The 247687-nt window shown below is 48.4% G+C and overlaps 4 protein-coding genes and 1 long non-coding RNA gene across 9 annotated transcripts; 2 read left to right on the plus strand and 3 right to left on the minus strand.

Moving 5' to 3' along the window:
* Positions 1–7944: 7944 nt before the first annotated feature.
* On the minus strand, positions 7945–36016 carry mRpL20 (mitochondrial ribosomal protein L20). The gene is made up of 5 exons (XM_089562915.1): positions 35828–36016; positions 24989–25099; positions 22554–22631; positions 14840–14905; positions 7945–8609 (listed from the first exon to the last, which is right to left on the minus strand). Exons 1-5 carry the CDS (start codon positions 35918–35920, stop codon positions 8505–8507), a joined length of 453 nt encoding a protein of 150 aa, XP_089419041.1. The 5' UTR covers positions 35921–36016; the 3' UTR covers positions 7945–8504.
* A 26305-nt stretch (positions 36017–62321) lies between these two features.
* On the minus strand, positions 62322–69222 carry LOC149325852 (large ribosomal subunit protein eL22-like). Its single transcript, XM_089562354.1, has 4 exons — positions 69175–69222; positions 68844–68978; positions 64715–64836; positions 62322–62506 (listed from the first exon to the last, which is right to left on the minus strand). Exons 1-4 carry the CDS (start codon positions 69181–69183, stop codon positions 62359–62361), a joined length of 414 nt encoding a protein of 137 aa, XP_089418480.1. The 5' UTR covers positions 69184–69222; the 3' UTR covers positions 62322–62358.
* A 188-nt stretch (positions 69223–69410) lies between these two features.
* Positions 69411–99527, plus strand: AP-2mu (adaptor protein complex 2, mu subunit). Of its 5 annotated transcripts, none has more exons than XM_089562348.1 (8): positions 69411–69547; positions 70792–70923; positions 76975–77058; positions 82634–83263; positions 85374–85499; positions 88425–88560; positions 91082–91291; positions 99213–99527. In XM_089562348.1, the coding sequence occupies exons 3-8, from the start codon at positions 76985–76987 to the stop codon at positions 99345–99347; spliced, it is 1311 nt and encodes a 436-aa protein (XP_089418474.1). In that variant the 5' UTR covers positions 69411–69547; positions 70792–70923; positions 76975–76984; the 3' UTR covers positions 99348–99527. The 5 variants fall into 5 exon arrangements, with proteins under 5 accessions (XP_089418474.1, XP_089418476.1, XP_089418477.1 ...); XM_089562350.1 differs by having other exon boundaries at positions 85377–85499; XM_089562351.1 differs by lacking the exon at positions 85374–85499.
* Positions 99528–107776: 8249 nt separating this feature from the next.
* On the minus strand, positions 107777–230493 carry LOC149325854 (putative ATP-dependent DNA helicase HFM1). Its single transcript, XM_089562779.1, has 27 exons — positions 230460–230493; positions 229182–229252; positions 220083–220224; positions 217062–217210; positions 208612–208680; positions 208442–208558; positions 195821–195858; positions 194067–194214; positions 184439–184553; positions 178492–178739; positions 176145–176192; positions 169069–169246; positions 166573–166614; positions 165018–165098; positions 162910–163001; positions 160797–160903; positions 152825–152872; positions 143681–143778; positions 136731–136868; positions 133488–133573; positions 128518–128601; positions 126168–126310; positions 125103–125200; positions 119367–119552; positions 113179–113239; positions 111973–112074; positions 107777–107956 (listed from the first exon to the last, which is right to left on the minus strand). Exons 1-27 carry the CDS (start codon positions 230491–230493, stop codon positions 107836–107838), a joined length of 2844 nt encoding a protein of 947 aa, XP_089418905.1. The 3' UTR covers positions 107777–107835.
* A 2717-nt stretch (positions 230494–233210) lies between these two features.
* On the plus strand, positions 233211–234731 carry LOC149325855 (uncharacterized). Its single transcript, XR_016286126.1, has 2 exons — positions 233211–233985; positions 234593–234731. It is a non-coding gene; the product is annotated as an uncharacterized LOC149325855 (long non-coding RNA).
* The last annotated feature ends 12956 nt before the right edge of the window (positions 234732–247687 follow it).

Consider the following 247687-nt stretch of genomic DNA (forward strand, 5'->3'; position numbering starts at 1 on the left):
AGCTATGTTAGTTAAGTAGCACTTCCAGCCTTGCAGGTTAGGGACTTTAAAAAGATTCATGAGTGGGGGCTTACGGAAGAGGAGCCACTCGATCACGTACGGCAGGGCAAGACGCCTTCTTTCTCACTCCAATTAAGTGGGAAGTGTGGCGGCGGGCGACTCAGTCGCGATCGTAACATGCTCCCCAGTACCTCGGGGAACAGCACTCTGCCACCAACGCGAGTATCGCTATCGGTCGGACATTGTGTGTATGCAGCCCAGGTTGACAACCAGCGCCGAGGGGCGCCAGTCATGGCTGCGATAGAAGAACCGCAGCAGGGGTGCCCGGTCAATGGTGGGGGCTTAGCTTTGGTTAAGCCTGGCAGGTTGCGAAAGCAAAAGTGCGGCGCCTCCAACAGAAGGAATGCAGTGCGCCACGTCTACAGGTCACGCGTGGCTACCGGTCACCGCTGCGCGACGACTCGACTTGGTAGCCCATCTCTCACCCTGGTTCGACGTCACTAGGCATGGCATGACGTGAGCAAAGGTAGCACAGCATGACGGGTGCACTTGTGGCAGTGCGAGAAGTGAAAATTTCAGCTGCGTGATGCCCATGAGAAACAAGTACTTGATGTTGTGCAGCATTTATGTTGAGCAAAAAGAACTGACAGCATCACTTAACTACCGTATAAACACATGTTAAGTCCGCACCCGTGTATGGCCCATGTACGGCCCTCACCCTGTTTTCCCAAATCAAATATTAAAAAAAAAAATATCCGTGTAAAGGCAGCACCTGAACTTTCCACAACCCCCACGGTCTTCTAATGCACGCGCCGTGGTCTCCACGATTGGCTCCGGATGTAAGCAACGATCATGGCGGCCGCGCACACGCACAGGAGCTTCCAGGTGCTGCCCACGGATGGTGCCCGAGGCCGCAGCTCATCATCATCGTAAACTTTTTCCTCCGCCACAAACTCCTTCTGTTCATATCGGCATCTGTATCACCAGCTCCAGCTTTTTGTGGCTGTCAAACATGGAGGGAAAAAAACTGAGGAGGGAGTGTCTGGCGACAACCTTGAAGCTTAACAAGTAAAGAGTAAAAAAAAAGTTTACGATGGCGACAGTCCTGCAGCCATCAACACAATACTTGTGAAATTTCTACTGACATATTTTCACTATCGCAGAATGTTACTTTTGCATCTAATTTTTTATAAGTTCACGAACATGAACATCTCAAATGAAAGATGCTCGAGTTAACATCCTGTGCAGAAATGAAAGTTCCTGTGCATTTATTTCTTAAGCCACTTCCCAGAGGACTTCTAGAAACGTCCTGCATATCAAGGGGAAGCTCTATTCTGTTCAAGAAATGAGGTAGATCTTTGAAGCCTAATGCAAAAGAGCTCTGAGCCCTTTGGTGTCGCCCGCATTCAAAGGGGGTACGAGTGCAGATATAGCCAGAGGTGCCTACGTCAAGATGGCCTTGAGAGGATGTGAAAAGCAATGGAGAGGCACCAAAGCCAAGCTGGATACCATATCTGGAGATGAGAAACAGTGATACGACCGGCCACTTTCCCAAGCATGTCAAGCTTGTGTTCCAAATGAAGTGCCATAGCCCTTATTGAAATGGGAGATCCAGAGTGAAGTGCACGAAATGCCACGTTTTTGGTCTTCAGAGCAGGAACTCCCTCCTGGACTTCTACATATGCATTAAACCCCAGAGCACCAACTTGGATACCGCAAATCTCAGAAGTTTCCCTGCATGTTTTTGAGCTGCTACAATTCTTCAATTTATTTGCATCATTTGATGTGCATTAAGAAGACTGCACAGCAACTGGCCAAAAAAGGTGTTTTAGGATGGAGGAGGCTACGAAATGCACAAGCTTTTCCTATTTGTTTAATCTAAGTGAAGTATTCAAGACATTTTCATACAGACATTTCATTTCTTTTATTAAATAAGTGTCTTATTTTTCAATGGTGTTGTTCAGAGTGATGAAGGGCCACTTTGTGGTCTGTGAAATGAATGCTCTTGTGAAGATGAAGGCGTAATGGTGAGCGTGCAGTGGAGGAATTGCTCAGCGTGTTGGCTCCCGCGTGGAAGCTGAAACATCATGCAATATTTTCATTGGTCGGCTCTTCCATTCTGGACAATCGGTTTTACCCTATGCATTATAAGCTACCTCAGTCACCACTTAGTTTACATGTCAACAACTGATGCGAGACTGGCCACCGACAGGCTTTCAACACTTCTTTCATGTTGCCAGTGTGTGTAGTCACTTTGTGGGGAGTCCTTGTTTAACATCACAGTACTATATTGCTGACTGCAAATTTTGACTGTCTTTAATGCCAGTGCGTACGACACAGTTTCATAATGGATTTACAGCAACTACTGCTACTAGCCTGAAATTCCTGAAGCAGTGTGGTTGCTATGTGTCTGATATGCTCACTGAGTGGCTCTTGGTTTGAGACCAGTGGTGCTTACACCCAGAAATCCCCATTTCCTTGCAGCAGCTTCAAAACTGTCAATTTGGAAAAAGTTAAACAGTTTTGGTTCTTAAAAATCCCCTTTTCAGTGAATTTTACTACTCAAATGTGCATGAAAAAAAGGAAATCACCGTTAGAGCTCTATGAAGAGTGCTCGGAAACATGGACAACACGAAGGAGACACTATACATGCGCTAACTTTCATCTGGATGCTTATTCAATGCATGTGCATCTTTCTATACAGAGTGCGTAGGTCAGACCAGAAGATGCCTAAATGACAGGCTACGTGAATGCAACAAAAACCTGCGAAACGGTAAAGGCAATCTGGACATTGTGTAGAGTGCAGGCCAGGAGTATGTACTCCAGACTTTAATGGATGGTAAGTCATTAACAGAAACAGAAGACAGCTAACAAGAGAGATCATGGAGGCAGGACAGATAAAAAAAGTCTAGAAAGTAAATGTGTGAATTCTGTATTGCTATCAAGGAAGGAGCTGTTTTTTTCTTTATGACGCAAACAAAAGCTAGAACATGTGGTGCAAGTGAATTTCAGTGTGATAGGCTTGTGGGTTATCTTGCATGTACTCTGTATAAAATAATGTACATGCACTGAATAATCATTCAGTTCAAAGTTGGTGCGTGTGGTGTCTCCTTCATGCTGGCTTCATGCTTCGAGCACTGCAGTCTTCAAAATGAACAACCAACTTGCCTAATCAGCTACCCTCATCCGTTTGAGACACCTGCTTTTCAGTGTCTGCTGGGCAAGCTCCCCACTGATTGCCAGTTGCAGTGCACTGAAGTTCACGGCCAGAAGCACTTTTCCAGCGTAAAGGCAGCAGGTATGGTGAGGCCCATGCACCAGGGTTTCTCAAACTTTTTCTGCCCCAAAGAGCCCCGACAGCCTTCAACATGTGCCAAAGAACCCCCCCCCCCCCCCCCCCCCTCACAATTGGTCATCACAAGTGTCACAGTTGGTTGTGAATGGACCATATGTGCCTTTTTTTTTTTTTTGCTGTTTCATTCACTTCTGTGAGTACCCTGTTTACTCTCATAGTTTGCGCACTTGCTTTTCTTTGAATTAGAGCTTCCAAAAAGGTGGTGTGCAGATTACACAAGAATTTTCTGAACACAACCTAAACAACTCTACGAAGGTCATAACGCGCAATGTATAATGCCGCCTATATATCGACCTCCCATCTCGCACCCCTCACTGGCGCACAAAAAAGTTGACTCCTTATATAAGATGCATATACCAACTCCCACCCCGCCCCATATGCTACATAGTTCCCCACAGGATAGCTTGACAGCGCCTGCGCAGCTCAGAGCAATAAGCGAGCAGCGACACAATCGCAAAGTGAGAGGCAAAGGAGATAACAGGCGATAAAACGACGCACTCGCGTGCGGCCCGGCTGACTAAAACAGTTCGGTAGTTTCGGATTCCAGCGCTTGCCCAACTGTTCGTCTAGGAAAGCCAGCGAGCCTGGTAAACAGCTCGTACCATTCGGAACCGCACACGGCGACACGGCCGCGCCGTTTTTCCCAAGCCTGCCTAGCGCACACCTGCGTACATGCCGGTATGCTGGCGCAGCAGAGAGCGCAAAATATGCGAGTAAAAGTTTTTGTAGCGAGAGCTATACTGCGCCAGCCGCTTTGAGAGTTCAGCGTGGTTGCGCGCTGAGCCGAGGCAACACCGCTCCGCCAGCTGTGCGCATGCGCGGAGTGACGTCAGAGAACGCAGCTGGTGTGCGCGCCTACATTAGGCTAGTGTTTCGAGTCTTCAGCGTGGCGGCGCCGCCGTGGCTGCTCACGTGGTGCGGAGCAGCCGCCGGCGGCGCGCAGGCGAAACTGAGTGGAGAGGGGGGAGAGTCCAGGGAGGGGGAAAAAACCATTGTGTAAAGGTATTCGGGCCTCCCAGGCCCCTGGGTCCCCGTACGACGCCACCACACTCAGCCGTTCATGCCTAAAAGGTCCATGAAGCTGGCAGCACGGCTGGCGACAATCTTTTGTCTTGCCGGGTCCATGGAGCGTAGTGAGGTCTCCCAGTCCTCCTATGTTTGGAGTGGCACCGGCCGACCGGGTGGGGGCTAAGCCGGACAGGCCAGGAGTATATGGGTCAGGTTTGCCTTCTGTGCATTGCACAGCGGGCAGGAAGGTGAGATGGGTCGGTAGTGGGAGAGTAGAGAAAGGGTATGGTCCACGCTTGCAGACGGTGCCAAAGGTGTTGCTCCCTGGTAATGAGGGAGGAGTCGGGGGCTTGGCATATTTGCCTTTCGACACGAGCATTCGCAATGAGTTCAGCCAAGGTACACGCACGCTCCTTTGAGAAACCCCCCCATGAGGTCCGCTTGTGCCCGGTTTCTAGACCCTCGGGCTAAGGAATCGGCGGCCTCATTGCCAGGGTTTCCAGAGTGCGCGGGCACCCAGATGAGCTCAGTGCTGCAGGAGGAAGGGGGGGTCAGTAGACTCTGCCCCTAGCATAATTTAGCATTGCAGTTTTGGAATCACTGAGTATATATGTATAGCACTGGAGCTGCCGAGCGCAAGCGCAATAGCTTTTCTGCTTCCTCTGGGTTAGTTCCGTGGGGTTATTCTTTTATAATTGGAGGGGCATGTGGACTGTACGCAACCGCTGTGGCTCCGTGCTGGTCGCATGCGGCATCTACCCATACGGTGTTCTGTTCACCGCCGTATCGTTCATGAAGGGCCGCTGCCCTGGCTTCCCGTCGCTCGCGGTTTCGTTCGGGGTGCATGTTACGAAGGAGTGGTCAAATGCGTAGCCTCTGACGAATTCCCTTGGGGATAGCTTTTAGGAGTTTAGAGAGTATACACCCGTCGGTAGGGGTGCTGGCTAGGTGCAGGGCTTGTAAATGCGCTTCGGTTAATTCTTGTATGGCGTTATGCACACCTAACTCTGCCAGGCGTTCGTTGTTGGTGGTTTTGGGCAGGCAGAGCACTGCCTTAGTAACTTCTCTGATTATGGAGCTTATCGTTTGGGTTTCGGTTACATTGAGTTTGGGGTAGAATACAGTACTCTCGGTATAGGCTTGTACCACTCGCAGAGTATCCGCTTCCCTTATTCCATGAGCTTTACCTGTGACTCTACGTATTAGCTGCGTAGCGTATTAGCGTGCTCTTTAACCGTTTGGTGGTTTCAGTATTTTTCCCATCTCCAGGAACGAAGATGAAGGAACGCCCAGTGAAACAGAGCGGCGAAAGACTGACTTTGCAATTTGACTTAGCGAGTTTCACTCGGACAGCTGTAGCTGTCGCGTCACTCCAGGTTTAACCAGAGCTAAACTACAGCCAATTTTTTTCTCTGGAAAATCCAGGTAAAAAGTTGGGGGTGCGTAAATTCTGCGCTTAAATACGGTATTCATTTCCTTTTTTTAGTTTTCAGCAATCAGTTTTTTTTATTTATGGTGCCTTCGGCTGGCAGCACTCGGGGATTTTCTCCGCACTCGTGTGGTGCCCCACGTTAGGCTGGGACGAGCACGACACGCGTGCGCGCCACCGTGGTGGTGGTGCCATAATGCTGTAAAATCGTTTTCCGACAAGAGCCTTCTCGGCTTCTCCATTGACGTTAAAGATTTGTATTACTCCTTGCCTCATGATAACCTACTTACCGTAGTTGAAGACTCGATCCTTCATTATGGTGCAGTGGCATTTCGAAATGAATCAGGGCTGTCTGTTGATAGTTTTTTTTAGAAATGCTGTTGTTTTACCTGCGCTCCACTTTCATAACTTGTCAAGATGCTCCGCACATTCAAAAATGGAATATGCATTGGGTCCTGCCTGTCCCCCACACTTAGTAACCTATACCTTGCACACCTTGACAGGATCCTCCAAGAGCGACTTGCAAACTCTTGCATGGTTAGAACCTTCAGATTTGTGGATGATTTTCTCTTCCTTGTTAACTGCACACCATCGAACCTCGAGGCCGTTACTTCAGACGTTTTGACCATTGTACAAGGGTGTTTTCACCCGCTACTACTGACTAGCGAAATGCCTACTGACTCAGAAACAAGATTTCTTGATATTCAGCTTAAATTCATGGACAACCACATTTGCTGGTGCTTTCCACCTCGCACCAACAAAACGCTTCTACCATATACTTTAGCTCATTCTAAACTCGTGAAACGAGGCATTATTAACCTCTGCATGGAAAACGCCTATGAAAAGTCATGTCCCCACCAATACACATCTAGCTTTCATGAACAACTCGAAAGGTTCCTCGAAGCAGGGTACCCTAAGGATTTCGTGGGTTCAGTCGCCGAAAACCTCCTGAGAAAGAAACTCCGGAAAAAACTTGACACCACAGAAGAAACGAAGAGCAAAGGTGGCTGTCATTCCTTACGTCCATTGTCTCGCACACGATCTCAAGAAAATAGGAAAAAAGGCAAACGTTCGCGTGGTGTTTTCAGCTCCAGAGAAACTTAGTGCGTCATGCAGAAGATCCCTGCCCTCCGCACATCGCTCCCAAAAGCAGCAGTGTGCCATCCGCCACAGAAAAAGATTTGTTAAGTGTACTGAGGGCATTGTGTACAATATTCCGCTCTCTTGTGGCAAGCAGTATATTGGACAATCTGGTAGGTGCCTTAACGATAGGCTTCGGGAGCACAATAACAACATGAGGACATATACTGGCAGCAATCTAGCTTTGCATTGCAAAGATTGCAAGTGCGTGCTCTTTTGGATAAATGCTCAGTAGTTGCCAAGAGTAGAGATAAGCTAACTCGCGAAATTGTGGAAGCTGCACAGATTGCTGCCTTACAAGATAACTGCATTAGTACTCCGTCCATTTCCTTGTCTAAACGAGAGCTGGCCTTTTTGGGTTCAAAACATCCGTGATCTCCCATTTTTTATCACATTTTTTCGATTTATTTTTTCTCTTAGGTCAGCGCATATGCTACTTTTGCTCAGGTACCTTTCACTTGGTTGGTTTTGGCTTTCTTCGTCAGTCAGAAGTTAGCGCCTGTGTTGTGGGTGTGTGTTTTCTCCCCTTCTGTCCGTCATCCTGGTTTTGCGCTACTCTTATGTTACATATCATTACCGACTTGCCCAAATTTCCACCCTGGTGATTCAAGAACTGCCACCTCTTTAGCCAACTATGTTACCAGCAGAATGACAATGCATCTCTGGCCCTGGAAACTAATGAAAAGCCAAGCTAGACTCACAGCTAGAACTTGTCGTATTTTTTCCTTCTCTTTGTTTCTTTTGCACTTTTAGATGAAGCAACACCATAGACTCATTTCCACTTTGATTTCTCCCATGAACATTATGCTGCAATGCATGTTTTGTGCCACAGAGCCACAACTCGTGTACTATTTTGCAGCCTCAGAAGTTGCACTGGACATGCCAACCAAGTTCAGCGTTCATTTGACAGCTCCTGTCTCAAGAACTGTGCTCCAAATGCAGTCCAGGAACTGAGGAGGAGGACACCAGGAGTGTTGGTTGCAGTCAGCCAACAGAAGTTTCACCCACATGGTACGATCATCTCGTTGTTTATTTAACTCCTTAAGCATACAACGTTTGCACGGCTCTACGAATTCTTTCAATAAATCCTTCCTTCCCAGTGCGACAGAAAGCTGAAATAACTTCCCCGAACACATGGTCACTGGGGCTAATCCTTCCAGGTTCTGACAGCTCCTAATCGCCCATCTCAACGAAACTTCATCCTATGTCAGCTTCCAAGCCCTGCAAACTGACCAGCCTGTTCTACTTCCAAAGTTGTGATCTGTTTTTGTTTATATTCCTGCCACACTCTGCCATGACTTGATTATTTGAATTTGTTGCTCTTGCCTTTTTTCATCTTGTTCTACTTTTTTTTTCTATTCTATATTTTTCTGTATTTCTATATTCCCTCTATATTTATATTCGTGTATGACTGCTGAACACCCCTGTAACAGCTCCCCCCCCCCCCTTATGTAATGTCCCTAACGAATGATGATGATGATAACAGTACAGGAGGAGTGCCCACTTCTGCTTTGTCAAGGCGCCCTGGCAACAGCCATCCAGCAACAACAGCACACTCCCGCACAGTGCTCTTCACAGCATGCCCCTGGTGAAGATGCCCTCCGGGGGTGTGTCCAGGGTTGGCCTCCTGTCTACAGTGTCGACGCAGCGCTGGAACCGTGCCAGGATGGCCAGGCCCTGTCAAGGACAAGGATTTCCTTTGTGACGCAAACACAAAACAACACTGCAGCCACTGCAGCACATTCCTTCCCAGCATCTTTTTTTCGTCACCTCGCTGCCTCAAACTTTTGCCCAGAGTGGTCAGTACTTGGTCACACATAACTGCGCTTTTGAAAAAGACTTGCAGCAACACAGGGACGACACAAACTCTGGTGCGCAAACTGTCAACTGAAGTTTTATTGCGATGAGCACACATATAAAAGCTTCACATGTCATAACAGAAATGACCAAAAAACGCAGTTAAGCAATCATGTCAAAAAGCACGAAAAAAAGATTCTGTCCCAGCTGATTGGATTATACTCGTTAATACTGATCCTGTGCTCATCACAATAAAACTTCCGTTGACAGTTTGCGCACCAGAATTTGTGTCGTCCCTGTGTTGCTCCAAGTCTTTTTTCAAAAGCGCAATTATGTGTGACCATGTTAACTACCAACTAGCCCAATTTGAAACCCTCTTAATGGTCAGTGCTATTCAAGAGCCCCTGCAAGGAGCCTTCGTGTGCAGCAGGCTCTGCCATGAAGCACATTGGTGGCTAGTACCCGTATGGGATGCAGCAGCAACTAACAACTGTTCTCGATCTTTTTATGCTTAAGAGAGGAGGAAGGCGGGGAACCACAATGGTTTTCAAAAGGTGCTGGGGAGAACCCTCCTGGCTAACACGTGTGCAGAGAGAGCATACGGACCCTCAGGAGAATTCCCAATGACTGGCTGTAGAGTGACGCAGTCTGCTACGAGCAATTGCATTAAGATCGGAAACCCCCAGATAAAAGATGCACCTGGAAAGCACTGCACAGAAAATGGTCCTGGCCTTGCATTCCAACAAGGCCTCTGACAACACTGGCATCCATGCTGGCCGATAACACACAGCGAGCTCCTCGCTACCCTATCCCACACCATGTGGGCCTGACCTATCACCCCCTTCCACTTAAATCACTACCGAGGAGCAGCGGGAGACGCAGCTTGGAGACAAGCCTTCAAGCTCCAACGGGCTGACCGGGTCGTCGAGGAGCACAAGCACTTGGCCATCCCCTCCCACTCAGCTAACAAAGTTTACTGTCTGTGCGCTTTTTTCGGCAAGAGCAGCAGTAGCCTAAGCCACGTGTAGTTTTCAAACTGCCTGCACCTAAACTGTTAGCCCATCCATTCTGCTTTAGAAGAACTGCAGACTGGGCTAGTTGATGTAGATTCATAATGGTGGTTCAACAGTGCAAACACACACAGACCAAGAAGGAGACAGTTCAGCGCTGGTGTGTGTGTCTTGTCTCCTTCTTGGTCTGTGTGCGTTTGCGCTGTTGAACCATCATTACGAAACTATTCTGCTTTCCACTCAGAAAGTGCATTGTGCCTGCAAGTGCACCGTTTTTCAGGAAATGCATAAAAACAAGAAAATAACTAATGGCTGAATCTCTCCTGCAGGAGGTGAAAACAGCAGCATGCAAAACAAGGAAGGCACAAAGCCTTGCGTGGCATCCCACAGCCCGAGAAGGTTGTGGCACAGAGAGGAGTAGCCATGGTGGATTCGGCACCATCCCAACTAGCCAAACTCTGCTCTCGCATCACAAGAGAGAAATACAGAATGGTCGTGCCCTGTGCTGCACTGCACTGCAGTGCCTCGCTGTGCCAGTTGTGGCTGGATGAAGATTTTAGGGGAGATCAGCAGCAGAAGCACCGATGAAGAAAAATGGCCAGGAATGCATCAGTGAAATGATGCACTGCATGCAAGTAAAACTGCCTTTCCTAGTTCTTTGTTGTAACAAATGCCTACTGCGCACTACTTGCATGTGTGTGTGTGTGTGTGTGTGCGCGCGTGCGTGCGTGCATGTGTGTGTGTGTGTGTGTGTGCGCGTGCGTGCGTGCTCGCCTCGTGTTCTTACAGTACATCATCTAGTTCATGCAAATCATAGTTCATGCAAATCACAGCGAGTTTTAAAAAAAATCAACCAAACAGCCTGATATCTTTTGCTAACCAGGTGTGTGCTAAGTTACGGCTAACTGCTGCTGCAAACTGCAAAATCAATGACAACACGCAAATGGCAGTGGACGTAGACCATTACCACGAACAAAATGTTGCGAGCGGATGATGACCAACACCACTGAGAGCGAACAGTGTTTCTGCTTCAATCTCCATTCAACACGAGCTCAGTTCTTTTTCATTTGTGACCGCGTACTTTGGGGGAAATAAAAAAAATTAAAGAAGTGAAGCAACTATTCCACGTGGACTGGGACAATGAGGACGGAGCTCCTCCATTGCTGAATGTCAAAACCAGAAGTTTCGCAGCATCATCGCTGTGACCCAAGGAGAGGTCTGTTATTAAGACTCCAACTAATGGCCAAGTTTCTGAACCAACTGGGTTCCTTCCTTGGAGCAGAAAGCGCTGTTTGAGCCAGAAAAAAAACAGTGCACGAATGCACCTGATGCCAAACGAACATTCAACATCCCCAAATCCATCCTCACTAATGTCACCCGAGTCTATTCAGCAGATGCCAGCGAGCTAGGATAGAGCGTTAGACAATCAGGCAACTCTACAAAGAGCCAACTTGCCTCGCTTCACCAGACTGCCCAGCCCTAGATCAAGCATGGGAAACTGGGGCTCCTTTGCTGTTTTTTTCCTGCAGGTTCATTCCTTACCACAGCAGCTCCAGTGTAGCCTGTTCTATGCAATTTCAAGCACACACCTCTGCACAGTGCTGGCCAACCTATTCTGACCCTCTGGTTCCCACTGAAGCCCCTCCATAGAGTTTCCTGTCAAACAGGTTACGGGGGGAGGGGGGGGGGGGGGACGAGGGTCTTAAAACTAACTTTTTTATTTTTGGCTAGAATCTCATGAATTTTTTGCACACAGATGTGTTTTTCTTTTCTGATTCCAAATATGTAATCATAATTGAGCTGGTGGTCTTAGATCTTACAAAGTCTCGAATGTAATTAGGTAATTTCTTACGCAGCTTTAATGAGCTTTCTCATTGCATTTTGTTGCTTTTATTTACATGAATTGATAGCCAGAGAGTTGCCATACTTGGTGACATTCTTTGTTTTTCTCTAAAGGGATGTTATCGTGATATACTATGTCAAGAGTAAAAGGTCACAGTATTTTAACTGCAACTCACTAAGCTAATTGTAAATTACTACTTATATGTGCGCTAAACAATAAAAAAGTAAGAATGTCATCGGGTATGGCAACTCTCTGGCTATCAGTTCATGTAGTTAAAAGCTACAAAATGCAGTGAGAAAGTTCATTAAAGCTGTGTAAGATATTACCAAATTACACTCTAGAATTCAAAATAACTTCTGATCTAGGATCACCAGCTCAATTATGAATCAGAAGAGAAAAACGCATCTGTGAGCAAGATTTCATGAGATTTGAGCCACAAATAAAAAGGTCAGTTTTAAGACCCCCCTTGAGTAGCCCCAGCCTCCCCCTCCCATAGCTGTCCAGCTTCTGGTCTTAGACGAGCTGCCACTTTGTATCCTCAGGGCAGCTGCGGTTTTCGTCTATCGCCTACAAAGTGCAGAATAAGTCAGCCAGACTAGTAGAGGCCAAGCAGCGTGATGATACAAGGTCTGCTCAAACGCTGAAGCATGCTAGCCGAGGCAACCGAGGTATGCCAAGGCAAGCCCAGGCATGGATACGAGCAGACACAAAGTGGACGAAGGCTACCGGCGGAAGGCGGAAGCTGGAACCGGAAAAGCCATACGAGGATGTGGAAAGACGGCAGCGGCGCTCTTCAAAAGATTGGCAGCACTTGAAAAAAGCACGAGAGTTTCCACCTTCTTCAGCAGTCTGTTCACTCAAGATCGTAGCATGGGCTGAGAAGCCAGACAACAAAACTTGGATAGCCCACTACAAGACAATGAAGTAAGCTGTGACACATTTCAGTTTTCAGAAGCACAACGACTAATTCGCTGTAGCGTAAAGATGGGCTGCGCAAAAGGGAACAAGATGGGAAAAGCGCAAACTAACGACTGATTATTTATTCAAGGAACAGACATTTAATTAAATGCATGGCAGCCAGGCGCACAAGGGTATGACATGCACACAGTGTAAAAAAAAAAAAAAAACGGTTTACATCATGGTTTGGTTTATTGGGGTTTATTGCCCCAAAGCAACTCAGGCTATGAGGGACGCCGTAGTGAAGGGCTCCGGAAATTTCAACCACCTGGGGTTCTTTAACGTGCAGTGACATCGCACGGCACACAGGCCTCTAGAATTTCGCCTCCATAAAAATTCAGCCGCCATGGCCGGGATCAAACCTGTGTCTTTCGGGTCAGCAGCCAAGCGCCGTAACCACTGAGCCACTGCGGTGGGGCCGGTTTAGATCATCATGCTTTCCAGGGAGTATGCCTCTAATATAGTCTGTTTAAAGTACCACTAATGCATTCTTGACCTCTCTGTCTGATGAAAAACGCTCCTAGAAGTTACCGTGCTTTCTCATTTCTGCTCTGGTGCAGAATCTTAACCTTCCTTAACCAATAGCATTCTCCAGTTCCTGGACCTTAAACTTACCTTCTCTCACGGACAAGTGTGTTGGTGTTTCTGTCCCTGCACCAGGAAACAACCATTACGTTGCGATTCCGCACACTCCGAAACCACTGAAAGGGCTGCTGCTGAACAGATTCTCGGGGAGGCTTTAAAAAAGTCCTGTACGCATGCCATGCAGGCCAGCTTCGACACGCTGATTTCAAGGTTGAAACAGGCTGGTCTTCCTGATGTGATTGTCCAAGCAATAAGGTCAAACGTTAGCAAAGAAGTTAAAATGCACCCACAGTGCTAGCACTGGTGCAGCTATCAGAACAAACAGGCCAGTCGTAATTCCGTATGCCCACAGGACTGCTCACAATCTCACGAAAGTAGGAAACAGGCATGGCGTCCCACTGGCTTTCCGGCACCCTTCAAGCTGAGTCACCTTTGCGCTCGCACTAGTAGAAGGCATGCCACCGGAAAGAAGCAAACGTGGCTGCGGTGTTAAGCACAAGAACCCCTGTATGGCCTGCCAAGTTGGCGTTGTTTATCTGATCCCCCCCCACGTGTGACAAAGTATGCATAGGACAGACAGGCCGCTGCATCAATAGTCCCACCCGTGAGCATGAGTGGCCTATTGAAAACAAGGAGCAGCACTACCTAGCGATGCATTGCCTTGATCACAGATGCATGCCTCTGCTCAAACAAGTTAAGATTCTGCGCAAGAGCAAAAATGAGAAAGCACGGGAACTTCTAGAAGCGTGTTTCATCAGACAGAGAGGTCAAGAATGCGTAAGTGATACATCAATCCGACTGTACGAAAGAGAGGCACACTTCCTGGAAAGCATGGAGTCGCAGACCGGGGTTTTTGCAGTCTCTGTGCTTGTGATGCCCTTGTGCGCCTGCGCTGACATGCATATATTTAAATGTCTGTTCCTTGAACAAATCAGCTGTTAGTTTGTGCTTGTCCCGTCTCCTTTCACGTGATTGTCCCTTTCACGCAACCAATCTTTACGCTACAATGAACCAACTTGCCCAACAACTCATCTAGCTGGACTACGTTATTTTGCTCACTCCCGTAGCATCATCTTTTTCACCTGTCCTGTCCTCACGTCTCTTGCGTTTTCTTCTTCAATCCCTTTGCGCAAGTTTATTCTTTAATTGCGGTTATGAACCAACTCGCCCAGACAAAACTGCTCATCTTTATCACCTTCTGCTAGGAATCCAAAGCTGAACAGTACTATAACACTGCAGTGACAAGCGGCTGTACATCACAATGGCTCCAAACCTAGCGACAATTTCAAGGCACAGCCTGCTTATGGCGGGAAATAACAAGCACCGACCAATCCTTAGACACAAACAAAAAGAGGCGTTTCAGCTCCGCTACAGGAGCCTTGTTCACAATGACAGGGAGAATGAAGTGAGGGTTCATTTTCAATGCTCCATGGTGTGACGTAAGCAGCGCGTGTAGATCGGGGGTAGATTTCCTTTGTTACGGTTTAGCGTCTGTGACGTGGCTTGGATATGGATGGATTCCAGGTAAAGCCCTGTCATCGCGATATCCCAGTCGATGGCATGACCCGTGGAAACAGCATGTTCTGCTAGTGCGTTTTTTGCCACGTGCCGCTTCTTGACATCATTGGTGTGCTGCTGCAATCTTTTCTGAAAATCACCCGTTTCACCTATGTAGCCTGCTTATGCATGGCCAAAACACCATCCCTTTCGGTCACCTTGAATGTCCGGGGCTCCGTGTAGGTGATGTCGGACAGGATGTGGCGGTCCAGGGCCACTCTGCACTGAAACAGAGCAACACAACATGACACATCATCCGCTTGTGACACACAGCTATGCTTGGCAACAAACTCTAAGGGGAGACGCAGCTTTCAGCAAAAATTTCATTTATTTATTTCCAATACTACCAGTCTCATCTGAGACCACAGCAGGTGGGCGAACAACAATGAAAAACGATAAATTCAAGCAGTGCACTCGTGAGTTGCCAGAGAGGAAATCAAACAAAGCAAGTGGGCCAAACGTGAGGGCACGTGACGTGAAGAGCTGTAATGCAGCGGCAGTCACCCGCCGTGCTGGTTTCACTGTAGCGCCAAGGAGCAAAGAGGTGAAGCGCTACCGCTGCTGCTACTATGACCATCAACAACAACAACAAAAGGCATGCTAGCATTCCAGAGAGCTGTTCTTAAGGGGAGCGGACATGAAGAGGAGAAATGCTGAGGTTTCTTTGTGGTGCATAAGGTAAAAGGGGTGAAGCATTTAGGAACTACAGCGGTGCGCTTTCATACTAGCGGGCAGTCTGGGACCTGCCGCGGTGGCTTCCCCACAGTATATACAGTGAAAGCTCGTTAATTCGACCCCCGTTAATTCGGCAAATCGGATAATTCGACGCGCGCGCGAGGTCCCTACAATTATACATAGGAGTCTATGGGGCGAAACTCTCGTTAATTCGAACAAATTCTGCCGTGCGTCGGTTAATTCGACTTCACTCCGCAGCCCGCCAAGCCGGTGTGCCGAGAGCAAAAAGAAAAAAACACTGCCATGAGCGGCGCTACTGTATGGCTGATAGGCCATCCCTATGGTCATATCATCCATCCATCCGTCCATCCATCCGAGGAAGCGAGTTAGCGGCGGCCGAAGCGGCTGGCGTCTTTTTTTTTTTTGTGCTTTGTTGTGTCGCAGCAATCGCTATCGCGGTTATTTACGGCGCCTTTTTTGGTAAATGCGCGCTTTGTCAGCGTGTTTACTGAGCTACTTGTTGTTGCTGTTTTGTTGCGACTGAGAGAAGGGTGAAAGGAAATCGCAAGGGATTGCCTACTGGCTCAGCCACCACCGCTGCCATGTGCAGATAGAGGAGAGTTAAAAGATCAGAGAAAAGATAAGACACCCGTCCCCGTGCAGATAAGAGGAGAGTTAAAAGATCAGAGGAAAGATAAGACGCCCGCGTCCCCGCGGACGCTGGTTGAAAAAACAGATAAGCGGGGAGCGGCGCTCCCTTCACCTCCTCCCCGCGCTGCTTTCCGGTGGGTAGCGCGCAGGGCCTGCGCGCCTGCCTTCGTGTCCTGTCAGCTGACGGAGGATGAAATAATTGAACTGACAGGCGCTGACAACGACGACGATTCACGATTGTGAGCAGTTGCCCCAAATGCCGAAGTGCACGGTGAAAGAAGCCGCAGAAGCCTTGTCCGTGCGGGAGGACTTCTGTGAACAAATCCCTGATGGCGCGTGTGCCGCGGAGCACCTGGCAGCTGTTAGAGCTATCGTAGTCGCTCAAATTCGCTCGAAAAAGCGGACGGTGATTACAGATTTCCTTGCCAAATAAAGGTATACGTCCTGTTGCGGCAAACATTGTTTTTTGTTGTTCATTCGATAATTCGACATTCGGATAATTGGACAATTTTTCGCGGTCCCGTCAGTGTCGAATTAACGAGCTTTTACTGTAGGTGCAAAGGGGCAAAGCACCCAGAAATGACATGGAAGCGATTTTGGTTACTTCTGTCATTGCCGTCGCTGAACCAGATGCATTAACAATCTTAGTTCCTTCCACGCTCAAGACAGCATGAGCACGTACCGAATTCTGAAAGTGTTAGAAAAGGATCTTTTCAGATCTTGTGCCAAGAAATTGCTAATCGACATTCTTATAAAGTGAAATTATCAATAACTGTCTTTGTACCTCATTCAATTGTTAAATTTTTCAAAATTAGTTGGTTTGGATCATACATTTTCCCGGATGATATGTTTTTTCCCGCATTTTTTTTAAAGAATGTATCAACAAGGTTTTACTGTATTTGCATAATTTTTCATTGCAGTGTAGAGTCACTCTAACATGCAAAGCACACCATAGTACCACTTTGATAGCGCTACGATTTGTGCAGTTAACGAACTTTTGCATTTTTCTCAGTTTGCATTAAGGTTAATTTGGAAAGAAAAAAAAAGCTCTTGGCACTACACATTAGACATGGAGTTCCCTTCACAACAAGTGGAACCTGCCAAGCGAGCTCTTCCACCGAGTGATCGATGGATGCCCTGAATTCAGCCATTTCAGCATGTTCCTGGACTGTGACAGGGCAGAACCCTCTGACGCCTCTGTTCCACTAATTGCCTTGTTGCCTGCAGAGCAATCACAGCCCTTCAACAGCACCTGCTTCGCACCCCAGTCCCAACTGCCAGCCATGTCCAACAGAGCACACTCCTGAGCATTGCTGACAACACAGTTTTTGTTGCGTTAGCAACACTACGCCAGGTTTTTGCCTCATCGCATAGCCGGTGGCCGGTAGGCACAAAAGGCCTTAAACAGCCGTCGCCCAGCAACCGTTTCAGCCGAGCTCCGCCAGGTGGCGTCGGCGCCGTCGGCGCCGCTGCTGTGCGCGTAGTCGCTCGCTCCTGCCAGATGCATGCTCTCCGCCGAGGTAGAGGATGAGGAGGTGGCGCTTCGCGGGGGTATATGCGCGCTGTGCCTCGGTGGAAACATGTCGTTATGGAGAGCACTAAAGAGAAGCAACGGCGACAGGACCAAGCTAGAAAGAGACAACGCGATCGAGAGACAGCAGAAGAGGGCGCTGCACGACTCGAAAAGCGTCGCAGCTAACGCAACTGACCAGGCTTAGCCAGAGCTAAACCACGCCTAATTTTTTTTTTTATGACGCAAGGGCACAAAACACAGTACCGAGACAGGCATACAGGCCATCGTAGTTGGATACAACTAAAGTCTGCAGCGAAGTTCAACCCACATTCATGACCGCCGCACGCTATCCCTCCACAACAAGAAAAAATTGGAGGGGAGACTCAAGGTCCGACTTAAGGGTATGGACGCAATAGCGTAACGGGTAAATTAACGCCCACACATGATTCTCGACTTCACACTCACACATATCCCTGGGAATCACCATACCACTCCTGGTGGAGTGGTTAAAGGGAAACTGCATAGGTTTTAGAAATCAACGAGCTTAAGAGGGTTGAATGTGTGAAACTTGTAGGTAAAGCAAGCGAAGTCTTTTTGGACTAGCACCTGAAATAGTGAAGTAACTATTGATTAAAATCCAGATGCCCTTCAAGCTTCTCCGCAGCCCACAACACCGAGTGGGGGGCGCATGATGACGTCATCGAAGGTATCGGTACATTTCCAACGCATGAACGCCTGCTTTGAAAGAAAAAAAGAACGCCACCGAAGGCAAACCCTGCCGAGAGTTGTTTGGCAGCGTCTAACGAGTCAGGGCAGGGCGTGGCTGAACGACGATGGTAACTTGAAATCATACCTTCCGTGACGTCACGCTGCACTCCTCCAGAGCATTCAGGCGAAGCGCAAAATTCAATCATCAATTACGTCACTATTTTAAATGCTAGTGCAAAAACCATTGGCATGCTTTACCTACAGCCTATATCGATTTGAATCCTTGAATATCATGAAATTCTCAAAAAAAAGTGTTGCAGTTGACCTTCAAGCGAGGCACCACTGCTCTGCGATGGCAGGTGCTGCCATCGGTGGGGCTTGTACGGCTGAGGTTAAGCCCCTGCCACATGGATAATTTAATGTATTTCCCATCAAATGACATTCATTCAAAATGACATTAGTTTGCTGCCACACGATAAAATGTCTCATTTCACAAAGCGACGTCCGCCATTTGCCTGCCACCTCTGGCTGAGATTAGGCTTGGTTAGCAGTGATCAGCGCGTTACTGAAATGAGGATTAAGATTAAAATCGGCCCTCAATTGCAAAGCAATACGTTTGGCAACGCATTGAAGCACACATCAAATTTTTGTACGCTATACTCTCTGTCCATCGCAATCGCCATCATTTGCAAATGGCATTAGTTTCGGCCATGTAGCAGCGGGCAGAAAAAATTGACTAAGTCGAACAAAGGGCTTTCGATGAGAATGACATTAGATTTGCTGCATGGCAGAGGTATTGCTCTTCCCGAGCGGTCAATTATTAATTTAACTGCCATCTGCCACTGTGGTCAGTTTTCTCACAATCTGGTGGGCAGGCTGTGCTGATCATATGAGCTAGGTGGCCCACCTTGTTACTCCTCTGGGATTTGCAGTTCACAACACCAACGACACCGGATCGCTTAAAATACTCCGCAGAAAGCGCCCCTAAACAAGACGTCGATCACAGGACAGAATTATAAGCGCAAAAATTTGGTTTGGTTTGGTTTATGGGGTTTAACGTCCCAAAGCGACTAAGGCTATGAGAGACGCCGTAGTGGAGGGCTCCGGAAATTTCGACCACCTGGGGTTCTTTAACGTGCACTGACATCGCACAGTACACGGGCCTCTAGAATTTCTCCTCCAAAGAAATTCTAGCCGCCGCGGCCGGGATCGAACCCGCGTCTTTTGGGTCAGCAGCCGAGCACCATAAGCGCTGAGCCACCGCGGCGGCGCGCAAAAATTTGATGTCCCTGGCCTGTTTAGCACAGTGATACTGATTCGTGGAATAATACAAAGCCCAGCGGACCATAGGCTATTGTTGCCTACCACTGCTTGTGAGGGCCATCACCGCGAAAACTGTCCGGCATTGGCATCTGTGGAAGCCTTTGCCTGTCAACCGAGGCAGGTGGCGTGTAGGGAGATTCCCGCTCTCCACTCACCGGCTAGAACAAAACACTGGCTACAAGACAATGCCAGTGCTTTCAACTTGGTGAAGACAGGTGATAGTGACTGGGTTCTAGTAACGATACTAGTGGCTTAGTGAAGTTACAGGTCATGTTCCAGGCTGCAGAGCGATAGCACAGAGGTAGAGAAAGTAGAGAAGAATGCATTTCCTCTGAGTCAATGCAATTTATTGCGCCTCCGTTCTTCTCTGCGCTGTATGGGCCTCCCGTCAACATGGAACCACACCTGTCACGACCCCTCCCGGGCATCACAGTGACTTCGTAACGCTGCCCTGGAAGCCAGTAGCCACAGCAGCATTGCTCCCTTGTCCAACACCTGCTGAGGAGGAGCAGGAACCGACCTTCTCCACTGGCCACGCAGGTGAAGGCCTGCTCCTGCTCCTGGGTAGGTGGCAGGTCGAACAAAAGTGGCCATACAAACAAACTGTGCAGCTTTCTTAGCATAACTCCTCCTATATCCCCCTTCCCACTATCTAGACCTATAACTGGTGGCGCACTCATGGAAAATGAAACAGGCCTTCACCAGTGCCCTATGGCAGACTGGTGCACCGATGCCCCTGTGAATTTCAAGGCAGCAGTTTCATGCTCGCCTGTGCTGTGACAGCCCACTCGGGGTGCCACAGGTCTTGCCAAGCACAACGGCGAGGTGTGCTTGGGCTCCTCGCCCTGCATGACACTCAACCTTCAAACAAGCTCTCATCCCCAGGTGACAATCCTCACTGGAATGGATCTAGACTCGACCTGTGCTGCACACAACTCTGCTTCAGGCAGTTTCCGACCACAGGAGTGGAGCCTTCAGCATGTGCCTGCAAGACCAAGTGGACAGCACCACAGCGCCGCTCTCTCTCTCTCTCACGAGCTCCGAGCTGCCTCTGTCGAACAATGTGCACCTATCCCCCACAACCAAAGGGGTCCTAGGATTTGGCACACTTCAGGTTGCAACGTGCTGAGCTTAGTCCATGCTCCTATTTGATGGCAGTCCTTCCAGGAAGCTGTTTGCCATTTCGAAGAATTGCAATCTTTTCTGCATGTTGCATCATGCTAGCATGCGTTTAAAGCTCAAATAAAGCCCTGTTCAGGTATTATTTACAATACTGCCAGTCTTTTCACAAGATCATAGCAGGGGAAATTAACACATTGCAAACAGAGAATTAAAAAAAAAACATATACAGTAAAAGCTCATTAATTCGACACTGACGGGACCGCGAAAAATTGTCGAATTATCCGAACGTCGAATTATCAAATGAACAATAAAAAACAATGTTTTCCACAACAGGACGTACCTTTATTTGGCAAAGAAATCTGTTATCACCGTCTGCTTTTTCGAGCGAATTTGAGCGACTACGATAGCTCTAACAGCTGCCAGGTGCTCCGCGGCACACGCACCGTCAGGGATTTGTTCACAGAAGTCCTCCCGCACGGACAAGGCTTCTGCGGCTTCTTTCACCGTGCACTTCGGCATTTGGGACAACTGCTCACAGTCGTCACCTTCCAATGATCGTCTGTCAGCGCCTCAGTTATTTCATCCTCGGTCAGCTGACAGGACACAAAGGCGAGGCGCGCAGGCACTGCGCGCTACCCACTCGAAAGCAGCGCGGGGAGGAGGTGAAGCGAGCGCGGCTTCGGACGCTTATCTGTTTTTTCCGCCAGCCTCCGCTTCGGTGGACGCGGTTGTTGCTGCGACCCCCGTCTTATCTTTTCTCTTTATCTTTCCTCTCATCTTTTTAACTCTCCTCTATCTGCACGCGGCAGCGGTGGTGGCTCGGCTGAGCGAGTAGGCAGGCCCGTGCAATTTCCTTTCACCCTTCTCTCAGTCGCAACAAAACAGCAACAAGCAGCGCAGTAAACACGCTGACAAAGCGCGCAATTACCAAAAAAGGCGCCTTATGGTTAAATAACCATGATCGTAGAAGCAAGAACACGTGGAAACGCCGCTCGTGGCAGTGTTTTTTCTTTTTGCTCTCGGCACACCGGCTTGGCGGGCTGCGGAGTGAAGTCGAATTAACCGACGCACGGCAAAATTTGGTCGAATTAACGAGAGTTTCGCCCCATAGACTCCTATGTATAATTGTAGGGACCTCGCGTGCGCGTCGAATTATCCGATTTTCCGAATTAACGGGGGTCGAATTAACGAGCTTTCACTGTACATCTTCTGTACATCTATTTAATAAAAGTACGGGCAGGCAAAAAGAGACAAATGGGCCGTGGCAAAAGATATATCTAAACTTATCATCAACAATGACAGTAACAACTTAACAATGCTCTCAACATTGCTTACATGACAAAGTTGTGAAAATCTTATCTGGAGTTAGCAGCAGTGCTTCCATCAGATTGTGCATCCATCAAACGCTCCAAATGTGGCGCAAAAGAAGACAGGGACTGAGTGCTAGTAATGTTATGATCCAAACAATTCCATTTGCTAATGGATAGAGGAAAGAAAGAATGCTTGAGCGTGTCATTATGACACATATACTCGGTTAGAGTGCATGAGTGTTTGTGTCGCGATGGTCATGATTGTGAGTACGTTACGTATTTTTGAAGATCTATTTTGTAAGTACTATGTTCTACCAGAAGAATGACACCACTGACTGCATAGCACCTGAACAATCTATTTTTCGGTCAGTAAGTTGCACCTCCCCACAAATGGCAATTTTTCCAAAACTAAAAATCTCACTTAACTCGCACCATCTATTGAGGAAGCGCTGTAAACCGTGCTGAGAATCCCTTTGTCGGGGAGCACAAGCCTGACGTGCACACCCCCGTCCTGACCATCCTGCATGCCCAGAAATGCAAGAACTGCTGAAAATAAAATTAAAGACCTACTTTGGAAAGGCCAATGTAGAACTGCTCGAAGGGAATACCATGCTCCAGTGATGCTGCACCTATACGGCCCGTCCACAGCTGGAGGAGGGAGGAGGCAAAGAAGCAAACGCACAATGAGCAAAGGGCACCCAGACACCTTTGTGTTAATACATTCATCCATGTCCTTTCGCCGATTCACAAAATATGTCATAACCTGGAGAATGAAGTCTGTCTATAAACAGGAGCAGTTGGCTTGCACAAACACAGCATGACCACAAACACCATGCGAGGAGGAAGTTTCAGTCCAGGAAAACACACACACAGTGTTCCGCACTTGTCTGGGTGGCGCGTGGTGGCACTGAGCGTGTAGTGCGTGCGCATAGCAGGTGTTCATGTTGTAGTCGCTTAAAAGCAACAGCTGCGGAAAGATGCAATCAATTGCAATTAAGACCAGCACTCGGGGGGGGCTCAACTAAGTAAATACCGTAGTAAAACTTGCTACAATACAAAAGTTACCATAATACGCAAGCTCTGTGTGCAGTTTCACCGCAAACGAGCTAGTGGTTGAGGCGGGAAAATTTTTGAAAATATTCACGATAAAAACGCACAACACTGTATATACAAGTCACATGAATGTGTGACCACAAGATCACATAACTTCGTGGTCATGGGACCACAAGGTCACATGACCCTGGCTCTCCGTGCCGCCACCACCAGTTCGTGGTGTGCTGCAGCAAGGCCCTGCACTGCCATCAGCGAATGACTTAAGCGCAGTCACTGTGCATTGTGGTACAGGTGCGGCCAGAATAATACGGAGCACGCGAAAGGTGGCCAAGCTGGCAGAAACTGCATCTAAGCGCCACCTATCAGCACAACAAAGACACCCCTGGCTATCCGCGCGCAGCGAGAGTGCCTGCCGAAGAGCCCCCCTCTTTGCTGCAACCCTGCCGTTGTCACTGTTCGAAAGATGCTGAGCTGGTTCGGGCAACACCGCCAGGTGCTGCCTTCATCCAGGCGTGCTCACTTCAACCTCGGTGGCCGCGCGGACTGAATGGCCGAGATAACACGTAATGCCAAAACGGCCGTCTTGCGCCCGTTTATAGCGCGCGCCGCTCCTCGATGCGAGAAACGGGGCAACGAAGCGCATGGCGCTGTCAGCACAGTATCAGTCGATCATAGAGCAAGGTATTGCATGCTATATGCTGTGATGTTGATAGGCCTGCGGAAAAAGTGGGTCCCTGCTACCGGCGCCATCTCGCCGCGTCCAAATTAAGATAGTTCCTGTCGCCGCTGCTAGGCAGCGCGCACAAGCACGTTTCCGCTGCTCCGCGACCGTTCCTGTGCTCCGTATTATTGTGGCCGCACCTGTACAAGGAACCATGGCACCAGCCACCAAGGAGGAGCAACAAAGCTGTGCTTGTGCAGACGACGCGCACAGACGACGCAAACGTGTTCGCAAACATCGATGATGAACTGAAGGAGGTGCTTCGCGTCACCGATGGGTCCGGTTTCATTTTGACAGGAGTGAACATGTTGGCTGGACACCTGGCAGCATCGCGTCAAACGTGCTTCTTCTTTTCACGCAGTTGTTTCTGCTCACCACAACAGCCAAGGCAAGCACATCACAAAATGTGGAATCATTGCAGTGACGAACACCACCGCCACTGGAGCATGCACACAAAACAGCAGCCGAGCTACGCGACAGTTGGACACCACTGCATCCAGCACCATTTACATCTACGCTCACAGATGTAAGAAGCCCGTTTCATCCGAATTTCTTCAGTGGGCACGTTGGCTGGACACCTGGCAACGTCATGTCAAACCAGCTTCTTTTCACGCAGGTTAGTACGCAAATCTCTACCGGCCTTGTGACGGGAACATTCTCCCGCTAGCTCGTCCCGTCCGGCCTCGGAGTTTCCCCCTTGCCCTGGCATGCGCGAACATTCGCTCGTAAACGTGCTGGTGAGTCGCACATCCTCGATTCCTCAGCGTATTTTGTTGCTAGCTGGCATTGTTGTTGTAGCAATAAATGCCTTGTTTGTGTGAGGCAGTGTGTCGATTCCACGGTGTAAGAAGTATTTCAGGTGAAAGAATGCGCCGCGCCAGCTCACAGTGAGACGGGAGGAAAGCAGGTCCCGAAAAAATAAAAGGCATCAACCATTTACATTGTGAACAAGGCTCCCATGTGGGAGCCGAAACGTCTTTTCATCTTTCTTTGGTCGGTGCCTTTTATTTTTCGCCACGTTCCATCCCAACCGGACGAGCTTCCATCAAACTCTTGACTTCATGATCTTGCCAGTCGGGCTTTGTTAGTTTACCCTAAATGCACCCCTTGTTACACTGCTCAGGGCTGGAATGACAGCCTGAGCTTTGTGTGCTCAAAACTACATAATCGTCTGTTGACACTGCAACTGAGACCCATGAATCCAATGAGAAAAACACCAGGAAAGACCCACCTGATTCAGCTCATTGCGCTTGGTCCGCCGTCCTGCCTGCGAATGGGTCAGGGCTTTCTCCACACTGCGCAGGGCCAACCGGAAGCAGTTGCGCCGCCTGCCATAGAAGTTCTGCACGCACACAGGCCACAATCAGACAGACGAACAGGCTAGGCAGCAACTGCAAATTAGCTGATGGGATAAGCCCCCGTAATATCCAGAGGATATCCAGAAGATATCCACAAATGGTCCTAACATCTAATGTCCATGTATTGATATCCTCTGAATTTTGAGGGGACTATTGGGTCCAGATATCAGTTAGTGGATGTTCAAAAGATGCCCAGAAATTTGTGAGTCCGTGAAAACATGGATATCCAGAAGATATCCACAAATGGTGCTAATATCCAATGCCCATGCATCGATATCCTCTGCATGTTGAGGGGACTATTGGGTTTATATATCAGTTAGTGGATGTTCAAGGGATATCCAGAAATTTGTGAGTCCATAATGAACGCCGTAATTTCAACTAAAATCATCACTCTGGCTGATAACACCTGCTCTGATAAGGTTGAAAATACTGCCAGGATAACACTTCCTGTCTTTTCAAACATATAAATAACAGTGAGCCATCAATTATACGGCACAATAGACCCTCGGTGAGCTTTTAAAAGGAGGTTACTTTTATTATTTATTTACAGATACTGCAATCCACAAGGGATTTAAGCAGGGTGGGAATATAACGCAAACGTAATCAAAGGCAACACAACAAAGGAAAGGCAAAGTACACTGCCAGGTACAACAACAAACGCCATAACAATCGCCATTTTTAACGCAATGCACTAACCAGCAAAATATGAGCAATTAAGTTTTTTGGGCCGTCACCAGAGACTGGCGGGAAACAAACAAAGGGAGGGTTGAGTTACTGCAGTATTATTTAAGTTATTCCAGTCAGTTACAGTCCTGGGAAAAAAAGAATATTTAAAACAATTATTTCTTACACGAAATGGAGTCATAGTTAGTTGATGCCTCTGCCTGGTGGCATATCCGGAAGAAAATGTAATTATATCAGAGATGCTAACGTTGCAATGTCTATTTACAATCTGATACATAAACTTTAGTCGGGAAACTCGATTACGCTGGGTTAGTTGAGGCAGGTTGGCTTGTCTTAAAAGTTCTGTGACTGACGTACAGGAGAAATTATTATAGATAAAGTGAACCGCCTTTTTCTGCACTCGTTCAAGCTTTTTAATGTTAGTTTGTGTGAAAGGGTCCCAGATAATTGCGGCGTAATCGAGTACTGGAAGTATAATTGTGTTATATGCTAGTAAACGGACATTAATAGCAGACAGTTTTAAAGCTCTTCTGAGAAAAAACAATTTAACAAGTATTAGCGGTTACTTTATCAATGCGCAGATTCCATTTGAGGTTGTTAGTTATCCAGAGACCAAGGTATTTGTATTCTGTTACTTCAGAAAGAAAGATATTGTTAGCTGAGTAATTGAAATTGAGCTTATTCTTTTCGTGAGTAATACACATATAGACAGTTTTCTCAAAATTTACCAACATCTGCCACTTGTCACACCAAGCAACAACTTTCTGAAGAGCATTATTTAACATCACTTGATCCGAGGGACTTTCTACCTGAGTGACTTAGCAAGGCAATGTCATCAGCGAATTGCAAATTACTTCGGTATTCTCCATTACCTCTTATCCCCAACTCTTCCTAATCCAGGCCTCGGAACCCCTCCCGTAAAGAGGTGGTGAATAGCATTGGCGAGATCTTGTCGCCCAACCTGACACCCTTTCTTATTGGAATTTTATTGCTAACTTTATAAAGTACTAAAGTAGGTATGCAGTCGCTATAGACATCTAGTTAGTTAGTTAGTTATATTGATTTTAATGGCGCAAAAGCAACTGAGGCTATGATGCGCCAAACACAAGGTTAGAGTTTTTGTTAAAGGTGAAGCTTTTATACTTAGAGTTTGTTTAAAACACTGGCTTCCCTGAGAAACCTAAAAATACAAGAGATGTCAACCAGTGCTCGATCACCTAAAAGTAACATGGGGTGTAAAGGGATGCTTTCCCTGTAAAATGTTGTAAAATATTTCTTTCTTAGTTCTTCTAGTTTGATACATGAAATTAAAAAGTGGTTCACAGTGAGTTCAGCACCACACATGTCACAGAGAGGTTTGTTCTGTTTGGTTAGTAGAAAGCTGTGCGTGAGGTGGGTGTGTCCAATGCGGAGCCGACATAAAATAACTTCGGTAAAACGTTCTTGATGCCTACATGATTGCCATTCCCCTAAAATTGGTTTCACAGAATGTAGTTTGTTGTTTATGTGTTCTTGCCATGCAGCCTGCCACTTATTTCTGAGTTTACTGGTGATAAACTTTAAACAATCCCTGTGCGGTATGTTCACTTGCTTTATTTGGCCATTCCGGGCTTGTGCAGCGCATACATCTGCTTTCTCATTACCTACGATTCCAACATGGCTAGGAACCCAGCAGAATTTAATGTTATGTTTTTGTTTTGTGATTTTAACAATGTTATGTATGATGTTACCTATTATGGGTTCAGCAGCATTTCTGGAGTGCAGTGCTTTGAGCATACTCAGGGAATCGGTGTAAATGATGCTATTTTTGATGTTTTCTCTTACTATTTTTTCTACAGCTACAAAGATGGCATAACACTCAGCAGTAAAAACCGATGCGCATTCTGGTAATCGCATTATCTGTTTATTTTTTTCTTGAATTACTGCACTTCCAACGTGACTTTCTGTTTTTGAGCCATCTGTATAAAATTCAATGTAGGTGTCATACTTTTCTTGTAGTGCAAAGAATTCCTGTAATATGTACTCATTTGGCGCTTGCTTTTTATCTAAATGTGTCATTGTGAGGTCACATACTGAAGGCAGGCTGTACCATGGTGGCAAATATTCATTCCTTTGTGCAATATTCGGTAAGCAGTCTAGTACTGTTAGCTCTTCACATTTGTCTTCAAAGCGCAATAGTAATGGTCTGATAGAATGTGGTTTGTTGATGAATAATCTTTTAGATGGGCACTTGGTGACAACTGGATGGCAGAGATGTTTCGGAAGAGAACGGATTTTTAAGACGTATGTGCATGTTAGTGCGATTCTTCGGTCCTCAAGAGCGGGCTCATTAGTTTCAACGTATAGGCTGGCTAGTGGTGATGTTCTGTATGCTCCAGATGATAGGCGCAGACCAAGATTATGAATGGGGTCTAATCTTTTTAAGTAGGATGCTCTTGCCGAACCATATACTATGCACCCGTAGTCCAGCTTGGAGCGCACCAGAGAGCGATATATTTGTAAAAGGCTTGCTCTATCGGACCCCCACCGCTTCCGTGAGAGCACTTTTAAGATATTGAGGACTTGAGAAGCTTTCTTTTTAAGGTTGTTAATGTGTGGTAGAAATGTGAGTTTCTTGTCGAAAGTTAGGCCTAAAAATTTGTGTTCTTGTTTAATTGGTAGCGCAGTGTGATTCAGGTATAGACTGGGATCGACCTGTAGGCCTCGTCGCAATGAGAAAAGAACAGCTACTGTTTTTTGAGGGGAAAATTTAAATCCATTTCTGTCTGCCCAAGAACCTAGTTTATTTAGTGTGATTTGTATTTGTCTCTCACAGGTTGATATACTGGAGGACGTGCATGCTATTTGTAGGTCATCTACATAAACTGAATACATTATGGACTTGGGTATTACTTTAGCTAAGGAATTCATTTTTACTATGAAGAGTGTCGTGCTTAGAATGCACCCCTGGGGTACGCCGTTCTCTTGGGTGAAAGTCATGGAGAGAGTTGCTCCTAGGCGGACTCGGAATGTGCGGTTAGCCAGGAAGTCGTTCAAGCAGTTCATCATCCTGCCGCGGATACCTAGCTCTGCTAGGTCCCGGAGGATGCCGAACTTCCACGTAGTATCGTAGGCCTTCTCCAAGTCGAAGAAGACCCCAATACAGTGCTGCTTGTGGATGAACGCCTCCCGGATGGTGTTTTCTAGACGGACAAGGTGATCTGTGGTCGAGCATGTTTTCTTAAACCCACATTGGTGTTTATCTAGTAGTTGCCGAGATTCAAGTACGAAGGTTAGTCTAATGTTTATTACACTTTCGAAAGATTTAGCAATGCAGCTGGTGAGGGCTATTGGTCTATAACTGCTAGGACTTGTTGGTGGTTTTCCGGGTTTGAGAAAGGGTATTATGACTGCTTTTTTCCACTCGTCAGGTATATTTCCAGTTATCCAGATTTTATTGAAGAATTTTAACAGTGCCTCTACAACAGCCTCCGAGAGATGGGCAAGCATAGCGTAATGCACATTGTCCGGTCCTGGTGCTGTCTTTTTTCCAGAAGATAATACCTTATTTAATTCTTGCAGTGTGAGAGGCTGGTTGTAATCCTCATGTATACCTGCTCCGGATGGGAATTTTTGTTTTTCAGCTATTGCTTTGTGTTTCTGAAATGTGTTTGTGTAGTTGGATGAACTTGAGATCTCAGCAAAATGCTCGCCTAATATGTTGGCCTGTTCTTCTAAAGATGTTTGTGTCCCGGGTGCTGTCAAGAGGGGAAGTGTGAAAGGGGTATGGTCACCAGTAAATTTACGAACTTTTTCCCACATTTTCTTTGATGTTATTGAAGTATTTATTGAGGAGACATATTTTTGCCAAGAGGTTTTCTCTGCATTTCTTCGCACATAGCGCGCTCTGGCTTTTGCCTTCTTAAAGGTAAGTAAGTTCTCTGCAGTGGGATATCGACGCAGAGTGCTCCACGCTTTGTTTTGTTGTTTTTTTGCTAATGTGCATTCTTTTGTCCACCACACTTTGTGTTTCTTTTGTGCGAGTCCTGTTGTTTGTGGTATAGCGAGTGTTGCGGCCGATATTATGCATTCAGTAAACTTCTCATTAATTTCATCTGTGCTTAGGTCGTCACAAAATTCCTTTTCCAGAGTGGCACTTTTTGTAAAAAGTGACCAGTCGGCGAGCTGAATTTTCCAGCGCCGTGGCCTTGTGGGGATGATTGGAGTCGACGATGAGAGCCTGATGATGGTAGGTAAGTGATCACTGCCCATGGGGTCATTTAAAACATCCCATTTAAAATCGTTAAAAAGTAATGGTGATGCGAAAGCTAAATCGAGAGAGCTCATTTTTGCTGAGCTTGGACAGCAATATGTGGCTTTTCCCGTATTTAAAAGACAGATATTATTCGAAAGTATAAAATCTTCGATTGTTTGGCCTCTAGAGTCACAGCGTTCGCTTCCCCAAAACGGAGAGTGAGTGTTAAAATCGCCAACTACCAGAAATGGCTCCGGCAGTTCATCGATCAGGCCTTCTAGATCTTGGCATGTTAATGTGATGTGTGGGGGAAGATATACAGAACATATTGTTATGGTTTTGTAGCTGATGACGCTAACTGCAACCGCCTCAAGTTTTGTTTTCAGTTTGATTTCTTGAGCCGGGACGCCGCTTTGGATGATGATTGCGACGCCTCCCGACAGTCTATTTGCATGTTCGCGATCACGCCTAAAAGTTGTATAATGTTTTAAGATATTTGAATGTTGTGGACCAAGATTGGTCTCCTGGAGACATAGAGCTAGAGGCATCACTGACCTAGAATATGAGTTATATCACTGTAGTTCCTCAACATTCCTCTACAGTTCCACTGAACCACAAATGTCATGTTTGTTTTTTGGGTGGGAATGGAACGGAAGAAGTTTACTGTTCTGGGCCCGTTACCGGGGTTCTATCTTTTCTTCGCTTGTGAGAGCCGGTCCGCCGCTGCAAAGCGGGCGGAGTGTTAGTTGTATCCATCACCTCACCAGAGGTGCTGGAGGACCGCGAAGCCGCGGATGTTTTGGTGTCGGGCCTCCCCCGACGGGGGGAAGTCCTGTGGGATGCTGACCCGTAGGCCGGCACTCCCTGGCTTGGAGTTGGCAGAGCAGCCTTGGCTGTCTCTGCCTGGGGCGTTGATGGCACTGCCACTGGCGCGGTGGGAGTGGCCGCGGCAGATGTCGGAGTGCTGCGTGGTGCACCGCCCCTGCGCGCCACGTCAGCATAGTTTGGTTTGGCTGTGAAAGAGAATGTATTTGTCAGTGCAAAACGCCTTCTGGCTTCTTTGAATGAAATGTTTTCTTTGGTCTTAATGGTGATGATTTCCTTCTCCTTTTTCCAGGACGGACATGCCCTGGAGTACGCAGCGTGGTCGCCTTCGCAGTTAGCGCAGCGTAGAGCTGCGTCGCATTCTTCAGAATGGTGGTCCTTTGACGCGCATTTCGCGCAAGTTTTGCGGCCGCGGCAACTCTGTGATCCGTGGCCAAACCGTTGACAATTAAAGCACCTTCGGGGGTTAGGGATGTAGTGTCTTACATTTACTTTGAGGTATCCAACGTCGATGGTTTCTGGCAATGTGCATGTGTTGAAAGTCAGGACCAGGTGTTTGGTATCTATATCTTTGTTGTCCTTGCGGATTTTGATTCGGTACACATCAATGACGTTTTGATCGGAAAGGCCTTCAAGCATTTCTTTCTCTGTGAGATGTAGAAAATCATTTTCTGAGATGACGCCACGGACAGTGTTGAGGGATCGGTGTGCTGTGATGGAGACAGGTGTCTCCCCCATACACACTATGTTTGCGAGTTTGGAAGTTTGAACATTATCTCGGAGTTCCAGCAATAGATCGCCGCTGGCCATTTTTGATACTTTGTAGCCGGGGCCCAAAGCCTCTGTTAAGCATTTCGATACGATGAAGGGGGATAGAATTCTGGCCTGTTTATCTTGCACTTCACTGTGGATGACATGGAATTTGGCGAATGTTGGTTTCTTTTTGGAAAAAAAGTACTCTGCTTCGTTCCGCACTCTTTTAAGAGAGCGATCAAGTTTGGAAAGGGGGGGAGCCATAAAAAATTGATGTTTTTCGGTCATGGTGCCAGCCACCCACCATGGAGCCCAACAAGGGGACGGGACAGGAACTTGAAAGCAAGTCCTGCCCACGCCAGCTGTACACCTTAACTATAACCTAATATGACTCAACTCAGGGTAGTGGGTCACACACGGTTAACCCTTGCCGCCAGGAAAAAGAGGAAAAAACGAAGAAAAGAGGAGGAGACAGGAGAGTTGTAAGAAAGAGATAGGAAAGTGAAAGATAGAGGGGAGGACAGGAAAAGGCGACTGCCGATTTCCTCCGGTTGGGTCAGGCCGGAGGTGCCGTCTACAGGAAGCTGGGGCCAAAGTGGTGTGTTGCCTCCGCCGAGGGGCCTTAAGGGTCCAAACACTCGGCATCGGCTCAACCACCAGGATCCCCTTTTCCCCGGACACGGCGATGCCACGCACGGCTAAGCGCGGATGCTTGGGTCCGTGGTGACGCATTGTTCACCATCATCCCCCTGCGGGGATGTCCCTGCGGATGCTCGGGTTAACCCCGTGGTGTCACCACTCACCAACGTCTGCATGCTGCAGACGCCTCCCTGCGGGGAGCTATAGACATCTTCCAGTATATTCACATAAGACTCTTCTACAACCTGATTCCGCAATGCCTGCATGACTGCTGAGGTTTCAACTGGGTCAAATGCTTTCTCGTAATCAATGAACGCTATATATAGGGGTTGGTTATATTTTGCGCATTCCTCTACCACCTGATTGATACTGTGAATGCGGTCTATTGTCGAGTACCCTTTACAAAAGCCTACTTGATCATCTGGCTGATTGAAGCCTACAGCTGTCCTGATTCTATTTGCAATTACTTTAGTAAATATACCTTGTAGGCAACAGACCGTAAGCTGATTGGTCTGTAATTTTTCAAGTCCCTGACATCTCCTTTCTTATGAATTAAGATAATGTTAGTGTTCTTCCACTGGTACGCTCGAGGTCACAAGGCATTGCGTATACAGGGTGGCTAGTTTTTCTAGCTCAATCTCCTCTCTGTCCTTCAAGAGATCTGCTGTTCCACCCTTCTGCATTGCTCCTAAGGCTTTCTTTACTTCCTCTTTCGTTACTCTTCAGGTTCTTGTACAGTGAAAAAACATGTGCACGTGAAGAAGGAAAAGGACCATAAAACTTATGGCTATACAGGCAACAACTGGGAAAAGGAAGTTACCACAAACACTGAAAAGAAAGTTCTCACAGTAAAGACTGCTAACTGGAGACACAAATCAGAAACAAAAGAACTACTGTGTGACTACAGAGCCAGAAAGTGCAAAATCAGAAAGAAAGCGCTATAAAATTCAAAAGGCAGCGTTCTCCCTTTTGAAGCTAGATCAGGTTGACTTATAAGTGGGCAATACAGGATTAAGAGGGCTCACCATCTACAAGGCAATCCAGATTTGAACTTTTTCTGTCGATAGATGGCAGCACTTGAGTATCACAAAAAGGAGGCAAGTTCTATTCCCCCTCCAGGTGTTAAATACATCGCAACATGAAAGTATTCATTCTTTCGCGTACAAAAAGTAGAGCCCGGAACTTTCTGGCCAAAGTTCAAAGTTCGGGGGACCGGAGCACAAAAAGTTAACCCCTCTCAAGCCATTGAGCAATAAAGGATGTGGGGTCAGACAATGGAGCATCCCCTAGTAACCCAGCAATTTAGCCTTTCGGGTTTGGGTCCTTCCATCTTTTCTGCGAAAATTCTTTCACAATGGGGTTACTGGGTGGGGTTATTGGTTTCACCTGAGCAGATAGGTGTGGTCGGTTAAAATCACTTGGCGCATCCACAGGACATTACTGGAAAAAAGTCCATTGTGTTGAACACCTAAGTAGTCAGTCCCCAAATAAAAGGGAAGAAAGGAGCTCCTAACACAAGGCCTCCTGGCTGGTCTTCTTCCCTTTCCCGCATAGCCTTTCTCACAGCTACAGAAGGTTCGTCCTCGACTGTAGTGACAGCGTGTAGCTTGCTTTGCCTAGTCTCGTACAAACGTCCGCAGCGTCGAACACCCATCTTCCGCTTTTCAGCACCAACAAGGCTCGAGTGTTTGGCTTGTTCTAACAGTGGCCATCACCTTGTGGCACTTTTGTGTGCCATACTTTTGTTCCTCGCCCAGACAGCAATAGATTTGTCTCACGGGGCTTGAATACCAGCAGGCAACAAGTCAGCAGAAAATGCCAGCAAAGAATTTCATAAGCGAGTTCTTGCTTAGCCCTGTTTACATGAACCAATAACGTCAGGTTGAGTCGGGGGTCAGGCTGAGCGAGGTCAACCCAACCCGACCAACGCATGTTTACATGAACTCGATTTTAGCGAGTCGAGACCGGTTCATCAGCAGCGGCACCAAGCGTCGAGCACCGCACTGCGAGTGAGCAGTGGTAGCATCCAAGACTGAGGCATGCCACCGCTGCTTCAGAGGTGCAATGGCGCAAGCAAAAAAACGAGTTCGCATTTATCCTCTCCTCTCCGTTTTTTTCAGCTCGACAGCATTTACAAGCACATCGGGGCAGGGTGGAGTTGAGTCAACCTACCCCCTGCGGCGGAGTTTACTGGTCCCAACTTCTTGACCCTTGACCCGACTCAGCGCGGTTACATGAACCCAGTCACCGGTTTTTGACCTGATAGCTAGACTCACTTGTGTTTTGGTGCGAACAATGCCTTACTGTGTGTGGAGGGGGTGGAGCTTTTGGGAGTGGCCTTGCATCCAACCCCTATTTCGCACCACAAGCTCGAGAAAAAAAAAGAAAAGCAGAAATTATTTAGAAATACAGCCCAAGCAAGGAAAAAGGAAATAAATAAATCAAGTTCATTGAGTAGTCCAGGTTCTAAAAAAAACGTGTGCGCGCGAACACAGACAAGCAAGAGGTTCGTGGTAGGGTGTAGTAACGACAAAAACATTTTAATGAAAAGCCTGCATGTAATTCGCTGACATGCTACTCTGCGTGGGGAAGGAAATTGTGGATGAAAGATGCAGGGGGAGATGTGCACAAAATTGTAATGAAAATAAGTAAAAGAAAGAAAAATAATAAAAAGAATGCAAATAAATTAGCATTGAATTTGGTCCAAGATGCATTAAACGGTGAAGTGCAATGTTTTACAAAGGAGCCGTTGAAGTTCACTGCACGAAGAGGGCATAATTTTGAGATGCAAGGAGGCACTACAGTCCATCGAGCAGACCAACGTCGTTTAAATAGGCAAATAAAAAGTTGACTGCTTGTCCCTACTGCATAAAGCTGGCGAAGTGTCCATTGTATGAACTATACCATGTATACTGTTTCTGCTCAGCACAATTTTGCTTCAATAAAACATGGTGCTGGGCTAGTTGGTAATTCATACTTGGTACCACTGCCTATGCACTGCAGTGGGCTTCCCCACAACTGCTGAAAGGCTGAGACCGTCGTCTATGAAAGTCATTTGAGGCAGGTCCGCAGCCCCCTCCGGGCACAACTTCGGCGGCCTCACTGTACGCGCAGACCGCTTCGCTACTGGAATTTGCTTGGTCGATGACCTTCACATGAAAGTTTCCATTCACACCATCCCACAAGCTCCAAAGCATGCACTCGACGCGCTCTCGTTCACCTTGTGGACTACAAAGTACCACAGAATAAAAACGCAACCGCAACGTGTTCCATCTGGTTCGTTGGCAAAAGAAAGTTGACCACGCCATGTCTTTACGAGACCTTCTCGCTTCACGCAAAACAACCTCCCGGCTCATGCTGGGTAGCGCGACACCGCAGCAAGTTCCGCCGGTGTACCCCAGGAAGTTTCACAACTCGCTACACACACTTAGGTTAGGCACATATGAGCCATGAGGCACAAAAGTGACCGAAATTCTCCAGAAAGCCAAGCTTCCACATACTAAAAGAATGGTAATCTTCATCCGCGGCGCAGTCTACTGCCCACTCACGAGGCCGAGAGCAAGTTGGGAGCTCTTACCGCAGAGAGCTGAAAGATGCGCTGCCTCTTCCAAAACTTTCTGCCGCCACCCTTGACCTTTTGGCCAAAGTTTAGAGCTGTGAGGAACACCATTATGAAGGGTTGAAAAAACACCAGCGCACAAGCGCACACGTGCACAAGTGCCGGCGTCCTTCTCGCGGCCGTCGACAAGTCTCACTTTCTGCACCAGTTCAGGCGGTGCTGCACTCGCGCCCTCGATCCGCCAGTGCAGCTAGCGCAACCTACACTGGGGCACTCGATCTGACGTAGTGCTGCACGAGTTCTGCACTTTCGCACCTTCCGGCGAGTTCAAGGCAGTTCAAGGAGGGAGGAAGTCTCCTCGATTTGGCTCCACTTTCTGCACAAGTTCAGGCGGTGCTGCACTCGCGTCCTCGATCTGCCAGTGAAGCTAGCGCAACTTGCACTTGGGCACTCGATTTATTTATTTATTTATTTATTTATTTATTTGAATTTGACGCACTGCTGCACGAGTGCTTCCGGCGAGTTCAAGGAGGGAGGAGCTTTCGTCATGCATATGACACCCGCGCGTGATTTGAACGGTTTTTGGACGCTTGCATTTGGCTGCAATTTAGGCACCCTGCACTTCGGCACTCGAGTTGACTTCGTGCTGCACGAGTTCTTATGCACTTCTAAGCTAGCCAGCCGGCGAGTCCTCTCCTCGCGCAAGTAGTGCAAAGTGCTTGGCACGCTCCGTAGCAGACAATTCCGCGGCCATGCTTGTTCTCCTCGATTTGGCTGCTGCACCAGTTGAGGGGGTGCAGTATTCTCGCTAAAGCATTCTAGTAGACTGTACCAGCGACTGTACTCTCGCACAGTGCAGCTAGCGCCACCGCGCACTTCGGTAACTTCGGTATTCGATTGCTGGCTTCGGTACACGAGTTCTGCATGAGGTCTGCACGAGATCGCGGGTCGTTGTAAGATCGTTTTTTTTTTGTGTGTGCCTTCGGGCCGTATGATCGTTTTTTTTTTGCCTTCTGCAAGGCGTGAAAAAACGACCATACTACGGCCCGAAGGCACAAAAAAAAAAAAAGCCATACCGCAAGGCATGAAACACTGAAGGCACAAAAAAAACGATCAGACCTTTCCACAAATTGCAGCGCCGCGCCATCCCCTAGCGGATCCGCGCAAGGCATGATGGGAGAAAGGAGCGGTCGCCGCCCGCGTCGTCTGCTGTCAAGCGTGTTGCTGTGTTGTGCCGCCGTGTTCAGGCGTTGTGCGTCTTCTCATGCGCGTTGTAAATGTTGGAGCGCACTGCTGTGGTGGTTATCTCGTAGTCTTTCTGCAATTATGTGGGGATCTTTTTAAACATTCGACCTGTCTGCAGATTAGAATCGCGGTGGCGGTCAAAAGTGCTGCGTGCCCGGCTGTAGTAACAACACGAGAAAGGACATCAACATTTCATACCACGTATTCCCCAAGGACAAGAAGCTGAAGCTAGAATGGGTGCGCAGGATAAATCGGCAAGGTTCGCAAGGGCGATTTACCCTGTGGAAGCCTTTGAAACACCACAAAATATGTGGTACGCATTTCAACACTAGCGGGCGCAAGGGATACATGGATCGTCTCTCCACGATCTTTCCACACCGAGCGTATGCGGAACGGACGCCTGCTGTGATTACGCAGAGCAATGGGCACATGCGAATCTCCAACTTCGGCTGGTGACCGGGGCAGAGGGCGTCGCGACTAGGTACGGCCAGGACGCCACAACCGGCAGCCTGAGGCCGCCCGCAATATGCTGCTGCATAATTTTCGTTTTTTTTTTTTGTGTGTGTGTGTGTGGGGGGGGGGGGGGGGGGGGGGGGGGCCTTTTATGAATAAAGTTATTCACCACCACCATGGGCACATGAGCGGCGAGGGCTCTGTGTATACATGCATTTGGAGAACGCCGGTCTTTGCGTCTGCTGGTGCTCGGCTGGTGATCCGTGGCCGCGGAACGCAACATCCGACTGTGTCACGCTTACTGTGTCAACCAACTGTGTCATGTTTAGCAGATAGCTCGTGTTCTGTCTAAGGGAGTGCTTGAAGATTATATATTACAGCAGCGAACATTTACCGCGTCAGCATGAAATTTCCGCAGGAGTGCGCCGATGAGGACAACTAACTACACTCATACTGTTGTTTACATCGCTGCGTACGAACAGTACTTGTTTTCATTACATAAAACGCAATCGGCGCTTTAGTTCTATTAATCAACCTGTTTTCTTTTTTACCGGCTGTAGCCGTGCTTGTTTACGCAGTGCGATAATGTGTGGGAAGCGATGATGCGATCGCACGCCTGAGAAACACTTAACAACCGCGGGCTGTTGACATCGCGCAGGACCGGCGCTTCTCGTTTTTTGCCCCGGCTTCCTCCGACGTGACCAGTACTTTATTTTAAACTACTTTATCCAGAAGTATGTTTGGCGACCGTTCGCTTTAACTGAAACGGCCTAACTTGTTATCCACGAACTAGCGACGGCGAGGACTGCTGCTGGCCGTAAAGCACGGCTCGGCAGTCTGGGTCACACCGCGGCGTTTCACGTTCATCATATGCGTGGCCAGCGATGTAAGCAATAATTAATTTCAGGTCACTATTGCCAAAACTACACTCCGTGACCCTTTTCATTCGCTAAAGCTAGTGATTCGCTCATCACAACCGCCGCAAACACAGATCATATCCTACGGACTCGCTAGGCCTAGTCGTCGCGGAAGGGAAGGGAGTCGTCGTCGACTGATATTAATTTTGCCAGCGCTTATCGCTGGTGACTGTTCAGGTATGCACATGTGAAATATGGCCGTTCGTTTCGCTCATTTAGAAGCGAGAATATATTTGCACCGCCGCCTCATCACCGTGCTTTCGCTCAGCCGCCGACAAGGCTGACCGTCCGCCGATCGGATTCGTCGGTGTCGTTGGCCTGAAAAACGTGTTCCACTGCAATCATATTATAGTAAACTAGATATTTCACTATAATCACATGCTGCTGTTGACCGTGATAGTGTCGTTGTCGGAGCAGTGTGACCACCGCCGTCGTTGTACACTGAAAACGAGCTGAGGCTTTCGAATGCGCTTGGAAGGTTTCGTGTAGCACCGCGCGCGTCCGTCAAGTCCGAATGTCATTCCAGTTCTCGAATGTCATTCGACTCAGGTGTCATTCGAACGTTCCCGTGTAGCACAGGTATAAGAAACAGCGATGGCGACGAGATGGCAGAGGAAGGCTTTCCGGTGATCAGGCGCAGTCGGAGAGACGGACGAAAAGACGCGAGCGCGGCGCCGCGGGCGCCGCGGCGCTCCGTTTTCCCAGAGTGCTTTGCGCGGCCGCTTGGTGGCGCGGCGGAATTTGTGAAAAGGTCTATTCGTGCAGAACTCTCCCGTCCGCAATGCATGATGGAGAGGGAACGTAAAAGGCGGCCGTGTGCTGTGCAATGTCAGCGCACGTTAGAGATCCCCACGTGGTCGAAATTATTCCGGAGACCTCCACTATAGACCGTTTACAGCGCGCAGTTCTTCCGTTTGAAACCAGATGGCGCCACACGTGCGCTCGGAACACGGCACCATTACTGGCCTCTTAAGTCGCCGGCGTGAACGTTTCGACGCATCAGTGGAAATTTCGCGGGTGGTTGCCGAATGTGTTCTTTCTACGATGTGAAAAGGCAGAGGAAACACTTGCTGTGTTGTGGACTGCAGGAATTGCGACAGAGAGTTAAAGGTGCGGGATGTGGCCGGTTGCGAGCTTCACGGAACCGAACTGCACAAGGAGGTAAAGCCAATGTTCGCGCCCATTCGACACGCACCCTTTCCGAACTGGCGAACGCAACAAACACGTTCGCCAGCGCTAGATAGCTAATAAAGAAAGGTTTCGGTCTTGCAAAATCTGCGAGGGTAAGTGCACAACACAGCCGCATGAAGAAGCTGTTCCGCCACCGAAACCATGACGGCGTGCTTTCAGTTGTTGGTCAAATGTTTAGGGGAATCCCCCAAGGTGGAGTAGATTTGTAATAAGGGAGTAATTACTCATTGGCTGCCAATGAGTAATTACTCCCTTGTTACAAATCTACTCCACCTTGGGGGATTCCCCTAAACATTTGACCAACACAGTTCCCACTTCGAGTTATTGATCAATTCGATCTCGTCCTACCATAAGCTTGCCGTCCTGGTTAGCTCAATTGGTAGAGCGACTGCTCCGGTGAAGCGGTGGTCTTGGGTTCGAACCCCGGACCAGGATGAATTTTTCTTTAACTACGAAGGTTCTGAGAAAGCTGTACAGCTTTCCTTTGTAGCCGTATAGGCAACCTGCAGTGTAGTTTGCAGGTACATGTGGCGCCGTCTCGTGGCCGAAGAGACAAGCACTGAGTAGGCAGCTCGGCGCGGCCCGACCGGCTCTGCTTCCCGAGGAAGGCGCAAACAGCGAGGTTGTGCAGCTTTGCGGATTTTCTGGAAGCTTTACCTCGGCCACCCTACGCCATGGATGTCGGTCACACTCGGAAAAAAAAGCAACCGGAGATACTGTTGCGTGAAGGACTGTCATACCCGAGAAGGGAACGGAGACGTGAAGCTGTTTCGTTTCCCTGCAAGGCCGTACGGGTCAGCCCGGCGACTGAAGTGGATCGTCGCAGTGCGTCGTGTCAAGGAAGTTGCACTGGTGTTATAATTCACGTGAAGCTAAGAGGAGAAAAAAAGTATAAATGTGGAGCGGCTGAATGAAGCTATAATATTGAGCGTTCATTAAATTCGCCGCTAGTAGTTCTCTTGCTTGGTATCGTCGAATTGCGGTCGCGCTCCCGCGTTAAGAAGCCGTTTTTCTGGTTCTGTCAGAACAACGGTCTTCAAATCAGGATTCGTCGCGTTCGAAAGCAGGGCTCTTGGTCGCGGTTTTGTCCTATACTGGTACTCAAGTACGTGCGCTCAACGTTAGCGCGTACGTGTCGAGGTACCATGAATTAAAGGCAGCACGCCTCGCGGGGTGAGTCGCAGGTGATTAATTCAGGTCCCACTCCCGTATGTCGTTCCCTTATGTGTTTGCCCGTCTCGCGCAGATTTCCATGCTTTGCCTAAGGGGTGAATTGATTTTGCAGTGCTGTGTGTCATACAAATTTGGTTGCATTATATCTGAGTGGTGAAGATTTCTTCAACTGCAGCCCAAATGACAGCACAAAAATATGTTCAAAGCACTTTGTCCGTGGTGAAAAGAGTACCATTGAAACGCATCCCGGTTATCTCCCGACAACAAGCAAGGTCATGCATGAAACTGCCCTAACATTATTAACAACCTGAATTCAGCTGTAAACACCTGGATACCGCGGGAGTAATAAGGAGGCTCACTGTGTGGTTGCTTGGACGTTCAGTCTGGGCTCGATAGATGCAATTCTTTCTGTACACCCACCACTGTTTACTGTGCTTTCGATTACACGCTACGTGAAAAATTCACATATTCACGGGTCCCGTGCATCTAAACTTTGTCCCTTTATGTTTTTCAAAATCTATTTTCCAGATCAGTTACCAATGCAAAGCGACGAGACGGTTGCTTACACATGCACTGTACATGCACAAGTTGAACGTCGTACACGTGTGTGCCCCGCTGAGACTGACACTTCGCCGAAATTTCAGCGCCGTCCGTTTCCTTCACTGAGTGCACATGGTTGCTCTCGTAAAGGCGACATCCTTTTTAGAGCTCCCATCGCCGAAAATACACACCGATGGCATCAATAGGCTTGAATCCGCAATATAAAACAACCGACATTTTCAAATTCGTACTGGGCATGCACGCCGCAAAAAACGACCGCCTACCCAGTACCAAAAAAACATATGGTGGCGGCGCTGTAAGCAGCGCGACAGCGGCGCCGCCTGGCTATTGCAGGTTGCCTATGGCTGCGCTCGGGTGGAAGCCAATGAGTAATTACTCCCTTATTGCTTTCAGTTGTTGTGCACTGTCCTGAGTCCCCATTGGTCGTAAGTAATGGTGTGTGGCCATTAGTAAAAGGAGCGCCCGAAGCCGAATTAGGAACGAAAAAAAAAAGACGACTTGTGCTCCTACATGCTGCTGCTGTTTATTATGCACCGCAGTGCCGTGCGAGCCGACAACGGTTACCGTCAGTCCGTGTATTACACGCCGTCTTGGTGCTACAGTTCAATTTCACTCCTAGTAGCGCGGTTTCCGTGCACCGTATTCGGATTACAGCATTTGGTTTACGGCTGCTGTGCAGGGCGGTTGTCACTTGCTCGCGGTCCATGCGCGACAGTCACTAAAAGGGACTTCGCACGCTCAGAGTGAAGCTGATTAATTACAACCAAAGAGACCACGGGCATTTCCATGTCCGCATATCGAGCGAACGAAAATTTTTTATATGAGGCTGACGTTATTGTGAAATTCGTCTAGCATGAACGCGTTGCCATGCAACCCGTTATACCAATTATATCGCGGAATACTTCGAAATGATTGCACGCCTGCTTGTGATGGCTGCTTGATGCATGGTACTGCTACCATGATAGCCAACCTTTGTGTGTCTATTTATTTTTGTCGCCTTTCTATGTTTAACCAACCAGTAGGAAATATTTCAAGTTTCCTAAGCACCGTTAACAGGTTGTGAACAAATGCATACGATGTGCATGTGAGCGTCTTACAGCAGTGTCTGCATGCAGGTACACAATAGGTCAACGACCTATAAGGCCGCAGGAACATTCAACCTTGCCGTTTTATATAATAACAATAAAAAAACATTAAGCAGAGCCTTCAGCGCATGCAAAGACAAGCATTCAGGCGATCCATCCGTTGGCTTGAAGAGGCGGAGAGCTCAGCGGCTCTACGCGACATGAAGTCCTATCGAGTTGTCATGCCTGAAGTGATCAAATTAGGGTTCTCACATGTCCTTCCAAACTTTGGCCAAACCATAGTGTCGTCTTCCCTCTCCTTTACAACCGTATCAGCCGAAACACTGCCTGTCGGAACCGAACCGTCCGACGCAGCAGCCTTCGCGACGAGGCGCGCGCCGAGCGGTCAGGAGGCGAGTAATGGCGGCGTGATCACGTGATCAAAGATGGCAGCCCCCATGATACGGCGCTGTAAAGCGTCTATACCACCTCTTTCTCTTTCTTTTTTCACTCCCACCTTCCTCCCTTCCCTTACGGCGCGGTTCAGGTGTCCATCGAGATATGTACATATCTCGATGGACACCTGTCTCACGTGAGACAGACACTGCACATTTCCTCAAAAACCAGTTTTAGCAATTTACAGCAAGGCATAAGGACAACGGACCGGACCGCACAGTCCAGCTGGACAATAGGGCTCCGGCCAGTCCGGTGACCGGAGTGAAAGTTGGTCAACTTCAACTTTTTTGTGGATGTGCGAGTCCAGCCGGCAAACAGATTGCAGCTATTTGGCTGCTTTTGAAGCGAAAGCTTCAGTATACGCTAGCTAAAGTTGTAGTGAACTAGAAAGCCAAGCCCACCATGTCAGGAGAATTCACCTTATTTGATCTTCAGATAAAGCAGACCTGGGAAGGGAAAGGTGCATAACTGGCCGCCGTGAAGCCAAAATCATGTCATGTCGCACTCGTGGCAATTCTCAAGCACAGTGCCTGCACGAATTGCGATCAAAATGGTAATGGATACGTAATGGATCGCTCCGATCGCGATCACTGCAACCATCACAATGAATGCGACTAGGTGTACATTTCAGCATTGGGAAAGCATGCGTGTATGCCATGCGTATAGTGAGCTTTTGCAGGTGTATATTTCGCTGCCTTGTAAAAGCACTCAATCACTGCGATTGCCATCACATTCAGTACGTGGGCTCTTGTCGCTGTGCTATGCAGCTCATGCACCCACAAGAAATTTACCACGAGCGGCTGTTACTCACCCCTGTCTGTGATGATCCTCGCGGGAATTAGGAACGCTTGCAACAACCACAAACAGCTCCACATAAATACTTTGCGACACCGCCGACTCGTATGAACTGTTTCCTGCGCCCGGCAGCACTGTGTAACCTGTATGAAAACATTGGTGTGCGATGCAAATGTATCTTCGGGGGCGTCATTTCTTTTATTTCCTGTCGGATGTGCAGATTGTCTGCAATAAATATTTCCAAGATGAACAGGTGACTGAACACTTGCTCTCACCATTTGGTATAGGTTGTGACAACATGGTATTACGCGATTACAACCAAGAATTAATCAGGTATTAAATCACTGCTTCTTCATGGCTTTTTTTTCTCTCTTTGCTTAGGAGTGTTAGTACAATCAGGTTTATCAACTCTTGCCCATCATCATCGCATTGCTTCTCTTACTCTGTTCCATAAGTTTTTTTACAGTTCCCTCGGCCAACCACCCTACATCACACCGCCAGCTCGCATATCTCATCGCACCGGCCATCCACTGCAAGTTTCATGCCAACGTGCCCGCACCGTCACTTTTTCCACATCCTTTTTTCTTCGCACTGCTAAAGACTGGAATGGTCTTCCCCACGACATTGATGCCATCACCCGCCAATCAAGTTTTGTTAGCAATTTAAATATGCACTTCATAAATATCATGTAGGCAATCATATTCAATCTATATTTGTACTCCCACCCCATATGTAATACCCCCAAAGTGGGGTCTTTAAGGTAATAAAGTGAAAGTGAAGTGAAGTGAAGTCAATACTGACAAATGCTTGGCAACATGAAGTTGAAGGGGGATCTTGCTTTCCACTGTAATCAGAAAAATTCAGTGATCTTGAAGCACCTCATGGGCAATGACAGAGTTTGTTGTTGATTTTGCTCATGGTCACTTTCGTTTGGGAGATCAGCGGTACACGAAACTGGTTGATGTGTTCACAATGCTATTGTTGCAGAGCTGCTCGTGAACTTGACGTTACTGGTGTTAAACGGTTGTTCAGCAGCACTCCCCGAGTCAGCCGCACCAGTTTATTTAACAAGATATTCTTGAAGCGTTGAGAAGGAGATGTCATCGTTGCACATGCACACGTCGATCTGCTACCTTCATTTGCCTGTGACTGCTTGCTATGGATATGATTACTTGCCTGCTCAGTGACGGCGATGGTGAGCACAATCAGCTGTGCGTGTGTCGGCAGTGTCAAACACTTCCCAGATTTCCTTATCCTCCTTGCATTTTACACGAGGAAACATTTATGTGCTTACATGTAGATGCATATATTTGCACCTTCCTCAGTAACCGGCTAAGTTTCCTGGCACACTTATCCATTCATTGTGTGGTCCCGGCGCAGCACCATTCCTGCACACATTCTAAAGGTACAATAAGAAGGCTTCAATTTGTGACAGTCCTGTAGTATCAATGGATTCATTGACCTTCCAAGGCAGAGACCACATTCAGTTTTAACCCATTCCCTTACTCCTCAGATTCAGTAAATTGGCTGTTGCTGCTTGCATTAGCAGATTCCCCGCTTTGTACCTACGCCTGCCTGAAACAGGAGCACTGCATTTTTCTTCTCTTCTGCAGTGTACGTACTCTGTTTAAAATGTGCTAACCTAGCATTGTGGGCTGCCGGTAGGCAACTGCGAGGTTTTAATGCAAGCAAGTGGCTCTGTTCTTTTATTTTTAAGCAGCTTAATTCATTTTGTGCAATGAACAATCTATGCCAGGATGGAGTCACCAAGCCCTGACAATGATTTTTACACCAGAAAGATTGCTTTGGCAACTAGAAAGTGTGTGAGCTGGAGAAGTAAATTTGTCTGGCAGTTCACAAGTTAACATAAAATTCTGTGCAGACAGTGGGGCAAGCAGTGTGATTGCAATTCCAGTGTGCAAGAGAGGTGCATGATTCAGGCAGTGTTTTGTTTATCTACCCAAAAAGAAAGTTTTAACAATCTTTCTACTCTCCATATTAACGCGACAAGAACACATGTGACAATGGGCTGTATGCGTTTTGAATTTGTCCACTCTGATCAGTGTTTCCACATTAATGAAGCGTAAGTGCACTGAAAAAGTTTTTTCTCCAGAAAAACTGTCAATAATTTGAGTACATATTCTTGCATTAATGAGGTATGGCTGTATATATGAAATTATGGTCAATTTTTTTAGTTCCGATGATGACACAAGCAATAAATCTGTGTTATTTAACACTGTGACTAATGAAGTACAACGAAGTACAGTTGTCTTCACAAATTATGAAGATGATTAGGAGGATGCATTGTATGGGACAGCAGTTTGTTGGTTGAAGAATAATGGTTGGCTTTACCTGACACCACTTTTAAACATCATACTGCAAAATGAGCACAAATGAGGAACAAAGACGATGGGAACAACACCCCTGCACAAGGTAGCAATTCTTGCTCTGTCATCCTCATCCCTTGGTGCAGTTTCGACATGCCAACTTGCCACCGGTTTACGGATCAAGTTCTGTGAAATTTACAGAAAGCAACAACAGGACAGGAAGCAGGGTGTATGCATATCTAGTGCATACCGTGCAGATAGCTGCCTGCCTCATCGTAGCTTGGCCCCTCTACATTTCTTACCCTTCATCACCAAGCACCTATGGCCCTATTTGGGCCACTGGCATGTGCTGCAAATCACCAAGCCCATTTCGTACCCTTGCGCTGCTAGATTGTTTTGGCCCATTAGGTTGTTTCATCCAAATCGACAAGCTTTTAGAAAACATTCCTGCAACAGCCAACTTGCTCTTGTTCTTCACGACATGCACCTTGACTGCAATGTCCCCCTATGATGCTCTTTTTCTTGGCTCTGATTCACGTGCTTTAAATTGCATCCAATAAGCTCTAAACTGGATCCAAGCTTAAACAGTCAGCTGTCGGCAGATTTCCCTTGCCAATTCTTGTGCATCCTGCCTTTTCCTGCAATCTTGGACGTCCCCCAAGGCATTGCCTTTGGGCCTCAGCTTTTGATTACCCACATCATGACCTTCCCTTCAGTGTTTTGCCACATGCCTTCACTGACGGCTATATGGGGTATGCCATCTTGCAATTAATACCAGCATTTGAATTCTCCAAAACAATATTTTGCATGCTCTATATAGAATGACCTGTCTGCTGATGTTATTATTAATGCACTAATATTTTTTTTATCAGCATAACTACATATTTCCTACTTATAAGGCCTTACCAATAAAGGTATATTGGCTGTATACTGCTCAAAATGTAGCATGGTCTCACCTAATAATCCTTATCTACCCACCCACAACCTAGGACATTTACACCATAACATGTACTTAGCATTGCCGTCTTCCAAGTTACTTGCGTTCGAATCCCCTGTGTGGCATCAGCTTGGGTATTCTAGTAATGACACATGGTACAAATCTAATTTAACTAAAATCCTGGAATGAGTTCAGGCCTGAGCCGCTTGTTTTATTCTCTCAGACTATTGTTGAAGCTCCAGTGTCACAGCACTAAAGGTGAATCTTGAAATTTCTTTATGTTGTGCAGAAACTGCAGGTTTGTTAACTGTCTACAGTCACATAACCAATTAATATCTGCTCCGACTCATGGTTCCATCTGCATAAGCTGCACAAGCACGGTTATGCCTCTGTTGGCTCGTGACACTGCATTTCAAGATTAATTTTTTGTTTTTGCAATGAAAGGCTGGAATGGCCTTCCACCTCACAGGGCTTACTAACCTCTTGTCCTTCGAGCTGGTCACTGCAGAAATCCACGCAGTAAAGGATGACGTTCGTCCACTGTTTTAGGTAAATCCCCTTTTTGTATTTGTAGTCAGGGAGTAATCACTCATTAGCGTCCGCTCAGGTGCAGCCATAAGGCTACAAAGGAAATTAAGCTACAGAACTTTCCTTTGCAGCCGTATGGCTGTACCTGGATGCTAATGGTTAATTACTTCTTATTAGTAAATTATGGACTCATCAAGTTCTTACTTGGCACATCATGTCAGCTCAACACTCAAGTATTGTCTTTTAGTAGTGTTTAGGTATAATAAATGTTAACATAAATTGTTCTAATAAAGTGCTTAGCCGCTTGATCAGCTTAGCAAACGAATAAAATGCTCTCTTATGCGTAAGAACTTTTCTCACTATTTCAAGTAATATTGGGGCAGATTTACACAATAGTTTTTTTGGACGGTATATAGTTGCATTAAGCATAACTTGCACACTGTGCACAAGCTGTCTAGCCAGCTAAACTCATACAATGAAAAGCTTAGCATTATTGTGCCTATCTCTGCAAGACTTTCCTTGGTGCTTCTCTCTTATCGTCTCTTCAGCTAAGCAACACACGGACTTCATAACGTGGCTCAATGAGAATGCTACAAATGCAGGCTTATGCATGTGACCTTTATATATTGAGGATAGTGTTAACAGGGCTGCTGGTTCATATTAAACACAAAAGCCATCAACTTCAAGTTGGAGCAATTAAAGACAAAAGCCATCACTGCTTTTCTGTTTTACTTCGGCATTCTTTGGCTCAACTTTGAATAGGTCTTTTCCAAATTTCTGATGCCTATCAATGCCTCAGTTAATTTCTTCCACTGAAAACCACATTGGCAGTGAAATAGGTATACTTTGCTGAAGATGTTGCTAGCAACTAACAGTACACTAAAAAAATTCAACATATGTTAAGTGGTATGGACTTCAGTTAACAGAATTAGCAATGCTCACTTATGCTTACTATATAGCTTGGGAACTGGTCACCTTTAGATCATAGCTCTCATACTGGAAATCTAATTTTACAAATTCTGCTTGAGATGTTAGTGTATGCTTGAGATAACCAGACAATGTGGCTATCGTATCCTGCTTCCCTGACTCTACGAAGTATTCTTTCTGATCCATGTTAACGAGGCACCACAAGGACGAGAACGGAGACGTAGGAAGACAGAAAAGGTGTTCACTATCAACTGACGAAAATTTATTAGGACACGCAATATATGCACAACAGAAAACAAACGAAAAGAGCAGAAGAGAAGAGCACATGACAGGCGTAGTCCAGTTCATGATTACAACATTCAGCCAAAAGAGCACGTGAAGCAACACTGCGATTCAAACCATATCACAAGGATAGTGCATTCCCAAGATACTCAAACTCTAAATCAAGTAACAGCAGCGAAGGAACACTCAAACGTATTGGCTGACTTTCTTATTCTCAAAGCCTCCATAATCTCCTGTGCTGTCTTGTCTCCATGTCTCCACAGAATGCGCGTTTCTTCGAACAGTGAAGTGCACTTGTGGTTTTTAATGTGCTTGATCAAATGTGTCCCCGAGCCGCCATCAAGTGACCTAGTTCATGAAGGCGCACGTTTAGACAGCACTTTGTCTGACCGGTATAATGCAGGCCACAAGATGAAGGAATATTATAAACCACCCCGCAAGCACAGTCTACTAACGGATCGAAGTGACTCACACCACACCCGATCTTCCTCTCATGCAGTGTATGATATCTATCAATGGCAGCACAGATTCAGCCGAATTTGTCTTTTGCCGAAAACACCATGTCGACGTCATATGTTCAGCCACCTTCTTAAGACTGGGAGAGACACCATGAATGTACGGGATAGTGGAAAACTTTTCCTTTCCTGACCCCTTTCTTTTAGTGCCCATGCTGACGTTAGGCTTAGCTTCTGTTCCTTTAGAATGCTCTGTGCCGCCGCTGTAACACAGAGTCTGGGAACTCCCAGTGAAGTCGTTGAACAAAGCAGACCCTTTTCTTATTCCCAGTGCCCACACAGTGGTTCAGTTTTTGAGGCGCAAAAAACCTCGGGGTATATCAGCATCCAGCATTGACGTTGAAGACTTATTCTATTCGCTGCCGCACGTACGTACAGGTTCTGAAATATATTAAGGAATGCATTACACAACACATTGATGAAAATGCCTTCATCTCCTGCTGCGGCATTTCGGTTGATAGTTTTCTCGAACTGCTAGCTTTTTATCTGACGTGGACCTTCATTGGCTGGAACAAAAAAGTGTACATTCAAAAATCTGGTGTCTGTATTGAGTCAAGAGTTGCTCTGGTCCTGAATGATATTTTTCTGTGCGTGGTTGATAGGTGTCTTGAGCATGATTTGGAAGAGATGGTCGTGAAGGTTTTTCGTTATGTTGATGCTTTTCTTGTCTTCACGGAATGTTGTGACCCCTTCCTAGTAATGGTCGATGTTTTGAAGGTTTTCAAAGAAAGGGGTGGTGGTTTGAATTTCACTTGTGAAGCTAGAAACGGACGACTCCAGTTTTTGGATCTGTCTTTGTTTTTTGAGGGTAACCACATGTGCTGGTCTTTTTCCCCAAGGTATAATTTTCTTTAAGTGATATTCGAAGCTGACTTGGCATCGCATCAAATCCACTGAATTCGGCCCTAACCAAATCCTGTTCCCATCGGACTGACAACGCTTTCACTGAACAGGCGGCCAGGTTGAATACGCGGGGTTCCCAAACTCTGTGTTGACAGCAGCGGTGCAGGAGATTCTAAAGGAACAGAACCTAAGCCTAATGTCGACCAGCAAGGGCACTAAAAGAAAGGGCTCAGGAAAGGAAAAAGTTTTCCACTATCCCATACATATTCAGGAAAACTTTGCACAGAATAACACAAGACGGAAGGAAGAAACACGTACACACATATGAGCTCGTGTGTGTGTGCATGTTTCTCCCTCTGTCTTGTGTCATTCTGCGCAAAGTTTTCTTGAATATGTCGCTACACCAGCTGGCTCAACGTTCTGCTCTACTAAATCGCGTACATTCATGGTGTCTCTCACAATCTTAAGAAGGTAAGTCGCCATATGATGTGGATGTGGTGTTTTTGGCAAAAAACAAATTCGGTCAAATCTGTGCTGCCATTGAGAGATATGACACACTGTATCAGAGGAAGAATGGGTGTGGTGTGAGTCACTCTGATCCGTTAGTAGACTGTGCTTGTGGGGTGGTTTACACTATTCTTTTATCTTGTGGCCTGCATTATACCAGTCAGACAGGATGCTGTCTAAATGTGCGCCTTCGTGAACATGCTAGGTCACTTGATGGCGGTTCAGGGACACCTCTGACCAAGCACGTTAAGAGTCACAAGTGCACTCCACTGTTCGAATAACGCGCATTCTGTGGAGACATGGAGATAAGACAGCATGGGAGATTATGGAGGCTTTGACAATAAGAAAGTCAGCCAATAGGTGTGAGTGTTCCTTCGCTGCTGTTACTTGATTTAGAGTTTGAGCATCTTGGGAATGCACTATCCTTGTGATACGGTTTGCATCGTAGTATTGCTTCATGTGCTCTTTTTCTGGCTGAATGTTGTAATCATGAACTGGACTGCGAATGTCATGTGCTTTTCTGCTCTTTTGTTTCCTGTTGTGTATACATTGCAAGTTTCAATAAATTTTTGTCAGTTGATAGGGTGCACCAGTTCTGTCTTTCCATGTCTCCGTCCTTATGGTGCCTCATTAACATGGGTCCATACGAACTCACCCAGTTTTTCACTTTTGCAGTTCTTTCTCCGCCAAAGCCAGGAGCCACTTCCATGTAAACCCTCCAAATTGGTTCTTGCATTTCCTCTACCTGTAATCCAGTTTACTGGCTCCCACATCTCATTATGTTGATATTAATAAGAATGGCATGTATAGACTTTTATGCAATACAAAGGCACCTAATTTGTCTTGCACTCACAGTGACATTGCGAATGCTTTGGAGTTGCACAGAGTATATCCCAGCTTGTTTTGTGCATGGCAACAATGACATGGCTTTTAGCAGAACTTCCCATATTTGTTTCGACGCTGTATTCTGGCTAGTGCAACTACAATACGAGCTCAGGAACGAATGCTAAAGGACAACCTGTTGGCCTGCTGTCACTGTGCAGAACACAGCCGTGCACTTAAGCCGAGTGATGCGTTTTTAAGCCCCTTTGCAGCCAAACAGTGCTATTTCTATTTTGGCCTTAATAATGGCCTGAAAAACACGACTAAAAATATATCACTATTGTTGCATTGTTTTACCTCCTTCCTGTTTTGTTGACGAACTCAATCAGGGATGCAATGCCGCGTGTTGATTGTGCTTAGGTTCTCCTATTTATTGCGCCATCATAGCAATAAAATAATCAGTCGTAAGTCAGCGCCCGAGTCTGTCCGCTTCTTTAGTGCTGTCTTTTTTGCGCAGCGCCTTTTCCTGCGAAGATAAGAAGAGTGTCGATTTATTCTCAAAAAGATTGATATACGTTGTCGCGGCACTATAACAGGAAGCAGAAGTTATTGCAGAAGAGTATGGCACAACGTATGACACTCCTTTTAATTGTAGGTACAGTTAACCCAATTAAGCATACCTTTTCACCCCAGCCTACTTTTTCAACCTTTGCATTGTCTTCAAATGGTCATAAACTACCGCGAAAATAACAAGTCTTTTTTTAAGGCACCTCTGTGGCTGGTTGCAGGTTCATATGCATGCGGTAGAAGTTTTGACAAATGCCATTCGTTTGCAGTTGTTGACTTTGTTGTAGAGCAGAAGCTTTTGTCTTGTACATTATGTGAAAATAATGTCTAGAATGTCTGGAATAAAGTTGACTTGAAGCGCGGTGTTGCTGCTTGCGTCACTGATGTGTGGCTCTAAGAGTGCAACGCGACAGCGTCTTGCAACGCTGCCAGAGAGTCCACAGGACGCCATCACCCATTTGGCTGTACGCCTTGCTTGTCGGTAAATTGGTTTTTGAGGAAAGGAAATGTATCTCTCTTGCATATCTCGGTGGACACCTGAACCTCGCTGTAAGGGGAAGGAAGACGGGAGTGAACGAAGACACCATATTCACTAGATGCACCTTTGTTCATTCCAAACTGTCGAGCCGAGCCAATATATCGATCTCTGTATAGTGGAGGCCAAGGAGGAAATGTGTTAAAAAGAGTATGGGTGTGAAGACGTTTTTCTTCAAGTTGCACACTGGTACGTTGCAGGTTAAAAGATGGATGGAGAAGAAGGGATTGTTTTTACTATGAGGTGTTGACTGCTTGTTGTGTCACAAACCAGAGTCAATAGAACGAGTCTTTATGGATTGCTGGGATGCACTGCTCTTTTGGGACGTGCTCCAGCGCACAATAAAGAAAGACTTACCCTTGCCCCGCCGTATGGGATAAGATTCCTGGACATTGAGCCAGATCTTTATACATGCAATGTAATTTTCGTTCTTGGCCTGCACAGTATTTGACGAAGCAGGCTGTTCGACAATGCGATGAATATGCCCAGTCTGTCCGAAATTACTTCAAAGAAAACATATTTCGGCTGCATGAAGTATACAAGGAGCTATGTTTTGAACTATTGAAGAAAACGGTACTCGCCGAGGTCACAGAAGAAACTGAATTCTCTCCTCTGAATCCGCTCTTTTCCTCTGTGACCTCGGCGAGTGCTATTTTCTTCAATATGCTGAATTTCCCTCAGCAGACGAGTTTCCATCGAATTCTCAACCATGTTTTGGAGATGAAGTAGAGTTGATAAGAGAGTTGTGTTCTTTGAAAGTTTTGATTTCTTCACGTGAATGAAACACGTCCGCTCTTGATGTTTGAGAGTGCAGCACAGAACATATGTTTGTGATGTGTTATCTGTGAAAACAGGCAATAAAGAAAAAAAAGCTGGCATGGCGGAGTGGTTAGCACGCTCGTTTCGCACTCCGGAGACCCTGGTTCGATTCCCCAGCTCGACTAATTCCCTACTTGGTTTTATTTTTTCTGGTCCGGCTAGAAAAGCGCGACACCTCTGCGGACAACCTTCTGTCGACAACGATGAGACATTAAAGGCTTTTGCCTTAATGCTGCTCGTATGCTGTAATGTGCTCCAGGAACACGTGTTTTGATCTCAAGGATTAACATACAACCTACTATGGCAACCTATACATGCCAAGTATAGTTAAACCAAGATGAAACAGATTTATACAGGTCTCACACCTCTTATACAGAGCTCAAGTGACTTTTTACGAGTTCGAAAAATTATAGAAACTGTCGCTCTCTGTTGTGGCAATATTGACAATTGCCATTTTGTTTTAGCAGATGGCACAAGGTTGACGACCGTTAGCCAGTATACTTTTAACACTAGACGAGTGATGGCAACGCTAGACCAACGTAGACAGCTTTCTTAAATGGCATAGCTAATTCTGATGGGCCCACTGGAGCCGTCAAGCCGCAATGATGTGGCTTTGTCTTCAGTCACCCTTTTCTATTGCACTTTGCGAATAAAATTCACTGCTAATTTTTAGGAACGTAACACGGTGAGAAGTGCTATACTCAGTTTCATACATAGCAGGCAACGCTGCGGAGGTAGCTGAAGTAGTGCGTCCGCGAAACTATTACTCCGCCACATACCATTCGTTCTCTAAACTCCGGTCGTTTGGACGAATACAAAGAGCGGTATAAAACGATGTAGTAGCATTGAAAATCATGGTCGAAGCTGTGAGGCGCTCAGTGTTTGGGCTCTCTGGCCATAATTTTCACGGAGTGTGAACTGCCTTTTGGGCGCGGATTTACTAAAAGCGATTTGTCCTACCAACCGCGTATCATACCGCCACTTGTACTTTTTGCTTCTCGAAATCTTGATGAGTCGCAGGACAAAAACGTGGCAAGAGGTAAAACAAAGTCCAGGAGGTGCCAGTCATGGCACTTAAGATTTGTTAGTAAGGCTTTTTGACGGGCTAGTTGGTACATATTCATATTTAAAAGGCTGTGCGCTAAAAAGACGTTCACAGGAAAAAGGAGACGACAGGAAAGAAGCGCAACTTTCAACTTTAATGACGACAAAAGAAGCCAGGCGTACTTATATATCCGCTGATAACCGGAGATGATCTGCGTGACGGAGCGGGAACCCAACAACCAAACAAGAGAGTGCAAAAAAGCATATCTAAGGGACATTAAAAGAAACTCAAGAATGTGAACATATCAAACACCTGCCTAAAAAAGTGGGATTCATATCGGCTGATAACAATGCATAACAACATGGGAAAACAGAGCTGTATGAAAGATGACACTGAAAAAGAGGATAACACCATAAAAAATGCCTGACAACATGACGAAATTTATAACAAAGAAAAGAACAAGTGAGCGATGGAGATAAAAATCGTGTAAAGGGTGGCAAATAAAATACAATCACATTAAAACATCTAAAAGGACATCTAAAGAGAAGCGAACGGTTCGCTTCTCTATGTTTTTGTGTCCTTTTAGATAGTTATCAGCGGATATATAAGTACGCCTGGCTTCTTTTGTCGTCATTAAAGTTGAAAGTTGCGCTTCTTTCCTGTCGTCTCCTTTTTCCTGTGAACGACTTTTTAGCGCACAGCCTTTTAAACTAAGATTTGTTGCTACGAAATAAATTTGTGTTCGCTTTGGTTGTATAGCGAACTACTTTTTGCGTGCGGACTTAGCCTGCGCAAGCTTTGGCAGCGTTGCCTGCTGTGTATGAAACGGCGTATAGGCTGCAGAGTCACATTCTACATCTTCAGTGCACTTACAAAATGCTTTTGCTTTTCAGAAGTGTTGCAGTCGCCAGGACCAGCGTCGAAGGCCCGAGGCAGTTGCGCTGCAAAGAATCTACAGACTCGATTGCGTGAGGTGAACAAATAAGTTTATTCGAAAAAGGGAGCGAGGAGTAGGGGGTGTGGACTTGTATGCTGCGCCAACAGATGGGTCTTCTGCTGGATGGGTTACCTTGAGGCACTCTTGTGTAATCTTCTGTCAAGTGAAAGCCTAGATGTCAGGGTATCTTGTATTCTCTGCTCACTTTCATATAACGAGTGATGCAATTCGTGAACACTTCTTTCATTGAATTTAACCACGCTCTCTGCCCGTCGCAACACTAAATCACTAAAATTCTTACACTGTATCGTCAATTCCTCGGTAAGGCTCTCAGATAACCACTACATTAGCTTTGCACCATTATCATCTACAAAATGCCATCACGGGCTAAATTTGATACTGTTTTCTGCGTGTACTAATTTGTTCAAATTCAGTTTTTTCCCCCGCTCAATAGAAGCCTGGAATTCTCTACCTGGGTCCATTCGTTCATGCCCAGTTCAAAGTTTTATAACTGCCATCGAAGACACATACTAGCTGAATATTCCTTCCATGGCGTTAACAGTTCCTTTCTTGTTTGATACTTCTGTGATTTGAACTTTATTGTAGTGCTCCCTTTGTACATTTTGCTGTTATTTTGTTACCTTTGTTGTGCATTTTGCATTTTTTGTTTTTCCCACTCCTGCCATAGCGCATATAATTTAGCTGCAGTCTGTATAAATAAATAAATCTGAACCATTGTTGTCAAGGCTGCCCATAGAGGTGCAAAAGTTTCACAATCACTTCAGGCCCACTTTATTCCTTCTCTAGCAGAGAAGTAGCAGGTGCAAAGAACCAGGATGCCCCACATGTGTGGTTGCTAGTGACCAGCAGGAAAGCAGAGCAGTACGAGAGAGCTATGTCATTCTATGTCATTTTTCTAAATGGATTTGTGACAAATGCTTGTAGTCAGTGCAAAATGGGAAAAGAAGAAGCCAGTTGGGGAGGTTCCGAGTTCGCCAAATCAGGGTTGAATGGTTTCTAATTTCACGACCAATAGTTGCACTCTGTTTCTGCAACACTAATCACTTTTTTATATAGGCTAATGTAATCGTTGCTGCCAGGGTGCCTTCCGTATGACTTATTCTTGCCATTTTCTCAGTTGCTGATGGATAAATACTAGATAGCCCTTTTTCCCCCCCAAAAAATACTGAGCAAAACGTGTGTGATATACGGCATGACTGGCATGTTGCTGAAATGGCAATATAACGTATGCTCAACGACCGATGCGCAACAAGACGTCAGGAATTATTCCACATTTCCACAGTTTAATAGCCTTGCTTTCTCATTAAATGAAATAGAGAAAGCGCTATCGCCAGTATGGCAGCTCGAGATATCAGGAGTGAATATGCATATCAAACGTACACTGTGGATCCCTGAATATGACAACAAAACCTAGCACAGTTGTTCGTTCAACTACAACCTTATATCAGGCAGAAATTACTCGAAAGACTGCTTGACAATGCAGCAAGAAGGTAAATCCGATCGCCTTCTTTTCAACAATTCAGGAGACTGCCCCAAAGCTGACCAGTGCGTGAAAGGCATTTCAGACAGCTCCAGAGCTTGGAAATTTGCCATTTGTTAATGTCAACTGAACAACAGGGACAAGATGGCTAAATTTCAGCTGCCTCATCCATGAACAGCTTCTGCGCTGTGTCTTGGGGACTTTTTCTCTCCTAGAAAACGAAAAATCCGGGACCCTCTGGTTTGCACTGCTGTCGGAGCTCATGCCACCCCTCGGGTGGACCCCACTCGTCCCACAAATCCAGCATTCATGCGGAGATACATCGTGTGGTGACGCAAACAGGACTGCTCCTGGCGCGTGCACTGGCTGGAGCACCACAACTCCAGAGTGCATTGCGCCAGCGGTGTCGTAGCGCAACTGCTGGTGAAATCGGTCAATTGCTGTCGGAAACTATCCCGCACAAATTATGCTGAAAATCACACTTTTTTTTGCATTTTTCCTTTACGTGGCTGCTCCGGGGGACTAACTGTTACACCCCTTTCTAAAGGAACCAACAGTTGGACCCTTTACAGTTAGTCCAGAAAAGGACGAATGGGAGTGAGTGGCAAGTCAGTCACGCTTCGTTTGCATTTTTCCTTTACGTGGCTGCTCCCGGGGACTAACTGTTACACCCCTTTCTAAAGGAACCAACAGTTGGACCCTTTACAGTTAGTCCAGAAAAGGATGAATGGGAGTGAGTGGCAGGTCAGTCACGCTTCGTTTGCATTTTTCCTTTACGTGGCTGCTCCCGGGGACTAACTGTTACACCCCTTTCTAAAGGAACCAACAGTTGGACCCTTTACAGTTAGTCCAGAAAAGAATGAATGGGAGTGAGTGGCAAGTCAGTCACGCTTCGTTTGCATTTTTCCTTTATGTGGCTGCTCCCGGGGACTAACTGTTACACCCCTTTCTAAAGGAACCAACAGTTGGACCCTTTACAGTTAGTCCAGAAAAGGACGAATGGGAGTGAGTGGCAAGTCAGTCACGCTTCGTTTGCATTTTTCCTTTACGTGGCTGCTCCCGGGGACTAACTGTTACACCCCTTTCTAAAGGAACCAACAGTTGGACCCTTTACAGTTAGTCCAGAAAAGGATGAATGGGAGTGAGTGGCAGGTCAGTCACGCTTCGTTTGCATTTTTCCTTTACGTGGCTGCTCCCGGGGACTAACTGTTACACCCCTTTCTAAAGGAACCAACAGTTGGACCCTTTACAGTTAGTCCAGAAAAGAATGAATGGGAGTGAGTGGCAAGTCAGTCACGCTTCGTTTGCATTTTTCCTTTACGTGGCTGCTCCCGGGGACTAACTGTTACACCCCTTTCTAAAGGAACAGTTGGACCCTTTACAGTTAGTCCAGAAAAGGATGAATGGGAGTGAGTGGCAAGTCAGTCACGCTTCGTTTGCATTTTTCCTTTATGTGGCTGCTCCCCGGGACTAACTGTTACACCCCTTTCTAAAGGAACCAACAGTTGGACCCTTTACAGTTAGTCCAGAAAAGGATGAATGGGAGTGAGTGGCAAGTCAGTCACGCTTCGTTTGCATTTTTCCTTTACGTGGCTGCTCCCGGGGACTAACTGTTACACCCCTTTCTAAAGGAACCAACAGTTGGACCCTTTACAGTTAGTCCAGAAAAGGACGAATGGGAGTGAGTGGCAAGTCAGTCACGCTTCGTTTGCATTTTTCCTTTACGTGGCTGCTCCCGGGGACTAACTGTTACACCCCTTTCTAAAGGAACCAACAGTTGGACCCTTTACAGTTAGTCCAGAAAAGGATGAATGGGAGTGAGTGGCAGGTCAGTCACGCTTCGTTTGCATTTTTCCTTTACGTGGCTGCTCCCGGGGACTAACTGTTACACCCCTTTCTAAAGGAACCAACAGTTGGACCCTTTACAGTTAGTCCAGAAAAGAATGAATGGGAGTGAGTGGCAAGTCAGTCACGCTTCGTTTGCATTTTTCCTTTACGTGGCTGCTCCCGGGGACTAACTGTTACACCCCTTTCTAAAGGAACCAACAGTTGGACCCTTTACAGTTAGTCCAGAAAAGAATGAATGGGAGTGAGTGGCAAGTCAGTCACGCTTCGTTTGCATTTTTCCTTTACGTGGCTGCTCCCGGGGACTAACTGTTACACCCCTTTCTAAAGGAACAGTTGGACCCTTTACAGTTAGTCCAGAAAAGGATGAATGGGAGTGAGTGGCTGGCAAGTCAGTCACGCTTTGTTTGCATTTTTCCTTTATGTGGCTGCTCCCCGGGACTAACTGTTACACCCCTTTCTAAAGGAACCAACAGTTGGACCCTTTACAGTTAGTCCAGAAAAGGATGAATGGGAGTGAGTGGCAAGTCAGTCACGCTTCGTTTGCATTTTTCCTTTACGTGGCTGCTCCTGGGGACTAACTGTTACACCCCTTTCTAAAGGAACCAACAGTTGGACCCTTTACAGTTAGTCCAGAAAAGGACGAATGGGAGTGAGTGGCAAGTCAGTCACGCTTCGTTTGCATTTTTCCTTTACGTGGCTGCTCCCGGGGACTAACTGTTACACCGCTTTCTAAACTGACCAACAGTTGGACCCTTTGCAGTTAGACCAGGAAAGGACGAATGGGAATGGCAGGTCAGTTAGTCCCCAGGACTTGGCCCCCTTAGTTCCTTTTTTTCTCAATGGTGGGTCGAAAAACAAACATTTGGTAAAAGAAATCTGCACAGTATTGCTGCTGTATATCTTAGTAAAAAAAAAATCATGAAATATCGGTCACGGGTACGTACACGCTCCTATGAATGCGTGACAGTTTCACAGTGAAGTGCAAATTCATCATCATCAGCCTGACTACACCCACTGCAGGGCAAAGGCCTCTCCCATGTCTCTCCAATTAACCCTGTCCTTTGTCAGTTGCAAATTATTGCAATCCAAAAGATCGGTTGGCAACTGTAATTGAAAAATAAAGAGTAAGAAAAGTAACTGAAGCATAGGCCAAGATGACATTTCAAACAAATACATGAGCAGCCCATCTGTCACAGTGACCAAGAAAAGACGCCTATCTGAAATCAAACAGCCATGAAAACATTCCTATCAACCCACCAACGTATGTGCTGGAAAAAAATGCCTTTGTTCTGCAGTGAACATAGGCAGGCCGACAATGAGGACTCTAAGTAAACAGTAAGTGCTCGTCCTGTTTCTCTGTCCTTCGTCCAAATTTCTCTCAAGTTACTGCTGTCCGATTCAACATGCAATTGTAGCAGACCATTTCGCTACACGGCCAGTCATTGTGGCTTGGATTTTGGCATTTCTTGAGGACTTGTGGGTGTGTGCATGCTTCTCATTGCAAATGCCAGGTAGGAAGCTAAGACAAAGAGGATTCCCGAGCATTTATTCAAGGTTGATGGGATTTCGTAAAGACTGAGAGAATCCCATTCGGCAATGGCTGTGCCAGTTGTCTTCTCTGGTCACACCAAGCTGATCCCGAGGGTTGACTGCCTGCCCAGAGGTGGTGGTTGTTGGGGCACTGGCGGGCTGCTCACAGACGGCCGCTCCCCTTTGGCCTACTGGGAAGGGGGCCCAGCGTGTCCCGGGGGCCACCACACGGAGGCGGGAGCGGCAGGGGCCAAACGCCCCGGACCCCCTTCTCTCGCACACTGCCCACCAGAGCCCCCCCCCCACAACTCAACTTCATGGGCTACACTCCGTTTCAAACGTCCGGTGCAACACTGTGAAAAGCATGGAAGTAAGGTTTAGTTTGGTTTATGGGGTTTAACGTCCCAAAGCGACCCGGGCTATGAGGGACGCCGTAGTGGAGGGCTCCGGAAATTTCGACCACCTGGGGTTCTTTAACGTGCACTGACATCGCACAGCACACGGGCCTCTAGAATTTCTCCTCCAAAGAAATTCAACCGCCGCGGCCAGGATCGAACCCGCGTCTTTCGGGTCAGCAGCCGAGCACCATAACCACTGAGCTACCGCGGCGGCAAGCATGGAAGTAAGACCACTTGAGAAAATGAAGGGAGGAGTGTTACTCTCAGCGTTTGTTCTGTGGCCGAGCGGTATAAGGCATGAGAAACCAACAGTGCCATCCGCAATAGGAGTGCATTTAATTAAGCTCACGAGAAATGTATCATGTTATTTAATAAGCAAGCAGGCAAACCAATAATTTTTTCCTCGCCACAGGAACGCATTACTTTTTGATGGTGGATGCAGGCAGCGCAAAATTGGTTTCAAAGGAAAGAAAAGCGCAGTAACTCACTTCTCAGAGGACACCTCAACCACGCCGTAACGGAAGGGGGTTAGGTGAGAGTGAGAAGCCCAAGCTTTGACAGCGTTGCATCTTATGTATGAAATGGGGTGCAGAGCCAACCACATCTGTCAGAACTGGAAGACAACACAGCTCGTAGCATCAACCTCACACAGCCTTTCCCTGAATGCTCCAGTTATCATGATTGCAACTGTGTGTGTCAATAAAATAGAAACAGGCCAGGAGACAGAGCAACTCACAAGCTGTGAACCTCAATCCCATCCTCACAAAGGAATGGCTCAACTTCCGACCACCTATCAGATACAGTCAGCTTGCCTCAAAATATTCTCATGAGCATCGAACTGACCAGGTAAAGCACAATAAGGGATAAAAACTCCCATCATCCACTGCACAGACACCACAGTACATAAAACTGGCGTTACCCTCTCACAAACCAACTTCTTAGCCTTATGTTGTGGTGCTGAGTCTCTGAAGGAACAGAATAGCATTGTGGCATAAACACACAATGCACCCTGCTAACACGGTGGAGAAGCTGCACTATGTGCAAGCAATAAGGTAGTGCACAGCATCAGATTATACTGTTCAGGGGAATGTTGAGTGTGGATTTCATAGTGGTAACAAGACAATCTTGCGGAACTTAATTCAATCTATCCACCTCACACAAGTGAAACCAATTTGAAGCAGAACCCAAAACTGGGCAAGTTGGTGAACATTCAACATTATGTACAGCGTGAAAAACAAAGACAGGGGAAGAAACACGCAAATTAGGAAATACTTATGCTTATAGAGGCTTCAAACCAGCACGCGTAGGCGCACAAAGCATGAAACAACAGAAACAACACAAACAGCAAACCAAACCACACGTGTGCATTAGCCTCATTGCACTGCAGCAGCACTCTCAAGAGGCTAATGCACACGTGTGGCTTGGTTTGCTGTTTCTTTTGTGTTTCATGCTTTGTGCACCTGCTGGGTTGAAGCCTTTATAACCACGAGTATTTCCTAATAAAATTTCAGTTGATAGTCAGCGCTTGTTCCTTCCTGTCTTCGTTTTTCGCGCTGTACATAATGTTCCAATTTGAGGATTTTTACACGTTTAAAGAAATGCTCAATCATGAAACATACCACAATGAAAAGCTCTGGACTACCCAACTTCCTGACGCTCTTAGCAATGCATAGAGTCTCAGTACGAAAGAGTCTGCATTGTATTGAGTTGTAAGCTGGTTACATTCTGAACGAGGCCCAACTCCCATGAAAAGAGCAAAGGGGTTGGCGTGCCTGTCAACAGCAGGGTGTGGCCGGGGAGAGCAGCAGCTTTATTGCGGTCAGAGCTCAGTCGTTGTCCTCGTCGTCTTCCTCCTCCTCGTTGTTGATCTGGAAGTAGCGCAGCTCGAAGGCGTCCTTGGTGGTGGCCACCACCCGCAGCCAGTCCCGCAGGTTGTTCTTCTTGAGGTACTTCTTGGTCAGGTACTTGAGGTACCTGCACAACAGAGCCCCACTCAGCTCCCTCCCAAGGACACACCTCCCTGCCCACACCTCTGCCTTCACAAAAAAAATTAAAATAAAAATAAACGCAGCAGTCCCCGTACGAATTTCTGCCAGACTGAAGCACCCTTCATGCCTTCTCTGCATTTTTGGAGTGCATAAAAAAGCTGCGTCAGAAAGGGGGGCACACACAAGAACTGCATAAAGCATAGGTAACTTAGAGCAGCAAATGAACTCGGAAATGCAGCGACTCGTCAGGTACAGTTTAGTTTAGTTTATGGGGTTTAACGTCCCAAAGCGACTCGGGCTATGAGGCACACCGTAGTGAAGGGCTCCGGAAATTTCGACCACCTGGGGTTCTTTAACGTGCACTGACACCGCACAGCACATGGGCCTCTGGAATTTCACCTCCAAAGAAATTCAACCGCTGCGGCCAAATCTCCCCAATGAAATCAATAGTGTAGGTGCACTGTGTGAAAAGGCAAAAAAAAAAAAAAGTGTTGGCCAGCAACCAAGATGAGGGACCAAAGAAAACGATGGCCTGCCTGTCACACACATGCTGATGTGAACACCTTGGCACAAGTGAGAGTGGTCTATGGCTGTGCTCCTAGCCAATGGCTGCAATTTCAATCACCAATATCCTTCAAAAGCAACAGTGGTCAGAACCACCAAGAGCATTGTGTAACAAGAGCCCGATACTGAGAAATAATGAGGCAAAAATCCAAATGCACATGGTGTTTTAGGTAGTTACCGCCAAGGATTAGATCTGAATATAGCAGGGTTGTAAATGTGCCTAATTTGCTGTGTTTAATTAAAGGAGCTCTGTCGTGGAAAGCCACAGTGAACAAACATGCCACAGGTAACGAGTGATTGTTTTCGCTGGAATTTGCATGAGCGCGGCACATCGGTGTTCCCTTGCAGTCCAAATGGTCACGCCTGTCACAAAGAAGGTGTTCCGCTGCTAATGCATGGTTCTCGTCTCGGGGAGAATCACCATTTTCGGTTGCTCATCGCCTCGGCGTTTGCAAGCTGCTTGCCCCTTTATTGAGATGAAGGGACTCTGTTCAGATAACCTGCATTCACTGCAACTACAAAAAGCTCGCGTGGCGAAAGATATCAAGCGGACTCCAGCTCAATGATGTAGAACATTTTTTTCAATAAGGGACACTTATTGAAAAGTTTAAGTACTCCCCCGTCCCCAAAATTTTCTGACTGCTGTACACCCTCCATTAACTGTTAATTCTCGAAAAGATTGATGTACGATGTCGCCGTGCTATGATAAGTGGAAGCTATTGAAGAAAACAGTCGCCCTTCTTTGGCACCGCACAACATATAGCACTCCTTTTAATTGTAGACACAGCTGAGGGAATACGGTGGCCGCAGTTGGCAAAGCACAGGGTTAACGGTAGAGACATGGGAGAGGCCTCTGCCCTGCAGTGGGCGTAGTCAGGCTGATGGTGACAGTTCATCCAATTTGAACATACCTTTTCACATCCGCCTATTTTCATGCTTTGAATTGTCCTCAAGCTATCATAAACTGTCGCGAACATAATAAGTGCTAGGAGAAGGTAAAGGACGCCAACCAAGTAAAATACAGGAAAAACACGATGTTTCGGGACCGGCTTGGCCCCTTCTTCACGGTGTTGTTTTTTAAACTGCCGCAGTGGCCGGGTGCAGGCTCACATGCATGGGGTAGAAGTTTTGATAAAGGCCATTCGTTCGCAGTTGCCGACTCTGTTGTAGAGCACGAACTTCTGTGCTGCTGTATATTATGTGGAAATATTGTAAGTAGCCGTGATTTTTCGTACGAGCATTTTTTTGTGAGAAAAATGTTTTTTACGAAATGAGTCCTCGGAGTCGTGTGCGCACTCGTGTAGAAGTTACAATGAACGAAACAACTTTTCCACTTTATTGAAGCAGAAAAATGACTACGATATTGTCTGGCCAAAGGCTGTCTCTTTTACCGGCACAGTATATCTCTGGCAAGGGCACAACACTAGGCAGTAGCGTCTGCCATCTACCGTTTGCCTGGCTCTTTGGTGCAGCACCCCCACCACTGCAACACGCACACTTTGAATGTTACAACGAAGCTGCCTTAACGCCGTGCTTGTTTGAGTCCAAACATAATAAGGTAACCTGTTCCCCCCCCACCCCAACAGTAAGTAGCCAGCAGTGTCCCCTCCCGAGAAGTGGAGAGACGCACCTTTTGGAGAAGGGCACTTCGGCGGTGACGTAGACCTTGTTCTTGTCCTTGTCCACTGTGATCACCCCCGAGAGGTTGTTGGTCTTGCCATTGTACTTTATGCGTTCACGAAGGTAGTTTTCCTGCACAGGACATTCACCACTGGTCAGATGTGACACACTCCGTTATCACAATTCTGCCAGCAAGCAACCTTGAGTTCAGGACCCATCTAACCAGACAACTGTTTCCATCAGTTCAGAAACAATTAAATTATCAGCAGCCGTACTCCTCTAGAGTTTAGTTTAATAGTATCAGGACACAAGGGAAACCAACTTTACACCCCCCCATCACGTGTGTCCCATTTCTTCCATGCCATTTACCTACCCTTGTCTCACCAACTAGCCCAAACCAGTATAGAAAAGGTCAATAAAGATGTAAGTGCCCCCGACTGTCATGTTTTGTTCATCGTTGGAGCATCACTAGGACTAGAGCATACATTATGGTAGCCAACAGTCACCAAAGCCAAGTAGCAAAGGGGATGCATTGTTTTAAAAGGCAATTTGTCAACTATCTTCTGTAACATGTACTGAGAACGCACAGCACATGAGCGCCTCTGCGTTTCGCCTCCACGGACCGTGTTTCGATCAAGGCGAAACGCACAGGGCGCCCGTGTGCTGTGCGATGTCAGTGCACGTTACAGATCCCCAGGAGGTCGAAATTATTCCGGAGCCCTCTACTACAACATCTCTTTCTCTCTTTCACTCCTACCTTCCTTTATTCCCTTAAGGCGCGGTTAGGGTGTCCACAGAGAGCAGAGATAATTACAGCTCCCTTTACTTTAATCAAAAACCAGTTTTCAATAATTTGTGGTGTTCATCAATAGGTGGTACGCACTGGCACGCGGCTGCGCCGCCGCCATGATTGAGGTGCACATAGCAGACAAACTCCTGCTCCGCAAGCATGTTCTCTTCGCGTGTCGCATTCAGACTGCTGTTTGGAATCTGCGTGCATCAGAAATTCGGCCGGTAAGTCACCGAGCACTAGAGCTGCCCGAAACTACGTCGCAAACGAACGCCAATTTGATTGGGAAGCTTTGCTTGTTAGCGCTGCTCGAGCCGGCCGAGAAAACAAGCGCAGTGACGAAAGTTGGTCGCATGTTTAGTTCCCCTCGATTCTGGGATAAAAGCTCGGATAGCAGCTAATGACAGCAGCGCTTCTGTGAAACCGGAGAGCCGCATGTAGTTCAGGCACATTTGCGGGGAAGTGATCGGTGACTCGGCGTCACTCGCTACAGCGTCCGCGGTTCATGAGCACACCAAGTAAATGTCTGACAAAAGGGGCCGGTATTATGTCTTGTGTAGGAGTCCTCTGCACACAACGCACGCACATGGCCAGACATCGGAAGCCTTCTTAGTGCTCTGGAGCGGTCGTTCTTCTGCACAAAGGTGGTCGTATAGATTGTCACAACGGCTGCTTGTAAGGCAGCAGACTGGGCTAGGTAGTTGTTCACTTTTGCACTGTGCACGCCATGTTGACAAAATTCGACACGAGAGTACCTGCTAGCTTACACTTGATAGCACACGCTTTGTTCGTATCGTGTCTCTTTTTCGTGTCAGCATCTGACAACACAGCGCACGGTGCAAAAATTTGTGAGCTGTTTTGGTAAGGATCGGGTTTGCCATGCAGTATCACCCTGACACAAGTGCAAACTCCACATCATCCGCGATAGGACGCCGCCCTGGTGGCAACGACTCCATCGAAGAACGAAGAGCATGTTCCAGTAATTCAAGACCAAAAAAAGCATGAGGTCACATCCTTTCATTCCACATATCTAAGCAAACTTTGGTGTCCGTCCTGCGTTTTTTCAGGACGCACTTCGTCCAAGAATTTTGCAGGTCAACCGAAGATTAAAGTATGAAACGTTATGTCACGGTCAGATATGTAGTACAGCTCGGAAATCAACGGCTCTGCACATATACAGTTATGCAAGGAGCACCGCAGACGTGCCACAGCTGTTGAGTGCCGCCGAGTCACCGATCACTTCCCCGCAAATGTGCCTGAACTACATGCGGCTCTCTGGTTTCACGGAAGCGCTGCTGTCATTGACTGCTATCCGAACTTTTATCCCAGAATCGTGGGGAACTAAACATGAGACCAACTTTCGTCGCTGCGCCTGTTTTCTCGGCCACCTCGAGCAGCGCTAACAAGCACAGCTTCCCAATCAAATTGGCATTCTTTACGACGTAGTTTCGGGCGGCTCTAGCGCTCGGTGACTTACCGGCCGAATTTCCGATGAACGCGGATTCCAAACGGCAGTCTGAATGTGACACGCGAAGAAAACATGCTCGCGGAGCAGGAGTTTGTCTGCTACGTGCACCTCAATCGTGGCGGCCGGCGGCGGCGCATCGCAGCGCCGCGGCTGCGTGCCAGTGCATACCACCTATAGGAGCTTAATGGGGGAATTATTTTTAAACATAATTGGCTAGAAAACAGAAGAAAAAACACCCACATGGTGCCGGCGGGATCTCAAACCACAACCCCCGAATTTCATGTCCAGTGCTCTACCAACTGAGCTACCGCATCTTTTGCTTTGGGGGTAGTTACGTGCAGTGTAACTAACCCTTGAGAGTGTTCACCAGTGCCACCCTAGAGGACGTAGTACATCCTGTATTACTGAGAGTGTGTCCGAACGGTGATGGTGGAAGGTGTGCGAGTAATGCAACCTACGGCATCAACACTGCCATGGTCGAGGCACTCGTTAGTGACTGAGCACACAATGGAAGGGATATGACATACATGGCCAACAGTCGCCAAAACCAAGAACCATAAGGGATTTAAACCGAAACAGCCACCCCGAACATATCACACGGAACTTGGGCTAAGATATCCAAATGCTACACCAAAAGGCACCTAGAGAATGTAGCTCGAAAGCAAAAGAGACTGAATACCATAAATGCACACAGAAACGAGTATGTCATGAACCCATAATAGTCTTTTCCTGTGCTTCTTACCCAAAATGTGGCTGTGCCTCAGGATAAATTCAAAGAGTATCTGAAGGAAGCATACGGCCCAAACACAGGTACTGACTTGATACCCCACTGGTGTCATTGCATCAAGTGCTCTCCTTGCTGACAATGTAGTGCTGGAATGCTACTTCGCGTATTAAAGGACTACAGACTCCAAGTGTGGGTTCCTTCTCTGTAATGATGCACAACACATCAGGGGATGTAAATCGTCATGTAGAATCTTCAGCCTCCTCGGCAACATCCAAGTTCAGTACCAGTCATATCAGGCAAAAAACCTGAGATACAATTGCTGCTTCATTCATCGTTATTCCACCTCTCCAGGCAGGCTGGCTTAAGCTTACAACAAATTAAAACGAAGGTGCTTTCTGGATCGCAATGAAACCTGAAATCGACAGTAAGCACTACCTCCCTTAACAGAGTGCTGTTACGCTCCTGCGTTTTTCAGGTGGCTACACTCATAGCCAATCCCACTGCAGCAGTTCCTGCCAAGTCCAAAATGCCATGCGGAATTCTGTGCGCAGCTGGTGGGCATCCTTTGCGCACATGGCGTCTCGTTTGAGTTGTACCAGACGGTGAAGGATCTCCCGCCGGCTTTCAGTCTTTTTCGCGCTTGTGAAAGCCTAAACTGTCCGTCACCTACGAAGTAGCCTCAGCAGGAGATACAGCCCTTTGCTAGGCCATTAGGTGTTTTGGTGGCGCAGCCCAGTACGGTTAGGAAAAAAAAGAGCACGCGATCACGTCACCCTGCGTTCAGCAATTCAATGAACGAACGGCTCCTACACAGCGCTGAAGGTTACACAAACCTACGCTCCTTCCTCCAACGAAATGCGTTCCACCTAACTTGGTTTGGCTTATGGGATTTAACGTCCCAAAGCGACTCAGGCTATGAGAGACACCGTAGTGGAGGGCTCCGGAAATTTCGACCACCTGGGGTTCTTCAACGTGCACTGACTACCACAAGGTTGCCACCGCGCCAGGGCATCGCTCAAACGATCGCATTTTAAAAGGCTACGGCATCCACTAAAACATAATGACTTGCACAGCGGAGCCCGCATCAGCGCAGACTGTTGAGCGAACGAGACTGACCGGCCTGCGCGACACGCCGAGAGCAGGGGATCACTTACGAACTCGGCCACTTTCATGATGCCATCCTCGACAGGGTGCGTGCAGTCGATGGTGAACTTGGTCTGCACCTTCTTCTTCTTGCCCTTGGACTTTGCCTTGGCGGGGCGCCGGGCGGCGATCTTGGCTGACTGCGTCTGCAAGGCATGCGGCGCTTAGGGCTAGCGAGGCAACAACGTGGTGCACTGCTCGAGGGGTTACTTCCAAGCATCGCTTCAGCCACTACTTTCGCCCCATGCACGGCGTCTTCGTGACACTTAATGAAACAGATAAGGACTGTTACCATCAACATGCAGCGAAAAACGTGTTTTTCTAGCACGAGACACGACTCACCACGGCCATTGCTGTCGCTGTACACGGTGCGAAAGACTGGCGATTGGAACGCCGCCACTTTATTACATAAATGAGGGCGCTACTATAACTACCATAATATACAAGCACTTACAGAACAATAAATCTAAATGCAGTTACTTAAAAATAACCAGTTGTATTTATTATTAACTACAAATAATTAGTAAAAGATATAACAGTAGAAAAAGGTATTACGTTTAGCGCGCCCTCATGAAGTGTTACGTTCTTTAGCTGCACAGCGACGAGGCGGGCCTTAGGAGGCAGCCGCCGGAGGAATCGGGGCAGTCCCAGTAGTAGTACGAGTGGGTGAGGAATGCTGGGCGGTATCGCGGATCCAGGAGAGTCGTTCTGACAGGTAGGTGCGGGAAACGCTCGCTGGCCACCGGCTGATGCTCGCCGTGCACTGTACTACAACGCCGGCTGTTGGGGCACTGCGTGGAAAAACGCGGCGTCGTTCTACTCCGCTCGGTGCCTCCATGGCGCCGACTCAATCGATGGCGGCGATGCCTGCGATCGTTGCTTGGCCTCTCGCGAGGGCCCTGCCGCCGAGTTCCGAGGGAAGTCGCCCTGGCACAGACCGAGTGGGCCGGTTGAAAGCCGTTCGTGAGCGTACGCCGGCATGTGTTCTTGCAGGCCGGGGGCGTCTCGGAGCCGCCCCCTTCCTCACGTGCGGAGAGCGCATACACACTGGGGGGTGGTCAGCCGAATAGCTAAGGGGCGTGCGAGGCTGTGGACGCCCTCAGCGCCAGCGGTGCTTGCGTGGAGGCCCGTGCGAGGAACGAGTCGCACGCTGCGTTCAGCCAGGGGTTTCGTAAACATGACTCGCCGACGTGTTTCGGATAGTGTGCCGCCTCGGAGAGCGGCGCTGCTGCTTGACCTTCGCTCATCGTGAGAATGCTGTCACTAGCTCAATCCAGTACTAGTGCGGTCACCAGGCCGCGTGTGTTCGTTTCGCCGCGATTCGCATGTATAGAAACCTTGAGCGCTGCAGACAGGAACAGTTTCTGTGCTCTTAGGATAGTGGCTCTCCATGCCATGGGCACCTCCTGGCTTCTGTTGTGGCTCTGGCTTGTGGGAAACGTGTAACAGCACATTGGCAAGAATGAACCAAAAAGAAAGAAGCCAATAGGTTGACCATATTGGGCAGGCTCAAGTGCCCGTGAGGGGAATCTACTTGAGTGAATACAACAGGTGGCTGGAGACATCCTTTCAGTGCTGTGTGCCTTGGTTTTACTCCGTGTATGTTTGACTGCACGCGGTTGAAAAGGTGCCATCATCCAGCATAGCTTAGTGCCTTCATCAACAGCAGGTCACTGCTGCGCACTGATTTGGCCTGGTGTTGTGCATGAGGGCTTTCAGGACTGCTGACGTTCCTGGTCTCTTGAGCTTGACGTAGATATTGGTCAGTGCATGTGTTGAGGCCAGAAACCCGAAAACCTTTGTTCGCTTTCTGGAAGCATTCACTGTCCCTTGCCAGTGTGGGGCACAGGCAAAGCTTGCTCCTTGGTGCACTTGATGCTACATTTTGGAGTTACCATGCGAATACTGAGTGGATATTTGCCGAGAGAAACAGTGGAATATGCTTTGTGTATTTGACAGTGCGATCGTCGTCAGCAGGTGCTTCATGGGGAAGCTCCTCCTAATCCTGTTGTGCTCACAGTGGCTGTGAAGGAGGGGGGGCCCCTTTTTGGAGCAGCATCTTGAGGGTTAGACTGGAGCCGTGACCAGCTGGTGAGCAAGTTTTCAGCCCCTCCCCCCACCCCTGTAGAATGCACGGTGCGAACTTGCTTGGGACCCTGTTCTCCTGGCAGTTTTACTCCTCTATAAGGGGCAGGCTCTGTGCTTGTCTCACAGGCATATATAGGGTAAAATTGCACTCATAATGTGTTTCATCTACTGGATGTGTACTAGAAAGGGGTACAGAGTTCAACCTCTAATGTGGTACATATTTGTACCTGTCTTGGAAGTATAAGCAGCTAGCGTTAGAGTTGAAGATCGCTTCAAGAAGTATTGTGATGCAGTTGACGGATAGAAAAGGCTCAACGATAGAAAAGGCTCAACGATAGAGAAGGCTCAGAGATAGAGAAGGCTCAGAGATAGAGAAAGGCTCGGAGATAGAGAAAGGCTCGGAGATAGAGAAAGGCTCGGAGATAGAGAAAGGCTCGGAGATAGAGAAAGGCTCGGAGATAGAGAAAGGCTCGGAGATAGAGAAAGGCTCGGAGATAGAGAAAGGCTCGGAGATAGAGAAAGGCTCGGAGATAGAGAAAGGCTCGGAGATAGAGAAAGGCTCGGAGATAGAGAAAGGCTCGGAGATAGAGAAAGGCTCGGAGATAGTGAAAGGCTCGGAGATAGTGAAAGGCTCGGAGATAGAGAAAGGCTCTACGATTTCAGATTTCTTTTTCCTTCCAAGATGGGCTTTGTTGAACTGCACACCTGCGCTTGTAAAAATGAACAACACCATTACACTTCAGTTGGGCCCAGTTGGTGCATGATAATACTACAGATGATCGATGTGCTCAAAACATTACACAATCCACGTACACGAGAGAAACACAAGGACAGGCGCAGCAACCCCAAGGAAGACTGCTAGCGAAAGGCAAAAACATATTGAATGGTTTGTTGGATAGTTAGTAGTATTCAGCACAAAGATATAGTATGTAGGTGCACAGTTTTCTCTTTGTGAATGCCATGTGTCCCACTCAGTGCTGCCAACCCTAGGGATTTTTCCCTAGATCTAGGGAATTTGAATGTCATTTAGGGGGAAAGGGATTTTTTGTATAATATAGGGAAATTTCATTTGCTCAGAGAGTTTTTTCTCACTGTCAAATTGGGAAGACAGTACAAGTTTTTCGTTGTTTTTGCTCTACAGCTGACGGAGGTCCGCACAACACTGCTGCACGCTCGAGTAAAGCCTGTATCACATGCAAGTTAAAGCGATGTGAGTGCACGTCAGAGAATCCTAGGTGATCGAAATTTCTGGATCCCTTCACTATGGCGTCCCTCATAGCCTGAGTCGCTTTGGGACATTAAACCCCCCCCAACCCAATCAAACTGTTATGTCAGCCACCCTCTAGAGAAATCGCAGCAAATGGACAAGCAGCTTTTATGTCGCAGTGTCTGTACACTCCTCAAGCGACCTCCAGGCATTTTGTGCGTGGTATCCTTCGGCTGGAGTCTAAACAGACACAACATGAGGGAAAAAAATTCAGTTAATTCCACATGCCGATGCATGTTTACTAATATCTTGCATACAGTAAAAAAAAAAAATACATGATATAGAGCGTTTAATTTGCAATTTCCAAAGAGTGCTATGGTTTATCTTGTAGCTGCATTTAGAAGTTCATTTCAAATTTACAGCTAATTTGCTTATTAACGTCTGGTAATAGGGTAGCTGCATGATAAAACGTGTTATTGAATACGCATAAATATACATTTTTTCACAACTGAACACTATTTTTTGTATCTAGGGAAATCTAGGGATTTTTTGTTTGCAAATTTGGGGAGAAGTGGCTCTGGAGGTTGGCAGCGCTGGTCCCACTACACTTGAACGGTTAAAGGAGTGTAGACCCCTAATTTTTGTGGCACGCTTTCTTCTCTACAGTGATGCAGAAGACACTGCTATGCACGAGTCACCATTTGGTATTTGCCTATGACCGCGGAATAAATTATAATCGGAATTTTTCTGTCGTGCTGTTTCGGTTTCAAGAGCTGAACAGTGGCTGGGACATCAAAGTGAGGCTTTGTCACGTGAAGCATGAAAAAGCGCTGATATAATCGCTATTTCATCATTTTAATTCACTACAGTGGTGAAGCTAGTCTTCCTCAAGCCCCGGAAGGACAAAGAATGTAGAAGCAGCGATTATATTGCAGTTTTTTCATGCCTCTCGTGACCAGTAACCACACTCTGATGTCACAGACCTTGTTCAGCTGTTGAAACAAACTGAAACAACGCAAGAAATTCGATCATAAATTATTTAGCGGCACTAGGAAAATACCAGGTGTTAATTCATGCATAATAACGTCTTGCGCATCATTACAAACAACAAAACACGCACCCAACAGTTAGGTGTCTATACTTCTTTAACTATGACGTGCCTTGCCTACTGTTGTAGCAGAACTAGTCACGGTATCCTCAGAAGACAGCATTGTCATTGATTGCCAGACGGGATTTTCGTGGCATATTGAAGTGCTGAATACGTGACTTGTAGTGCTTCCATGGTGGCCGGAGCATTGCGGACTGTGCTGAACATAAACGAAAGCCTACTTGTTGATGTTCCTAGCTAAATCTTTCCCAGTAGGCTGTAGCTTTGATTGTACCATCGCAACAAAATTATATTGTTGCTTCTTTTAAAGTCTCTTTGCTCTTTAAAAATCTTGGAACAGGAAAATGATTTGCGAAAATGAAAGCTTAACGTAAGGAACCCGTTCAGCAAATGGGTCTCTGCATCACTGAGCATGATCGACAGCTGTGGTGATACATTTGCCCCCAGCTTTCTTGTTCAAGTAAGCTTCAGCAGTCTCTCCCTCAGTTTTGTTACTGCTGCTTCTGAAGCTTCTATGTGTGAATTATTTTTTTTTTGTGTGTTTCAAGTTGCATTTTCTACATGGCTGTGGATGACATTGCACAGTGGATGTTAAGGACCCCTGGTGGTCTCAATTAATCCAGAGGTTTGCACTATGGCACCCCTGATATACCATGTGTCTCTCTGTGATGTTGAGCCCGAAGTATGTGGTGGCAGGCAAAGAATAGCAGGAGGCATTGATACTGTGGTTTCGTGTGCCCGTCCGTGTCCTTTGTTGCCCTGGGCTCCCATTACTGTGAACGCTCTTGCCCAAAGCAAGGCTTTCCTACTAGAACTTGCCCTAGTGCTTGGCACTATGGTACTGGTTTTACAAGTGGCATTAGGATTCGAAATGACCAGCACGAAAACAGACGGACTCAACTCGAGAAACACAGACGACAGGATGGGTGCTGACTAACAACTGTTTACTTTCGAGTAAAGCCCAGCACCATACGTGCCAAAAAGCACGTGACAGTCAGGGGGCCAAGGAGTGCAACCTAAAGCACAGTCATCAAAGTGCAGCTGGGACAAGGATGAACCGGAAAAAGCGAAATATGAAAGAATGGGGGAGGAAACTTTTATAAATGATACATCAAAAAGCACTATAACCAGCATAAAAACACAAGGAAAACAATGCACTCAAACATCGGGACCAAGGAGGATATATAGAATTTGCTGGAGTGGATAGGGCGCGCTCCGACTGAAGCCGCCTGCCGCCATCTTACCAGAGGCAAAAGCGCGCTTGGCGGCGGCTCGCGCTGCTGTTTTCCGGAGTTGTTTTGCAGTGCAAGTTGACGTGATGGGCATGTTGACGTGATGGGCATGATGGGCAGTTCTAAAGGCAACAACTACAGGAGCTTTGGTAGATGAAGCAGCATGCTTACCGATATGCGCAGGTCATGAATCCTGCAGGCCAACTACCATGACTATACTCATCTCACTGACTGCCCAGAAAGCCTGTCTGCTTTTGTCGGTGCTGTAGTGCTGTACATTGCGGGTTTTGTTGTTCGGAAAGTTTGTTCAACGATGTCATGTGAACAGTGCATAGCAGCCCTATATTCGGATGAGCTGCCACCTTTAATTAGGCAAAAGAGCCGAGGTGGACTTATTTCACCGGCACAAGACGTTGTTTGTCTTTGTGAAGCAGTTGAAAAGGGGCTTCGACGGCTACAGGCAGAATATGATACTAATAAAATGGTGATAGCAAAATACACCTCATCCTTGAAGTCCTGGGAACCTACACAGAGAAAAAGTGGTTTCAGAAACTGGAGGACCACATCCTTGACCATGACTCACTTGACAACCATATTTATAGTTTGTGCAATAAAATCGCTGAAGAATATGTGAAAGTGAGATTACATCACCTGACAAAAGAACGAAACCGTGAACTGATCAAAAACAAAGTGAGACTCAGTTTTGTCGATTTCAATCACCAGTAGGGTATTTGTCATGATGTTTTTGACTGCATATAAGATTTTTTCTGTAATATCTGCGCAGTTGAACTCTCTTCTGCAGATCTGTTGGCTGCTGGTTGATTGAAAATAAATGTCTAAAACTAGAACCGCACATGTGCATTCCTTCCGAAGTGCGAGCAGCTGCATCAGCAAAGCGAAAAGGCACGAGCGCGGCTGCACTACGCTTTTCTCTATTAAATTTTGTGCACTTAAACTGTCTTTTACATGCCTAGTTGATGGAAACGAAACGTTTATAACTAGAATCACTCGTCTTCGTTTCTCCGCAAATGCAAGCAACTTCATTCGCAGCGCGGAAAAGCACGCGACGCAGCACTAAGCTTTTCTCCTTACTATCTGAGCTGGCAACCTGCCTTCTACATGCCAGTTTGCCACTGGTTGACGAACATTTGACGTTTACAACTAGAACCACTCGTTTGCGTTGCTTTGTAAGCGCGAAAAAGTGCGGCTGCGCTATGCTTTTCTCCTTAATATTTCCGTCGTTAAACTGCCTTCTTCACGCCAGTTGGCTGCTATTTGATGGAAAATAAACGTTTACAACTAGAGCCACACGTTTTCGTTGATTTCCAAATGCTAGGAACTTCATGAGTAGCGCGAAAAAGTAGAAGCACGGCTGCGCTCCGCTGCTTTGTGCCTCTGCAGGCTGCGCTATGCCTTTCTCCTTAATAATTCTGCAGTTAGACTGCAGTCATCAAGGCAGCTTGGTGCTGGTTGACGGGAAATAAGCGCATGCAACTAGAACCACTTGTTTTCATTGCTTTCTGAATGAGCGCAACTTCATCAGCAGTGCAAAAAAGCAGAAGCGCGGCCAGGCGCAGCTGCGAGCTGCGCTGCGTTTTGCCTCTGGTAAGATGGCCGCCGCCCGTTCAGCGCAGCTTCACCCTTGCCCATAGGCGCGTATAGGCGACTTCCACTCCAGCAAGTTTTATATATCCTCCTTGATCGGGACCAAGGGGCGGTGTCAGGAACCTTTTAAACAGCAACAATTAGTGAGCCTAAATGGGACCCAAGCAAGCGAAGCAAAAGCAGAGTCAGAAACTAAAATCAGATAAAATGATATATTGGGCTGGGCTTTCCTCGAAAATAAACAGCTGTTAGTCAGCACCTGTCCTGTCGTCTGTGTTTCTTCTGTTGTATCCGTCTGTTTTCACGCTGGTCATTTCGAATCATGTCCCACCAACTCACCCAATCGGCAATTCTGATGGCATTAGGAACACAGCCGCCGCGGTGGCTCGGTGGCTATGGTGCTCGGCTGCTGGCCCGAAAGACGTGGGTTCGATCCCGGCCGCGGCGGCTGGAATTTCTTTGGAGGAGAAATTCTAGAGGCCCGTGTACTGTGCGATGTTAGTGAACGTTAAAGAACCCCAGGTGGTTTAAATTTCCGGAGCCCTCCACTACGGCGTCTCTCATAGCCTGAGTCGCTTTGGGACGTTAAACCCCATAAACCAAACTAAACCATCATTAGGAACACTTCATATTGGAAGCCGTCATGCGCCTTGGATAGCACACCACCCATCCACACTTGTCGTGCATCATGAAAGGATACGCTGTGCAGTTCCGCTGCAAGAGGCTGATTGTGCTGGTCATCCTGGGGGACTAGTCGCAGCACGGAATTGCAGTGCTGGGAAACTTGTGGGATGTTAATGTTGAAAACACTGCGTAAAAGCCTGAGCTGTGCCTAGCATCTGGTGGTGATGCATTGTAGTAGCTGACCAGGTGCCAGTGAGGTGCTGCTCCTCTGTGCGCAGGTGTTCTAAGATGATTGGCGGCCTGTTCATCTACAACCACAAGGGGGAGGTCCTCATCTCCCGTGTCTACAGGGATGACATTGGGTGAGTGGTCAGAAATAACTCTGCATTCACTGCCTGCCAAATGGCTTGGAAAATTAACATGATGGAGGATGTAGCACGTCGGTGAGCTTAAAAAACTTGGCGACCTTCCTAAAAAATAAATGCTATCGCATTTAGATTGCCTGCTATGGTGTGTCCATGAGTGTCTGTTCTTGTGATTTACCCATCAAAACTTGCTTGGAACTGGTTTCACTTCTTATTTTTGAAATGAATTCAAGCACACAACAACACGCACACAAGAGAGGAAAGACACAGGACAGGCGCTAACTTCATCTGATTTATTTGCAGGTAAGAGAGCAGATTATATACATAAATGGAGACATGCGCAGTAAAGAAACACATCGTCAGTTCACAATGCGTGCTCGAGATACCTGTACTCTGTGTGCAAAAGATTAACAGACGTGTCACTCACACAGTCATGCCCCCTTTTCCTGATGTGTGAGTGACACGTCTGTTAATCTTTTACACGCAGAGTACAGGCATCTCGAGCATGCATTGTGAACTGACGATGTGTTTCTTTACTGTGCACATCTCCATTTATGTATATAATCTGCTCTCTTACCTGCGAATAAATCAGATGAAGTTAGCGCCTGTCCTGTGTGTTTCCTCTCTTGTGTGCGTGTTGTTGTGCACTTGAATTCATTTCAAAAATAAGCTATGCACCATCTAGCCCGAACAGAAGTTTTGTTAAATGGTTTCACTTCCCTTACATGGTATGCATGAGTAATCACCTTCTAAAATGTTCCAGTACCCTCTCTCTTGGATCATCATATGGGATTGTACTAATCCAACCCACTAATCCACCTTAATCATGCTTACAAAGTTTGGAAGCCGGAAATGTTTTGCGGGACAACCTAGTGTCATCGTGTTAAAACTAACGTGAGGGAATCTGAAGTAATCTACCGCAGTCTGGGATTGGCGCGACAGGTATTACAGTGAGGTGTTGAAGGTTGTGGGCGAATTCAGGTGCCTGAAGCTGCGCACACAACAAAAATTTTTGCTGCTGGAGGTGCAGCCTGACCTTAGCGTCACACAGGCGGGGTGTAGAGGAGCAAACTGTGCTGTTTGTGGTTACACGCCTACACCAGAGAACATGAAGCTTTCTCAAGGAGTGTATGCTGCAGAAACTTATGCGGGCATTCGCTCATTTTTTTGGCGACCACTGTAGTTGGCAGGCCACCCAATTTCAATTGTATAAAACAAACGTTACAACCGCACTTAGACTTAAAACTACAGGGCAGGGGTCTCTCATTGTGCGAACTGTCAAAAAAGAAAAAAAGTATCATATATTGCCGCCCATGTCCTTTTTTTTTTTTTTAAACTGATGTAGTGAAACTGGGGGGTTGGCTGATACACGGAGTCCACCTGCTGCAGTGTCTAAGGTAGTTTCGGCTGAGTCACGGGTAGTACAGGCCTGTCTTGTTCTGTTTTCTGTAACTAGCCCTTTTGCCAACCTGAAAGTGACTTGTGTTGGTGCCCATGCCTGGCAGGACGGATGCATGGAACTCCATGTGTTGAAGGAGAAAGTTAATTCATGCACAGTTTACTCAGCTCACTGGTGCTGGCGGTTGCTTTCCCAGGCACAGCGCAAGAGCAAACTTCCAGTAACATCTGGAGCACGCTTGGTGCCAGAATCAAACCAACTCTGTTGGCAGTATGGTTTCCCCAAGGTTTGCCACCAGTAAGCCTGGAAGGGTGGAAGGGGGTGCTGTTTGATCGCCTTTGATTTCTGTTAGCCTCGGACTGCTGGCTTTGTGATTGCATCGTTGTGCGTTTTTGTCTTTGTGCTGTGCTCGCACAGCTGTGACATCCTGGGGTAGTTGGGATGTATGTGTCGACTTGTATTTGGAGTCAGCTTTCTTTTTTTTTGGCTAGCAAAGAATGAGTTGGGGGTTTGACTTATATTCAGAGTCGACTTATACGGGGCTATATAGGGTACTTTACTACTACTCAGTGCCAAGTGGGGGTCACGGATGAGAAACTACACTTGACAGTTTGAAGGCGACTGAAGGTTTGTCTCACCCCCCCTCAATGTTGGATGGACAAAGGTGTCATTTGGAATTAATCATAAGTTTGAAGTGGCCCACTGTGTTGTGTAAAAGAAAAATTAGATCGCAGTACATTTGGCAGGCAGGTACCCAACATTAGCAGCAGTTTCATATCATATGAGGCTGAGTGTGGAAACACCCACGTGCTCATTGAAGTGGTATTTATGGCAGTGGCATATCATGCAACTGAAACAGCACGTCTTGATCGCAGGGAGGATTGTTAGCTCAGCAAGCATAAACCATTTCCTCCTTGGCCCGGGATCATGTCAGCTGTAGCTTCTTTCTGAGTTTGGCAGAATTTTGAGGGTGTTAGTGGCAGCATCGATAATTCCTTGTGGCCATTGGTTGGTGGTTTGTCTCTCAGTTGTAAGGCTCCTTCTGGATAGGAAGAAAGGCCTGCCAGTTGGCAACATTGTGCAGATCCCCCACCTGCTGGGCTGCTCCCTGGGCGCACCGCTTAACGGGGTTTGGTCAAAGTTAATCTTCAGCACTGTTGTTCAGAGCCCACGTGGGGCTAATTTTGAGGTGGACATGCAAGTGAGAACAGTAAAGGTAGTGTCGAGAAACGGTGAGTGACGCAGCTTACAGGAAACACCAGTTCATTACATCCATTACATTACATCCCAGTAGACCGGGAGCTCTCAAACTGGGTCCCAACTGAGTGGTGCTGGTTTTCCTCATGAGATGGTCACCTCGGTGATAGAAGCCCTTGCCAAGGAAGCTTGTTGCCCACCGAAGCACTGCCCAAGTGAACAGCCGCAACGCTGGAGGCCCGTGGTATGCCATACTACCGCCAGATTTTCCATTGCCTCAAAAAAGTGGCCATGAAATGTGATGTCCCGGTGGTCTTCACGGCGCCCAAAAAGCTTTCGGGCATGTGCAATATGGTGCAGGGAAGGGGAAAAAAGAATGAGTGCCGCACTAAGCATGTAGTCAGGTTCGTTCCCTGCAAAACTGGGGTGGTCTACCAAATACCCCTCACGTGTGGGAATTGTTACATAGGGCAAACTGGGCGTTGCCTGAATGTTAGACTTCAGGAGCACCACGCAGCCGTTCAATCATTGGCGGGGGGGGGGGGGGGGGTGAACTGGCAAAACATTGCCGCCTATGTAGGTTCCGCGACACAACTGTCCTTGAAAAATTAACAACTCAGCTTAGCAGCGAAATGTTTCAAGCTGACTGCATAACGAAAGAAAATGACCATTGCATAAGCACCACTTCAGTATCCTTATCCAAGAAAGGATTCGTCTAGATGCTAACTTGTGCCACGCACACACACGTGCCTGTATAGTGTGATGGTGTCTGCTGTTAATCGGATGTGGTTGCGAATCCTGTATAAATGTGGTTTTCCTTGTAGTAAACCTTAGTTGGAGTTCTGCGTCTTGTCCTGTGCTTTCCTCTCTTCGTCCCTCGTCGTTTTGCGTGGTTGCAATATGCACTCCATTGGGTCCCGTGGGCTGCATTTCTGGGTTCCACAAGCACCCGCACTGGCCTTTTTCTCCTCTGTAGTGCACTTCTGGCAGGCGTGTGCTGCGAAGCAAGACGCAGTGCCTAGTTAACTCATTTCAGGGCGGTAGCCCTTGGCTTGTTCCTCAGTTTTGTGCCACCTGCAGCATAGACCCTGGCAGCGCACCAAGATGCTGTGCACCAGTAATGGCACCGCTTGTTTGCTTTGCTGGGAACGCCAGTGGCGGTGGTTTGTGGAGCCAACTTGGCAGCATGCCAGGACACTGCTGTGCCCAGGTGCGCCAGTTCACGGATGTTCAGCATGTCAGCAAGGTGATGTGGAAGGGGCAGGGTGCACATGACCGCACACGTTATACTTGCACTCGTGCACACGTAAGTGGAAGAAAGTGCGTCTGAAAGTGTGGGCTGCACCGCCGAGCCAGCAGAGCCCAGAAAAACAAAGCGCTTTTTATAGCCCAATTTTTGTAGCAATTCAATGTTGTTAGCAGTGTTGGGGTGAAGTTATGCCGCCAGCGAGCCCATTTGCACCGTAAAGCCAGTTATCTGAGATTAGAAAAAAAAGACTCCGTGCTCCGGCTGGAGTGAGCAGCAGCGACAGGCAGCCAACAAAAGCCGTAGGAGGGGTCACGTGATTCTGTGTGCAGCCCAGCCAGTCGAGTGCACGAATGCAGGGGAATGCAGTTTGTCCCGTGACTGTGGGTTTTCTGCTTTCTTGTCTAGCATGAGTGAGATGGGCATTCAATAAAAAAACAATGGTGAAAGCAAGAAAAGAAATTCCTGCGTAAGTGAATGAAGCAGCAAAATAAACAAAAGAGCATGAACGGTCCATTCAAGTGCAGCACCGGCCAATTGTAACGCTTGGAATGACCAATTGTGATGGGGGAAGGGGGTATGGTTCCTTGAGACAAAAGTTTGAGAACTCCTAAGGAGAAAGAAGAAAGTGTGGATTTGGTCACGACACACAATGCATAGTGGGGTGGCTGAGGTGACCTGCACAGTGTGGCTCGACTGGTTGCAGGACCAGCGGGCTAGCTTTGGTTTCGGGCCGTGTTTGTGGTCTTTGGAAGTGATTCATTTGGTTGGTCGGAGGGCTTCGTTGCAAAGGCATCATAGAAATGACATCATGGCAGTTCATTTTTCATGGGCACTTTGAATGTGGATAGGTTTCGGAACTTGTGGTTTTCTCAGCAACACAGCCACCTATGCACGCATGAAGTTTTTCCCCGAGGAATAATCTATCGGTTTTGCTTAGTTTGATCTTTCCCTTTAGTGTCCATTTATGAAGAGCACTTCATCCACCTTGGGATTGCCGAGAAGATGTGACCTCATATTTTGCTTGGTTAGCGTTGGGATGAAAATGTGCATTCTGCCTTGCTGCAACATGATGCTGTCATCTGTGAGGTATTTTAGTAGTATGTTCCTCACTTCTTCAGTAAATTTAACACATGCAACGAAGACCTTCACAGCATTTGCTTGAGGCGTCCCTCAAGAGGAGTCCTATAATCCACGTATCATGCCAAGCCAAATAGGAAACCACATCTTCCTGGCATCCCTGCACTTCTCCGTGGGGAATAAACGATGGGAGTGCCATTTTTCCCTCTGCCGCCGTGGTGGCTCAGTGTTTATGGTGCTCGGCTGCTGACCCAAAAGATGCGGGTTCGATCCTGGCCGCGGCAGCTGAATTTCGATGGAAGCGAAATTCCAGAGGCCCGTGTGCTGTGCGATGTCAGTGCACGTTAAAGAACCCCAGGTGGTCGAAATTTCTGGAGCCCTCCACTACGGCGTCTCTCATAGCCTGAGTGGCTTTGGGACGTAAACTCCATAAACCTAAACCATTTTTCCCTTTAAGCAATGTTGTCGCATATTACGACGCAGGCGTCTCAAGGCCAGTTTACGTTGATGAATGTCCACAAAGGCAGCACGAAAAGTGAACAGGGTCAAAAGGGGAGCCTCTGGGTGCTTAGCTTGCTTGCTTTGCTCGTGTCTTACCCTCTCTCTCCACCAAGAATCTGAAGCATGCCCTGGTGTCCCTGGTGTCGCAGGCGCAACGCGGTGGACGCGTTCCGGGTGAACGTGATCCACGCGCGGCAGCAGGTGCGCAGCCCCGTGACCAACATTGCGCGCACCTCCTTCTTCCACATGAAGCGGGCCAACATCTGGCTGGCGGCGGTGACGCGGCAGAACGTCAACGCGGCCATGGTGTTTGAGTTCCTGCTCAAGATGTGCGAGGTGATGCAGTCGTACTTTGGCAAGATCAGCGAGGAGAACGTCAAGAACAACTTTGTGCTCATCTACGAGCTGCTGGACGAGCTGCTGGACTTTGGCTACCCGCAGAACACGGACGTGGGCATCCTCAAGACCTTCATCACCCAGCAGGGGGTGAAGTCGCAGACCAAGGAGGAGCAGAGCCAGATCACGTCGCAGGTGACGGGCCAGATCGGCTGGAGGCGCGAGGGCATCAAGTATCGCCGCAACGAGCTGTTTCTGGATGTCCTGGAGTACGTAAACCTTCTTATGTCTCCCCAGGGCCAGGTGCTGAGCGCACACGTGGCCGGGAAGGTCGTAATGAAGTCTTACCTCTCGGGCATGCCCGAGTGCAAGTTTGGCATCAACGACAAGATCACCATGGAGAGCAAGGGCAAGGTGTCCACCCTGGACGACCCCACCCGCAGGTACTGCTCCCGGCTCTCGTTGTTCGCCAAGATGTGGCACCTTGAGTGAATGTGCGAACTTCTTGCAAGGGTGGAAGAGCGGGCTAGTTGGTAGGTCATCTTGGGGAAGAACACAGCGCACTCCTGAGACAAGGAGGAAGAAAGACAAGACGATACAGCGCTGTATCATGTTGTCTTTCTTCGTCCGTGTCTTAGGAGTGCGCTGCGTTTTTCCCCAAGTGTGAGTTGTTCTGCTGCCTAGGAAACTGGCTGAAGAATGCGCGGGCGATGCAGGTGTGTGGTGTGCTTGGCAGTTGGCACCGTCTATCGCTTGCGTCATGAATGGCAGTTTACCAATATCCCTCAAGGGAAAAGTATAACAGCAGCTGTATCTTACCAGTAATCACCTATGCGGCAGAAACGTGGAGGCTAACTAAGAGGGTTCCGCTTAAGTTAAGGGCAACGCAGCGAGCTGTGGAAAGAAAATTGATAGGTGTAACGTTAAGACATCGGAAGACGGCGGAGTGGGTGAGGGAACAAACGCGGATTAATGATATCCTAGTTAAAATCAAGAGGAAGAAGTGGGCTTGGGCAGGGCATGTAATTGAGAAGGCAAGATAACCGCTGGTCCTTAAGGGTAATGGAGTGGATTCCAAGAGAAGGCAAACGTAGCAGGGGACGGCAGAAAGTTAGGTGGGTGGATGTGATTATGAAGTCTGCGGGGATACAGTGGCTGCAATTGGCGAAGGACAGGGTTACTTGGAGAGACATGGGAGAGGCCTTTGCCCTGCAGTGGGTGTAGTCAGGCTGATGATGATGTTGATCGCTTGCACACCTGTCACCATCGTGCATGCACACTAGAACCTGGCAGGTTGTTTTTGACCAGCGTAGATCGGTTGGGAGAAAGCAGAGAAGGAGAGCTGGGCATGCTTGGAGCGGCCCCCCCAAAAATATGGATTACTCTATTGTCGGATACAACTTAAGAAGGCAGCGGCTTTTCCCTGTCAAAGGACCGCCCTCCGGCCAATGGCGTCGGCCTATTCTCGTTGTCCTGCCAGCGTGACAATGCAGGGAGTGGCAGACGAAAGGGGATAGTCCCCTCGGTCCATAGTCGGGGAGAGACCCCTCTCTCTATTCTGACACCGCTCCCTGTGTTGTCACCCTAGCAGGGTCAGGAGAATCGGCCGACGCCCTTGGCTGGAGGGGGGTCCTTTGACGGGGAAAAACCGCTGCCTTCTTAAGTTGTATCCGACTCTAGCTTGGCAGCAGACTCTACTGTCCATCAGAGGCTGAATTAAGGGAGAGTGTGTTGGCAGGTTTGTTCACAAAGTTTGGTTGATCAGGCAGCCAGGGGGAGCCCAGTGAATTGCTAGGGGATTAGGCAGAACCTGGCAGATGGCATCCTCTGCCCACAAGATTGTTACGCACTGCGAGAAGTGGTGCAGTGCTTTGTGGGAGTACACCAGTGTGCTGGCAGCTGTAAAAACCGCTAGGCCTGCATTGGGGTCATCACTGGACCTAGCAGCCACGATTTCACACTGGAAATCATGTTTATGCATTTCATGTGGCTCATTACTTTTGTTGGATGTAACTGCAATGCAAAGGAAAGCACGCGAGATGGACACACTGCTTGATTAAAGAGTTGATTGAAGAAAACACGTGTATGTGTGATGAGCTTTTGGGCTAGTTTATGTGCTTTCTCAGACATAACCTTTCTTGGTGCTGCAGTTTTTTTATTGCATATGTTGCCACAGCTTGATGTTGATGGTTGTTTGTTGCCTGTATACTGAAAGTGTGTCAATGACCCAATAGTTATGGTGCTCAACTGCTGGCCCGAAAGATGCGTGTTCGATCAGGGCTGCGGCGGTCATGTTTCAGTGGAGGCAAAATGCTATACCTCTGTACTATGCAATGTCAATGCACGTTAAAGAACCCCAGGGGGTTGAAATTAGGTTCTTGCACTACGGCGTCCCTCATAGCTACGAGTTGGTTTGGAACGTTAAACCCCATAAACTACACAAAACTAAACCTCGTGCTTTGCCTTGCTGCATGGTATTTGCTGTGGCGCAGACTGTTGTGAAGAAGTGTGGGTAGTGGTGGCCTCTGATCTCTGCTTCCTCCTCTGTTGCAGCAGCACGGGGAAGACGTCGATAGCGATAGACGACTGCCAGTTCCACCAGTGTGTGAAGCTGAGCAAATTTGAGAGTGAGCACAGCATCAGTTTCATTCCTCCAGACGGCGAGTTTGAACTCATGAGGTGGGTGGTGGTGCAGTTTGTTCCGTACCACACTGACAGTCTACTGAGCCTGCTTGCACCAGCAGACCTTAAGTTCTCTTGTGGCAAGGACCTGTCGTGCAGTCACTTGCACATGCTTACATTCGTTATAACAAACTGACATGAGGTCTTATGTAGAAAAGGTTCATACGGGGAGCATTGTGCAGCGTACTGTGGTGATGTGTACAATCAGTTGCAAAGATTGCTGATGCGTGGATAATTGAAGGCTGGCAGGCACGTTCACTTGTCATTTGTTGGCGCCACGTGCAGCATGTTTTCTTCACTGGTGGCATTGGTGAAAGCGGGGCCTGAATGGCTGGAGAAGCCTTTGCTCCTCTTGCAGTCGGTATTTCTTCTCCAGTGTGGACCTCTCAAGACACTGTCGCACGCTTCAAGCATGAATGGCCCAGAACATTGCTGTGCTATTTAACTTGGGGGAACCACTTGTTGCCTTTGCATGTCACCAGATGGTGTGCAGTGAGTCATTATCCTTAGGAGACCAGCCACCGCAGTGGCTCAGTGGTTATGGTGCTGCTGACCCGAAAGACGCGGGCTCGATCCCGGCCACAGCTGTCTCATTTCCATGGAGGTGGAATGCTAGAGGCTTGTGTACTGTGCGATGTCAGCAGTGCACATTAAAGGACCCCAGGTGGTCGACATTTCTGGGGCCCTCCACTACGGCGTCCCTCATAGCCTGAGTCTCTTTGGGACATTAAACCCCATGAATCACAAAGCCCCATTGAAGATGGCATGTGTTTTTTGTGGAGTGTTGTGCAATTGGGTGACTTGTCATATATCTTGCATGAAATGATGAAATGGGTGGAGAGGCCCCGCTGCGGTGGCTCAGTGGTTACAGCGCTCGGCTGCTGACCTGAAAGACGCGGGATCGATCCCGGCCGCGGCAATCGAAATTCTAGAGGTCCGAGTACTGTGGCCCGCAAACCACACAGTGGGCTGTTCAAGGGGGGGGGGGGGGGGCTTCGAAATCCCAAAAAATGGCCAGAAATTTGATTTTTTGATAGTTGCATGTATGCTTTTTTATGCTGTCCTGAAGTTTCATGGCTGAATCAACCACGAAGCACTCTGAGAAAATTGCTTTGTGAACCGTGGCTGCTGTGCATTGCAGGCTCAGTCGGTGTTTTTCTCAGTTTCCATTTTCTTACCCACCTTGTGAAGCAGATTTCTTCGTAACTATTTTGTCTGATTTGACGCAGTTTTTTTTTTTTTTTGTATTCCTAGGGCCATAGTGCAGGTCAAAACATTATTTTTCTCGTTTTTGTGAATTTTAAATTTCCTGTGTGAAATTTTCTGCACTTTAGATATGTCAGTGGACACTGCATCAGAAAAGCTCTAAAAAAAAAACAAAGGTAGGGTTTTAGCGTGGATAAACAGAGTAGACGTGCGAAAGCATGTGTTTAGCCTGATTGGTTTGCTTTGTTGGGTTAAGCTCAGATCCAGGTTAAGCTGGTCTTACCTGTTCACGTTGCAGATAGCAGTTGAGGAAGATGGTGTGCAGTGTATAGCGCGTAAGTGTTGTGGTTTAACACAAGGTGTGATCGGCTACGGCGATAGCATAGTGCTCTGATGTAGTGGCCAGTGAAGCTAATCTGTTTGCGCTGCTGCGGGTTCAGATCCCAGTTGTGGCATTATTTCTCTTCATCGTCAAGGCTTCAGCGATGTCCCGGCTTTTGCAGCTTTTGTCATGAAGTAGAACTTTCACTCTAAAATTTTAAGAACTTTGTGACCTGTAGCACGCCAGTAAGAATGCAATAAATGTTGGACCAGCCTTCTGCTGCATTTTCTTAACTCTGCAGCTTTTTGTAAGGTTGAGAGGAAAAAAGTGTGCTAGAAATCAATTTTCTGGAAGTGTAACAGTAAAATTTTGCTAATGTAGTGATATCTCTGATATGCTCAAAAATATTGAATGTAAATGTATCCAAATAAAAAGTTTGCTGAAATCCGCATCCTCCCCTAAGAGCCCCATCTGTGGGTGCCACATCTCACTTCTGGCTGTGAACAGTGTATGCACAGTGTTTGCATTGTTTTTAAGCATGTATGAATATCAAATTTTGAAATATACAATCAAATATCCTATGTTCTAGTCGTTGAACAAATCAAATAGTACATGTTCAACATTTGAATCAAATGCAATCTCACATTTTTGAATAGATTTCAAGTAATGGACGTGATGTTTGAATTGGGCATGCAGAAGCTTTCTTCGGTGACTCTATTCAAAACTGGGGTTCACTTGGATGCCACACAGCATGGTGCAGAGATTACTCTGCCTGTTCAGCACCCCGAAATGGTCCATTCGTGTGGTGCTCAAACATGTGGCCTCAGAGACTAGCCAAGGCAGCCTTAGCATGCCTGATACCACAGTTCACAACTCGTGTCCCTCTGATCACTTGAGATGTGGCATGAGTTTGCCGGCATCTTTAGCAGCAAAAGGCAATTTCCCTATGTCAGAGTTTATATACTGAGCATGTGCTGTGTGCCCCAAGTGGAGACCACTGCTGTCTTTTGACAGCTACAGCTTTAATTTCATGAGCTGTAGCGCCGCCGCTAGTGCTTTGCTGTTTGAAATTAATATTCGTTTTAGGCAGATATTTGCGCAAGAAGTGAGTAATCAGAGTATATTAGATTCATACTCTATTCTTGTTCAGTGTCTGTGTATCTTCCTGTGGTCCTTGTCTTTTCACGCTGTTCTTCTTGAACATGGCATGCCAACTTGCCCAAGCATCAGTCCTGTCGGCCTGCAGCTGCACTATTCACACTGGATTCTGTTTCGAAGAAGTCCTGTTTGCACGCCACTAATTGTTGTGACCCCAGTTCAGGATTTTGTTTTCTTTGGCGTGAGCAGTGAGTGGTGATGATGGGAGGAGTCTTCTTGTCGTCCTTCCTGGACAGGTACCGCATCACCAAGGACATCAGCTTCCCGTTCCGCATCATCCCCCTGGTGCGGGAGGTGGGCCGCACCAAGATGGAGGTGAAGGTGGTGCTCAAGTCCAACTTCAAGCCCTCCCTCATTGGCCAGAAGATCGAGGTAGGGACTATCATGCTCTGCCTTACGTGCATCACTCCTCCTGCTGGATCCCAGCCGCGGGGGTCGAAGTTCCAGAGGCACTGTGCGATGTCAGGTGGTCGAAATTTCCGGAGCCCTCCACTACGGCGTCCCTCATAGCCTCAGTCGCTTTGGGACGTTAAACCAATCCCCCGCAGGGGGATGATGGTGAGCAGTGTGTCACCACGGACCCGAGCACCCGCGCTTAGCCGTGCGTGGCATCGCTGTGTCCGGGGAAAAGGGGATCCTGGTGGGTGAGCCGATGCCGAGCGTTTGGACCCTTAAGGCCCCTCGGCGGAGGCAACACACCACTTTGGTCCCAGCTTCCTGCAGAAGGCACCTCCGGCCTGACCCGACCGGGGGAAATCGGCAGTTGCCTTTTCCTGTCCTCCCCTCCATCTTTCACTTTCCTATCTTCTTTCTCACTACTGTCCTATCTCCTACTCTCTTCTCGGTGAATTCACTTTTCATAGGGGGCTAGGGTTAACCTTCTGCCCTGAGTTGGCCATATTTGGTTATAGCAGTGGTGTACAGCTGGCGTGGGCGGGACTTGTTTTGCAAGTTTCTGTCCCGTCCCCTCGTTGGGTTCCATGGGGGGTGGCTGGCACCATGGCCAAAGAAATATATTTTTAGGCTGTCTTATTCCATCAGGGGTGGAATTCCTGCGCGATTTCTACCATGGCGTGCCGTGAGGATTTCCCTGCGCCATCCTGCTCCATATACGGCAAATTGCGCCTTGAATAGTTTCTGGCGCCACTCTGTGCCGCATGGAAAACTGTGCTCGAAAAAAAAAAAAGACTGGCAGTTTCAGTTTGTTTGCCTGTAAGCGTTTTCCTTGGCTACGGCTTGGCTGAACGCAGCCCTGAAGCTCGCACCAGCACCCAGTGGCGCCAGCTAGAGTGGCGGAGGCGCATCCGTGCCTGTCTGCGCATGTCTGCGTGCATAGGCAGCGTAGCGCGTCACGTCGCATCGTACATGTGCAGTGAACAGCGGCAACTGTGATTTTGCGCGGAGACGCAGAAGATTGAGAAATGGTGAAAAGTAAACACCATTTTGCTTTATTCAGTGCTGTTAAACTGACTGGAGAGAACCAGGCAGTGGTGATGCTATGAAGGGAGGAAATTACAACTCACATGCGCTGCGGCATCTGTTTCCAACCACTTTTAGGTTTTGAACCAACCACCTCCCGCAGCCGAGATAGGCGCTCAAACAACTGGGCGACGACTGCGGTTTATGCTTCTGGAGGAAGCAAACGGCAGTCTACCAAACATTGATTCCACTCTGATGCAACATAAGTAGAATTGACTTTGTGCAGTGGTTGACAGTTTGCAGAAAATTTCCTCTCTTCATCTGTTCCTCTGTTATTTATCCCAGTTTATTAATATTTGGTAACATGCAATGAAGGAAGTTGCAAACATATTCCTACAGGGCTTCTGTATACACACAGCCAGACACCAGCAGTGTGTTGTGTGCATATACTAGACTTTAGACCTATGGCTGCTCATTCCGGTTGTTTCCACATGGTAGCATTATTTCCAGGCAGCTGCTGTGTTGTGTGTATTGAGGGACCAGTTGGTCAGACGTACTGTTTAAATGGTGAATGTAGCATTAAGACAGCATACAGAAAACTAGAGGACAGGCTGTGTCAGGCTTTTGTGTGCTGTCAGTGCTGCCATCATACTTCAAGCTGGAGTGTGCTTGATAGAACTGCTGGGGATACTTTGGTAGAGTTAAGTATTATGAATGCACAATGTATTTCGAGGAGGAAGTAGCTAGGAGTGGCATCACATTTTGCAAGTTTTATAGATCGAAGGGTTCGTTGTCTACGAGTAAGGTCTATACTGCTCTGAAGTGCCGTTTGTGCTAGTTTAATATTGATAAATCCACATTTTAGGTGCTCCCAAACTGCTCCAAAAGGCAGTTTTTCCTGCTCGTAGGTATGCTCCAAGACGCGGTTTGTCAGTTCCACCCCTGTATAATAAGCCAATCCTCCTGCTGCGTGAGCACTACACATCTGTTAATCTGCCGCTTCGCATGCAGCTTCAGTTGACCTGCTTCAGCTCCAAGTCAGTGAGCTGGTGCATCTTCATCTTCAGCAGCAGCCTGCCTATGGCCACTGAAGGGCAGAGGCCTGCCCCATATCTCTAATTAACCATGTACTGTGCCAGCTGCACCAACCCTGCCAATCTCATCCACCCACCTGTCTTTCTACCCCATGCTTTTATGCTGCATTTTTGTCTGCCAAGAACAATTCAGCCATGTCAGATCTATGCTACACCTTTGCGTGGTTGTGTGGGGAAGCTTTCCTGTGAGGGTGTGCTTGTCAAGAAGTTTTTCTTTAATTGTTCGGTTCAGGCGTTCCATGTAGACGCTTTGCAAGTGTCATCTAGTTGCCAAGGTTGATATGTTGCTAAAGCTGGTCTTAATTGAATGACTGGCAAAACGGTTCTTTCCAGGTGATTTTTTCTTTTCGGTTGTAAGATGACCTACCCTGCTTCTGCAGGTTCGCATCCCGACCCCGCTCAACACCAGTGGGGTGCAGCTGATCTGCATGAAGGGCAAGGCCAAGTACAAGGCGAGCGAGAATGCCATTGTGTGGAAGATCAAGCGCATGGCCGGCATGAAGGAGACCCAGCTGAGTGCCGAGATCGAGCTGCTCCAGACGGACGCCAAGAAGAAGTGGAACCGGCCGCCCATCTCCATGAACTTCGAGGTGCCTCCTTCCTTCCTCCTTCCTGGGGCGCTGCTTACACCTGCTCTGCTGTCCCTAAAAACACCAAAAGCATGCTCGTGAACCCTCTTGCATAATGAACCAGCTGCCACGTTTGTTGTCCAGAACTTAAAGGTGCAGTGAAGAGGAATCTGAACTCATCTTTCTGCCACGGGAACTCCATCTGCACGTTCCCAGCATTCGTAGAAACTTCGATTTATTGCCCTGTGTGGCCGATTTCCCTAATTAAATCGGATTAACGTCCGGCTCCCGCCTTGTTTTTTTTTTTGTTTTTTTTTTAAATTCTCCCTGTACGGTGGCGGAGTCAACCGATGCGTGGAGAGCCTTTCAGCCAGCTCCACGGCGGCTTGCCGCTCTGCCATTGGCAGAGTAATACGTAGTAATTCATAGTAGCAAATAGTCCGCATGTATCTTTATTTCTGCGGGCTTATTTTGCGGCTATATTATCTGCGAATGAATTCACGGAAACCTAAAAAACAAAATAAAGCGAAAGCAAAGCCTCCACGGGGCTGGCTGAAAGGCACTCCACGCGTTGGTCAACTCCGCCCACCGTACGGGGAGAATTAAAAAAGGCGGGAGCCAAATGTTAATTCAATTTAATTAGGGAAACCGGCCACACAGGGCAATAAGTTGAAGTTTCTAAGAATGCTGGGAATGTGTAGATTTGAGTTCCCGTGGCAAAAAGACGAGTTCAGATTTCTCTTCACTGCACCTTTAAGTTGTTTTTTTTAGCCTTGAGCTTTTTGTAAGGGGTTGCTGATGCTGATGCCAAGATCACTGTTTGGTTATCTTTTGAGGAGAGCTCCTGCTTGAGGGGCTGGCGGCACACACTGGTGAAACTTCGGCTGAGCACCAAGACATTGCGTGCTCTGAGCTAAGGATGCTCTAAGCTAAGGCTTAAACATTCACTTTACACACTCCTAACTGTCCTGTGTGCTTTTTAACTGCGTGTTCAGTTATCTGTCCTCAATTGGCCTAAAGTGAACAATGCTAAGCACCAGTGACATGAACGCATCTCGCCTTTTTTGATGACCGAAGGACCCTTTGACCCTTGTGACGCTTCTAAAAAAAATCTTTTTTCCTGCCTAATGAGCCCTCCCTGCAAACTGATATCAACTTTTCTGGAAAAACAGTGGGTTCATTACGCGAGTATGCATGGTACATTCTAAAAATCCATTCCCTACCGAAATATATCGGTTGCACCAATCTCAACAAACCTCAGACAACCAGACCACTGCTCATAAGATTTGAAGAGATGTTCTAGAATCTCACACAGTTCCTTAAGAAACAAACTCCACAGCAGCGTATCATACAAGAATTCCTAACAATAAAATAAAAAATACCGTATAATGTGGAATATAGGTCGAGGCAGAATGTAGGTCGACCCCCTTACCTTGAAGCAAAAAAGTCAACATAAATTATGAGGCACAAAACTTTGTTTTATTCACTGGTGCCACCAGACTCGTAGCCTCCTCATTGGTCCGAGCTGTCTGAGCTCTCGTCCAACGACTGCTTCGCGCTGGCTGCGTCCCACAGCATGTCGTCCTCGGTGCCGTCCAACGAGTTGCTACATTTCTTGAATGCCTGCACCACCATATCGTCGGGCAGCGAGCGCCAAGCCTGAGCCACCCAGGTGGCCACAGGGGCGAGAGGCGGCCTGCGCAGCTGGCCGGTGGGAGTCTTTGTCGCCCGCCATCCACTGATTGTAGAGTTCACGCACGAGGTCTTTGAAGGGCTTATTCAGCACGACGTCCAGTGGCTGAAGTGTTGAAGGCATGCCCCCCGGAATGACAACGAGCTCCGTCCTCCCGTCGCGGAGCGCCTGCTTCACACCGGCGGTCAAGTGCCTGCGAAAGGCATCCAACATGAGCATGCTCGGACACCGCAGGAGTGCGCCGGGTCATCGATTCCAGACGGGGTTAATCCAGTTGACCATGAGGGCCTCGTCCATTTAGCCCTTTTCGTTCACGCGAACGGTAATGTCCTGCTGGAAAGCTTTTTTTGGCAGCGTCTTCCGCTTGAAGATTATATATGGGGGCAGCTTTCTGCCATCTGCAGTGCACGCAAGCATTACCGTGAAGCGCGAATGCTCGTTCCCTGTCGAAAGAAGCTTAACTTCCTTCGCGCCATGTTCGCACACTGTGTTGGACGACGGCATGTCGAACCACACCGGCGTTTCATCGGCGTTGCTGATCTGTCCCAGCAAGTAGCCATGCTGCTGCCGGAGACGGATAACATACCGCTGGAATTCGACCAGCTTGTCCTCGTATGTCTCTGGAATCTTCTGGCAGATTGATGTGCGCCGGTGAAGTGCAAATCCTTTGCGTCGCATCAAGCGATGAACCCAGTAAATAGAGCCCTTGAAATGCTCCTGGGACTGTCCGGATTCACGGGTGAGCTCGATAGCTTTGATGCGGATAAGCTCTGCTGTCACTGGCAAGGATCTGGCACGATGCTCGCGGATAAAATCCGCCACCTTGTCTTCGAGCCCAGGATGCACCGCGCGACGCCCGCAAAAGGACGTCTTCCGCACGTTGCAGGCAGACAGCTTGATTTTCTGCGCTCGCCAGTACCGGATGCTCTTCTCCGAGACGCCAAAGTGTCGCTGGGTGGACATGTTCCCATACTCTTCGGCGAATTCGATAACTTTTTTTTAAACGCCACGGTGAACTGACTTCGAGTACCGGTGCTCATTTTGCGGGCTGTCGCAAAATTAATACGTTACAACGCCAAGAACGATTACCGCCGTCAACGTTTAGCCGCGTCGGTTTACAAAGAGGAAGGAAAGAATCGTCAACATGGAAGCGGTAACGATGCGGATGCCAAAATGTCCGCAGCTCACACATGTTGCCAGACGACTATTAAGTTTGTGCCAAAGGCCGGTATATAAGTCGAGGGGTGACCTTTTGGTAATATTTTTCGGAAAAAACCTCGACCTATATTCCGCACTATACAGTACAGTGGTTTTGCTGATTTTTATACTGGTGGTGCAAAGCAGAGGTGCTCGCACACCTTGGGCTTGCGCACAATGGCAGGCGCGGCGACAATGGCCGAAATTAAGCTCAGCCGCATACCGTATAAATGCGTGCAAGGGCTGCACTTTTTTTTCCCCAGATTCGAGGGCCAGTTTTCAGGGTGCAGCCTATATACGCAATGTATGAATTTTGTAAAAACAGACCTTATCAGGCACTGAGCGCTATTTATTCTACGTTCAGTTGTCACTTGTGGAGTCTTCAGGCTCTGAGCTGGTGCTGTGCTCTGATGTGTCCGTTGTCAGTGCGTAGCCATTGTTCCACAGCCCCATCACATAGCAGAGCAACGACCAGTCACGACATTTCGTAGGTTGCTTTGCGTGTTGCTGCTGTTTCTTTTTGCTTTTTTTTTTAAGTTTGGGGTGGCGTCGTGCCGTTCTGACGTTACGCTTATTTCCTTCGCTTGGATCCATGTGCTTTTCCTATTCTTCTAGTGCACTGAAACACGCTGTTCGCATTTCATGTAGTGAAGCATCATCAAAACACCAAGGAGCCGTTTGTGCCACCGCTACTGTATCGCTCTGCGAAAAGGGCCGTGTGGTAGCCTTTATTATTCCAAAGCTATTCTTCGCCATTCTAGACTCTGTGCACTAAGCAAAACACTTGACAAACCAAAAATGTTGTTGTCGGTTTTCATCCCTGATGTGATGAAAACTGTTCTTGGCATTTCATTCAGGGCCATTTGTGCGCATGATAGCCACAGTTGCTTATGCACCATAAAACTCCATATAACCATATTTGTCTTACGGATAATGCATCCTATTTTTCTGATCCCTTGAATTCCGAAATAACGAGATTTTACTTACAGTCGTTACCACATGCGTTTAAGAATTGGTTAATGGACATGCACGTCTAGTGTTAGTGCTCTCAAGTTGCTCCAAAATGCCGATACTGACACCCTCCGAAATGCATATTTTTCTGGAAGCCAGCCTGGTATTTCCTCTTGCTTGCGTCTAACATCACACTGGTGTATCATTTTGATAATGCCTCAGCATCATTTTGACAATGCCTCAGCAAACAAATGTCTATCACCATTAACTGCAGCTGCAATGTCCATACTGATCTGATTTCAAGACTCTTGCATGCTAGCAATCCACTTATAACGATATTGAGAAAACAGGAAAATTCGATCGTTATAACCGATTATCGTTATATCTGGACCGCCAAAAAAAAAAGAAAAAAAGCAAACAAGAGCACGCATGCATTTTCCCGTGCATGCAGACTTACCTACTTGCCAGCGATGATTCAGTCGGATAGAACAAAGCTAGTCACTAAAGAACACTGAACACTTTATTGCTGTACATATAGAGAGAATAAATAGGTTAATCACGCTTAAAAAAGTCTGAAATCCGCGCTTGCTTGAGCGGCAGCTGAAGCTTAATTATTTCCGTATGCATCGTCTCTAGCTGTTGCGCGTACATGTGCGGCAGTCCTGTACCATGCATAAAGCCTATCAGCGACTGGATGGACTGTAAGGCACTTCGTGAAGACATTGGAGCTGGCATGGTGGTGTCACTGCCATCGTTGTCAATGCTGCCGTCATCGTCATCACTTTTTTCATCATCGCTCGATGCTGCTTTTTGTCGCAATAGCTGCTCCTCGGCAATGGCCTCATCGGTGAATTCCTCACACGAAGCAGCAGCGTTGTCAGCGTTCAAAAAGTCGTCTAAGAGCGCTCCGCCGGCGTTGTTGGAAGCGGCAACATGATTCCAGAGTGCACCCACATCGGCAGTTTCGGGGAGCCAGTCATCTGTCCCTTCTGAGACCGCACAGTCGGGACGCACGAAGCCTGCTTTTCTAAAGCAGTTCTTGACTGTGGACTGCTTCACCTCATACCACACACCATACACAAACCGCACCGCTTCAATCAAGCTCACCTTCAGGTGAGGAGGCCCGGAAGCATGCTCTGGCGATATCGAGCGGTCTATTTTTAAGATCAGCCATTCGAGCATGTGACGTCTGTAGAGGGCCTTGAAATTGGCAATTACGCCTGCGTCCATGGGCTGCAGACCTGCCGTGGTGTTTGGAGGCAGGAAGACCAACTCAACAGACGTCAGCTTCACGCTGACGTTGTGCGCAGAGCAATTGTCGAGGAGTAGGACAACTTTCCTCTTCTTTCGTTCCATTGCGCCGTCAAACTCGAGCAGCCATTCCTGAAACAGGTCGCGAGTCATCCACGCTTTCTTATTATTCCGATAGCTCAAACGGCTTGAGATGCTCGCTACCATCCATGCTGGCGCACAAAAACACTGTCACTCGGACCTTGCTGTGCTTTCCACCGATGCACGGGTCCCCTTTGAGCGCGTGCGTCCTTGAAGGCAGCATTTCGTAGAACAACGCTGTCTCGTCCCCATTGAAAATGTTCTTTTCCTCATAGCGCTCCAACAGCTCAGGCAGTTTTGTCGCCAGCCACTTGTCTTTCGCCGACACGTCCAGCAAGGCAGCCTCCCCGACGCTTTTATAAACAATGCCGTGGCGATCCTTGAACCTCTGGATCCATCCTCCGCCGGGCTCGAAGTTTTCACTCCCAGAAGCAAAGCGAATGTCTTCGCCTTTGCAGACAGAATCGGTCCTGTGATCGGAACATTCCGGTTGCGAGCGTTCAGGAACCACTGGTAGAGACTCTCTTCGACATCTCTATACAAAGGGTCTCTAACCCTCTTTCGCTGGTCGTCGTGGCCGCTGGAGCCGGCCTTCTCGAGGACATCTACAGCCTTGATTATGGTCGAAATAGTCGACTGCGACAGCCCATACTTTTTAGTGAGGCTTCCTACCTTGAAGCCCTGCCGGAAATCCTTGTGAATCTGGTGCTTCACCTCGAGAGAGATCGCCGTCTGCTTAGTCGGCGCCATCTTCCACGTACAATCGTGCGATCGTGGCGATAGCGATACGGCCGCACCCTTCGCACGGCACAGCGGTGGCCAACGGACTGGCGGCCAAGCAAACGCTCGCCTTCTCCCCACCTTCTCTCTCCAGTGATTGTGATGATGATGGCTCTTACTTCCAAAGGCCGCATGCATCGCCTCCTTGCGGATTTCTCCACAACGGTCTATTTGCGGCACTTTTCCCATCATTCTCTTCAAATAATTTTATTTTTTTTGCAAACATTCATACGAAATTTCCTAGTAAATACTTTCCAGGCGGTCAAAATTCTATCGTTGTATCCGATATATCGCCGATAATCGTATCGTTATATGTGGTTTATTTTTACATAGGGGCAATGGGAAAATTGATAAATCTAAATAGTTTGATCGTTATAACCGATATATCGTTATATCTGGTATCGTTATAAGTGGACTACACTGTACTTAAAATGCAGGTTTTGTACCGCTCGTTCTCTTGAACTAGCTCCAAAACCACCGATGCATTCTGAACTTGAATATGCCTCTTGAAAATAGAACCCCTGACTTGAAACTATTGCTGATCACTGAGTTCTCCGATTGTCTGTTCATTTTATTTACTCTAATTACCAAGGAGCTGATAGTCCATGGTAGAGAGAGGGTGTGGTAGATGGTCCTTTGCGATCACAAAATGAACAAGGGAGGGGAAAACGTCAGGTTGCTGGAGCCAACGTTTCGACAAGGGGACTTGTCTTCGTACTTAAAGGGACACTGAGGAGAGCACTATTAATATATTTTTTATAGCAAAATCCGATAGTTCGGCATGTCATGGCTTTGTTGCCACTTGGCCGGCAGCGAAAAATGCATTCATTTCTAACAAATTTGGATTCGAAGTTGAAAAGGTTTTTCCCGCCGCTGTGATTCAAACTTGGGATTCGGCTATGACGACAGAGGACTAAGTGACGTGAAACATGACGTGCATATGACGTAACACAGACTCCGTGATTTCTGGTGGCCAGCAGTGCGGCTTAGCAGCAGCCGAAAAGAAAGCTACCGCCGGCCGCACGTTGAAGGCATCTATCGGCTATTGCGGCCGTCGCTACAGTCGCTTCGCTTACGTTTGCAATGGCGTTTTGCGAGCGTTACGATGGATCTCGTTCTCGAAGTCGTCAACGAAGTTCTCGCAAATAGACACCTTTAGCATACCGTGTACCTTGATACCGCTAGCGGAATACCGGGAGCCCGCCTAACGCCGGCGAGCAGGCGCTGATTGGTCCCGATGCTTCAGGCGAGCACGTAGCTGCCCGGCACGTGGCGCCATCTGGCGACGTCAAGGAGATTTGCGCATGCATTGGCTGCGCCTCAGTGATTTGTGCTTCTCGTGTCCTAGCGTTGCTAGAACCATTGGTTCTAGCAACACTGTTTTGTTATATGACGTCATGACGCTTGTACTTGCGAGTTTGGCCTGTGGCGGCGATACCTGTATTTTGGTTCTTGCTCTTTTCTACGTTACAAGAGCTTTGTTGTCAGTATGAGTGGCGTTTTTGTAATCAGGAGCTGGTATTCTGTCGATACAAGCCAACTTCAATTTCTCCTCAGTGTCCCTTTAAGTACTTCGTACTTAAAGGAACTGATAGCGTGACTGCCATGAAAGCTAACCTAGGTTACCACCACTTGCTATTGAATTGCAAAATCATGCATCTGTTCCTCTTTCAGAAATTGTGCAATTTTGGAAATATTAACAGTAAGCTATTCTCGACAATTTTTATCACGTGTTAGGCATGTATGCAACGTTGGTGTAACACCATGGAGCCCTTCTGGTTTGTTTCGTCCCTGACACTGAAAGGAATGACCTTCCCTTTTCTGTTGCTGCTAAGAAGGTTGCATGTGACGTTATTAAGTGACCATGTTTATTGGAATGGAAGTGTTTTTTGTTGCAGTATGGACATTTAATTTGTCTTATTGCCTATTCGTTGCCCTGCCCCTAGGACGTTTGAATGTAAGGGAGTTGATGGGGATGTGTCCATGCAGGTTCCCTTTGCGCCATCTGGACTGAAGGTGCGCTACCTGAAGGTGTTTGAGTCCAAGCTCAACTACAGCGACCACGATGTGATCAAATGGGTGCGCTACATTGGACGCAGTGGCCTCTACGAGACCCGCTGCTGATGTGCTGCCTCGTGCGCCTGTTGGAACCCCTCCTCCCCTTCCACTCTTCCCCGTGTTTGTTGTACGTTAGGCTCTGCGTTGCAGCATGGAGCTTGAGGAAAGCATGGCACTGCTGCTTCAGGCGTGCCCCGGTGTCCTTCTGTTCTTGCCTGCATGCTGCATAATAAAGGTTTCCTCCAAGACCGTCTTCTGTGTGCTCAGCCATGCTGCAGGGCAGGCTTTAGAATGAAAGGTCTGGACCAGGTTGGTTACTAACACTTCTTGGTCGACTCTTCAAACAAAAGATCTTCTACTACTCAACTCTGTGTCACCTTTTCGTGCACTAATGCGTGCACTCCCAGACACCCTTAGAGCATGTGGTGGTCTGTGTCCCAAAGATGTCCTCGACTCAGTGTGGCAAGTCAGCCAGATACCAGCTACCAAGTGACGAGGAGGGGGTGGTCGTTTAGTGCCCAGCTTTCGCTGGTCTCAACCCAGAGGATTGGTCGGAACCAAAGGTTCACAAGCAAAACAAATTTGTACAGCAAAGAGCATTTCCTGTTCACTTGTATGGGCACATGTGTTAAGCTGGAAGCCTACGGCGCCAGTACCTCCTTTCCCCCTCTCGCTGGCAACTGCCATGTCCGTCGGAAGTCTGGAGGGGTTGAGAATGATGACAGCGCGTCGCGCGCTTCGGACGCTGTCCAAGGCCACGGGAAACGGGGAGCAAGACCGCGACGCGAACAGCCTTGTCAGGGTTGCAGAGGGTCGGCGACCGTTTCCCTTTGAAAAGAGATGAGCTCTCAATTGAGGGTGGGGGACAATAAGGTCGGCGCTACCTGAAACCACCCGACTGTCGTGCTAAGCTGTGGAGTTCGGCTTTGCTGGCGCCACGAAAAGTGCGAATGTTCCAGAAAAAGTACGCGGTCCGCCAGAGTCGCTCTGGCGAACACTAGGCTCCGCCCACTTGTATCTACGGTGCCATTGCAGCTGTATTGGTAGAAATTGGGCGAGAGCGGATTTAATAAAGCTCCGCCAATTATCAAAGGGATTAAAAGCCCGCTGCAAACAAAGAGCAGGGAGGAGAGGAGCGCGCCGAGTCCCAGTCTTGGCCGCTTTTAAACGCCTTTTTCTCCTGTTGCCTTTATTTTCGGTCTCGTCTTCAGTAAACTAGTTTTGTTGTCAAGAAGTTTGGAGTGGCTGCCCCAACCGGCAACGTGTCGCCGGACGAGTGGACGAAGGCGAAGTGCCCAGCATTCGATCAGACCATCCGGCCATTCCGACGACGATTCGGAAAAACTTAACTGGTGCCGTGGCCAGGATCAGTGTTTCAAGTTAACTACATGCAAAGTGATTTATGATACAATGCAACGCATGCAAAGGAACACTTAAGAGACTACAATACTAAAGAGATATTGCATCTAAAGTGCACAACAAGAGAGGTAAACAAAACGCAGTTTGTTCACCGGGCACTGCAACAGTCCGACGACCGTAGTACCACGACGGGGACTGGCACGCCCTGAAGACTGGCGTGCGCTGTCTTGCTGGTCCGTGGCTGGGCGAGTGGTGTTGACACGGGAGCCGTGCGGGCGCGCTTCTTTGATGCTTACACAGCGGCACGGTCGGTCGCCCCTTCGCGCACTTTATAGCGTGCGTTCCCAGGCATCCTTAGAGCGTGTGGGGGTAGCGGTCTCTGTCACAAAGGAGGTGCCCTCGACTCAGTGTGGCAAGCGAGAATGCTGGCATGTGGCGGCACCGTAACGTTATCGTCAGCGACTTTCACGGCGGCCCGAGAACCCTGGTGCGCAGGCTTTTCTGTAGCCATTGAGGTAAAAAACGTCACCAAGCGATTCAGGAGATCTATTATAGCACCGTGCTCTCGAAGAAAGCCGATGCCAAGGATGGCATCGCGAGAACATTCGCGCAGAACGAAAAAAGTGGCGACGAATGTGCAGCCTCGAACCGCAACCCGGGACCGAGCGGTGCGACACGTCCGCCGGCCGTGCGTATGTCGGGGCTTTCCTAGGGTGTCGTCATTATTTTCAGGGCCGTTGCAAGCCGTCCGCTAAGGATAGAGTAATCTGCGCCCATACCGACCAACGCGCTGACCTCCTTCGTGTCGACGAGAACAGGGATGTCCACCCTGCCTTCAGCGCGGCCCGTCAATGGCTGTTGGATGTGACTCAATCGGTGCGGTGGCAGAAGCTGGTCGGCGACTGGGGTTGCGGCATCGGAGCGAATCGAGTGGCGCGTCGGGGAAAACTGTAGAGATACGGCTTTCGACGTCGGGGCGATTGAGGCTGGTGTCGAGGTGGAAGCCTTGCGGCGGATCGGCGTTCGACGGCCTCGCCTCTGCAGAGGTCGCTGGAGCTAGTTTTCCCGACGAGGGCTCGGAACCACGTTGTGCTGAGGCATAACGGCACCCAGAAGACGAAGACCAACGTGGAGACGATCGCGACTCGCGGCGGGCAGGAGACGGGGAACTACGCTGACGGGTGACATACTCGGCGCTGTCCCGAGGGCGCTCTCTAGGTCGTGGAAATCCGCGCAGTCGGATTTCGCAATAGGGGCACCGCCGGCAGAGATGGCCTGCCTCAACACAGGGGTAGCAGAGTGGTCGTTGATCCGTAATACGCCAGAGGTCAGTCTTGCGCGTTGCCTGGCGCCGGAAAGCCCAGAAAGGAAGCGATTGAGCAGCCTGCACCGCGACCACTGGAGGGGTATAAGGCGAAGGCTAAGGAAATTTAGCTGGGCGGCACACGTCGGCGTGCGTGATTGGCTGGACAGGAGACGGGTACGGCGCGGGAACGGATGGGGTCGATTGCGGCGCCGGCACAACCGCAGCTGCTAGTGCCCTGAGTGCCTGCCGGACTTCCTCGCGGACGACGCTGGCAGCGGAATCGACTCGAGGGGCAAAGGTTGCTTGAAGGTGCTGCAGCTCCTCGTGGACCACAGAACGGATGAGTTCACGAAGGGAGTCTGGATTCGTCGCGGGATCGCGGCCGTCCGCCTCCACGCTGCCTCCGCGCTGAATTGAAAACGACGACGGAGCGGCGGTTGGCTCTCGAGGTGCGCTGGCTCCGTAACCTGAGACCTGTCTCTCTGATTAAAAAAAAAAAAAGCGCTCGCAATTTTGGGTTCTCCCCGACGCCCACCCAGCACCTCCAACAGTGTCACGACCAGGAGCCGTGCAGGCAGACGTCGGGGAGAACCCAAAACTGAGAGCGTTTTTTATGCGAAGCATATTACTAGAGCTACACTACAGCCCGTCGAGCGCGGCGGTGGAGCTACCATTGACCTTGAACGTGACCACGTGACAACTTGACGTCACAGCAGAGAAGAGATGGGCTGCCGGCTCACGCGGTCGGCGGCGGAGGCTCCACATCAGAGGCGCGGCGGCTGACCATGTGACAACATGACGTCACAGCAGAGGAGAGATGGGCTGCCGGCTCGCGCGGTAGGCCGCGGCGGTGGAGGCTCCACATCAGGCGCTGCAGCTGACCACGTGACGCTACAGCAGCGGTATAAAGCTGAGCTTGCCTCGCTCTCCGGGCACTTACGAGGCGGCCGGGTGTTTGGATGCCGCCTAGAAGCAGGGCTGATTTGAACGAGAAGCGAAAGCTTCAGCGTGCCACAGACACCGATGAAGAGCGGGATGAACGTCTGGCTAAGCGGCGTGCTCAATATGCGGCTCGGCGGCAACGTTCTACAACAACTGAAGAACAAAGCGAGGAACTTTACCAAGCCTAGCCATCAATATGCTTCGCATCTGACTAGGCTTAACCTTAGCTAAGCCTCAGCCATTTTTTTTTAAATCAGAGAGCCAAGTCCCAGGTCACAGTGGTGATGATGTCCTCAGGCTTAAAGGGCTACTCCGGCGATTTTTCAGCTATTTTAAGTTAATGGCTGCTTTTTGTTCCTAAGAATCTCCTGTAATGTGTACGATACAAGGTTTTCAAAGGCAACCCTAAGATAATTTTTAAACAGAAAAAAACGCAAAACTCGAAACCGAAACCGCGAAACCGAAACTGGGGAGGTGCCTTCGTGCGGTATTGACTGTGACATCACTAGCGTGTTCGCCGCGGTGCGAAGTTCGGAGCCACGCTGCCGACGTGACTGAAGCGCGGAGAACTGCTTTTCCGAGACCAGCGATTCTTCAGAAGACGACTCATTCGATGATTTCGGACTGGACGAGTCACCCTTCAGGTATGATCCACCGCCGCGCTAGCTAACCGAGTCACACCACAGGCCGCGTCACCTGCAGCACGGCGACGGTCTGAACTCGGAGAAGTATGTTTGGTTTATTGAGGTTCAACGTCCCAAAGCAACTCAGGCTATGAGGGACGCCGTAGCGAACTTGAGTCATTTCTCGTGCATGCATTTGTTACACAGTCGTCAGAATAAAAGTTAATGTGATGCTCCCGCTGATAGCTGTTCGTGTGGCGAGTGCCGGCCGACCTAGCCTGATGAAAGAATCTGCTGCCGGAACGTTGCAGCGGTGCGCAACTTCCTTACAGGAGAATGCGTCACCAACAGTCCTCTCTTTGCGAAGCTTTGTCTCGACGGCGAGCTTTTGGAAGTGAATTCACGCCAGCTACAGTTCTACAACCCAACATACTTTGAGCACGCTCACTGTGGTCCGCTTCCTCTTGACGGCCGCGCTTTGTTCAGCTGGCCGCTGCGATGGGCGGCTGTACTCGAATAACGTTGGCACAGAATCTGCCTTCAGGCGCCGGTCGAACGAAGCCTTAGCGAGTCCAAAGCTCCCTCTGAGGTACACACTGTCTTCATAGCAAAATGGCGCGAAATGTTCCTAGCACGAGCGGGAATGATTCCTCGGAGACCAGTTGACACGGCGGACAGCTCTCACCCAATTGTCGCGAAGGTTCTTATCGCTAGGAAACGTATGGTAGATCACGCCCGTTATCACAGATGAAGAATTTGTACAGCCCACAGCACATGAGAAGTTCCCGTGACCCAGCACTCTGGCGTACACGTTACATCAGACACGTTGAAATGGCGCGAAATTGCACATGTGGTGGGAATAATTCTGGAGACCTGCACTACAGCACCTTTCTTCCTTTCTTCTTTCACTCCTCGCTTACGTCGCGGTTCGGGTGTCCGTTACTGCGTCATTTACTTTCCTAAAAATCAATTTTCAGTTTTCCCCTGCACAGCCAACGCCAGCGCGCGCCCGACCAGCTTGACACGCCGACACGCTAGTGACGTCACAGTACAAGGTGGCCTGTAGAAGTTGCTCATCAATGGGTTCCGCTCGCGTCGAGGAGAGCTTGTCTTCAAAATTCGCTTGCGAAAAAACTACGCCGCTTTCAGGTGCGAAATTTTACATGAGATATCAGACTACCATAAAGAATACGGACTTAAAATTTCGTTTCGATCGATGAACATTGAAAAATCGCCGGAGTTGCCCTTTAATGGCGCATACCCACGGCGGGGGCCAGCGCACCTCGAGAGCCAACCGCCGCTTTGTCGCTGTTATAGACTCAGCGCGGAGGCCGCGGTGCGCGTTAGGTACGTGGCAATGTATATATATATTGTAAGACTGTAAGACCGGGTTTATTGAAAGGAACTGGGGACGGGAACAGTGGCGGAAACAGAGCGAGGAAAGCCACGTCGAACACAGACGCACGTGGCGATAGCAATATGGTTGAGGCTCATGGCCATCCTCGTTTTTGTTCTGAATGTGCGGCTTCCTTTTACCATCGCCTCCGGCGAGAAGAGGAACCCTCCTGGAGGCTTTTGGCGACGGTAAGAGGGCGGGGTTGTAGTATGGATTGAGGCGTTGTATATGAACTGTCTCGCGGCCGCAGCGGTCGGGAGACGGCATCAAGGGTTCGACAACGTAATTAAGAGGAGATATGCGCTCCAGGACGCGGCGCCAAATGGCACTTGCAATGAGTACGCCGATACGTTTATATCTTTAGGTGTTGTGTTCACATTCACAATAACGTGGGAGGCCTCTGTGACCAAAATGTACATCACTCTTTTCACGTTTCCTAAACTTCACGCGTTAATATCTCACGAATAAAAACTAAATTCCAATTTTGCATTATTTTACTCACATTTTAGTTGTTTCCTTCTGTGGGGACTTACCATTGCGTTCAATATGCACAAACTATTCACCTCACGGAAAAGTGATTCGACTTGTTAATATATCGCATGATTCTCCGACTGATACATTACAGCAGAATAATGTAGTCGTGAGCCGGCTGTTTCATTATGTTGTTTTGCTTTAAAAAATAATAATAGCTAGAAAAGATGGATTTCTCTGTTGCATTTTAGCACTTATATCTCAAAAAACCCCAGATGGAATCACTCTAATTCCTCGGCGCGTTGCGTCGGCGAGCGATGGTGGAGGTGGCAGCCACACACACAAATGTAGTTGCTCTCTGAGCTTTCTTTCTCCCCTGATTTACGACGCGCGCTGGTGAGAGCCGGCCGCGGAACGCTCTTTTTGTTTCTGTTTTCAAAAAGGCGCTGAATTTTGTGACAGCGTTATAGGCCTCGATACGCAGAAAGTCCGGCGTCGGCGCTGTGACCGAAAAATCAAGGGCATGGCTCTGGCAGGTGGTGCCCAGAGAGCAACGCAGTAGCCAAGGGGGCCGCCTAGGTCACGCGTTAAAACGTCTGCTCGAGGCAAGTAGTGAGCGACGACTGATGCCACGAGAGCGAAATTTATTCGAATAAAAATGGGGTGGAGTGCATTTGGCGAGTGTTCTCATGGATGCCACTTTACCAGTACCTCGTAAGAAGAGAGTACACAGCAGTTGCATCTTGTCAGTAACCACGTGGGGCAAAACCTTGGAGGCTGACGAAGATGATTGGAATTAAGCTGAGGAGAGCGCAGCGAGGTATGGAAAGGAAAATGACGGGTGTGACGTTAAGAGACAGGAAGAGGGCAGAATGGGTCAGGGGACAAAAGCGAGTTAGCAATGTTGAAATCAAAGAAGAATAAACTGGAGTGTGCAGGGCGTATCATGCGAAGGAATAGTGGAGTGCGTTCCAAGGGCATGCGTAGCGGTGGCGAGTCAGGATTACGTAATAAATTTGCCACCGCTGATACACTGATACAGGAGAGGATATATATGGTTCGATGGATGTCGAAGAGGCCTATGTCCTGCAACGGAGTCTGACGATGGTGATTATTCCTCAACTGATGTGCGAAACGTACTGCACCGGATGTACATGGCAAATATAGATTGGTTTGTCAGGAGGTATATATTTCATGAATGAGGAATTGATGTTTGTGCTTTTGAACGCCACGATTTTTTTTGGGTTCAGCTTTTCGCTCTAATACTCGAGTCAGTTCACCGCAATGGACATCGCCACTGGTACCAGTGTTTTGAAGATAAAGTGTGGTGCTCGGGGAATTCATTTCACCGCCACGCTTGAAAACTTGACCAAGAGGGTCGTCACACTTATTTGTGCCAATCTTGAGCTGACGTCTCACACGGCATGCAACGGCTGTCGAGGATCGCCTGGCACACAAGGCAGACATCACACCCCAGTGGTGCGGGGGTCTGTCGCAGGCCTTTTCGGTTGCTGTGCAGAAGGGAGGAGGAGGAAAAACTTTCTCAAACAGGTTTCTGCGCTAGGTGGCCATGAGCAACGTTAATGGAAAACGTTGGCCATGAGTGCTTGGGTCCGAGCTGAGCATCGCGACCTGCCACTGCTCGGAGTCGGAGAGCTACGGATCTCGCGGAGGGTGATCTTGTGGGCGTGCCAGCAGCATATATGTTGGCCTGGCATGGCTGGCAGTAAGGGGAGTGCAATGCAGGGTATGCATAGAAAACCGAGAATGAAATCGACTCGCATGCGCAAACGGTTGACTCCTCTCTTCGATGGCCAACGTCGGTGATGTTTGAGCGAAATGTATTACCAGCGTTTCCCAGCCCCGCTGTCTGCTAGACCAGGAGAAAAAGTGCATAGAAGTAGCGAGCAGTGGAGCTGCACCGGGCTGGCCGTGGCTTGGGGAAGCAACGCAGCCAGCCTCCCGAGGCCCCGTTTTTATTAGGTGGAGCTTTTTCGCCTGAGGCGCGGCTGCTAACATAAACCCTTGAGTGCAGTGGGGTCGTGCGGGGACCCTGGGGCGTGCCCCGAATTCCTTGTGCAATAAAGTTTTTTTTCTCTCTCTCTCTCCAGTCGCCTTCTTGTCCGTTATCGCGGTAACAACAGTCACCTGCAGATTCTCGCCGGACGCCTTCGAGATCTCTGCCACTGTCTCACGCATGCAGTACTGAGGAAGCTTCACGGCACAGAAAAAAAAGTGGCTCAACTTAGCGCCTAGCTCACTGCGCAATAAACATTTTGCTTAGGGACAAGGAACGGGTGCTCTGTGTGGCACGCCGAATTGGAAATGGCGCACCTGGCACCGAATACCTCTGCCTCGTGCGATTGCTTCTTGTTTACAGGCCATGAGTAAACACACAAATGGAACGAACACTTTTATTGAAGGCACTGGCTAAAGGGCCTATCGAGATGGCAGCGCTCACAGCGGCCAGTGAGGGAAGTAGCGGCGCACGAGCTCCGCGGCGACGGCGTCCACGTCGTCCGCTGGGTCGCTGCACTCGGCCTCGGGGCGAAACCACGCCACGTCGCGGGAGAAGTGGCTGCGCAGAAAGGTCCCGGTGAGAAGCACTCACTGGCCCATTACTTGTTGTGCAACAGTGCGCATCGGCACCCGCGACGCTCGGCGAAGTTAACGGATTTTTCTGCTGGCCTTCGCCAACCATGTACCTCGACAAAATCACGAAGGTCCACTCAGGCACACTCACAAAAGTTAAGTCAACCTATGGGCTCACTCAAACGCACACAGTCCCGTGCTCTCATGAACGCAAGACTCAGGGGTTAGCCATTCTGAAACTCTGGCAAAGCTTCCGACACATTCCCACGCGGCTCATTACCGTACCACACCCGCGTAAACTATAGCAATGGGGAAAGAATTACAGAAAAAAACGCCGTCTTCCTTGCTTAACAGTACCTTTTGCTGGGCTAGTTGGTGTGACATTGTGTTCAGGAAAGTAAAAACAGCGCTAAATTGTACACAAACCACACAGAAAGACGGACAGGACGGGCGCTGACTCCAACTCATGTGTTTCATCACTTTCTCTGTAAAGTAGCTAGGTCGCTGTTCAAATGGTGGTGTGGTTTGTGTAAAATTTAGCGCTGTTTTTACTTTGCTGGACACAATCTTCCCTGCTTCTGCGGAATCCTCTTCGGTTCGCCGTCGACATCGCCAAGGTGCCTCGCTCTCAAGCGTGTTTGGTCACGACAGTAAATCATTCCTCCCCTCCACGGCCAATAAACAAGAACAAAAACTGAGTGCACGCCGTCGTCGCGAAAAGAGATCTGAGCCTGAGCCCGGGCTCACTCAGATCATGATCTGAATGTGAGCCTCACTGAGCCCTAGTGAGTCGACTCACGAGTGAGCATGTCGCCAACTGGACGTTACTGAGTAGCTCAGAAGAGCCGTGAAAATGGTGGATAGTGACGTTTTGTGCAGCAGCGAACGCCACCGCGAACATGCACTGCAAAAGAGCGAATTGGACGGGTCTCATGGGCGCTGCAAGAAAGAAGGGACAGCGTGCACGCACAGCATATATGAGATCACCAGTTCGTCTTTACTTGCAATGTCATGCGTAAATCTATGAAAGATAACCTTTTCATGTCGGTTCGAAGATATCAAGAGGATAGATATTGGCCTATAATTATTCATGACATTTATATTACCTCCTTTGTGCACTGCAGTAATCCTAGCCTTTTCCATGGCATCGGGAAAAATGCTTGATTCAAGTGCTAAGCCCAAAATGTGGGATGAAACAGGCGCGACGTATTCTATAACAAGTTTCATTGGCCTCATCTGTATGTTATTGTGATCTAAATGCTTTACTATTATTCATGTTATTGAACGTATGGTAACTGCCTCGGTGTCAATGAGCTCAAGAAACGATATGTGAGTGAGACTGTAACTTAGTGTGCTTATGATTGGGGGTTCTAACTTAGCTGCCACGGCCATATTAGTAAATTGCTGACTGAAGTGATTGGCAAGTCGTACACCACACAGCTCCTCTCCGTTATTAGCAATTACTTTTGTCGGTACAATCTTCAGTCTACAAAGAATTTCGTTTACGATATTCCATACGGCAGGTGAGTCTCTAGCAATAATTTCAGCGAAAAGGTTTTCGTAGTACAAATGCTTTACCTGTTTAAGTGTCGCGTTTAGTTTATTTCACATAGTCTTAAATTCGTAGAGCGTGTCTTCACGTCGCAAACTAAAAAAAAAGCGTGATAAAGGTTGTCTTTTTCTATGATACGTCTTAGAAGTTCTCAGGTCAGCCAGGGTTTCTTAGTTTTCCGAGATCGCTTTGCTGCTTCAAGCGGGAAGTGTTTATCGTAGATGAGAAGCAAAGCTTCAAGGAATTCCGAACAGGCTCTGTTGGAAGCACTGTGTTTCATTAAAGATTGCCTCTCATACGCAGTAATGTCGTTCATGTTGCGCATAGCGCAACGTGCCGCACAGAGGGACGAGGGAATCCAAGGAAGCTGCGTCTCCCTTCTGGGACTGCTCAGCATTGCTTTAGATTTCCTCACACTAATGTTTAGACCCACTGTTCTGCTCTGCCTGTTTGGGTCTGCTCGATTATGTTTGGCAATTCGGCCTCTGAGTTACTTAGCAGGCAATGTCCTCAGTAAATCATGGATTGCTAAGCCATTCTCTATTAGCTCCTATTCATAGCAGTTCCCTATTCAGTTCTCTGGATGCCTCCCTGGAAACACGCGGTGAAGAGTACCGGAATGATCGTGTCTCCCATGCCTGACACGCTTCATTGTCGGAATTTCGTCACTTTCTCTGTACAGTAGCTAGGTCGCTGTGCAGGCGCTTGAGATACCTTGCAGTATTTTTTTATACAAATGAAGGCAAGAAGAGGTGCTCGTTAAGGCATATAAGACAGAAGCCGACAGCCATCGAAACCACGGTGCATAGGGTATATACCTTTTTTTTATCCTTAGTTCTTCATCAACGGGAGATTAACAAAACCAGAAGAAAAGAGAACCAAATGTCGCCGGTGGGATCCGAACCTACGACCACCGTATCTCGCTTCCGGTGTCTACCAGCTGAGCTACGGCGACGGCTGTCCAATGTGCTGCTTTCGGGGGTATTTTATGTGTAGCGTAAGCGAACCTTGAGGGTGTTCAACAGCGCCAGTCTCGTCCATAGCGGCGGACCTAGTACGTCCTGTATGGACGCCTCTTCTACACTTTGGTTACGTAATGCCTGCATGCCTGCGGAGGTTTCGGCTGAGACAAATGCTTGCTCGTAATCTATGAAATCTATATGTGAAGGTTGGTTATATTCTGCGAATTTATCTGTCCCCTGATTGATGGTAAGTTGTATATTGTCCAGTAACCTTTAGGAAAGCCAGCCTGAATCTTTGGCTGACTAAAGCCAAAGGTTGCTCCTATTCTGTCAACGATGAACTTAGTAAACACCTTGTGAACAACGGACAGTTGATCGACCTGCATTTCTTCAAGTCCTTGATGCCAACCTTTCTTATGGACTAAGATGATCCTAGCGTTCTTCCATGAGTCTGGTACTCTTGATGCCTTAATACACTGCGTATACACCATGGCGCGTTTTTATAGTACACTTGACCACCATCTTTGAACAAATCTGGAGTTACCTGATCCTCCCCTGCCGCTTTTACCCTTTGCATTGCTCGCAGAGATCTTTACTTCCTGTTTCATCACCTGTAAGATGTGCAATTCGTGCACAGTTCTCACTTTATCGTTTGAATCCTGATTATTCCGGCTGCTGTAGAGACCTGTGTAGAATCCTCCGGCTACTTTAGCTGTCTCATTCATATTAGTAATGACATTGCCCTTTAGGGTGTACTTCTGATTTTCACCGATGCCTAGTTTCCTCTCGACCGCTTTTAGGCTACCTTCGTCCTTTGGAGCCAACTAGATCTGCTCCATATTATAATCCCTGATTTTGCTTACTTTATGTTTATTGATTAGCTTTTTGAACTCTACCAGCTGCATTCTATGGGGTTAGAGTTTTCATACTTTGGCGTTTTTTAATCAGGTCTTTCGTCTGCCTGGCGGCATCCTGCCTAGTTACCTCACGTTCTACTTATTTTGCGGACTCCGTAACGATCTTAATGGGATTATTATTCGATTCCTGAACACTGCGGTCATCATCCTCCGAAAAAAAACGGGGTATCTGTTCCCGAGCGAGATAGTGCAATCGTGTGCTTTCCCTCTTACCGCTAACCCGTTGATGTGATTCTACCTTAACAATTTCCTGCGTTCCCCGAGCAAATCTAGACTATCCGGGACCTCACCGTCTTATGGCCACTACATATCACCCCCCAAGTGCCTCCACATGCCGCACTATGCCAGGATGGGCGCACAGTATGAGGCCTATTTAAGTTTCAGTCTCGCTGTTCGGGCCCTTCCAAATCCACTCCCACTTTGAGAAAGGAAGTATTCATGAATTGTAAGCTATTTACTTCTGCGAACTCTACGGAACACCTTTTCCCCCTGCTATTCGTTTATTTCCTCCGGCCGCACCCGATATATTAAGACACCAGCTGTGGCGCCCATCTTTCTGCTTTTCACTCACGGGGTCTGCCGCGGCTTGCCGCTCACTCCTCCTCCTCCGGGCTGCACCGCAGGGAGCTGCTGCTCTGGCGGCGTTTCGTCCCGCTGCACATCCGTACGGCCCCTGCAGTGCATTTATTTATATTTAACCCACAGCGCCATTTGGCATTACAGTGGGGGGGTTGATACAATAACATTGCACATAAATGCAGGTAAATACAAAAAAAAAAGAAACAGCTGCCCAGTCATTCACAAAGTAAGCAAAGAGTAACAACATTGACGCAATACGTATCTATGTACAGAATTTGGGGTGCAAAAACGTCAGCTGTGTTGTTCACCCAATGAACGTTTATTTTAGAACAAAGCACCAACGCAGTAGACATGCATATGCAAAAAAGAAAGCGCTAGACCTCTATGGTGCTTGCGATCTATGCCGCCTCTTTGCCCCCATTTGTACCTTGCATCGTTCATCCATGCTGAGCTGTTCGAGTGAAATACCCTCTTCTTTTTCCTCACCGTCGTATGTTTGGCGAGCCCTGGTGAACTTCTTTTTTTGTGACGCAAATGCGCCTGCAATCCATTAGCTTGGCACCAGTTTACCTTCTTTGGGCTCTCCTCACTGAACCCTGGCCAGTGCCCCGTCGTGGGTATGTGCCATGCCACCAAGGCAACAACAACAACAGCCTGCAGCACCAGCAGTGCAGAACGATGCGTGTACATGGCTCATTAATGCTAGTTGCGGCCATGGGCGTCCGGAAGGGGGTCAAGGGGGGGGGGGGGGGGGGGGGGTTGAACCCCCCTGGAATTACAGATATTATTTATGCACTAGCAGAAAACAACTACACGGCTTGATTGGCACGTTTAGGTGATATTAACTTATCGGATTTTGCTTGTTGAGTTCAATTATTTGTTCATGAATGAATTCTAATGTATGTTCTCCAAGCCGAGCACTAATATGCTGCTTCTAATTTTTGTTTCACGCGCGCAGTTTAGACCACAAGTAGTTCCTTTTTGGTGCTAACCTACCGCCTCCCCCATACCCGGACATCGGGTGCACCCCCCCCTGGAAGAAGTTCTGCGGACACCCTTGGTTGCTGGTCTAGAGCGTGTCCTCCGCTACTGTGTCTCTCATTTGAGCTAAAGACGCCAAGCACCACAATTAGGTGTTTCAAAAGGAGCCATGAAACACGTGTCCGGCCAGACCAGTAACTACCTCCCAAATACTCACTCCTCCTCGTCCAGTTGTGGCCCTCTAAGGTCGCAGGCGGGCAGCACGTCCGCGGTGTTCCCTGAGAGAGAGAGCGAAGCAGCCCTTGCGGGTCATTCGCGACACTACAGCACTACAGGCGATGCTCCACTGGTGCTGCTTCGCTAAACAGTCACCGGTTACGAAGAATGTGAGCGCATGAAAAAAACAGCCAAAAAGACGGCGACAAAGGAGAGACGAGGCACACACAACGAATGGACTATGAACTGTGTTTTATTGAAAAACAGTAAGTCTCCCAGGAAACCTAACAGAGCATGCGCAGCCCATCGGCAACGCAAAACCAGCACAAAAGACCGCGATGCTTGCGAGATAGTCAAGGCAGCAGTGTCAACGGGACAGGTAACCTATTTCCTTGCTGCCTTGATTATCCGCTGCCTCGATTATCTCGTAAGCATCGCGGTATTTTGTGTTGATTTTGCGTTGCTATTGAGCTGCGCATGTTCATTTAGGTTTGCTGGGAGACTGACTGTTTTTCAATAAATCCCAATTGCTCGCCCAGTCGTTGTGTGTGCCTCTTCTCTTCTTTGTCCCCGTCTTTTCGGCTGTTTTTTTCATAAGTATATACCAACTAACCCAGATCTCAACTCTCCTGCAATGCGAGCCTGCCTGTTTCCACAGTTCCAAGCTAAACCTCCGGGTAGCACTTCCCAGCCGCAACCAGACAGGAACCGTTTTGAATGCAAACCGAAGCTCGTTCCAGCTGGTGAAGAACGCGCTTTCCTTTTTCCTTCATCCCAAATTTAAATGAAGATGAGGCCTGTGCCGGGGAAATCGAGGCACTGGCTGTCACGAAAAATTGGCGCAGATTTAAGAAGCCGGCGTGGCGCGAACACAAGCAGGCTCACTCCGCAATTTTCTGAAGAAGGTAACGCAAAAAACGGACAAGGCACATGCTAATACCGTAGAGAATAAGGACACTAAAGCGAACCTCGTGCGGCACCTTGCTACGTGTGACAGCACGTGTAGGGCAAGATTTGAGAGGACCACGATTCTTGGCAAGAGCGGGAGTGATAAGGCTAGGCTCCTTCTAGAGGCCTATTACATCAAAAAGTCCGAGCGTTGTGTGAGGGACACATCTGTTCACGTGTATTCCGCTGAATGTGCTTTTTTGGACTCGTTTCTTTAGTAACTGGTTGCTAGACTGCTGTGCCTTATCTGCCCTCTCTACGCGCATGCTCGCCGTTTTTTTCCCTTTTTATACGCCTTGTACGACCGCATGAATAAGCAGTTGGTAGTAGCGCTCGTGAATGTCTTGTGTGTCCTTTCCTTCTGTCCCTTGTCCGTTTTTTGCGCTAACTTCTTCAGAAAATGCGTCACCAACTAGCCAGGCGGCATGCTCTCCCTCGGTGGTGGTGGTGGTGAAAAACTTTAATCAAAGAGAGCTCGAGGGTTAAAAAAAAAAAAACCCTGCTGCATGGTCGGTATCCTTAGTCCGGGACACCGCATGACGAGGCCCCGTCTCGCGCCCGCTTGACCAGAGCCCTTTGGGATTCCAGTGTGGAGCAGTTGAGGAGGGCAGTCTCCCATGCCTCTCGGGTGGGGGTGGGGGAGGGGGGAAGGTGAGGATTCTGAGTACATGCCCACACCATGTGAAAGATATCGCAGATCTCTCCACAGTGCGGGCAGCGCCCATCTGTGTTCGGATCGAAGTGTTTTGCTATTGTAGGACAGAGAAGGGTTCCTGTCTGCAGGCGCCGCAGAGTTCGCTCCTCCGCCTTACTCAGCCCTTTGGCAGGTGCCGGGTAGAGACGGTGGCTGTCGCAATAATAAATTAGGATTTCGCGGAACCGCAGAAGCGGTTTATGAGCTTCTGAGCCAGGAGAGCTAGGATGAGGAGCCCGGTGTGTGAGCGCTCGGGCGGCCGCATCAGCGGCCTCATTGCCTCGTAGACCCTGGTGGCCAGGAGCCCAGATCACTTTTGTGCGAGTTGGATCGGCGAGAGCGCGTCTTAGAATTTGCGAGGCAAGAGGTGATATTTCGCCTGCAAGATAATGTTCACAGGCCCGGCGAGAGTCTGTGATAACCGTTTTCGATTTTGGATCGGCGGCAGCGAGAGCTATTGCGACTTCCTCCGCTCGTGTTGAATTTGGGGCCCGAAAAGATAGCCCATCGACATTCATTCCCCAGTGGACTACGAACTTTGCGCTTGTTAAGCGATGTCCGCTCCACATCGTGCGGAAGCGACGTCGATATGAAAACGGCCAACATTTTTTTTACAACTCCCCTGCTTTCTTGACCAATGGTGACGCGCCCGGAGGGAGGTCGAGAGAGCGTTCGCACGATGGACGTTGCGTCTGTGCGCGCCTCGCATTGGGGCGAAGTAACAAACAGACGCGACGTGTCTATAAGGGCCTGCTTCAATCGGCGATCTGGAGGAGGTTTTCTTGATAGGCGGAACCGAAGAGTTCGTCTGAGTGGGCGATCTGGATTGAGATCCTGAGTTCTAATTCTATCGCGACGATACGGCCTCAGACATCTTGCTTTTCCGCGGATTCGGAGATCTATATCGGTTCACCGAGTGACATAGGCCATAAGAGAAGGGCGCCAGCGGCCGTCCCGTGTCGTACAAACCGTTTAAGTTTCTACGAAAAAAAGTCTTATCGCACGAGTACCGGGATGAACACCACTGTTGCCAAGCTAGCGGACGAGCTACGAATAGCGCGCCTGGCTTCGGGGCGGCAATTTCAGCGTATTCAGGTTGGCGGACTGTTGCAGTTCCCGGTGAAGGATTCGTGCTTTTGCTTGCCTCAGTCCTGTATCAGTGTATGTTTGCCGTTAGAAGAGCTCTCCCAGATGCATGTGCTCTCATGTGGGATTTGTAATTGGTCCGTATCGTCTCTGTGCTGAACAAACATTGTTCTGTAAACGTTTCACTTCGACCCATCCTCTGTCTTGCGAGCGGCCAAAGCAGGGCACCAAACGGCCACCCCCCTTTGTCACTCGGTAGTCGGATTGCGGCTGAGGTTGCCCCGTAAATGGAGGACGTGGACAACGGTGGAAATGCGGGCCAGTTGGTACTCTGTAAATTGAAAATAACCAGTCACAAAAGACGAGGCACAAGAGAAGGAATGTACACGCCACAACGACAAGACAATCAACTGAAACTTATTAGAAAACACAGTCCCAGCAAGGCCAGCAGAGCATGCGCAACAGCAGCATCACAAATCATAGCGCAAAGGACGCACAAGATATCACATCTACCCTGACCGACCTAAAAAGTTGGCGGGGGCTTAGCTTTGGTTAAGCCTGGTATGTGAGTGAGTGAGAGAGTGAGTTAGTGGTTTGAAGAGGAAAGGGGGAGGGCACGAGCCTATCTATTGGTGGCAGACCACCACGCCCATTGCCAGCGTGCCGATAGTAGTAGAGGGAGAGGGGGAGAAAAGAGACGATAGAAGAGGAGCGCGCCGCCCCATAGTGTGTCATTTAACACTCGCCGACCCCCTTAGGCCTGGAAACGGCCGTGGATACCAGTCTCCTCTAGGTAGTTCAGGAGGAGCTGGAAAGCTTTGGTGGGCTGGGGTCCTCCAGGGAAAAGCAGATCTTGCTGAGAGGAGCAGGGTAGGCCCAGGAGGCGGAAGCCTGCCGCTAATTTGTTTCTGTGCGCAGAGAAGGCCGAGCACTCGCAAAGAAGATGCTCCAGGGACTCCATAGGGCTGTTGCAGTATCTGCAGGCTGCAGGTAGGTTGCGAAAGCAGGTGTTTTATAGTGCATATGCAGCGCCTCTAGCGGGAGGAGCGCGACGCGCCGTGCCAAGCGGCCGCCATTACCCGACGAGCCGAGTTGGTAGCCCGGCTCTCGCTCCTGGTATGACGTCACTCTGTGACGTCACTGTCGCCTCTAGCAGGAGGAGCACGGCGCGCCGTGGCAAGCGGCCGCCGTTGCCCGACGAGCCGAGTTGGTAGCCCGTCTATCAATCCTGGTATGACGTCACGCTGTGACCTCACTAGGCATGGTATGGCGCCAGGGGTCATTCTAACGGTCAAACGTGCCACGTGGCCGCCGCTACGCGAAAGGCGGTTCTTGGGAGTAGTATTGCTTTCGCAACAAAAAGCGAATTCTTTCTCGAGTAAGCTCACCAAGGTTGTGCCAATGCAATCGTGGCCTGACAAACTGATATGGTAGGCTTCCAAGATTTCTCGCTCTTGTTTTCCCTTGTCTCTACCAAGAATCGGGACATTGCTAAACACAGGATAGCAGCCACATTCATTGCAATGGCGATGCAAGTTTGCACCGCCATTGGACCTTAGGGAGGAGCGGTGCTCACGCAGCCGGTCATTAATACACCGGCCAGTTTGGTCTATGTGTACTCTCTCGCATGTGAGGGGGAACTTGTACACGACCTGTGTTTCAAGGACGTGGACCAGGACACCTGCCTACACATGCGACAAGGGCCTTTGAGCGTTCGCACCCTCACATAGTCACTGCACGCCCACATATTCGCCACGCCGAACGCATGTCCGCTGTTGAAAAATCCATTTCTTCTCTGACGCTCTCATCTCAGCACACACCCGCACGATGGGCGGCGAAGGGGAAGCCGGGAAAAAGTGCTCTTTCTCCAGCCGCTGCAGCCGGAGGATTTCAGTGCTGCGTCTGCAGGCGTTACGCAGGGCTGGTTACATCCTGCGCCTTTCTCTACCACCTGGTCGACGGTGTGAATGCAGTTTAGAAGAGTGCGGTGACTTCTCTAGTGATTTGACGAGATGATTGTAGCTTTTGTCTTTGTGGTTGGTGCGCATGCGCTTGGGTGTTGAAGGAAGGAGGCGTTCATGGAATAAATCAGTTGTTAGTCTGCGTTTGGTTCTTCTCTCTTGTCCCGTCCTTTTTGCGCAGTTATTCTTTGTTCTCATAATGCAGTTTACCGCCTTCCCGGTAGTCAGCCTAGAACTTTGGTATACTCGAGAGTAAGGTTTCTATAGTTTGATTGGCGATTACTTTGGTAGGTATCTAGTAGAAAAATGATGAGATAATAGGTCTAATTCTTCAAGCTTTTGACGTCATCTTTCTTATGAATCACAATAATGTTAGCACCTTCTTCCACTGTTTCTATATGCTCGAGGTTGTGAGGCATTGTGGATACTGGGTGGCAGTGTACATATCTAACGTTACTCCCCATTTTCTTCTGCACAGTCACTGACTTTTATAAACGTGCCTGTATGAGCCATCAACCGAGTGGATAGTTTTTCGGAACCTTGGCTGGGAGTTGTTTCCCTGAACGATATGCGGCGGTGTCCACATGAAACTTGCCTATAACGCGTCGTCCGGAGTCAACCTGCCGACCACCATCCGCGCGACAAGGACGGACCGAAAAGCCTTTCAGCTGACACGTGGATTCGACCTCCAATTAAGCCCTTACAAAAATTTCCTTACACAGTCTACACACTCTCCATAGATTTTTGTTCATGAAATCTGCAGATGTTCTTAGGCAAATATTATAGACTGGTCTATATACTACAGTTTTCCTCAATATACTACTCTATACTACAGTTACTATATACTACAGTTTTCCTCAATTGCACTGCACACTTCTACTCCCTCCCAATAGAACATCTCGTCGTCTTTTTAACAGCCTGAGCCTACAGCGTTTACATGGTTCCACCAATGCCTTTCAAAAATCCTTCCTGCCATCCGTCATTGAACAGTGGAATGAGCTGCCTGAGGCAGTTGTAACTGAGTGCGATCCAAATAAATTCAAAACCCTGCTTTTATCTTATCTTTTTCCTTAGCGCACTTGCAGTTTAATGCCCGACACTTTTGGGTACCACCTCTGCATGTGTTACATTTTTTTCGTCCTTTTGATATAGCGTGGCCTGTGATTGTTCCCTTTTTCATTTTTGTAATGCTCTTTTAACAATTATTTTGCCTTCCTCACTGTTGTATTCCAAATTTTCCTATTGTTTGTGATTTCGTTTTTTTGCTCCCCCCTTATGTAATGCCCCGCCTAGGGGTCCTTAAGGGAAAATAAATGATGATGATGATGACAATATCAATCCTATAGACAGCGTACACACTATCTATACATAGATGGGCATACACTTTTGGCAGGCTTTATTTTTGGACACTCTATGCACTATGAATAGACAAGAAATACCTGTAGGAAGGCAACAGAGTAAGTCTACCGCCCATTCATATAAAGGATATATGTGACCCACCGGCGGTGGCGGCCTTTGTGGGCGCGGTGATCCTCTTCGTGCGGGCCGCGGGTGACCGGTGGCCAGCTCTGGCAGAGGCGGCCCTCGGTCGCTCCGACGGCGGGCGAGCGGCTTCGGAATCGATGTTCCCCTCCTTCCTGCCGCCTCCGTAGCGCGGCTCGAAGGTGCGCCGCACGTCTGCGCCCACTGCATGAACAGCGCGCGATTGCTGCACTGCTCGCGAAAGCCACCATCTCCTCCTCACGGAGGACGTAACGGCCAAATATACGCGCACACAAGCTTTATTCATTTACACATACTGCAGTCATGGAGACCAAGCGGGGGGACGACATTCAAAAGCAAAAATAATATCAAACACTATGCAAATCTAGCGTTCCGGCAACAAACAAAGAAAACCAAGCAGAGTGCAATGATATCGCTAAGTTTACACATACGGTAAGACACTCTTTTCAAAGCAGCGGCATCATGAGCCGAAAAGACATTTGCTGGCAGTGAGTTCCATGTTGTGATTGTCCGGGGAAAGAATTAGTTTTTGAAGATATTCGTGCGTGCAAAGTATGGGGTAAGGCTATAGTTGTGGCTATTGCGTGTCTGTCGTGCAGAACGGGAGGATATATAGGGAGCGGCATTAATGTTAAATTCACTACAGTAAAATGAGTACAGACGTTTAAGCCTTGCAGGTGCTCTCCTTCTTTCTAAAGTGGATATGTTATCCGTAGACATCAGAACGGATGGCGAGATAGAGCTATGGTAAGCGTTATAAATGAAACGGATGGCTTTTCTTTGGATCATTTCAAGTTTTATTATATCTTTTTTTTAAGAACGGATCACATTCGACAGAAGCATAATAAAGTAAATAAATAAATTAAACAAACAAGCTCACTGACAAGAGGGTAGAAAAGTTGTCAGTGCCCACAGTGAGGCTGCGGCTCCCTTTCCCAATAATGACACCCAACACTTCTCCGGTATCACCACGTAGGGCTTGAGGAGAACAGTACGCCATGGCGAGGCGGAACACAGGCAACAAAGCTCATTCGTCCATTGGCGGATGTTTAGACGGATGCAGGGGACAGACATCAAGCACTGCGCTTTTCTCGGCGACCACCTTGCTGGATGCGCTATCGGTGCGTGCGTTTAGAAACGCGCGCTTTTTCTCTTCGATCCAAGGGTAGCCGAAGGCGAGCTTCTTGCAAGGGTGGAAGAGCGCGCTAGTTGGTAGTTCATCTCGGGGAAGAACACAGCGCACTCCTAGGACAAGGACGAAACGCTAGGTGAAGATTGTGTTAGCACACCCTCGATAGCGCTAACGAAACGTGAGTTTGACTATTTGAGCCAGGCACAGAGTAACTTTAATGTGTAGGATTCCGAAATACGCCCGTTAGCCTTTTTGACCTTTTGGACTATATATAGGTTGTCTTCTGTCTTCTGCTTTTAATGCCCCTTTTGGTTTTTTTATCGCTTTTAAATTTCTTCCTATTTTTTAATGGTCTTTTTGGCCTTTTAGTGCCTTTTGTTCACTTGTTTTCATCTTGTAGTGTTTTTGTTTTTCTTGTACTGTCTGTTCGCGTCATCCTTTTAATCGCCCCTACACTTGTCTTTTTTTATCTTGTTCAGTTTTCATTTTTTGTTGCTTCCAAGGGTCACCCTTGCCATTACTTGTCTTTTCAATTTTAGTATCTTTCGGTCGCGTGCAAACTCAGCAGCTGTTACCCATGTCTTCTCGCCTACTTTTCGAACATATATACATATATATATATATGTCGCTCCACAATAAAATAATAAGTTTAAGTACAGCGCTGTATCCTCGTCTTTCTTCGTCCTTGTCTTAAAAGCGTGCTGTGTTTTTCCCCAAGGCGATTCTAGCGCTCACGAAGGCGCGCATTAAGACACCGCAAACTGTGCCCGACGTAACCGCAAGGCTTCGAGACAAGGCCTCCGAGCTGCGGTCTTTCGGCCGGAACCCGCGCAGCAGGCATGACTCTCTACTTTGTCAGGTTAGGATGTCTGCAGCAACCCACAGATCACCGCAGATCGGGATCCCTCTACATCAAAGGCCTTTTTCGAATAGGCAACAACTTTCCATTGCGAAATGAAGACTGTCTTAGGCCTTTCGCACACGTCGGAAGGACCTCCTCAAACAGATGCCGAGGGCGCAGCTTCCAGCCTGGTAACTTCATAGTAGTAAACAGGTTTACGTGGACATTTCTTCACAGATATGAAGCCTGGTCGGGAGGAAAATTGGTGAGAAAGGAACGTAACACTCACACCAAATTTTTATCGGTAGAGAAATTTACCTCCGGAACTTGTGTTTCTAGGTTCCCGACACGGTGTAGACTTGAGACGGGACTATAGTGCTTCGCTGTCGTGCGCATTGGCGATTATAGTTTCGATTGAATTCGTCGCTTCTCTGCGCAAATTAATTCTACCCCTACAAAATGCTCGACGCGCTGCAACATGCTGAAAATAACTGCTATTTTACCACACGGCGAAGAGTACTTTTCAGTGCCGGCAGTAACTGGGTTGCATTGACCCTTGCATTGACCCGCTATATCTACACAATAGGTTGCAGGTGAGGACGGTATCCAGGCAGCCCCAAATATTTTTAACGCGGAGGCTAACGAAAAGGGTTCGCCTTGTTGGGACTGTGGCATCCCACCGCTGCCATCACTGTTGGGACTGGGAGTCCGAGCCAGGAAACGGTCGAGGCGACGGTGAGTAAAAGGACGTTTATGTGCAGTATGTACAAGGGCTTTTACATGATACGAGGGTCAAGAGCACCACGGGCGAGCACAAAGAAGAAGGGCGGCCCCGGCGGCGAGCGTAGCTCCGGCGTGATGGCTCTTCTGCTGCCCGTCTGCTGCGCGGGTTCAGCGCGGCTCCGCTTTTAAAGCCACCGGTGACGGTTGCGGCCGCCAGCAGTTCAAATCCTCCAGTCAGGTCACGGCACTGGCCACCGTTCAAATTAGACCAATGGTCGAGAGGCGACGGCCGGCGACGCGCGGGAGGAGCCCGCACCAACGGAGAGGAGGGAAGGAGGAAGGGTCCGTGTCGGCGCCGGTGTGGCGGGATGAGTCACGCTGCACGTCGCGACATGTCCGAGAGTCTGGGCCTGCTTTGAGCGCCGGCGGGCGCGCAGCGCTGATTTAGACAGGCCGGCCAGCGAAATGTGGGCGCCGGCACTACAGCCTTGTCGTGACGTCACGCGGCCACGTGGTAGCGCTCCGCAGCTGCGCCGGAGCGAAGGATGAGCCTCCATCGATGGCACAAAAGCGCAAGCAGTATTGATTTCGCAATAGAATGATAGGTGTAACGTTAAGACATCGGAAGAGGGCGGAGTGGGTGAGGGAACAAACGTGGGTTATGGCATCCTAGTTGAAATCGAGAGGAAGAAATGGGCTCGGGCAGGGCATATAATGCGAAGGCAAGATCACCGATCGTCGTTAAGGTTAACGGGATTCCAAGAGATTCCAAGAGAAGGGATTCCAAGAGAAGCAGGGGGCGGCAGAAAGTTAGTGGGCGGATGAGATTAAGAAGTTTTCGGGAATAGGGTGGCTGCAACTGGCAAAGGACAGGGTTAATTGGAGACATGGGAAAGGCCTTTGTACTGCAGTGGGCGTAGTCAGGCTGATGATAATGACGATGATCACATCCTGCAATTATCGATCGTGGCTCCGTTAAGTGCAGTCCAGAGGAGCAATTCCTATAGATTCGGTCTTTGCTTTGGTGGCTGATTTCGCAAGGGCTTTCTTTCTATCTGCACACTTATAGCTTCTTTATACCGGATCCAGGCAGCTGAAATAAACAGCTGCCAAGTTCTTTAGCACTGCTTTCGCGTTTTTTTTTAATACCCGCTCTGCGGCACGATCATTGTTCGCAGAAGGCAGTCAACACCTCGTAGTGAGCTCCCCGCCTTGCTTGGTGACTGGAATCAAGAACCGACTACCTCGCCTATATAGCAAGGCGTTTCGAACCGGAAAATAGTCCATATTTGCACCGATAAACTCCGTTGGCCCTTTTTTTCAGATAATAGGGTGCGTCATGATAGTATGACATTACCGCCAAATTAGTTAACGTGCTTGAAGGGGCTGCACTTTTTCGGCGCTCTTCAAACCTCCCGGGCTTTTTTAACGCCACGGACTGAAATGGAAACCCGGGGAAAGCCCGCTTCAGTTAACCGTAGTCTTCAGTTCGCTTCAGTTGAAGTCAGCGCTGTATCGTCTTGCCTTTCTTTGTCCGTGTTTTAGGAGTGCGCTGTGTTTTTCCTCAAGAAAACCGTAGTCACTTCACCACTTATTCAGTACGTTTAGTGGAAAAGAATTTGCCTCTTTTTGCAGTGTGTCCGGCACCGGAGACTTGATGTTAAGTAGTCGCTGAAGCTTTTATTCGCAAAAATCGTCCAGAATTTCCAGAGCCAACACTAATAAAGCATGTGCAGACTGAGTTAACAATTCTCGTTCGTCGCAATGCGAAAACCCAAAAAATCGTCGTGTCAGGACCCGCATTTCACTCCCATGTGCCTTAAAGGCCGCTTTAACCATGGTTGCCTTTTATGGTGAAAAGATGGCGTTCAAAACTTGAGGCGGGTATGACGCGATATTGTTATGGGCTCTTTCAGGGGCTTGGGGTCTTATTTCTGTACCGCTTCGCATACGCGGTCTTTCTCCGCTTTACATTCAAAGATCGCGAGGAGCACTCGTACCACCCCTGGCGTAGTGGTGCATAGGTTACCACTGCCCTGGCAGCAGCCTCATAATCTAACTCCAACCTGTCGCGACGGGCAGTTTGCTCACAGTGCGGTTTGCAGGTGACCCACCTGCCACGGTGGGCACGTTGTGATGTCGGCAAAGGTCACGTGACCTAGGCAGCAGGTGGGTCAGCTGCCTTTCCGCTCATAGCGCCGACATTCGAATTTGCTGTGGATTTTTCGCCTTAACGCTAAGTCGTCCGAAATTAGTCCGATATGCGAACCCTTTCTTTCCGTAAGAAATCCTACATGAGCAGAGCTCAAGTGGGTCGAAAGCAGCTCCTCTTATCTGGCCATACACTCTGCGACCCAATAAGTAAATTCATCCTGTAGAGTATAAAAGAAGTCGATGCCAACCCAGAACTTGGATGGCACTGTGGTTTCATATCCTATTAGGACTCATATAATGGTTGATCCGAAAGAGCTCACTAACTGTTTGGCGGGCTGCTCAGCTGCTTCTGGGGAAATCAACATTTCAGAAGCTATAACCCGTGAAAGACACTCGGCTGTGAGTGTTTGTCGCGGGAGATAAGCTCGACTTATTCATCACATCATACTGCAGTGAATAGCCATCGTCTTGAATAGCAACACAAACAACGGGGCTTCGGCCCTTGTTACGTTGCGCACCAACGTAGACAAGCGCCGAGTTTAGTTTCAGCTGGTTGGTCGCTGAAGAAACGAGCAAAGATACCCGACGCGTTTCTCCAGCTGTGTCTCCCAAGTTATGCGCACTCACCCCGTGGGTATTTGACGGAGAGAAATAAACAAGTCGTCAGCGAGCGTGCCCTTCAGTTTCTATTGAAGAAGCGCAGCTTGTTGGGCCAGTTGGTGCATGGTAAGTAGAAAACCAGCAGAAAGGACGCGTTCACAAGGAACGCGTCCTTTCCGCTGGTTTTCTACTTACCTTCAGTTTCTTCTCGCCGTCCCACAGTACCTCGCGGCCTAAGCAGCGTAAAACTGTGTTGAAGCCCGAAGAACACAGCGCCGCTCACCGTGCTTGCTGCTGACGAGGCAGATGCTGATGGCGTCCCCGGAGCCGGCCCGACGCAGAGCGACGTGCCGTGACCAGCCGCCCACCAAGTGGGACGACCTGCGAAGGAGACGTCCTCGGGCAGCAACAACGCAAACAGGCGGCGCCACTGCGACGACTCGTTTACGTCATCGGGGCTTCGGATGTCAGGTTGGCGTTCTCGCGCTGCATCGCGGCTGGTCGCTTACTGCCCACGGAGGCCGAGACAGGTTACTCGTATCTTTGCTCCAAGAAGCCCATGTCCTCTAAGATGTCAAGGAAGCAGGCTTAGTTAAAGTGGTCCCAGCTTAGAGTGCGGCTGGCGCGTCTCCATAGACTGCGTCCAAGGAGGAACAAAAGCTGCCACAGAAAGCGACGCTCAGCAGGACCGAGTAACTGGGTTCAACACAAAGGCCGTCTGGGTGTTTGGCAGGCTATGCCTGCCTTTGACGGCGGACAGGGTGGGACAACACGGCGGCGTCTGTCGATGCGGGGGGATGTTTTCTTAACTAGCGACTGTCCGTTCCACTCTTACTGCGCCTCATGATTGAGGGAGATTAGAGGCGCCCGAAGCTTTTGATTTGTCTCAAGACATCCGCAAAACGCCCTCAATGTTAAGACTGTTCCGCGATTTGGTGAGCTCCCAGCATGACTGCTAAGGCAGTGCGCGTTGCTCGGTCGCCGCAGAGATATGACGTCAGAAAGCACTGACGTTCAAACAGATAGTCCCTGGATGAAAAAAAAAATGGCCATCATGAATGACGGAATTTCCCGATATACGTTACTTTTCACGACTAATTTGTTTTTGAGGCGAGGTTAACGCAGCGAGGGACTAACGCAGCCTAGAAGCGGCCGTTAATCAGGTGGTGGCCCCTAGGGCACATTCACACTGACGAGTCGCAGACGCAGTGCGACCGAGTTAAGGAGCACTAGGAAAGCGGGGAGGGAGCGCAGCGAATCGGCTCGAACCCGTCGTGCGACCTCAGCGACTGGGCGTTGTGAACCCTCTTACCCCAAAGCCACGAGCAGGTGCACTGGAGTGACTCACTGTATGCGCTGGTGGAAAAGGAGCCGGTCGTCGGCGTCTCCGATGAGCAGATGCACGGGGACCAGGTCCAGCGAGCTGGGGCTTACGCCGCCCGCAAGCTGAAGCCGCAACGACAGCGTCGCCAGCTCCCCGCGACACGACTCCTGCGGTGTATAGTGCCTTGGTTTGTCTTCTTCTGGCACCGAAGGTTAGCTCCGATAAAACACCCCTTCGGAGAACTGATTGTCGATACTGTGCAGGCAGTAAGTGTGCCTCGGTAGCCAGATTGCTCTCAGTTAACAACAGCGCACCACAGACTTCTTGTGCAACAGCGCAACGGCACAAGGCCAGAGGACGAGAAGGGACGGTACACAGCGCTGACTGACAACAGAAGTTTATTCAGTAAGCCATGCTTATAAAGGCGCCAGCGACACTGAAAAACAGAAAAACACAAAGAACCGTGACAAATATCCCTCCGACCAGGCACGTATTTGATAACACAAGGTGAACACGTGTGCAAAAATTCATGTTCTTTCTGCTAGATAGCGACAGGCTTCTCTGCTGCTAGTCAGTGCTGTGTATCGTCCCTTCTCGTCCTCTGGCCTTGTGTCGTTGCGCTGTTGCACAACAAATCATGTGCGACCAACGTGCCCATCAGTTATTGTGGCACCAATCCAGTCGGCGTGACTTTCCGATATCTTAGTAGTGCTGGTGCGGCCGCTGGCAGTTGCAGCTGCACAAAACGGAAGCTTCACTACAGCATGCACTGAGGAAGTGTAAACCGTGCGCCGTGCTTGCCACACCACTTGATTTTGCCGTTCGTGTTGCGACCAACGGAGGCAGTTCACACGAGCTGCCTCCGTTGTCACTTAATCCTAATGAATGTAAACTCGTATCTTTTCACCGCCGGCGTAACCCCCATGTTTTCACTGACTCGGTTGCTAACGTTCCACTAGAATCTGTATACTCATACAAGTACCTAAGCGTCACGTTGTGCCAGGATCTCTCCTGGCGCTCTCATGTAACGAACATCGTCGCATCAGCTAACCGGTTATGGGTTTTTTGAAACGTCATCTACGGCACGCCCCTCAAAGTGTTAAACTTCTCGCCTACCAATCACTCATCCGACTATCTGGAGCCCGCAAAAAGCATATCTCCTCAGCTCACTAGAATCTGTCCTAAATCGCGCCACGAGGTTCGTTCATTCTGCCTATTCGTACGACATCAGTGTATCGTCACTTAAACGACAATCAGGTTTATCAACTCTTGCCCATCGTCGTCGCATTACTTCCCTTAGTCTGTTCTATAAGTTTTTTTACAGTTCTCTCGGCCAACCACCCTACATCACGCCGCCAGCTCGCATATCTCATCGCACCGGGCATCCACTGCAAGTTTCATGCCAACGCGCCCGCACCGTCACTTTTTCCGCATCCTTTTTCCTTCGCACTGCAAAAGACTGGAATGGCCTTCCCCACGACGTTGATGCCATCACCCGCCAATCAAGTTTTGTTAACAATTTAAATATGCACTCCATAAATATCATGTAGGCAATCATATTTCAATCTATATTTGTACTCCCACCCCTTTGTAATACCCCCAAAGTGGGGCCTTTAAGGTAATAAAGTTAAGTAAAGTGAAACCCCACTGCCCTCACGGAATGTCCGCTACTTTTGCCGAGCTTCATTGCCCATGGCCGGCGCTATACACACTGCGTGGAGCCGGCTATCTGGGCGTTTTTGCTGGAATATTATTTCATGGCAGACGGGCTGTTTTTGACCTATTTGGGCCGAATAAGTTTTTCGACTCTTTGGAGGGCTATTTTTCCTTGCCTCAAGGTGGATGGTGCCCGGTCGCCATGAAGTACGAAATTGTGAGCTGCCGAGTGCTGACAACCTGGCCACCATGTTAAGCCTAACCATTAGTAAATATTAACCTAACAAGACTATATTGGTGTCTAACATGTCCTACTTATCGAGATCGATACGAATATCCCCTAGTTAGATCATGATGCTATCGGTTAGTAAATTATAAGCAATTAATTGTAAGCATAACCATAACTAAATATTAACTTCATTAGTTAATTTTGGAGTCTAACCTGTTCTACTCATACAGAGGATTCCAAACATATAACTAGTCTTATGATGCCTCATTTATCTTCTGCACTTGACACCCTAAAAGCAGTGCCACGAAGCTATAGTGCCGTGCGTGACCCGTCAGGTGCCGATATGCGTTGTTGGAGTGAAGCCCGTGCCAGCCTTTTCGCCAGGGTCTGAGTGCGGTCGACAGCGGCGCTCCAGTTGTGAAGAGAATTTGGCGCATGCGCGTTCGAGTGAAACGCGCACAAGTTGCAAGAGAAAACCGCGGGACGCACCTGTGCCACGCTCATCTCGTACTTGGGTACGCGCCTGGCAGCCAGCACCAGCTTGGACCCGAACGGCGGACGGCGGCCAACCACCTGCGACACCAATATCACTCGCTATAGCGCCACTGGGTTCACTTTAGCGCACTGTCGACAAGGACTTCAGAAGAATGGCCTGAGGGGCGAGTTGGTTCGTGATGATCATCGCATTATCGCTCCGAACCCAACACGCGGAAAAAAAAGCAGCAACATCAGGCTAATGACAATCAAAGCGTCGCTAAAGCTATCATCACTTGAAACGAGAAGAATACTAGCACTATTATCGCACTTTCACAGATTGTATCACAGTGCATCTTCTTTTGCTTCATACTCTATTAGACCCGCCCACCGTATCTCTCCGCGCTTAGATCACGCTCTCAAAGTCGAACCCGTGTTTGAACGCACCCACATCTTTAGTCATTCACCATTGCTTCTTGCCGTCCATCACTGGAGCAAGTTACCAGATAACATTGTCTTCACCTCAAATCATGACGCCTTTGTGCAAAAACTAAAGTGTTTTAATACGAATAAATTCGGATTAGGATGCGTCCTATCAACTTTGAATTTTCTGTACTCCCCCCCCCCCCATTTTGCCTGTGGTTTTGGATTTGTGGTGCTTGTACAACTGTGTGAAATATTCTTCATTTCTAACTGTACCCCCCCTCCCCCCTATGTAATTCCCGGAAAGGGGCTTTAGGGTATGTGAATAAAAAAAAACCTTTAACTCCTGTAGAAAAAAACTAAGAGATTCTGGTAACAGAAATTAGAGGAGGCCATCTCGTAGCAAAATCAGTGTCAAACAATCGTAGCAAAAGCAGTCTACATGAGAACCAAAAGCACTCAGAAACAAACCACCGAAAAGAAAAAGTAAAAAAGTAAAAAAAAAACAAATTACAATCGTAGCAAAGGCAGAGTCAAACAGATGAAGCAAAAGCAGTCAGAACCCGAAAAACAATAAAAAGAAAAAGACAAAAACAGTAACAAAATTAAAAACCCGCCTAAACAAACAACAGACGGCCGCTAGAAATGCAGGGCTGAAAAAATGCATAGTACATGACGTCACAAAAAACTATCAAGAATCGTAGCGATAATGCCATGAGTGTCATGCCTGAGCTGTACGTTTAAATATGCCACCTTTCTATGTAGTAAACAGTTCGCATTGCCGCGAATCTTTGAAGCGTTTGTTTGTTGTGTTTATTTGCTCATGCTTCAAGGCTGCCGGCACGCCGCTTTATCGCTTCGTTTGTGACGCAAGACGTGTGCCGGAACCTGGGAATTCATTGCAGAGATTGCCCTTCAACAAGTTGTGCACCTGTTTTCCAGAAATGCAAAGCTTTGGCTAATCACAAAGACCAGTTAGTCAGGGAAATAATCGAGGCAGCTTCGATAGCGAGACTGCGCGACGATTGTGTCAGCACGCCGTCTGTTGCTTTGACTAAGAAAGAATTTGAAACGTTAAAAATGTGATTATAAATCTCTGTGATTATTTATCTTAGGTTTTTTGGACGCTTGAACGATATGGTTGTGACGCATTTGTTGTTTGTTTTTGAGGGGGTGAAGAAGGTATAAGAAGCAGTGTTTCTTCGAAATAAAAACCAGTTGTAAGTCAGCGCTTGTCTCTTGTCCCGGTGTTTTGCGCTGTTCCGTCACAAATGAATAACCAACATGCCCAAGCTGCTGTCCTGGCTAATTCTCAACGGTGATTGGCTCCGCGGGCGGTCTCCGGGAAAAGCACGCGGAAAGTTCGCTCTTTTTGTGTTTTCATTTTTCGTCGGCGCCATTTTTTGGCCAGCCGCCGCTGCTACGACCGAGCTTCCTGGCATTGCGCGCTTGCATTTCGCGATTTTCGCGCTCTTTTAGAGCAGCGCTATGCCGAGTTGCTGCGCATTTCAGTGCGCAAGCTGGCGTGAAAAAACCTTTGTTCTTTTCGCGATTCCGAGCGGCAAGAAAGACAGCAGTAGAAGAAAAAAGCGGCTGCACAACATCGGCCGCAAGAACTTTACCCCGACGAAGACTGCCCACCTCTGCGAGCAACTGTGCATTTCTTCCAAGACTGCATGCATGCGCATCACAAAGCCAGCAACCTCACTTAATTCACTGATCATGTTGCGTCGTTATGCGTGTTATTGTTGTCACTTCATGGTTCCGCTCAACGTGCTATAATAGCGGTGGCTGATGCATACAATGTGTGTGCATGTGTTAGCAAGTGTGGAAGCAAAAGTGTTGGTATGCGTGCAGCGGTATCCGCAGTGCGGTAAATTTTTCAAACCTCTGGTAATGGTGCACATCGCAGTAATGCAGCGCATGTCCCGAGCGAGATTTAACCTAGATTTTTTTCATGAATGCAACTTGTATAACTATCTAAGCTTATTTGTTGTTATGCTGAACCGTTACGCTTCTACCAGGTGAGATTATCAATGCCACATTCTCGGAAAAGACCTTATATTGCATTCACATAAATAATTCATTTTTTAATCACTTCAGTGCTTTCCATTGTTGCATGAATGTACTCAAGTATTGTAAATATCCAATGCATGCCATTTTTGTATATTAATTGCTACAGTTTGTGATCATTTGCTTTAGTTGAGCATGGTCGCGTAGCTTTTTGTTGAATACATCATCCGCTCAAAAACTATAGGCCTACATCTGAGCTGTTTCATTTCCCTAAGTATGTTTTTATTTTCTGTGTTTTGTTTTCAGGACTGCACCCAACGGTTGACAGATGTCTACAGCTGGCTTATTCGTGGTTTTTATGCATATTTTCGGCGTAAAACTACACAACTCATCTGTAATAAACATTGCATCTGAAAGACTGTGTGTCATATTGTGACTGTATTTATACTCAAGACTGATATTAGTCAGGCACTGGCTTTTGGATAGCCTTGACTGTGCCTGACCAATTCGCTGAGACCCTATAACTTTCTCTTGGGTTTTGTCACGGTCGTTGCTATCAGTTTTTTCTTTTCTAACGTAACATCTCTATAAGCGGATTTAAAAAGGAATAGAATGTGGGTGGAAAATGCCCAAGTGTGCCAAACTTTGTGGGTGGTCTACCTAAATTTGGAAGCCAACACTGAGTTTCCCATAGTCAAATGAGTTCGGACCCTAATGTTGGTCAAATATGGACGACGTCAAATTTATGGGTTCCGGAGAGACAAATTTTGGGGATAGCCCACTTAATGTTGGAGCTCACCATTGAATTGGTCATACTAAAATTAGGCTTGACACCAATTTTGATGAAATTCAGACAAGGTCAAATTTCGGTGGTTGAGAGGGCCAAATTTTGGGGTGCGGACACTTTCCTTGGATGACGAAAAATCGGTGCACGGATCTTTGGCTCTCGGCTTCGGCTCGACATCACCTCAAGGTCGCCGACAGCGGGAGCTGAAGTCGTTTCATGCTTAATAGAAAAAAGTTCATATTCGTTTTCAAGCCACCGCGAAAATTCTCAACTACAAAAACGATTAAGCCATTGCATGTGCACTGCGCGGTGCCAAACTCAGACTGAACCTTAATGAAAAATTTTAGGACGGCCATCGAAGCAAATGCCCCAGCTTGTTCCCAGCAACCATCGCACTTCTGCCTTCTGAAACTCCAATCGTGAACAACTTCATAAACTGTACTTCCGCGATAATTAGTTCGAAGTGAATCTACATTTAACTAAACATTGGTATGCTGAAAATATTCAGGAATGTTCAAATATATTCTAAATATTATGCTTCATATACTATGCCGTGTTGAGACAGACGGTATTGAAAAGTCAAAAGGAATGTGAGATATATGCAGCAAGTGGTTTTGTTCGTGCCGCAAGCGCTCGTAATTGGCACTTTCATTGCGCGTACGAGACGCAAATTTATGTGGCTCGTGGTAATCACGCGTGTCGCATGTCTTTCTCGTGTTTTTATTCAATAACAGAGCGTGGAAAAAGCGCGAACTTAAGAGCGCGCGCATGTGGCAGCCAACTGCCCGGACGGCGAGCGAGCGATGGCCAAAAAAAGCGTGCCGTGTGCAGCGCGCGCAGCCGGCGGGCGAGGATATTCGAGAAGGAAAACGCCGGAGTGGAGGAGAGTGTCGCTACTTTCAAATTATCGAGGGTCTTTAGCGTTAGCTGTTCGGTAGTGCCATCTGTCGTCCATGTGATGTACTGCCAGGTGATTAGGCTAGTTTTCCATGCCTTGTGGCAAGCGGGCGCCTACCGCCTTCAGGTCTGGTATTTCTGACCAATTTGGGCCGAAAAAGTTTTTCGACTCTTTGGAGGGCTATTTTTTCTTACCTCAAGGCGGTAGGTGCCCGGCCGCCATGAGGTATGAAATTGTGAGCTGCCGAGTGCTGACAACATGGCCGCCATGTTAAGCCTAACCATTAGTAAATAATAACTTAAGAGAACCGTGTAAAGAGAACCGTGTGGTTCCTTTCTCTTGTTCCGTCCTTTTTTTGCGCAATTATTCTTTGTTCTCATAATGTCGTACCAACTAGCCCCTCACCGCACTCTTCTAGGTGCAAAATATTCCGCATGCCTGCACGGTACGACATCCGTCAGAGCCCTCAGAGCTTCGGGACGTCAAACTCCACATGCCATTACGGTTGAGCCGATGCGCGAGTTTGCGAGCCGTTTTCTCTAGGGGCCTCGTTATGTTTATGATATATTAAAACTCTTTCGGACCGTTTGGTTCTGTTTTCTTTCATATGTTGCTCAAGGGGTGCATGTTTGTCCCGCGACGTTTGGGTCAGCAGCCGAAGTCTGAAGTCACTAACCCACCACGTCGGGTGAACCTTTGGTAGATGGATAAGTTAGTTCCGGCACTGCGTGAGTGCGTCAAGTTTAATGATTTTTCTGGCAGCGCTGCCTGGCTCTTCCTGTAAGGCACGCGGTTCGAAAGCACGCGCTCTGTGTCCCTGCGCGTATCTCAAAAGGGAAAAGAGGCAGCGCAAGCGCTGTTCACCAGCTCCAGCTCCCGGGGATCCGCGTTGGCCAGCTTGTCCAGGGAGGTGAATCCGGCCCTGACCAGGCTGTTGGAGAGCGCAGGGCCTGAAAGCGAGAGGGAAAGGGTTCGTCTCGGTATTCGGCCGCACTGCGCGTTTCTGAGCAGCGCTCGTGCCATCTTGAACGTGCACGAGTGAGCACCGGTCCAAAATCTGAGAGCCGTTTCGCTGACACAGTTGAGTGTTATTGGAAGATCGTACGGTGAGGTGCCATGGTTAGTGAGAGGCGCAATCGCCGACTCTGGAAACGTTAACATGCAGCAAGCGTTGATCTCTTACGCGGGTGTAAACAGGGACTAAAACGTGGGGGACAAGAAACGTTCTGTGCCGAAGCAGCACATCCGTATTGATCAGGCTTGGATCGCCACAGTCTCGCATATGCTCGGCTATTTTTATTTATTAGATACCTGCAACGCCTTACGGCATTACAGAAGGCGTGAAAAGTTTTTTTTTTCGTGCAACGAATGGGTCTCGGTGCTTTTCTCTGCGGCACGTCGCCGAAGGAGGAGCCTGGCCGCCTCCAGATTTGGGCGCATATGACCCTGTCCGATACCGTTGGCGGGAGTTGATGATATTGAAGTGCTTGCTGATAGGTGGAATGCTGACATATCGCGCCTCGCTAGAAAGGTTGGTGAACTACACAATCGTTCACGAGGAAAGAATTTAATAATAAGAGGCGTGAAACTGATTCGATATTGATGAAGATATTGATGACCGAAGGTATTTGTAGTGACATCCTCAAGGTAGAAGTAAGCTCTATATTGAAAGTATTCATTGGCTTGGTAAGGAAACGCCTGGAAGAAATAGCCCTATTGTTATCAGGGAACCAGACTTCCGGGACAAAGAAAGCAATTGCCCTAAGCTTAAAGATCATGAATTCAGCAGTGGTGAGGATTGCACGAAGCGAGTAGTGGAGGTTAGGAAGAAACTTTGGAACTCGTGTGCAGAGGAAAGGCAAGAAGGCCGTAGGGCCGAATTTGTTTGTGATAAACTAAAAGGGAATAAAATTTTGTATGGCTGGATGGAAGGCAAAAATGAGAGGTACTAAATTACCAGCGTCACTGAAAGCGATAACTGACGCGAGGAAAGTAAATAGGATGGTGTTAATATAATGAATACAAATTCCAGGGGCATAATAAACAAAACCGATGCACTGGAAGCTGTGATCATGAACATAACGTTACTGACATGACAAAGACGTGGTTGCATAAGAATATAACAGGCGCCGAATATGTGGCAATCGTTCATAAAACATTCAGAAGGGAGCGATCTGGAAGAGGAGGTGGCGTTGCCATAGTGGTTAAGCAAAAAAGCATTTCTTGTACTGCCCTTCAGCAATCAGGCAATTCAGAAGCGGTATGGATGACCACTAAGCTTACAGATTGGATAGCTTACATTGGAGGGGCATACTAAGGCCCCAAATTTTTCACCTGCCGTAATCACCAGCTAAACGAAATTCACGAAAAATGACATTCGAGAGGCAGACAGTTTGCCGAAAATTAATTGGAGCTAATGGTCACGTGGTGGGACTGATGTGGTGAGCTGTGAACGGCTTTTAGACCTGGCATTCTCTATGATTTATTGCAGATAGCAACTGAATTCGCAAGGATTTGCGATATTTCACCTATTCTTGACCTAATTTTAGCGTTGCATGGTTTTTGATAGGGCTTCTGACTGACTGTCACGTTAAAGGTTACGCCCACTGCAGGGCAAAGGCCTCTCCCATGTCTCTCCAATTAACCCCGTCCTTTGCCAGCTGCATCCACTGTATCCCCGTAAGCTTCATATTCTCATCCACCCACCTAACTTTGTGCCGAACCCTGGTGCTTGCCTTCTCTTGGAATCCACTCCCTTACCCTTAGGGACCAGCGGTTATCTTGCCTTCGCTTTACATGCCCTGCCTAAGCCCATTTGTTCCTCTTTTCGACTAGGATGTTATTAACCCGCGTTTGTTCCCTCACCCACTCCGCCCGCTTCCGGTCTCTTTTTCCGTTTTTCTTTCCACAGCTCGCTAAGCTGTTGTTCTCTTAATTAAGCTGAACCTTTTTCGTTAGCCTCCGTGTTTCTGCCCGCAGGTGAGTACCGGTAAGAAACAGCGGTTGTATAGTTGAGGGATAATGGTAAAGTGCTATATTCATCATCTGAGAGAACCTGCAATATGCGCTTTACCCCATCCTGCCCTAAGTAGACGTGTCCCTTACCACTTCCAGCACCTCACTACCAATTATGAACTGCTGTTTCTTTGCGAGACTATTCAACATTACTTTGGCTTTCTGCATGTTTATTTTTAGACTCCACATCCGGTGTAATCCGTTACTGTTGGCCTTTTCAAATTTGTTGGAAATCTTGTTTTATTTAGTTTGCGCTCCTGTAATGGCCTTTCAACAGGGCTGAGAGTATCAATAAAGAAACAAAAGAAATAACTGTAGAATATTGTGAGGTACTGTAATGAAAATAGTGAAGCTAATGGTCCATTCTTCCGATGCGTAGCAAAATCTTTCTTTAAAAGTTTTGCCCATCGCTCGCATTGAAAAGTTAAGAATGCCACAGAAAAGCAATGGCGACATTTTCTGAGAATGACAAGAACGCTAATAGCAAGAAAACGCAAGCCTTCCTCAGGAAGATCTACAGATGTATTGTTTGCTATAGGGAAAGCTTGCGACGTATGAAAAGGTTGCGTTCATAAAGAATTTCGCGTTGAAAAATTAATTAAAATTCTAATATGGGCGAGTTGGTTCATAGCTCGAAAGCGGCACGTGCTTGCGCAAAAGACGGGACGAAAACGAGGGAACACAAACGACATGCACAATGCGCAACTTGCAGCGGTGTTTGCTTCCTTTGGATGCAATACGTAAGAAATCTTGCTTGGCAGACCATGCTGGTAATGAAATAATTTCAAGCTATGAACCAACTCGCCCAGATTAGAGTTTTAATTGAGCATCTTTCTTCTACATTGGGCTCTGTTCTGTCTACTCAGAAGACTCTGGACCCGGCCATCACGTGCGTTAATTTCATTGTCAGCACGGTCTGCCAAGCAAGATTTCGTACATATTGCATCCAAAGGAAGCAAACACCAGTTGCAAGTTGCGCATCGCACATGTCGTTTGTGTTTCCTCGTTTTCGTCCCGTCTTTTGCGCAAGCACGTACCCCCCCCTTCAAGCGTGTAAAAATACACTTCGTCATAATGTCTGAGTATGCGTACCGATGTGCTCCACCTGTCGTGCCACGTGCGGCGAGTCCTCCCAGAGGCGTGCCTGCAGGCACTTGTGCAGGGTCACCGCGTGCAGCAACGCCGAGAAGCCGCACGATGGGCCGCGCAGCAGCAGCATCGACACCAGGGCTGCACCATTCCTCCGAGGGTCAACGCGCATTCGGCGGATCCGGGCCGCGGCAGCGTTCGCCAAAGTTTCATCCACGCAAACAGTGGCCACGTTGACAGTGCTCATCTAGATACTACTTCCCACTCAGGTGCTCCAAGAGCGCGACGCACGTGAATCCAGAGTTTTCCAGAACGCCGCACTTTCCGGCCAGTTTTGAACGAGAACTAAGGTGTGCAGGCTGAGGTATTGCTTGCAGCACACGCTAAAATTGGAGCTTGCTTGAGACAGCTGAGCAAATCATTTTTTTTTTGCCGTCCTGCGGGTGAAAAACGAAGCTCAGCTAGTCAGTACACTCGCAACTGAGGTGGCCCTCTGAGCGAAGCATCGACACATCTACAGGAGAACTCTCCATCCGCAGGCAGCCAATTCGTGAGCACTGCTAAGAATGCAGACCCCATCGGCGCAAATGACACCGGGGTAACCGACAGAAAATATTCCACTAATATCCCATACAAACCAAGTACTGCCGCGAGACACTGCGGCGAGGTCTACGCTCTCTGATAACGGGCAAGCTGTTTCGGCAACGGGCTAGCATCAATAGACACTTTTAGTTGCTGCGTACGTAGCGACAATGCGTACGCAACGCTCACTACGTTCCGTACGCGCGGCTAGATACGTTGCGTTCTGCGCATGCGCATTCGTTACCCGCGGTGTCGTTGCGTACGCAAGCTCACTGCGTACGTCCAACTAAAAGTGTCTAATAACAACGAAGTTATAGACGATTAAAAATTACGCTTCTCCTCTCCCCGCTCAACTCGTACTCGTGGGGCTCCAGGAAAAAATAAAGAGAACTGGTCTGGGACAGGGCCCCACCCATGTATACGTCATTCGCTGACGTTCGGTTTGCGATTTCCGGTTGTCGCACCCAGCACCCCAGCAGCAGCCTCGGCGGCGCCTCTCTCCGCCTTCCTGGATTGCGGCGCGCGTCGGATTTCTTTGCTTGCCACTGCGACAAAGGCACTGCGAGTGGCTCCCGAACTCCTGACAGAAAGAGGCGGCTGAGGTAAACTGAAACCATATGCACGAAGGCAATGCCCTGGCTCGCGCTTGCCCGAGGGGGTCGCGCGGCGGCACGAGCCGACGATTTTCACGGCTACCGGAAGTGTGCCCGTGACGTCGTGGCTGCCGTGGCTCCAGCGAATGACAGCGTGTAGTGGCCTGCCAACGTCACGGGGTTAGTGACGTCTATTTTCACGATTTTGGTTTCCAGATCGGTCACTACGAAGACACCAAACGGCCCGCGATTCTTTAAAAAACACGGTTTTTAAAAATTCATAATAAATTGCCAGCTCAGCTCCCAAGACTCATACTTGGTGTGAATGCTTCTTAGCATCATTTCTAAGCACTGAAAACATTTACAAGCGACCTTTAATTCATTGCATAATCCCTTTAACGACCACGGACTTTCCATACGTGGACAGGTACTGCCGTCGGGATGTGACATCCAACTTTAGCCGGTGCAGTTTCACAGGCCACTCGCTCGCTTTATTTACAAGCCCTATTCCAATCTTCATCCCCCTATAATGATATTGCAGCGAATCTTTGCAGCGATTGTTCATTGTTCAAGGCTGCCGGCACGCCGCTTTATCACTTCGTTTTGTGCTCCAAGACGCGACCAGATTTATATCGATTGATCGCATCCAGGTGGAGCCGATTGTTCCAGAATGTTCTAGTAACTTCCCAAGCTTTATCTCGAAAGTTCGCTATCAGCTTTAAAAGAGCACGACGGGCATTCTGTTCGACGACCGCCGAGCACGCTTGTTGCTACGCCGCCGCCGAGTGATTCAGTTCTTTGCGGGCGCAAGTCAGCCCGAATAAAGAGTTTCGTTTCGAAGACGTCCTCGCTGTTTTCCTGTTCGCCGGACAGCAGGCACCACTACGTGACAATATTTTGTTTGTCGCTGCTTGCCGGCAATGAACTACACCCTCTTGTGCCTGTATAATAAAGGACGTAGAGCGTGACCCACCAGTGAGCTACGTTGCATGCAGCCAGACGTAGTATCACCCACACGATGAAACTTCTCTTCTTCGCATTCAGTCTCTTGGGACCAAGCCCCGACCTCGAGATGAGAGCTCCTCTCGGAGTTATGGAAATATATCTGGTGCTCACGTTTTGGCCACTCTACAAAATTTCAGCATCGGGTGGATTACAGTTCGGTGCTGTCTGAATCCCTTTATATCGTTCTTTGAAAACACTGCAGGAAAATGCTTGGCCCAAGCAGGAGTGAAATGCGGAATTTCTGTATACAATGGAAATAATGATAACATACCGTTTCTAGCAGTATACAGAAACGTACGAAATACAAAACACAGAAATTTTCAGAAAGTTATCAAGTAAAGAGGCGTTCCACTTCACCAACGAAATCATCAGATTGAAATACACGGGCCGAAACAGAATTCCAGTCTTGGATAGTTCTAGGAAAAGAACTGCATTTTAACTTTAGCAGAGACCGGAGGAAGTGAGTGTTCGTGAACGTTACGCGTTCTTTTTACTCCAGGAGGTTTAGTGCAGTGAGAAAGTATTTTCTTTTCCTGCCAAGCAGTTGTAGAAAATTGTCAGTTAATTTATTTTCCCACGGGTTTTCAGTGTTTTAATGTTTTTTGAGTACATTAACTGTCATGGGGAGTCTCCTATTCTATATTTTCGAAATATTAACCTGACCTATCTCTTGTTTACTCCTTCAAGCTTTATGATGTCATTTTTTTTTGTGCACGGGTCCCACACAATCAGACTGATTTCAGATTAAAGTTCAGCGCAGAACCCTTTGACTATTTTGAGCTTTGTATTCATTTTCGATGGACGTAGTTCATCTCGTACACCCACACTACGACACCATGAGCAGCTGACCACTCGCACCGCACGCCTCTTCCACGTATTTCCACGACAACTAAAAAGCGCAGAGATGACTTTGTGACGCCTCATTGCTGTATACCCACACAGATATCTCTGCTCTCAACTATGCAGTACTTTACATGCCGGCTGTCCGCTTCAAGGAACGTATTGTTACAGACGTGGCGACGAAGACTTCGGTGCAGTCCTTAAGATGTTTTCCTGCTGTGCACCACGAGTTAAGGACCTGGGATCAACGCTGTTCTTTTTAACCCCATCACCGACGACATATCGCGACTACTTGGGCGGGAGTATGTTGGGTCGCCATTGCTCTCAACGGTTCCCCTAAAGAGAATGTTGGCAACGGATTACTGCTTAATTTCTGTTAAGCAGTCTTGGAATGCATATTTCACCACAGTCAATAATATTGTTGCATACGTGACGACGACGACTTCGGGAGCCGGGACGAAGACGAGGATATAGAAGGTCATGCTGGTTTGGGTGGGCTAGTGTCTTCCAGCTAGCGGCAGCCTGTCTCTCTGTGCCTGCGACTCCAATTGTAACGCTTAGGACGTTACACATTTACAGAGGTAGTGGGATTGATACCAACCACCTCCACCAAAGTGCAACGTCCTAAGGTTACAAATGGGGTCACAGGCACACAGAGACAGGCTGCCGCTAGCTGGAAGACACTAGCCCACCCAAACCAACATGCGCTTCTATATCCTCGTCTTTGTCCCAGCTCCCGAAGTCTTCGTCGTCACGTCTGTAACAATATTGGTGAAAGATGCATTCCAAGTCTGCTTAATAGAAATTAAACCGTAATCCGCTGTCAACATTCTCTTTAGGGGAACCGTTGAGAGCAATGGCGACCCAACATACTCCCGCCCAAGTTGTCCCGGTATGTCGTCGGTGATGGGGTTAAAAAGAACAGCGTTGATCCAAGGTCCTTAACTCGTGGTGCACGGCAGGAAAACATTTTAAGGACTGCACTTTTTCGCAGGGGGCATTTTCTACAAGCTGAAAATACACAACAAATTCCCTTGATGGGAGTTTGTACTCTTGCATACCACAGTGCCAAACGCAAAGTCCAGTGCTTCGCAGATAGGAAGTTCATTATGTGGACATATCCCTGGCAAGGCTCGAGTCCAATCATTCGCTCAAGCAGAATTGCTGCGTGTAATCCCTAGGGTATCATGCTTTTAGTGTTGGGTAGCTTAACCCACTTGCTGACACTTTTGTCCTATCAAAACACGCCATTAGAGTCGGATACAAATAATAATAATAATAATAATAATAATAATAATAATAATAATAATAATAATAATAATAATAATAATAATAATAATAATTTGTTTATTTCCATCAGTGATGGGGGAGACTGCGGATAAAAGCCGCTTGACAACAAGCGACTTGACTGAAGCCCGCAGCCCCCCTACAAAGCAGGCAGCGATAGAACAACAACAACAAAAACTCACAGAAAGCACAATATTCAAAATTAATGCACGCACACTTGATAGTAGAACAGGTAAATAACAAAAAGCAAGATAACATTTTTAGTTGTTATAGTAAGCAAGGATTGTTAATGAAATATTTGCGTAGGGTTCGTACAGAAATTGTATGCAAATCTATGCCTGATTTATGGAATGAATTTAAAAGGGTTGGCAGTGTGTATGACACTTTTTGCTTGGAATAATTTACCCGCGCAGTGACCACCTTCCACGGTTCTGTGTAACGGGTGGTGTAGGAATGTGTGTTTTTATCGAGATTTGATAAGTCATGAAAAAACTTGAGATTTTCTTTCACCTCCCGTTTGAAAGCCAGACTTAACTTATAGTTGTAAAGATTAAACGCGCGTATTATGTTTGCTTTCGAAAATAGCTCTGAAGTGTGGGAATGATACGATACATTAAAAAGTGCTCGAACAATTCTTTTTTGCAGTATATGTATTCTTTCAAGATTTGTACGTGTTGTGGTACCCCATACCAATACACAATAATACAAAGAAGAAAAAAAGAGAGTATTGTAAATAAGAAGCTTTATATTGAAAGGTAATATAGCTCTGTGTCGCGCCGTCATACCAACAACACGAGATAGCTTCCCTGAAACAGATTCAATGTGCGCATCCCAAAGCATATTCTGTGTGAAGATAACTCCAAGTATTTTAACACTACTATCTATTTCGATTTTTTCGTTCTCGTAAAGAAGGGTGATTAGACTGCTGTTTATTTGCTTCGATTTCGGCCTGAAAATTACGGCTTTTGTCTTTTTTGTATTAATTTGTAGACTGTTTGCTGCGGACCATTTATGAAGGGATCTTAGAGCAGAGTTGGCTTTATTCTGAAGGCTACTAGGCTCAGGTGACGAAAAAAATATACTAGCGTCATCAGCGTATAAAATGTATTTTGCATCTCTGTAGATATGAACTAAGTCATTTATATAGACTATAAAAAGGAACGGGCCAAGAATACTACCTTGAGGAACACCTCTGTTGATTTGTTTCAAATCTGAACGGCAGTTCTCTATTTGCACACATTGATGGCGATGATCTAGGTACGATTTTATGAGATTCTGACTGTGCCCTCGAACGCCGTAAGTCTCAAGCTTTTCAAGTAATATGGAATGATGGATGCAATCAAAAGATTTAGTGAAATCTATGTAAAGGCCAAGCACAATATTCTTGTTGTCAAACTGCGACAGAATAAATTATTTTTGCTCAAGTAGTGCTAATTCCGTCGATCGGCGTTTTCTAAATCCAAACTGGGCAGAGGAAATAAGATTATGCTTATCGAAAAAATTAGACATTTGCATATGTATTAGCTTCTCTAATCTCTTGGATAGCACCGGTAAAATGGAAATAGGCCTGTAATTTTTTATATCGTTTACGTCACCTTTCTTAAACAGGACCGAAACTCTTGCAATCTGCATCCTCCTCGGAAAGATAGCGCTCGCCAAAGACATATTAAAGATACAAGTGAGATAAGGAGAAAGAATGTCGAGCACATATTTGATTGGCCGGACCTGCATGCCTTCTACGTCGCAACTTGAGCTATTTTTGAGCGAAAGGAAAACTGACTGTACCTCAAGTTCCGTAAAAGGGCGAAAAAAAAGTGAAAATTGATTTCTATCAGGCAGTAATGTCGAAATATCAGTCGATGCACAACTATTGGAGTAGTCCACAAAATAATCGTTAAACGTATTTGCTAGAGCACTTCCCGATATTTCTTTGCCACCAAGAAGTAGCTTTTCTACACGCGGAGATGACCTGCGACGATTCAAGAGGGTATTTAGCTTCTGCCATAAAATATCAGGTTTATTCGAGCAGCTGTGAAATTCGGCATGAAAATAGAATTTCCTATGCACTTTTAGTTTTCTGTTCAGTTTGTTTCTAAATGATTTATATTCCTTTAATACGCTTGGATCCTTGGTCTTAATAAACTTGTGGTAGAGTGCATTTTTACAATTTATTTGTTTTAACAATCAAGAACGAAGGGGCAAACGGCCCTCAAAGCGGGCCCTCCAGCCAATGGCGTCGACAGAGTGCCATCGCGTCAACACCCTTGCATTTGCTAGTCCCCTGAGGGGTCACGCTGGGAGGTGAAACTGCAATGTCAGGACAGTCAGTCGAAACGCTACTGGCTGGAAGGTTTCCTCTGACGGCCGTTTGCCGCTTCGGTCAGGGTTGTACCTGACTATAGGCTCTTTGTTATGAACGACTCAGTTCCGATCAGACTTGCGCTGTGTGTGCCGACAGGCCTAGACACAAGGACCCTCCAGTGGTTCCAGTGGAGTGTCTCGAATGAACGCCGCCTTAGGATACCCTACCTAAGGACCTGTGCAGCTTTCTTCGAGGCCACAACAACACAGTGAAAAGACCACAGGAAGGACGCACAGAGGGATACAGATCCCACATCCGAGTACTGGGCAGAAGCCGCCACTCACCCCGTGCGAGTCTCAACGCCACTACGATGATGCGGGGCAGGTCCTGGGCGAGCGACGGGTCTGTCACGGCCATGCATCCCAGCGTCGCCTGCAGAAGGCTGCGCACAACGACAGCAGTGTCGCTCACCTACATGCGGGCCAGGGTTGGAACTGCGCACTCTTTGACATACGACAAACGCGGTCCACCAGTCGGGGGACTAAAGGCGCGTTTATACTCCGGCTGCGGTGCCACGCCGGCCAAAGCGCGGCCCTCTACACTCGGTCAGCCACCAGCCCGGTTCGGAATAGAACCGTCTCTATTCCGCGCCGAGCATGCCGGCCGCCGCCGGACAGCGCCTATTGAAAAAAAAAAAGGCCTTTGCACTCCTCCTGTGACATATCAAGCCATGGGTTTAGACCACCAGGCTCAAGAAGCGACTCGTCCGACCGGATCTTGGTACGCTCTAAACAAGGGTATACGCCTATGTGGGAGCAAAGAATGGAGTGAGGCCTAGTCCACTCCCTTTTATAAAAGGGAGTGGGCTAGACGACAGCTTACTCCATTCTTACTCCTTTCGGTTCAGAGCGTAGTCGCTTCTTGAGCCCAATGGTTTAAATCCGAGGCTTGGTGTGGTGGCACAACGTCGCAGGAGGAGTGCTACCCGACCAACGCGGTTCCTCCTATCGTTGGGGCTGCGCTGCCTCACAAATCCACGAGAGATGGCGCGTCGGACGTTCTGCGCATGCGCTTCATCAGGCGCAGCCGCTGAACCGCGTCGGAGCGGTATGGCTGTAGGAGGGCCGAATTTCCGCCTGCCGTGGTGTGGCAGCTTGACGCGACCGACCACCACTGGCGCTCGACTGCGCACCGAGAACGTTCGGGTATAAACGCTTCTTAAGTTTAAGCTCGTTTGGCTCAGCGCTTTATTTCGCAGGACTACGAGTGTCGTCGTCTGGGCTCCCAGTCGCTGTCTGTAGTGGAGTTGCAAAGACAGCACATGTATTTGCACGATTTCAGAGCTGTTTACACAAGCCTGAAAGCCCCGGGTATTCCCTGCGGCTCACAAACCTTGCTTTTTCGCAAGCAGGGATTTTTCGGTGTTTCAAAAACTTTACTTAAAGGCAAAAAAAAAAAGCGGGGCCTGACGATCGAGTTAGTGAAGAAAACACCACCCTGGCGACACACCAGTCCATGCTTTTGTCTTTTCTTCGTATCATTAATAGGGAACTAATTAAATTAAGACCCCGGTGTTAAACGGCGCAGCTGGAAAAAATATGCACGTGGAAAAGGAACATTAATTGACATCACCGGCAGCGCCAAAAAGTCATTTGCGTGCTCCGTCACGCAACGAAAGTTTCATTCCTACGGCGCCACAACTCAGGAACCACGCGACAATTAAATCTAACAATGAGACAACTCGGGCTAGTTGGTAATCCATAGCTGCAGTACAGATGCGCTGAGTATTACAATCGCAACACGAGACAGTCTTGTCTCGTGTTGTGATTATAATAATGACCGTGTTTGTACTATAGCTATACAATTAAATGTCCCTCAAAGGAGGCCCTCTTGCCAATCGCGTTAATCCTTTATCACGCTAGTGTCAGAGGGTATTAACGGCGGATTAACCACGAAATCATGAAAATCGTGTGAGAGGCTACTAAAGGCAGATTAACAGCGACGTCTGATGTCATTAATCCGCGTTTGTTCCCTCACTCACTCTGCCCGCTTCTGGTATCTTAACGTTACACCTGTCATTTTTCTTTCCACAGCTCGCTGCGTTGTTCTTCACTTAATTAAGCTGAACCCTCTTTGTTAGCCTCCACGTTTCTGCCCCATAGGTGAGTACCGGTAAGATACGGCTGTTGTATACTTTTCTCTTAAGGGATATTGGTAAACTGCCGTTCATGATCTGAGAGAACCTGCCATATGCGCTCCACCCCATTCTTATCCTTGTTATTTCTCTCTCATGATGCGGATTAGCGGTCATTACCTGCCCTAGTAGACGTATTCCCTTACGACTTCCAGCGCCTCGCTAGTCGAAATCAAGAGGAAGTAATGGGCTTGGGCAGGGCATGTAATGCGAAGACAAGATAACCGCTGGTCCTTAGGGGTAACGGAGTTGATTCCAAGAGAAGGCAAGCTTAGCACGGCACGGCAGAAAGTTAGGCAGGCGGACGAGACCAAGAAGTTTGCGGGGATACGGTGGCCGCAGCTCGCGAAGTACAGGGTTAATTGGAGAGACATGGGAGGGCCCTTTGCCCTGCCGTAGTCAGGCTGATGATGATGATGAACAGCGACGTCATGAAAATGAGCGGACGCCATAGGCAGGAAGGCCTCTTTTGGGGTACATAGGCTGCCTCGTTACTGTGTTGTATCCGATCATAGGCCACTCCAGACGCTTTTGTAACATCTTCAGACATGGATTATCAATTCAAGGCAGAAAATAAGCAACTGTCGACAGTATGGTTCCTCCTCGACGAAAACCCACGGAAAAAGTGAAGCGCCCGTGGTGTATATCAAGAATACGGTGGCGACATTCGACGCTAAGTTCCATCACGACACGACTGTTCCTCTGAAATACTGCTCAATGGTGCAAACGATTAGGCGTACTGAAACTTTTCAGCAATGTATGGTTGACTGAAAGCTGACGGCCAAGGAAAGTATTTATGGAAGCCATCTTTCGTCTCTACAAGCGTCCGCGCGTACAGCCGCCATCACAGCGGAATCCGTGACGTCCGCAGAGCCTGAACTTATTAGTCACACGTCTTGTAGCTCTGACCTGTGTGCAGCTGGTTATTAGCTTTCGATCTCAAGATCAATGTGAGATCAAGATCAAAGTACAACGACGAAAGAAAACTGACTAAAACACACAGCATGGCGCTCGTCTTGCCTACTGTGTTTTCCTCCAAAAGGACTCAAGGCTGCATGGAAATCTTGAGGCACATCTCGATGCAGAGCCCCGAATAAGTTTCTTAACGCGCGCTGAGAGATATCTGTACACGAGCGTTTTTGCGAGCTATCCGGCTGCATGACTCTCGCCGGGCAGCCACCGTCAACTTGCTGCGCTAGAAGAAAACAGATGGCTATGATTCTTTGAAAGATAAAATGGTTAATGCTTCCGTTCTGGGCAGATTCAGGTGAACATCGTTCGAGCCTGGGAGGCCAACATGACGCCGAGTCTGAAGCCGAGCTATTCAAAATTTTGAAGCGAAAAGCTCCACTACGAGGGTCGGAGCCGAGCTTCGCGTATGCCGTATGCCGCGACCGAGTGACGTCACGCGCAGCGCAGGTGGCGACGCAGCCGCGCGCTACTGCGCATGTGCCCCGCCTCCTCACCGCCGCTACTACCGCGCGCTTCGCCTCTCCTCGCCACCGTTTGACCTTTCGTTGCAGCCGCGTGTTTTCCACAGTTACTACGCATGCGGAAGGAGGGCTATATAACGCGCTTGCCTACACCGTTATCGTGGTGCTCCCAGTGCATTGTGCGCGAACTGCGACAGCCATGACGTCAAAGAAAGCATAACTGCAGCTTTTCGCTTGTACATCCAGGATTAACCCGAGCTAAGCCACTGCCATTTCTTTCGACGTCACTGCAGCCATTGACGTCTCCCTGAAGCCCCACGCTGAGCAACAGAAATGAAGTGAAGCTTTGTAATGGGGCCAAGCAATGAAGGACTGACTGCCAGTCGACAAGCCCCGAATGGTATAAGTGCGGACAGCCGTGGGTTGCTTTTGGCGACGCAGGTCAGAAGCAGCGGCAACTGCGACACAGGTGATATTGCGCCTTCGAGGCGCAAGATCCTTCGAGGCTGCAACTTGGAAGCAGCTGAGTGTCCCTCAATTCCCGCTTCTAGCGCTGTAGCTTCGCAAGGGCTTGTGGACGCACGGCTTCAGGGCTGCACGTCTTCAATTTATGGTAAAGAAGGTGTTAATTTTTAAATGGTTCTTTTAACCCTCACCTCTTTGTTTCCTTTATTCACATTCCATTCTCCTCAAAATCCATCAAAATTCTTTGTTCGTTTTCCCAGATTCCTCAATTTTTATTTATGAGCCGCTTGAGATAAGCCTGAATCAATTTTTATCCTGTTTTAATGTTCACCAAACTCTGGCCAATCCCCCATCGTGGATATGTGCCATCTCTTCAGAGGCGACAACAGCAATCGGGGTGAGAACCAACGCCTGTAACCTTAGTCACGTTTTTCAGAGCTCACGTTTCCCAGTCACTGCATGAGTACGCGCAAGCTGCACAGAGTAATACTGTAATGATGAAAAACATCATTAAGAGAAGCTACTGAATAAACTGCACACATGTTCACGGTTTCGGCTGCTGCTTAAAGGAACACTTGGGACAACTGGATCGAATGTTTTTAAAAGTAAAAATAGACTTTTTAGCTCTTATGGGTATGCTGGCGCTAGTTCACACAGAAAGAGAAGCGCTGACGGAACCTTGTCGGGCCGAGATAGCACCTTAGAGAGAAATTAAAAACGCCGACAAAAAGACAAATGGAATGATATTTCGGCTCCTCCACTGACAATGAAGGCGAGATGGAACGGCGACGTTTACAATAGGGCGCATGACGAAACCTGGACATCTTGCGCGCATTCCAGTCGTGCCCAGTCTCCAGTCATGCACGTACAGACCACACAATTCTCAACGACGGAAATCTGCCGTCAATGTGTACAAGATGCCCCGGTCTCGCCTTTAGCGGAGTTGAAAGCGAACCCATTGTGAACGAGGCTTCCGTGTAGAGCCAAAACGCCAATATATTGGTCCTTTGGTCGGGTTGTTTCATTAATGCTAAAGCATTTTTAGGCTGTGTCGGCGGGGTCGTGTCCGCAAAAAAGTCTCCGAAAACGTGTCCGCGGCAGCTGTGACGTTCTCAGAAAAGGTAGCATGAATCAAATAGTTGTGATCTATAGAGGACAGTGTCAGGATGCTCCGCAGAAGAGAAATGTCAGTGAGATGATTAGTTAATTAATTACAGACAAAATATTACGCGTGGTTTATCTCTGGCTAAGCCTGGTCAGTTGCGTTAGCTGCGACGCTTTTCGAGTCATGCAGCGCCCTCTACTGTTGTCTCTCGAGAGCGTTGTCTCTTTCTAGCTTGGTCCTGTCGCCGTTGCTACTCTTTAGCGCTCTCCATAACGACAAGATTCCACCGATTTTTGCCCCCCCCCCCCCCCCCCCCCCCCCCCCCGCGTGGACGGTTGACCACTCGCGACGCTGGAGGGTGAAGGGTACTCCGCCCCCTCCTAGGGTTATCGCCGGGTAGCGAGCGCTTGCACCCTGTGGGAACGGGGAGCTGTCGGTTGAATGTCCCGGCACTCCTCCCGACCATTGCAAGTTAGCATCGCTACTCATTAGAACCGTAGCTTTCTCCCGGTTTCCTTCTCTGTTTCTTCGTGTTTCTTTTCCCCCTTTTTCAACATATGCAAATCACTGGCGTGCTCTGCTTTGAGTGTTTGTTTGTTTGTTTGCCACGAGAACGCGGTGGCAGGAAAACCGCGAGTCGGGGAGTTGGGTCGAAGATTTCGGTGCGTGCGGACTTGTATGAGGTCGGCCAGCAAGCCTAGGCGGGTGCCTTGCGCGTAGAGCGCGGCGACGGCCGCCCCAAAGACGCACGGCCCAAGATCGCTCGTATCCGCAACACCCCATTGTTGTGATCAGGGTCCCAGCCAGCGGAAACAGGCGAGCCAGGCAGGCGCCATAACGAGGTACCGTGACAGAAAGCGCTTTGCTCGGAGAGGACGCAGGAAACGCTGGCTTGGGGGCGGCTTCTCGCGACGGCGTCGCAATGAACAAAGGCATCAATGCTCCTCGTCTGTGATGTGAAATGCGGCGTTCCTCCCGAACTGTACTCTCCCGGGGACCGGCGGGAGAGATTGCGAGCGGCGGCGGCGCCAACCCATCGCCCGCTTGCCCCTGAGCAGCGACACGGCTGATTTGTCCCTCCCTCCTGAAGAGTCCTCCGGTGCGAGCCATCAGATCTCGTGTTTCCAACGGCAGGATCGCAGCACAGAAGCCGACGACCCTTGGGCCTGGTCGGCCCTCGAGAAACCACGCAGTCCGCGACTGCAAGGCGCCAAGATTCCTCCTTGCTTGTGCGTGTTTCTGTGGTGTGTGCGCGATCACGTGGGGAGGGCGGAGCTTATGTAGAGGCTCAAGGCCCATTGGACAGTCGACCAGAGTTCGGATTCCGAAGCTGGCGGCCTGGGGAATATGAACTGTATTTAAGCCGCAACCTGTCGTTTGTCGAGAGCTTCTTTCTGACTCTTGGCCCTCTATGTTTATGTTGTAAATATATAAATAAACCCTCAAGTTTGCTGCGGCTTCTTAAGACTTCCCTCCGCAGTCTGCCCGCCTCATCCTCATGCGGTAAAGCCCTTGGGTCCGGATCCACCGCCCACATCAACTGGATGGCAGCGGTGGGATGGTCTGCGCGGCGTCCTGGATCTGGTATGGGTAACTGCACGGTCTTGTCTCTGAGTCTTGCCAGGTTGTACATCTTTGGGATTTGTAAACCTATAGGTAATGGAAGGTGGCTCCAGAGATTGCCTAGGAATCTTTCTCTGACCACGTAAAGTAGAGACTAGCCGTCGCTTGAGAGTAGCCATGGACTGGAAAAAGCTGCGCAAACCGGACCTGGTTCTGATATGCGGGAAATTGGGCATTGATTGTGGGTCGATCCGTAGGAAACCGCCCTTAATTGAGGCCGTTGAGGCAAGCGGTGCAGACGCGGAGGAGATAGTCGAATGTTGGGAGGACATTCAAGAGTCCCTAAACAGAGAACGGGAAGAAGTGCGACAGGTGCGAGAAAGGGAGATCGAGAAAAAAACAGCTCGATCAAAAGACGCGAGAGTGGGATGAAGCAGCTTGGGAAGAGCGGGAAAAGGAACGCGAAAGAGAGCTGCGGGAAATCACGCGTCATTTTAACTTGACCAGAATGCAAACAGTTCGATCTAGGTTAAGTGTTTTCAGAACAGGCGATGGAATCAAGACTTTCCTTGAAATTTTTGAAGGAATTTGTAGGGAGGAGCAGCTAGACCAGGGTTATTGGTCAATTATGCTGCTGGCTTTCCTCCCGTGTGAAGCCGCCAACGTACTAGCGCGCCTGTTGGACGAGGATGCGAAAAACTACGCGAAAGCTAAAAGTGCGCTCCTCCGACACTTCGAATTCCCGCGGAGGACGATTTCGAAAGCCAAATTGACGGTGGTAAGCTAGACCGCGAGGGTGTCAGCGACAGACTTAGGAGCTCCGCTCAGTCACCGGAAGACACGACAGCTGCTCAGAAGTGCCGGGACAGGGCAGATTTGGTTCCAGAAAGAAAGGCCACTTCGGCAGCGAGGACCGATGATTTCGGTCAAAAAGCTAGCGAACAGTGCAGATCCGCAAGCCATTAGGGCTCGGGGGATAGTGTAGGCACTAAGGCTAGCAATGAGAAAAAGTGCAGATCCGCAAGCCATAAGGGCTCGGGGGATAGTGCTGGCACTAATGCTGGGAGTAAGGAAAGGTGCAAAGCGGTGGTGTTGAGCCCAGAAGAGCATGCACTTTCCGGTAAGGAGGCGGTTTTGACAAGTGAGGCTGGTGTTCTCTCTCAGGAAGAGAGTAGCGAGCTCGCAGGCCAGTGCAGTGAGGGGATCAAATCATACTCTCCGTAATGCGTCTGGCGAACAATAGTAGTCAATTATTGGAGACGCTTGACTGTAATCAGAGTGACAGCGAGTCACCCGAGTGCACTGCTGAAACCCAATGCCAGAACGCAACGTTAACCACAGAGCGTGGTTCAGGTCAAGTTGCGGGTCAGGGAGCAAGGGTCGTACGGTTGAGCCGTAAGCCTCAGGACAGCAAGTTAGGCTTAGCAGAAAGTAAAGTGCAGTCGGGGCAGTTAGATACTGCGAAGAGCAGTGACTCACCAAGAGTTTGCGGTAAAGAGTTTGGTCCAGATCCACCGATCACATCACCATCAGCCCCACGAGCTTCCGCAGCCCGACGCTTCCTGCGACCGGACCTTGCCACCCCGCAGCTAAGCCGCCGTTTCTCCCCCTTCGCTTTACTCTTTTCTTTGTCCTGTCGCTCTTCCTTGTCCTAACCTTTTGTACAGTATGGCTTTGTTCTTTTAACGTTGTTGTATAGTTCTCGCCCTTATGTTTTTTTCATGCGGGTAGTTGTTTGTGTTCTCATCCTGTGTTTGTTATTCGCGTCACGTCTGTGTACTGACGCTATTTTTCTGGGTTTGTTATGTACCCTTTTTTGTTGCTGTTTTTTGCCCAAGTAAAGGGGTTCCTAAAGCAACTTGCCTACGCCCCATGCCTCCGGTCAACGGCTAATCAGGCGTGGCCCCTATCGTCGGTCAGCAGTCGAACCTCATCTTCCGGACGCGGGGTAGAGAAGTTTGTCGCTCTTCCCTCTCCAAACTGACGGAGGGTGCAGTGGTGGGCAGGTTGGCTCGATTAATTATAACTTCGGCGCCAACCAACTATCAAGCTGCCCACGATATCATGACGAACATAACTGCCATTTCCCCTCCACTAGATTCAAACTCGTGCTTATGTGATGAAAAGGACCCCATGATCTTGGACTAAAAGTTTAGGGTGGTGTTCTCTACGTTAGCAGGTACGCTACACACACATACAAAAAAAAAAAAAGCTGAAGCAGCGATGTCACCGTAGTTTGGTTGCGGGAATGTCCTATGGCGGCGATAACCGTATTTCATTTTCTGTTTTCTCGTAGCCAATCAGTGAATCAATAAAGCTTTTATTGCAAGAACGGCATGGCTCTTGCAGCTGGGTGATTCGCATGTTCTTTATTGTAGCTAATAAAATCTCCGTTTTCGGTGACAGTACACTCCCCGTTGCTAGAACGCGGTAATCTCGACACAAGCCATCTGCAGTCAGTCCCTTTAAGGTCCAACTAAACACACAAAACTGTACTACGTTGGTTAATGGCGCACACACCACCAAGGAAGTCTTAAATGATCACCGTGCACCACACTGGAAAACAAATCCCGCATTCTCCGAAGGTGCACCGCCGCAGTTTCTGCGTGGCAGAGGCGTGAGCACGGAGTACAGTTGTGTGCATGCAGACTATGTGTGACGTATTTCTACTGGAGCACGCGGGTGTTAGATCTCACTGCGGTGTCTGGCTAGCCGCGGGCATACTCACCAGTTGACCTTCATCTCTGTGGTCTTCACCCTGCCGCTCATGGGGAACCTGCAAGTACGGAATTTCATTGTAAAACATTCTATTCTATCCTATTGTTATCGTTGGTGTCTACCGGGCGCCCGGAGTTCACCATGACTTTATGTTAAAACTTTACGATCATCTAGGTAGATACCGAAGAGATAACATGATAATAGCAGGTGATTTTAATCTTCCACATGTTGACTGGGAATCGCTGACTGCTGGCACACATGAAGTACCAAGTGCAGACACTCTCCTGGACATGCTGTTAGCTTATAATCTTAAACAGGTGGTTCTAGCCCCCACTCGTGTAACTGAATCATCAGCTTCAGTGTTAGATCTAATCCTCTGTCCAAATAGCATAACAAACTGTACTACCGAAGTGCATGATGGAATCTCGGACCATAAACTGGTATTTTTTTATTGCTCAGTACCACGCCAATCCCTGAAGATTGCTTCTAGGATCGTAACGGTAAAAAATTTTGCTTTAGCGGATCATTCTAGCATTGTTTCCTATTTAGAAGATTCATTGCAATCATTCGATAGTGGTGATGCTAATGCACTTTGGGTAAGGTTTAGGACTCTCTGTCACTTCTGTCTGCATAACTTTGTTCCAGATAGAAAAAAGAAGGTAGATAGGAGAAGCCCCTGGATGACCAGAGATATAATTCACGTTAAACGTAAGCTGAAACGATATCGGAGACAGAAAAGCACTGCCATTTCTGTCATTAGCAGTCTAAAAGCTACCCTTGCTTCACAGTTACAAGAATCAAGACAGCGCTACTTTAGTGAGACGCTTGGTCGTTTCGTGACTGAAAATCCCAGTAAATTTTGGCAGTTTCTCTCAAACAAAGGAAGTAGAAAACTTGACAAGATTACCGTCAATGATTCTACCATTACAGATAAAAAGGAGATAGCTGATGCTTTTAATACTTATTTCCAAAGCGTTTTCACTAAATCTAACACTCCGTTAAACGATCGTTGTCTGAACAGTCTCGAAAGAAGTGTCACTATTAGCAGAGAAGGAATAGTAGAACTACTCCTGCGGCTAGACCCCAAGAAATCCCCCGGCCCCGATAATATTCCAACTACCTTTCTTAAAATGTACGCTGAAATACTAGCCAAGTTTTTGATAATAATATTTAATAAGTCTCTTGAGTCGGGTACAGTACCAGATGAATGGAAAATTTCTCGCGTGGTTCCGGTTTTTAAAAGCGGCAGCCGACTACAAGTTGGTAATTACCGCCCTATTTCATTGATTTCCACCTCCTGCAAAGTGCTAGAACACGTACTCACCAAATACCTCAACAATTATTTAGACCACACGGGAACAATGACCAAAGCGCAACATGGCTTCCGTCGAGGATTCTCAACTACAACACAGCTAGTGGTCACTGTAGATGAACTTGCTAAAGTGCTTGATTGCGGTGGCCAGGTCGACATGATTTTTTTAGATTATTCTAAAGCTTTCGATACAGTACCTCATCATAAACTAGTAATAAAAATGAAATTATTAGGCATTCCGGATCAAATAATAAATTGGGTCACATCATACTCATCAAAGCGAAAGCAGTTTGTCGACATCAATGGAGCCACCTCTCGATTCTTAGAGGTTTACTCAGGTGTGCCTCAGGGATCGGTTCTGGGTCCAGTACTATTCAATATCTATATAAACGATCTCCCAGAAGCTCTCGATCCCTCTGTGTCCGTAAAGCTGTTTGCGGACGATTGTATTATATTTAAGTCTATCAAATCTGTGTCTGACCAGCTTACTTTGAATGCAAATCTACAATATTTAGCTAAATGGTGTAATGAATGGGAAATGGTTATTAACTTTGACAAAACAGTTTCTCTCTGCATCTGTAAAAAGACCACGCAACATAATTTTTTATACAACATTAATAACATTGCAATCAGAGCTGTAAAAGAATATAAGTATCTAGGTGTCACAATAACGTCACGGCTCAAATGGACGAAACACATCGAAAATATATGCTCCTCCACCCGCAAAAAGCTAGGATTTCTGAAGCTTCGGATGAGCGGTTGCCCTAGTGCCCTGAGACTGAAGGCATATAAATCTATTGTAAGGCCCAGTCTCGAATATGCCTGCATTGTATGGGACCCCTACACGGTAGATGACATCCAAAAACTAGAAAGAATGCAACGTCTTGCGGCACGATTCATTTACAACCGTTACAGGCGCCTAGACTCTCCTTCCGCCATGTTGAAACTCGCAGACTTAGAACCACTGGCAGATAGAAGGAAGAAAGCCCGTCTCAACTTCCTTCATTCATTATACTTTTCTCGACTTGATATCCGACCTGAAAATTACATCGTTAATGATTCCACACGAGCCTCGCGCCATAAGCATGCCCTTAGCCTGAAACCTATTTTTGCACGCACAGATGCCTACAAGTTTTCTTTTTTTCCGAGAACAGTTTCTCAATGGAATGCTCTACCGGAGAACTCTCCGTTGTTTTGTAATCATTCTTGATTTTCACTGCTGGTTTAGTAGCTGTGCTGTAACCGCGTTCTCAATTGTACTTTTGCGTTGCTTGTTTTGTTGTATTTATATCGTTCGTTACTATCGCACCTGTTTTGCTTTTCCCTCCTGTATGTATTTCCCTCTCCTGCTTGGACATACAGCATGTCCGCAGTATTCAATAAATAAATAAATAAATAAATAAATAAATAAATAAATAAATAAATAAATAAATAAATAAATAAATAAATAAATAAATAAATAAATAAATAAATAAAGTGCTTCGTGCTAAGAGATCGCGCTAAGTGGTCGAGAGTACATAGCCCTCGAGGACTTTGTCAGTCCCTCCACCGCCAGAATTCGGGTTCTAGGGTCAGAGCTAGCCAGCACGGTCTCTCACCGCTCGATATAAGGATCAGTAACTGGATTACCAGGGGGCGGCTACATTTTGCAGTCCCACAGAATGTGATCGTAGTTGGTTCGTTGGCCGCATTGTTTATAGTTTGGGTTGTATAAATCCCGATAAATGTGCCCGAGAAGTGATGGGATGCGTATCAGCCTCGTTTGTAGACGACGCTACGTAACCTCTTGTTCTTTAGTCAGGCTTATGTGCGGAGGTGAGAAAGTTCTCCTCTCTGCTTTTATATGGTTGGATAGATCATGATATGTGGTCATGGAGTCCTTCATGAAATTCAGGGAGCCAGACTCATCCACTGCCCGGTCGACGAAACCTCGGGCTTTATTGTGGGCTGCCTCGTTCCCCTGATTCCCTGAATGGGCTGTGACCCTCATCAATTCAGAGTAATTTGGTGGGATTTTAATGGCGTGAAGGATTTTAAGGGAGATGTCTGATTCGCCGCTTTGCGAAATTATTGATAGCCATTTTAGAGACGGGGAGAATAGTTTGAAACCATTTTGTAAATTTATAACAACCTTCCTATGGCCTGCAGGAATTCATTTCAAACTGCCGCACAAAAAGGTCATAGGATGTTTGATTTTATTTTTGATGATTTTTGTACGCACATATGTGTATGTATACACATATGTGTATACACATATGGAGTCATACACATATGTATTGTATACACATATGTGTATGTATACACATATGTGCTTTGTGTATTTTTTAGACCAAGAAATGTATCCTCACACGCATCCCAGGATACAACAGTGTATGTGGACGCTGCCACATACGCCATGACAACGGGACAAGGCACCAACAACGCAGTGTGCAACTGTAGTCAACTCGGAATTACACGAGATTACCAGCGCCTCACTGCAAGACTGCACGATAGCTGAGGCTGAAGAAGCGGTCGTCGCTCTAGGGGCAGCGGAGGGCTATCGGACTGGGCGGTCACTGACAATTCTTACTGACTCACAAGCAGCCTGCCGCAGCTATCTTTGTGGCAGAGTCGGTCACAGAGCGCTCCGCATACTCCGCTCTGGAGACTGCAAGACGCAACAAACACATGCAGAACCACACAAGCCGATCAAACATACGATCATCTGGGTACCCGGGAACACGGGGGTGGCAGGAAACCAAGAGGCGGACCGGATAGCTCGAGGATATACTAACTACCGAGCATCCAACGTCAACGGCCTTGAGGAATCCCTGCCAGTACCTCAGGAATACTCGGCCATACTCAACAACTACAAAGGCAGCGGGATGCGGTACCCACCACCGCACAAATCCTTAAACTAAGAAGAGGCAACTTCATGGAGACAACTTCAAACAGGGGCATATCCAAATCTAAACACGCTAAGTAAAATTCACCCCACACTTTACGCACACAATTGTCCCTGGTGCCATGAAAAACCTACGCTGTACCACACAACATGGGCATGTCAAAAAGTCGACGTCGTCCCAGTCATACCAAACCCAAGTGCGGAGCAATGGGAGGGTCTGCTCTCCAGCGACTGCCGCGATGACCAAATCGGTTTTATGCGGCGAGCTGAGCTGACGGCAGCATCCAGCGGAGCCCTGGAATAGGGGCAATCGACCGTTGCGGATGGACTCATCTGACCGCATAAAAGCACTTTCGCTAGAGGTAAATAAAGTTATCCTATCCTATCCTATATCCTATCCTATCCTATCCTATCCTATCCTATCCTATCCTATCCTATCATATCCTGTGTTTATTTATTTTTTTGCGCGCGTACAAGACCAGCTCCGTCTGCAGACGGAGTTGGTCAGGCCCTTGTCAGGCCACATCTCGGATTTTGGCTCCGGAATCCAACCAGTGAGCGGCAAATAAAACCTGATCCTGATTATTCTGCCGTTTCAGATGTTTTGTTTTGATACGAAGCTCGCTAATAGTAATCTGTCTCAAATCCCCTCACTCCCCCATCCCGTGCATGCGATGTAACTAGTGCTTGCTATGACGCTCCAAAAGTTTCCGCCAACAGAGGTACGATGCTTGGGAATTTATTATAGTGCCGCGATCTCTCCGGTGATACTTAACCGCTTGTTAAGAAGAGGGATTGCGAGATCTGGAGTAGTGGGAACCGTTGGGGATGAGAGTTAAGGGTGAAACCCTTAGTAGTGTGCGATTCGCAGATGACATTGCCTAGCTCATAGACTGAGGGGACGAATTTCAAGGCAAGATTAATGGTCTAGACATGCAGAGCAGAACAGTGGGCACAACAATAAATATGCAGAAAATTAAAGCTTTTTGCAGACAAGGGAATGGAAATTAGGTACCGTTATGACGTACATCCGACAAAATAAAAAAAAAAAACAAGAAACACTACCCTGTGCTTCCTTCGGTTTCGGTAATTGTTGGCTTCCGTCATATATGAAGTAACGCTCAACAGACTGGCAAGGAAACAGCATATTTGACCCGCCGCGGTGGCTCAGTGGTTACGGCGCTCGGTTGCTGACCCGAAAGACGCGGGTTCGATCCCGGCCGCGGCGGCCGAATTTCGATGGAGGCGAAATTCTAGACGCCCGTGTGCTGTGCGATGTCAGTGCACGTTAAAGAACCCCAGGTGGTCGAAATTTCCGGAACCCTCAACTGCGGCGTCCTTCATAGCCTGGGTCGCTTTGGGACGTTAAACCCCAATAAACCAAACCAAACCAAACCAAGTCCTGGATTCCTTACAGCGAGCACTTTGGCTTCAACGACTTCCACCGCACGTCCAGGCAATTCCAGACCACAAACAAAGCTGCGTGCCGGCAGCTTTGAAGAATGAACAAACATACAAACACTGCTAAGATTCGCGGAAATATATAGTTGTTTGATTATATTCTGCGCGTTTCTCTATCACCGGTCTGACAGCGTGAATTCGCTGTATTGTCTGGAGACCATTACAAAAGCCTGGCAGTTTAGAGCTCTAGTTCTACGAGCGATTACCTTAATAAACACCATGTAGTCCACGGAGAGTAAGCAGATCGGTCTGTAAATTTTCAGCCCTTGGCATCCCTCTTCTTGTGTATTAAGGTAGTGCTAGCCTTTTTCCGAGATTCCGGTATGCTACAGTTAATAAGGCATTGCGTATACAGGGTGGCAAGTTTCTCTAGCACAATGTCCTCACCGTTATTCAACAAATACGCAGTTACTTGATCCTCGCAATCTGTTTTCTTCCTGTGCATTGCTGCTAAGGCTTTCTTTGCTTCCTCTTTCTTTACCGGCGGAATGTCCACTACTTCTGCTCCCCTCCTCCGTCATTATTACCCTGACTATTTCGGCTCCTGTGAGACGTGTGTGGAGCTCCCCGACTGGCTTAGCTATCTCATTCATGCTGGTAACAAGATCGCTCTCCGTGTCTTTTAGCGTTTAGAGAAGTGATTAATGTGACAGGGAACAAGTTTGCCGTATTCATTTATGGATTAGTCCCTAATTATTTGTGCCAAGCGCCGTTTTTCTGTTTCGTAGCTAGTTTTCCGCTTTGCGGATAATATCCAGAAGTCATTCTCAAATTTAGTGGAGGAATAACAGAAAATTTGGATTTTTTGCAAAAGTTTGTTCCCTCTCATATTGCTCACGACTGCACGTCTGATTTTTGCCTATGCCGCCCTTCCTGTACTGACCAAATCGCCGCGCATCCGACAACCGGTTGGCATAAGCGTACGCCAGTGCGTCTCCGCTATGGTCAAACTCTGCAGCACTAAAAGACAGGAAGAGAATTAGACAGCATACACAACCCCGCAGTAACGGGCAGGAGATTGTGACGAACAAGAAAAGAAGCGTTCGGCAGATGACCGACGGTATGTTATCTTGGCGGAGTATATCGGCAAGAAAAGAAAACATAACCACGATGGGAAGTGGCTTTGGGAGATTTCATGGAAAAGGGCAGCGGCAACGCGACTAGCACATACTAACAGGGAGAGGCCGTTTTCTGGCGTTGCCTGATGCACCGACAGCAAAACAGCCTTGTTTATAGAATTGAATTCCTGTAGGTCCGGCCACCAAGAAAAAAAAAATGCTGCCTTATTCTTGAGAGACCTTCACTCTTAAGCGATAGCTCACAGAAGAAGCACCACTTCTGAGAGCGCTCTTTTGAGAGGCAACTGCACTGAAGCTCAGAAACATCCGCGTGGAACGAGGAAATGCTTCGCTGAATTGGGAATTTTGTTTACACATATTTATGCTATTGTGTGGTCGAGCTTGCACTCGATAGGCGCTGACAAAGTGACCTAGTCGTTTGTAGGACGAATAGGGTCGTGGAAGCGTAGTCCAGTTATGTTGAATTTGAAGTTGAAAGTTTATTCAGGAATTCAAACAAAGTTACAAGAGTATACAGCGAGAGGTCCCATGGTACAAGACCGCGGGCGGGACCTCCCATGAAATCAAATTTCAATAAGCAACAAAATACAAAATACACAATACATTAGTTAGCGACGCAAAGAACAAATATAGGTACATAGTGTAACATGAGTTACTGAAATGTTTGTTTTGTTTTTGTTTTTGTGGGGTTTAACGTCCCAAAGCGACTAAGGCTACGAGAGACGCCGTAGTGTAGGGCTCCGGAAATTTTGACCACCTGGGGTTCTTTAACGTGCACTGACATCGCACAGTACACGGGCCTCTAGAATTTCTCCTCCAAAGAAATTCTAGCCGCCGCGGCCGGGATCGAACCCGCGTCTTTTGGGTCAGCAGCCGAGCACCATAGCCACTGAGCCACCGCGGCGGCTACTGAAATGTTTAAATACAAACAATGTAATGCCGGAGAATGTACAATAACACTCTCACTGATGCCGCGATACATAGGATCAATAACAAAAAAAATTCACACATTAAGAAGGAAAAGCTTTAATTTCAACTTGAACAATGAAAGCGTATTAGTTTGTTTGATGTCTAAGTTCAAAGAGTTCCAAAATGATATGGATGAAAAATGAAGGCATTGTTTCCCGTAGTTAGTTCGGACCTCAGGTTCTGAGAGGGGGTCTGTTGGAGACCAACTCTTGTGCGGATGTCCTTTTGAAAGAGCCATCATTTCCCCCACCCCCGGAAGTGAGAGGAGTGTACTCGCCGTATGCCGGGCTTCCGTCGGCTGCCGTTGAGGGCGTTGAGCGTTGTCTTCTCGTTGTTGCGCAGCTGGACGTCGGAGAACTCCGAGCAGCAACTCAGCGCCCACAGCTGCGACAGAGGTCGTTTGTTTGCCCTGTATGCTTCGAGGTGCATTTCAAGCCTGCACCACCCCCCACAGTTCCTCGCGCACTATGAAGATACGGCTAACATGAGGCAATGGACAAGATCCCTCGCAGAATCGAAGGTCATTGAATCGCGAGAAAGATTAACAGCTATCGAAAAAAAACTGCACAAAAATTGTGAATGAAACGAAAAACAGCAAATCACAGGTGTGCGATCAACATGATAAAAGCTCACAGGCGCTTAATGAAAGCGCGATTTATTTCACTAGAGCGCAGGAGTAACAGGGTTCCAACCCGACCGCGTCGGTCGCGTTTCGATGGAGGCGGAACGCAGGAGGCGCCCGTGTGCTGTGCGATGTCAGTGCACATTAAAGATCCCCAGGTGGTCGAAATAATTTCACTAGGGCACCACTTTCTCTCTTTTTTATTTCATTCCTACTTTATTCCCTTAACCCGCGGTTCAGGTGACTGCCGAGGTACGTGAGACAGATACTGCGCCATTTCCTCAAAAAGCAATATACCAATTCATTCATAGCGAAATGGACGGCGTGCTAAGGCTTTGCTTTCACGGAAAGAAATCGCTGTTTTCAGAACGCTGGATGTAAGGTCTCGTACAATGTACTACACCTGGACCTACTGTTGAAGGGGAAGCCACGCTTCACGGCGCTCCCGCCATGTGAAGTTATTTCTTTGGAAAGGAGTTGTTTACGTCTGCCAATTTTTCACCAACGTCCCTAGAACACCTGTCGACCATGTGAGCCAATTTGCGTCCGACTGTCCGTCGGATGGTTTTGAGTCTCCGCCGCCGGGCATGCTTTGCGACGCCGCAGAGTTAGGCTTAGCGGCGCGTTCCGCTGGTCGCCGCGCCTGCGTGTTAGCGCATACCACTGGAAATGTCTTCGCTGTTACTCAAGGCGCCAATTTGTGAACACTCTTCATCAGGACCGACTAGCGCAGCTGTCGTCGCTGAATTCGGCACTTCCCCTCCGCAAGAAAGGCCAGAGGGTAAACCGCCTCCTTGCAGCAGCCCTAGCAGCTTGAAGCGACCGCGCACTTCTGAGCCATCCGACGCAAGGTAACGGACTCCAGGGATCGTGGTCTGTTCGCGAACCTACTGAAAACGACGTGAACTGCACTCCCTTGCAGTGCGGCAGCGCCGCAGCGCGGCGTAACAATACGATATGTGCAAGCCCGAGGAAAGGAGCACATTGGTGTATGCGCCGTAGGGGTGGCATAGCTCCGTGAGCGTATGAAATTGTCTCCAATGAAGAAGGAAAGGCGCAGGAACTGTCTACCACCGCTTGAGCGGGTGGGAGTAAGTTCGGCAGCCTAGGGCCCTGTTCGTCGCCCACAAGGAAGAGCCTCTTTGCCGCTCGGCCTATGCGTCCGCCGGCAGTAGCTGCTGCTGCTGCTGCTGCTGTACAGGATTTAAGAAGTGCCAGGAAAGATAGCGGCGAGCCCGTCACTACGTGCCGCAGAGCGATGAAGGCGTTGCGCCTGCACCTCCGCGGCAACCCGTTTTCGCGTTGCATCATCGTAACAATGGCGTGAATTTTGTTCACGAAAAATACGTGTGTTTAGATGAATAACTGCGCACGCTCGATTGGTAACAAGCGACATACGGCGATCCTGTATTACCACTATTGATTTTCCTGGAAATACTGCCCGTACTGTCGGCTCTTCGCGTAATTCTTTTTTGTCCTTATTAGGGCAGTTCCCGTGAGGCCATTTTCTTCTCCGCTCTACCCAGCCTCGGTCACGTTATCGCCACTCCTCTCTCCCTGAGCCCCATCTGCACCAATCAGGGCTGCTCCCTGAGCGGCCGCCGTGGGGAAATAGCGCGCCAGGTACTGGGGAGTCTCAGAACAGCGGCACAGGATAAATGGGAGCATTGGGTCCCGTTATTCGACACCTCCCTATTGTCGGGAGCGAGAGCGGAGCGTGCCACGCAGGACCGGTGGAGACGTATGCCGTACATGCAGGCTGCCTTACCAGGTCGGCGAGCGAAAGCTTCCCTCCGAGCTCCGAGAAGCGGCGCATGGTGTCCAGCGAGATGCAGTGGCGAGCCATCAGCTGGCCCGCACCTGCGCAGTGAGGACGTCACACAACACGATCCCGGTTCGCAGTTAACCAGAACGCCGTGGAAATAATTGACCACGGAAGGCGCCTTACACTCTCGCTCTGCTTGAGTACCCCATGATGACAACCTGACTTCCCAGAGCTCACTTGGTGCGCTCCTTAGGAAGTGAAATCCTTGGCTGCTGCCGGCCTTAGCAGCGCTCCGGCCGGGATTTGCCCAGTTGCGATCTTTAATGCCATAGCATTTGGGTTGTCCTCTTGCAAAGACCACCGGGTTTCTCCGTCCCGAAATGTCCTGACTGGCCGCGAGGGCCGCGTCGTCATCGACACCACCGCCAAATTTGAAAATCTGAGGACTAGAATGTTTGAGTACAGCCAGGCAAATCTTGAACTGGCATGTTTTTTGCATCCCTAATCGAACCTTGTGAAAGGCTTCTCTCGGCTAAACCGCTGGCATATTCGCGTTGTAATTTGACGCGTGTTTTGGCATTTGGTGGTTGCTTTTGAAGCGAAAGCTTCACTAGGGTCGTCAACACCGCGCGTCACATATTTGCCACAGCTGCGCATGCGCGAAACCGAGTGACGTCACTCGGAGCGCAGGTGGCCGCATCCGTCGTCGCCGCCGCGCGCTGACTCCGTCGCCTGACCTTTCGCCGCCGCCACGCGCTACTGCGGATGTGCGCTGCCGCTTCTCCTCGCCACCATTTGACCTTTCGCCGCAGCCGCGCGCAGTGCCCATTTGAAAGGAGGGAAATATAAGGCGCGCTTTCCCAGCGCCATCTTGAATCTAGGTGGCTTTGGCTTGCCCATAGAGCAGGCGCAGACGCTCGCCATGGAAGGAGAAGAAGGCGCAACAGTCGGAAAGCGCAGAAACACCGATCCAGAAGCGGCAGCTTGAGAGTTGGCTGAAAATCAGCGAGAGATTTTCGCTTCGAGATATCCCAGGCTTAGCCTTAGCTAAGCCACAGACAATTTTTTTTATATTATGATTGAGTGGAGTGTTTGTCTAAGTACATCAAAACTATTAGTAATCGTCTGCGGCTACGAAGAGCTAAATCAAGGAGGATACGTAGCAAAGGTTTTCGTGGCGCAATCGCGCTTACTCTATCTAAACGACTTGTCCAGCATGGTAGGAGAGGTAGTTTGCCCAGTGGAAGAAGCGGGATCAACCAGAACCACTGCTGCGTGTGCCGCTTGTTCTGGATCTTCGTGGCTTCAGACGATTCGGATTTGTGATAATTTTCCTTCAATCAGGAAAGCACTCCACTCGAGCATAATATCAAACAGAAAAATGGACCACCAAATGCCACCACTCGCGTCAAATTGCAGCGTGAATATGCCAGCGGTTTAGCCGAGAGAAGCCTTTCACAAGGTTCAATTACGGATGCAAAAATCACGACAGTTAAAGATTTGGCCGGGTGCACCTTTCATTGCATTATCATATGAGATTATACTGACCAGAACCATTATTTCACCTTAATCCACTCACTAATACACACTAACCACCTTGATCCACGTTTTGAGGTGTCCCTTCAATAAATTTTGGGTGGTCGCTCGGAATATTTGGTGGTGGGACAACTTTCAATTGCGGCAGCATTTTCTTTAATTATATGATTATGAAGGCCGCAACTTTTGCAGAATGCGGCGACCATTTAGAACAAGAGAGCTTTGCGAGCGGGAAAAGCTATGTTCATATGAAGAGAGGTTCTCCCGCTCGCGGAGCACTCGTGGCGAAAAAAAGTTACTCTATAGACAAAAGTCTATAGGCAATACAAATGCCATAGACAGTGTGTAGACAACCTATAGATTTATGGCCATACACTTTTGGTAGACTTTTGTCTATACAAGGTCTATAGACTATAAATAGACAAAAAGCAATATGTACAGGGAGTCAGTAGAGTCAATAAGAAGTCTATAGACTGTCTATAGACCATTTTTGTAATGCGCCGAGAGTGGGCTGGAAGGCATGCTCGGTGGGGCAGCCAGTTCCTGTTGGCTCAGCGAAGCAAGGGGAGACTTGCCCGTGGGTCGGAGGCATCCCCCGTCCTCCGTGTGGACGAGGCCAGCAGAGGAGAGCGCCTCGACCGCGTCCCGGCACAGCGCTGCGTGCGTGCACATCAGCGTCAATGCCGGCTTCCACTGCAGTTGCACACTTTCTTCTCTCGCGTGGCCGACGCGTGTTTTGGAGCAACAGAGGCTGTTCAACCCTCTGGTAAAGATGCGGTGAATGAGGTAGGGGCCATCGACAGTAACTTATAATGGACCACGATGGTGCACTGTTTTACTAATCTGCAGTGATAGGCATTCCAGATTCAGGTAGAGTGTTCTGGATGAGGTCGAAAAAAAAGAGTACAATGCAACAATTGGCAAAACGCTTCACCCGCGTGCGTACTGCGAAGAGTAGAGGCGAGAGGGAGCCGACTGCTGCCGCGCAGGCTTCCGAAGAAAATGTACCATTCCTACTGCAGTAGCATTAATCGTGGCACTTGGCGAAGAAACCGGCGTTGTCTGTGAGAAGCCGCCGCTGTCGTCAAGCACCAGTCACCACCGCCCTGTCAAGAGGAGTGCAACCCTCCAGAAGTAACCCCCCCCCCCCCCCCCCCCATCAGTGCACCTACCTCCGCCCTCCACAAAGCCTCCACCCACGTAAAAGCGGAACGACAATGCGACGGAGAAGTCCGACTCAAAGAGGCACTGCCAAAGTCAGCTGCCGACTAAAAGATCAGAAACGTGATGCAGCAATTCTGTGAAAGCAGTTGCATTTAACCTCGATGACTGCTTTATTCTTTTTACTTTATGCAATGATTTCACGATGAGCCGAGCCTTCACTCATGCGACACCAATTTTCTGCAGGTTGAAGGTGGGTGGAGGCGGGACGGCGAGATGTGTCGCAGGTGGCCGTGGGTGGTTGGGTGGCCCTAGCTATAGCTAAATGGGTGGGATGAGGCGGTGGCGGGTGTGTAGTGCGTCTGGAGAGTAGAGGCTTCATTCACAGAGGCTTCGCACTAATAACGCCGGCATTTCCACAAAGTTGCGCTGTCACTGCGGTCGCAGTAAAACTACTAAATACCGGCTGGGCCGAAGGGCCCTTTGGTTGGCCGGTAACGGCAGGTGTGTTGCGCTCTAAATCCGATGTGGCTTCCAACTTCTACCAGTCTTTCATTATCAACATCAGCCTGACTACGCCCACTGCAGGGCAAATGCCTCTCCCATGTCTCTCCAATTAACCCTGTCCTTTGTCAGCTACTCCAACCGCATACCCGCAAACTTCTTAATCTCATCTGCCCACCTAACTTTCTGCCGCCCCCTGCTACGCTTGCCTTCTCTTGGAGTCCACTCCGTTACCCTTAAGGACCAGCGGTTACCCTGCCTTCGCATTACATGCCCTGCCCAAGTCCATTTCTTCCTCTTGATTTTGACCAGGACGCCTTTTGCGAGACAACTGGACGAGAGTCGGAAAGGAGTCCCAAACAAAAAGCGTTTCTGCAGGTGAGGAGCAGCGCACTGGCTGGGACAAGCTCGGTGAGAATGAGAGCAGCGAGAAAGAGGGGGGGGGGGGGGGGAGAGTGCACTCACCGCGCAACGCCTCCTCGGCGCTCTTCAGCCCCGGAGGGAAACCTGCACGAAGAGAGCGCATTTGCCGCCAACACACGCAATCGCCCGCGCCATTGATGACTTCAATGAAACATGGTGCTGGGCTACTAGGTAATTCACACTTGGTAGGAAGACAGCGGAAAAAACGACAACCACAGGGGAGGAGGACAAGACACAAAAGAACGCTTCAAGGCACAAAAGAAGCGCTCTGTTGTGTCTTGCCCTCCCCTGTGGTTGTCGTTTTATGCGAAGCATACTACTTTAGCTACCACTTCAGCCCTTCACCGTGGTTATGCGCCTCCAAATCACATGATACATGACGTCACACCACGTGACACGATGACGTCACGACAGTAGAGAAACGGGGGCCCACCTCGCGCCGTCGCTGTGATTGTGCGTCTCCAAATCACGTGATACATGACGTCACACCACGTGACACGATGACGTCACGGCAGTGGAGAAATGGGGCTCCAACTTGTGCCGTCGCTGCGGTTGCACGCCGTGTGAATCACGTGGTATGGTGATGTCACACTCCCGCGCATTTCGAACGCGCGTTCACACTCGGTGTAGATGAAACGCTCGCTCCACCGGGCAGGCGGACGCGGCTTCCGTGGCAATCCAGGCGCTCACCCAACGCGCATCTCGGAGTTAGTCGGCGTTCCGCTGTAGCCATGCCGTTGTCTTCCCCCACGACGAAGGCTTCTAGTGGTTGTATTAAAATGACCAAGTATTCAACCAAGGAAAGCCATGTATTACCAAGCCTAGCCATCAATATGCTTCGCATCTGACCAGGGTTAACCAAGTTAAGCCTCAGCCATTTTTTTTACGCTGCTTTCCTACCAAGCATTGATGACTGAGACACGTATGCGCGGGTGGGACATCCTGCCTGATTCGCCGTTCGAGGTGGGAAATAACTGCTTGCTGTTCGCGTGTTTTGGCACAGAGATGGTTGTTGCTTCTTTAGCAGAAAGCGTGTGCTGGGACAAAGAAAAATATTAATACTAACGTTTCGCGGCCCGTACTAATGCATTCGAAATTAAATCTAGGGTATGACGACATCTTGCCTGGTCAGACAGTAAGCTCATGCTGAAAGGAAAAAGAACACAGGCCAGAGGTTGTTTTTGAAATGTTAGTCTACAAGCCTGCTAGTCGGTCTGCAGACCACAAGCAGGTTCAAGGCAACGCCATGGGCGCAGCTATCCCGGCGACGATTGTCAACCTCACGCTCTAGAAGATCGTGCATGGGCTTCGTTCGTGCACAAAGGTGTTTCTGAAAGCATCGACGGATGCTTCTGCGAAATAAAAAAAAAAGAACGCCTTCGCTGCTTTCACGGACCGCTTGTAAAGCAATCCATTCAGCTTCCTGTGGAGGAGGAGGCTGCTTGACGTCCTGGATGAAGCTAGGTGAAGATTGTGTCAGCGATAGCGCTAGCAAAAAGTGAGTTAGACTATTTGAGCCAGGCACAGAGTAACTTTAATGTGTAGGATTCCGGAATACGTCCCTTTAACCTTTTTGACCTTTTGGTCTGGATTGTTTTCTGTGTTCTGCTTTTAATGTCCCTTTTGGTTCTCTTATCGCTTTTAAATTTCTTCCTATGCTTAATGGTCTTTTTGGAAAACAGCGCTGACGGACGGGACGGAAGAAGACTAGAAAGACACATGTGCGCATGTGCCTGTTTCGTCTTCTTCCGTCCCATCCGTCACCGCTGTTTAGTCTTACCATTCAACATGAACCAACCAGCCCGACTCAGCCCTCTCCTTAATTCATCTTCATTTACTATTGGTGTTTCTATAATTTGTTCATTATTGATTAGATCTTGATTAACTCCAAAGCCCCCATCGTTTCACCTTGCTAATAATTCATTTCGGACTTTCAAACTTCGCGCTGCGCGTTGGCTCCGCCCACCTTTCGGCCACGTGGGCCAATCACGTGATAGATCACATCGTGTGTCACGTGGTACTGCACTTCCGCGATTCAAGTTTCGCGCCACCCCCGGGCCGACCACGCTCACTTGTGGTCACTTTTTTGGCTTTAATTAACTAACTATTGATCCTATCGGCACCGCAATTTTTGCGCCGCGTCCTCACATCATCCTCCTTCGATTATAATCACTTTTTTAACTATATCTCTTTATAGTTTCCCACAATCGCTGCGGACACGGTTTTGAAGACAGAAATCCGCCGACATAGCCTAGCTGTGCTTTCGTATTAATAAAATCCCGTTTGTGTCCGCTAGCAGGCTGTCTCGTTAACGCGTTCATATCGCAAATAGCTAAGGCTTTTTTTATGTTCTACAGCGAACGCATTATTAGTATTGGTGAAAACAACGAACCTGTTACCACCTACTTGGGCATAACAATGTGGACAGATTTGGCCTCCACTATATTGATCACCTTTTTCCCCGTTTCTAGCGTCACGCGCACCGGCCAGCTCCAGGAAAGCCAACTTTGGCTGAATGAGCTCTAAGCGGCGCCATACCGTAGTGTGCCGGGTTCTTGGCGAGTCGCACGCTGAGGAAGGTCTCCATGGCCCAGGCCAGGCATCCGTCGGCGCTGGCCAGGGCGCCCACGGACAGCTCGGCGTTGAGGTGCTCGGCAAGGCCAGAGCGCAGAAGGCTGCTCTCCAGCACGCTCAGTCCCTGCGCCTCGTAGTGGGCCTGCGAAACCGAGTATACAGCAAATTCATTATTCGCAACCCTTCACTGTAGCGGAGAAGCAAATGGACTTCCATATAATGTGCACGACGTCGTACAACTGTTCCGTATGCTATGTCCGTACAGACTGCGTATGTTCCCGATATGATCCATATGGAAAGCCATAAGGAGGGGCTGCTTCCCAGGGGTGCAGTCTTCACTTACAGCCTCAGCATAAGTGTAAGTTTAATTTCCGCTTCCTCTTTGATTATTACCGTGGCATTTTTCTTGCTGCCCGGGCACCCCTCACTGGATTGAGAATCGCTAGCCGGGCTACTTGCTTTTACATTGGTTTTTGAGGCGAGCAGCGCTAAAAAACACGAATGAAAAAGCGCGGGGACAGTGACAAACACAGCTGTATACGGCGAACATCCGACTGTAGGCCAAACAGCAGAGAGGCTCAGCAAGAGAAGAACATGACACTGTCCTCTGCTGGGCAGCAGTCAAGATGGTTCATGCAACGAATGACCAAAATAAGGGCTTTCGACAGCAGGTGCAAGAGGGCAAGAGACGCGGTTTCCAACCAGTCCCTGCCAGCCGAGTCGGGGCTGAGCCGAGAAGTTCTTGACGGACAAGCGCATTAGACAGTTTTTATCTCGGGGAAGGGTATTTTTCCTCACAGAGTTAGACAAGGTGAAAGGCTTGGCGTTAGTATGATGCAAACGCAATAAAAAAATTGTTGAGCATATTCGATTTCCAGTTGCACAACTCTGCAAACGTTTATGTGAATATCGTTGCTTCAGCAACAGTAGTGAGCGAACAGGACCAAAATGTGGCGGCCTTCTTAGCCACATTCTTAAAGGAGGAAGTCGGCCCGCCCCGAAATATTCCAAGCACCCCCAATTGTGGAGACAGCCCAACCCCCAAATATTGATTAAAGGTAGATTAGTTGGAATTAGTAGTGGTTTAAGATGGATTGGTGGATGGATTGTTCTGAATTAGTGGGTAGGGTAATGTAATTTAGAGCCCGCCGTAGTCGCTCAGTGGTTATGGTACTCGGCTGCTGGCCCGAAAGACGCGGGTTCGATCCCGGCCGCGGCGGTCGAATTTCTATGGAAGCGAAATTCCAGAGGCCCGTGTGCTGTACGATGTCAGTGCACGTTAAAAAACCCCAGGTTGTCGAAATTTCCGAGCCCTCCACTACGGCGTCTCTCATAGCCTTTGTCGCTTTGGGACGTTAAACCCCCAAACCAAACCAACCAAACTAATGTAATTTTGGGGGGGTTAGTGGGTGAAGTAAGGTGGAAAATTGCGTCTTATTAGTATAATGCAATATGATGATCCAATGCAAGGTTCTGGAACATCATAGCGCTCAGATTTTTAAATTTGTCGGTGCTGATGACATCACGGCCCTATCGATAAATAAGGGAGTTTCGTTGAGGAGAAAACCGGTGCTTTGGCAAGACCTCAACCCAAATGGTAGTGCATTAAAAAGCAGGAAAAGACTACGACTGATAGGCGCGTTCGACAGTGTCGAACGGCTTCGAGTTCCGGATGTCGGACACCGCCGGCGAGCCACAGGCGTCTGAAGAGAATTGACGGCAAATGCACCGCTTACCTGGAAGGAGCTGCAAGCGTTTGAGAATGCGCCGTGGGCTAGTAGCAGAGCGTTTCGCATGATCCGAAGTGGATTGTTTGTTCCGCTGCGTCTTGGGCTCAGTACAGACTTTAAGGCGAAAGCCTTTAATGCCTCGTACTGTCGTTAGCCGCCGCCTCGGCAGCCGTGTCGGCAGATTTGTCGACGTTTCGGAATGACTACTTAAGAAACGGCGTCGAGGCTGGGAATCGAACCCAGGGCCTTTGAAGCGGAGACGCTACCACACCGCCACGAAGGCTCAATGTTTGAGCATGAATAAAAGCGCATCTAATGAATGCATGGGTTTCATAAATAAAATAAAATGAATAAAATATAAAAAACAATAAAATAAGAAAATACGCAAAATTAAAAATAAAGAAATAAAATATGAAAAATAAAGAATTAGAAAACAATAAAGATAGGAAAAGAAATAGAATAAAAATAAAACAAAAAGGCAAATTATGAAAAATTAAAAAAATAAAAACATTGAAAAAAATAACATGAAAACACTTAAACATAAAAAATAAATAAATAAAAACCAGTGCGCCAGTAAATGCTTTCGCCTTGCGGCACTTTAGAGAGCCAACAAAACTTGGGTAGGGCCTAGTTGGTACATGATGTTGTGAAGGTAAAGGATGCGCTTGTGTGTGTCCCTGTGTCTTTCTTCGTGGTTCGTCATTTGAGAGCCAAAGCGCCCCCTGAACTTTTGTTTCAGCTATGCTAAGTAAGCCACGTGATTATGCATGCACGATAACATGTATCGAAGGGCGTGCTCGTGAAGGATGTGCTCCACTGTACGCCGTCTGAGTGCTCCGGGAAAATGTGAGGACGAACTATGGCCTCGGTATAATTCATACTGGTGTGGCACCACAGTGACAGGGACAGAGAGTGACAACAACACAAGTGCTCAATAACAACTGACAAAATTTATTGAAAACACAAAGAATATATAGACGAAACCTATGGTTACATGCACAGTCATAACACGGTTACAAAGGTTACAGGCAAGAACACACGTTAAATCACGACGAATCTACCTGTTATCATGGTTTAGTGTTATTTGAAGATAATCAACCTCGGCGTCAAGCAGCAGCAAGGATGGCAAACTCACGCATACATCTGCCGACTTCCTTATGCGGAAGGCCTCCATAATCTCCCGGGAAGTCTTATCTTTATGCTTCCAGAGAACGCGTGTTTCCTTGAACAATGGGGCACACTTGTGGCTTTTTACATGCTTAGCCAGGTGCGTCCCCGAACCCCCGTTTTGTGGACTGTCGTGACACCACCCGGCCAATGGTCGATGTTCTGAAGGTGTTCAAAGAAAGAGGACGTGGCCTGAATTTTACGTGTGAAGGTCCCGAAAATGGACGCATCCAGTTTTTGGACCTTTCCTTGTTTTTCGAGGGCAACCATGTGTGCTGGTCGTTTTCACCAAGGTCAAAGAAACCCTTGTTGAATTTTTCTTCCGGCCATTCGAAGTTGATTAAGAATGGCATTGCGTTGAATGCATTAAATTCGGCTTTCACAAAGTCCTGTTTCCATCGGATGGACAAAGCGTTCGCTGATCAGGTGGCCAGACTAAAAAACGCGGGGTTCCCGGCCTCTGTGCTGGCTTCGGTGTCGCACCGGATCCTTACGGTACAGAAACAGACTGCAAAGGGAACTAGGTCGCATAAAGAGAGCACAGAGGGAAGGAAAAAATTCAGGGGGCACTTTGACTTTCTAAAGTGCGTATGCGTAGAGGCGAAAGCGTTTTCCGCACCACTTTCAGTGCTTCTGTGGCACTGGTGGCGTCACATGTAATTGAGTGCTAATTACTAAGTGATGACAAATCACTAATTTTGATTAATTACTGATTAATGCCTGAATACTAATTAACTGCTAATTAAGCTTAAGCTTAAGCTTCGCCTTTAGGAGTGGAACGTGACAGCGTGTTGTAGCGCTGCCAGGGAGTCCACGGAACGCCACCACCCGTTCGGCGCGATGCCTTGCCGTTTCAACGCAACGGTTTTTGAGGAAAGGAAATGGCGCAGTAAATCTCTGTCATCTCGGTGGACACCTGAACCGCACCGTAGAGGAACGGAGGAAGTGGGAGTGAAAGAAGAAAGACGAAGATGGCCCGTAATGAAGAAAATGAAAATTGTATTTGAGGAAAGAAAATTACGCAGTAACTGTCTCACATATCTCGGTGGACACCCGTCAAAATTCAGGGGGGGGGGGGGGGTGCACTTTTTTGACCTAGAGTGTGGTCACTGATGTGTGGTTAAGATGTTAAGCTTCGCCTCTAAGAGTGGAACGCGAGAGCGTCTTGCAACGCTGCCAGGGAGTCCATAGAACGCCATCGCCCATTCGGTTCTATGCCTCGCTCGTCGGTAAATTGGTTTTTGAGGAAAGGAAATGTATTTCTCTCTCATATCTCGGTGGACACCTAAACCTCGCCGGAAGGGAAGGGAGGAGGATGGCAGTGAGCGAAGACACCGTATTCACTAGACGCGCCTTTCTTCATTCCAAACCATCGAGCTGGAATGGCGGAGTGGATAGCATGCTCGTCTCGCACTCCGAAGACCGGGGTTCGATTCCAGAGCTCGACCAATTTCTTACTAGGTTTTATTTATTTATATGGCCTGACTAGAGAAGTTAATTAGGCTAATTGGGTAATTAAGCAATTAACTAAGCTCAGTCCCACTTACTTGGAGCATCACCATATATGGTCCCTTCAATTGGTTGCATGGTTACTAGCCAAAGTACAATTGGCCCCGTTTGAAATTGGCGCACTGTGACGTCACGACCGTTTCGACCAACTGAAAAGCGTGACATTCTCTGTCGACAACTGCTGCTTACAACGATGAGACATTAAAGGCTTTCGCCTTAAAAGCTCGCCTGCATCCCTTACATACATGGTGTGTCTCATAGCCTTAAAAAGGTGGCTCGCCGTTATCAATCAATCAATCAATCAATCATTCATTTTATTTCCTTAAAAAAGGAGGAGTACGGGACTAAAAGCTCGAACAGCTTGACGAGGTCCCGACCCCTTCTTAGTTGGCATGACAGCAGGATGACGGCCAGTCTTACACAAAAAAAAATGAAAAATATCACAAAGCAACGGGTAATACAGAATGAAACAAGACGGCAATCAATCGGAGAAGCAACAAAAGGTAATACAGATAAATCAACACACATAAGCAACAGTGGTGAACAAAATTAGGCGAATAGGAAGGCATGGTTTAGTCTTGCAAATGAATAAGTTGACAAAAACGTTTAATGCGACAGTTTCGGTTTCTGGAGGGATCAAAATTTTGTCGGTCTAGTAAGTTTAACAGCGAAGGTAATGTATAAGACAGAGATTGTTCATCATATGAGGTTCTCGGGGTGTGTACAAACCACATTTCTTTATGTCGGGTCTGACGAATATTTGTGTTTTTTTGTAGTTCTGCCAGATGAATTATGTAATCAATGCCAAACTTTACAAAACCTTTATAGCACAACATCAACCTGTAATTATAAAGACAAAACACAGGAAGAATTTCATATTTTGGAAAAAGTGGTTTTGTGGGGTATGTATAATGGACATCAGCATGAGGTGGACTTGGTGTTTTCAGCCAAGAATAAGGTAGGGCGGATATGTGCCGCCATTGAGAGGTGTGACGCACCGCGGGAGAGAAGGAACGCTTGTGGGGTGAAGCACTCCAACCCGTTTGTGGACTGTGCTTGCGGTGTGGTCTATTCCATTCCCCTAACATGCGGTCGACACTACACGGGGCAGACTGGACGCTGTCTGAATGTACGCCTCCAGGAGCACGCCAGGTCCCTTGACGGGGGTTCGGGGACGCACCTGGCTAAGCATGTAAAAAGCCACAAGTGTGCCCCATTGTTCAAGGAAACGCGCGTTCTCTGGAAGCATAAAGATAAGACTTCCCGGGAGATTATGGAGGCCTTCCGCGTAAGGAAGTCGGCAGATGTATGCGTGAGTTTGCCATCCTTGCTACTGCTTGACGCCGAGGTTGATTATCTTCAAATAACACTAAACCATGATAACAGGTAGATTCGTCGTGATTTAACGTGTGTTCTTGCCTGTAACCTTTGTAACCGTGTTATGACTGTGCATGTAACCATAGGTTTCGTCTATATATTTTTTGTGCTTTTAATAAACTTTGTCAGTTGTTAGTGAGCACTTGTGTTGTTGTCACTCTGTCTCTGTCCCTGTGGTGCCACACGAGTATGAATTCGTACCAACTCGCCCAATTTTCAACCCTTTTGAGCCTCGGTATAATCATATCAAGAGGCGCTTCGATAGGCTGTCCAACACGCGACAGCAATTTCCCAGTGAAGGCGCATAGGCTTCCGACAGGCACCGGAAGTACTTCTGAGCAGGGTCCAGCTTACGGGGAGCGCCTTCTCCACTGTGCTGCGTTTATCCATGCTAGACGAGTGATGGCACTCGCTAGATGCGCCCCGCAGGCACTGCAGTCACGCAGTGCCTTGTAAGAAATCTGATTACCATTAACTGATGAGAATGGGGGGGGAAGTGCGCGGCCGCCTCCATTATGAGGTTACTTCAGCGGGGCCGCGGAAGGGTGTGGGCATTGAAAGGAAAGAGCGCAGCAGTGGCACTATCTTGAGAGCTGGTTGGTTTATGGTTTATTGCTGTTTAACGTCCCAAAGCGACTCAGGCTATGAGGGATGCCGTAGTGGAGGGCTCCGGAAATTTCGACCACCTGGGGTTCTTTAACGTGCACTGACATCGCACAGTACACGGGCCTCCAGAATTTCGCCTCCATAGAAATTATACAGTCGCGGCCGGGATCGACCCCGCGTCTTTCGGGTCAGCAGCCGAGCACCGTAACCACTGAGCCACCGCGGCGGCACTATCTTAAGAGTAGAGCGCGGCCAAGAGCGATGGGACAACGACCGCCATTAGCTGCGGTCGAAGCGAGTCGATGCACGGTACATTTATGCACTTGCAAGATCGTTTGTATGCGAAGTTGAAACATAATTGCATAAATTTTCGAAAGCAACTGTAATGAGAAGCGATTACCTTCGGTGAGAGGTAATTGCTTATGCAAGCGATCATATTTTAGAAACGTGAATTTTAGCGCGGCGTGTAGCAGTGTCCTTGACGCGACAAATGTTGGAGCTGCGGTTTGCAAACAACTCGGACCAAGCTGCTCTCGTCCTCGACAGAGCCTGAAGACAGCCTCCGGCACCAGGGAAGTGCAGAACTGAAAGGCGCGACCACGTGATCTCCCCTCGGTGGAGGGGAATCACCACCTGGGAGAGAGGGCTCACCTTGAGCGACGCCTTGGTCATGATGACGGCCGTGCCACAGGTGTCGTACTGTGCGCGTGCAGCGGAAGAAATTAAGGGCCAGTCAGCACAAGTGGTACTCCGGCACTCTACTGGGTGTATTCTGAAGCCCCATATAAGCGAGCTGTGCAAATTTCGGGCATGCCAGCAAAGGAGACTCTGGGGTCGTATTCTAACAGCTGTCCATTTTAGAATGGCCATTTCGCGTCCATCTGCTCCTCTGTAATTGGTCACTCAGGCGTACTCATGGCTTTCAAGCGACAGTGGAAAGCGACCCGGCCATTGGGTGATTGGCAACAGCACCTTACTATTGGCTGGCATTGACTGCTGTATGCAGCCGCTTCTGACGTGCATCGCAGTGCTGGGCCAACAGGAGGCGACCGGACCTGCCCACAGGCTGCCATTGGCTGCTGCAAACGGTGAGGTCTGGTCGCCTTCTACCCATTGGCCGGGTTGCTTCCCACAGACACTTGAAAGCAACGGGTATATCCGAGCGGCCAATAACACAGGACCGCGCAGACGCGAAATGGCCATTATAAAGGAGCTAGACACCGCAGCGGACACGGGACAGAGAAAGAAGACGACACAGGGCGACACATGTCCCGTGTCCGCTGCGGTGTCTAGCTCCTTCATGTCTCACCAACTGGCCTACACATCTACCCTCCTAGGCCATTATAAAATCGGCACCATACAGAATACGGCCCTGCAATCCAATTTCTGAGCTCGTCCGCCAAAACGCCCCTAATGGACGCACGTCTTGTGTTCTAGACTTATGGCACCAACTATTTCCAGTGCCCGCCTGAGCGGATGAATCCAGCTGCGCGGGTTTTGGTAACAGGTTTCCGTTGGCTGACTTTTGCCGGAACGGCCTTTATAATTTCTATTGAACATAATGCGGGCGCCCTCGGTTACTTGCCGACATAATTAACGGCTTCTTAGGATACACGCATCGGAAAACGACCTACAAGTACGGCAACCCTCGGAAACCTTCAATCAACATGGCTTGGTTTTAAGTGGTCGAGCTGAGTAAGGTGGCGGGAACCTTGTACCTTTCAACAAATATCGGTCAGTGCCGTAAATGCTGCATGATGCAAGGCTTTTGCATCATGGAAACGACTGGGCTTAGTCAAATGTCATACAGTTGAAAGAGCGTGCACATCGCGGGAATCCTGACCACCCACGTGATCGAGGCGTCAAGGCTGGCTTGCCCTTGTAATGGGTCGATATCTTCACGTGGTGGCGACCGAAGAAGCGGCCTGACAAGTGTTTTCCGGGACGGAATTCGATGCGGATAAGTGCTGAAGCAGAAGCCAGCAAGTTTAAGAGGGAACTCATTCCCGAATTTGTCAGCGAGAGACTACGCCAAGTGCTATTCATTCTCCGTGGCTATAGCACTGGCACAGCAACATTACGTTAGGATTTACAGTGCGCAAAAACTGCTCAGGAGCAGTTTTCAAGAATATGATGGTGTATGCACCATACGGATAAAATTTTTGTAATAAGAGTATAAAAGCCCTGAGGGGTTAGTCAAGGTATCCCGATGACCTCCGGTTCACGCTTGACCTGTTGGTGATCTGAATTCATGAACAAGGAATGGTGCTAAAAGACAGGTCGGTGGAGCAGACACACAAGAGAGCTGGATTTCACTCTCGGTCGTTCCGTTCTCTCTGGGGCGCCGGTGAACCGTACACTGGAGACAACAAATATCGGCCAGGATTCGGCGTTACAACTGCCACAGGTGTCGTACTGTGCGCGTGCAGCGGAAGAAATTAAGGGCCAGTCAGCACAAGTGGTTCCCCCATGTCCGATACCTTCACAACATAAACATAGTCATACTACCAGGCAAATATTTGCCCCCACGAATTTCTACAAATATTCATTTTTCCCGAAAACAATGTCCCACCGGAATTCTCTGCCTATGTTTCACCTCTCCTGTCTTCAACCGTTTGAGAGCCTATATATCTTAGTGTATGGTTAGAAATGATTATTTAATAAAGTGCATAGTGTGCTTCTTTGTCTATGTGCCTGTGTTCGGGGCATGTACTCTCACATAGCGTATTTGCTCTGTAACCTTGTTTATTTTTATTATTATCTTTTCTTGTAGTTTGTAACTTCACCATTGTTGCTGATCCTGAGGCATAGTACTTACTAAACAATGTATGTACCCTCTCCTGCTTGGACCGATTCGGTCTGCAGTATTCTGCAAATGAATAAATAAAATAAACTCTTCCCTTGCGTGACTGAAAGGCTCGCTTCCTATATGCGCAAGCGGCCCACCCTATAGACGTGACGCACCGTTTGGGCATGAAGGTACGTGCACCGGACCCACCTGCGGCCTTCCGGCCCTCCCGAGCATCTGGTCGAGCACCAGGTCCGGGTAGAGCTGGGCGCGCCCCACGTACGTGGTGGTGCCCCGCACGACCACCAGGCGCGCGGGCAGGTTGACGCCCACGGCCAGCGTGCTGGTGCTCACCAGCGCCCGCAGTGCCCCCGCGCGGAACAGCGACTCGAGCGCCGCCCGGTCGGCCGCCGCAAGGCCCGCGTGGTGCCAGCCCACGGCCGAGCGATGCACCAGCTCTGCGCGCATCCAAGGGCACACCACTCGCCGCATTGCTATAGTGTGTTCATGGTGGAACAACAGCGCAAACCTAGACAGAGAACACAGAGCAAGAGCGGAAACGCGGCAAGCGCTGACTCGCAACTAAGGTTTATGGGAAAAACGGAACAGAGTATATACAGTAACCACCTCAAACTGCTTACGTCATAACCACGGGGAAATAGATTACGTGCATGGCGTGAAAGAGACATCTAAACAAAAGCGGCGCTCGTGTGCACCCGGTTGTTCAAGTATCTGAATTCCATATCTGATAGGGCCGCTGCAGGTTCGCTGACGCACCGTTTGCCGTTTTTACGAATAAAGAAGGCTTCCATCAGCTCCCTGGTCACCTTGTCTTGGTGGCGATAAAGCACATTAGTTTCCCGGAAAAGGGGAGTGCATTTGCAAACCCGGAAGTGTGCGGGTAGGTTGTCTCGCGAGTCACTGCCGAGTAAGTTGCGGTGCTCAAAGAGCCTGACGTTTACACAGCGCCCCGTTTGCCCGATATACTCTTTACCGCAAAAACAGTGGCAATCGATAAACAACACCATTTTTACAAGGAATGCGAGGCGACACATGTTTAGTTGTACAAGCCTTCCGATTCTTGTGGGTACCAGCCGCCAGTGTTTGGTCCACTTGTGAGCAAATAGCAGCGAGCTTCTTTGGTGCCGAGAACACCCCCCTAACGTCGTACCTTTTTGCCACGCTCTTAGGGGAGACACTAAGTAGTGTCTCCCTTCTTGTTCTGTGTTCTCTAAGTTTGCGCTGTTGTTGCACCATGAATTGACACCAACTAGCCCAAATGTCTGCTCTGCTTGCTAGTGTGTCTCTATTTCACAGATTTCATTCATCCACGCTAAGACAGGAACCATGTCGCCCACCTGCACCACGCGCGTCTCACCGCATTGGTTACCCGTCCAAAGTTTGACGCCAGCGTGCCTTTCACGGTCCCTTTTCTCCGAACAGTTGCCACTGGAACGACTTTCCCCGCAACCACCACCTGCCTATCAACACGCCTAAATGAAGTAACATCGGGTATATGCCATCACGAAAAACAAAAATTGTAGCTTCTATAGCAAAACGAGCTTTTGGGCAATTTGGTTACTTTGCTTCCACATCACTGCAGCGTAAAAAAGAGGAGCACAAAGGAAGAAAAGGTGTTTCTTCCTTTGTGCTCGTCTTTTTTTTACGCTGCAGTTATGTGGAAGTGTAGCTTCTATGTTATCCACACCCCGTATGCAGTACCCCAAAATGAGGATCTTCAAGGAAAATAAAAGTTCTCGCATTGCGCACGAGAGATGCGGCTTGACCCTCGTGGGCAGAAGACGGTCCCTCATGGAGCGTCAGTTATGGCGCCAGCTAAATTTGCGATGAACATAGCGTCAACCGAAATGAATGAGTTGCTTTGCTTGGTGCGAATATTCCGCCAGTATATTTTCTCGTACTTATGGAAATGTTTTGCGCACACAGCGAACAGGACGAAGCAAACTATAAAAGTACGGAGAGTTGAGCTAGTTGGTGCATGGCAGGATTGAACGGCCCACACAGGACGGGGGCACAGAAAAGAGCTGATAGTCAGCGGTCGTGTCTTGCCGCTTCTTTTCTGTGTTCTCGTCCTGTGTGCGCTGTTAAATCCTGCCAGGACGAAGCAAGAGACACACACTCGGCCCTCGGCCTCTGCTGCTGGAACGCGTAGCAGACAAATTGCCCGCCTGTGGTCTAAGAAATGCGGGTACCTCAGTTGGAACCGGATGCTGGGGAGCACCAGCGATGCACGCACCCATCATCATCATCACCAGCCTGACTACGCCCAGGCTGATGACGCACCCGCCACAGCGAAATTCTGCGGGGTGCTGACATGCGTCTAGAGCAGTTCATGTCTACGGGTCTCTGCGGGATTGAGAACAACGCAGCGAGCTACGGATCACCCGGCTCCATCCAGTTGCAGCGCTTACTGAAAATGGCTCTTTCTGACTAAGTTGGTGCTTATCCGGAATCAGAAGACTGCTGAGAAAATTGCGCTTGGAAATTTCCCCACCATTCGATTCGGACTTGTGACGTCTAGGCCGTAAAAGATTCCGTGTTCACCACCACCTGGCATGGCCTCAGTGATCCGTGCGAGTGCTACGCCATAGCATTACATTTCATGTCCGCCACAGCTTCTGTTCCATTTTCTGTGTGTGCTTGCGTCAGTTTCTTTGCAACTGTCAGTCCATCAACCGCTATATTCGGACTACTACCTGCAGTAGCCGATATTCGCTATGCTGTGACGACGCTGACATTTGTATGAATCACTTATTGGTCTCAGTTTTTATTTCGAATCTATCTGGGCTGCTTTCGAGAAGCTAGGAGACTCAGAACCCAGTGGGCAGGTTGTGATGACGTCTCAAGATCACATGACCTTCGTCGACCAATCATAGTGACTAATCAGGGCCGATTGTGATGACGTCAAAAGGTCGCGCGATCTCTTTTGACCAATACGCGAATTTCGACACACCAGACAACGGCATGTTTTGACGCGACAACTCCAATGCTGTCGCATCAAAACTGCTTTAACGTCACCGCAGTCTGTTTGCGAATACGGCCGAAAGTGGAGACACCTGTATTTCATTCTGCGTCTTTTTTCTTTTAGCTCATAAAAGCTCATTTTTCGGTGAGCGAAGTCTCTTTGGAATCATACCGCGGCAGCCTATCGGCCCAGGCGTACTTAAATTTGTCCGCGGTGCCGCCTCCAACGGAGGACGCGGCAAATAAGACGGCCGTTCTAATCGATATTTTAAGGCGAAAGCCTTTCTTGGCTCATAAGTGGCGTGGAAGGAAGATGCAGAAGGAAGCTGTTCTCAAAGGTGTCCGCACGAACTGTCAATCACAAGTTGTAGGGTAATTAAAATGGAGTAAAAGTTGATAAGCAACATTTACATAATGATAGCAGTGATAGTAAATGGATAGTAAAAAATAGCGATATATAGTGCTCATGACAGCTACTGTTAGTGGCAGTTAGTGCTAGAGGCAGATATAGTGATATTGATAGCTGCCGATAGTAATAGTGCTAAAATATAGTGATAGTGATGATGATAGTTGGTGACAGCGATGATCATGATAGTGATGACGATAGTTAGCGATAGTGATATTCGGTGATAGCGATGATGATGATTATAGCGCTCAAGACTAAGCAAAAGGTGTGGACGGGATGCGATGGCTCCTTGGAGTAGCAGAGTGGATTCCAAGAGAGGTCAAGCGTAGCAGGGGTTACCACAGAGGCCTGTGGATGGGCGAAGTCTGCGGGGGGTATACAAGTAAAGGCAGGGAGGTTAACCAGAAGAATAATCGGTTTGCTACCCTACACGGGGGGAAGGGGGTGAGGGGATAAACAAATGAAAGAGAAAGGACAGTAGCAGAAAATTGAAGTCACATGGAAAGTCAGCGTTTGTTAAAGTCACAGCCTATCATGCAGGCCAGAAGTTCACAAGAAGCGGAGCAGTACCGTGGAGGCCTTCACCGCCGACGATCGCCGCGGCCAGTGGCCGAGAATCTTCATTTCCGTCAGTGGCCGTGGATCCAGACGCTCGAGCGCACGGCTGAGAGACTGCCTTTTGGCGCTGTAGGCAGGGCAGTCCCAAAGAATGTGGGTTATGGTCTCGTCATACTCGACCAGGCCAGAGTGTTATTAATATACGGACATCATGGAAATCAACAGGGTCAACTGTAGGCGAGCGGGAGTAGATTTTTTTTTTTCCAGTGGAGGATGAAGTTGGGCAGACTGCGATAATTTGTGACCCAGTTCTGTGACCGCTCCCATAAGCACGCAGCAAAGCCTCCCGGTGCAGCTGTCACCGTGGGTAGAGGACTTCTTTTTCCTGGAATTGTACACGAAAAAAAAAACCCAGTCACACAAGACGACCGGACATGAAGAGTGTACACACCACAACGACTGGTGTGTACACTTCCTTGTCCTTCGTCTTGTGTGACTGGTTTTTTTCCGTTTACAATGTACCAGCTGGCCCGAATTTCAACCCTCCTGGAAGTGTCTTAGCATAAGCGTCCCTCCGAATTGCCCGGTTTTCCAAGACGGAAAAAAAAGTCGACCACACGGGGCGCCCCAGTCATCCTGAGAGAAACGAGCAGCTCTCTCCGCTGGAAACTGGGCAGTCACCCCAATTTTTGACACACGGCAGCAACGATGCGAGAGAGAGCGAGAGAGAAAGTAATTTAATGGAAGGAATAGAGGAGAGGTCCGCCGGTGGTAAGACGACCCTGGCCTGCCACTCCACACTGGGGAAGGGGAAAAGGGAAAGGAAAATGAGAGTTAGGGTGCTTGTGGAGGGTGCTTTTGTCATAACACAGTGAAATGCTTGGGTTGGTCTGGGTTATAGATGAGACCACGTACACACTGGGTGGCACTCATCTCGCATAGACGATGGGTAGACATATGCATGTGGAAGACATGTGCTGCGACGATGCGAGACACTGTATTATGCCGCCGAGCAGAATCCGGTTGAATGCGCTGTAGCACGTATTTTGGCTTATGGACTGCTCAGCCCCTCGGTAACCGACGCCCCGGTGACCTCAAGTAGCTTGTCTCATTTTCTCTGAGCTATCCACTTCGTTAACTCAATATTCAGGCAAGTCCTATCTGCGAAAGCACCCAGACAAAAATATCCCGTTATGTAGTTGCTGTTTCAGGCACATGGAACTGTTGCCCTACCTTTTTGGAGCGAAAAGTCACGTTTGACCAGTTCGAGTGAAGATTTCGAGTGAAGTTCGAGCGTATAAGGTGGTCTTATTTCTTGCAACTGGCAGCTGCACATTGTACCCCTTGAAAACAAATATAGAAGGCGATGGTTCACTTCGTTTTTTGTTACTGGCGGACAGCGGTGACAGGGAATTGGCTGCTGGCCACTCACCGATTCGCTGAGTGGCGCCGATACTTGCACAGCATCACATCAGCTCGTCAACAAACGGCAACGATATGAAACTACGTGTACTTGCTCAACCCTAACCTTTACAACTCACATTCGACACGTATTGACGCTCGTAGTATTTGTTTATGCTCTTGCACAGCTGCCAGCGGTTTCGTTTGCACGAAGCCTTTTTCTCACGCAAAAGAGTCTATCCGCTTCGTCAGAGGCAGCGCCGGTGCTCTCACTGGCCTTAGACCGCACCCTGCGCTTCAAAAATCGACTACTATTGCAGTCGGGGTCTTCTCGCGCGATTTTGGCGTGCTGCTATGCTGCGATTCGCCCACCGTTAGTCTCTTTCTCGGCAGTTAGCCCGTTTAGTTTGCGCACGGCGCGTATTTGTGGCAAGAAGAGTGTCGTATGCAAATTTAGGGACTAACAAGCGGTTCTGAGGACTAAAGTTGTCTTTACTCCCCCCTGGGCCGGTTTTTTTCTTTCCGGACGCCGGAGATTATTTCTCCACTTGCCAGTCGCGTACTGAGGAGCGCCGCGTATTTAGACCTGGTCGCTAGTGCACAATTTCAGGCACAAAATGCGTGTCGACTGACAACTCCGCGACGCTCCGCACAGCCAGGAGACCGGGTCAAAAAGGGAACTGTTGGGCGTGCCCACTTGCTGCTCCGACCACACGTTGTTTTCAGAGAGAGGTGTAACAGGGGGAGGTGAATGCGTCACATTCAGATTCCGCCCGAATTCCCGAGTGGTCCGGGAGAGGGACTCACCGCGGAGCTTGGCGTCCCCGATGTCGGCGGCCGCAGGCGGTTGCCGGGGAGGAGGCCCCAGGGTGGCGGCAAGCACGGTGGCCGCCTGCACTGCGCCCTTCCGCGTCGAGCAGAACTGCACCAAGGGAAACAAGCGCAGCTTGTCGACAGAAACACTCGAACAATGGAATCCGGCAGTTATGTGCCAAACCTCGCCAAGTGGAACAATGTTAACACTGCGACAGATGGCGCTTGGTGATGGTGGTGTTTTTTCACTCACTCCACAGAGAGTGGAGTGAGTGAATGAATACAGAGAGTGGAGTGAGTGAATGAACTTTATTGCCATAACTGGAACAAGTCAAGCATAGTGGGGCGGCGCGGCCTTCAAGGAGGGAGGCGACTGACTGGGGCCCACAAAGTGAGAGCCACTTGTTGCGATTTGTCCGCGGTTGTCATCAGTCCATTTCATCCCTCTTCAGTGGGAGCTGTCAGTAAGACGTGTGGAGGCGGTTGTTTCACGCATCCCCATAAGAAGTGAGGCGGTGCTAGGGGAGTGACTGAGAAGGGAATCAGCTTATAATCGACGGAGCAGGGTTGCTTTTGCTCTGTCGAAGTCAGGATGGAGGATGGGTGTATTCGGCGTTGTTATCTGCGTAGGTTGGTAACTTCAGCGGAGGTCTGCGGAGCCCCCGCTGGGGCGTCCGGGGCGAGGGCGCGTCGGCCGCGCGGTTCGTAAAACGTCAAAGTGGGTAGTCAACTCCCTCGTTCCCAGCACGAGCAGGAACCAGACTAGACTGATCTGTCGTGGAGGGACGCAGTCTTTGAAGATGCGTGCAGCGGCAGGGTAGAGAGAGAATGAACTTTATTTATAGAGTCTTCGAAGAGGAAGGCTCCCTTCTGGCGCAGGCGGACTACTGTCGCCTGGTGGCCTTGGTCTCTTGGATCTCGACGACCTGGTCAGGTCTGAGCTGCGTAGCGCGGCCTCCCACGGCTCCTCTGTGGTTATTCCGCTGAAAGGGTTCTTACTGCAGGCCTACATGGTGTAGTTAAGGTTAGCATACTCTCCGCAGCTTTTGTATTCTGCAGAGTATATATCTGGATGAATTTTGGCTAGTACTGCGGGGCATGGGAATATGTGCGTTTGGAGCTGCCTGAGAGTGGTTGCTTGCTCTTGCGTGAGCGTGGGGTTGGGAAGGGGATATTCCAATTTGCTTCTTTGATAGAAAGTCGTGATTTCATTAAAAGTGAGTGTATGGTCCCTCGCTGAGCTGGCCCCGTGATTTGGGAACGCGTCTGCTCTTGCCCGGATAGTTAGTTCTCCGGATATATGTTGTTGACCGTTTCGTTTCCTGGGAGGCCTGAGTGTGTGCCGCGGCAGCGTAACCGGAGTTGTTGCAACAACTGCGGATGACGTTTTTGGAGTCGCTGAGGACTGTGCGAGTGGCAGGGTGAGCGATGACCAGCGCTATCGCAACTACTGCACAAGTGGAAGACGAAACCCGCGTCGTGGCTGCGTTGAGCATGGTAGCATGAGGAGTGGTAGCACATGCTATGTAGTTGCTGCTATTACATTTGGCGGTGTCTACACAGACTGAGTGGGTGTCATCCGTGTACGTTGTGTCTAGGGCTTGGGCTTTAAGGCCCCGGCGTGTGTCATGTCTTCCAGGCACCATATTCTTTGGCAGGGGTTTGACCTCTAGGCGACTATAGATACTTGCAGGAAGGGGTGTGGGGTAGAGAGAGTCGCCCATACGGTAAATTTCTATGTATCCGGTTTAGAATATGGCGACTATGAACGGTATGTGCGAGGCGGTGGATTTGAGCTGTCTTGTGGGCCGCGATCAACTCTGTGAGAGTGTTGTGCACGCCAAGTTTAAGGAGGCATTGTGTGTCTACCGCTTCTATGTTTTTCTTGCGAAGGTGATATAGAAAGCCGAGGACTAAAGAGCGTCCATGCTTGCTTGCATCGTCGTTCTGTTCCACCATATGTCCTTGGGCAAGACAGGCTAGCAACAGATAGAGATTTTAAAAAAATAAAAGAGCTGTTGAAAAGAGCGCGAGTCGAGGAGACAGCGAGCGTGTGCCTAAACCAGCGGTGCGCGTGCCAGGTTGCTGCAAGCGCTGTGTTGCTACAGTACAGTCGCAGTTTTTTCCGAGTTGGCGTTCCTTCCTTTGCAAGGCCTGCGTTCAGAGGGTTGACAACTTGGCGGCGTTCAGCGAGGGCGTTTTGGATCAAACACAGCGCCACCGCTGCATTAATCAATGCTACAAATGGCTGTAAGTGGTGGCGTTCAGTTGGGTTGTGCTGTAGGCCGCTGGTTGATTCCCTTATAAAAATGGTCTATAGCCAGCCTATAGACTTCTTATTGACTCTATTGACTTCCTGTAGATATTGCTTTTTGTCTATTCATAGTCTATACACTGTCTGTAGAGAAAAATCTACTAAAAGTGTACTGTATGGCCATAAATATATAGATTGTCTATGGACTGTCTATGGCATTTGTATTTCCTATACACTGCTCTCTAGGATTTGTCTATAGACAGTCTATAGACTTTATAGGCAGAAGTCTATATACACTCGATAGATTGTCTAAAACTTTTTTTTGTAGGGGTTAATTCTAAAAGCGTACTTCGGCGAAGCAAAACAGGACAAAATTTGCGCATTCTCACCTGTACATAAGCCAAAATCGACAACCATTCATTCATTCGCTTTTGGACGTGTTGACTATTTTCAAACTGCTAGGCCTAGCTGTGCAAGGTGCATGGTGTCTTGTTAACAATGACTGTTAGACGCAACGACTGTAAGATGCAGTAAAAGAGCGCAATGAAAGTTGGATAGTGATCAGATTTCAAAACGACAGCGGGGTTTCGGCAGGAAATTTTGTAGCTGTAGTCAAGTAGCACGCATGAAAAAGAAAAAAAACGTGCAGTAAAACGTTTTAGGTATGTGGGTGATTTTATTGTTTTTGAGAATGCTGAAAGCTACAAACCGCAGTTTTACAGGTTTTTGTCGAATGTTCAGGTGAAGTATGGTTTACGCATGAAGGTTTACGCCGTTTCAGCTATAAATTGACCCTGCCTACACCATCGAGCTTCAGTTCGGCTGCGATACGCATAAGAGACGGACCTAACCGCTCTGTGCTCTATACAGGTGAGAAAGTGTCATGTTTCTGATAATTCTGTAAATAAGATACTGACTGCGCACTGCTGCCGAATACAGCATCATTTCTTCTATTTTTTTTTGTACATTGCTTTTTTCACTGAGGTTTAAGTGTGCCATTGAGTGATTTGTGCTGCGATAACGCGCTGTTATGAGTAAGGAAGTGAAAGACCTCAAGAAATCTGTGGAAGATATGAAACGCGAACTCAGAGCTGACCTGAGGACACTAAAGGAAAGCGTCAAATATTGTAGCGACACCTGCGATGTAGTAAATGAACTCCGGACAGAAATGAAAGAGCTGCGCGAAGAGCTTCAGGATTCACACAAAGAGAATGAAGAACTAGGAGCAGAGAACAATAGACTAAGTGGGAAGCTAGAAGAACTGGGGCAATACCAGAGGTCGAACAATCTGGAGAGACTGGGTGTTCCAGAAAGCGGAGATTTATGCGGCGTTGTTAAGAAAATGGGGACCTTACTGGGTGAGCCAATCGCAGATTCAGACATAGACATTTGCCACCGAGTGCCTACGTTTAAAACGCGAGAAAAAAACATTGTCCTGCGCTTTGTGCAACATACAAAGGAGGATAAAATCCTGCAAAAGGCAAGAAAACAGGAGCTCAACACAGAAGATCTGGAATACGCTGGAGACAGCAAACCAGTATACATAAACGAGCATTAAACCACCTTCAGCAAGGAGCTGCTTCGCTCTGCAATCATTTAAAAGAAGAAAATGCGCGGGAAGTTCGTGTGGACTCGTGGCGGATGAATACTGGCAAGGAAGCTAGGACGAAGAAGCTGACGTACGCATCACCAGCTTGTCTGATGTTGAAAAAATTTCAAACTGAATCAAGGCATAAAGAAAGACATCAGCAATGGCCCTAGCCATGGTTTAGGATACGGATGTACACTGCTGTTATTATTACGCGAAAAATTTTAAATCAAGATTTCAAAATTTCAGGAGAGAATTCACAGCACTGCATTTAAACACCATAAGTATCAAAACAAGATAGATGACTTCGAAATACCTCTTGGTTCTCTCGGAATGAAATTTCATGCCATAACACTAACTGAAACCTAGCTCTCTGAAACGGATGTACCACCCCACATAGACGGCTACAAATGCATGAGTTTAAGTAGACAGGGCAAGAGAGGTGGAGGTGTTGCTTTCTATTTGGTGGACTGTTTGCACCTCCAAGCTATAGATGAATGGACAAGGCTGGATGACGACATTCAAAGCCGTTTTAGTCAGGGTCTCAAATTTTGCAATTGGCGCTTTATACAGACCGCCAGCGGGTAATATATCAAAATTTTTAAATTTCCTACATGATGAACTCTTTCTGCTTCAGTCCGCAATTTCGTCCACCCTAATCCTTGGTGATGTTAATATCGATACAATATCAAGCAATGCAGAAGTACAATAATTTCAAAATGTCCTGAATTTTCATGCCTGTACTAATGCCATACGACTGCCCTCCAGGATTATTCGCAACTGAGCTACCTTCGTAGATGCAGATATGCTACTTCTGGTGTTATAATCAATGATATTAGTAATCACATGCCAGTTTTTTGCCTCACTTCTTCAGCAATAGAAAACGATATACATCCTAGAATGTTTATGTAACGTGCAATTAACCCGGAGAGCCTTCAGAGATTTAAAACGCTCATTGAGCTAGAATTTTGGGGAGATGTATAGTATGAAGAAACCAACGCCAATCTGGCCTATAACGCCATCTTGAAGAAGTTTTCTAGATGTTATAATGCGGCCTTCCCATTGCAGGAACGCGAAGCAAGGAGCAAGAAAATAAAGAACCCATGGAACACTCGTGAATTATACAAGAGAATAAGGCAAAAGAACAAAAAGTACCACGAATGTATCAGGTGCAATGATTCAAGCGTACTCGTGCAGTTCAGGAAGCTTACAAATCATTTGAATTCCGATTTAAGAGAGGCGAAGAACACATATTATGAAAATAGGTTCATGAATGTTCAAAACAATTCTAGGAAAGTATGGCACATCATCAAGAAAGTGATGGGTAGAAGGCGTCACCAACAAGGCATCATAAAAATTTACAAAGACAGCGTTCGTGTTCCCGTAACGGAAGTTGCTCAAGAAATGAACAGAAATTTCATTACCATAGGCTCGTGTGAAGGGGCTCAAGAAAAAAAATGCAGTCTAATATCAGAGAAGCAACTCGAATCTATTATGCTTGTACCAAGGACACCTACTATAGAATAATTCCAAGTCTATCGAATTGTGTCGCTGCTGGAGTAGATGGGATAAAAGTCCCACTTTGTAACAACACTGTACAACAAACACTGTAAGCGTTGCGGGCCCGTGCCAGCATTTGGTGCCACGTCTGTGCTTGGTGTAGGTGAGGCACGAAGTTACATCGGGAAATATGCGAGGCCTACCACATTAGCAGCCAAGGCCAGCACGCCTTCTCTTGCCCCATCCCAAAAACAGAGTTTGCCACCTGCGGGACTGCCTTTTTTGTTGCATGCTCTGTTATAATCATGCACGCGCATGTGCCACGGAAATCCATTTATGTACAGGTGTCCACAAAAGTTTTCCGAACGCCAAAATCACGAAATGCATAAATTTCCTCGCTGACTAGAAGCGCAACCACGCACAGAGGGACGCATGGTGCAGGTCGCCCTGGCCCTTAAAAAAGTTTTAGACAGTCTATGAGTGTCTATACATTTCTGTCTATAATGTCTATAGACTCTCTATAGACAAATCCTAGACAACAGTCTATAGGCAATACAAGTGCTATAGACAGTTTATAGACAATCTATAGATGTATGGCCATACACTTCTAGTAGACTTTTGTCTATAGACAGTCTATAGATAGGCAGTCTATAGGCTATGAATAGACAAAAAGTAATATGTATAGGAAGTCAACAGAGTCAATAAGAAGTCTATAGACTGTCTATAGACCATTTTTATAAGGGGGAACTACAAAGCACACACTTCGCTTCAAGGCTGCGTGCTTTGGCTGCTCATCAATTAGGTTTTGTTGCAATTTTCGCCTGCCGAAAACTTTTGTGGGCACCTGTACCTCCTGTCGAAGTAAAAATTTTCAGTTCACATTCGCTCTGATAGTATATCGATCCATTTGTCCCAGTATAGTCTTTTTAATCGATCATGAACCACCGACTAACCCAGCTTTCTGCCTTGACATCTTTAGGCATTTGAAACACTTGGGTCGCCGAGTACGACGTGAGCTTAGCGCAGCTGAGGTTGATGAAAGCTTGATGCTTCGCCATTATAGAAGTCTGCTCAAGGGCACTGTTCAGATTCATAAAAACGAAGCCATAGCGTAACAGGGGCATCATAACTCGAGGGGTAACTGCGGATGCTGATCGAGGATCTTTGCAGCCTCGCTTCCCGTCCCTCAGTCACGGGAAGCGCTGTGGGCGCCTCTTCTAGGTAGAGCACACTGACTAGAGTTCCAGCCGCCGCGGTGGCTCAGTGGTCATGGTGCTCGGCTGCTGTCCCGAAAGACGCGGGTTCTATCCCGGCCGCGGCGGTTGAATTTCTTTGGAGGAGAGATTCTAGAGGCCCGTGTACTGTGCGATGTCAGTGCACGTTAAAGAACCCCAGGTGGTCGAAATTTCCGGAGCCCTCCACTACGGCGTCTCTCATAGCCTCAGTCGCTTTGGGACGTTAAACCCCATAAACCAACCAACCGACTAGAGTTTCTTCACGTAAACAGCACAGAGCTCGTAACGGTAACATCCGAACGCGAGCTTCTGGCAGGACGCCCACGTTGCGGTCAAATAGCAAGCGACGTTAAAATTATTCTGAAGGATTGTGCTGTATGCAGCGAGCGATACGGAGTCGGCTCTTTCGTGGCAGTGCTCATAGGAGAAAGAGGTCGAGACGATCCAACTGGTCGTTCAGTGGCTCACATCGTACTTGGAGGCCAAAGCGTTTCGAGTGTGTGAACGCGGATGAACACGGCAAGTGACATTTCAAATCCCAAACATCAGAACCATCCACCTGCAGCACAGTAGAGTGGTTCTGAGTATTCTGAGCTCCGGCGGCTGCTTGCTCTGCAATGAAGAGGATGTACAGAGTATTGCCAGGGTGGAACCAGCGGAACACAGACGCATGACAAGAGAAAAAGAGGAACGCACACCACACCGCTGGACTGTGTGTTCCTCCTTTTTTCTTGTCCTGCGTCTGTGTTCCGCTGGTTCCACCCTGACAACATTATGAACCAACCAGCCCAGCAATTCACCCTCATGTACAGACTAAAGCCGAAATTTAAATAGTCTTTCCTCGCTTTTCTCGTATCGAATTTTTTCCCATGATTTTTGTTTTCCCTTCCCGAAACATTTTTATGCGCACCGTTTTGTACATTTTGCGGTTTTTCAACTTTGAGAAGCATTTAAACAAATTCATTTCAGGTCGTTATATCTGAAAACGCAATGTATCTTACTTATGTAAAAAATGGCATTGCCATGCACAAGCAATTTTATTTCTAAAAAGTTTTCCGACTCGGTGTAGCTATAATTTGCGAACTTAAATGGTGGCTATACAGCAAAAAAATGTTTTCTGCCACAAATACGCTAGGAGACGGTTTAACACAGTAGCACCATATAGAGCCGAATATGGTCGCCCGCACTGTCTTGGTCATTTGGCGTTGAAAGTCCTTTAATTGATAATATAGATTTTTCAATGTCGTTGAGAAGCATTTAGGGTCTCGTCTTGCAAAAGCCACCAAGTATCTACATAACGAAATTCCCTGATTGTGAATTGGAAGATGACGTCATGAGGACCACGTGAACCCACAGAAACTGATAAGAGATCACCGCCAAATTTGAAATTCTGAACGACTTTCAAAATTTGGCACTTGTCAGAGAACATTTTCAAACTTGAAATTTCAAGGGACCCCAAAAATTTCGCTGTTGGCCGACATCCAAAAAGTGGGCCACTTGACAGACCGACAAAATATGGCACTTGGTCCACATCAAAAATTTGCCAGGTGGGCCACCCACAAAATTTGGGAGTAGCCACCTGCAAGAATTTGACATTTAGCCCACCGCCAAGGTTTGGCTGTTGGCGGACCCCTTGACCCACACCAATATTTGCCATTGGGCCCACCCCGAAAATTTGACAGCTGGCAAACCTTCAAAAAACGCCTAAAGTATGGCAGTTGGCCCACCTCCAAAAGTTCGCAGTTCGCCCCCCTCCCCCCCCCCCCCCCAAAAAAAAAAAAAAAACCTCGGCGCTAGCCCACCTGCAAGAAATTTGGCTGTTGGCCTATCCGTAAAGTATGGGGTTGACTCACCAAAACATTTCCCACTTAGCCCATCAGAAAAATTTATGGTGGTTTAGCTCTGGTTAACCCTAGTTGAATTGCGAAAGCAACTGAGCGCGATGTCTCTTCCTCGCTTCGTTCTTTCGTTGCTGCCTCTCTTTCGCGCTCTCCATAACGACTAGAATCCACTGAGGCGAAGCGCACACACACACACACACACACACACACACACACACACACACACGCACACGCACACGCACACGCACACGCACACGCACACACACACACACGCACGCACGCACGCACACACACACACACATACACACACACACACACACACCCGCGACGCGACCCCTCCTCTCCCGCTACCCCAGCGGAGCTCATCTGGTGGAGTGAGCGTTGCTAGGCAGCGGCGGCTAAAGGTCTTTCGTGGGCCACGGCATACGGCTGAAGTGCGACCACGCGACAAGCCGAGCTGGCTGGGGTAGTGTTGCTTTCGCAACAAAATGTGGCGCTTGACCCACCTTCGAATATTTTGGTGTTGTCATATGTCAAAACATTTAGGCACTTGGCCCGCCCAAATTTCTTACATGGCCTACCCACAGAATTTGGCAGCTGCCCTACCTGACATGGTTAGTCATAGTCGGTAGTCGGTGGATTAGCAGTTTTGGCACAAAACGGTGGTATTATGTGAAAACGGCGGGGAGATCTGGTTTCAAGCATTGGCGGGACGCGATGGTATCTGTGCGGCGGTGCGACTCCGAGCGTTCCAATACCGGGAGCTCACTGATAGGGAGGCCGCATGGGAGGCCTTAAGTGGTTCTCTGTGTTTCTGTATAAATAAAGTAGTGATGGCGAAAGACACACACTTTAACCGCAGGAACGACATTGCAATTACTAGACGGCAAAACCAAACAGCTAAACGGTATCGCATTCCCTTTCTTTAAGCAATCGTAAAGAAGGCTCTTGATTTTTAAGTGTAGTTAAGCAGCCTTTCTGAAACATATTTCGGCGAAAGCAGTGCAATATTTCGCGCGTGTTCCCCACAATAGCGGCTTTCTTATAAAAGGAAAGTATAATGACCGCTGTAGTCGTTTCAAGCCCAAGTACTAAGTTTTGGTTTTGTACCTTTTCTACTTTTCGCCGGAACAATATAGAAACTGCTGCACTTGCGAACAGAGTACGGTGATCTGTGCCCGTATGTGCGGCGGGAGCGACTGACCACGAGCGCGGGCTTTCCGGCCGCGTGGGCGTTGATGACGGCGGCCAGCTTGTAGGAGAGCGCCATGTCGAAGCGGAAGTCGCTGGTGTTGCACGGGTAGCCCAGCACCAGCCTCCGCAGGGGAACTGGCCGGGCACTGGGCGGGAACCTGCACAGACTCGGGCTGTACTTTCACCGAAGCTCTCCCGTGCAGGGCGACGGACATTCACTCCACTCCTTTCACGACACATCACGCTCATTTCTTTGCATCCATTGTTATGCAACGCGTACTCTTCTCGTTCGATAGGCTGTGCGCTAAAAAGACGTTCACAGGAAAAAGGTCCTCGGATCATTCCCCCCCCCCCTCCCAAAGAAGGTGTTTTATTTTCTTTGACCATTACGTCAGCGCGTTTCTGGACGCCCATTTATTTTTTGTCCTACAGCTGACGTCATGCGAGATCCCGGTGACGTCATCTGAGCTTCATTAAAACCTCTTTCTGGGTGAGTTGGTACAATGTGATTCTGAAAATAAAAATTAAAAAATAACAGCGCTAACATGTGCATCCAAAGAATTAGAAATGATAGCTGCCGCGGTGGCTCAGCGGTTACGGCGCTCGGCTGCTGACCCGAAAGACGCGAGTTCGGTTCCGGCCGCGGCGGCCGCATTTCGACGAAGGCGAAATTCTAGAGGCCGGTGTACTGTGCGATGTAAGCGTTAAAGAACCCCAAGTGATTGAAACTCCCAGAGCCCTTCACTACGGCGTCCCTAGTCGCCTTGAGTCACTTTGGGACGTTAAAGCCTCGTAAGCCATGTAACGAGAGAAGAAATGCTATAGACACGGCGCTCATGTCTAGCATTTATTCTGTAGATGCATGTGTTTTAAGAAAGTGTTTGGAACCACTGCTGCTGGACAAAAAAGCAGCCGGTTTTGCAGCCGGTGAGGCATGTAATGCTTTGGCGTTAGTAAATACGGTGGCCCCAGCGCTACGCTCGCACAAAGCTACGCCTCTCTGTTCCCGAAGTGGTCGCCGTTTCGTGCTCGCGCAATACGCTCAGAGCTGTGCTCCGGACACTCCTCCGAGCGAGCGGCCCAGCTCGGCCAGCGGAGCCCCTCACTGCGTTACACATACTCCAAAAAATTCAGGGGGCACTTTGGCTCTCTAAAGTGCTGCAAGGCGAAAGCGTTTTCTGGCGCAGTTTTTTATGTCTTTATTTTCATATTTTATGTTTTTCATTTAATTTTTTCAATGTATTTTTATTTCTGTTTCTTTTCCTATTTTTATTGTTTCTATCTTATTTTATTTTTATCTTTGTTTCCTTTCTTATTTTTGTTTTTATTTTATTTTTCATATTTTTATTTTATTGCTTATTGTGTTCCTTTCTAATTTTTATTGTTTTTATTTTCCGTTTCGTATTTTTATTTCAATTACGAGAGCCATGCATTCACTAGATGCACCTTTATTCATGTTCAAACCTTGAGCCTTTGTTGTATGTTGTGTGCCAAAGCCAGGCAATGAAGGAAAAAAATGCCGCTGTGGCGCAGTGGTAGCGTCTCCGCTTCAAATGCCGAAGGGCCTGGTCCGATTCCCGGCCTCGACTTCTTTTCAAGTAGTGACGCCGAAACGTGGACACATTTGCCGACACGGCTGCTAACGACAGTATGAGGCATTCAAGGCTATCGCCCCAAAGGTGGAGCGTTGAAGTGAGATGCGCCCTGTTACGGCCTCTGCGTCGGAAAGACGACGACGCAGCCGGAGGCAGGGAGGTGACTCACGAGTGGTGTCTAGCATCCGGTCCCAGCCAGGCAGCAAGCTGCGAAACAGAACGCCGTGTTAAGCCGCTGCGGTTGGGGAACACTTTCAACAAGTAGACACAAGTATGAGACGAGTGCAGGATTTGTGGAGAAGATCGAGAGAGCAGTTTAGAAACGGGCAGTTAATCCGAAGATATTGAGCATGCTAGGAATTAGTGACTAGGAGAAATCCCCACCACCCCGATACAGAGGGGAGGCTAATCCCTTACAAGAAAAAGCTCTAGACAGTCTATAGAATGCCTATAAACTTGTGTCTATAAAGTCTATAGACTGTCTATAGACAAATCCTATGTATCGATCGCTTCATGCAGAGACGCGACACATCAGTAGGCTAGGCCAGAAAAGACGCCCGGTCCTTTATTGCGCATAGATTTATAGCTGCGGCTGCAGCGAGGGAAAGGGAAAGGAAGAAGGGGCGTTGACATGTTATCAGGCCGCTTGCTTGATAGCCACATCTGATACATCTTCTTTCCTCTGTGAAAAGATCAGTTTTGACAATGCTCTAAGAAATTTGCCGAAACTTGTGATCATAAGTTAGCCGTTTAGGTTCCATGCGTGGCCGGGTTGTCCTGCGTGGAATGGCTGGCATGGTTGATCCAGCAGCTGCACCTGATGCTGTGAGCTGCGTGCTTGTGGCAAGTCCATCACGTGGCAAGTCCATGCTTGATCCACCAGCTGCACCTGATGCTGTGAGCCGAGTGCTTGTGGCAAGTCCATCACGTGGCTCACCCTGTTCATCGGCGGTACCAGGACTTGAAGTTCTTGGAGCCTCGGAGCGGATGTCCACGTCGTCGTCGCTGTCATCGATGACGTTGTAGTGCTCTTGGGTTCGCAGCAGATGTTGCCTATTACGCCTTAGAAGACGGTCGTTGTCCATTCTCACGATGTGGGATCGTGGAGCCACCTTCTGGAGAACCATCGCTTTGCGCGACCATTGGCGGTCGTCACGAACCCGCACCGTGTCTCCTTGCTGCAGTGGAGGCAGTAGTTTGCCCTTGGACGACTGGCGGTGCTTGACTACCGGGCGCTCCTGTTCGACGCTGCATTCAGGCAGAGTAGTGCGCAGCCGACGACCCTGCAACAATTCTCCCGGTGATTGTCCGTCCTCTAATGGGGACGCGCGATATGATAAAAGACCCATCCAGAAGTCGTCACGAGACTCTGCAGTTTTCTTCATAATGCGCTTGACTATTTGTACTCCTTTCTCGGCCAAACCATTCGACCGCGGAAATTCAGGGCTCGAAGTAATATGGACAAAGTCATAGCGCCGTGCAAACTCCGCGAACTCTTGGGAAGCAAACTGAGGTCCGTTGTCGGTACACACTTGGGCAGGAATTCCGTACCGCGCAAAAATAGACGCAACCTTTGTAACGACTTCGCGCGCAGTGGTGACGGCGAGTTTCTCAACGTCTGGAAAGTTTGAATGCGCATCAAACACCACTACGTACATGTCACCAGCGAAATGAAAAAGGTCGATTCCCACCCGGTGCCATGGCACCTTGGGTGTTGGCCACAAAATAAAAGGCTCAGAAGCTTGCTTGTAGGCGTACTTTTGGCATGCGCTGCATTTGCGAATGAGCGTTTCAATGGCACTGCCCATTCCTGGCCAGAAGATCAGGCCCCGAGCTCTGGCTTTACTTTTATTCAGCCCAAGATGTCCCGCGTGCAACTTCTGCAGCATCTCCACTCTCATTGTCTTCGGTACGACAATTTTGCATCCTTTCAGCAGTATTCCATCAATTTCCGATAGTTCTGCTGCAAATGGCTTTAACTCTCCTTCAATCTTAGTTCCTTGTGCCACCTGCTCCAAGACTTTGCTCAAGTATGGATCCGCTAAAGTCTCACTTTGCAGGCGCCGTTTTGTTGGTGTGCTTACTATGCTTGAGAGGACCTGTACAGCATGAACGTCGACGTCTTCGGTTGACTCCAGGACGGCAAGGACGGCAGGAGCACGGGACAGCATGTCCGCCAACAGCAGGTCCTTGCCCGGAACAAACTGGAGTTCGTAGTCATAACGAAGAAGACGAATAAAGAAACGCTGCAGCCTTGGTGGCATATCTCCGATTGCCTTTTTCGCGATTGCCAGCAAAGGTCTGTGATCCGTTTCAATGACAATCTTGCGGCCATATACCAGCTGGTGAAACTTTTCACATGCGAAAACAATGCCCAGGGTTTCTTTCTCGATTTGCGAGTACCGTGTTTCGCTATCGGTGAGTGCTCGCGAAGCGTACATGACTGGGCGCCACTCACTGCCATGCTTCTGCAACAATGCTGCGCCTAACCCTAGCCCAGATGCGTCAGCCGAAATTTTGGTTTCTTTCTTCGCGTCGAAGAAGGCCAGCACAGGAGGCGTTGTTAATGCTTCGCAGACCTCTTTCCACTCACGCTCATGAGCCGAACTCCAGTCAAAAACTACGTTCTCCTTCACCAAGCTGCGAAGTAGGGACGTTTTATCGCTCAGTCGAGGCACGTACTTGCGGAAATAGTTAACGACTCCAAGCATTCTGCGTACTGCACTTTTGTCATTCGGGTGTGGCATAGCTTGAATGCTTGAAATTAGATCAGAACTCGGCAGTATGCCATGTTCACTGATGACGTCTCCAAGAAATGTTATTTCCTTCACACCGAAGGCACACTTCTCACGGTTGAACGTAAGACCAGCTTCCTCTGCCCTTCTCAGTGCTGCTCGCAAGCGCTCATCATGCTGCTGTTTGCTGTTGCCACAGATTAGCACGTCGTCAACATATACATGAACCCCTGGCAGGCCGTCGAAGATCTCTGCGAGCGTCTTCTGGAAGACCTCACTAGCAGACGAAATACCGAAAGGGAGCCGAAGGAATCTGTAGCGGCCGAACGGAGTCGCAAACGTGCATATTCGCGACGTGGCCTCATCTAACGGTATTTGGTGGAAGCCGGAGTTTGCGTCAAGGCGGGAAAACAGTCGCGCCCCTGACAATTCGCACTCAATGTCTTCACGTCCGGGCATAGGGTAGTGCTCACGCATGATGTGCTTGTTAATTTCTCTTGGGTCCATGCACACCCGGAGGCTTCCATTCTTTTTGCGAACTATGACCAAGGGACTCACCCATTCGGTGGGCTCGTCTACCCTTTTGATGATGGACGCCTTCTCCATGCGGTTGAGCTCTTCACGTAGTGGTTCCCTTAGGGAGAAGGGTACCCTCCTAGCTGGTTGTACGACTGGAACCGCACCGGGCCGCAGGACCATCTTGTAGTGTCGTTTGACGCAGCCGGTTCCACTGAAAAGGTGCGGGGCCGTTTGCTCTGGTGTTTCATGCCCATCCTGCATGTTAACGGCATCGACAACTGATGGAATGAGGCCAAATTGCAGGCATGTGTTAAAGCCAAGGATTGCTTGTCGGCCTTTTTTCACGATAAAAAAAATTCGTCTCGTGCTTCGCTTTGTTCAGGAGCAGTGATGCTGTGGCGACACCCACGTGCTTGATAACGCTGCCATTGTAGGCAGTAAGAACCGCTGTACTCTTGCGCAGGGGCGTTGTACTGCAGATGCGTCGAAAGATGCTGAGGGGAAGAAGGTTTGCCTGGGAGCCCGTGTCAACTTTGAAACTGATGACGCATCCGGGAATCTGGCCGTGCATTGTCCAATCTAGCCCTGCTTGCCTGTTGACACTACATATGCTGACGTCCAAAACTTGGAAGTTTTCATCGCTTTCCACCTCTTCCTGTACTTGGTTGACTTGGCGACTTCTGCAGCACAACGAGAAATGATTCATTCTTTTGCAAGTGTAGCAGCGCTTCCCGTAAGCTGGACACTGTCGCGGCGCGTGCGCCTGGTTGCACTGCTTGCATCGAATCCGCCTTTCTTTACCAGGCTGGTTTCTTACGGCGTAGTCAACGTGGACGTCGCCTTTGGACCAGGTAGCATTTTGCTGCGCGGCAGTCTCCGCTGCCTTACACATCTCTTCTGCTTTCTGCAATGTGAGACTCTTATCTCGTAGCATTTTTTCTCTGAGCGGGGTACTATTAGTGCCGAAAACAATCTGGTCTCGTACCATGGATTCTTCAAGGCCACCAAAATTGCAGAGCTTAGCTTGCGTTCTGAGGTCTCGTGCAAAGGGCTCAAATGGCTCGGACTCACCTTGTACCCGCATACGAAATACATGCCTCTCGTAGACTTCGTTTTCTTTTCCGTCGAAGTAACTGTCAAATTTCTTGAGCAGCGTGTCGTAATCATCTTTGCACTCATCTTTCGCGTAGCTGAAGTTGTTGTAGATGTCCAGTGCCTCGTCGCCGGCAGCGCTTAGAAGGATCGCTGCTTTGACTGCTGCTGACTTTGGGGTGGCGGTCGACGTCGCTGTCAGGAACAGTTGCAGCTTCTGCTTGAATATTAGCCAGTTTCTTCTGACATTCCCAGTCAACTGCAGTGGTCCCGGCGGTGTCACGATGTCCATTGCTTCGGCTGCTTGAATAATCCAGCAGGGCACACCGGGCCACTTCTGACACCATGTATCGATCGCTTCATGCAGAGACGCGACACATCAGTAGCTAGGCCAGAAAAGACGCCCGGTCCTTTATTGCGCATAGATTTATAGCTGCGGCTGCAGCGAGGGAAAGGGAAAGGAAGAAGGGGCGTTGACATGTTATCAGGCCGCTTGCTTGATAGCCACATCTGATACATCCTAGAGAACGGTCTACAGGCAATACAAACGCTATAGAATGTCTATAGACAATCTATAGATTTATGACCATACACTTTTATAGACTTGTCTATAGACAGTATATAGACTATGAATAGACAAAAAGCAATATCTATAGGAAGTCAATAGAGTCAATAAGAAGTCTATAGACCATTATTATAGGGGATAACTGTCTATGTGACTTCATGCCATATCACTCGGGTTATTAAAAATACCCTTGAATCGTTCTTACGGTCATATTCTAAAGCGAAAAATATGTAGACGATGGCCTTTGTGAGCATTTGAGTCAATTCAAAAGCTCTGCGTTACCCAACAATTTACGAATAATTTTTAAAAACTTGGTGCCCGCATCCGATTAGGGCGACATCTTCCCGCGCGTTCCTAGGCTCCCCTACCCCGATGAGGTGAATGGGCAATCTGGAGCAGCCTTTTTACTGGGGCGTGCCCTGTTGACGTATGCGCCAAGGGTCGAAGCGGGGTGCAGTCGAAAAGCGCGCCTCCAGCGCCAAACAGCTCCGCCCCCCAGTGACGTCACTCTGTCCCGCCCGTGCTGCTGTGGGAGAGGAGAAGGTCACGTGGCAAGTGCGCCCGGAGTGACGTGTGCCGGAGAAGTTTTGCGCTCGCCGAAGAGGCGCGTTTTTCGAAGGCAAGCGCCTTTTGGCGCTGTGTTGGCGGAAATTTTTGAAGCAGGGCAAATCACATCCTCGAAAATCCAATGATATGGCTATTATAGCGGCCCGCTACAAATCTCTAATTACAAACATGCGCCTAACTGCAGTATTTAAATAAGTAAATATCAAAAATTAGTTAACTACCTTACTAGTTAACAGTATTCCAATGTTGTTTTCATGTGCACCCACACTGGAATTACTCTTCTTGATGGAACAGCGCAAAACATCGGGACAAGAGACAAGCGCTGACTTACAACTGGTTTTTATTTCGAAGAAACATTGCTTCTTATACCTTCTTCACCCTCTCAAAAAGCACATGCGTCGCAACCATATCGTTCAAGCGTCCACAAAAAAGCATAAGACAAATAATCACAGATATTTATAATCACATTTTTAACATGTCAAATTCTTTCTTAGTCAAAGCAACAGACGGCGTGCTGACACAATCGTCGCGCAGACTAGCTATCGAAGCTGCCTCGATTATTTCCCTGACTAACTGGTCTTTGAGATTAGCCAAAGCTTTGCATTTTTGGAAAACCGGTGCACAACTAGTTGAAGGGCAATCTCTGCAATGGATTCCCAGGTTCCTGCAAGCTTGCTCGAAATTATTTTTGTGTTCTAGCAGCCTGCCAGTCTGCCCAATGTACTGTTTACCGCAAGTCACTGGCAACGAATAAACAAGGCCTTCGGTGCACTCCACAAAGGGGGTTCGATGCTTTATCGTGCATCCCTGCTTCTTTTTGGTCGGATCGGAGTTGACTCGTCTGCACAGACTTTTGAGTTTATTAGGAGCAGTCATCACTACATTCACGCCAGCTTTTCGACCTATGCCTTTCAGGCGATGGGAAATATTGTGAAGATACGGAATTGCTACTACCGGCCTCCTTTCTTTCTGTTTCTGTGCATCATCTTGCTGCTCGGGCCTAGCCTGCATCAGGTGCTTTTTCATCTGCTTGGCAACAGATACCAACAGGTGCGAGGGGTAACCCGAGTTGCCAAGCCATTCCGCCTGGCGAAGAAAGCTCACATTCATTTTGTGAACACAGGATTTCTTCAAGGCATTCGTGAAGCACAAGTTCACAATAGCCCTCTTTGTCAGCTTAGAGTGAGCCGATTGGAAGGGCATTGGCGCTTTCTCCGCTCTGGCCGGTAGTAGCAATTCCGTATCTTCACAATATTTCCCATCGCCTGAAAGGCATAGGTCGAAAAGCTGGCGTGAATGTAGTGATGACAGCTCCTAATAAACTCAAAAGTCTGTGCAGACGAGTCAACTCCGATCCGACCAAAAAGAAGCAGGGATGCACGATAAAGCATCGAACCCCCTTTGTGGAGTGCACCGAAGGCCTTGTTTATTCGTTGCCAGTGACTTGCGGTAAACAGTACATTGGGCAGACTGGCAGGTGCATGAATGAAAGGCTGCTAGAACACAAAAATAATTTCGAGCAAGCTTGCAGGAACCTGGGAATCCATTGCAGAGATTGCCCTTCAACTAGTTGTGCACCGGTTTTCCAAAAATGCAAAGCTTTGGCTAATCACAAAGACCAGTTAGTCAGGGAAATAATCGAGGCAGCTTCGATAGCTAGTCTGCGCGACGATTGTGTCAGCACGCCGTCTGTTGCTTTGACTAAGAAAGAATTTGACATGTTAAAAATGTGATTATAAATATCTGTGATTATTTGTCTTATGCTTTTTTGTGGACGCTTGAACGATATGGTTGCGACGCATGTGCTTTTTGAGAGGGTGAAGAAGGTATAAGAAGCAATGTTTCTTCGAAATAAAAACCAGTTGTAAGTCAGCGCTTGTCTCTTGTCCCGATGTTTTGCGCTGTTCCATCAAGAATGAATAACCAACATGCCCAAGCTGCTGTCCTGACTGGAATTACTGTGTCGCAGAAGCCATCGTTACAACTCAAAGTATATTGTTAAAAATTAGAGGCGGGTTTCCCTAAACACTTGGTATAACGAGTATAATCTTTCTTTGGAATGCTAACGCAAGGTGAACTAATCTCTGGTCAATAATCGGGCTTTCAGATGCGCGTGTGGTAGCCCTACCTGGTATCCTAAGCGGTGAACATTTTGCTGAGTGTGTACACGCTTACCTTTCGGCAAAAATACCAAGCCCTGGACAGCAGCGTTGCAATATCTGCAGTCCGACAACGAATCGTGTGGTCCGCGAAAAGCGCTGACTCGATTAAAAACAAGTAGGAAAAACTAGCCAGCTTCTTTGGGTAGCAGTGTCCATATGAGGCCGATGCCCAGTCTGTTTTTTTATAGTGCGGTTGTGGCGTCATTGCGCACGCGGCCGAACCAGCTCCTCCACCTCTTAGCTCGGCCCGCGATTGCTCCGGTGTCTGCGCCTATAGACTGATTTAGTCACTCATACCAACACCACGACGTCCACTCAGCCACCCCTCTTCCTAGGCGCCAATCGCCGTCAGATTACACTGAAGCTCGGCTCAGGGTCAGCTCTGTAAAACGGTTCCCGCCGCGTCACGTTCGAGCCGATACGCGCAGTCATAGGGAGACGAGAAAATCGGGTGTTTGAATTGATGATGGTTTAGGTTTCGTTTCGTTTATTGGGGCTTAACGTCCCGAAGCGACTCGGGCTATGAGGGACGCCGTAGTGGGGGGCTCCGGAAGTTTCGACCACCTGGGGATCTTTAAGGTGCACTGACATCGCACAGTACACGGGCGCCTCTTGCGTTGCGCCTCCATCGAAACGTGGCCGCTGTGGTTGGGTTCGAACCCGGGTACTCCGGCTCGGTAGACGAGCGCCTTACCACTGAGCCTCCGCGGCGGGTTAGTAGTGGAGGGCCCCAAAAAAATTTCGACCATCTGGGGATTTTTAATATACACTGACATCACACAGGATGCGGGCGCCTTTTCCATTTCCCCTCCATCGAAGCAAGGCCGGGTTCGAACCCGGGTCCTCCGGCCCAGTAGCCGAGCGCCTTTACCACCATGGCGCTTCCGCAAAAGGGATTAAATGGTTCGGTAGCCGATATGAGTCTGACGTAGCATCATGTCGGCCGACCATTGCGGCTAGCACGCGATATGCTTGACGCGTACAAATGTCACAAACCCCGGATACGACGTGCAACTTATCGCGAGTGCATCGCGATTTCGTTGTTAGCAACTAGCGGCTGCCTCCACCCGTTATTTTTCTAGGAAAATCCGACAGTTTCTCCCTTACAAAAAACGTTTTAGACAGTCTATAGAGTGTCTAAAGACTTCTGTCTATAAAGTCTATACGGTGTCTAGAGACAAATCCTAGAGAGCAGTGTATAGGCAATATAAATGGCATAGACAGTCTATAGACATGATTTCTTGTGAAACAGCGCAACGGCACAAGGCCAGAGGTCAAGGCCCCTCTGGCCTTGTGCCGTTGTGCTGTTTCACAAGAATTCATGTCAGGCCAACGTCGCTGGCGCCTTTATAAGCATGGCTTACTGAATAAACATTCTGTTGTTAGTCAGCGCTGTGTATCGTCCTTCCTTGTCCTCTGGCCTTGTGCCGTTGCGCTGTTTCACAAGAAATCATGTCAGACCAATGCGCCCATCAGTTTTTATTGTACAGTCTATAGACGATCTATAGATTTATGGCCGTACACTTTTAGTAGACTTTTCTCTATAGACAGTCTAAAGACTATGAACAGACAAAAAGCAATATCTATAGAAGCCAATACAATCAATAAGAAGTCTATAGACTGTCTATAGAACATTTTTATAAGGGCTATTCCTTTTCCTGGAGTGGTCATGTCTGCCTCGTGCGCCCGAAGAAGCGGAAAGAGAAAAGAGCGAGCGCGAAGAGCGCCTCGGCGATAGGCATGTCGTCACTGCTTTTCAGCACCGACACTGAATTAGGCCGCTGATCCCAAGGTCACGGGACCGAATCCCGACCTCGGCAGCACATTTCGATGGAGGCGAAACGCAAAAGACATTCGTGCCCTTTAAATGGACATGGAGCCCTCCCCTGCGGCGTCTCTCACACAGCCCTAGTGCAGGTTCGGGACGTTAAACCCCGCATTCAGTAAGTGCAAGAGTACTTGGATAATAGCGCCCGCGGAGGGGCGCAAAGGCGTGAGATGCGGGCTTGTAAAATCGAGAAGAGGCGAAATACGGGCTGGTTGGTACATGTTTGAAGAATTGGATAAAACAGCGCAACGGAAGACGAGACAAGGGAAGGACAAACACCAGCGCTGGTGTGTGTCCTTCTCTTGTCTCCTCTTCCGTGACGCTATTCTATCCTGTTCTTGTAAAACCGGTTAACAATTTCGCGCAACCAGCTAGATACCATCATTAGGGTGAATGGCTCGTTTCTTTTGTGTACAGGCCCAACTTTCTTGGGCACGACCTCTAATTTTGAGGCAACTTTGGAATACCATGCGATATCTTTATATAATACGCATACTGATGAGTATGCTCTTGTCTTCCGATGACTAAGGACATCTTGGCTTTCATGCTTTTCCTTATCGCACACCGAGTAGTCAAGTCTTCCTAGTTGACAGTGCACGGCAGAAAACTACAAGCGCCCCGAAGGGGTATCTGCGCTAACATGAATAGTCATGATGGAAGCTTGTGACATGCGAGCAGGTAGCGTTCATTAAACTGCTTGCCGCTGAAAAATGCGCTTGTTCAGAAAATATGGCTATATTTAGCTCTGGCCGAACGCTAACGCACAGCACACAACACATCTGACTTCTGTGCAATGACGGCCTCCCTCAAGCGATATTAACCCAAAACTGTCCACGGGAAAGTTAGCGAATACGGGCGTCTATTACGGCTCCCTTTCTCTTGCCGACGAAATCAAGTTGGCCAAACTCAGCCATTCGTTGTTATTGGCAGACCTGGAAGCCAGCTAGAAGGGACTTTGGCAGGTCATCTTCGCAGCTGTCGATGCCCTCACGTGTTTGACGAGTGCCAAGCAACCCGGAGGCGACATCGCGGTCGAAAAATGCTCCATATTTTTTTGAAGCAACAGCGCCAGTCACTTCGCCTCTTCGAGAGTGGTCGCACCTCGGCCGTATGCCCGTGGCTGCAGCTGTGCATGTCTCGGTGGACACCCGTCATCCGTTTATGGAGGAAGAGAGGAAGTGGGAGCGAAAGAAGAAACAGAAAGAAGGGCCGTAATCATCATCATCATCATCATTTATTAGACCCTTAAAGGCCCGTGGGAGGGGGTATTACATAAGGGGGGGGGGAGTAGTACATTCATCATGACTCACATTGGTGGGGAAAAAAAGAATTAAAAAAAAGAACAAACAAGAAAACACACACACAACAAAAGCGTAAAGAGAAATAAAGTCACGAAAGGGAAATGAAACCATTTATACAGCAAGATAACACATCAGACGTTCTTTAAACCTTTCTGGATCGCTTTCAATGACAACCGATTCTGGAAGCCCATTCCAGCCTTGAATAGCGGCTGGCAAAAAAGATTTGTTAAAGGCATTAGTTGATCCGTGTAAACGTTGGATGCTCATGGAGTTGAATAAACGGGATGACGTGCGCACAGGAGGGACTAGAAGGGACTCGCTTAGGTTAGGAAAATTGTGATATAATTTGTGCAATAAACATAAGCGAGAAACTTTGCGTCTAAGGGCTAGTGGGCTGATAGCGATGGATGACTTGATAGCGGTAATGCTGTGGTGAAAATCGTAATCTGAAGTAATGAAGCTTGCCGCACGATTCTGAATGGATTCAATGGTGTTAATTAAGTAAGCCTGGTGAGGAGACCAAATTGCTGATGCGTACTCAAGTTTAGTGCGAATGAAAGTCTCGTATGCTAGTTTACGGATTGATTGCGGAGACAGTGAAAGTGACCTTCTAAAAAAACCCAATGTTTTTGATGTATCAGCAACGAGTTGAGTGATGTGTTTTTCCCACGTCAGTTTGCTGCTGATTGTGACACCTAAGTACTTATATGATTCAACCTGCGAAAGGATAGTTGATTGAAGAGAATAAGGATACGTAATATTGGAATGCTTGCGTGAAATTTGCATAAATTTGCATTTAGTGATGTTCAGCTCCATCAACCATTCGGAACACCAATTATCTATTTTTTGTAGGTCATTTTGTAGGATAATCTGGTCGTCGTGAGAGGAAATGCGACGATATAACACACAGTCGTCAGCGAATAGACGAATGGACGAAGATATGCCGGATGGGAGATCATTGATAAATATGAGAAAGAGCAGGGGCCCAAGCACAGAACCCTGCGGCACGCCTGAAATCACTTCATGAGTTGCTGAATGATAACCGCCGATGACGGTATATTGAAACCGGTTAGTGAGGAAACAGTTAATCCATGACAGTGTGAGGGGATCAATATTGAGGCAAGAAAGTTTTGACATAAGACGTCGGTGCGGGACGCGATCGAACGCTTTTGAAAAGTCTAAAAATATGACATCGGTTTGAAATAATGATTCCAAATGCAAATGAAGGTCAGTAGTGAATTCAAAAAGTTGTGTCTCGCATGAAAGACCGGGGCGGAAGCCATGCTGCTTAGAAAAGAAAAATGAGTTATTGTGAAGGTGGCTGGTGACTTGAGAGTATATAATGTGTTCCATGAGCTTACATGCAATGCACGTTAATGAAATTGGGCGATAGTTGGACGGATTTGAGCGGTTTCCTGATTTGAATACTGGCACTACCTTGCTTAGTTTCCAGTCTTCCGGAAGCGAGCTGTCGGTTAATGGAGAAAGCGAATGTGAGGAAAGGACGCAGTAACTGTGAATCCACGTCCAGGGACGAAGGTGAAGAAGGAACGCCCAGCGAAACGCAGCGGCGAAAGACTGACTCTACAATTCGACTCAGCGAGTTCCACTGGGCCAGCTGCAGCTATCGGGTCACTCCAGGTTTAACCAGAGCTAAACCACAGCCAATTTTAACGGGCCCTGTAACTGTAACGGGCCCCCGTAATTCTAGCGCTGTTAAGTGATAGAGAGGAGTGGCTGCAAAGGACAGAAGGAAAGACAAAAAAAAGAGATGGCACGGTTAAGTTGCGCTTAGCCTACTCGGAAGGCAACGGAAGTTTACAGTTGGCAGAGAGTCCTGGAAGTGGTAAGGGAATACGTCTACTTAGGGCAGGTAGTGGCCACTGATCCGGATCACGAGAGGGAAATAACTAGAATAACGATGGGGTGGAGCGCATATGGCAGGTTCTCTCCGATCACGAACGGCAGTTGATCAACATCGCTCGAGAGAAAACCCCCGCAACAGACGTGTGTCCACTCACGTCGTCGGCGTTCTGGACGCATCCGCAGACGGCGACGAGGCGGGGCCGTCCTCGCTTGGCCCGGCTGAGCACCGCCTCGAGCACCGCGCCCCGGCCAGCCTCCGCCACGGTCTGCACCTGCGCGCACTCGGAGTCCACGCACCGCTCCTCGGGGGCTGCTCCTCACTCACCTCGTCCACCAGCACCAGCTCGGGGCGCACGGCCTCGGGCCAGCGCCGGGTGCACACGTCCCACTTCTCCTGCGAGGTTGCATTCGCATGTAATGTGCACAGTGGCCACGGTTCGCCTGCTTACGGCGCACTATACGAACGAAGCCATTTTCTGGCGCCGGGTCCTGTGTTAATGGGCTTTCCGGTGGGAATATGCCTCTGTTGACAGGAGTCCGTATACTTAGTGGTCGCCTCTCAAACACGGCCAGCATGCCCTGCCCCACTGCCATGTGGGCTTACTCGTGTTCACAGAGTGCACCGCGATTTCAGCCACCGACCACTTCCGTGGCACCCGCGACCCTGTGGGAAAGCAGAACGGATGGTGCAAACGACAAATCACCCGTTATTGAAATCCAAAGACCCCTGCCCTGCCGATATCCTAATGGTTGGACGCCTTGTGTCCCTATGACACCACAGCTGCCGGGCCCCGTACAGAAACGGTCGTGTGATTTGCAGCTAAAGACCATTCGGACAGAAAATTGCTGGCGCGATATCATAACACCGCACTGGGAATCTCGTCCAACTGGAGGTCGGTGATACTGCGTAGTTTGCGAACATGAAAACCAAGTCCCCTGTAGTTGGTCTGGTAGCTACCGCATGGACTTTCGTGGTACGAACGCACGGAGGTGCTACGCTACCCCGTAACCGAACAATGGTAAACCGGTTGGCAGATTTTTGGAAACCATAAAGAAGCTATGAGTTTCCCAGTGAACACGGTCAAGTTGAATCGGGTGGTTCGGCCAGAGATTCACCGACCAGTGTGAACGCGGAACCTCAGGTGCCTCCGGCTACAGCCGCGGTAGAGAACTCACGTGTTGGTTGGGACATGATCGATGATCTTGTATGTGTACAGCAAGTGCCAAGCTAATGATTTTCTGAACACAATCAAGATTGTTGTGGTTATTTTTTCTAAAAGGCCTATGAAGTTGTTTCTGTTCTCAAGGGTGTGCAACGAGATATCCGATGTTATCCAAAAAGGGGTATGCGGTCGCATGTGTCAAAAGGCAAGTCACAAGACAGTCGGTTCTTATATTTACATGTACAGGAACCATATAATTCATATAAGTTCAGTCAGTCAGTCATTTAAGTTCAGTCATATAAGTTCCTGTTCTTATATGACTGGGATAATCCGGGATCTTCTCTCGCCCACGCAACAACCCGCTCGTCGGTGCCGTCTGACAAAATTTATGATGAGAAATTAAAAAGAACAAAAATAAAATTGCCTCGCCCGCACCAATAAAACGCCCGACAGCACAGACGGCATCTGGGATGGCGGTACATCTGAAACGCTGAGACGCGTGTTGTTTGGAGAATTACGACGCCGCATCGAAGGGTATGGGTGAAAAAAAAGGAAATTTAAAATCTCAACGTCTGTAACGTCATCTCCGAGATTCCCACCCCCCCACATATCCTACGCTGTGAAAAGACTTCAGAGTTCAGAGATTATGCCGTCACTTGAAATGCATGCGTTACCTACACGCAGCATAGAATTGAATCCTTAAATAACGTTGAATTCTCGAAGAACGGTTCAGCTGCCCTTTAAAACAATGTGACATGCTACATCACGTCGACGCAATTTTCCCACCTAACCTCATCACATGAACTGCGTCCCAATCTCCCGGTTGACTTCTATTTGCCACCACCCCTGCAATGTTCCCCGTGCCGTGACCGCACTGACAGAGCAAAATCGCTAACGTGTCGCCCATCTCTTGACGCTAGGCACCACTCATTCTCTGCAGGCCCTGCCATCGCATGTAACAGATACAGTCTTTGTCAAAAGTTTAGAGCCCAGGGGGTTTGCTTCTAAGCCTCGCAGTGGGACTCCTGTAACATTCGTGGTAGTCCTACCAATTGGAGGAGGCAGGACCAGAAATCTTCTTACCTTCAGCAAATTTGGAGCGCTGGGGATGCATTACGAACCAGCCAATGTGCTTCAGAAGCAAAGCCCCTGGGCTCCAAACTTTTGACAAAGGCTGTACTTACCCTCTTTTCAAGATTTCCTGCGACAGAATGGTGTGAGATGAAATATTTCGAACTACATGTTTTTACATTATGTGCATTATGCTGTTTTGTGCACCAAGCGTGTTCTATTGCTGCGTATACCTGCTGTGCGTATTTACTTTGTGTTTTGTTTATGTGCACTATCAGCTATATTTCATGTTTCTACTGCATTAAATGCATTATTATTATTAGTGTGTTTGTGCCGCATTTTTCTCGTCCATAGCGGCGAACGTAGGTAGCGCAAAAGGGTTCTCGCACAGCTGCCGCGTTCGATCACGTTTCATGTGCCACTCGCTGTGACACTGGACGTAATACGCCCGCTGCTTTGGAGGAGGGTGGCGCTCGTGAACACTGTCAAGGTTAGGTAACACTGCAGATAAATACCCTTAAAGCAGGAGATTGGACAGTCGCCGGCGAAGGTCAGTTGGCAGAGCATCGGATTCGAAATTCGGAGGCCGTGGGTTCGTATTCCATCGGCAGCAGGTAGTTGCTGTTTCTTCTGCTTTTTTATCGATTCATAATCATCATCACTAGCCTGACTACGCCCACTGCAGGGCAAATGCCTCTCCCATGTCTCTCCTATTATGTCCTTCGCCAGTCGAGGCTACTGTATTCCCGCAAATTTCTTAATCTCGTCCGCCCACCTAATTTTCTGCCGCCCCCTGCTACGTTTGCCTTCTCTTGGAATCCACTCCGTTACCCTTAAGGACCAGCGGTTATCTTGCCTCCGTATTACATGCCCTGCCCAAGCCCACATCTTCCTCTTGATTTCAACTAGGATGTGATTAACCCGGCTTTGTTTCCACTCCCACTCCGCCCGTTACACCTATCATTATTTTCCTTCCCATAGCCCGCTGCGTTGTCCTTAACTTAAGCTGAACCCTCTTTGTTAGCCTCCACGTTTCTGCCCCATAGGTGAGTACCGGTAGGATACAGCTGCTGTATGCTTTTCTCTTGAGGGATATTGGTAAACTGCCATTCATGATCTGAGAGAACCTGCCATATGCGCTCCATTCCATTCTCATCCTTCTAGTTATTTCCCTCTCATGATCCGGATCAGCTGTCACTACCCCCAGACTTAAAAAAAAAGAAACAAGAGGAAAATATCCTCTATGCTACTTGGCTTTCGTGGCTGTTCGCTTCCATCCTGAATTGCTCTACCGGACAGCTGGACGGGTGGCGCCACCTCTCGGCGCTTCCCTCGTCGGCAGATGGCGCATTGGAGTCTCGTTAGTTTCTGTGGAGTTTGCTTTGATGCTCTTAAATTAGGTGGTGTTGTGCGTGATTATGTCAGCTGAAACGCAGACGTGTTTTGTTGGCTGCGCTAACAGCTACGCAAACTCGTCAGACGCAACTAACAGACTTATTTTCTCCCCATTTTTGCACCGCGTTTTGCATACACACTTAGATACAATATATCGCTTTTGCTTGCGAAATGCTGACTGATTAAAATACAAGCTGCTCTTTATTTTCCCGCTATAAAAAGTTGCTAGTATGTGCACTCTGGTACTCAATGATCATGTTCTCGAGGGAGTCATAATATGAGCGGCAAAAATCTTAAAACATTGCAAAAAAAAATCGCGATCGTACAATTCGGGTGTGAAACTGAGGGAAACTCTTCGGAAGCTAGCAAAGGACCTCCAGCTATAATTAATGCGAAAGCAAAGAATACGAATGTAGCCGGACAGCAAACACAATAAGTATTAATCTATAAATGCAAGAAAGCAAGACATTCTCCGCAGGTTGTGAATAGAAGCCTGAAAAAATTCTGTATTGCAGCAGCGTTTCTCCAAGTGTCTTGTGGAGGTACACGTACCAAGGAAGCCAACAGTCAGCGCAACCAAGTAGCCCTGGGGAATGTTTTGTCTTGTTTTATAATTTGTGGGCCTAGACTCTTAAAGCCCCTGAGGTAAACAGCTGAAAAGCATAGGACATTCGCATAGGAGCAACGAAGGGGGGAAAGAAGACGACTGGGATTATTTACGGTTTGTACAACCTAAAGAGAAAACGGGAGAGTTTCTCTCGGCCACACTCATGGCCGAGTTTTATAAGGCACTCGCTCCCTATCCCTTTCAGGCGCTTTGTACACAATTGTGTAAGTGGCAAACTTACCGATTTTTCTGGGAAACTGGAGCATTTAACAGTGATTTCATCATTCCAGTCAAATTGAGCATCCTTCTTGTTGCAAATAAGTTGCTTTTTTGTACCGTGCAGAGAATGCAGTAAATAATATTTCACATAAGAGTGAGCTAGGTAGTCCTTTGTCCGCTGTTTTTGTGCAGACAAATTTTGCCGCTAGTGAAAACATCGATTGTTTTTGCTCAAGTTTAAGCGTAATGTGATTCTTCGAAACACAAAGCGATTCCACGATCCCTTCGGTGTTCACCTGACTGTCACAAAATTCGGCGCAATTTTGGAAACAAAGAAGCAAAATCAGCGCCGCGCGGACGCCTCTCGCCGGCGCGACCCGAACGGGGGAGGAGGAAACCCCCGCGGAGCGCCTAGCCTGTGTCCGTGGCTGGCGCAGCTCCCTCTCCCCTCCACCACCGCTCACCGACGCGGCGTGCGCCGAGGGAATGAGTCATCCACGCCGATTTCTCTAGAACGTGCGAGTCGTTTCTAATGATAACCGGGGGAAGAGGGGGAAGCCTTGCGTGCGCTAAGACATGTCCCCCTCCTCTGCACTCGGACGTCGGTGACGGCGCCACGCGAGAACACGCTCGAAACTTCGAGATGCGACCCCCGTACTCTGACCAATGGGGACGCGCGGCCGGCGAGAGAAAGGAAGGGAAACCATACGGGAGATACTGCGTGTATGTGCGAGCCTACTTTGGCGCGTACAACAAACAGACGGGGAAGCGAGCCTATAAAAGAAGGCGTTGACCGCTATCAGTCAGTCCGGACCGCCGTTTAAGCTTCATCGAAGCGCGCCCGTTCGACTCCCGGGAAAACACCACTAGGCCAGCATCGGACCAACGAGGCAACGTTCGCCAGTCAGCGGGACGGCATCGTCGTGGAACTCTGGTCGTCGGACTGCCGCAGTGCCCGGTGAACAAATTGTGTTTTGTTTGTTTACCTCTCTCTCTTGTGTTAGTGCACTTTAGGTGCAATATTGCCATTGTAGTATTCTCTCTCTCGAGTTTAATTTTGCACGAGTTGCATTGCTTTGATAATCACTGTGTGTATGTTTGTACTAGTGATTGTGAAATCCTCTGTATCGTCTCTTAGCTGTATAAACTTTGTTTTGTTCGTGAACCTTTGGCTCCGACCCATTCTCTGGCTTGCGACCAGCGAAAGCTGGGCACCGAACGCCCAAAAACCTCTTGTCACTTGGTAGCTGGTCTCCGCTGAGCTTGCCACGCTGAGTCGAGGGCATCTCCTTTGAGTCCGAGACCGCTACCCCCACACGCTTTAAGGGTGTCTGGGAGCTTCCCACGTAAAAGTGCGCGAAGTGTGGGTGACACTGACACAAGAGAGCATTTCGATGTCACTATATTTATAACAAATCTGACACTTTGTACGGAATTCTCCACATCGCTGTGAAATCTTACCTGCTGGTCTTTCACGTTCGAAAACTAACAAATTCCCTTCCTTGAGGCCTGAATATATGACTTAGGTGAAAAAATAATTGAGTTCAGTCAAAAGAAAAATGGCGCCTGAAAGGGATAAAGTCCCTAGACGGAGGAAAGCAGCGCCGAGGAGGGAGCGTCCCGTCAGGTTGACTTCGCGCATGATCACATACCCTGGCAGTTATGGACACCCCCTCCCCCCCACCCCCCCACCTCCTGTCCATTGTCGAGCTTGAGGGCGCGGAGGACGCCGTCGAGGCAGCGTAGGCTGCGGTAGGCGAGCATTGGTGTTTAATGGTGAACTGGCGGTCAGCTCTTGATAAGAGCCGACGCGCGAGGCCGGCACCCGGAAATGAGATGTCTCCAAACATGGCTGCTACGATTGGGTACAGTGTCCGCCCGCCCCTTACAAAAGAAGTTTTAGACAGTCTATAGAGTGTCTATAGACTTCTGTCTATAAAGTCTATACACTGTCCATAGACAAAAGTCTATAAGCAATACAAATGCCAGAGACAGTCTATAGACAATCTATATAATTATGGCCATACACTTTTAGTAGACTCCTGTCTATAGACAGTTCATAGACAATGAATACACAAAAAGGAATATCTATAGGAAGTCAATAGAGCCAATAAGAAGTCCATAGACTGTCTGTAGACCATTTTTATAAGGCGCCCACCGTTTTGGGGCTCGGCACGTGAAGAGCCAGCGAAAGTGAGGCCTTCGTGCTCAAACTTCACAGCGACGTTCTATAGGGTCCACGACAGCAGCACTTTGACGCGGCAAAATAGGGCGATTGGAGCCAGATGACAGCATCTCCGGATGCGGCAGGCATGGGGGCAATCTTTGTCGCTTAGAGGCGGCGCAGAACCACATGCTTGTACTAAGGAGGAAAAAATTAGCCGGGATTTAACTCCACTTACGAACCGATGTGCGACGTGCGAAAGAGCAGTGACGTATGTAAATGGTGACGCCCCAACCGACACCATGACAACGAGATGGCGCAAATCTCAAAGCTGGGAACAACCTTCGCGGCGGTGGCCCCGAACAAATTTTCGGAAATGGCCCGGGTCAAATTTGGAGGTCGCTATCGAGTCGTGCATGCCCAATTATCACTTTTTGTCCAAATCGTCCAAGGTCAAATTTCGGGGGTCGCCCGGGCCAAATTCTTGCCGCACTGGCGTTACACTTGCTATGGCAACGAGCGATACACAGGCAAGATGCAGATTGCACAGACAAGGTTTTTGCTCAGCTCTGACGATCATGTGACTGCTTTCGCGCGAAGAGGTGTGCTTCTTGGATCGTGTTTTAATGCCTCACACTGTCGTGGCCGAGGAATGTTAGCAAGTGTGTCCGCGTTTCGGAGTCACTACTTAAAAGAATACTCTGTCGAGGCTGGGAATCGAACCGGGGCCTTTGGAATTTGAAGTGGAGACGCTACCACTCCGCCATGAAGGCTCAGAGTTTGGGCACGAATAAAGGTGCATCTAGTGAATGCATGGCTCTCGTAAATGAAATAAACAAAACAAAAAACAGAAAAGAAAGGATAGGGAAAGAAACAAAAATAAAAAATAAAATACAAACAAAATATGAAGAAAAAAAAACAGTGTGCCAGGAAATGCTTTCGTCTAGCAGTCTTTAGAGAGCCAAAGTGCCCCCTGAATTTTCTCTCTGGTGCGTGCGGCTGCATCGCTCGCTACCCTCCCTAGGTCGGGCAAAGTGGTTCCTGCAGACGTGTTGTCAAAACGGGCGCCACGCGCGCCCCTGTGCGTGCGTACAGTCGTGCGCAAAAATTGAGATGATTGCGATTTTTATGTGTGCATGGCAGAAGTGTGTGGGTGATGCATCCAATGCGCATCTTGAAAGCAGGCGCTGCACCGTGAGAAAGCACCCGCATGCAGTTCTGTGAATTCGTAAGAAATATTTCTTAGGCCGTGCACGCGGCGTTCCAAGCGGCGGGCGCTGCACACCACACAGCCGTTGGCGAAGGAGCTAGTTGGGCCCTCGGAAGGACGTCTGATTCCGTCCCGAACGCGGGATGCGGGGTGAATTAAGAAACTCGGCGCCGCGCGTTTCCAGAAACTCCAGGTGCCCGTTCCTCCCCTGTGCGAAATATGAGGAAGTGGGGAAGACAACTGTGCCTGGCGGACGTCCCCAGAGAGAGGAGTCGACGGGACAGAAAAAAAAAGACAACTGACACGCGTGCCCGAACGCGCTGCCACGGAAATTTGTACTCGGGTCAATGCCGACATGGGTGACCTCTAACAGACGAACTTTTCGCTGCAATTCCGACTTCGTGGTTCTTCTTTGGGCATCATCCCAAGATGGCTCAACAATGAACATTCTGAGGCAATACGACGAAGGGATCCTTGACAGGGCGATAAGGCCAACACATATGACTTAATCCAAGACATAACTTCACCAGCGAAAGTACGAGACACCTAGAGAAGAAGAAGACAGGACAACGCTGGACAAACAACTGAAGTTTAATCTACAGACGGCCAACCTAGGTCACCAGAAGACGCATGCGTATCAGACAGACTTTTTTTTTAGTCTGTCTGATACAGGTTGGCCGTTTCTCGAATAAACTTCAGTTGTTCGTCCAGCGTTGTCCTGTCTTCTTCTTCTCCAGGTGTCTCGTGCTTTCGCTGGTGAAGTTATGTCTGATGCACACCAACTAGCCCACCTTGTTAATCCAAGACGTTCAGCCTATAATAACTGACTCCGTGGCTGCATTGGAATAAACAAAACTGCCAAAGGGTGGCTGCTAAAAATTACTTTCCCTTCACGTTCGCGTCACGCACTCGTCACCGTCCCGTGAGTTCATCGATCGCCACTCACCGGCGTGGTGAGCAGCACCTGGGCTCCCAGCGGGGGCTCCCGGTCGTCGTCCGTGTCTCCCGTGTACTCGGCGCAGCTCACGCCCAGACCGGACAGCTTGGGGCTCCAGTCGGACAGACGCTCGCGGCACAGCGCCTTCAGCGGGGCCACTGCACGGGCGGACGCCCAAAGGCCACACCAGCAGATAAACACAGCCCTGGAGAACCGGAGCATGCGTTGCGTCGCTGGCCGGATGTCCGAAAAAGACTTTTCTGCAGACATAGCCTCAAGGATACGCGTTAGAAACTCCCGAGTTGGTCGCAGCGTACTTGAGAAATCAGCGTGAAACCGGCGCCGCTGGGAGGCACCGAATGTTTAGTGACGTGACAATATTTGATGATGTCACAATATTTGAGGCTCCCCTTGACGCCATTCGAGCGGGTGGAAAAGTCGAAGCGGCTGCTTGGCCAACATTCAAAATTACATTTATGATGAGACACTCAGCTCCTGCGACTGAAACTCGCGTGAAGGCAATTCCTTATTTACTAAGGCTGAGATCTGGGCGAGTTGGTATGCATTCATACTGGTGAACAGCGCAAAAAAGGCGGGACAACAACAAGACAAGCGCTGACTATCAACTGGGTTTATTGAAGGACGGAAGGGTATATATACAAAAACATAACACAAAGAAGTAAGAAGATAGTGTGAAAAGGGCCGTGAAAATCAAAACTTATGTCAGATGTGAAGTGATGTAAGCCAATTCCCTGTTGCTAAGTGCCACGGAAGTGCCTTTTCACACTATCTTCTTACTTCTTTTTATTATGTTTTTGTATATATACCCTTCCGTCCTTCAATAAACCCAGTTGATAGCCAGCGCTTGTCTTGTTGTTGTCCCGCCTTTTTTGCGCTGTTCACCAGTATGAAGGCAATTCCTTACTCTCGTGAAACAAATTTTTGTTAGCGTTCGAAATTCTGCGTCTGTACCCCTTAAACTTTTTCTCCGTCGCTGCGAGGAAAATCGCCCTTTCCAGCTTCCCCCAGCTAACGCCGGTCGTTTCCATTTATCTTTACTTCGTTTCCTGATTGCACGCGTCGGTCCGACCGCACTATTCATCTCGCTCCTCGCAGCCATGGGCGTCCGGAAGAGGGGTCAAGGGGGCCTAGTGGTTTGAGCGCCCGTCTCGGCTTCGGGAGGTGGGTGGTTCGAAACCCACCGCCGGGCACCCACCGGTCAAAAGGGTACAAGCGTCCGCCGGCCTGGCGCTCGGCTTCCTTTAGGGGTGTACGTTTGGAAGAAGTCCTAAAAAAAAAGGGCCACAAATTGGGCTTATGCCGCACGAGGCGGACTTATGGTTGCTTGGCGGGGGAACTTATCACTCATCCGTCAAGGCAACTGTTTGGTCTAAGACCCTTTTCCCAAGCATTTCACCCTAGAAGAGCCGAGCACCAGGCCAGGGGAAATCTTGTACCCATTAAAGAAAACGGGTGGGTACCCGGCGGCACTGGGGATCGAACCCAGCACCTCCCGAATGCGAGGCGGATGCTCTACCACAAGGCCACGCTTTAGGGGTGTACTTCTCCCAAACGTACACCCCTAAAGGAAGCCGAGCGCCAGGCCGGGGGATGCTTGTACCCTTTTGACCGGTGGGTGCCCGGCGGTGGGTTGGTTTCGAACCACCCACCTCCCGCAGCCGAGACGGGCGCTCAAACCACTAGGCCTAGTGGTTGTACCGGTCAAAAGGGTACAAGCGTCCCCCGGCCTGGCGCTTGGCTTTCATTAGGGGTGTACGTTTGGAAGAAGTCCTAAAGAAAGGGCCACAAATTGGGCTTAAGCCGCACGAGGTGGACTTATGGTTGCTTGGCAGGGGAACTTATCACTCATCCGCCAAGGCAACTGTTTGGTCTCAAACCCTTTTCCCAAGCATTTCACCCTAGAAGAGCCGAGCACCAGGCCAGGGGAAATCTTGTACCCATTAAAGAAAACCGGTGGGTACCCGGCGGCACTGGGGATCGAACCCAGCACCTCCCGAATGCGAGGCGGATGCTCTACCACAAGGCCACGCTTCGGTAGTGGCCTAGTGGTCTGGGCGTCCGCTTCGGCTGCGGGAGGTGGTTGGTTCGAAACCCACCGCCGGACACCCACCGGTAAAAATGGGTACAAGCCACCCCCGGCCCGGCGCCCGGCTTCTTCAGGGGTGTGCATTGGAGGAGGCTCCGCTAATCCCGCTGCGCCCTTTCGGGGACAAAACAAGTTTCGAACACACAGCGGAGAGTTGACGGGGTCAACGGAGTGTCGAGAGCTCGACGAAGTGAGTTCGCTCTAACGTGAGCTCAGTGGCACTGCTCCACAGCAAAGGCCAAACCTCAACATAGAAAAAAAAAGGCCCCAAATTAGGCTTACGCCGCACGAAGCGGACTTATGGTTGCTTGGCGGGGGAACTTATCACTCATCCGTCAAGGCAACTGTTTGGTCTAAGACCCTTTTCCCAAGCATTTCACCCTAGAAGAGCCGAGCACCAGGCCAGGGGAAATCTTGTACCCATTAAAGAAAACCGGTGGGTACCCGGCGGCACTGGGGATCGAACTCAGCACCTCCCAAATGCGAGGCGGATGCTCTACCACAAGGCCACGCTTCGGTCAACCACTGGAATTACGGATATTATTTATGCACTAATAGAAAACAACTACACAGCTTGATTAGCACGCTTAGGCCATATTAACTTATCGGATTTTGCTTATCGAGTTCAATTCTTTGTTCATTAATAAATTCTAATGTTTGTTCTCCAAGCCTAGCACTGATTTGCTGCTGCTAATTTTTGTTTCATGTTCGCAGTTCAGACTACAAATAGTTCCTTTTTGGTGCTAACCTACCGCCTCCCCCCTACCCGGCCATCGGGTGCACCCCCCTGGAAAAAGTTCTGCGGACGTCTTGCTCGCAGCCCACGCCGCCCAGCTTTGCAAAATGGCGGCCACGACCTCCGCCCTTGGACCAGACAGGATAATGTTCTTCTGCTGGGAGGGGGGTCACAGCCGGTGGCGTACCGTAGAGTGCCCTTGGGCCGCCGCCGCCTTCCCCTCGCTGTTTCCCTCCGCTCAGCAGGCGCACCAGGGCCAGCTCGAGGACGGCCGTCTTGCCCGAACCCGTCGGGGCGCTCACCACCAGCGGCGCGTCGCTGCGCAGCACCTGCGACCACACTGCGTCACTCCTCGGGAATTACCCCCCTGTTTCAAATCTACTACTCTCAGATCATGAGTGGCAGTTTACCAACATTGCTCAAGAGCTGTATCTTACCGGTACTCACCTAAGGGGAAGAAACGTGGAGGCTAACAAAGAGGGTCCAGCTTAAGTTTTGAACAACGCAGCTAGCTATGGAAAGAAAAATTGGCTAAAGGCTTAGCTTGGTTAAACCTGGCTGATTGCGAAAGCAATAACACCTGGCTGCGCTTGGTTCTGCTGGTAGTTTCGTTTCTCGAATTCACGCGTAGCAGACTCGAACTCCCCAACTCTTTTCTCTTGTTCTTCACGTCGCTGAGCCACGATGTCACCGTCTCGAATGACCACAGTGCGCTGCTCTTTCTTCTTGGCTGTATACTGCACTCTTCTTTTAGCAAGCCGCTCCTCTTTCTGGTCCGGCGTCTCTTCCGCACGGTGTTTTCTTCTCTTCTGATTATATCGCTCCGCACTACTCATAGATTCTTCTTCCGCATTAAGAGCGCCCATGAAACTACCCTCGTTTAAACTTGACTCTGAACTTGTAGATGCACCCGCAGCAAGCCGGCGGGCTCGCCATTCTGCAGCATACGCACGTTGCTTCGCCAACGGTTGTTCCCTTTCTTCGTCTGTTTCTTCGGCACGGCGCCGTCGCTTGGCCGCGGCACACCGTTCCAGCCTCGCCTTGTGCGCATCCTCCGACATAGCACAGCACTGCGAGGAGCACAGCCGCAGCCCCGTTTTATCCCAGTCTAGCGAGCGCCCTCACTCGGCAGCTGCGCCGGAGCAAAGGATGAGCCTCCATCGATGAGACGAGTTGGGCCCCCAGCTCTCATCTTGTCGTGACGTCACGCGGTCACGTGGTAGCGCTCCGCAGCTGCGCCGGAGCGAAGGATGAGCCTCCATCGATGGCACAAAAGCGCAAGCAGTATTGATTTCGCAATAGAATGATAGGTGTAACGTTAAGACATCGGAAGAGGGCGGAGTGGGTGAGGGAAAAAACACGGGTTAATGACGTCCTAGTCGAAATCAAGAGGAAGAAATGGGCCTGGGCAGGGCATGTAATGCAACGGCAAGATAACCGCTGGTCCTTATTAAGGGTAACGGAGTGGATTCCAAGAGAAGGCAAGCGTAGCAGGGGGCGGCAGAAAGTTAGGTGGGCGGATGAGATTAAGAAGTTTGCGGGGATACAGTGGCGGCAACTAGCAAAGGACAGGGTTAATTGGAGAGACATGGGAGAGGCCTTTGCCCTGCAGTGGGCGTAGTCAGGCTGATGATGATTATGATGATGACATGGGGGAAGCATGCCAAGTGTTTCTGCACTAGAGGTTAAAATACTGACGAAATCGAATTTTGCGCTTGTCATCAAAGCACTGCGCAGGGAAGTTCACTGTGACGTGTGCCGCCGCGGTGGCTCAGTGGCTATGGTGCTCGGCTGCTGACCCGAAAGACGCGGGTTCGATCCCGGCCGCGGCGGCTAGAATTTCTTTGGAGGAGAAATTCTGGAGGCCCGTGTACTGTGCGATGTCAGTGCACGTTAAAGAACCCCAGGTGGTCGAAATTTCCGGAGCCCTCCACTACGGCGTCTCTCATAGGCTTAGTCGCTTTGGGACGGTAAACCCCAATAACCAACCAACAAATCACTGTGACGTGTATGATTTCAAATTACCGCTGCCTCCAGCCACACCCTCCCGTGCCTCGCTGAATGCCTCCAAACAAACTCGGCGGGCTTTGTCTTCTTTGGAGTTGGTTTTTTCTTTTGGAGATGTATTTTTTTGCGCGCGGGCTCGCCGCCGCTCACTTCACAGAGGGTGAATGGGCAGTCTTACAGCAGAAACGTCTCGTCCGAGGCTGCTTCGCTTGCATGCGTCCTACACTTCCTTTCTCCCAGGCCCCAGATTCGCTAGCGTCAGTGAAAGCAGAGTGGATGACCGCACGGACAGATTGGCTGAACGCACAGAACGGCGTTGGGAATGCGAATTCTGTGCCGCGAGCGGCTCTCTGCATACGCCTTCGAGCTTGCTTTCTAGTCTGTCACACAGCCAAGAGCCTCTGCGGGGCGCATCTTCCAACTTCAGAAGTAAGCCCTGGATTACACTACACAAAGAAGATACATTGGGAAATTGGTTTTTTGAGGGAAGGAAACGGCGGAGTATCTGTCTCACATATTTGGGCGTACACCTAAACCGCGCCGTAAGGGAAGGGAGGAAGGTGGGTGTGAAAGAAAGAAAGGAAGGAAGAAAGGAAGAAACAAAAAGGAAAGAAAGAAACAAAGAGGAAAGAAAGAGAGGAAGAAAGAAAGAAGGAAAGACAGAAAGAAAGCAAGAAAGAAAGAAGGAAAGAAAGAGAGAAAGAAAGAAAGAAAGGAAGGAAAGAAAGAAGGAGAGAAAGAAAGGAAGAAAGAAAGAAAAAAGAAAGGAAGAAAGAAAGAAAGTAAGAACGAAAGAAAGGAAGAGAGAAAGAAAGAGAGAAAGGTAGACAGAAAGACAGAAAAAAAAGAAAAGAAGAAAGAAAGAAAGGCAGAGAGAAAGACAGAAAAAAAAGAAAGAAAGAAAGAAAGGAAGAAATAAAGAAGGAAAGAAGGAAAGAAGGAAAAAAGAAACAAAGAAAGGAAGAAAGAAAGGAAGAAGAAAGAAAGAAAGAAAGGGAGAAAGAAAGAAGAAAGAAAGAAAGAAAGAAAGGAAGAAAGGAAGAAAGAAAGAAGGAAAGAAAGAAAGAAAGAAAGAAAGAAGGAAAGAAAGAAAGAGAGAAAGAAAGGAAGAAAGAAAGAAAAAAGAAAGGAAGAAAGAAAGAAAGTAAGAAAGAAAGAAAGTAAGAACGAAAGAAAGAAAGAGAGAAAGAAAGAGAGAAAGTAAGAACGAAAGAAAGAAAGAGAGAAAGAAAGAGAGAAAGGTAGAGAGAAAGACAGAAAAAAAAAGAAAGGAAGAAAGAAAGAAAGGCAGAGAGAAAGACAGAAGGAAAGAAGGAAAGAAAGAAAGAAAGAAAGAAAGAAAGGAAGGAAAGAAAGAAAGAGAGAAAGAAAGGAAGAAAGAAAGAAAGAAAGGAAGGAAGGAAAGAAAGAGAGAAAGAAATGAAGAAAGAAAGAAAGGAAGAAAGAAAGAAAAAAGAAAGGAAGAAAGAAAGTAAGAAAGAAAGAAAGTAAGAACGAAAGAAAGAAAGAGAGAAAGAAAGAGAAAGGTAGAGAGAAAGACAGAAAAAAAAGAAAGGAAGAAAGAAAGAAAGGCAGAGAGAAAGACAGAAAAAAAAGAAAGAAAGAAAGAAAGAAATAAAGAAAGAAAGAAGGAAAGAAGGAAAGAAAGAAAGAAAGAAAGGAAGAAAGAAAGGAAGAAGAAAGAAAGAAAGAAAGAAAGGAAGGGAGAAAGAAAGAAGAAAGAAAGAAAGGAAGAAAGGAAGAAAGAAAGAAAGAAATAAAGAAAGGAAGAAGGAAAGAAGGAAAGAAAGTAAGAAAGAAAGTAAGAACGAAAGAAAGAAAGAGAGAAAGAAAGAGAGAAAGGTAGAGAGAAAGACAGAAAAAAAAGAAAGGAAGAAAGAAAGAAAGGCAGAGAGAAAGACAGAAAAAAAAAGAAAGAAAGAAAGAAAGAAAGAAAGGAAGAAATAAAGAAAGAAAGAAGGAAAGAAGGAAAGAAAGAAAGAAAGAAAGGAAGAAGAAAGAAAGAAAGAAAGGGAGAAAGAAAGAAGAAAGAAAGAAAGAAAGAAAGAAAGAAAGAAAGAAAGAAAGAAAGAAAGAAAGAAAGAAAGGAAGAAAGAAAGAAAGAAAGAGGTGCCGTAGTGAATGTCTCCGGAGCAATTTCAACCACTTGGGAATCCTTAAAGTGCACTGACATCGCGCTGCACGCGGACGCCTTTTTCGTTCCGCCTCCATCGAAACGTGGCCGCCGAGGTCGTGTTCGAACCCGGGTGCATAAAAAAAAGAGCTTGAGTACATTTAATCAAGAGTCCTGTACCTTCTCACGGTTTTTAGTGCGAAGGCACTAATACGGAGGTTCAGAGCCTAGCAAGATCGTCTAGCTTTTGTCTGTCCGGGAGCAACCTGGATCGAACAAAATACAGTGGTGGCAGTATTTGCCATCTCGGGCCAGTGGCGCACTGCTAAACGGCTGCTCCACTGCTCCAGCAGTGGTCAGAGGACTCCATCACTATCATCATCATCAGACTGACTACTACCACTGCAGGGCAGAGGCCTCTCCCATGTCTCTCCAATTAACCCTGTCCTTCGCCAGCCGCGGCCACTCCCGCAAACTTCTTAATCTCATCCGCCCACCTAACTTTCTGCCGCCCCCTGCTGCGCTTGCCTTCTTTTGGAATCCACTCCTTAAGGACCAGGGGTTATCTTGCCTTCGGATTACATGCCGGGCCCAAGCCCATTTCTTCCTCTTGATTTCGACTAGGATGTCATTAACCCGCGTTTGTTCCCTCACGCACTCCACCCGCTTCCGGTCTCTTAACGTTGCACATATCGTTTTTATTTCCATAGCTCGCTGCGTTGTCCTTAACATAAGTTGAACACTCCCAGGGATCCATGAATGTTGAGCAGAGAAAGATAAATTCTGTATACATGGGTACGCCGTGCTTGCGCACTCCATACGAATATTGCATACATTCTCCGACTCAAGCCCCTGTACAGCAATGAGGAATTGTGTAGGAACGTCATCACTGGTGTACTGTGGGATCGCTGTGGGGTGTTTGAATTACCCGCGCTAGATCATGCAGTTATCGAATATCGCAGTAAATAACTAAGCGCAAGGTAGTGACATAAGGAGGTTTAAGGTGGAGAAAATCGAGCATGCTCTAAAGAACGGAGGTAGACTGAAAGCAGTCAAGAGAAAATTAGGCATAGGTAAAAACGAGATGTATGCGGTAAGAGGAAAGGAGCGCAATGTCACTAGCAATACGGATAAGATATTTAGAGTAGCCGAAGAGTTTTACACGAATCTATACAGTAGCGAATGTAGTCAGAATGTTACTGAGGGAGGCAGTAGAGCACAGCAATGGCACATCCCGCCAGTAACGGAGGAGGAAGTAAAGCAAGCCATGTTAGACTTCCTCTTCATTTAGTGCGTTTCTATGCGGCTTGCTTCCGGGCTGTTGGCCCATTTCCCCGCGGTCTACGGGGCGTGTAGCGAGAAAATGAAAGGCGGGCGGAGAAGGTTCGACTCCGGGGGCTGCCCTCACATTCTGCAGAAGGATGCCGTGCGTTGCCTGCGATGTCATCTGCGCCGGTGAACATGGGCGTCTTTGAAACCGGCACTCTGCAATTCCGGAGTCCATTTTCGAGCTCATTTCATTCGGGGAATGAAGAAATCTGTCGCTCAGAGTTGGACGGGCGCTCGCGGACGGCCCGAGTTCACCGTCCAACTTCCACGAGCTGTCGCGGAGACCAGAGCGAACGAATTGCCTCCACACGCTCGCTGCCGTTGCTCGCTTGCGCGGAACGAGGCTCGGGGAAAAAATAAACATAAACGGACCCTTATAAAAATGGTCTATAGACAGCCCATAGATTTCTTATTGACTCTATTGACTTCCTATAGATATTGCTTTTTGTCTATTCATAGTCTATAGGCTGTCTATAGACAAAAGTCTACTAAAAGTGTATGGCCATAGATCTATACATTGCCTATAGACTGTTTATGACATTTGTATTGCCTATAGACTGCCCTCTAGGATTTGTCTATTTGTCCAGGATTTGTCTACAGTCTATAGACTTTGTAGAACGTTAAGTTGGGCGAGTTGGTATAGGTTCATGGTTGAAAAACAGCGCACACAAGACTAGACACAAGAGTAAAGCCAAGAGTAAAGCTTTGTTAAGCCAAGCAAAGGTGTTGTATTCTCACAGAGATCAAACCACGCGGGAAGTAGCAGAAGCATACTTCATCGCAACGGAGCAACGGGGCTGCGTTAGCAAACCTTCGGTTGCTTTAAGTGATAACGAGATCACGTTTCTTGGCAGATTTTGGGCTTCGGGCGCACGCTAGTTTTATCATTGTCATAGTTTTGTTTGTTCAATTTTATTTTCATGTAATATGCCTTCCTTATATACCCACGTTTTCGCAATAAAGCCTTAGTTGTGAGTTCAGCGCTTGTCCTGTCGTCGCCTTTACTCTTGTGTCTAGTCTTGTGTGCGCTGTTTTTCAACCATGAACCTATAGACTTTATAAGCAGAAGTCTATAGACACTCTATAGACTGTCTAAAACTTTTTTTGTAAGGGGAAGCCGCTGGGGCGTATGATAACGTTGCAAAACTTCCGTTGGGGAAGCGCCACCACTTAATTCTTTTCAAAGCTGTTTCTGAAGTGAGCGGAATCGTCAAATCGGCAAGTTCAACCCCTGGAAACATATACTTCATGCTGCGCCCCTTCCCTCTGTAGGCAAATGTTGCGTCGTTTCACAACTTCAGTGCATTGTTATGCTCCTATAGGCTATAACCATTCCTCTTGCTAACGCCTCAAGCCTTGATGGTAACTGAGTATGCTGCAAAGAATAAAATGGGCATGGTCATCGCGCAGCGCGAGACCCCGTTCGGACTGGCTGACATCCACTGCCGCTGCCGTTGACGGCAACTTTTAAGGGGAAACTGCATAGGTATTAGAAATCAACGAGCTTAAGAGGGCCGAATGTGTGAAACTTGCAAGTAGAGCATGCGAAGTATTTTTCGGCTAGCACTTGAAATAGTGAAGTAATCGCTTATTAAAATCCGGATGCCCTTCAAGCTTCTCCGCAACGCACAACGACAAGGGGGGGGGGGGGGTGCATGATGACGTCATCGAAGGTATCGGTACATTTCCAACGCACAAAAGCAATGCCACCGAAGGTCAAACGCTACCGAGAGTTGTTTGGCAGCGTCTAACGAGTCAGGGCAGGGTGTGGCTGACGACAGGGGTAATTTGACATCTGGAGGAATGCGGCGCTGTGAACCAATGATAACCCCCGGCTGCTGACGTGGCTTACTTGCACGACGTGGCGTCGTATGCCAGGCTTGACGCGTCGTCGCGAGGTGCGAAAGCCGGAAATGTATTGCAAATTTCCCGCTCACTTTTGTGGCCTCGTTAACGGCATGAACGCTCGGTAGCCTGTACTCTACATAGTGCAAGCATTTTAAAGACAAGCTCGAACATATTTTCTGTGGCGCTTTAATTGGAAAACATTGTATGGCTCATTGCAAGCCAGCGTTGCCGTCGTCGACCGCAAAATTGGTCAACGAAACGATTAGAGGACGTCACAGTGGTATCAAAGAAAAATGAAATTTTTTGCCAAGCTGCAGGGAATCGAACCTATAGGACTTTCAGATTGTCAGGCGAGCACGCAACTTATAAGCCACAAAACTATATGTTCCTTATTGCCTTAATTCAGGAAAGAAATACACACTGGACGAATCGGAAAGGTGAACCGCGTTGGTTCTTGGCGAACCTAGCGTGTGCACTGCCCTACGACTGCACGCTAATTAGTAGCTGCGTCATTAGAAAGGAAGAGAAAAATTAAGTACATAAAAACAAGAAGGAAACAAAAGCTAAGAAACAACGCTTTCGCATTTAATGCACATATTTAGTATTCAGTGCCCTCGTGAATTTTTTAACGAGCAGCGGCAATAGCCGGGGAGAAAGGAAAACGAAACCAGCAACGGAAATGCGCATGTCTGATATGCGCGTACCAAGCACGCAAGAAAACCAAAACAAATATGCACAGCGTCGAAGTAAACCAGTTGATAGTTGCATGCCCTCCATCCATCCAGTGAAGCTGTCGTTGTTTGTGCTTGTGTCGTAGCTTTGCGAAAAATACAGCGCATTCCTGAATGTTTCCAACATAATGGTTGGATGATCTGCAACGTTGTTTTGTAGTTAAAACACAATAAAAACACATCATCAGCAGATTGATTATATAGTTTGAACGTGAAACTAAAGTTTACGGAAGAGCATACCATATTACTTCTCATAACATTCCAATGTAATATGTAACGTTCTTGCGCAACCATTTCACAGCATTACAGCAATGTTCGATGCTACCTAAGACCTTGACCATCTGCAGTTGAGCCATTTATTTCAGGGTCATCATGATTATCAACAACAGCAGCAGCCTAACCACGTCCACTGCACGAAAAAATCATCTTCCATATCCCTGCAATTATGTAGCACCTTCGTGTGTCCGCTGCGACCACTTCCTACCGATGTAGACTCCGCTCACCTGACTGGCAACCCGTGCTACGCTTGCGTTACCTCGGAATTCACTCCGGAATTCACATGCTCTACTCCTAGTATCGTGTTTTCCTCCACCCAATTCCGGTCAGCTTGACCAGTCTGCATTGGAAAGATGGAATGCGCACAAGAAAGAAGACGGGACGGGCGCAGTTACTAGCAACTTACACAGGGCAGACAGGCCGCTGTATCAATATCCGCACTCGTGAGCACGAAAGGCCCATTGAAAGCAAGGAGCAGCGTCACTTGCCGTTACATTGCCTGCAACACAAATGCATGCCTCTCCTGACACAAGTCAAGATTCTACACAAGTGCCGTAACGATAAAGCACGGGAACTTCTCGAGGCATATTTCATCAAAAAGAAAGGAAAACACTGCATCATTGACACGTCAATCAAACTTTATAATAGAGAGACACGTTTCCTCGAAAACATGATGACCTGAATCCACTTGGTGTTTTTTATCCGCCCTATCTGCCTTGATGCCCTTTGTTGCCAGTGCTGACATGCTTATGTATAAATGTCGATTCCTTGAATAAACCTCAGTTGCTAGTCTGCGCCCGTCCCGTCTTCTTTCTTTTGATTGTCTCATGTGCGCATCCCATCTTTCTAAAGCAATGTGAACCAACGTGCCCAACAACGCATCCTGCTGAACCACACCAGTCGTTAAGATCTCGTTAAAAGGACTGCATCTGTGGGGCATTGAGCGGCCAAAAACGCAGCAGCGGCCGGAGTGCGTACTTACGTCGTCCATGACACGTGACTGTATCCGGTTGAAGAAGGGGTAGCCGCTGAAGAGGCACCGGTACGGGGCCGCTGCGCCCGGGGTCAAGGCCACCACCGGGCAGAAAAAGCCACCGCCTAGTTCCAGCTGGACTAACTACAAGGAACGAAGCATGCGCGGAAACGTCTTGCATGCCTGGAACGAGGTTTTACTGACAGCCCGGTTCCCGTAGTGGCATTCTGAATTCGACTCGTTCACCCTCCGCTGCATGAGGCACTCCAGGGTTTTGCAACGCTTAATCTGAGCATCCCTCCCAATAGAGCCCCTCTGCGATCGGCTGCGGCTTGCTGTTGTCGTAGCCCGCGGCGGACGACCGACACGCATCCCATGCCACTTATAAACGCGAACATTCCGCTGTCTTTGGTATCCGCAGTGATCATGAAAGGAGTCCTCCGGGTCAACACGGTATCTAACTTCCTTTCGTAAAACTTGGCCCTGGGCTAGTTGGTTAGACATTCTTTGAAGCAGATGAGGCCCAAACAAGACGAAAACGAGGCGATAGAACGACGACACGACACAGAAGAAGCTCCGTTCTCTCGCCTTGTGCTCGTCTTGTTTGGCGCTAACCTATTTCAAAGAATAACTTCCATTCGAAAGGATAACAACTTCGGGAGCCTTTGCGGCAGCGGCACTGGCCAACACAACCCTGCAGCAATCAGAAGAGTGCTGCATGGCGCCATGCGCTTGAACCTTCCCCATTTCCTATCGTCGCAACTGACGCCAAATGGCGATAAAAAATTGGTAAATTGGTTTTTTGAGGAAAGGAAATGGCGCAGTATCTGCCCCACATATATCGGCGGACACCTGAACCGCGCCGTAAGGGAAGGTGGGAGTGAAAGAAGAAAGAGAGAAAGAGGTGCCGTAGTGGAGGTCTCCGGAATAATTTCGACCAACTGGGGATCTTTAACGTGCACTCGCACGTTAAAGATCCCCAGGTGGTCGAAAATATTCCGGAGACCTCCACTGCGGCACCTCTTTCTCTCTTTCTTCTTTCATTCCCACCTTCCTCCCTTCCCTTACGGCGAGGCTCAACCGCGTGATGAACCCTTGCGATATACGCTCCAGGTGGTAAAAAGAACTGCACGCAGCCCCGTCTCCATCGCGTCGCATAGCAAGCAAACTGCACATCTGTCCCACTGTTGTTTCAGCCTTGAGAGAGAGAGAGAGAGAACATCCCAGAGGGGCCCCCGACACGCGCCTCCTGGCGGTTCCCAAGGACGCTGGAAGTGGTACGGATACGGATCTCCTGCACAGACCGCAGGCCCCCGGACATGCTGGTGGACCTGCGAAGGATCCAAGCGCACACCAGCGCAAATCATGAACGCTGTAGAAGAAAGGCTGCACAAGTCGAGGCAATGAAAGGCCTTCGCATTTGATTTAAGAGAACCGGGTTGGCCGACAAGTCCAAAAAAGAAGACAACGGCTGAGTTACACAATCGGTGTGCCTACTGCGCCATCTATATTTTATTTATTTAAATATACTGTCAATACCCAGAGGGATTGTAACAGGGGTGGGTACAAGAAAATTTTTTTTACAGCATTGGTAACAAAAAATAAACCCAGAGACAGAGCGGCACAATCGACTGGTCACATTATTACAGGACGTGTCTAAGGATATGTACAAGGAATTGAAGAGGCAACACAGAATACTTGCTGTGTACAGTGAACTAGAATACTATTCTAGTTCCCTATATTACTGTGTTTCAAAATACATACAACAATGGTAAGTACACAATTTGTAAAACTAGGATCATAAAATACATGCAAGAAATGAAGCAGCAAACACTGAAAGCAATGTGATCAATGTAATAACGACACAGATATCATAAAATATTTTACACTGCGTTTTGCCAAAGTAGTGCTTCTTCTACAAGCTGGGTAAACTTATCAGGCGAGCTCTGTTGTGCAATTACTGGATCAAGTTTGTTCCACTCGCACACTGCGAGAGGAAAAAAGGAGTAGAGAATGGCGTTGTTTTTACACGAGAATTCCTGAAGCGTGTTTGCGGCGTGTGTTTATAGAACAGTTGATACTAACAAATCGAACAAAGCCAACTCGACAAATAGCCAAATAGACCAAAGCACGGAATAAATTTGAGCGCCGCCATTTTGAAAATGCTGTGGCGCCATCTCTTGACCGCGAACTTCCGGGCTGCCATACGAGGCGACACAACAAAGGGCGCACACGGGAGCAGTGGCTAAATGGCACTTCGTAAACGCTGCAACGACGCCATAACTGAAGGCATAATTTGCAGTGATCGAGTTTATTATGCTGCGTCTTTCGGCGAGGCCGTTATGTCTACTGGCGATGGCTTTTGCAGGCCCGTTGTCCACAACCGGGGCACATGCCTCCGGTGAGTGCAACAACTTCGCGTGCGATTTTCCCAAACCATGCTTTGGAAGACCTCGAAACGATGAGGCGTCCCTCATAGCCCGAGTCGTTTTGGGTCGTTACACCGCATACGACCGAACCAAACGTCGACGCGGGGTAACGCAGCGAGCATTGCTGCGAACTGTTCATCTGCATGCGTGCCCTGTGCGCGGTAATGCGGGAATGCGTGTACTGATAGCGAGCCTGATATGTCTTGTCAAGCCGCTACCTCAAAACCCAAGCTCCGAGGCTTGCACTGGTTGCGAGCTACCAATTACGGACGTGCATAGCCGCGATAGAAGGGAATCGGCGGTATGCGGAAATTCGAGGAACCCTGACGAAGCGTTACCCGCTTAACAGCCCTTGAGCCCTCCTACTAACAAAATGGGCTCACGGAGGATCGCCCCACTGGACCTAATTCATAGGATCCCTTACAAAAAAAGTTTTAGACAGTCTGTAGAGTGTCTATAGACTGCAGTCTATAAAATCTATAGACTGTCTATAGACAAATCCTGGAGAACAGTCTGTAGGCAATACAAATGGCATAGACAGTCTATAGACAATCTATAGATTTATGGCCATACACTTTTAGTAGACTTTTGTCTATAGTCGGTTTATACACTATGAATAGGCAAAAAGCAATATCTATAGGAAGTCCATAGAGTCAATAAGAAGTCTATAGACTGTCTATATACCATTTTTATAAGGGATTCTATCGGTCATACTGGAAGCCGCCGCGCTATGTCAGGGCGGCCACATAAATGGATGCTGCTAGTGTGTAAACAGTGAAAATGAACGCTGTACCTTCGGGCTGCACGGGCATCGGTGCGGCGCACGCAACCTCTGCGGAGAGGAGGGCAGCACAGCGACTGACAGCAAGAAAACAGACTCCCAACTCCGCTAAGGAGACGTTTATTCACCCCGTCCCGAAGGCTCCGAGCGTACCAACATGTTCCCATAAGGCGGTCACTGAATGCTGAACGTACTGCGATGGCCACGCAGTTAGGTCGACCGTTTCAAACACAGCACCAACTCGTGCTCTCGTACTTGTCTCGCATTTCCTTCTATACACAGCAGCAATCCATATTTGATACAGGCCGGCATTTTTAACACGATGCCGGCTGAAGACTCCGCAGCGGCAGAGCTCTGGACACACGTTGCGCACGGCGCTCCGCCACCCAGCTGTTTCTTTTCCTCTGCCTTTTAATGGAAGCGCAGCCAATGCAGTGGCGCCCAGACGACTTCTTGTACCTCCAGGAGGATGGCACGGGAATGTTTAAGCACTCTGGGAGGTTACAAAGCACGCTTGTTGTGCATGGCGAAATGGCACTTCGTAGAGTTTCGGCAGCCCAGAGGAAAATGGCGCCTGTTGTCTGGGTTTGAGAGTACGCACAAACTGGTCCTGGTGCGAGAGTATCGTGTTCGTCAAATGTTTAGGGGAATCCCCTAAACATTTTACCAACAGTGTTCCCACTTCGAGTTATTGATTAATTCGCTCTCGCCCTACCATAAGCTTGCCGTCCCGGTTAGCACAATGGGTAAAGAGACTGCTCCGGTGAAGCGATGGTTCCTGCCCAAGCAACCACAGATATCCGTCGGATGTACAGGCTAGATCCGAACGTCCTTTGCCGAGATCGGACGTCCATCGGACGTACGAACACAATCCGATTTCGGATATCCGTATTCGTACATCCGCCGGACGTACGGACAGTGTCCACTTTTGTATATCCGCATGAGAGACGAGGTGGACGTCCGAAGGATGTAAGGTCGAGTATTTTCCCAGGCCATGAGTATGGACGTTTTTTATTTCACAGAAAATTCGAGTCTTTCGTGTATGTATACTGTTTTATTTGCATCAGTTGGAGGGTTTGACGCGAAGACGTTTGTAAATTGGTACGATTCCACTCCTACCTGCAGTGCAAGAGCCGCCAACGAGCTAAATTTATATGAGGAGAAGCAGGTGTTGCAGAATTTTGCAAGAACTCAATGACTAGTTTTATATTTATAAAACTTCTCCAAATTAGAGGAGTTACGCGACATGTCCACTATTTTGCTAGCTAAACTTGCCATTGAAACCATTCGTAAGCATCAAAACTCCCGTGCATTCTGCTATCACCATCATCATAGATGTCAGTTCGCGGTCAGACCAATCCAATCCATCAGTACGGCTCCGTAGCGCTGTTGTTGATATGTCGCGTAGTGTTGTAGCGCAGATCTTTATAGCTCTGTTATTATAAAATGTGGCTTTGTTCGGTCTGTGGACGAAAGTTGTATGTAACATTAAGCAATTCGAAAGATACTGGAAGTGCCTGAAGCTCTTCTGGAACACCGGAATCCCGTACTGCGTCGACCTTGGTGTAAAGAAGGCTTAGTGCACATGTGATTGCCTACGAAGGTATGTATCCAGTACACTTCTTGGAACTTTGCTTCTAGGACAAAGCAGCATGCTCATATAATATTCGTTCACAGGACAGTGGGAGCAGTAAGCGCGAGGAGATGGCTTCCCCAAGTGTGTGCTGTTCTCACACTTTCGGGAGCCTACATCACACAGCTGCGGGAGCCCTCAACTCGCGCGACTAATTCCCACTCCTCTTCAAAGTTGCGGGACGGAGTGTTTTCGCATCTTGTTAATTTTTAAGGCATCGCTATGTTCACTGTGCCTATATAAAGAGTGACAACGCGCGAAAGGCAGACCATAGGAAGCACGTGAGGTCGCAGTGGTTCGCAACGGAAGCTTTGCGGCTTTCTGTGCACAGTCGCGTACAGTGCTGCGCAGGTTAGTGCCCTAAGGCCCATGAAAATAAATAAATAACAGATACATTGTCAAATATGGTGTGGAAAAGTGAGAGCTGTTATTGCCTTTGAGGTGTTAAAGTGCATTGTCTGTTATACTTGCAGCATTAAACACTTCTGTTAATTGGTTCCAATGTTTTTACTTGGGCTACTGCATTGTGCCATTTGTTTCACATGACTGATGTTTGCCGCGTTCTTTTTTATTTCAGAAATCCTGTGGGTGGGAAGATTACGGATGTGTATCCCAAGCTTGCCACATTTGAAGAGCCACATTTAAGAAATTTTCCGAATGTAACCCATTGCTGTGCTGACGTATCATCAACCACAATAAAATATGCGTGCTATGCATCAAATTGTTTTTGGTTTTATTGCATTGCGCGGAGTGAAAAAAGCACGCATGCACCATATATGCGAATATTCGAGAAAGATCCGCCAATGGACGTACTCAACTGGACGTCCGTCGGCGGGCGAACCGTATACCTTTGGCCACCTTTTGGACGGCCGACGGACGTCTACCGGCTGTTTGCGGATGTTCAGCGGACGTACAGAACATCCGAAATAGACCTCTGTCGGCCGTCCGAAGGATATCGGTGGTTGCTTGGGTGGTTTGAACCCCGGACCAGGACGAACTTTTCTTTAACAACGAAGTTGCTGAGAAAGCTGTACAGCTTTCCTTTGTAGCCGCTGGCTGCGCTCGGGTGGACATCAATGAGTAATTACTCCCTTATTACAGTATCGTGTCCTGGTCTATATATAGTGTGTGACGTCATCAACTGAAGCGCTTGTAAACTTCCTATCTGCTACAAGGCGTATCAACTGGTCGCGCTATAAGGAACCAAACGCGTGCCAATACCTGCAATAATTTTTATCTATTTCTATATTTTTTCTATGAATGCTGGCGTTTTCCCCTCAGATTTCAAGACAGCAAAAGTAACAGTTCTGTATAAAGGCAGTTCCAAAAGCGAACTCAACAGCTATAGAGCAGTGTCCATATTGCACATTTTTCTAAGAGCCTAAACGAACTCAACATCTATAGACCAGTATCCATATTGCACATTTTTCCAAGAGCCTACAAAAAGTAATACGGGTAATACATTCACGACTTTATAATTTCCTCGACAACTATAATGTAATAACAGCTAAACAGTTTGGATTTAGACCCAAGTAGTCAACTGAAATGTCCCTCCTGAAGACAAAGGAAATAATTGTAAATAATGTAGAGTGTAAACTAATGACTCAAGGAATATAAATAATTTCTCCAAAGCATTGCAGAGGTTTAATGGCGAGAGTTCTGAAACATTCTGTACACGGTGTTCGTGACGAAGCGTTGTCCTCAATCTCTAGCTATTTGACTGACCGACATCAGTATGTTTCCATGGATAATCATCGCTCAGTGTTTAATGAAACAAAGCGTGGTGTACCACAAGGAAGTATTCTTGGTCCTCTATTAGTGAGTACATTAATGATTTAGAGTAGACTGATCCCGAAATGAAATATGTAATTTATGCTCACAACGCAACTCCATTTCTGTCCGCTACCAACGCTAGCGTTATAGCTGACAGGGACGACCGGGTTGTGGGAAAACTTAACTCCTGGACTGGAAAAATATTTATCGACAAACTTGTGCAAAACCAAAGCAATATTTTACAGGAATTTTTCAGGGCAAGGAATGAGAAATGCGCAGCAGATACAGACCAAGAATTAGGGGGTAGTATAATTGAAATAACTTATTTATTTTAGTACCCTAGGAACCCGGCTGGGCATTACATAGGGAGGCATTACATTACGTAGTCTTTATAACTAATTTTATAAATAATGTTGTATAACTAATATAACTAATAACTAATGTTACAGAAGACACTTGGCGTTACATTTAATGAATTCCTCTTAGGGGATGATCGCATCGAGCAATTGGAGGGCAAACTGGCCCGCGCTGTCGGCATACCGCGAAAATTCAGGTAGGTGCTACCAACTAGGTGAACAAGGCCCCGTTCTGGGCGCCGAAACGTCAAATATATTTTTTTCATTTTACTGGTCGGCGTCTCTTTGTTTTGAAATTGAAGTGCTACCAACTAAAACTAAATTTTCACTCTACCATTCTCTGTTTGAATCGCGTGTTAAGTATTGTCATATGGTCTGGGGAACAACAACACAAACTAATATTGAGGTCTTAATACTGCAAAAAAATGTCCTGAGGGCAACAACATGTGCTCCGTGTCTAGCACATGCAAGGTCATTATTTTCAAAATACCGCATCATGAATGCAAGGTTCCTTGATCAATACCGAGTGATTCATATATACAATTCTCAGGTACTCGGTCACACTGCATTTCTAACGGACCTAGCTAACCGACAAAGAATACCATTCTTCATAATACAAAGCACCATGAACACTGGTATGTGCCTTGTCCTCGCAAAAACTTTATCATGAAACGGCGGGGATGGCGACTTCTGTGATCATAAACAAGGTCTCAGAGGCCCCAAGCAAAAGTAATGTGAAATGCCAAAAGATGGCGACAATTGCGCTTATCGCCATTGTTAAGACAAGACAAGCCGGCGTTCTTTTTTTTAGCCATCCTTTGCAACTTTGTTTGCTCCGTGGTAGTGCGAAGAGAATGTTTCAGCCGCGTTGCCTCCAGAAATGGGCGAACTTTTTGACAGCGCATCCAATGATGAAGACTTCGAAGGTTTTAAGTAGAAATGAAATGTTGTTATGGACATGAGGAGAGTTCTTTCATTTTTTTTCTTTTTTGCTGAACGTGAGCGGGTATGGCGCGAGTGTTGCCTTTTTCGATCACTTAGCGCTGCCTAAGAACTTGTCACAGGTACGGTGCATTGCGCGATGGTCGCACAAGCGTATTTAATTAAGGCTCGCTAGCCTAACTGGGTAAATTGGAGTGCGTCCTATACACGGGCGCGTCAACTTTTTCGATGAGAGCCTACATATATGGCGGGTGCGTCTTATACACCGGAAAATACGGTACGGGTTTCAGATATGAAGACATGTATTAGCCACATATTTGAATAGAGACACTTGCACAAACCTATCCACTCGCTCCACCTCATACAACAGCATCAAAAATGTGTTCCTACAAGGTTATGAACAAATTCCGGCCACAAAAAAAAAAAAAGACACGCCGATGTGATCAAGCAACTCACTGAATTTGTATACGTGTGTAAACTGCACAGAGACCGTGCTGGCGAGTTACTGTGATGGTAATGTGTGTATTGCATATCCATGTCTTCTTTTCCTTTTTAGTCATTTTTCTTACTGTAACGTGCCATCGCCACGTCGAACTGCTATGAGAGAGGGGAGCTTTTTGCCAAGCCTCGTCCAAAGGGTTTTTTGCTGCCTATTCAGCCACTGTACATGACTGGAATAAAAACTGAACTGAACATCAAGATCAAATGTTCGATTGAAAGGACTCCGAATTGATGCTGCAACTGAAAGTAAAATATTATAATCGTCGTCATCGTCATCATCATCAGCCTGACTACGACCATTGCAGGCCAAAGGCCTCTTCCATGTCTCCTCAACTGCCTTTCGCCAGCTGCGGTCACCGCAAACTTCTTAATCGTCAGCAGCAATCTGCGGGTAGCAGGAACGGAGCTCACTCGAAGAAAAATATATGTAGCACCGTGTAGACAGTCGAGGGCGTCACCCATTGTCGGAAGAGGATAGACATCTTTCTTTGTCACCTTTTTAAAATGGCTGAGCACTTGCTGCTGGGCTATCAAAAAAAATTGTTGGTATTGGTCCATAATTAAATAATTTTAAGGCGCAAAATACAGACAAGACACATAGGAAGGTGACAGGACGAAGCGCCAACTATCAACTGATTTTATTGCATGCATGAAACGTACTTATACAGCTTGTCGCCACATGCACAGGTGGGTCACCTAAAGCTCAGGAACGACATAATAAGGCGCGCTCCAGGAATTTCTTTTAACCGTTATACAATACAACTTGAAAGCACGAGCTGATGGGCGAGTTGGTTATTCATTGTTTGATTTGAAGCAGCGCAAGGCCGAAAGCCAAAGAAGCGAGCAGAGAAAGAGCACAGAGTTGTCCGTTTCTTTCCCTGCTCTCCTCTTTGGCTTTCGGCCTTGCGCTGCTTCAAATCAAACAATACAACTGATGTGTCGCTTACGCACAAGTTGCCTTTCTTTTTGATAAAAAGCGCTTCTATCAACTCCCTAGAATTAGTATCATTGCTTTTGCTTTAGGTTACCCACCTGCGCATGTGACGACAAGCTGTATAAGTACGTTTCATGCATGCAATAAAACCAGTTGGACGTTGGCACTTCATCCTGTCACCTTCCTATGTCTCTTGTGTGTTTTTCGCGCCTTAGAACTATTTAATTATGAATTAAAATGGCGATAGTCGACACAGAAGTGCCAACTACCATCTTTCTTCTTGGCCGACACCACAGGGGATGTCCAAGGGCTGCTAGAAGGCTCGATAATGTTGTTCACCAGCATCTTGTCCACCTCTGTTTGGATGACATGGCGCTCCGGAAGGGGACCACGATAGGGCCTTCTGTGCACGGGGCTGGCATCGCCCGTATTCATGCGATGGGTCACGACAGTAGTTTGGCCGATATGGCGATTCCTGGAATCGTAGACGTCACTGTTGGAAACTAAAAGGGGCAGAGGGCGCTGGTGTGGTCAGGTGGCAAATCCGCCGCTATCATTGCAGAAGTAGAGTCCGGGCGTGAAGCGGCCGAGCGGGGAAGGGCATGGCGACCAGAGCGAGGCTGAGCTGTGAGAGCAGAAACTGTGCATTGGGCCAAAGGAACCAGTTCAGCGGGTGAGGTGCCACAGGGTAAAACTTCGGGAGAGGCAGAATCGGAAGGTAGGGGCGGTTGCCAATGACGGTCAGGACGCTATGTGGAAGGATAACCTTACGTTGGAGGACAACGTCCTGATTGGGCGCGTGACTTAGGCGCCATCAGGAACGGCGGGAAACAGTGACATTGGAACATAGACAGCACCTTCGCGAGGCAGGCGAGTGAATTCAGCGGCATGTAAGCGGGGCGATTTGGTATCGGCGCTTTCAGAGCAGAGCGGCAAGTCCAAACGAAGAAGGCCAGTGCAGCATTCAATTAGCGCCGCGTGCATCGTTGAAAATTCAGTGCCGAGGATAACATCGTGGGGGCAGTGGCCGAGGACAGTGAACAGGACAGGTGTACTACTACCGGCAATGCAAACACGCGCAGTGCACAGTCCAACAACGGCAGCAGCACTTCCGTCGGCGACACGAACGGCTGAGGAAACAGCAGGTGCCACAACCTTCTTCCGACGACGGCGAAAGGAGGAGCTGGAGACAGACATTTGGGCGCCAGCTAGTGTCAATCAGAGCGCTAACTGGTGCACCATCCACGCAGATATCGAGAAGTTTGTGGCGAGGAGCGAGGGTTGGGAGAGGATTTTCGGGCCGGGTCATCAATGCAGCGTCACCTCCGGAAGCTGCATTGGTTAGTTTTCCGAGTGAGAGCTGCAGGTAAGGATGGAGTGGACGATCGTCGAAATTGCGGAGAACGGGAGCGGCTGGACCTTCGCGGGGTCGGAGTGTAGAAGGCGTGCGGAAACTCAACACGGGAAGATATCTGGCGTGGTTCACAGTCGGCGCAGCGATCATAATTAGAGCAAAGTTGAGGTGGCGAAAACCAACGGCTGCGGCAGTGGCGGGAAATGTGGCCGATACGCGAACAGGTGAAGTGATTGGTTAGTCGTCCGAGGTGGGCCAATCCGCAGAATTGCGGTAGCGGTAACGCAGATGGTCGGAGTCGCTGAAGCAGCAGCAACCAGTGGAGCGGTGGCTGGAGAACAGTGCGACGCAGAGGGCAGGCCAAAATTGAGGCCCACGTTCGCAAACTCCGGGGGAACGACGGCCTAGATCAGCGCAATCGTAGCGTCGGCCGGCTGAAGCGCGACGGGAGTCACAGCTTCCAGTTCTCTGCGTACAATTCCAGTTAAATTGGCAGGATGGGACGGCTGTTGCAGTGTTGGCAGGTCTTCGCAAGAGGATGGCGCCGCCGTGTTCGGAAGGCGGTCGAAACGAGGAGCAATACGGCGGTGTTTAGCTTGCTCAAACTGCAGGCATACCTGGAGGACGGAGTCGACCTGTGCGCAATCTTTCCACAGGAGAAGGTTGAAAGCGTCATCAGCGATGCCCTGTTGGGTGTGGCCCACCTTGTCGGTCTCTGACATGGCGCTGTCCACTTTACGGCAAAAGAGCGAGGATGCCCTGGATGTAGGGGAGGTATGACTCGGTAGACGGCTGTGCTCGCGAAGCAAGGCCTTTTTTAGCGCCCAGCGTGCGTCCAATTGGCTGGCCAAACAAGCCCCGGAGCTTTTGTTTACAGGTCTTCCAAGAGGTGATATTTTCCTCATGCGTCTCAAACCAGACACGTGCTGTGCCCGCCAAGTAGAAGATCACGTTAGCACGCATGAGGGTCGCGTCCCAACGGTTGTGCTTACTGACACGCTCATACATGGCGAGCCAGTCTTCGACTCGACGTCATGCAGTCATGCCACAGCAAACTTCAGCAGTCATGCAGGCACCGCGCAATCAGGGTGTAGAAGAGACATGTGAAAATACTGGAAGATATATATAACTACTGCACAGCTACCGTAGTACTTAGTAAAGTCAACAATAAAATTCCAATAAGGTAGGGTGTCAGGCAGGGAGACATAATCTCGCCAATGTCATTCACTGCCTGCTTACGGGAGGTCTTCCGAGGCCTGGATTGGGAACAGTTGGGGATAAAAGTAAATGGAGAATGCCTAAGTAATTTGCGATTCGCTGATGTCATTGCCTTGCTAAGTCACCCAGGACATGAACTGCAAAGCATGTTAGTTAGACAGGCAGAGCAGAGCGGTAGGTCTTAAAATTAACATGCAGAAGACCAAAGTAATGTTCAAGAGTATGACTAGGAAACAGCAGTTAGCAATTGGTAGCGAGGTGCTGGAAGTGGTAAGGGAATACGTATACAGTGGCCGCTGATCCGGATCATGAGAGGGAAATAACTAGAATAAGAAAGGAGTGAGCGCATATCGCAGGTTCTCTCAGATCATGAGTGACAGTTTACCAATATCCCTAAAGAGGAAAGTATACAACAGCTGTATCTTACCGCTACTGACCTGCGGGGCAGAAACGTGGAGGCTAACGAAAAGTGCTCAGTCTAAGTTAAGGACAACGCAGCGAGCTATGGAAACAAAAATAAGTGTAACGTTAAGAGGAAGCGGGTAGACTGGGTGAGGGAACAAACGTGGGTTAATGACATCTTATCAAGAGGAAGAAATGGGCTTGGGCAGGGCATATAATGCGCAGGAAAGATAACCGCTGGTCCTTCAGGGTAACGGAGTGGATTCGAAGAGAAGGCAAGCGGAGCAGGGGGCGGCAGAAAGTTAGGTGGGCGGATGCGATTAAGAAGTTGGCGGGGATATGGTGGCCGCAGCTGGCAAAGGACCGGATTAATTGGCGAGACACGGGAGAGGCCTTTAGCCTGCAGTGGGTATAGCCAGGCTGATGGTGGTGGTGGTAGCAGCAGTCCAAGAGACTACAGGTTTCACATCGTTTCGCCTCCTCAACGGCTGGGAGGTTCAGGCGATGCTTGACGCTATGTTCCCTTGCGCAACCGATGACCAACTCTCTGCTGACGCTGAGCAGTTTGCCGAAAACGTTGCGCAGACTCGTCAGCTAGCGCGAATCTACATTGCACAGCAACAAGGTAAACAGTCGCGCCGGTAAAACCTTCGGCACAGGTAAGTCTTCCACTATCCCGGCGACCAGGTGTGGGTGTGGACACCCGTTCGGCGGAGAGGCGTGTCCGAAAACCTCATCTGTCGCTATTTCGGTCCCTATAAAGTCGGCGCGTCAGCGACTTACGATAACTACGAGGTACTCCCGGACGAGACACTCCCGACTCAGAGAAGATGTCGACTACCCCATACATCCATTGTTTACGCCTGAAGCTGTCTTTTGCTCCGGTGACCCTCCAGCTTCTTAGAACTTTTCTTGTGCGTTTATGTGTGCTTGTCTGCGCGCGTTTTTTAAGAAGGGAGGAATGCAAGGTGGCGCTCAGGCTCGTTGACACTGGTGGAGTTCGGACCGAAGGACATTGAAGTTCGCTGGTTCCCCTTCTGCAGGACGTGCTGCCAAGCTGTCGGGTCGATTCCTTGTCACCAACACCGTGACAGCATAAGTACCTGGGCAGATTGCCCACCACGCGGTGGGTCGGTGAGTAGCCTGCGTCGAAACCGGCTTCAAGCAGACATCACCATCATCATCATTATCAGCTTGACTACGCCCACTGTAGGTCAAAGGCCTCTCCCATGTCTCTCCAATTAACCCTGTCGGCCGAGGGTTAATTGGTTTGTTCATAGAAGGTTGCAGCTATAGTGAACTAGAAAGTTTACTGTAGTTGCGGCCAAGGGTGGCCAAATCCTGTTCTGGTGAGGAAGTTCATTGTCGGTCCTGTCACCGAGATCAGGCCGCACTCCAGGCCTGGTGGTGCAATTTCATCCGCATGCGGATTTTTTTTAGAACCCAGTAGACAATTGCGTGGCACCGGGATTCAAACCCCGGCCCTTTTGCACTGTCAGTGTCTGTCTGTCAGGCAGACAGACACTGACAAACACACAACGACTAAATGCGGAAAATGGCCACTGTAAGTGAAAATGTAATCACCATCCGCAAAACTTAAGCGGACCACGGCTGCGATCTCACACCTAATTAGAGATCGTAGCGAAGACGTAGGCGTATACCGGCTTACCGGACGCAGGCTGCGTACGTGCAGTGGCATGGATCCGGCCAGCCATGCTGTGGCATGACTGCATGACGTCGAGTCGAAGACTGGCTCGCCATGTATGAGCGTGTCAGTAAGCACAACCGTTGGGACGTGAGCAGCCGGTAAGCCGGTATACGTCTACTCTAGTGTGTCTTGTTACGGCTCGGGTAGCATGGCCAGTAGTTGCGTCTCCCTGGGGGCTCGTCCGGGATGAGGAATGGTCTGAAGCTTCGAAGGTTGGGGATACGAAAACAAGCAGGTTTAATGGCACTTTTTTAAAGACACTTATTTACATAAAGAAAGGCAGAAAAGCAAAGAAACAAAAATTAAGAGTTCAAAGCGTCGAGCGACTGGATGAGCCTGTTACCCAAGGCCCAGAGCCACTGGATGAACCTATTACCCAAGGTTCAGAGCTACTGGATGAACCTATTACCCAAGGTTCAGAGCTTTCGTGCTCACTTTGGTCGCAGGTTAAATAGCCCAAGGCTCCGCCCTTTTACCAGGCGGCAATTCATCGTGACACAAAGATCGGCACCACACAACACAGCAAACGAAGACACCTGTTGTAGAGTCTACCCGTGGGAACTGGCGAGGAGGAAACGTAAGTCTGCAGCTCTGTCGCACTGCGAGGCAACCATACTGTTGGCAGCTCGCGTCCATCGAACACAGGTGGAGCATGATGGCGCCGCGGCCGCAGCTGCGCTGGCTTCCTCTGATTCGTTCCGGGTCTTCTCAGACGAGGTGAATTCCTTTCTTCCCTTGTCGTATCGTCGGTCGCTTCTAGAAGGGAAGGTCGTTGGCACCGAGCCGAAACGTGGGAAGAGCTCCATCGACCATTTCCCCAGCTAGTCATTCTTTTTGGTGGGGTCATCTTGGGGGTCAAACGACCTTTCGAAATTTCCGCTGTTGAATCCGCCACCGTTATCATCGCGGGTCTCAAGTTGGGTCGTGGCAGTCTCCGCTACGCTAGATCTTTCTATTCGCCGAGTTTCTGGACATCACGTATACGAGGGCATGAAGGAGGAGCATGTCGTCTCATTCATGCCTTCGTACTCAGCCGCTTTCTCTACCGGCTCCCTGGACACCTGCCTATAAACACCTCATATGAAAAACTCCTGCAACTGGGCCTACACAACACGATGGGAGAGCTTATCGAGGTCCCCCAGCCACCACCGGCAGACACTTAAGTTTTCCCGTAGAAGTCGGCAGGCCGGATTGGGCTTGTGTCACAAGCTGCCTCTCTTGTAGAGCGGAAGATACGAGATCTCCCCGCTCCTCTGAACAGCGGAAACTACGGGATCTCTCCGCTCCTCCTAGCATGCCTCGACATGATTCTCCGGGGCAGCGACCGGCCAGCGCGCGGTGGGGCGCCGTGCAACCCGACGAGGGGATAAAAGGGCAGACCGCAGCCCGCCCTCGCCAGTGCGCTCTGGGGAGATGCAGCCTCTCGGCCACTCTCACGCGGCCGTTCGCTCGGGGAAAGTGTTGTTTTTTTCTTCGCCGAGCCCGCGATGAACTCCTCGTTCTTCCTCCTCTGGCTCGACCGCCGCTACTGAACTCTGCAATTATACGACGCTCCATCGAACAAGAAAGTTTTGAGAACTCCTTTTTGTTTTGCTAAACACTGTCGGTCAATTGAACATTATTTTTGCCTTTTGTTTAAACCTTGATCTGGCTTAGTATTTTACGTTTTGGCCAGTGCAACTCTTGCCCCTACTTACTATATCTGTAATATTTACTTCGCTATCGTTATCTTCTGCTTTTATCGCGGTGTTTGTTCATTGTCGGGTTTATTGCTTGTTTGTTCGATTATTTATGCAGCGATTTGAACTACCAGCTATAAATATCCAATTTTTTGAAAGAATGATGACTTTCTGAACGTATTCCTCAATCCGACACAGACACACGTGCTTCATGGGTTGACCGGCCGCTTTAACTTTTAACTGTGTGCTCAAACTTCATAGAGGGGCGACGGGTAACCGTAAAGGGGATCCCGCGCCTCTGTTGACCGTAAAAGCGGGGGTTTGTGACAGCTCGTCAGATGCCCGTCGATGCGACGAATAACGATGGCACGTTGGTGGACGATCGTATGCGGTTAGCTGTACGAAGAGCACTTCGCGTCTTCGTCCGGCTACACGTTGCCGGTTGGGGCAGCAGTTCCAACTTGTTGACACACAAAACTGATTTAGTAGAGACGAGAGCAAAAAGCAGTAAGAGAAAAAGGTGGTTTAAAAGAAAGACTGTTTAAAAGCGGCCGATATGGAGACTCGGCGCACTCCTTCCTAAACTCTTTGTTTGCAGCTGGTTTTAAACCTTTCGATAATTGGGCGGAGCTTTAGTAAATTTGCTCTCGCCCGATTGGGACCAATAACAGTGTAATGACACCATACATACAAGTGGGCGGAGCCCATGGCTCGCCAGAGCCTGACTCGGCGGACCCGGCCGCGTTTCCTGGAACATGCATGCAGGGCGCGCGGGTTCGCATGCATCTCGCTAAACTTGCAACCGATGGAGGCGCCCGGCATCGGCTTTACTGTCACTGGTGCCAGTAAACAGAACCCCACCGCTTAGCTCGACAGTCGGGTGGTTTGAGAAGTCGCCGACCCTGGTTTGAGAAGTCGTCGGCCCTTTGCGACACTGTCAAGGCTGTTCGCGGTATTACTCCCCATTTCCCACGGCCTTGAACAGCGTCCGAAGCGCGCGACGCGCTGTCATCATTCTCAACCCCCCTGACTTCTGACGGACGCGGCGAAAAGGGCGAAAGGAGCTACTGGCGCCGTAGAGGCTTCTAGCTTAATTAACACACGCCCTACATTCCCTCGCCATCCACGTACCGGCAACGGATCCCACACTGCTCCAGGTCCCTAGCTGTCCCACTCACGTACCGGAAACTATATATACTTATTAAGCTTCAACGAACACCGCCGCGGAGCTCGCGCACTGGCGCTCCACGAACAGGCACCGGACTGGATATGCCGCGTGGGTGGACGCCGCAATCGCATACACAGGCGAGGACGCGGTAGGAACATGCATCGCCAACCCCTCTCTACAACCCATTGCCAACCTTCACATATCGTCCCGCCGCGGTGGCTCAGTGGTTACGGCGCTCGGTTGCTGACCCGAAATACGCGGGCTCGATCCCGGTCGCGGCGGCTGAATTTCGATGAAGGCGAAATTCTAGAGGTCCGTGTACTGTGCGATGTCTACACGTTAAAAGAACCTAGGTGGTCGAAATTTCTGGAGCCCTTCACTACGGCGTCCCTCATAGCCTGAGTTTAAACCAAACCAAACCTTCACATATCCTCCATCACCATCTGAGGACGCCGAAGAGGCCGCCATTGTACAACCTTATACGCAGCCTTTAACGCTTCGGTATATTCTGAATAGTGCAGATATATCCACGGCTATGTCCCGGGAAAGATGTAGTCCCGGGGGAGATAGCCCCATGACCGGATTATGCGTAGAAAATGAATACGAAAAAAAATAGGTACAGGCGGTTATTTTTTTCATCTTTTATCAGTACAGCTCGATTTGGAAACATGTGTGTCATAAAAAATTTCGCCGAAAAAATTCCCGTCGGTACGAAAGAAGAGTTTTTGATACCAGTAATAGTGCATTGAAACAAATAGTTATCATCAGGAGGCGCCTCCAAACGTTCACGCTAGAGTTACTGCATGTACCTTTGGTAGCACATACCGCGTGTTGCGCAAATAAACGCGCGCGGTAGACTGCTTCTCCAGCTAAACGGGCGCATTGTTCGAGCTGAAATTTCGCAGAGAAGTGGCATTTGGTCGGCAGAATTGTTTCATACTATGTTTGCTTGGGGTACTTACCTGATTCGAACAGAATAAGTCGGATAGCCACATCGTCTGCGGCGACGCGAAGGAAATCAAGCTGTTCTGTCGGCGATCGCACCGGTGGCGTCATCTCGTTTGTTGGCCGTGAAGATTCAGCAATCGAGCGAGGTTCGGGAGGTTTGAAGATGCTCTTTCAACTAATCTTTTAATGGTCACAGAAAACTTAACTTGCTGAAAAATTAGTTTGGCCAACAAACAAACGTGGTATAAAACAATTCTGCCGACCAAATGCCACTTCTCTGCGAAATTTCAGCTCGAACAATGCGCCCGTTTAAGCTGGGAGAAGCATTCTACCGCGCGCATTTATTTGCGCAACACGCGATACAGTAACTCTAGTTCACGCTACCACACAAGCCTCTACTGTACCCTCTACCACCAATCCAGCAGTGGCGTAGCCAGAAATTTTGTTCGGTGGGGGGGCCCGGCTCATGTTGCAGCGCGGCCTCCTCGTGGAATTCGGGGAACGCAAGAATAATAACTGTATTGCCATATTGGTAATGTCATTGTGTATTAGGTAGCGCTACGCACTGTCTAGACAAGTGAAATATGTATTTTTTAAAATAAAAGAATGCATTCGTGTGTCTTAAAAATCGTGGCAGCCACTGGTATCAACGATTCCATGTTTTTGTGTATTTAATAAGCAAAGAAAAT

This window comes from Amblyomma mixtum, chromosome 10 (genome assembly GCF_055824585.1).
Source record: "Amblyomma mixtum isolate Tamu chromosome 10, ASM5582458v1, whole genome shotgun sequence".
Classification (NCBI taxonomy): domain Eukaryota; kingdom Metazoa; phylum Arthropoda; class Arachnida; order Ixodida; family Ixodidae; genus Amblyomma; species Amblyomma mixtum.

Excerpts from the sequence above, each read along its gene's own strand:
- mRpL20 (XM_089562915.1), bottom strand. The coding sequence starts at position 35,920 with ATGGTGTTCCTCACAGCTCTAAACTTTGGCCAAAAGGTCAAGGGTGGC. Across the intron at positions 14,906-22,553 it reads TCTACATTGGCCTTTCCAAA|TGCAGAGTGGCCCTGGACCG; the intron begins GTAGGTCTTTAA and ends GCTCTGTTTCAG. Across the intron at positions 8,610-14,839 it reads CGGAGCCCCGGACATTCAAG|GGCCTGGCCATCCTGGCACG; the intron begins GTGACCGAAAGG and ends TGTCCTTGACAG.
- LOC149325852 (XM_089562354.1), bottom strand. Across the intron at positions 64,837-68,843 it reads TCATGAAAGTGGCCGAGTTC|GAAAACTACCTTCGTGAACG; the intron begins GTAAGTGATCCC and ends TGTCCTGTGCAG. Across the intron at positions 62,507-64,714 it reads GAAGTGCCCTTCTCCAAAAG|GTACCTCAAGTACCTGACCA; the intron begins GTGCGTCTCTCC and ends TCTGTTGTGCAG.
- AP-2mu (XM_089562348.1), top strand. The coding sequence starts at position 76,985 with ATGATTGGCGGCCTGTTCATCTACAACCACAAGGGGGAGGTCCTCATC. Across the intron at positions 83,264-85,373 it reads CTGGACGACCCCACCCGCAG|CAGCACGGGGAAGACGTCGA; the intron begins GTACTGCTCCCG and ends CCTCTGTTGCAG. Across the intron at positions 91,292-99,212 it reads CCATCTCCATGAACTTCGAG|GTTCCCTTTGCGCCATCTGG; the intron begins GTGCCTCCTTCC and ends GTGTCCATGCAG.
- LOC149325854 (XM_089562779.1), bottom strand. The coding sequence starts at position 230,493 with ATGTCCGGGGGCCTGCGGTCTGTGCAGGAGATCC. Across the intron at positions 163,002-165,017 it reads GGGATGCCTCCGACCCACGG|GTGCGGGCCAGCTGATGGCT; the intron begins GCAAGTCTCCCC and ends CTCACTGCGCAG. Across the intron at positions 133,574-136,730 it reads ACGACAGGTGGAGCACATCG|GCCCTGCGCTCTCCAACAGC; the intron begins GTACGCATACTC and ends TCTCGCTTTCAG.